General features: G+C 25.2%; 14 protein-coding genes across 24 annotated transcripts; 7 read left to right on the plus strand and 7 right to left on the minus strand.

Moving 5' to 3' along the window:
- The first annotated feature begins 9,263 nt into the window (after nucleotides 1-9,263).
- On the plus strand, nucleotides 9,264-34,647 carry LOC112599748 (echinoderm microtubule-associated protein-like CG42247). 4 transcript variants are annotated; one of them, XM_025346802.1, is made up of 22 exons: nucleotides 9,264-9,471; nucleotides 11,557-11,629; nucleotides 11,717-11,943; nucleotides 12,936-13,136; nucleotides 14,047-14,274; nucleotides 26,426-26,635; nucleotides 28,692-28,808; nucleotides 28,872-29,109; nucleotides 29,177-29,315; nucleotides 29,775-29,924; nucleotides 30,003-30,174; nucleotides 30,761-30,856; nucleotides 31,001-31,141; nucleotides 31,207-31,338; nucleotides 31,398-31,526; nucleotides 31,584-31,712; nucleotides 31,773-31,901; nucleotides 32,532-32,694; nucleotides 32,847-33,029; nucleotides 33,096-33,191; nucleotides 33,913-34,027; nucleotides 34,224-34,647. In XM_025346802.1, exons 3-22 carry the CDS (start codon nucleotides 11,746-11,748, stop codon nucleotides 34,375-34,377), a joined length of 3,120 nt encoding a protein of 1,039 aa, XP_025202587.1. In that variant the 5' UTR covers nucleotides 9,264-9,471; nucleotides 11,557-11,629; nucleotides 11,717-11,745; the 3' UTR covers nucleotides 34,378-34,647. The 4 variants fall into 4 exon arrangements, with proteins under 4 accessions (XP_025202587.1, XP_025202586.1, XP_025202588.1 ...); XM_025346801.1 differs by having other exon boundaries at nucleotides 11,720-11,943; XM_025346803.1 differs by lacking the exons at nucleotides 9,264-9,471; nucleotides 11,557-11,629; nucleotides 11,717-11,943; nucleotides 12,936-13,136; nucleotides 14,047-14,274 and adding an exon at nucleotides 25,033-25,464.
- A 1,511-nt stretch (nucleotides 34,648-36,158) lies between these two features.
- Nucleotides 36,159-40,605, minus strand: LOC112599753 (transcription factor HES-1-B-like). Its single transcript, XM_025346812.1, has 3 exons — nucleotides 40,189-40,605; nucleotides 39,454-39,549; nucleotides 36,159-37,871 (listed from the first exon to the last, which is right to left on the minus strand). The coding sequence occupies exons 1-3, from the start codon at nucleotides 40,300-40,302 to the stop codon at nucleotides 36,903-36,905; spliced, it is 1,179 nt and encodes a 392-aa protein (XP_025202597.1). The 5' UTR covers nucleotides 40,303-40,605; the 3' UTR covers nucleotides 36,159-36,902.
- A 10,818-nt stretch (nucleotides 40,606-51,423) lies between these two features.
- LOC112599713 (protein scarlet-like) lies at nucleotides 51,424-64,358 on the minus strand. Of its 2 annotated transcripts, XM_025346741.1 has the most exons (16): nucleotides 64,269-64,358; nucleotides 64,074-64,194; nucleotides 62,584-62,632; nucleotides 62,464-62,513; nucleotides 62,242-62,378; nucleotides 62,058-62,186; nucleotides 61,882-61,975; nucleotides 59,775-59,970; nucleotides 59,018-59,174; nucleotides 58,862-58,893; nucleotides 56,904-57,009; nucleotides 52,925-53,152; nucleotides 52,614-52,749; nucleotides 52,294-52,399; nucleotides 51,771-51,871; nucleotides 51,424-51,673 (listed from the first exon to the last, which is right to left on the minus strand). In XM_025346741.1, exons 1-16 carry the CDS (start codon nucleotides 64,356-64,358, stop codon nucleotides 51,492-51,494), a joined length of 1,914 nt encoding a protein of 637 aa, XP_025202526.1. In that variant the 3' UTR covers nucleotides 51,424-51,491. The 2 variants fall into 2 exon arrangements, with proteins under 2 accessions (XP_025202526.1, XP_025202527.1); XM_025346742.1 differs by lacking the exons at nucleotides 64,074-64,194; nucleotides 64,269-64,358 and adding an exon at nucleotides 63,076-63,147.
- A 3,986-nt stretch (nucleotides 64,359-68,344) lies between these two features.
- On the minus strand, nucleotides 68,345-73,988 carry LOC112599711 (protein RER1). 3 transcript variants are annotated; one of them, XM_025346737.1, is made up of 7 exons: nucleotides 73,635-73,988; nucleotides 72,298-72,403; nucleotides 70,554-70,658; nucleotides 70,174-70,273; nucleotides 69,869-70,086; nucleotides 68,625-68,699; nucleotides 68,345-68,494 (listed from the first exon to the last, which is right to left on the minus strand). In XM_025346737.1, exons 2-7 carry the CDS (start codon nucleotides 72,367-72,369, stop codon nucleotides 68,441-68,443), a joined length of 624 nt encoding a protein of 207 aa, XP_025202522.1. In that variant the 5' UTR covers nucleotides 72,370-72,403; nucleotides 73,635-73,988; the 3' UTR covers nucleotides 68,345-68,440. The 3 variants fall into 3 exon arrangements, with proteins under 3 accessions (XP_025202522.1, XP_025202523.1, XP_025202524.1); XM_025346738.1 differs by having other exon boundaries at nucleotides 68,401-68,494; nucleotides 68,597-68,699; nucleotides 73,635-73,986; XM_025346739.1 differs by having other exon boundaries at nucleotides 68,402-68,494; nucleotides 68,589-68,699; nucleotides 73,635-73,987.
- A 6,484-nt stretch (nucleotides 73,989-80,472) lies between these two features.
- On the minus strand, nucleotides 80,473-112,462 carry LOC112599673. 3 transcript variants are annotated; one of them, XM_025346684.1, is made up of 9 exons: nucleotides 112,390-112,462; nucleotides 106,005-106,144; nucleotides 96,977-97,128; nucleotides 95,990-96,147; nucleotides 87,414-87,570; nucleotides 87,058-87,207; nucleotides 86,669-86,815; nucleotides 85,195-86,124; nucleotides 81,522-81,916 (listed from the first exon to the last, which is right to left on the minus strand). In XM_025346684.1, exons 3-9 carry the CDS (start codon nucleotides 97,122-97,124, stop codon nucleotides 81,522-81,524), a joined length of 2,085 nt encoding a protein of 694 aa, XP_025202469.1. In that variant the 5' UTR covers nucleotides 97,125-97,128; nucleotides 106,005-106,144; nucleotides 112,390-112,462. The 3 variants fall into 3 exon arrangements, with proteins under 3 accessions (XP_025202470.1, XP_025202469.1, XP_025202468.1); XM_025346683.1 differs by lacking the exons at nucleotides 106,005-106,144; nucleotides 112,390-112,462 and adding an exon at nucleotides 102,028-102,475; XM_025346685.1 differs by lacking the exons at nucleotides 106,005-106,144; nucleotides 112,390-112,462 and having other exon boundaries at nucleotides 80,473-81,916; nucleotides 96,977-97,124.
- Nucleotides 94,402-95,165, plus strand: LOC112599675. The gene has a single exon (XM_025346686.1). The coding sequence runs from the start codon at nucleotides 94,474-94,476 to the stop codon at nucleotides 95,050-95,052; it is 579 nt and encodes a 192-aa protein (XP_025202471.1). The 5' UTR covers nucleotides 94,402-94,473; the 3' UTR covers nucleotides 95,053-95,165.
- Nucleotides 112,463-113,387: 925 nt separating the features above from the next.
- Nucleotides 113,388-127,046, plus strand: LOC112599795 (mediator of RNA polymerase II transcription subunit 12). The gene is made up of 38 exons (XM_025346859.1): nucleotides 113,388-113,474; nucleotides 113,544-113,843; nucleotides 114,061-114,223; nucleotides 114,288-114,463; nucleotides 114,525-114,796; nucleotides 114,851-114,950; nucleotides 115,016-115,167; nucleotides 115,448-115,542; nucleotides 115,632-115,840; nucleotides 115,909-116,176; nucleotides 116,236-116,376; nucleotides 116,445-116,560; nucleotides 116,760-116,858; nucleotides 116,942-117,094; nucleotides 117,165-117,318; nucleotides 117,384-117,530; nucleotides 117,634-117,734; nucleotides 118,001-118,130; nucleotides 118,241-118,534; nucleotides 118,601-118,783; nucleotides 118,847-118,972; nucleotides 119,082-119,156; nucleotides 119,253-119,369; nucleotides 119,463-119,775; nucleotides 119,833-119,995; nucleotides 120,061-120,156; nucleotides 120,226-120,380; nucleotides 120,956-121,053; nucleotides 121,175-121,482; nucleotides 121,550-121,743; nucleotides 121,803-121,932; nucleotides 121,989-122,384; nucleotides 122,638-122,886; nucleotides 123,398-123,771; nucleotides 123,846-123,946; nucleotides 124,003-124,067; nucleotides 126,657-126,764; nucleotides 126,876-127,046. Exons 1-38 carry the CDS (start codon nucleotides 113,388-113,390, stop codon nucleotides 127,044-127,046), a joined length of 6,579 nt encoding a protein of 2,192 aa, XP_025202644.1.
- Nucleotides 127,047-132,120: 5,074 nt separating this feature from the next.
- Nucleotides 132,121-139,058, minus strand: LOC112599726 (putative pre-mRNA-splicing factor ATP-dependent RNA helicase PRP1). The gene is made up of 14 exons (XM_025346766.1): nucleotides 138,736-139,058; nucleotides 138,072-138,155; nucleotides 137,867-138,007; nucleotides 137,603-137,779; nucleotides 137,335-137,536; nucleotides 137,087-137,263; nucleotides 136,769-137,023; nucleotides 136,601-136,713; nucleotides 136,162-136,307; nucleotides 135,911-136,102; nucleotides 133,475-133,597; nucleotides 133,211-133,401; nucleotides 132,378-132,540; nucleotides 132,121-132,315 (listed from the first exon to the last, which is right to left on the minus strand). Exons 1-14 carry the CDS (start codon nucleotides 138,786-138,788, stop codon nucleotides 132,188-132,190), a joined length of 2,145 nt encoding a protein of 714 aa, XP_025202551.1. The 5' UTR covers nucleotides 138,789-139,058; the 3' UTR covers nucleotides 132,121-132,187.
- Nucleotides 139,059-143,927: 4,869 nt separating this feature from the next.
- LOC112599709 lies at nucleotides 143,928-151,346 on the plus strand. Its single transcript, XM_025346734.1, has 8 exons — nucleotides 143,928-144,041; nucleotides 147,830-148,031; nucleotides 148,278-148,392; nucleotides 148,507-148,647; nucleotides 148,792-148,935; nucleotides 150,116-150,379; nucleotides 150,596-150,932; nucleotides 151,174-151,346. Exons 1-8 carry the CDS (start codon nucleotides 144,015-144,017, stop codon nucleotides 151,279-151,281), a joined length of 1,338 nt encoding a protein of 445 aa, XP_025202519.1. The 5' UTR covers nucleotides 143,928-144,014; the 3' UTR covers nucleotides 151,282-151,346.
- Nucleotides 151,347-154,540: 3,194 nt separating this feature from the next.
- Nucleotides 154,541-185,363, plus strand: LOC112599648 (oxysterol-binding protein-related protein 9). 3 transcript variants are annotated; one of them, XM_025346635.1, is made up of 18 exons: nucleotides 154,541-154,560; nucleotides 159,801-159,900; nucleotides 176,178-176,399; nucleotides 178,564-178,659; nucleotides 178,754-178,828; nucleotides 179,357-179,407; nucleotides 179,469-179,544; nucleotides 179,697-179,771; nucleotides 180,483-180,621; nucleotides 182,297-182,478; nucleotides 182,545-182,574; nucleotides 182,658-182,811; nucleotides 182,910-183,214; nucleotides 183,411-183,585; nucleotides 183,650-183,869; nucleotides 184,511-184,632; nucleotides 184,900-185,005; nucleotides 185,186-185,363. In XM_025346635.1, exons 1-18 carry the CDS (start codon nucleotides 154,556-154,558, stop codon nucleotides 185,270-185,272), a joined length of 2,220 nt encoding a protein of 739 aa, XP_025202420.1. In that variant the 5' UTR covers nucleotides 154,541-154,555; the 3' UTR covers nucleotides 185,273-185,363. The 3 variants fall into 3 exon arrangements, with proteins under 3 accessions (XP_025202420.1, XP_025202423.1, XP_025202421.1); XM_025346636.1 differs by lacking the exon at nucleotides 154,541-154,560 and having other exon boundaries at nucleotides 159,661-159,900; XM_025346638.1 differs by lacking the exons at nucleotides 184,900-185,005; nucleotides 185,186-185,363 and having other exon boundaries at nucleotides 184,511-184,636.
- On the minus strand, nucleotides 160,548-166,618 carry LOC112599649 (elongation of very long chain fatty acids protein AAEL008004-like). Its single transcript, XM_025346639.1, has 7 exons — nucleotides 166,430-166,618; nucleotides 164,319-164,509; nucleotides 164,129-164,206; nucleotides 162,124-162,180; nucleotides 161,129-161,234; nucleotides 160,905-161,044; nucleotides 160,548-160,841 (listed from the first exon to the last, which is right to left on the minus strand). Exons 1-7 carry the CDS (start codon nucleotides 166,485-166,487, stop codon nucleotides 160,650-160,652), a joined length of 822 nt encoding a protein of 273 aa, XP_025202424.1. The 5' UTR covers nucleotides 166,488-166,618; the 3' UTR covers nucleotides 160,548-160,649.
- A 7,354-nt stretch (nucleotides 185,364-192,717) lies between the features above and the next one.
- Nucleotides 192,718-204,272, plus strand: LOC112599785 (golgin subfamily A member 6-like protein 22). The gene is given in 27 exon segments (XM_025346847.1): nucleotides 192,718-193,127; nucleotides 195,513-195,608; nucleotides 195,676-195,854; nucleotides 195,929-196,059; nucleotides 196,144-196,263; nucleotides 196,348-196,488; nucleotides 196,545-196,810; nucleotides 197,698-198,031; nucleotides 198,111-198,239; nucleotides 198,322-198,561; nucleotides 198,738-198,875; nucleotides 198,950-199,039; nucleotides 199,175-199,283; nucleotides 199,403-199,529; nucleotides 199,662-199,776; nucleotides 200,497-200,655; nucleotides 200,718-200,830; nucleotides 200,895-201,108; nucleotides 201,193-201,348; nucleotides 201,404-201,559; nucleotides 201,638-201,745; nucleotides 202,310-202,755; nucleotides 203,182-203,284; nucleotides 203,357-203,427; nucleotides 203,648-203,774; nucleotides 203,841-203,941; nucleotides 204,024-204,272. Coding segments are annotated over 27 exon segments (4,104 nt in total). The 5' UTR covers nucleotides 192,718-193,029; the 3' UTR covers nucleotides 204,061-204,272.
- Nucleotides 204,273-206,668: 2,396 nt separating this feature from the next.
- On the minus strand, nucleotides 206,669-207,510 carry LOC112599704. Its single transcript, XM_025346730.1, has 3 exons — nucleotides 207,298-207,510; nucleotides 206,895-206,981; nucleotides 206,669-206,832 (listed from the first exon to the last, which is right to left on the minus strand). Exons 1-3 carry the CDS (start codon nucleotides 207,394-207,396, stop codon nucleotides 206,734-206,736), a joined length of 285 nt encoding a protein of 94 aa, XP_025202515.1. The 5' UTR covers nucleotides 207,397-207,510; the 3' UTR covers nucleotides 206,669-206,733.
- A 196-nt stretch (nucleotides 207,511-207,706) lies between these two features.
- On the plus strand, nucleotides 207,707-213,638 carry LOC112599703 (histone deacetylase Rpd3). Its single transcript, XM_025346729.1, has 9 exons — nucleotides 207,707-208,220; nucleotides 210,628-210,740; nucleotides 210,812-210,929; nucleotides 211,016-211,371; nucleotides 211,627-211,828; nucleotides 211,899-212,207; nucleotides 212,312-212,486; nucleotides 212,545-212,636; nucleotides 213,265-213,638. The coding sequence occupies exons 1-9, from the start codon at nucleotides 208,175-208,177 to the stop codon at nucleotides 213,327-213,329; spliced, it is 1,476 nt and encodes a 491-aa protein (XP_025202514.1). The 5' UTR covers nucleotides 207,707-208,174; the 3' UTR covers nucleotides 213,330-213,638.
- The last annotated feature ends 8,274 nt before the right edge of the window (nucleotides 213,639-221,912 follow it).

Here is a 221,912-nt window from a genome sequence, read left to right on the forward strand (position 1 = left end):
TTTGTCTTGCTGTTATAATTTATAATTTTTGAAATTGATTTTAGAAAAAAGTCGTTTTTTTTACGGTATTTTCGTATGACATTATTGAATAGAATAATAAAAGAATCTATACTTTTCAATAGTATTTTTGGATTCTTGTTTTTACCATGATTATTGCTGAATCACATTGTTGTCGGCAACGTAAACCGTATATATATACGTATAATAGTATTATATTTACCGACCAGTGCGACTGACCACAACGTGTTCTTTTTATAATGTTTATTATATTATTAGTAATAATTATCTTCAATCTAAAAAAAAAAAAAATACATAACAATATTATTTCCAGTTATAAATTACTGGAAAAATATTATAATATTATATACTTACATCGATTATACAAGAATTCATTACTTCGAACAAAACACAATTTTGAAAAATGAATTACACAATAGTAATGTTTTTAAATATTTGTTTAGCCTTAAACGTAACCAAGTGTGGTTATTAGCTTTTGTTTGTTATTAGCCAGGTTACATATATAAAAAAATATAATAATAATACACAACATTTATTTATAACTTTGTAAGCATAATCGATATTCGAAGCGGCCGTGTTGCCTATACGAGATTTGCGATTGGCATTTGCAATAATTATTGACTAACGGTTAACAGGTAGTGACTATAAGATTATATGCTACTCTTTCGTAATCGAAAATATAATATCCGATAATGAAATTCAATTACGTACATGACATACCACCCGCCTTGAAATACCATTTCAAATCTACAGCTGACAATTAATTTTTTTTTTTAGTAAAATAATAAAATACGTGATTAAAGGAAATTTTAAAAAGTATTAGTTTAATTTAACCATGTTATTTATGTTTTTCAAAATAATGTTTTTAATGTCTAAATTTTAATTTTTATTAATTTAAAAATTATATTTTTCCACAGTTAAAAATCAACAAAAGAAAAATATAATAATTAATATTAATTTAAAAAGATTATGATTATTCTTTTGTTTTTTTTTTTTTTATTTTTTCAAATATGGTCACCCTAAGGTGTATACCTTACTTTACACTCGTATAATACCCAAATAAATAATAACCTATAATTACGCTATTATATTACTATAGTGTACTATCCAAAATTAAATATTAATGTGAGTTTATTGATAACGTATTTTCATGATGTGCATATCGTAGCTCTGCGATCATGAATTACATTTTTAACGATTACGTAAGTACTGTTTACTTAATCGTATAATAAATAAATTATGTTCAGATTAAACCAAAGTTATTATATCTTGATTCTTTTATTAAATAAACTTTAAAGATCCATCATACTTACGCATCTGTCACTTTTACTGTGTACAGTATACTATTTTTTATAAATGAAGTTCATTGTACACCTACACAGGAATACAAAAGTTTATAAGTAGGTACATATCGCACTGTTGCTTACGACAATTATTCATGTAAGTAGGTCAAGGCATTTTTAATTTATGCATATTAAATGCTCAGAAATTCAGAATATTATTTATTATTTTTAATTTAAAAATAAAAGGACAAGTATATATATACAAACATATTATCCACGAGTATTGCATATACGAAATATGTTTTATATACTGTAAATATAACACGCGGTATAAACAGTACCTAGTACTTTGCAAAGAGCTGTCGACCTTTTTATCACAATAATTACTAGTTTGTAGACTAGGTATAATAATATATATACTTATAGTGTTGGTGAAAAAAAAATATATTTATCAAGAACAAATATTAAGTTGACCACCGGATTGTATTAAAACGAATTCCAAAATATAAAAACAACAAATTCTACAACGCAATTCACAATTCGTGTTAAATGATATACTACAGAGATATCCAATGCACTTTTTTTACAAGGTTTTTTGATAAAAAATTATCTTTATTCAACTTGTTAGCTCTGTTGCTAGCTTTCGTGTACATTTTTAAAAGCAAAATATATACAAATAAAAATGAGCATTAATTATAAGTTATATTTCATACACACTAATTACGTAGAACTCATGTGTTATATAGGTATTTTGAGTTTACCTTGTCATTGAGTAGGTCACTGTAACGGATGTGTTGAATTTGAATTGTATAATTTTAAGCCTTGTTTTCTAAAGAAAATGTTTTTCCTTCTTTTTATTATCTGAATTGTAGAATAATTTTCTAAAGTTTTTTTTTGATTTTTATAAACTGCTGTACTAAGAAGATATTTCTATTAAGTGTTTAACCTGGAGTTATTAAAATTTAAAATTTTATGAATTCTTAAAATAATTTCTGATTTTTGTGATTTTAATGAAATTTACACTATTATAAAAAAAATTGTGCCCTTATAATATTTTAGATATATTCAATTACTAAATCTTGTTATTAATATTTAATCTTTTCGACCAAAATAAAGAATTTTATTATTATAAATAAAAAAAAATTTTTTTTTAATAATTTCAAACTTCTATTAATAATTAGTTTAAAAAAATAGTTGAATTATTTTTAAACTTAATTCATGTCCATAAAATGCTACTATAAATATTTTAACTTTTATGGTTATTAATTTTTTTAATGATCACATTTTTTTCTGTTATACAAATGGTTTTGATATACAAAAAAAAAAAAAAAACATATATTCATCGCTGCGCTTAGAATTTGAAGAAAATAAACAATACTATTGTATTTTAAATGTACAACTATAAAAACTTTATCATAATAATACATTATCTTGACTCTTCTTACAGAAAAAAATACACCTCCCTTTCCCTTTTATGATAAATATTAAAAACTGACATACTTTCCACAACAATATTTGCATATAAATAGCATAATTTATTATACCTACGTATACTTACAGCATACAACACATTTACACGTCGACTGAAAGAGATCGTAAGCAAAACGACTATAATAACCATATATATAAATGTAATAAAGCACAAGTATACGCACACACGCAGTTTGTAAGTAGGCCAATGGGTACCTGTATATATATATAGTATACATAATCTAAGACTTGACCACGCTATAGAATACGATTTTCGGTAGGGTGTAATGCCCCAACGATGATTATACACTGCATATAAATATACATACAAAGGTGACGGTAGCGGTGGTGCAAATGCGTCACGACTATGGTCACGAATGGTTGTTTATCAATTTCATTCAACGTAATACGCACGTTGGACCGCGTTTCGATTATTTATCGGCTTGTATTGTATAACTTATATGCTTATTTATACGGAAATCGGTCTATACTATATACATTGATACGAATGAATAAATAATGGTACTCGTTAATAATTATTATCACAAATTACAAATACGTGTATACAAAGTGTTCATTAAAGAATGTCTGGGTTTCCATAGATATATTAAATAAATAAAATCTTATTAGCTCCTACAAAACTACAAAACTGAAGTAGGTAGAATTATTATTTTTTTTTATTTTTACATTTTTTTCCTCATAGAATGTGTTCTCTCTTCAATGCCGAAGTTTATGAGTTCACAACAATAATCAAACTCATACATGTGTCAGGTGTAACTAAACCGATTGTCATTTTAATTCATTCACTCAATAACTCGAAGAATTGTTCTTCAAAAGTTTTTGGTAGAAATAGAAAAACTATAATCTTATTTGGTTTATTTGACAACTGATAAATCGTTTTACAACCAAATCCCATAGGATTAAAAAGTCTGATAAGAAATTTAGTTTTTATTAAAATCGGTTTAAAATGTTTGTACATAATTTAATATAATATATCTAAGTAATTGTAATAAAATCATAGACCTTATACTCTGTACTAGACCTTATACTTGAGTATAAGGTCTATGAATAAAATAAAATTTACTTTAATTCTGTGTGTGATTTTATCTAATCTAACCTACTATTAAAAGTTTTGATAAAACTCGTATTGTTTAAAAGAATGATAGTGATTTAATCTTCGTAATCTATTTTGGGGTATATTTATTTTATTAGTATAAAAAATTGTTTTACTTTAAAAATCTGTGCTTGTATTAAAAATGAAAATAAATCAAGCAAATTAATTTAACCTCACTATTTTAACATAAATTAAAAATATGTTATTGAACTCTTATCAGCTGTTTCTAGAAAAGTTCCTTGATTTCTTCACATATTTTCGTTAGCATCCACCAATGAAAAAATTAATTTTTCCATATTATGTAACAGTTATGATCCTGAAATCTAAATGATTAACAAAGCTAGCTGTACACAGAAGTGTAGTTGGATTCAGAACGTCACGTACCTATTCTTTACTAACACGAGAGTCTAGGAACTAGATGGAAATTTCCAGTATAGTAAATTTAATTCATTAAGTACAAGAATCTATCAATAACCGGTTTTTATACAGCGTTTTTTAAATTATTTTTTATCTATACAGTAATATATAAGACACTGTGTCAAATTATAAACTATACCTATATGTATATAATGCATAAATTCAATGATTAATGTGTTACATCCGATTTTCAATTTTGGTTTATGTTCATGTCACAAGTGCACTATTATTAAATTTATTTTTAATATCATTAAACGACTGTCATGCGATTTAAATAAATAAAGCTTATTGTAAGACTCCTAACAATAATTTACAAAAATTAGAATTTATTGATGTTCCATTTTTTTTAGTTTCCTGTACAGAAAATATTTATTTTATTATTATTTATAACTTTATACTGTAATATTTATTCCTATTTTAAATTTATAAAAATATATTGAATTTTCATTAATAAACTAAGATGTATATTATTAGTTGTGTAATATATTGTATTACGATTTATGATTTCGGATTTATAATATATATACTGTACCCGTACGTTGTGTTGTCGTTTGGAGTATACCTATAAATTCAGACATTTTTACTTAATTTGTACTTCAAAAATAATATCACATTTTAAAATATTTAAATTAAACAAATTATTAAATATATTTTAGATTTATAAGATTTATGAAACTGACAAATTATATATTGAGTTATATTTCACTTAAAATTATTGATAAACACATTCGGTTCAATATGTGATCAAAAATTTAACTAAATAGTAATATTCCATATTTATATACCTACATAATTGATTTAAACAATTGCATAATAATATGCACGAAATTAAATGTTTTGTAGAACATAAAATAAATTATAACGTTTACAATAAATCTATGTATTTATAGATTTTTAATATCATCATTAATCACGAGAAAATAAAACAAGACTTAAAGAACAAGCACAACTGTTATTTATCAAGCATACACTTCCCCATTCTTATTCTTAAATTGTTTATTTATCCGTGTTCTAATTTTTGGAATTTTTATAAATGTTAAAATACAATTTTTTTTTATAATTTAGCGATTGCCATTAATCTAAACCTTCTTTTAGTATGTAATATATTATTATATTAATAATAGCACAAATTCAAGTTTAACGTAATCAGTACCTACTAATCTTTAAAATATTAAGTTTGTTAAAAATAGTAATTAATCAAAATATATATATATATATATATTAATTTAGTTGAAAAATTATGTTTTAGATTCTGAGCGGATCGATTAATAAATTAATTTTATCACGATATATATTTTTTTTTAAATTTTTTTTTTTTTTTTTGAATAAGTATACGATAAGTCGTAGTTCAAATGCTTTAGTTTTCAAAAATCAGTATATAAAATTTGATCTAATTTGTACTTCAAAGAGGTCAAATTTAAAAAAATTTCTAGTACTTATTTTATAATCGGAAAGACAAACAAAAAAATCAAGGAAAAATTAGAATTTTTACATAAATCAAATTTTTAATAAAATCGATTTGGTTTATTTTAATGTAATTTTAAAACAAATAACTGTAAATACTTGAAAATTGCATCAAATGTTTAAAAAATATTTTGATTATATTTGAGCTATTAATAGACATGAAGAACTTTCAATTTTTAATAAGTTTTTTTTTTTTTTTTATTTATAAATTTCGATTGAAAATTATTTGCTAGATAGAAATGCTTTAACATTTTATAAAAAGCTTCTCATGTCTTGTTATAATTTTTCATTTAAAAAATATGGAAAATCTATAGTCACAATGTTTTTTGATAATATTAATATTTATTTTTTCAAGTAAAAATTTTGACAAAGTTCGTGACAATTTTTATTTTCATATCTAAGAAATAAAAATATAATATAAGGTTCTTTATTAGTTTTTCAACCTTAAAATGAAAAAAATTTACGAGAAAGCCAATTTCATTTTTTTATGAGCATTTCAAGTTCAATTTCTTACGACATTCGAGTATCACTCATAAAATAATTATTTTTCCACAAAACATTTTTTTTTTTTAATTTTTTTTTATCATTTATTTAAATATCTGTAAGTTTTGTTTTACAATAAGTGTATGTGATGGAGGGGTGATATGGCTTGAGTGGCTGGAGATAAGAAGCCGCCCATTGAAGGCACTTAACGTTATGATTTTAGGCTACGATTTTAATGTGCTAACAAGAGCTAGAGAGTGGGATTACAAAATTAAGGGGAGGTAGAGGTATACAATCTTTAATAATTATAATAATATTTGATTTTTAAAATTTTTATCAGTTATTTATAAAATTATTTTAATTGTACAATAAAAGTTTAATTTTTTTTAAAAATATTTTTAAATGATTTATAAGTTAGAGAAATTTTCAATTTTATTTTGGTTATTTTACTATAAATGCCATAAAAAATAACTAGGTTTATCAAAATCAAGGAAATTTAACAAAAGATCCTGAAAATTATTCTCATAGCTGTGTAAAAATCTTAAAAATGTATAAACACAATTTTATTTTATAGCCATTTTAAGTTCCAATTTTGACGAAATTACTTATTTAATCAATAAATAATGAAATGTTAATTATTTTGTTATAATATAAAAAAATTATTCGTGGGAAATTAAAGTTTTATGTATTTTTTTTAATTATAAATTTCACTAAATGCAATAACGTTTTTGATTTTTTTTAAGATTATGTTTATTTTTATTATAAATCTATTTTTACTGATTTACGGTATTTACAAAGAATGTATATTATTATAAATTATAATAATTAAAAACTAATAATAAAATAAATGCAATATTTTTAGAAAAAGTTATATCAACCTATTATAATACTCATAGCAAGGGCGCCCATAGAAAAATTCTCAAGGAGTTTATAATTTAACATTATACTATTATATTTTATATATCAAACTGGAAGATTATGAAACAATAATTATTTAACCAATTAACCATAAAAGTTATTTATTAAATTTTCATTTGATTAATAATATAAATTTATTAAAATATTAATTTATAAATAAAAATTGTAAATTTCTTTTTTTAACACCGAATATATTTATCACTTGTTATATGTATTCATTTTTTTTATCATATTTTTTTTCCTATGTACGCTCATCATGCATAATCTATCAAGTCTATCTTTAATCATTGTAGATCTTGTGTAAACAATTTTTCATCATTTTTCATGGGGGGATATGTCCCTCCCTTTCCCCATATGGGCTCCCTTGACTCAAAGTAAGATAAATGACTTAATAGTTTTAACAGAAAAAACATATCACTTGATGTTATAGATCATTTCCGCTCAGAATCGTTTTCCATTTACAATTACTTATCATTGAATTATAAATTATAATTATTGAAAACATTGACTATACAGTTTGATATGAAGAACGAAAAATCCTTTGATTCTACTAGACTTAAAATAGAAGTGTTTATTTTTTAGTTAAGACTCATAACCACCCTTTGTTTTATTTAAAAAAAACTCCAGCATACTTTTTATCCTAAAAACTAAGATAGTCCTACATAGTATATGAGTCTGGTGTAATGTGAAATTCTCACTTTTTGATAGAAATATAGAATTATATAATTTAAAATACTGTGATATGTTATTAGTTTTTCGTTAATCTTAGATTAATGAAGTATATTTAATAAAATACTATATTTACTTGTCTGCCAGTATAATTCCACGTTATCTTGTTAGATTGATTAAAATATACGTTAAGTATATACTTTATAGCTGTAGTTGTATTAGATTATAATAATTATTGGCATACTGCAAGCTGGTTGTACAATTAGTTTATTTTCGTATTTATTACTGTTTTGTCCAATAGGTACTTATTAGACATAGTTTATACACCCATTATTGGATATTGGTAGATAAGAGTAATTAATTTTCTAATGAATTTTAAACAATGGTATTTTGTATTTAATTAGTCCTTAAACAAGAACTATAAGCTCAATAATTAAGTTAAGATGACATCAAAAGTTAAAATTTTATAAATTGGCACACATTACAATAAGATCATTTACCGCATTCACTCCTTTTAATAACATTTAATAGGGCTATAGCATGTGAAATGCTCGTTAAAAATTCGATTTTAAGATATTAAACTGTACATATAAATTAGTTACGTTAAAAAAATATGTGAGAGATTTACATAAATAAGAATACATTTAAAAAATGTTTCATGTAATATCTATGTTTGAATTGCGTATAAGTACATTATATATAAATATATTTACAAAGTAATTTTTTTAAAGCAAATCAGAAAAATATTTTAAAAAAATAGAAAAAATTAATACCTATTTTTGAAACATCATTCATTGGTTGTTTCAGTTATAACTTTAAAAAAATCGTATGTCATTAGCCCACAATTTTGCCCACAAGAAATTTAATGCCTATATAATATTAATCATTAAAAAAAAAAAAAAAACATCAACTATTTATTTATAAATTAGATTACAATAAAAATACAATATTCTTAATAGTCGTGTTGTAAATAATTGTTTTTTGACTTTTTTCTTTTTATAATTTGAAAATCTTTGTATTTAAAATATATAAGTGGTAATCCTGATCGATAACTAAACGTTCTCCAAGATAAACGAACGAGCCAAAAGAATAGGTCAACACCAAATTGCAGACATTTTTTAGTCCTGATTATATCTAATATTTGAATAATGAGTAGTCTGTTAAATGTGTTTCGGAAAAATTACTTATATTATATTGCCAGCCAAACGTTTTTGGCGATATCATCTCAACGTTTTTGTTAATTTGAACCGTAGCCTGTACAGACTAATGGTGCGTGCATGTTGATGTTGTGTCTTGCACATTTTGCGCTAGCAAAATTTACCCTTCCAGCTGTAATGCTCATGCAAATTCTATTGAGCTCAAGGTAAATGTGGCACAAACGTGGTTGGTCAAGAATTGCGTGACCTGTGGTCAACAGTCGCCAGTAGCGCGAGGGGTGTGCTTGCCGGCCTTCTAAACTCCATCCGTAGTTTTACCGCTGTACAAGCTAAGCGTACAGTGATTATGTCAGTGACCGACGTTACAATATTATTACTGTTATAATCACAAATCTGTCAATCTTTGTTTTGTTATTTTTCATCTCAGACGATCATTCAAATCTTTTTCCTGTTAAGAAAATAACGTTTTGGATTAAAAGTAAGTAGACAGACTACATCACTGTTTAATATAACTTATAAGTAATGTGTGAACGCGTTCAATATATAGGTAACAACTATAAAGAAAATAATATCATCACCTAAGCCCAACTATTCTTAGATTTTAATGAACAAAAAAATTTGTTTAATTTGTAATATAAGTGATTGATTGAATATAATATTTAAATACATAATATAAACATTTGTTAAGTCAATAACTTTAAAAACGCGTATGTTTTGTATAGATGTACTGTTAATACGCCATATACTCGTACTTAGGTCTTAGGTGTAATAGAATTTTTTTTAGAACATCTTTAATATTGAAATTTTGGTTTAAAATTGTATGAAAGTCGAAGGGAGAATTTGAATGAATACTATAATATTACTAAATAGTTCATATAAAACATAATTTACTATTTACATAATATGCGAAATAAATTAGTTAACTAAATCAAATATAATCTTAACTGATAGATAACTTATAAATATATATTTATTGTTTTAAAGTATTAAGTGAATAATTTAGTGAATTTATTCAAGTTACCATTTATTTAAATTTCGAAACAATCATTAGGTTAACAAAAAAAAAGGTATCATATTATTATAATAGTATACTAAAGTTCATGATTTTAATATTAGTTATATTTTTCACTTATTTATGATACATTCCCATAAATATAAGTAAAAAAATACGTTTTGTATTTTTTTTTATAAAATTCTAAAAACAAAAATTTAATAACGTAAACACTGATAAGTATTATCATTAATATTTATAATTTTAAATACTCAAAATAATCTACAGTGGATACATTGAGAATAGTTAACAGATAATACATTAAGTACTGAATAGTTTAAAAAAATAACATTTGTGAAATTAATTTGATTGAAATAATTAAACAAATTAAATAAAAATCCAATCAAAATTTTCAAATTATGAAGTGTCATTATAGGGTGGCTGTTTTTCTTGATGTTTGTCAAGTCATATATCATGAAATCAACTCATGATATGCTTATTTTAAATACATTTAAGATTGTGTATAAAAGTAAAATAAATAATTATATTAATAAATGAATCGACGATTGCAAAAACGACACGAATCACATTTTTTGTGAAACGTTATGAGTAAAAAAACTTTGAAAGTCAGTAATAAAAAAAAACATGATATTATTTATATACACAAATTATGTATAATCAGTACATAATATACTTCTATAATTATTCATTTTTAAATAAGAATTTTTTTCAGAATTATTTAAATTATACACTTTTTATCAATTATCCAAAAGTTTTAAAAAATTGACTCATGTCGTTTATGTAATTATTGATTCAAATATTTCTCTATCTAATGTAATTGAAAAATAAGACAGTAGAAAATTATATTATAACACCCAATAATGTCTTTCTTGTTGCTCATTTTTAAGTTTCAATATTCAACATTTAAGTTTAACTTTTAAAACTAGGCATCATTAATAAATGTGTACTCTTTTTTGAAAATTTTAAAACTTCAATTTTTATTTAAAGAATATTTAGTAGTATTTTTTCTAATTTCAAGTATTATTAATTATTAATATCAACTTAAAAAATTAAAAATCTTATATTATAAAAAATATGTTTAAAACATTAATTTTTATGTACTTATTTATTATATCTATAAGTGAATAGTATAAATATTAACTGTAATTTGTAATTAATATATATTATTTGATGTAGTAAAGAAAATAATGACCTATGTAATTTTAAATACGATACTATAATGAGAATATAATTGTCAAAAATATTTACATTTTTAATTTAAGTATTTTGTTATTGTAATAGTTGAACAACTTATAGGTTTTGATTGTTTTGATTGTTTATTTAAAGAAACATTTACTATTCTTAATTTTTAATTTGTTTTTGGTTACATAGTATGTAAGTATAAATAAAATTACACATGTATTTTGAATTATTATAAAGTTAGATTCATATTATATAATTTAAAAAAAAATATATTTCACTTATTAATTTATTGAAAAATTAAGGTTATTAAATTGTTTGATTATTAATTATAAAATTAAATCATCGTAATAATCATACATTTTTTTACAGGATAGTGAATAGAGAAAACGATGTATTTTATTGTTACTTTCTAATGGTAAAGATATATTATCACAAAAATTACGTACGTATTTATAGGTTTTTATGTGTTAACAAATTGGTTTTATACGTGAGATCTAGCTTCATTAAATATTTTTGTTCTTTTTTTAAGTAGACGAAACATACTTATGAACTGTCAAAATGTTGGCACCAACTGTCACTATTCAATCGTCATCCCGACCGTCCAGTACGATGGGAGAACGAGAAAATATGGCGTCCACAGACGGCAGCGAAGAAAAACATGAACCAAATGTGAAAGAGATTGTTGCCCCTGCAAGATTAAATGTTCCTCAGTTAGACAATAACAAGTCAGAAAGTGAAGATGAAGATTATCAAGAAGTAAGATGGTGTAACATATTACGTCCAATATCTATGCTAAAAAAATTAATTTTTATTGTAAAATATTTATTAGAGTTACTGTATAGAATTAATACAAATAACATGTTACCAATTGATTAAAAAATAATAATGTATTAAGAGATTATCATTAAAAATTAAAAATTGTTGACAATTAGTGAAAATTTATCAGTTAATGAAAAATAAATTGATATAATATGTTAAACCTATTAAATCAAACAAGTTTTGTATTTTTAATGATTTATTAACCTTTTACTATATAAATACTCGTATAAAAATTATCATTATTTTTAAATTTTAAATAATTTTAAGTTCCAAAAATATAAATTACAATTAACATATGTTTGATTTTAAATTTCATGAAACAAATTCAAATTTATGTACAATAATGCACTGAAAAATGCGGTGTTATTTATTTCACAACAATTTCATTTTGGTGTTATAATCTGAAAGTAAAATAATTGTATTACTAAGTGAGCCTACAAGTAAATTAACTACTGTTTATGATGATTCTTTTATTGTATCAAATATCAAATATTTATGATATTTTTTATACAAAAAAATACATTAAATTTTATTAATAATTATTGTTTAAATTTATGAATCATAATAATATGAATGTCTTTTTATTATAATCAGAATTGTAAAATAAAGTATCATTAAATTAATATTTTCAATTTATTTTTAGGGAGTACTTATATTTAAAATTTAATAAGTTGTGTATGTTAATTGATAATTTATGTGATTTAAGGTTTAGAAACCCTAAATCTTTGTTTTAATGATATTAAATAATTTTAATTTATTGATAAAATGGTAGATTATTACAAATAAATGAATTTAAAATATAGTATATAAAACATGAAATTACAACATAATATTAAAATAGAAATTACTACCTGTATACATTGGTATTATATGCATAAAATGTTTTATCGAATATTAAAATGTACTAAACCTGTTAATTGAAATGTCAGGTATCACGGCCCACACAACAAATGGTACATGTCGGACCACCAGGATACTGGCAAAGTATGCCCAATAGCAGAGCAGCTAGTCCTGGAAATGATAACGGGAGTGAAACATCATCAGTAATGCCTGCTCCAGTTCCTGGATTAGCTGCTTCTAGAGTAGCTAAAGAAAAATATAATCATCTATCGTATTGGAAAGCGAGAAAAGTGAGAATATTAATTAATGAACCATGAGTAAAAAATTAAATACAAATTTCCATAATATTTACCATTATATCATATAACAACTCCAGGTTATCCTAAATTATTACAATACATGATGTGTTATTAAAATGTTTTAATGTTATAACCTAATAGTATTAAAAATGAAAATTATGTACAAAATTATTCAACAATCAAAAAATATTAGTAAAATGTTTAACTTGGTAAAAAAATTATTAATATTGTATTTTTAATTTTCATGTATTTCTAAACAGTTATATTATTTCATCAACAAAATATTTATACAAATTATTCTTATCGTTCGTTATTATTGGTCAATAAATATTATTTTATTTATTTAATTATTATCATTATTTATTAACAAAAATGTATAGTTAACATTTTCACTTCTGCTTGTAATTTTTATTTAACTTAAGTGAGAAAACATGGAATAAAATCTATTTTTATCTAATTTCTAATTATAATGTTTACATTGCTTATTATTTTTTTAAATTTTTTTTTAGTTAATAAATTTTATACTTAATAAGAGTTATTTTCAAACAACATTACTATAAGCATTGATTTTATAATAGACTATATTATAAAATCAATGCTATAAGTATATCTTTTTGAAAATTTATTAATCAATTTTTCCATCGCTGTAGCCCAAAATTCGTATTAATCGTTGTTTTTTTTATAATAACTTAAAAATTATAAATATTGTTACATTTTATTATTATTATTACAATTTTTAAATAATTATACTTCGATGAATCTTTACTATTAGTTATATTAAGCATTAATACTTATCAACTTAATGGAAATTATTGTTAAAAGAATAATCTATTATTTAGTTAATACATAACTTAAACAGTATTAATTTGTTAGTTATAATATATATTTATTATATTTGTAGGTAACGTTTTTTAAAAATGGTGATTTATACTTTCCGGGATTAGAACTACGTTTCAGACCTGGGAGAGATATTGGCAATTTAGAAGCGTTATTAGACAAATTATCAACACGAATGGATTTACCTCGTGGTGCACGATATTTATTTTCAATGGATGGCATCAGGGTTGTCAGTTTAGATCAATTAGAAGATGATCAGTCATACGTGGTTTCCTCTTATAAAAGTTTTAAGGTATTTATATAATATAATTTTAATTGAATGAAAAAATTAAAATTATGTTCTACGGTAAAATATATGACAGCTACTCTTTAAAATATTTTGTATTAAAGTTTAAAATGTGATTTTGAACCAGAATAATTATAAATTATATTAATTATTTTATACAAACTTATAAACAATATAACTATAATTATTGTTAATTAAAATATATTCAAAATTTAACTTCAAATTTCTTATTTAAGTAAATTTGGAGGGTTCTTATATATTTTATTATGCTACGACCTAATAATAAAATCAATTGAAACTGTATAAACTCTAATCATACATTTTAGAAAATGAATTAATTTAAGCAATGTAAATTATAAATTTATTTTTGAAAATTATGAGCTATATTATTATTGAATTTCAACATTTATTGAAATGAATAATCTGAAAAACAATAAAATTGTTTAAAAAAAAAGGTGGGTAAGTGGGTACTGTTCTACTATACATTGGGGGTCTAGTAGATCACTGTAAATAATTAGTAAAGTTGAAATGTAATCATTGTATACGAAAAAGTAAAAACGATTATGAGCGGAGACAGTCAGCTTATATCACAAAGTATATTATTACATATTTACTATATGATAATATGTTTTTCATTAAATTAAAATAATTTATTTTATTATTAGTATTTTGTGAAGTTGATTAAATTTTTTTCCTAAAACACTGCATTCATTTTATTTTAAGTATTTAGAATTAAGAATTTAAAAATAATATATATTTATACCATAAAAATAATTTAAAATTTTAAATATCTATAAATAGCAAAAAGAGTCAAAACATTTAGGAAATTATATCATAAGTAATAATTTCTTAAATTAGAAATTATTACATAATCCTTTATCATCCATGTCATGATAAATATATAACTTAATTTAGATAACATTGTGAAAATGTTGTTGGAGTATATTTTTCAAGAATATAGATTTTAATATTTAAGTCATTATTGAGTGTTTTTTTTATCAATGATGTTTGACCTTTGAAACTTTGAGGATATTTAACTACATTTTTTAAAATTCATATTCCATCTAGTCTATATTGTATATATAGAAAAATAATTTTTTTTTTTTGTTATTATTTTATCTACAATATTTACTGCTGTACAATAAATACATTTGACATGAAAACGCGTGTAGAAAGGAATCCACGCTAAATATGAGTTATTATAAGTGTTGTGTTTACATAATATAATTTGCTTTTGTTTGTTAAACACTGAAAAGATTCTTATTTAATAGATCACCATAATACACATTTATAAATGTGTTAAATTTTAATTCAATGATGCATCATTACATACAAAATACAATTCAAAATGGAGATGGACTGTCGAACATATTTTTAAAGATATTTTTTAATTAATTTATATTAATAGTAATAGTTTAAATTTATTATAGTATTAAGTATTATAAACTAATTTTTAACTAAAACATTTTATATGTTTTTTCATATATTTTTATAAAATTTATCATTTATAATTATTGTTAAATTTTCAGTAAATATTGCGACCTATAATAACAGCATGAATAGGTTCATGTATAATTTATTGTATAAATAGTTTAAATTTAGTCTAAATATTTTGAAAATTGTATTAAATATAGAATACAATAATATACGTGACAATGAAAATGTTCAATTCATTAAAATTAAAATTAATAATTATCAACTTACAACATGATAAATTAAAATACCGAAGAAAAATGTTTTTATTTTTCAAATAAATATCCAGTATTGATAAAATTTAAATTTAAGGAATATGTAAACTAGATATAGCACTATGAGAAATTTAGTTTCAACATTCTTGTTAATACAATAAAAATATATCGTATCTTTTAAAAATATTTGATACTAACTATTACCAATATTAAATAACATATTTTAAAATTATCTATTGCTAAAATTTTTTGGTTTATTTTATTTTTTTTAAGTATTATTTTTGTAAATTATTTTCTACGAGCATTTTCTTCTAGGTCCTTAATTTTTAAACAAACGGACTAGAAAAATGTTTGATTTTGTATTAAAATAACAAATTTACATTAGATATCTACCTACTGTATATTTATTGTTTCATACATCAATTACTGAATTTTTACACGTAACGGTACCTAAATATTGTTTAGTGTTTAGTATACTTCATAAAAATTATGAGCGTTTTGCTCAGATTAATTTTTATATAGTAACAAAACTAAAAACTAGATCGCGTGAGTCTTATCGAATTATGTGTATTAAATATACAATAATAAAATTACAATCTTATTTAAAAAAACCTCACGAAAATTCTGTTTTATATTTAATGTGTTGTATAGGTAAAGTAATGGTACTGAGAAAATTTAATCGAAATATTAATCAATCTTCTAAAACAATAAAACTCATGAATGTCCCATTTGTAACTATAAAATATGATTTTTAGTAAAAAAGTAACAAATACAATAAATTATTTAAAACATAAATATACTGTTTGTATAAAGATTATATTTATTATTAAAAAGGTAGTTAAGTGAATAATTCTATATATCTATTGAAATGTACAAATTTTATATTATACCAGACTCGTATACTGTCTAAGACTAATTTAGTTTTTAGGATAAAAAATGTATTGTACTTTGTCTTAAACTGTATATTCCTACTAAAGAAAGGTGATGATGAAACGTAACTTAAAAGTATATATTTTTTTTTAAGTCAACTAGAATCTAAGGATTTGTCGTTCTTTATAGTTCATACAAAGTGTAAAGTTAATGTTTTCAATAATTATAACTTATAATTCAATGATATATCCGGTCTATATCATCAAGTGATATGTTTTTTTCTGTTAAAACTATTAAGTCATTTATCTTACATGTAATATTATATTAGGTTAATATAATTTTTCAAAAAATATTGCATTTATTACATTATTAGTTTTAATTATTATAATTTATAATAATATATATTTATACCATATTATAAAGATGTATTTAACTCATAATTTAATTTTATCTTTTTGTAAATACCATAAAACAGTAAAAATAGATTCATAATGAAAATAAATATAATCTTAAAATAAATCAAAAACATTACTAAATATGGTGAAATTTATAATAATAAAAAATTCATAAAACTTTAAATTTCTACGAATAATGTTTTTATATCATAACAAAATATTAACATTTCATTATTTATTGACTAAATAAGTAATTTCGTAAACATTTTAAGTACCTATCAATTATTAATTTTTTTTTTTTTTTTTGAAACACAATAAATTATTATTAAATATTGTTTGAGGAAAAATAATTATTTTACGGGAAATATCGAATGTCGTAAAAAAAAGTGAGCTTGGAATGTTCATAAAAATGAATTTGGCTTTCCGATAGAATTTTTCATTTAAAGGTTGAAAAACTAATGAAAAAATTTTGGATTAAAATTTTATATCTTAGGTAAAACCAAAATTTTTATGAATTTTATCAAAATTTTAACTCGAAAAAATAAATATTAACACTATCAAAAAACATATTGTGACTAATGGCAATAGATTTTCAATGTTTTTTAACCGAGAAATTAATAATGTATGAGGATTTTTATAAAATGTTTAAACATTTTTACCTAGCAAATAACTTTTTATCGATATTTATATGTATATTATATAAAAAAATTTAAAATTTTTTATGTCTATAATAATATCTCAAAAATAGTCAAAATATTTTTTAAACATTTGGTGTAATTTTCAAATACTTACGATTATTTTTCTGAGTTACGTAAAAAAATCAAATCCATTTTTGTCGAAAATTGGATTTGTGTAATAATTTCCATTTTTCCTTAATTTTTCGTTTGTTTTTTCTAATCATAAAAAAAGTACAGGAAATTTTTAATGTTGACCTTTTTGAAGTACAAATTAGATTCAATTTTATGTACAAAACCATCTTTATTATTAAAGAATTATCGCTTACTCATTCATAAAAAAAAAAAAAAATACACATCATGATAACTAATTCATTGCTCCACACAGAATCTAAAATTTTTTTAGGAATGTAAACTTATGCTAATTTATTTGTATTGTAAATTTGATAAAATATAATCCATTTATTATTAATTGATAACTAATATTCTGTAGATAAAATTAGATATTATATGGTTACGTATTTACAACATTTACAACATTTTAGTTATTTAGAAAGTATTAACTCAAATCGATAATTTGATTTTAGGATAATTTAATATATATGAAATTTTTATATTTCATAACTTCAAATAGTGTAGTTCACATGTTTGTTTGTTAATCCACTATTAATTTTTGATTATTATATTGCTGTCTATGTAAATGGTGTTCAAAAATTTAGGATACGATTATCTGATAAACGATAATACGATAAAATTAATTTTATACGGTAAATGTACGACAGAATTTTCTATTATTATTCTATATGAATTATAAATATTAAATTATACATATCGCGGTGGTTAAGAGTTTTTAAAATTTTTGAACACTAGGTATTATTTTGTTATCAATTAAATAATTGTCTAAAAATTGATTTTGATACTATTTTGTCATTTATACATAATATAGTGTTATTTATTTTTAAATAAATATTTAAAGTTTGGCTCAATTACACTTTAAAGTTTAAATAGCTATTTATTTTAAAATAACAGGTTTAAAAATAATTTATAATATTTTGATTATAAAATTATCAATGTTAAAGTTCTTCTCTCTGAAATTCTGGATTCTCATTATTAATGTAATGGAAAACTATATTAAAAAAAAATCATTTAATTAATTATTTATCAATTGTTTTAAAAAAAAAATATCAATTTCATGATTCGACTAATTAACTAATACAGTATTAATACATACCAACCATATAGTTTATGAAATCAGTATATTATTAAAAAAGATATTTAAAACCAAAAAAGTATTTTTTTTTTAAATTTTAGAAAAGCAAGATATCTAGTTTATGATTTATAATATATATACTGGTTTAATTCAATTAAATTTTCCCCATATTTATATACATATACCTATATATATTATAATAATTAATAGGCAACTAAACGCAGTGGACCAAACAAGAAATCCTCGTATTTCAGTAGTCTAATTTGTTTTTAACTAAATCATTTTTACTATTGATTATGTTTATTAACTACTAGTATCGTCCATAAATTTGTTTAAATCATTAAACCATAGGTTTCTAAATAACACGTTGAAATCAATTATGAAAAGTTTTCTTAATAAACATTCAGATTTAAGCAAGGTATTCATAATTACCTCAGATTTTAAACAATACAATTATTCCCTCGACCTCTTTATATTATAACCGATATTTTAATTTAACATTAGTTAAGCGTCTAGCTCATGTAAAACATATTAAAAAAGTGCTTTTGTTAAACTTCAAAGTCATTATTTTTCAGTCATTACCCACTTTAAGAAAGTACTGAAAACTTAGCTTAAAAAATAACTTTTACTGAACAAAACCTTTGTAAGGCTACAATACGGTATTATGGCATTTAATTATGGAGTGATGCAAATAATTCTAATACAATACACAAATAAAATATAAACCTCCCGATGAATATCATTACATTTGATTAAAAATACGTTGATTTATGTTTAAAATTATTCAAACCATACTTTCCATTTTGACCAAAATATTCAAATATTTTTAGATGCAGCAACAGTTTTATTCTTTCTTAGAAGCCATGTAAATTATTCAAACTTATTAATTTTTTTCTCTTGACTCCAAGAATATCTCAAAAAATTAAATTAAGAGGTTGAAGATAAATTGGCATACACTATATTAGTGTGAGAAACAAAAAAAAAAAAACCACGTTAAAAAGTATAAATGTTTGGTAACTTTTTTTTAGTTTGTCTTTTATACATTTTTGTATTGTTTATCTATCTTTCTATCTATCTATCTATCTATAGTGGTAAAAGGTAACATTAATGTGAGTATGTGTGTGTATGTATGTAAGCTAAAAGTCTATTAGTCTACTGCCTTTATAGTTCTGACATCGGTTTATAGGTTATACTATATCTCGAAATCAATTTTTAAATTTTGAATTTTTAAGAGAGTTTATATTAAGATTTATTGGATTATAATAAACGATTATTTTTTTTATTTCATAGGGTTTTCATTAGTTATATAAAATAAAATCGTTATTAAAATTGTATATGATTGTAAATCTTTTTATATATTTTTTTGGTTAAAACTACCTGAATTGTAAAAGTTAAAAACATGCGTAATTACTGCAAACGTAGTTTAAAATAGGGTTAATCCACTGAAATCATTTAATTCTTTAGGTACAACTGTTTAAGATTAATTTATCAAATAAATCTTAACATATTTATATATTATAGGTACCTACTAAATATAAAAGTATTGAAAATCGAAATCCACTTGAATAAATAAATGTAGACTCATATAGAATATAGATGTCAATTGATTTATACTTTGAATAAAATAATTGAATTTACATTTTATGATTATTTTAAGATATTATAAATACATTTTTGTATATTGTGATATTGTATACCCAGAAAAAGTCATCTTGTATTGTCGCAATAGTCCAACTCAGTAAATTAAATTAAATTTATAATGTTACTAGAGAATATATTGTTATATATATATATATATTATTAAAATATAGAACTGTGCATTTTAGATTTTATTAATTTTTATAATAAAAAATAATCAACTAAATAAAACGAAAGGTCATAACCTTGTAAACTGAAGTTTTCAAAATGTAAATGCCATAAATTAATGCGCCATAAATATATAATTACGAGTGTTGACTTAAATAGTTACTATACTCCCAAATACTACAGTGCTATACACTATTTGCACGCTAACCGTTAAACCTTGTCACATTGAATTAAATTAATATTTATTAAAGCTGTATTTGATTAAAATTATTCATAGAACTTCAATAATTTTTATACAAAACATTGTCTGTAGTTAAAAAAAAAAAAAAAAAAAAAAAAAAAAAAACAATAAATACTATTTTGTTAGTAATTGAATTGATGTCAAACAAATATTTTATATAGCTATATAAGAGTATGTAGTGGCTGTTAAAAATAAAAACTTAAAAAATCACTAGAATTATTGTTTTATACTCGTATAGGTAATACAAAATTTTTTTTATAAAACGCTATAACGCTGTATTAAATAAAGTATAATAAAAACAAATGATGTTTTTGATAATTTAATCTTAGTATTTAGTAATAACTTCAATGATAAATAATTATATTTAAAAAAAAAAAACATATTTTTGCTTACTTTATATACAAAAAAAATTTTGAATCAAAAAAATACTCTAATGTTTAACTTAGAGAGTAGTTTCTGATTTTAAGCTAGATCTAGTTGGTACCTTAGGATGTTAAAAATAAATAGACATTTTCACATAATGCGCCTATTTTAAAAACTAAAAATTATTATTTATAGGGACATAAAAAACTTCTAGCCATTTTGTTAGTATAATTTATATTAGGTAATTATAATATTACTATAAGTAACAATTAATAATTAATGGTATTAAGTAAAATATTATTATTTCATGTTATGTAACAATACAAGACGTGTTCAATTTAATACAATATTAAAATATTTCATAAATATTATTTGTAACTGATATATGTGATTTTTCTTAGGTAAAAATGAGTTTGTGTTACTATATTATTAATTGTTATGTAATTAATATATAAATATCTTTAGACATAATATATGGCTGACATAGTGTTTTCGCTCAGAATCTTTTTTTTTTATACTATGATTTATAACTGAGTTTAAATTCAACGCACATTATTGAGACTTATGAGGAATCTACCATTTAACAACTTTCTTGTTCTAAAAAGTGCTATTATGTTAATTATTTGGGTATACTAAAAAGTAAATTAAACTAAAACGTAAAATCGTAATAAATAATAATTAATTATTAAAATTTGAAAATTAATTTGTTTTCATATATATATATATATTAGAAACATTATTGTAGATTTAAAACCTAAAACATAAAATCTGAATACATTATGTACACATCCAAATGCAATTTAAATTTAAATAATATTATTTTCAGTTAAAATTGTATTAGAATAATCATTGTAAAATCCTCCAATAATATATTTTAACTCCTTTTTAAATATTTTAATTTGCTTATAGTTAACAAATAATGCGTAATTTTATTATTATTAAATATTTTTACCACATAATTTATCTTATTTGATTCTTATATATCGCATTTATACTTATATTAAAAATTAAGCTAAAATATCATGATAATTATGTACTTACATATTTTTAATACTATTCAAAACATGTTCAAAACATAATATTATACTAAGTTCTTTTGTTCGTATTTTTATCAATACCACAATCAGTCTGAGTTTTTGTTTACTCATAATACTCGTTTTTCTTTTCTTTATTAAAATTTCCATAAAATACAAATGGCATTAAAGAAAAAGTTATCTATTGAATAATAAAAGCTGGGACCCAAAAGTATAGCGATACCTTAGGTATTATAATTTAAGTTAATTACCTTTTGTTCGTGTTATGTTAAATAGAAGTTATAAAGGTTTATATACCTATATGGTTCAAAATATTATATTGCGGGTATGTTATGATTTTGGTTTTGTTCGTGTCGGTGGTCATTTTGTTATGACCTTCGGATTAATTTTTACATTTTTATAAGAGATCTTGAGTTGTTCATTTATATTTTCACATGAGACCAAGAACGGTCAAGGACTCTATGTGATTTTACTTTGTTGAAAAAAAAGCATGTACCCAACATAAAATAACGGAAACTTAACGATATAATTAAAAAAATTATATTAATTAAACTTAAAATTAATTTGTTACATATTTGTTTTATATTTAAATATAGAAGATTTAAAAATACAATAGAAGTCTGTATAATAATAACATGTTATAGATTAATAATAGGTATAATAGAATATATAATATGAATCATAGTTATTGTTCAAATGGTTTAAATTTAAGTTAAATAGATCAGTTAGGAACTAAAATTATATCACTGTGCAAAGTAAATGTTAAGTATCTTTCAAAGAAATCATTTAACGAAAACAACAAAAACAATTTTTTTAGTGCTTAATAGATATAATATTAAATACATTTTTTTTTTCAAATAAAACTTCTCTAACATCTTTATAATATTATAGTAGTAATCATATTAAAAATCACAAGTTTTTACATAATTTAGATAGGAAAATATATTGTTTAAACGAAACATATTGTGTATTAACTAGAATAGTTTTGTGTATGCTATGTATTATACTAAGGCTTTAAAAGTCTTTAAAGTATTTAATTATTAGTTAAATAGGTGTCGATGTTGTTGTAATAGTACATACTGTAATGAAATAATTTAATCACTTTAAACGTTTAAGACACTTAAAATCGTTTTTGGAACTTGTGTCTTAGAACAATTAGAACACATGTTTTTATATGTTTTAAACTACCACAAATAAATACATATCAATTAAATAAATCAACATTGATAAACATATGCAAATAAAATAAAAATATGTTTTTAATTGAATCGATGATTGCAGAAACGACATGAGTCAATTGTTTAAAACTTTTGGATAATTTATAAAAAGTGTATAATTTAAATAATTCTGAAAAAAAATTCTTATTTAAAAATGAATAATTATAGAAATATATTATGTACTGATTATACATAATTTGTGTATATAAATAATATGATGGTTTTTTTTATTATTGACTTTCAAAGTTTTCTGACTCATAACGTTTCACAAAAAATGTGGCTCGTGTCGTTTTTGCAATCATCGATTCAATTAATAATAATAATAGTATTGGTAATTCACAAAGTTATATAATTAGTTTATTTTTTAAAATGACTTAACCTGACCTTTGTCTCCGCTATAAAAAATTAAGAGGGCAAATGCCCCCTCCTTATCGCAAACACAAAAATTATACCACTGGCTTAACTGATTTATTACTGTACCTAGTTTCCGCTAACATGTATCTTCCAGAAAAAAATTGCTATGTATGTTCTTTATATATTAAGACGCGTGTATGAGTGTGAGCTTGTGTAAGTGCGTATTTTATTATCGCAGTGGTGTGGCCTTTCGCGCGAAAAACATCATATCCACGCGACAACGACCGGAAGTGCACCTCTCCGCCGATGAACCCTCGCGAAAACAATACGCAATAATCATATTATAATAAATATACGGCGCCCTGTTTGCATGTCAGTGAAAATAATAATAATTTTAATAATAATAGATATGGTAATTATCAAACAGCGGCGAGCGTTGGTGCTTGCTACAGGACAATAATATAAGTACCTACCTCAATCGTATATTAAAATATGTATAACAGGCATACGTACCACCAATGTACCATCCTACCTAAGCGTGAGTATACGCGAATATATAGCGCCTTGCCGATCGAATCGAGGAAAGGGTCGTTTTGTGTGTGGAATTGTTGGTGGGAGGTCATAGGGGTCGGATGAGCGGTGCGGTGTTGTGTATAATTGCAGTTGTAAAATTGGCGGGCGCGAAGATGGTCAAGGGCTCGGGGCCGGGGTATGCGCGTACAATGTATAACGTACATTGTACACTTGTATATGTATGATATAATAAACGTTGTCTTGACCACCGCGCCCCAGACCTTGACGCCACAGACCGTCTGTTATAGACCGCGATATTATCATAATATCAAACAGCAATCGTACGGGTCGTATATTTACGCGCAAGACAGTCGAAGACAGACTTCTTCCTGAGGCTACCGCTGTAATGCGTTTAAACATCACACGTTTAATAAACGTTATAATTGTCGCAATAGTTAGCTCGAAATTAGAACCGACGTTCATTCGCTGTGCAGGTCGTGTTATTTCGTACGTTTCGCGCGTTGTTCCAAGTTGTTTGTAGTATACCTAATATTGTATATAAAGTGAACATAATCGTCGTGTTTAAAATCACTTATTTTCAGTCTGTCGTTACACACACATAAAAACATATATCCATAAGTCGTATCGCGTATAAAAATATAATTATTTGATGTAATATACATACTTCTCCTGTATGTGATATATATTTCCCGTCGAGGTCATTGGCGTGGGCTCTTTAATTTCCCGCCCGGCGCAGACTTCTCGCACACCAATGGAATGGCAGTCGCGTTCACCGTGTTGCACTCGTCTATCGCCGAGCATGCCGAACAGGTATACAATACTACGGCGATATGATATTTTAGATTCTTACGTCTTATTATTATTATAATCAATAATTAATAATTGTGCACATATCGTGGCTGAACGCTCTCTAAAATAAAAACGAATAATAGTTTAAATACATTCATTTTTCTACCAACAGTGGTAATTTACGCGCCCGATTGTATCGTAGACTTAATAATATCGTTATTATTATTACAAACAACTACTACACGTGCACGATGAAGTTTTCGTTCGAAACACTGACAGTTTTTCAATTGTTTTATTTTCACGATTGCCGTCGCGGAAGTACAATATAATAAAGGTGGTGACTCGATCGCCTTATGGAAACGTCTTTTAGATTTGTTATTGAACCACAATGCAATGACGTATGTAACCGTTTGTGTATAAATAATTAACTTTATATGTGTATACTGTGTGACTATGCAAAACCACGTCTTTTCAATATTTTTTTTCGCACATAACAATGTGACTACGTAATATAGGTATAGTAAATATCGCCAACGACAATTTAGTGTTGAAAACAATCATTTTTAAATTTATTAAATACTTAAACGATAAAATATTTACGATTCATGTATTCAATGTATAATGATGCAAAAAAAATTTAAGACTTCGAACTTCAAAGTGTTATTTTAAAATGTTTATTGATTAAATACCTATATTTGATTAATGTTTTTCGAGAAATTCTAAATTTTGGGAGCTTAGCGCTACTGTTAATGAAATATTTAAAAAAATTATAGCAATGATAAACGAATGCGGTAAATTAAAAGCTTCAAACAATCTATATTGATATTTTGTGTAATGTAAAAATTATCTTGCAATCCGTGTTTACTTAACTATAGATAATAACTGATTTATATATATGTTTAGTATTTAGAAGTTATTTCCATTATAATTATTATAAAAAAGATATGTCTAATGTATATTATTTTTAACTTTCTTTTTGTAGAATGCAAACTACGGTAAGAAATCTGGTGGTTGGAACTCTACAACTGCACCGACTACAAGTTCGGGTTGGACGAGGCAATCGTCCATGAGTAGAAAGCAGTCGGTAGCTGATGCTAATGAATTGACTTCAGCTACTTCAGGACTTAATATAACTAAATCATCTACAACTAGAGTTATAAGGATCATTAATAATTTCGATCACACAGTACAGGTTAGTATTCAATTTTAATTCTATATTTTTCTAAATCATGCATCGTAATTTTTAATTTTTATAATAACATATTTAATATTTTAAAAACGTTCAACTTAAGATAAAAAAAATAATTAAAACTTAAATTGAGCTAATAATCACAAATATAGTATACAAATTAAAAACAATAAAATAAAAAGACTGAATAAGTATAGATTAAGCACTATTAAAGCATTGTTCATATTTTCATTGTATTCAATAGTTTTAAATTTTAGAGCAATACTCAATCATAGCATTTAATAAACAATTCGAAGTGAAATTCATTTACTATAAAGATTTAAAATTTTAAAAGCTCATAAACTTATTTAGCAAAGATTTTTAAGATATATTAAGTACAGTTTAATTAGCTGAACGATTATAATTTCAATTATTAATATAGATAGTTATAAATTATGGTACTCGAAATCTAAAAAAGCAAATTTTAAACTATATAATAATTCAAAGACTTACGTTAAACTCTGTCATAAGTTAATCGGGTTCAATTTAAGTATAGGCGAATATAATTGAATTTATCTTGAATTTAAAATCCTATCTTTGAAATTAAAATTTGTACTCGTATAAGTCATTGTCATTTGTTAAATAATATTTACCGCTATTCAAACTCTCGCGATATAATGAATTTTTAAAAGTTTGAAGCTTGATATTACCAATTTTTAATTTTAATTAAGATAAGATACATATTATCTCTAGTGTATAACTCTATAAAAAATAAATATTTTCCTATTTAAAAAAAAAATAATGCACATGTATATGCATATACACAGCAATATTATTATATTAAAAGCAATATTATTACACATTTATATTGAAATTAAACAATAAATACATATTTATATGACTCATTAAGTCGTGTATTTTATACATATTATGTATGCAATTAAATACAATTATTAAATAAATATGTATTTGTTTTTATTGATTAAAATTTGAATTTTTCTTAAAATCTCGTTATAACGAATTTAATTGGTATATTATCTTGATATAACTAATTTCGATATAACAAACTTTCGATATAATGCATTTTTTTCTCGATCCCTTGAAATTTGTTATATTGCGAGTTGACTGTATGAAGTTTTTAATTTATACAGTTAAAATTTAACCTTGGAAAATATTTGATACAAAACATAATTAGCTATACAACGATATTGAACTTTAACCTGCTTTATTGTAGTAAACATCTACTGTATATATTATTACAAAACTCCTATGCACGCATGTACCTGTTTTGCATAACCTAACGCCTGTTAGGAATTTATAAAAAACTTACAATGATAATAATATAAAATAATAAGAATATTAAAAATATATAATATTTAATATTGTTATTTATTATGTGGTTAATTCTCAAATATATAGAATATTATTTCTGTTTTTAAGTTTTGTACGGCTTTCAAAATTATTTTATATTATAAACATTCGTATAAGTCACGTAATAAACACGAAAGAAATCAATTAATATTCATTCTTAAAATTGAAGAGATTACTTTTAGAGTTTTTAATTTTAAAAATATATAAGTATGCTTATTAAATTTTGAAGGTAACTATAAAACGTACGAAATCAATAACTGAAAACAAATATTATCTGTACTTTTATGGAAATTAATGACTTGTTATTTTTTATTAATATTTCAATAAATAATATCATATATTCATACCTGATGAATTATTTTCTATTAAACAAATTTAATTGATTTAGTTAATACGCTTTTTTTTCTATAGTCATTATCAGTGATAAACACAAATTGAAATTTTTCTACGTGTTTAACATACGTATTTATATAAAAAACAATATAACGTAGATTATCGATGGATCATACCGATTAATTAAAATTAATGCCAAAACCAAAACTGATCAAGATTTAATAATAACAATAGGTTATGTATTTATTAAAAATAATATTGTTTTTAAAGTTTTTTTATTATTATCAATAACCAATTAGCACTGTTTTTTTTTTTTACGTGTTCAAAGTACTTTAAATATAGGTATAATATAAAGCTTAATATTTTATAATTGCAGTGTCGCGTTCTGCTTAATCTAAGAACCACCCAACCTTTTGAAGAAGTCATTGAAGATTTAGGACATGTGCTCAAAATGAATAATGCTAAACGCATGTTAACCGTGTCTAATCAAGAAGTAATAATTAACTACTGTTTTTCTAAAACATTTATTTTAAACAAAAAAAAAAAAAAAATTTAGGTTCGTAGCTTTTCTCAGTTAAGAAATGAATTTTCTGACGTGGATACATTTTACATTACCTCTGAGTCACGTGTACTGTCGCCGCCATTTAGAAGGTCAAGATCTAGAGGGGCATTAGCAGTTGAACCGATAATAAATACAGTTCCTACAAAGGCGGAGAAGCAAAGGAGAGCAAGAAGTAAAAGCCGACCTCGTACACTATACGCAGCCGATACAGATATTGTTAAAGTGCCTCCAGGTAAACATTTTAATGTAAACTAACTTATAAAACATTTTGTAAAATATCAATTAATTTAAAATTTAAGATTATACAGTTTTGGATATGATGAAAGAAGATCCAATACGTGTGCAGATACGAGGAACAAGAAAAACATTTTTTCCTCCAATGGTCCATTCTCCCGCAGATGATTCACCACCAGACAAAAGATTAGCTTTAAATTGGATGTATCCTTTTATGTTATATCAAGACATATAAATTTAATGCAAAAAAAATTGTTTCAAAAATATTAAATGTATGAAAAATTATAGTTATTTTCAAGTAATTATTAATATTTTAAAATATACGTTCCAAATAAATATTTGGAAATTGTTAAACCTACTGAAACGTTATGCTATTATGAAGTTATTATTTATTTACTGACATAATACTATTATTCATGATATGATGTAAATTTTTTTGAAAATATAAATTTAAAAATAATATTAACCATATCTTACATTTTTCCTAAAAAAAAAAAAAAAAACTGGAAACTATTTATTATTATCATAATATTATTTAACTTTAGTTATTTTCGGTACTGAATACTATAACTAATATTTAATCAAAAAATAATGTTATCATATATATATAAAAGTAATAAATACATTTTTAAAATATTTTTCCTTTACTTTGGAGTTAAATAGTTACGGTTATCGAGGCATCGATACAAGAAGAAACTTGTGGGTATTGCCTACTGGAGAACTTTTGTATTATGTCGCGGCTGTGGCTGTACTTTATGATAGGGATGAAGAATCACAAAGACATTATATTGGACATACTGAAGATATTCAATGGTATTAAAAAACCTAGTGTATCTAGAATGTTATAATTTAAAATATATTTAATTAATTAAATTATTATCTTTGTTATAGTATGGATATACATCCTTCCAAGGAAATGGTTGCTTCGGCTCAAAAAGCTGGTAGAACGCGAAAGACACAGGCTCATATTAGGGTCTGGAGTCCTGAAACATTGTATACTCTTTACATTGTTGGCAATGGTGAATTTGAAGAAGGAGTCAGTGCATTAGCATTTTCACAACTTGTATGTTATATTTATTTTATATAATTATCAAATAAAAAAAACAAAAAAAAAAAAAAAAAAACATATCATTGTAAAATCAATACAATCATCCATCCGCTCAAAATCTTAAATATAATAAGAAAAATACTAGGCAATCGAGAGATAATAGTTTGTATAATACTAAAATAATAAAGAAAAAAAATAAATTGATATTTGAAGTCGTACATCCAATATTTTACAAATTATTTACTTTCCATTTTATGAACTCGGTTTCACACTTATTTTTTTTAAATTGTTATCTTAAAAATGTATTTAAATAATTATTATCATAATGTTATATCAGCCAATAACAAATTATAGTGTAAACGTCGAAGAACAATATAACACAAATAATATTGTGCTCTGATAATTATCTTATATTATTACATATTAAATTATTAAACCAAGCTGGTTAAGTTCACAGAAAAAATTTACAAATGATATATGATTTGCATCACGATTAGAGAAATAATAACAATACACAATAAAGTACAAAATAGCTATAGCTAATAATACACTCGTGTATATAAAAACAAAAATAAAAAATAAAATAATTTTTAATTTTTAGACCGGAGGAAATTATTTATTAGCCGTCGATTGTGGAAGAGAAAAAATGCTGTCTGTTTGGCAATGGCAATGGGGACATTTATTGGGTAAAGTAGCTGTAAGTATATTAATATATTTTATTTTTCAATCTTAACCAAATTACCAAATATTATTTTTGTATTTTAAGCAATTATATAAAATATAATAATTAATATTTGTTGTTTTTAATTTTTATACATTTTTTTTTTATAACTTGTTGTAGACAATGCAAACTGAAGACATACTGGGTGCATCTTTTCACCCTTTAGACGACAATTTAATGATAACTTATGGAAAAGGCCATTTAACATTTTGGACCAGACGGAAGGATGGATTTTTCGAAAAAATAGATATTATAAAAGCAGTAATATTTGTTTAAAATTGTTTTTCAAATAAATTGGCTTACATTATAAATGTGTTTATTATTAGCCTTCAAGAACGGTAGTTACTAGTTTACAGTTCGAACAAGAAGGGGACGTAATTACAGCGGATGGCGATGGATTTATTACGATTTACTCTGTGGACAGCGATGGCGCGTATTATGTCAGAATGGAATTCGAGGTTGATATTAATCAAATTGGCTTGTGTTTCTTTTATATTTTTTATTTTTGTTATTTTAGGCACATAACAAAGGCATAAATGCTCTTATAATGCTACCGGAAGGAACTCTATTGTCCGGGGGTGAAAAAGACCGAAAAATCATAGCTTGGGATTCATTACAAAATTACAACAAGATAACTGAAACAAAAGTATGAAGTTTATAATCATATAAAAGGTAATTTCACTAATTACATTTATTTCAACAGTTAACTGAAGTTTATGGTGGTATAAGGAGCCTATATCCTCAACGGCCAGGGAGAAATGATGGTAACATATATGTAGGGACGATAAAAAATCATATTCTAGAAGGATCAATGCAAAGAAGATTTAATAGAGTGAGATTTTAGTAGTAAGACTTAGAAAAAATGTATCTATCTTTTACAAACGTATTACAGATAGTATTTGGTCATAGTAAACAATTGTGGGGATTAGCAGTCCATCCGGACGACGAACTTTTTGCCACCGCTGGTTATGATAAAAATATAAGTCTTTGGAAAAGACATGCTTTACTATGGAGTACCCAAGTATGTATTTTCTTAAACTGTATTGTTAATAAAATTATAATGATCGTTATACGTCGCCTGTGACAAATAATTTAAATTTAAAAAAACTGACTTTATATGTATTATTCATAACAAAAAAATCACTTGATAACCCAACATCTGTTATCTATAAATTATAAAATATATTTTATTCATAGAAAACATCTTTTATTATTTAGAACATTTTTAAAACAATATTTTATTTATATTTAAAATAGTTTAGGACTAGTGAAGCTTTCAATAAATCATTTAGTTAAAAAAAAAATACTAACATCACAAGAATTATATAATTTAATTTTTATTTTTATCATACATTTACCATTTATATTTTGACAGTAATAATATTTAACATACATACGATTGGGTAAATGTATCCTTAGCAAATTCTTAAATTTTTTTTCATGATTATATATTTCTTTGTTTCTGTATTATGTAGGGTAGGTAGTATTTACATACAATAACGTATATTTAAATTTAAAGTGACATCGATGTAGTTTTTATTTTTTAAATCATTTATGTATCAATATTTTTTAAAACTTATTAAATCATTCTGTATTATATATTTCCTATTCCATAAAAAAGTTTGAAACAGCTATAACTTATGTCTTATAGATCGCATATGAATGTGTATCACTTACCTTTCATCCATTTGGTACTGCTCTTGTGGCTGGTTCAGTCGAAGGATATTTGATTATTTTAAATGCTGAAAACGGGACTGTGGTATCAAGTGTTCGAGTATGTGGATCTGCCTTGACGTGTATGGGTTTTAATCCAGGTAAAAAATAAAATACAATATAATACAATTATAAATTTTTAACAACATGCCTATTAATGTTTATTTTGATTAGTAATTATTCGATTTTATAAATCCATTCATTTAATTCCTTAATACATTGATAAAATATTAAAAAACATTAATGATTTTAGCCGGCGATACAATAGCTGTTGGTTCTCAAAACGGCAGTGTGTATCTCTATCGAGTAAGTAGAGACGGATTCACGTTCAAAAAATCGAATAAAATTAGAGGAGTTCAACCATTGGTGCATTTAGACTGGAGTACGGATGGAAATTATTTACAAACAGTAACTGCCGAATACGACCTAGTTTTTTGTATGTAACTAAAAAAAATATAAAAATGTCTTATGTACTCTAAAATATTTATAATTATTAATTTAGGGGACGTCAAAGGATTGATACAAGAAAAAAGTGCATCTGCAATGAAGGACGTTAAATGGTATACATATAACGCAACTATCGGCTACTTAGTTTCTGGTAATTATATATATTTAATTAACTTAATTATTCACTGGAAGAAGTATTGGAAAATTTTTTTTCAATCCAATAATTAAAAATTTTTTTATTGATAAAAAATAAATTAATATTGACTTAATATAGAGTATGTTTATTTAATATAAAAGATAACTTTTTTTATTGGTTATCATAATTGGGTGTTAATTTACTCTCTTTATTTAATTAATTTTTTTTTCATTATTTTATTTTTAATATTTATTTATTATAATATGGAATAATAAATTTAAAAATCGACAAAAAAATGTTATTTTATATTAATAACAATGCATTTATTTTTTATTCAAAATAACTGTATCTGAAGTTATCCAATATAATACATGTCAGTCGAGATAGATTAATCATTTCTATTGTGTTTAACATGTAACTGCTTAATTTTTGTGAAAGGAGTTATGATTATTTTCAATGAAAATCACGCAATTAAATACCTGCGGTTACTATATAGTCAATATTTAGTTATTTTGTATAATTTACCATTTTTGTTGACAATGTAAATTATTGTAAACAGTATAAATACGTATTTTTATGGATTTTTAAAAAAAAATTATTATATTATCATAATGGTGTAAAAATATTTAAAATTAAACCAGTAATAAATGAAAAATATATTCCTGATTTCATATAATTATAATATGTACATTTTTATATGTTGATTGTTTATAATTTTTGATTTATTTTATTATAGGTATTTGGCACAATAGATATTATCCATCTTCATCAATGATAAGCACTGCCAACAGATCAGCAGCCCATGATCTTTTTATAACTGGAGACACAGATGGGTATCTCAGACTATTTAGGTACACAATCAAAATACATTACCAGCTAGTATAATATCCTCTTATATATATGTTAATTGTTTATGTCTTAAAATATAATTTTTAACTGTTAGTCAATTTTAATTATATTTTGCATCCAAATTAAGATATATACCGACTACTAATACATATAATTTGAGTACGATTACCTAATGAGTCATTTTAATTTAATTTTCAGGTATCCGTGTATTTTTACCAAATCAGAATACAATGAAGAAAAAGTTTATAGTGGACAAGTATCGAGTGCTAGATTTTTGTACAACGATAGAAACGTGGTGACAGTCGGTGGAACAGATGCAGCTCTAATGTTATGGGATGTCATAGAAGATTAAGTACAAAACCGCTTTACAAATTTTCATTTATTGTTACTATTATTATTTTTTATTTTTTTTTTTTTGACTCGAGCACAATTCGAATTTTTCATTAATTTATTTACTACGACCCATGTCAACTTGATGAAATCAAAAATTGAATGTGAATGGATAATGAATTACCAGCATTTAAAAAACCTGCCTATACGTTAAAGAAAAGTGCACCAAAAAGAAATATAAAACATCAACTGTTTTGATTTATTTCAAAAACTTATTATAAGAAAGTTACCGTTTTTGAAAATGTAATAATAAGGTTCATGACCATAATTTTTTAATATGTATTCATAAAATATATACTTACGATTTTTATTAATATCACTGCTTTATTTGTATAGTAATGCAATTTGATATTTTTTCAGCGAGCTAGAGATATTTTCCGTAATCTGTGATTATTAATATATATTTCTTATTTTGTTCAGATTATTTTTTTAATGTCGGTACAGATCAGTCAATGATTTGAAAATGTTAGTTTATTACTTATTAGTACAAACTATAGACACATCTTCACTATATCAATATCATAACTACACTGCCTGATATAGATATGTTGAATTATATATAATTTGTATGTTTTATAAATAACTTATATAATATACATACATAGTATAATTAATAAAAAATAAATTTAATAATTTTGAAACTTTAGACTTGTTTTCATTTATTATCCTTTCATTTGTTTTTGTGCGTTGAAATTATACAAATATTAACTGTTCACTTATTATTTGCTTAATACAGATTAATATAATTCCAAACTTATTATTTTTTTATGAGAAAAAACATTTTAAAAACAAATGAAATACGATACAAAAAAAATCATCTTATCTATAACTATAATTACAAATATAAATACATGTATAAAAATAAAACGAACATCAAAGAACAAATAGGTAAAATATAATTATTATAGTATTTTAAATATAATGTTTGGAAAATTAAACTGGTGTTTGTGACAGATAATGTCTAACACCGTATAATAAATTAACAAAGTTATAAACAAATCTTAACATGGAATTAAACAAAGTGGAATGAAAAGAATATTATACGAAATATAATCTAAGGAAAGGAGTACAGGTACATAGAAATTATAATATGGTATTAAAAAAGTGCCGAAAGAAAGAACGCGCATAAAACAATATGATAAAATACAATGTATCTTAATTAAAAGTCGTAAATAAGAAGAGCGTATTATATAACTATAAAAATCTTTGGTAACATATAAATAGTGTACAATAAGATATTACGTGTGTAATAATCATATCAAAGTGTTCAACATGAAATCCAAAAATATTATCATGCATAATTCTAGCGATCTAAAATTAGTAACACAGTTTTTCGCGTAAGGAACAACATAATGTATACGCCTTTATTATTATAGCGGTGATCAGCAAGTTACTTCTGAGTGATGACCAAGTTAAAAGTTACATGAGTTAGGGCCAGTTAAATAATGGAGAAAAGATGAGTAATGCATATCCCCCGTAATATTATTTCAATGTTTAAAATAATATCAAAAAAATAATTTGAATGGTGTTTTTTTTTTGTATAATCTGATAAAATTTGAATATTATTTAACAATTTTTGATAAAAAAAAATTTTAAACTTTGGTTGAGGTAAATACTGTACTTGTAAAATGTATTTTAGATTAAAGTAAAATATTTTTTTATGTAAAATATCTATTAAATAAACAGTTCAGACATAAAACATTTTTATCATTAATAGAATAACTTTTTAAGTTTTTTCTTCTTTATTTTATAGTCATTAAAAAATAATATGTTTAATAAATTGTTTATTTAATATGGTAATCTAAGAGTCTTATCAATGGCTGTTTGTCGTGGACTAGTGAATATAACTCTAAGTTAAGTAGATGAACTGGCAAAAATAAACAAAAACGCATTTCACTATTATAAATACATTTGGTACACCTAACTATTAATTAACTTTTTAGTTTATGGTTTTTAAATAATAAATCGATCTATATAATCTTTAAATTCTATTTTTAATGACCAATATGCGCATGTTAAAAGATCAGCCCCTCATCCCCATTCCCCACCCGTGACAAAATTGATTGATCGCCACTGCTGTAGTTAATAAGAGTATAAAAATTAGGGAAATCTGGAATCGCGAAAGTGTTTTTTTCTTTTACAAAAGCCATATATTATGTAAACATTTTAAATTTAAATACGAGATATCACATACGTTTTTCTGGTTTTATGTTATAAACTATATTATATAACGGAATAATTCGCGAAGTCACCGTGTATCATTAAGAGAGTACATATTATAATGTACAACTTCGATATGTGTATAGAGGTACAATTCCTATACAACGATAGTACGTACTTTGTACGAAATGCATGACGACGCAGTGTTGCGCGTAATGCGGGGTAACTATATGTATACCCAACACTGCCGAAAAGTGACTGAAAATATCACTAACTACACTACAGCTGCTGCGCATACTATCGGCGATACGACGCGGACGGACGACGTCACCAGGGCCTCCACATGTTGGGGTCGGAGTCTGGACCGTCGCACGGTCTGACCGCGGCGGCCACGGCTTCGGGCCTGCGAACGCGCGCGGCCGTTGGCCCGTCACCGTTTGACGACGCTGCCGCCGTCGCTGCCGCCGCCGATTGCTTGTGCGAGGACGACGCGTTGGCCGTAGGAACGTTTACTGGTATGTCGCCCAGGGGCCTCTTGTTGCTGCATCCGGCCACAGTTTTTTTCATCGAAAAATCGAGCGGTGGGTGCTGGACAGCGGACGCGGCTGCCATGTCTTCGGCCCACGAGCTGGTCGACGACACGTCCGGTTCGTCGCAGTACACGAAAGGCGTCGAACCGACATCCGGTGACGGAAGCTGACCGTGTACCGCCGTGAACGCGCTCGTCCGGAAACGGCCGACTTTCGGCAGCGGCAGCGGCGGGATGGGCGGCGGGACGGTCGGGGGCGTCAATTCTCCGATCAGCGATTGCTGCTGCAAAACTGGTCGGCCGCTCGAAATCGGCACCGACGCGGTCGCGGCTAATGCCGTGGCCGCCGCCGCCGCCGCTTGTAGGTCGAGCCGATGGTGCAACGAGTAATTATTATTGTTCGCGAGTGGTCGCGGCGGCGGTGGCGGAGGCGTCGTGCCTGCGGCCGCGGCGACGTACCTCATTTTGGCCACGCACGAGTCCAGATGTGACATCAGCCTCTTTTTGATCTCTTCGTCCACCCCGTCCAATCGGTCTACGAACCGATTCACCTCGCCGGCGCATTCCTGGTAACCCGTCTGAAACTTTTGCACGACCACCGCCGTTAAGGCCGCGGTCGATGACGAAGGCGACAGCGGTGATTCGACCGTTGGACAGACGGCCGGAGCTAACGGTCGGCTGCCACTGCCACTCCGGTGCAACGACTGCAGGTGCCGCACGGTCATTTCCAGGATGTCCGCTTTTTCTAACTTTGTATGTCTTGCTGGCTATAATTATATCACATAATAATATTTTCAAAATAGGTGTTTACCATTATGCTCGCGTAGGTAAAATAATATAATAGTGTATGCGTACAACCAGTGTCTATATGGTTCGTGATTGGGCTCAGCCGCCCCATTTAGACTTTAAAAAATAATTTTACGGCCTTTTAATACATTCCAATACAGTTCATTTTTATTATGTTTAAGTACCTATTTGTTATATTTATGTTCAAGTATAATAATACTATAGATCAAATATTATATTTACTTTATATGTTAGTAAAACTATTTTTAAGGATTATTATCCTTAAATATTGTCCATTTGTATAGCTTTAATCTAGGTATTTTCGCAGGTACAATGAGAAAACATTTAAATATATATCTGTACTATAGTCTACAGAGTACCCGAAACGTGATAAATATTTTAGAGATTATTTTATCTAACTGTATCCATGTTACATAATTTGTGTTTCATTTTTTTCATTTCATCAAAATTACATAATATATAAATATTAATAAGTCGCATGTATTGAATATTAAAACTGTACAGACCGATGCATTTTAAACATAAATATATTCCATATCTTACTATATACAGTAAAATTTCTATTCTTTAATGATTAAATCTATAAGCCATGTCTTTCCCTTAACAAATTGAACCTTCTACTTGTCACATTATGAAATACAAATTGACAGCAAGAATATTACGATACTATCCGATGATACCAAATTTAGTAGAAATAACAAGAATATACTTATATATTATATAAAAAAAAAAATCAGAGATATTGCAAAAGCAACAATACAATAATGGTATAATGTCGACAATTGAATGTTTATACTGCACAATATTATAATCAAAACAGCGTATAATCCTTGAAATCAAATAACATATTTTTAAGATCGTGGTTATGTTTTTAATAGAATATTATTACACAATTGTTTTTCTGTTTTATACCTGTTTATATTCAACAAATCAATATTTTTTATTCTGCTTAAAAAGTATTATACACAGTTATTAATAAATGGTTAAAATTTATATATTATTAATTATTCGTTATAAATATGCATATCAATACATATCATTATTTTCTTAGATTTTGAAATATAAAACTAACGAAATTCTCATAACAGCTGATTGACAAATATTAAATATAAAGCACAAAAAAAAAACATTTTATGAATTTAAAACGATAAAAACTTCGCAATTTGTTATGACTATTAACGAAAATGATAAAAATAAAGCAGATATGTTGTCGGTTAAAAATACGATATATGGGACTAAAATAAGACAAAAATTACTATAAGTGATAAAATTAAAAAAAAAAAAAATATATAATTGATACATGGCAATTAATAAGATTTAAATTGTTATTAATATTTCTGAGATCAAGAATTCATCATATTATATATAATTTTCTAAGTACTAAAACAGAAACAGTATATTATTACCATTTAATATTATACTAATATATATTATAGTAATCTCTATTATTGTCATTACTATAATTGTATATGTTTGTTTTTATATTGATAAAATATTATATATTTTTTTTTTATTTTATTATAAAAATTATAGTTAACTTACGTCTTTTTTCAATGCGTCCAATATAAGTGTTTTCAATTCATTCAAACACTGATTGATTCTGGCTCTCCTTTTTTTTTCCATAATTGGCTTATTATTCTAAAATAGAGAATGTACTAAATTTAATATTGATGTAACATTAAATATTAATTTAAATAATTGCGAATAAAAAAAATATTTTTCAGTTAAATTTTATTTTTAATGTCTTTTAGCAATATGATCAAAATAAAGTGTTCAACAAGTTTAATTAATTAACATTTTATAGAAATCTTGAAATTTTCGAAAATATCACTAGATATTAATTTGCAGTATTATAAAAATTGAATGGTCATATTAATCAAAATATAATTATAAACAAACATTAAACAACTCTTAGGAGAAACAAAAAAACTATTTCACACCCAATGAACCTTGTAAAATGTATTCAAAAATCAGACATACACAGCGGGAGTGGCTTGGGAATTTGTTCCTTCTACCAAAAATAAAAAAAATGTATGTTAGGTATCTGATAATTGTAAATTTTTTTAAGAACCCTCCTTGGATTTTTATATTTGTGTACGCATCTGTTAAAAATATATTATCATACATTAATTTAAATATCATAGTTATTTTAAATTAAATTTAAAAAAAATAATAATTAGCAAAAGTCGATCAGCGAAATACTATATTCTTACGAAAAAAATTATTAATAAACAACTCAAATTTTTAAGTCCACTTAAATTTAGACGTGGTATTTACCTTTCGCAATTCGGATTTCGAAAGCTCGTAACGTCTGGGTTGACCAGAGGAAGACATCCCGGACGAATGCACCCTTGGATCGTCGTCTTCTGAGTCATTGTTCGTCGATGACATAATGTTATTTTACCTATATTTTCGTCTGACAAGTGGCATAACTTGTACAACTACGGCACGACGATATCGCACATAAATATACATCGGAAAATTTCTATCGGACGACTCCACGACGTGTTTCACGTGTCCGTTAGTGTTTCGTTGGAAAATCCAAATTCGAAAAAATCGTTTATCTTAGGCCTGTTACGCGCGCAATGATCTAAAACACCGACAAAAGCGAACCGGTCCATACTGCTCGGTTATTTCAAAACATAATGGCACGGGGCGCACGGTTGCGCGAGTTCCCACGTTGTGCACGCGTGCAACAATCGCCACGATTGTGCCGCACAATCGCTACGATAACTACTATATATATTTACCATTATGCGCGCGTATCTTGCGCATAATAATTTATCCTATGCCTATATACTATACTCCAATGAGTGATAATAATACGTGCGCACCCGCCCACCCCATACGTAATGATATGCACCATTCATATTATTTTTGATCTAACCGTTTGTATATGGTTTACGCGGGTAACACGAACTCACAGCTTTTACAATTCGAAATGCGTACAGGACACGTACAATTTATTTGGACCACGCAAAGTCGGTATACGCATTTGTGTATTAATAATATTAAAATAGCCCATTATTACAAGTAATAAACGTAAAAATGTATTTGGTATACATTTACAATAAGTAATTTTTATTGTTTGAGTAAGTTTTTCAGTTAATAGAAAAATATTTGGACGGGTGTAGAAAAATTCTAAATTAAGTTCTTCATCAAACGATTCTCAACAATATGTTGTTTGTTCTGAAATCGGTAGATGAAAACTCTGTCCATATTTTGAGTGGAAAATGATAATCATCAAATCTTAAGGCTATCGTATGACATCCAATTCGAATAGTGATAAATAATTTTTATCGGGAAACCAATTCGTGCACTTTATTTTGACCGGGGAACCTCTTTTATGTTTTTCATTAGTATTATATACATATATAACTCTATATCATACACCTGATTTTACTTTTGTGTGTGTGTTCAAACTTTTAGTTTATTTTTTCCTTGGTAAAAGGTTTTTATTATTGTGATCCATACGAAATATATAAGCGTAAATACATTACAAAATCAATATATTCATTAATGTCATGATTTATACTACGCTAATAAGTCATATATTATACAGAATTATTATTCAATCGGTTAAATTCGAAGCCTTGAAACACCCTAATCTCGAAATTTGAGATAAAAACGAAACTTCCGCGATGTCTTCCAAGTCTCGATGAAACAAACCTGCTATATTTAGTCAAATGGCTCAAAAATTATGGTTTATTATGTTGTTTGATATTATATTTTATTAAAATCTATATTTAAAACATAAAAACATGTTGTTTGTGGATGAATAATATCTTACTTATGCACATATAATAGAGCAAAAATTATTTTATTCTACAGATTCTATAAATATTCCATAGTACCTATAGAGTATAAATAAATAATCCGTCTATCAGACGCATTTATTTATTTTATAACTAGATAATTTTAAATATTAAAATTTTGAACTGTAATATATATGTTCCCAAATTTTAAACATTTTTAATTACTCAACATTCGTCGAAATAACACGAACAAATAAATATTAAAAATAAATCTACGTTTTTAAACAAAAAGTAGGTTAAAGACGTTTAAGTGTCTAATTCTTGTTAATTAATTAAAAATAAAAATGTTTTCCTTATATTATTGCTCTTTAGACAATACATAAAGTTTTATTTCTGTAATATAATCATTCAATTAAAAGTTAAATTCGTGTTTTGACTATTTTTTTGTTTTTTTGTTTTTGAATCATTCGTTCTACGTTTCAGACAAAAGCATTTTCAGTATTATTTTGGTTTAACTGTACTTTACACGCCTTTGTGTTAACAGTGTATATATGTATATAATATTATAAAAGAGCTGTGACTTTTTGTCGTATTATTATTATTATTATTATTGTTACACAGCAAGCAAGATTCAAAGGGTACGTTTAATGATGGCGTACCTATACACCATAATACTATGTGTACGCATTAAAGTAGTTCTTACAACGCACGATGACGACGACGAGCCAAAAAACCACTCTGTCGCGCGAGGGTTTAATAATTGCAAAATATAGCAACCCGCCTACTGTGGGACCCCGAGACGAACAAAACATATATTGTTATGCCCAGGGCATATATTATGTTTTGTTCGTCTTTTGTATATTTTCTTTCGCCCCTTTTTGTATAGGCACTTTTATTAAAATATATAAAATACACAAAATATAACGGGAAAAGATCATAATATAGGTACACACTACACAGCAATGGCATAATTTTTATTCGTCGCTAACCGTAATATTTTGGCGCCACATATCATATGTACACTTATACAATATATAAGCTTCATTGTCACCTCATTGCTATGTGTAGATAATATGTCGTGAACGGATTGACTGATTTTTATGTCATGTTTTCGTTGCGCATGAAGGCAGAGGAACGTGTGTGTGGTATGTGTATGCGGGTATTATACCTAAACGTTATTCCCGCTGTTAATCGATTTTGGACATTTAATACAATGTAAACGTTTGGTTATCTAAAGATAAATATGCTTTTTTTCTATTTTTGATTTTTGTTGTTTTGATAAAGAGGTTTAAGACATTCGTTGTTTTAATAACTGTCTAAATGTAGTAATTATCAACCGTATTGAACATTTATCCATTATACATTTATAAGTTAACATATTTTTAGAATAAAATAATTTATAATAATTTATCCGGTATTTTTATGCTTTTAATTTTTTGAGGTCATAATTCAATAAACAAACACTATTAAACACATTGCCACTTTCACCACTGTGCGGCTGTTAGCGTGAAAATGTATGTACCTATACGTATTTTTTAAATTAATATAGTTATATGAATTAAATATATTACAACGTGTATAGTGTATTTCCTATTTCGTTTTTACTGTTTTAGCTACTGTTACACATTACGTATCATCTAGTTTTTTGGGGGAAAAAACGGTTTTTCAAAAATATGAATTTCGTAACGGTCTCGCGCAATATCCAACAATTCCACCCGCACCCCGCCGTAATTTCTAACGAAATGCCATCGCTTATTATAGTATCTGCGGGCGTGGTGCAGGTACAACAGATGTCCAACCCTGTCTACCTATGATAGACATTAACACGTGGGGAGGAGGTGACGGCGGCCGAAGCGCACGTTCCGGTGCGGAGTCAACGTGAGAGATCCGCGGCTGAGTTTCCGGTCCACAGCTCTTCCCTCAGATAACGCCGCGTGTATAATTGCGTTTCCGTCGTCGGTCGGTCAACCGGTGACTCAATCATGTGTGTGTGTGTGTGTGTGTGTGTGCGTTGGGTCCGGATACCGTATAAGCCGACGATACATATGTATAGTAATAATATCCGATAATACATGTACCTCTACATAGGTAGCGGGCATACAAAGGGGCGATAGGTTAATTACTTCGAGGGATGTCTATTATATTATATTATAATTCCGACGCATATGTTGGATTGTGTGCGTGTGTGCATAGGTATATATTGTATAGATATACTGATTACTGGCGGGCGACCGTCGACGGCCGTGGGAACCGGACCGACAGCTATAGTTTTAGTAGTATATAGTAGGTTTCTGGTATAGTGTAGTTATAGTACCTATATAGTATATACCGTATAGTAGTAGTAGTGGCAGCGTTAGTGTAGTATACTATTTATGACCGAGTGAACCTGGTTGAGAGGGAAAGGGGGAGTTGATACAACATCGTTAAACGAACGATAACTTACGTAGGTATTATATATATATATATACATGGCATGAGTGTATGTGTGTGTTTTAGGTATATATCTGTCAGGTATTATAATGTATGTAAGGTAGTCGCAGTGCGGTCACCTGTTCACTGTATAGTGTACGTCTTCCGGCATGTCCCTAAATTATAATAATTATTATACCGGGTGATCTATTTAAGTCAAGACACTCGTTATTTCAAAAATTAATACATTTAGGAAAATATTTTTTTTCTCATAATTTTAAGTCTTAAAAAAAAATATGTATATTAATAATACTTATCGTAATATTTTTTTAAATTTTTGGAGTACTTCGATGTACCTATACAAATTTAATTTTGGACAAGTAGTTTAGAGCTATAATTATTTAAACTTTAAATTTAAAATAAGTTGAGTAGTGGAGAGGTACGGGGTTAAAATGATTATTCATAATACACCACTCATCTAAACTTTGCATTTTATAAATTTATTATAATTTAATATATTTATTTATAATTTTATATAATTTTTTTTATTATATTGCTTGTAAGAAATTTAATTTATATAATTTAAAATACTTTAAATAATTTATAATAATAATTTATTACTCAAGAAATAATAACAATAAAAATTTAAAAAATTATATTTTTTACTAAAATTTTAACGACTTACAATTATCTAAAAGAAATATTTAATATTTTCTAAAGATTAGTGTTTTCTGATACAATGAGTATCTTACGTTAAATGGATCACTCTGTATATGTGTAGATATAAGTATGAAGGAGTGTATTGTCTTTTCTTACGTCTGTCAATATCGACACTGATATCACTACATCATAGTATAGGAATTTCGGTAAGCGCGGCTGTCAGTAAACACGTAATAATATACAACATATTTTATTATTGAATTATAGTATTTTAAGGTAGGTACTGTACGTTACGTTATACTTATACGACAATAAAACATCGATTCGCGACCATGATATTCCTTTCCGTTTCAACCCTTTGATGACGAACAGACAACAGTGGTGTTATTGTCTATTGTTCCGCAACTGAAACGTAAAATATTATGCCGCTGTGCCGCAACCGTTTCCGCCCTTCATTATCCGAGATATACTCACGGTATGAAATTATTTCCATGGACAGATTTAACAGACGTGTCTGCACGGCGACCTTGTCACTTCCGGAAGATGACCTATTTTACTACTTTTTTTTTAACCCTTTTGATTTTAAATGTCATGAAAATTTATTTAACATTTTATAATCAAACATATTAATGTAGATACTTAATACCTATACCTATTTATATATTCCTTCATGTATTAAAAATTTGCAGACTTGTAATAAATGCACAAAATCTGACAAATATCACGAAATAAAAATTAATTTTATTTTGTAATAATTATATTGAAAATAATTTGAATTTTCAGTATAAATAAATTTCAAAAACCAACGAATCAAAATATTTTGTTTATTTTATTTTTACACAAAATACGAAATTTTTAGATAGGTACATTTAAAATATTTTATACATCATAACACGCAATGATATATACTTGTAAATCTAAAATTATAGGTATACAGCTAGTATTCACAGAAATCATACCATGAACGACACTCGTGCTTATTTTGTGTTTCGAGAAAATAATACACATAAAAGATTTAGTTACAAACCAAGGACAAATTTATTCTTTTAAAAACTCTTTTTATGTATTTCCGGTTTGATCATCTTTATTAATAAGAGATGAGCGACGTATTTTGAAATCGGGTTAAATCACGGAAATACATTTATTCATTATACTATTGGTTCGTTCAAGTTTCAAAAGAGACCAGAATGAATAACAAAAGACTGTCGATCCCTTATTGTCATTTTTTTATGAATCAGACAGGGATTTATCACGAGACAACGACAGTCAAAAAAACAAAAAACAAAAAAAAATACGTAATTCAAATATATTATTATGTGTATAGATAATTTTACATTTTAACCTAAGAGGCGTAGACATGCCACTTCCATACAAATATTGAAATATATAATATCATCGTTGCGTTATACTCACATTGCTATATATTATACTATTTTGTATGATAATATTAGATATTTATATGTTGTACTTGAGTGTGATGCATAAACAACAAAATACAAAATTTGTTTTAACATACTGCAAGTCTGTAACATATAAATTAAAGCGAATTCACCGCGGAACTGGAGATCTGGAGTATCACTCCACAGCCCACACACGTTCACACTTCGATTGCTTTACCGCAATTTGTGTGCGTTGTGCTTTTACATATTCATATGCCATATTATGTATAATATAATAATATATTATATACGTAATGATTACACATCATATGTGTATAATAAACAATGTTTAGTGTTTCTTAAAAAAAAAAAAAAAAACAATGATGATCATAATAAATAATAATATGTTAAACAATGAAATTAAACAATCAGAGTATTATAACTTAAAAATCTAAAACGTAAACGCGATTTATAAATATTTTACAGTTCGAATTGCGATTTCGTGTGTGGGATTTACAATGCTGTAAATTTCGCCAACCGCATAATAATAATTATTGGCGATGTGTGGGCGTATAATATACGAACTATTATCGAAATGTGCACACTATTTATACATATTATTATAATATCTTATGATTCTAACCGACGCGCGAATAATACGGCGCGTTATCATAACTCGTAAATCATATACCGATAAAAACATAATATACTCGTTTTTTAATGATAATATCGTGTAGTAGGTACAATACGAACTGTTACGATACCGCGGTTTCACTTTCGCCGATTTCCGAAGCGGGCTTCGGTCGGCGGTGATCGAGTACGCAGATCACAATCGCGAATCACTGGATCACTGCATAATATATATATATTATAAACCTCTGTATGGTAGACAGCCACGGAGAATTAAAAAATGTCCATTATAGGGAATTATCTACTATTGAGAAAACCTTTACACGGTGGACATTTGTGAGAAATTACTAAATGTCCACATTGTCCACTATAGGGAGACGCGACGCTGTAGAGAATCGGTTATACTTTTTTTTTTTTTTTTTTTTTTTTTTTTATCCGTAGATTGATTCAATGATGAAATATTCTTCCCCGCAGGCTTCCCTTCGGGTTTTCCCTCAATTATAGTCGTTATACATAAACATGAAATCGGTATGTATTGAAATATTGATTTATTATTTATTATATACCTATGTAATATGTATGTAGTAAAAAATGGATATAAAAATGTTTATAAAAATTTTAACGTAGGTACGTATTCACACAAAGTGCAATACCTACACAACTGATGACCGAACGCATAATCAAACCATTTGTCATTTTTCGAATAGGAAAACCCCGAAAACCTTAAAGATAAGATAAAATATGAACGAAATGTATAAAAGATAAATATAATATTTTTATGAATTAAAAATTTTCGATATGTATATGTATTATCGTATCCATTTATGAGAGGTAATTTTTAATTGTGGTACCAGTTTTTAGTGTCTACGTTCACTATTAAGAGGTTATAACTCCTGTTATGTGCATACATTTTTTCCCGCGGGGAATTTAAAAGTGTCCACTATTGAGGAGGATCTACTATTGAGAGGTGTCCGTTAATTGAGGTTTCACTGTATATGTTTATTGTTTATAATATTTTACGTGGGTACATATTTTATACATTATTATTATTATTATTATTATATCTATAGATGTACACACATTCGATCCGTTGCAATTTGTCGATCGATAGTCGCCGATAAACGCGTGCTCGTATAATATTATATATAGCCGCAATAATGATAGTGCGCGTGCACACGCGTGTGCATATCGCAGCCGCAACCGCGTAGTTCGTCCCGGGCCCCGTTCTCTACTTGCGGCGGGGCTTGCGTCGATCGCGCGGATATAAGGAAAAAAAAATATAATAGTTTGATGTTTAATATCATTATTACGATACTGTGAATGTACCTGCAGTCTACGTGTGTACTGCAGACGACTGTTTGTGCGAGCTCGCGTTTTTGCCCCGGCCGACCGGTAAACGTGGGAATGTCGATACGGATGAAATCTGCGGTCCCACGGTAGGTCACCTGTTGCCATCGGTCGAGTCATCCGGACGACGACCACCGCAAGTCGTGTGCACCGATACGCCCTGTGCCGCGCGCGCGGTAGGGTTTTGCAACCAGTCACTGTGACACGAAACGAGCGTGTAAAATGTGAGCGGATAAAAAAATAATATTTTTAATCTTTTTATTGTTATTATTATTATTATTATTATTATTATTATTATCGTTGTCGTCGTCTTTGTTGTTATTACCTTTATTTTCCCTTTCGACCGTACAGAGATCAGGTTCTATGTATAATATTCACGTAGGTATTGGATCGTGCCGAACGCACGATTATTGTGAATCCGATATTTCGCAAACTTTCCCCGGGAATTGCTTAATAAACTGAAAACGATGATGACAAATACGATTAGATAAGATTATTTAGTAGAAAAAAATAAAAATAACAAAGTGGTAATTATAAAAAAATTGATCTCTGAAGTAAAAATTATTTTTTCTAGATTGTTTGAATTGAGAATAAATCATATAAATTAAAAAAAAAAATCTAAATATCCCAAATAACTTATCAAGTTAAATTAAAACAAATCTAATATTTTAGGATACACATACACTTTTCATTAGTGGCGCTCAATGTGTATTATTAATTTAAAACTAGCATGCCCACAATTGTAGAATTTAAAATTTTAACCTTTATTAATGTTTATACTTTATTTGATATTCATAAAATTACCTATATCTTGGTGTAAATTAAAAAAAAAACAACAATATAATGTTTGTCTAATACTTTATTTATGAATATAGTATTATCTATACAGTATTATTTATATTTTTTATTTGCATAATGTTTTATTTTTATTTATTATCATAATTTAACCAATTTATTGTCAATATGTCATAATTTATGATTTTCAATGCCCAGTTTTGGATCTATACATATCAAACATTAAACGATATATGGTTGCGCTATGTAATATGTAGGTACATATGATATATACGAAATAAATGATAAATATAACATTAAAGAAAGTATTAACTTTGATTTATGAATCCATAATTATAGTTAATTACAACATTTTATTATACACAAAATAGCTCTATAAAATACGCTGATGTTATAAGAAAATCAAAAACAAGCAGCAATACAAGTTTACTATGAATTATTATAATAGCTTTTTTAAATATAAATTTATTTCATTATTTACATATTAGTCTTAAAAACCACATACAACACTTATTTTCTAAAGACATATTATAATGTGGATTTTATAACAGATATTTTACTTAGATTAAATAACGTTTATAATCCATAAGTGTAAGTACCTATTGTTTTTTTGTATTATTATAGCTGTTTTTTGTTATTTTCTGAAATGAATAGGAAACGTTAGCATGTACACATAAAAGCTACTTCACCCCCATAACGTCCATAAAATTTCAGTAAACAATGAAAATAATTCGGTTATAAAAATTTAATATACTTAAATATGATATAAATTGTTGATAAAACGCGCTATAGTATTAAAATAATAATATAATATTTAAAAATAATTCTAGTTGTATATAGAAATCAAAATACATAATATTTTCTATGATTGGCATTAAGTTTGACTTAGAAATCATTTTGAAAAAAACAAACTCAATGGACAGATGGTACGGCTTATATTTTTACATACAGACATGAAAACACTATTATATAGAGTGGTAAAGACATGTACCTACTTACTACTTAGGTATTCGATTTTATATTTTATAATACACTGATACTTAAATGGTTCATTAGACTTTAAAAGAATTATGTATTCTTGAGAAATATATTTAAGCAAGTAAATTACGTGTATTACACAGTCTATAATAGAGCGCTATTGTTTAATTTAAAATGTCTAACTACTATGGCACTATTATTACAATATAAAGTTAACACACTTCAAGACAGCTGCCGCGATACATATTAAAATAAAATACTCACAAATACTCACGATTTAAATTATTTATATTATGTTAGTACGTAGGTATAAGCAATCAATTAAATCGGTACGTATTTAAAGAATTATGTTTTAGTTTTAAGATAAAAAAAACTTTAAATTTTGTATTATTAAAAAATAAAATAATTCTATATGCATTTGAAACATACCTATATATACGAAATTAAATTATCTGTAATGTTCCTGATTATTATTATCGACTCATATTTTATTAAGGTATTTATTTACCTGAATACATATTTTTAACTATAAATTGCAAAATATATTTTCGTTTGTTAAAACTATTTACCATTTGTGTTCAAGTATGAAAATAATTTGCTTATATTATGAAGTAAGTCTTAAGTATATACCTATTTATAAACTCCATTTAATATTGAAGAAACAGTTATGAATTTATATATACAATAGGTATTCGTGGTTTATTATAAGACGTGTGATCATTACATTTTGGATGTTGCAAGTTAAAGTATTTAAGCGAAAATATAAGTAAACTCATTATTCGCAATAAAATACAGCATTACTCGCACACATTCATATTGTGTAATGTGAATTAAATAAAATAAATAATTTTTTTCACAATGTTATAAAAATGTATATAGTTAAATCGTTAATTTATTATGACTATTTGTTCTAAAAAAATATTGTACGAAACGTCATATAGTTTATTGGATTTGCTTTTAAATTAAATTTGTCATGTCCAAAACCAAGATAACAAGCTTAAATATTATAATACAATGTCCACAACTTTGAAAATAAAAGTATATGCCCACGATATGTTGATATAAGTATATAATTTATTTGATTAAACCTTCCTGCTCTTAGTGAAAAAAAATTTAAAAAAAATAATGTGTGGACTAAGACGCGATTGTTATAATAGTAAAATCGACGGAGCAGCTGCACCCGTGTATACGCAAAACATGTAATATCATGGCTAAAAAGGGTGAGGGCCTTACTTTACATTGCAGTGTGACGGTATGTGAGAAAACGATCAGACTACGGTTCCCACCTATAAAAATGTCGCAACAGTCAAAATACAAACGCGAACAAGAGGCAAAACTGACCCTTAGCAAGCGATGACCCCTTCACTTTTTACACATATGTTTGGCTTTAGAATAATATAAAAAGGGTTTACACCACAGCTTCTTCATTTTACAAAACTTTATTTCGTATTGGTTAAGCAAAATAATACCTATATAGCTATGCACAATCTAAGTAATATTATAATTTATAAATATGTTTAAATTAATAAAACTTTTTTTTTTTTTTTTAATGTGCTTTATTCTCAGGTATAAAAATAATATGATTAAAAAAAAAAATATTAACGTCTCTTCTCTTTACATTCTCGTTCTATGACAGTTTGTTCATATGAGCTCTAGTCACGAAGCATACAATTGATATTAAGTGAAAACCAATGTACAGCCAAATCATGGTATAAATGTGCGGTATCAGATTAGTTACTTTAAATTCATATTTATCCAAAACTTCACTGCCATCCATCAAACACGGTACATCTGGATCTTCACTGCATGCTAAAGTTATTATGCATAATTTAATTAAAGATTTATTTGTGCGTTTAACAATTAACAAAGAAAAATTTAATCATATTTTAGACATATCATAATTTACCAATGTAAGTCACGTTTTGCCAGTGAAGGATAGTAAGCGCTTCAAATCCAAGTTCAAACCATGATATCTTAACTACCCAATGCAGAAACCATGGTACACTCCTAAAAATAATTATTGTTACAAAATATTAGAATATACATTTTAAAAATTCAAATAAAATATGTCTACCAAATTGTAATCAATAAGAGAATATTATCCAATGTAAAATTATGTCTATATTATATCAAAAAACATAATTATTATTATATTGTCATTCTTTGTTTTTAAGCCTCACTATAAGTAGTTAATAGTGTAATATTAAATTGATTAAAAAACTTAAAATCTTTTACTATAAACATTTTTTTATACTGACACTTTTTGCGATTTAAAAATAAATGTGATCGTTTTAGTTATTTAATTAATCTACTTTCCTTTTACGGAATAAAATTGCTATTTTTCATAATATATTTAATTCAAAACTTAAATATCAAAAAATATTTTAAAATGTTACATTAAATTTTCTTTAAAATATCATTATATAGACCTGAGGTTCACAAATATTCCGGATAACATCATGATAACATTGTCGAACGGCTGGACAAATGTTAACGCCAGCGACAAAGACCCAAAAATGTTGTTGAACATGTAACCTATATAAAACAAACAAAAATCTATGGTAATTAAATTTTAAGTAGGCACCTATATAATATGTTATATACTGACGTTATAATTATATTTATATATGTATAAATACATAAATATGTATGTGTGTTTGTGTGTATCATTATGTATTTATGACATTATGACATACATAGAGAGTAATATTTTCAATATATATTATATATACTATACGTGAATACGGACCACAAGAAGTGGACACGGCCATTACCAGAATCGTGATGATTACCGTGAGAAAATATCCATACAGATCGGTTTGCATACCGACCATGCAGTAAACGATTGTCGTGTACACCGTGGGCTCGATGATCAACGTGGGGATCTGTACGTGGGGGCCATTGGACAGGACAAAAAAAAAATGAAAAGAAAAATGTACTAACCGTAATAATAATAATAATTAGTATTTATAAATAACACGTCGTAATATTATCGTTGCCGCACATTATCTGCTCGATCAACGTACCTTTAATAAAACGGTTGGTGGACAAGATACTTACGAAGGACAGTATGTTGGCGATGTAGAAGGTCGGGGCATCGTAAAGGCCCGAAGTGTACTCTCTCCTGAACAGGGGCAGTTGAGTGGGCAATTGATTCATTACCGAGTACATGGGCGTGAAGAAGTTTTCTGTGATCAGCATAAAAAATATGCCCTGTACCGATTGTATGCCGACTTGAGTTTGTTGAACTGTACCCAAGTAACAAAGGCCAACCATAACGGCTATCGCCTGTAAGGAACAAAATAGTTAAGTCAAAATCATTGTACTTATTTATAGAAGTACATTTAAATGAGACTGAATTAATTTTTTAATTTATAAATATGTTAAATGAATATAGAAAAATAAAATTTTTAAATTGAAAGTTACTTTTTAACATGTAAAGAATACAAGTTAAATAGAAAAAAAAGTAATTTAACTTAGACTTTTTAACTCACTAATGCCCAACTCTACATTTAATTACAAGAATTTTATTAATTTATTATAAATCAGTTGTGTTCGTCACATAATACCCATATTATACCTTTTTATATCCTTTATTTTAAAATATTGGTGAAAATAACATTACTAAGTTTGATATTATCTGAAGAAAAATTTAAGTAAGTAATGAAACCAATAGCTAAATGACAACTAACATATCCAAGATTTTTAATTTTTATCATATTTCGTTTAAAATATTTTAAATTCAATATATAGATGGGAAAAAAAAATAAATTTATAAATTACTTACCTATACAATCTTTAAATTATTTTATTTTCAATTAACTGAAATAGTATATTACGAGAATTATAAGGTGAAAAAAAAATAAAAAAAAATAAGATAGGTAACCACTCTGCTGTACAATAAAAATCGAATGTATCTCATCATCATTTATCAGGTATTGTAATAGAAATAATACACCATTGTATACAATGTAAAAATGATCTAAATGTTTGATAAACAAGGCTATCAAATAATTGTTTTGATAATAATATTAAAATTATTTAAACAAAATTCGAATTTTTTTTTTCCCCAATTATTTAAAAAAATTCTATGAAATTTTCATTTTGATCTCTCAAAGTACTAACGATATTCAATTTGTTAAAAAAATATCTTCATCAAAGTTGATAGTCAAAATAATTCGTCCACTATAGAAAACACGTCAAAATAAAATTGATAAATTTATTTATTAGCCTATAATTTAAAAAAAAAAACAATAAACGTAAAATCTATTTTCATCTTAGTTAAATAAAAAAATTTTTTAGAATTATTTTATGTAGAATCAAAAAGCTATGAATAATATCTATTATTTAAATTATAATTTTTTTTTTTTTAATAATTAAAAAATAAACATCTACATTTTGCAAAATAAAATTTGTTTTAATTTCATAGTTTTTAAAAATCATGTAGAGGTAATATATACAATATTTAACTAATTATTATTTTCATAATTAAATACTAATGTGCGTTATTATGGAATTAAATGACACAACCGTATATACGCGACGTTAAGCTAGGGTTAAAATTATATATTATTATATTCTTCAATTCATAATTTCTCGTACTGAAACGATTGTTATTAGTTATTACTAAATATTTATTATGTATAATTATATATATATATATATTATATACAATTATGTAAAATACGCAAAGACGATTGCGTTTTTTTAAACGTTGGTGAAATAACGAGATCCATATATAAATAGAAAGAGAGAAAAAGATTTAGTGAAATCGAGGAAAATCATACGACGTGTGTTTCCCACGCTTTACGTATCTACTTATAATATATAGGTATTAGAGTAGATATCGTGTTAAATATATTATATATAAAATACCTATTTATAATATTATATACGTATGTATGTGTGTACGGTTACGACCAAAGTGGTATTATATCGTCTGTCGGAACCCACATCGTCACGCAGCCACGTATTTCGAAAGAAAAAACAGAAATTATAAACTGACGACTACGTCTCCAACACGTAAACTATAACGCGAGCACCTAGACGAATGAGCGCGTGCTAGGCACACGTGGGAGATTAAACATAATAATAATACAAACGCGTTTGTTTCATACATAATATAATAATAATACAGTAGAAATCGTTTATAATGACGTTTAAGAGGATTAAGAAAAAAGATCTAGAATTTAAAACAATTTATTATTTTTGTTTGTAACGTGTTTTTTGTAAAAATTGTTAATATTATTCCTTATCTTGAAATTTTTGCGTTGAAAATATAGACCAAATATTGTGTGGTTAATATAGATATGCTAATTGTTTAAATGAATTAAGAATTAATATTATTAAATCCGTATACTTATTAAAAGAACTTCATAACAACCGATACAAATTAAGTATGATAATATTATACAACACATGAGTTTTGACGAGACCTTTAGCTTTAGGTCATTAAAACCGAAATCTCACTATGATCGACAATATAATGAAGTATAAAATATGATATAAGTATTATACGAGTATAAATATATATAACTGTTGAATATTGATGTTCATAAACACGTGTTATTATATGAAAATATCTGACCACAGCGGTGGCATGTCATTGGGGTCACCCCAGTGCGGTACGCGTCGCACGTGCCTCTGTGGGTATAGTGTCGAAGATAACGTACACAGTGTAAATGTACGCACGTGGACCAGAGAGATGATGGTTAAATTTTTTTTCATCTTATTCTTCAACACGGGGTAGTCCATTTAACATAAGACAGTAAGACACTCATTATTTCAGAAATCACTAGTATTTTTGAAATATTTCTTTTATAAGATATTACATTTTGAATGACTACAAATGTTTTTATTTCATATTATAAAGTAGAAATATTTTATTTTTATAAGTATATTAAGTTTTGATGAGCAGAACAGTAGACTAATATTTTGCAACGTACCCCTGTACCACATTACTCCACCTATCATAAATTTTAAATTTAATTACTAATAAACTACACTCTTATTCGAAGTAATTCAAAAATATTTCATTTTGGAATTAGATTCATGTACGTTATCATTAAAAAGTAAAAAATTTAAAAATAATAATGATAAAAAAATTGTAATCATTTTTTAAAAATGTGTTATTTTTTAAGGACATAATAATAAATATTTTCAAAATCGATTATCTTTTTTGTAATACATAATGTCTTGTGTACCTATATCTGTGTATCGCCCTAAATATTTATTAATATACTATTCAACAAGACAAAAATAAAGGTAAATACCTACTGAATATTATACTATATTAACACACGATCGATTTTCGTACAGGGAAAGGTAATTTTATACTGAATTATTATTTTAATTTATAACTATACTGCATAAATAATTCAATAGGTATTAAAATACCTTATTTTTTAAAATAAATAAAAAACAAACATTCACAGAAGATTAATTATTATTACGAGTAATAACAAATGTGTTGAAAAAATAACATAAGAAGTAGGTTATTAAAATTTATATTATAAAATATGCTTATTTTAAGTTATTTTTATGAAATATGTGTGGTATTAAAACTAAATGACTTTTAATCAAATATTTAGTCTTGATTCCTATTATTAGATAATTTTAATTTTAAATAATAACACAAATGATAAATTTATTGCTATACCTAATTTTTAAAAATTCATTATAAAATTAATTTTAAAAATTTTTCATTTTTCAATAAAAATAATTACAGATTAATTATTACATATATAAAAAATGAATTCATTTAAATCTAATATCTCATAATTTTACTAATACTTCTTATATAAGCTTATTAAATAAAGAAAGCTTGCAGTTTCGATAAATGCATAATGCAATTAACAAGTCTATTCGTAAAAAAATTTAAAAATATCCACATAAAATGTTTCTAAACTTTTAATGCCATTTCAGTCCTATTTAGCTTGTACATTAATCAACGTATACCTATATTTAAAAACTTTTATTCGTCTCTCTATAATTAACAACCAAATATTATATGTATTAGAATATCGTATAAAATACTTACAACTTTTTGCAAAAACCTGTGAATGTCAATAGTGGGGTTGCGGATTTTCTCCAAAAGATATCTTCCTGTCAAATGGTACAGTTTTACTGGCCAAAACGGTGATAAGCTACAAAAAATTACAATAAGGAAAAGTATTAAATAACCATGTAATTTAAGTATAATATAACATGTTATAGTATACGGGAAGATCCATTTAACGTAAGACACTTGTTATATCAGATAACACGAATATTTTTGAAAATTATTTTATTTTATTTAATTTTTAACTCATTATAGAATAAAATTATTGGCAAAAAAAATTTTTTTCTTACTATTTTTTAAGTTATTACTCTTTTAAATCACGACGTACAATTTTAATTTCTTACTTTTAAGCAAAATATTATTCGAAGTATTTTAATCTATCAAAATTAAATTTTGAACAAATAAATTATTAGTTATAAGTAGGTAATTCAAGTTATAATAATTCATTAACTATACTCAGTCAAACTTCGGTTTATAAAAATCGAAGTACTCCAACAAATATTCTGCTTTGGAATAAGCAATTAAAAATGCAAGTTTTAGTTAAAAAATGTAAAATGTAAAGATAAAAATAGTAAACAATATATTACTTTTTAGTAAAATATTATTTTTTAGAAAAAATTATATTTTTAACAATTTAAAATTATGCAATAAATTATTTTCAAAAACATTAAAAAGTTTTGAAATAATGAGTATCTTGAGTTAAATACATCACCTAATATAAGCATAGTTTCCGTTAAAACAATTATTACAACATAGGTATGCGATAAGAAAATAATAATATTATCGTTGACAGAAACGTGTCTTTGTATATAACCATATAGGCAACAGTAATAGCTGTATATAGAGGTATCAGTATTGCTTATATTATCGTTGACGGGACTCGCAAACTATGAGGCTGCAACATGCCTACGTATATTTATGCCTTTAACTGTATGGTAATCTGGTTTCGTACACTTTAACATAATAGATACTTAACTATTATAATACATACATTAAGTATACATGATTATTAGACATTTCTTCTTCGTGCAAACGACACTATTTTATATATTGAACATTTATTCATATATATTATATATAAATAATAATATATGTATTATAATTATTCATTTTACTTTCTACTGCAAAAAAATACAGATATTTTTCATCTCGACGTTTCAAACAATACGCGTATTTTTCTTTTGTTTTTTTCTTATTATCACTATACTACTTTAAATTTTGTTTCAATGTTCACATTTACCGCAACGCATACTTTCATTTTACGACATTTAATTCAAGCGATGCATGAGGTTAAAATTCATAGTTGCTAGATATTGTTAGGTTTAAACAATTCGTGAACAGGATAAGATACAACAACTTGTCATGTTATGTCTTAGAGGTGCTTAAACCTATATTCACGTAGAAAAATTTCCCTACATGTAGGGTTTGGGTAGGGGGGATGTGTGGTTATATATTCCTTTAAGAGTAAGGTTAAATTAGGACCTTATGAAAAATTTAGGTGGTCGAGTTTAGTGTATTATTGCCCTACATATATTTATCTACTTCGGAAATACTGATTATATTATATCAATATGACTTAAAATATTATCAATCTTATGAAAATTTTGTAATAAATTTTAAAATACAATGTATTTAAGGGATCTAAAATAAAAATAACAGTTTTTATAAAATTTGATTTAACATCAAAATCTTTAAGCTGGAGATAAAAATACTATTAAAATGTTTCAATCTAAAAACTTAATTTTAAATTACATTGAAATATTTATTATTATATAACTAAATAGGTAATATAAATGCATTTGATAATTATAGGTTAAAACTTAAAAGTTTAACTCATGATTAACATAATTAGCATTTCAAATCACTCATAACTCATAAGTAACTATCTTAACGTACAAAATGATAAATTACTTAATAACAGCAAATATAAAACTCACTGATTTCGAAGTACAGATAAACTTGATGTATCCTGAAATTAAAAAATTGTGTATAGCTTAAAATATTGGTTAACCAAGCATAAATTTAAAAACAATGTATATTCTTTATAATTAATACTCAGTATTTATATATATAACGATAGTAATAATACTTACATAGTATATTTCATTCGAAATAGCATTTTTTACAATTTCTGCGTGTTTACTAGCTGCAAATTCATCACAAATTGAATTTACAGATTTATTATTATCTGATAATGTTTTCATAATAAAATCTGCTGAGTTATAATTATCGGGACAACGATAACCAATACTAAAGTATAAATAATAATAAATTAATAATCAATATCTTTTAAATATAATTTAAATTTTATAGTAAATTCAATAAAATTGATTGATACAGCAAAAGTGTTTAAATAAATATTAAATTAAAAAATAATTTACATTTTTATAACAATTATAAAAATGCAGAAGATCGCCTTAAAAAATTAAAATAACTTGAACTTTATCAAGAAAGAGATCAAGAAAATACCACAAAACAGAATGGTAGAAAATACTAAGGGGATATGGGAATGTAGTATTTCAAGAAGATAGAATAGTTGAAAAATACCGAATGATAGGTTATTTATATTATTACACTGCAAAAAAAGAAAATGACATATAGGCACAACTCTCTACTTAAGGCTTGTAAATCATTTTTCTTTTAAATAATAATTAATAATCTAATTTTTCACGTAAAAATTATAATCTATGAAAAAAAAATTATTTTGAATAATAGTTTAAATTTTAAAATCCAAACATTTATCACTTGAGTATTATATAAATAAAACTATTATCTATATAAAAAAAAAAATTGTAATTCATAAACACTCCATTGTTGATAATTATAATCGAAATTCACAAATAATTTTACCTCTCAAAAAATGAAATAGCCTTATTGGGCGGTCCTGAATAGGCAATTCTTCCGTCAGTTACTAATATTAACTGATTAAATACATTTAAAATCTCTGTACTGGGCTGGTGAATTACACAGACGACTGTTTTCCTTTCATCAGACACTAATCGTTGCATAATTTTAATAACTTTTTGAGCGCTGTATGAATCTAACCCTAAAACAAAATATTCACATAATCATAATGTATCACTGAAAGATGAAATATAAATCATGTTAATATTATGATATGTTTGTTTTTATTTTTAAAAAATCTTTAAAATAATTTCTCAATATATTTCAACATAAATTTTCTTAAATTATTCATATCTAATTCTGTTTTTTGAACTGGAATTTTTATGCCAGACATTATTTTTTATGACATTTGGGGACTTATTAAACATACACATATTTTATCGATGTTTCATTTAGATTTTACAAACCTATACACAATATTCACAGTAAAAATATATGTGCATTTTATAGAGATGTATGTACAAAATAGTTTTAGGAGGTATCGTTACTTTATGAAAATTAGATTTGAAAAATTATGACAAGTATTTTTTTTTCAATTAACACAATATATCACGTTTTTTTTTAAAAAAAAAACTAAACAATACCTACATACAAAACCTTTTTGATTATAATAGAGTAATATAGACGTTAAAAAAAAAAAAATGAAAATCTTAAAATTGAATTTACACTGAAATTCCATATGGCATATTTATAATAATTAATAACCAAAGTCAGTTAAATTGAAAAAAACGCAATTGCATCATCAAATAAGCATGCTTCAACTTAAAAGTTATTATTTAATAGATATGTATGATCAAAAGTGTAATACTTAACTCGAATAAGTTTAGAATAGATATTGAAATTGGAATAAACGAAGCAGCTATCGTGGTATACATAACCAACGGTACCAATTGTGGTTGCAATTTTCATCTTTACCAAGCGTGGTTTAGAAAATTGCAAAATTGTTGCTAAACTTTACAATGACGATGGAAATTTTTTTAATTATATTTTGATTTTCCAATTCTAAACCCAATAAAATTAAATACTCAATTTAAGTTAGTTCAATTTTGCAATTATTTAACAGAAATTCATATACAAGAAATATCCCCGCCTCTCTATGTAGGTACATATTGTCATCACTAATTATAACAAATTATTTATATGAATAAAATTCTTAAGTAAATTGTTACAGTTTGTATAGTATTTTTGTAGTTGTCATGGTTAGTATAATTTACCCTATCAGTTTTATAGCAATTTATAAAATTTATATATTTATTTTTTTGTCATGGTGTACACGTCGAGTTTTAGGAAAAGGTTTATTTTGTCACAATTGACTATCTCCGATAAAATATAAGTATATATTGAACATCATTACATTGAATTCAAACTATGATGTACCATCGACAAAAGTTTGTATTTAATCTTCACACACCGGGACACTCATTACCGGTTTCTGTAATTTCCGCCGTGTTTTGCACATTATATTTATTTTAATTTCTCAAGCAACGACAAATGGCAATGTATCATTAAAAATTGTTTTCACGATTTAAGGAACCCGCAAGCAACATTTCATTGATACACAGTTGTCTAAAATATTTCGATAATATTCAAGATTCAAGTTTATAGCAAATTATAAATGCTAATTATAAACATTTTATGTATGATATAAAAAATAAAACATATTAAAATATCAATGGAAGAGTCTTAATAATAATCGGCTCGAGAGTTTAATCTAGCTATTTTAATCAAAAATTATATCGATTCAATATATATTAAATGAATGGTGTATTGTCATTATATTTACTATTCTATTATGCAATTGCTATTAATCTTATACGATCAGAGGTACGAGTGTCTGCTTCTATATTAATATAATATTTTAATGAAAACAAAATTATTATGGATTTATATTTAAGAAGTTAATTTTCAAATAATGGACTAAGATACAATGTCTACGGAGTAAGGTCAATCAAATATATTTATTTTTTTATGGTAACGCTCTGCTTTTATAAATAAATTCTAATACATCTATGAAAAAAATTAAAACGATTACCTAAATTTGTTAATTGCTTACCTGTAGTAGGTTCGTCACAGAATAAAAATGATGGGTCGGTAAGGAGCTCAGTTGCAAACGATAAAATTTTTCTCTCGCCTCCCGATAACAATATCTATAATAAAAAATATTTAATAAGTATTATACATAAGTTTATATCATTTTTTATTCTTGTTATATACTTTTCATATTAGTACCTTTCCATTTTCTCCTCCAGTCCCAATTCTAGTATTTGCACATTGACCAAGACCTAATTCTTTAATAACTGCCAGTACACGAGCTTTAAGATTTTTGTCAGTTGTTCTCCTGTCTAGTTTCAATTTAGCCTAAAACAACGTGATTTATAATGAAAATTACATTAAAAATCACTCGATAACTTACCATGAAAGTAAGATGCTCTTTAACGGTTAAAACTCCACAGAATAAGTCTTGTTGGTACATATATCCAAAATTGTGACTTTTAAAATTTCTAACAGAAAGACTTCCTATTTTAACACTTCCTTCAAAATCCATTTGAGCTTTAAAAATATTTAAATGAACCATAATAGCAAAATATACAATACAACTAAGTATACATATTGTTTTAATAATAAAAAATTTTACCTGGAAGTTTATTAGCTAGAGCAGTCATCAAAGTACTTTTTCCTGCACCGCTAAAATTGTATTGATAGTTGTTAAATTAAATTTATATTAAACATAAAACAAATTTTGATTTATACACACCTTGGTCCCATAATGGCAACAAGTGAAGACGGTGGTATATATCCTTCGACTTGAAAAAGAAATAGGATTTGTTAATAATAAACATTAAAACACAAAATTATGATTATAAATTATAATATATCATAAAATTAAGTAAATATATATTGTATAATGTATATTATATAGTGATGTGAACGTAGTCTGTAATTCTGGATAGTCAGAAGACTTAAATGTGTACTTTATATATATATCCTCTTTGTGAATAGATACCTCATAACTACCATTGAAAGTCGAACTCATTAATATAAATATGTATACAAATTTAACATCAATAAATATAATATATTTATTGAATTATTTAAGTATAATACCGAAAAAATGTAATTAAAATAATTTAATAACTTTTAAGTTATAAATTTATAACGAACAAAATATTACTATGTATACATTAACTATTAAATACAGTTATAATAATAATAATCTGCAATTTAAAAATAAATGGTCACCTATTACCTATTGGTATCAATCAAAAATCAGTTAGTGTATTTAAAAAAAATTAAATTACTCTTTTAAATACATAGCATAAGAACGACCATACCCTAACAATCATATATTACTCATATTTAATAATTAATTAATATTACTAGAAGAAAATAGTGTACTAATATCTTTTAACGTTAATATTATTATCGTTAGTAACGATAATATTGGATAAACTTCCTATTAAGTTATCTAATACCAATTTATTAACCAATAAATGAATTTCAATACTTGTGGTATCTTTACGAAATGCGATAAAATAAAATAACATTTAGTTTCTGATATGTTAAAATTGAATATTTTAAATAATTTTACCACAAAATGTTTTTGAAAGGTTATTAATGAATATCTTTGTTGTTTATTTTGTAACATTAATTACCTCAGATAATAAAATTAAAATAGGGTAGCTCAAAAATATAATGTTAAATGTTAAAACTTAAAAAAAATATTAAAATATCTATTTGTGAATTATAAATAATATTCAAATTTTTCGTTGGGTTTTAATGTATTTTATTAAAATACTTTTTATTTGTGTATATAGGTATCTAAAGCCAATTATTTAGTACTATTGTATCTAAAAAATTGCATCAATCTATAATTTACAGTGATAATTGAGAAACTGAGATCATACAATTATGTTATAACATGTACAATAGACGAATATAAGCAAATATAAGCAAATATTTTTCAAATTTTAAAATTCACTTTTAGACTTGAAATAAAATTTAGTACCTAAGTATTATAACTACTACTATATAAACTATTGAAAATTCAAGACTACCTATTACCGCCAAACAAAGCCATTGCGGATGAATTTAAATAAAAGGAACTATTATGTAAGACGTAAGTATATACTATTTTTCTGGCTCTTGGAATATAAATTATTATATGGTACCTACTCAGTAGGTAGGTATACTATAAAAATCTTGCAATATTTAAACTTTAACGCAGGTACGTAAATTGATTCTTACCTTTATTCAACAACAGTTTTTTAGTCGTAATGCTTGAGCGCAACCATCGGTCTTTTTTAATAATTGCGTGTACACTCAAATTTTCCCAATAGATTGGTAAACAGTTTTCATTGTTTTCGCCCTAAAATATCAATGTCTATAAGTCTAATAGAAGTACGTCATTAAATAAAATAACATAAAATATTTTAAATTTACCCCATTGTCTGTGCATAACTGGAAAGTAGAGTCATGATCATCTGATGCATCTGTATTGAAAAATACAGTATGGGTAGATGCCAAATCCATTGTTTTTAAATTTTATTAAAAAAAAAAATTTATCTTTTCGCTACTAAGAACGGCACTACCCGGTGAATTGTGTTTGAACTCTGTCTATATCAATGAATCTACAGTTCATATAAGCCACATAGGTGTTTAGCATGTGAAGCCAAACACAATTAAAAAGTATCGATTGCATTTCTGAATTATATAACAATATAGGTATATTATGTTGCTCAACAAAATAAAAATTTAAAACTAAGAAAGTAAGCTATTAAGCAACCAATTTGCTGTACAGTAGATGTCGAGTGTATCTCCTTATTGATGTGTATGACATTGTAGTGTACCTATCTACGTTAAATTTGATTTTAATAATAAATCATAGCATGTAAAAAAACAATTCTAAGCGAAGACAGTCTAACAGCCTAATTATTATATTATTTAGTAAGTTGTATGATATATTGATATATAGGTATTTTTTTAAAAACTTTTTTGGCTTCAATATGAATCATTATTATGAGTCAACTTGTCAACTAGCTATAAAGATTGAATATTTAAAAAATTAATGACTAAAAATAAATATTAAAATACGTATAATTATATCACAGAATTATTATCTACAAATATTTGTTTTTTTTTCTTTTGTGAAAATTTCAATTTTTATCATAGGTACTGATAACTTTGAAAAGTACTAAGGACGTGGACTCACAAAGTATCAACTAAACTTTATAACTAACCAAAAACTACCATCAAAATTGAAAATTGAAGAATTTTTACTGCTAAAAAAGTTGATGATAGATACAAAAAATAAAAACACAAATCATTGTAAAATCATTACGTTCATCGTTCCGTTCAGAATCTAAAATACGAACTAGAGCAACCGCCAAAATATGTTTTTAACTATAAAAAAAATAATAATATTATTCAAGTCATATCATTATATTTACACTAGAAAAAAAGTATTTATGACAAAGTTTACATGCGCCCGCACACATAGGTACAAATATACAATATACAGGAAGGTAGTAAATCGGGATTGGTAAATTGGGTCCCGGAAAAAAAAGGTTGTAGGTAAGTTGAGTCCCGGATAAAAAAAGGTATTAAGTAAGTTGAGTACCGAAAAAAATATATACATTAAAATGTATGTGGTTTTTATAATATTATGTTCGCAATAAATAATATATGGTATAAATGATTAAAAATTTGTATACCGGAAAAAAAATGTCAATATGTTAAATAATATAGTTGGTACGTCATATTTTACAATATGTGGTATAAATAATATTAAAAATTTTAATAAGCTAAATAATAAAGTACGTCAAATTTTACAATATATGCAATATAACACTGTATGCAATATGACGTATTATTGTAACAATTATTCAAAAGTAAATTATATAAATATGAAATATTAAAGTTTTAAGTTTTTAATGTTTTAGACCCAATTGCGCCAATGATTTATAGCCGGGACCCAACTTACCTATTACCATTTTATATCCGGGACTCATCTTACCGCTTTCAAAACGAACTCAAATTATCGCGGACCCAATTCACCTAGCTCCTAGTAAATATATTAAGTAGGTAGGTTACATAAAAAAACACTATTAGGATACAATCCGTGGACGTAACTTACATTTATCTTCAGATTTGAAAAAAGAAACCGCAAACTTGATTGTTACCTATAATATTTTGTCATTTTAAAACCTAATATTAATATCATCGATTAATCATCATTATTTATCATGAAAATATATAATCCATAACACAATTTTAAATAGGAGGGTACTTGATATGTGGTAGTTGTTTTCGACAAAAGCAATGTAGGTATCAACAATTAAAAAAATTTAAAATTCTACAGGTGCAATACAAAAATTATTTTATTTATAAACCTTTCAAAAACAACACAACATTAAATTCAAGAAACCTTTGAAATTAATTATCTTTTTTTCAAGTAGATTTTAAGCTATATTATCTAAAACGAATTGAAATTTTAGATACTACTAATATCACTACATTACCTATAACCAATAAGTTATTTGTTAAGTTGATGTTTCTGTCTAACTACCTAGTACGTAAGTATAAATATTAGGTTAAAATTTAGGTATTTTTTTTTACTATACCAATTTAACGTTCAGCAGTCTTGAATATTTATTACCTAGTACAATATATATCTAAACATTGTTAAACTGAATGATAACAACATTACTTCAGTATTTACCTATTGTTTATTAGAAGCGTTTTTCTTTTTTCCATGGTTTTTTTAATTTTGAAGTGAGTAATAAGAATTTTTAGTTTGTAGTGTTTTATGAACTTACAAATATTTTAAAATGTACCTATTATATGTTACCTATATTAATATAGGTAGAAACTAGAAATCTATAGATAAAACTTCCTAAAAACCAAAGAAAATGTTAACTGCGGACTAAACTTAAACAAGAATTTTTGAACGTAAATTTTCTAACTAACCTAACCTTTCTCTCCATTTATTATTAATTACTCATACTTTTAAGTAGAGTTTATAAATTATATAGTACAAGTAATTTTGACCTTACTAAAACAAATAAGACACAATTTTAAATATATTGAGTTATAACTAAACTAACATTTTGAACAAACATTTATCAAAAAATGTTTTGAATCTTTAAAAAATATTATTATGTATTAAAAAATTACTTTTAAAGCACAGAATAATTTACTTTTAAGTTCAAATAGGTATAATTTTAATATTTACTATTTTGGTAATTTATAACTACAATATTTTTAATCTGAAGCAATTATAACATGGAAGTCATGCATATTCATTATTTTTTTATTTTACTAAAGAAGTTTTATTTGTACATATTTTTAATATTAAGTTATTATTATAAATTTAAAATGATGCAAAAATTAAAAAAAAAAAGTATTTTGTTTTAAAATTGGTATACATTTAAATCATACACAACACATATATTTACAAATAATAAAAACGGAAAAAAGTTATCACTGAAATAGTTCTTTGAGCACTTAACATTAATTATTTATATTTAAATAAATATTAGTTGAAAACATTTTATAATCAATATGATTAGTTTATCGCTAATATCAAGAAACTTATACTAAAATTACTGAATAAATATAATTAACAATGTATAGTATTATAAAATGTATACTTGAAATTTTTATATTTTCAAAAAAAGTTGTTCTTTTATCTCTAAAGAATTATACAAATTGTTTATTATTAACCTATTCAAACAATATTTTTCAAACTATAATAAGTTTTTCAATAAGTATAACATTTACTCTAAATAACAAAGTTATGAATTTTTTAAATTAAAAAAATGTTACTAAAATAACAGCATTGTCTAGACATTCGATATGATTGTTTATGTGTAATCGTATTTTTATTTATATTGAAAAAAATAATAATTATCTGGTATTCATATATTTAAAATAAAATCTATTAACCAATATAATAACTTTGAGATTTATAATTTACATGTTTAAATCACAATTTGTATAGTGAACTTTAAAGATTTGGTCATAGTTCATCTCCTGTAACTTAAATGGAGTAAGGAAATTTAAGATTATTTATTCATTATTGGCAATGATATTAGCTATTTTTAAAATAGTAAATAAAACTATTATATTTAAATTAGAATATAACACAAATATTTAAGTTGAAAAAGAATACAAATTATATATTATGTACTTAAATGTTTCATAATGAAAATATTTATATTACAAAAACTGAAGTTTTATTATAAAATTAATATTGTATTACCCCATGAAGTAAGTGCACACTAAAAAAAAATTTTGATTTACGTCCAACAATATTTATATTTGAACTTTTGCACAGTTACATTTTAGATGTAAAAAAAAAAAAAAAAATAGTAAATAATAATAAGAAAATTTAAATATTTAAATTATGATCATCTAATAATTATTTCTACAAAATATTATAACTTTATCATAACAAAAAAAAAAAAAAAATTAATAGCCCAATTATCTATTATTTGGGATTGAGTAACTGAATATAATATTAACATTTTAGTTTTACCTTTAAGTTAATCATTATAATATAATATCTGTGTACAATAAAAACAAAATTAATTAGACAGACATTAAATATCTGATCACATTACATTTTGAGTGACAACTGGTACCAATTTTTCTGGAATTAGAGATAGCTAAAAAAAAAAATATAATTATGTTACATAGATGTATATGTATATATTATTTACTATCAGTAAAATAAAATGTAAAAAAAATTCCTAGTCCCACCTCCTCACCATTTAATAATCATTTAGCTCTAATCACCTTTCCACTGTCATCATGACCTTGGTATTTGGGTTTACTGTGAGTGAATGGTAAGTATCTGTATCTGATCATATGCTAAAACATAAAAAATAAAATAACATGAATTATATAATATACGATTATTATATTATTATTTATATACAAACAATAAAAATCACACAAGTTGCTTATTGTTTATTAGATAAAAGATAATGTATAATTTATATTTTTTATACAAAGTTGACTTTATTAATAACATCAGTCATAACAACATAATGGATTAAAACTTCATCAATATCAAGATTCCAACAAAATGTCTAAATTTGTTTAAACAAAATGACAACTGGTTATAATATGCCATCAATTGTAATAAGTAATAACTATATTGGTTTGGTTAATACAACTTAAATATCAGCCCCTATTTAAATATTTGAACTGTACATAATAATTGTATAATTATTTTTACACGTTTTTGTGAAATATTTTATGAGTGTAATTACATATAATATACTTGAATGTATTCTTTAAATAGTTATAGTAATAAATCACAATTTTTTTTAGTTTGTTTATATGTATTTTTTTAACTTTTTGTAAATTTAAATATGTATAAACAAATTTTAAAAAGTTTAAATAAAAAATAATACATATTAACAATAATTATTTTTGAATAAAAAATACTTAGTTATTAATCATTTTTATCATATATGCTTAATTTGATTATATATCTATAAAAAATTGAGTAAAACGACTTTAGATTATAACAGTGTATTCTTAATAGCCCCTTGACCAATGTTATAGATTATATTAGCTACACTTGTATCTATATTCAACACTTCTATCAAATTATTTATATATAATTAAGTATAAGGATGCCAAATACAAAATCATTTTCAACATGAATAGTAAATATTCAATGAAAAATACAAAATATTACATATCCTAAAAGTTGTATTAAAGTATGTTTATTAAATAATATAGAGAAATTAGTGTTAAGATTAAATAAATAATTAACTTTAAATAAAATATCTGAAAGAATTAATAACTTATTAGTTATACTATAAATATATACTATTTTAGCATTAAGTTATCAAGGAATACTAATTATACTATTTAATAAAATGTAATAACAAGTAAACTTAATAAGAAAAAAATTGTATCTACATAAATATGTTGAGGGTCACTAGTTTATTTGATCCTCATAATATAAGACAAGAGTATAGTATTTAATTTTAAAATATTTTACTTTATATTTTACTATTTCTTACCATTATTTGACGTTTCATTGTTATACAAAATAGAACAATAAAGTATAAGACAAGAATAGGCCAAAATACAGGAACGTCAAAGAATTGGAAAAATGTCAAAAATATTGACAGTAATGTAGATTTTATTACCGAGTACCAAAATTTAAATTCAGGTAGTCGGCGAATAAATGGTCTAAATTCTTCATTTGCTCGTGTTGGCAACGATGGGCCAGAATCATCTAAATTAACATACAATTTTTTAATTGTTTTAATATATTGCTATTGTTTTTTTAATAACTAATAAAAATCTAACAATAAAAGATTACCTTCAAACTCATCCATGGCTGGATCTATTTTTGGTGTAAGGAATGCAATGAATAAATTTAAATGGTATATACCCAGTGCGTACGTAATTATGTACCATCCCTAAAAAATATAATTAATAAAATTTCAATAAATTATTAAATAAGCAAAAATAATATAGGTTAAATGAAATATTAAATTCTCAATCTCCTAAACAAGCAAATTTCATAATAACATATAATTGTACAACTTATCTCAGAAGAAATATAATAAAAATTAATTTTAGTATTAAACCTTCCAACAGCAGATATATTTTTATAACAAAAATTTTCAATCTAAATAAATATAAATAAAAATATTTTAGCGTTTGTGCATAAAAAATTAATTAAAATTTCAATATTACCTGAAGCATTATTATTCTTATCATAAATAGAAGAATAAATACAAGTGCTCCTATCCATCTGGCTGTTCGAAATGGTGTGATGTCATCGAGAAATTTTTGAAGTTTCTATAAAAGCAATATCAATTAAATATTAATATTATTTATTAAAATGCATATACCATTAATTTTCATAAGTATAAAAATGATTAAAGATTAAATTAATAAAGAAAAAATCAACATGACCAAGACTATTGTTTAAAACTAAAAAATATTTATAATTTAAATAATTATCATCTATGTACTATATTTTGCAATAAAATACTTAAAAATTAAAAAAAAAATGGGTATTTTTGTCGTATGTGGTCTACCGCACATTTGTCATCTACCACACATGTTCCTCTATATAATATGCAGTCTACCACACGTCCATACACTTTTTATCTACTAATAATAACTTTCAACGATTTGACGGCAATGACGATTAAGTTTTTATCTTAACGATGTGATTTCTGTATCAATAATAAAATACCTGCTATAATAAAACTTAGGTCCTGCCAAAATTGTGATTGTAGTCGTAAACGTATAAGATATCAGTTCAGTTTGTCTTGTAATACCTACGTGATCCGTTATTCTTCAGTTTATTTACTGCACTTTTTAACATTATGTTAGCCAAACATTACGTAGATATAAAAAGTATGTTATAGACTGCATATGACACAGTGGCGTAACTGAGTGCCCGCAAACCCCGCACTGCGGGGGAGAACATAGTAATTTGGGGCCTTTGGTTATAGGGTTATATTTGGTATAACAATATTTTAGGGGCCCATTTTTTATTTTAGCGAGAGAGCCCAAATTTTTTTGCTACGCCACTAATATGACGTATAAAAACGGGTGGTAGACCGCATATGACATGTAGAAACGTGAGGTAGACCGCATACGACAAGAATACCAAAAAATGTTTTATTGAATAGTCTAATATTAAGTTGTAAAATTTATCGAAATTTCATAAAATGTAAAAATCTAGTCTAGTACCAATACTACTTTTTTTTAATGAATGTATTTTTTGAAACTGAGAATAATAGTTAAATCAGAATTAGCTGGACATACTTAATTTAAAAATATAACAATTTGAAATATAAGGTTAGATACATGTTTTTACACTAAGGTAAAAAAGACTACCAGAATGTAAATTTTCATTAAATTTCCAATTGAATCCTATGCCACTTTTTAGGAAAAAAATATAAAAATCGTTATTTCTTAAAATGTGTGTTTTATAAAAGATGAATCCAAAAATATAATTATTTGTTATTTTATACAACTAAAGTGCACTTAAATTGTAATAAAATAAAAGTTAAATTATAATTACAGAATATCATAACCAAGATCAAAAATTCTAATCATAAATATTATTTAAAAATCAAATTTTATTTTTTGGTTCTGGTCTTAAGTATGTCACAAGATAGCAAGTAAATGACAAAATATTAGTATACTAAATAAAATGTTTTTTATCTAATAATGTAATCATTTCAATAGGTACTTGACAATATTTATTATTTGTTTATAAAGAAATGTTTAATTTAGGGAAACTAGACACAACAAAAAGGTTTCCAATATATTTTTTTTTTAAGCTTGCTTTATGGATAAGGAGTTTACATTAATCTTAAATAATCAAATTTATTAACTTTAAATCTTGATAGATTGTATTCTATAATTTATATTTACTATGTGATAAAAAAATGTTATTATATTATATAATATTAATCACCTGAGATAAACGAAGAAAAGCCAATGAAACTGTGCTTTGCTGAGTATTAGAATCACTTGTAAAGTCTTGCATTTTAGACTAGAAGCTCAATTCAAGTTTAGAATTTCTGCAACAAAAATAAATAAAATTTAAATAATTGAAAAATATATATTATAAATAAGTATGTAGCTAGAAGTAAATAATTTAAATTGAACTAAAAATTATTTTACAACACAATATAAAAAATTAATTTTATTCAAAATAATTTTTTTAATAGCTGCTTGTAAATATAATAATATAATTTCATAATTTGATTGTAATACATTTAGATCAAAATCAGTGATACTATTACTTACATAAATAAAAAAAGGAATAGATGGGATTTTCCAATACTTATTGCAGTTAATGCTCAAAAATCAAAGTTGTAGCCAACAGAAATGAATTATCAACTACTATGGTTGTTACTTACTATATTAACAACTTTTTTGTTTTGCCAACATGCCTCTGCTTATTATTTTATTAAGTAATTGTTAACTAATGAATAACAATGTTTCAAATATAAAACAACATAAAATAATGAATTAATGATACACTCTAATACTTCATGCAAGAAAGAGAAAAAATATGCATCCAAGATATATATTTTTTCATTTTTTTTTTTAATGTTTATAACATTATTTAAATCTAGCCATAAAAATGTAAGTAGTAGGCAGGACTTATAATTTGATGAATATATCATAGGTATATATATATTTTAAAAGTTTAACAGTTATTAAAAATTAAATATTTAAGAATCAATAAATTAAAAAACCTAAATATATTGAATAAAATTTGATCAACTTTTATTATTATATTATCATTTTTAAATATTAACAGTAATATTTTGTTTAATAATAAGTTATGAATAACTCTTCAAAAAAAAAAAAAAAAAAATGAACCTAATTGAGCTATACTATTTTTTTTTATTGTAGGTAATACATAACTATAATTATTAAGAAGTATTTTTAAAAACTTTCTCGGTTACATTTATACATAACGTTGAAAAAAAAAAAATTATTACCTAATTAAATAGTTATCGAATAAATATCTATAGTTCATTTATTATTATAAAATATTTTTGAATTTTAATATTTTATTTTGATAAGTTATTCTTTAGGGTTGAAAATTTTTTTTTGGTTCTTTCTCAGTGAAATTTTCTTGGGATTTTTAATTAGATTACCGAATATTAACTATTAAGAGCTCACTCAAATGAACGTGTACTAATGCTTATACATATTTCAGTACTCTACAATATATTGCATATTGATGAAGATCGCCGTCAATTTAAAAAGTCATAATCGTACATAAATCATACTCACATTTACTGTGTAATGGTTATATCCTCACGTTCATTTAATGCGAGCATTGAATTTCCGTTTTTGTTAGGAAAACCATCATACCGGTGCCGACAATTGAATACACAAATCAACAAATGCTTCCAATAATTATTTGAACATGCCTGGTGAAGGAGCGGTAAACCAGTGTCCCAATGTTCACAATTAAACGTATAATTCACTCAGGACAACGTGATATTCATGTATACATATATAATTATGATTAAAACTGTATCGTAATTAATAATTAAGAACCAATTTATCAGATTACTACTACGATCAGTGCCCAGTGGCAATCGCCAGTCGGCAAGAATGAAGAAATTAGTATTAGTTTGGGGCTGTTCGTCAATCGTCACTGATAACATGATAATATTCCGGTTGCGTGGACTGTTGTGAGTGCACACAACCACTGAACGAGTGACAGCTGGCGCGTAATTTACTCCATGAAATAATTTTAATTGTAAATGGCGGTAATAAAAATTAATTTTATATTTTTATATCTGTTTACATTAATAATATATTTGAACATACAGTAATAACCCGGTAGCATTTGAATTTATGTGTTAGTGGAAACAATTAAAATTGACAAAAATATCAAACCTCTCTTTTGCTCTAACAATTTTGCCTACAATACATTATTATGTTTATTATTTATTAAATACATAAATTACTAATAATAATTTTTAATATAATATAATTTATAATAATGTCCACTCTAAAGTAGAAAAATAGGTAGGCATCAAATAAAACATAAAGCCATCTACATCAAAATCATTTCAATAAAGTAAAAAAAAAATAGGTACTGTTAAAACTAACATTTTGTGATTACATTTCAATTATTTCCTAGATCTTAAGAGCAAAAACTATTAGTACCCCCTCCCCCTGACCAGTTTAATAAATATTTTAATCGTATAATTATGTTATGAAATTATGTCGAGGAAAATTAGTATTAAAATATGGGTATAGAATGTTTTCTAACATTATTTATGTATTGTTAATAATTCATAAATAGTACTTTATAGTAATTACGTAGCAAGAATTTAAAAATGGAGGTGAGGACCAAATCCAAAATTCAACGAATTTTTCATACTTATAAAATAAACTATGTACATAATTACATTAAAATGTTGATACGGCCGATAGGGGGGCATGGCTCACTGCTCCCCTTCATCCATGTCTACGCCACTACCCTATAGGTATATCGCATTGTAAATTTGTAATACACCATAGTCCATAATTGAATACTATTTGCTTCAAGTCATTACATATTTTTAATTTTAATATGTATCTAATTAATTGATTTTCTTGTTCTATTTGACAACAGTTACTTCACAATATACTTTATTATACTATTAAATTGAATTAATATTTTTTTACCTAACCTGTCTAGCTATAACCTTAAAATAGTAGCAATATATTAAGCAACAGAGGTAGTATATAGGAATTTATTTAGGTAACTTTATAATTATCATGACATTTAAAATGGTAGGTACATCTGTATTATGACTCAAAATATATACATTTAATATATATTATACTATAAATGTTCTTATTATTAAATTATAAATAGAAAATAAAATTAAAGGTACCAATTACCTATAACTAGGATACACAGTCATGGAGTGAAATAGTTAAATGTAATATTGTATATTTTAGTTATTCTTGTGAAATGATTCATGATTCATGATTCAATGAATATTCTTGTGTGATGGAAGCTAGGAACGACACGAAATAAATTGTTTTTAATTATCTTGCTAAGTTTTAACTGGATATAATCCCTGACATTTTAATAATTAAAATATAATGATACAAAAAATACAGTGTACAGTAGAGCCTCGATAGTCCGGACATCTGATAATCCAATGAAGGTTAGGTAATCAAGACGGCATAAGTCCATTTGTTCGTAAACACATTTGTAGTTTGTTTGGAATTAAAAGTATTATTCAGAAAAAAAATTACTGACTAATATATTATTAAGTTCTATTGTTATATACATTTTTTTGTAATTCATTATGTTAAAGTTATTTTTTGTTTTTGTAATTTAAAGTGCAATAAATATAAAGATGGTGGAATTAAAAATAAAAATCCTAGTCATTTGAGTAGGTAATTTTTAAAACCCTCCGGTAATTCAGACTATGCTCGGTTTGAATTTGTCCGGACTATCAAACCTCTACTGTATTAAACGTCAGTCGGTTGTCAGCTGATACGCTTCAGAGTGTTCCCTATGTGTTTTTGTTTCGTTTATCGTTTTGTTATTTATAAATTTATACTTCAGTCGTTTTTAAACATATCACTATAATGTCGTTAAGTAAACCTACTCAAGGTTACACTTTGTGTAATAGAAAAACTCAAAAAAGGAGCGTCTGTGTCAAGCATTTATGCGCAATATTGTATTGCCAAACAAATCGTCTTAGACATAAGAAAGTAAAAAGATGTCTTATATTATAAGACAATTTATTCTGAAATTTAATGTAAAAAAAGAAACAAGTGTTGTTAAAAGAATGCGATTGTCATTAAATCGATCCCTTGATGATACAGTTTACAAATGGTTTTGTCAATTTCGTTCTTTTGGATTGGCAGTCCATGGAGAGGAAATTTAAGCTTCATCGGTTAGATTAACTAAATAGTTGAACATAAATTACTTTAAAGTCAGTTTTGGATGGCTATTTAGATTCATAAGGCGTCACAACATAAAAAATAAAAAAATATATGGTGAAAGTCTCAGTACCAACATTGAAGATATTGAGCTATTCAGAAAAAAATTGAATAATATATTAAAAGCTAAAAATATACTGCCTTCGTAACTATACAGTTATGAGGAAACAGGGTTTGGAGAGCATTACCAGATAGTAACCAAGCATCCAAAGCTAAAAAAAACTCATCTGGTAGGAAGAGCAATAAATATCGAGTTACTGTATTGCTAATACTAATAGAAGTCATGTAAAGCCTGTGGTTTTAGGAAAAAGTAAAAATCCACGCGCAATAAAAATATTATGGACACGTTACCAATTCACTACTACATCTCGAAAAGTGCATGGTTCACTTCAGACATCTCAATAGATTAGTTTCACAAAAAAGCAATGTCATAAATTAGAAGATATCAAACAGAAATTTTGAAAATTCCTGACAATAAAGTGAAGGCCTTAGTTTTACTGAACATTTGTCCAGCTTATCTACAAATTAAACAGCTTATTAGTGAAGATAATCAAATCACGTGCATGTTTTTGTCAGCAAACACAACCTCTTTAATTCAGCCTATGGATCAAGGCATCATATACATAGCCAAACGTTTAAACAAAAAAAGCTTTTAAATGAAATTTTGAAAATTGAGGAACCAGCTGCAGGAGAAAAAGATAGAAAAGATTATAAAATGTTACAGAATCTCAAAGATTACAAAATCAGATCCATGATTTACAATTTCGCATCTGCTATCAAAAATCTACAACCTTCAACTTTGATTAACTCATGGAAAATTATTTTGATAATTGAAAAGGTTGAACCAGATATGGCTGAATTGGAAACAACATTTTCTTCCAAGGAAGTGAAAATTCAGTTAAGACATTTATTTGTGGCTAGAAGCAGATGAATATAATCTAGGTTATTATATTTTAACAGAGGATAAGATTGTTGAAAGTGTGATCGCTGCAGAAAGCTCTGAAACGAATTAATATGATCAGGATGAAGCAGACGATAATATCAACCCTAAGCCAAAACTTGGTGAAACTAAAGATCATCCAAACATTGTCATTAAATAAGTTGAAGATGACAACCATGAAAACATACCTGCGTATTATGAACGTCTGAGACATATTCGCGAGTTAATCATTAAACAATTAATGTGAAAGGAAGACAACCAAAGATTAGCAGTTTTCTCAAATCAGTAAGCGTGTCAAGTGTGAATAATGAAAGTGTGTCTTAATACAATATGTATGTATATTTAATGGTTATAATACAATTATGTATTATGTTTAGGTTTAATATTGTTAGATGTGTATATTAGATTAAAGTTTGTACAATAAAATGTCCAATAAAATATTTTCTTAAATTTATAATTTACAAATTTTGGTTGTTAAAGATAATCCGGATTTTCATTAAATCGGACAACCTAAACCCCAATTAATTCGGATTAATGATATATTATTGTATTATTATATGCGTGTTAATATTATATAAAAGGTGTCCATCATTACCATAATATTCACAATTAATAGATAATTTTTAGATAGGTACAGCAGCCAACAAGTATTAAAAATAAATAATATACTTTATATAATTAGACATAACATTGCAGATATATATAGCACCTACAAATCCCCAAATATTAAGTGAAATTGAAAAAAAATATATACAATTGAATTGCTTTCAAATTCAAGCTCGTACTCTAGACCATTGACTGCTAGTGGTCCGATGAAAGTCGAGATGCGTATTTTCAAACCGCAGTTCTTGAAATTGTGAATAATGTATGATTTCCTACACTATGACTCGCCGTAAACGTAATCGAAATAAATGTAATAGACAATGAACAGAATCAAAACGGAAACCGGCAACAACTGCAGTGGTTACATTGTAGCAGTATACCTAATAGAACTGTTAAACATTCTAAATTCTAATTCAGAAGTGTCTGCTGTATGGGTATGCTTCATTTTGTATGAGCAAATCAGATCTGGCATGTATTATATGTTTTATTAATTAAAATATAATAATGAATAATACGACAAATGATTAAACTATTAAAAAAAAAAAATAACTGTGACTAATGCAAAGAGGTAGGTTAGGTTAGGCTCAATCACTAAACATTTCAAACTGTGCCATAAATTGCATGATTTAATGCTCCGTGATTGGTCTAAAATATATAAATAAGGAACTGAAACAAAGGTATAAGGTAGATTAATTGTGCTTATCTAGCATGTTATAAAAAATAGAAAAATATAACATTACGCTTGTATAAAGTATAGGTATAATTTATTCATTACCAATAAACGATGTTTATTTAAAACAACACGATATGAAAAACACAAAAAAAAAAAAGTTTTGGGTAGTTATAGGTTACTTATTTACTAATTTATCACAACATTATGAATATATCGTATACAGTTGCCCAGAGACCAAAGAGATAGCGAATTATTTATATAATATGTAAATGGTAGATCAATATAAATTTTGTCCGGGTACAAAGTGTTATTAATTCTTATTTATTAATGATGGTTTTGACCGAGTTTACTAAAATAATTTTTAAAAGAAAGTTAATTTAAATTTTTGATAAATATTTATCAAATTCATATATCTAATATACAATACATCCACTTTGGTCTTAAGGCATCTAATTATACGTACAATAGCATAGTCTTTAGAAAATATTTAAACTAAATGAAACAAAAAACAATATTTTTTACTTAAAAAATAATAATAATAAATTGTGGCTTTTGTAATCATAATATTGTATGCATTAATTTACTCACTCTCGTGTAAATAATAATATATGTATTATGTATAAAATACCTTAATATTAAATCAAACAATAAATTAACAATATTCATTTGGCAAATAGTAAATTTTAGACCTTTTTTTTAACGTCTAAAGTATTGAAAATCACGTATAAAAACTATATACTTATATTGCACTCGTATTTTGGTAATCTAAAGTAAGTATATTGGTAATCAGTAAAATGTTATAATTAAAATAATAAATAAAGAGTATAATAAAAACACAAAATTAATTGAAAAGTATCTATATAAATGGTTCGATATTTTAACAAGCTAGGTAAAAATCAGTACACAGTTTAATTATTGTATTACATAGGTATACTACATATTACTGTACTGTACACATGTATAAATTTTATAGACAAATGTATAAAAAATAGTTCAATTAAATACTTATAGTCTATATATAAACATTTTGCATTTATTTTATATTTAATTTCTACTTAGTTATATACGTCACCATTTATACTTTGATATTGCACTATTTAAATATAATATTATGGTACACAATCAATAACGCTAATAATGATAATAATAGGTAATATTATGTAGATATAAAATTTTGATGTTTCGTTCTATAGGCAGTACATCGTAAATGTCATAATCTTAAAACTAAAAATACAATTAAAAAAAAAGAAAAGAAAAAAAACTATGTAAAGTCATACTTGATAATAATATCAATTGTAATATATTTTTAATAATTATAAAATCGTGAAAGTAATTAAGTATTTATTTTATAAATATAAAATATTAATTAATTCAATACAAATTACGTATTTTCAATTTTTAATGAATAACAAAAAATAATTCCATACCATTAAAGCAAAATCAATAAAAATATAACTGAAACAAACAAAAATGAATAAAATTATAATTTAAGTTTCTTAATATTATTTTTAAGTTTTAACTAACGATCAATGAGTAAGCAATAGGTATGGAAATAAATTGATAAAATAATTTGTTCCAAATTACTGTGTTCTTAAATAAAAAATGTTTCATTACTACAGATACATTAAAACACTTTGCAATCCCTATGATTGTAAATTTTTAGTCAGAAACTATAAAATTATTTAATGGATTAATAATAGTTTACACTGTAAAACATTTAAAGTACGATTTATGTATGTGTCTGTGTTTTGAATCTATTAAATATTTGTTATATTTAATTATTATTTTTAAATTAATTAGTAGGTACACAAATTATAGTAAATACTTGAATATAAATTTAAAATTTGGCTCGGAAAATAGTAGGTATACTACAATAGAATTTAAATCGTATAAATGTCATCATGTAATATTTTAATCAAGTAAAGATTACTATAATATAATAAAATATAAACACTGCATTTAATTCTACCACTTGAATAACGAGACATAATTTTATATCCGACAACAAAGTTAAAAAATATTAAATTTTTAATTAATACGAACGATAAAAATGGCAGGATTTCAGTCATTGTTCAAAAAAAAAGAATACAAAAATTTAAACTGGACTTCGACATAGACTATAGAGTATAACAGAAATATGACGAATGGCACGTGTGATTTTTTTTTATTATATCTAAATTTACAGAAGATATTTTAATCAATTTAATAATAATTATTACGATTATTTTACTTAACAAAATTAAATAATTACAGTCAATTTTTTTGATTTTTGGCACATTTCATTAGCATGCAAAAATCACGCTCATTACATCTACTTTACCTATATATGTCTCATTACAGCTGTAGTATATTTATATATCTACAGATATAAATGTAATATTACATAGTATCGTTAAAAATTATTAAAAAAGAAAAATCCTTAGGAAATCTAATCAATTATTGTTATGTTATATTATGAATCATAGTTTTGTAAAGTATTCGTCTGACGAATTTCTACATTTGAGTCGTATCTGTTGACGGACGGAAGCTTCGACGCCGGACGGACAAAATCCACTTTACACAATTACTTTTTTCCGGACACGAACGTCGCAGATAACGATTTTTGGAAAACGATTTAATATTATGGTATATGGACGTAATACGTACTATTATAATATACTAACGTCGTTTATAAAACTGTATGAAAAACTTCGCGACATTGATGATAATAGTAATAATAATAATAAAATTAATTAATACACAAAACCTAAAATCACTATAAGTAATAAAGTTACACAACACGATGAATCGTGCATTTTTTCAGGAAGTAAAAATCACCGACCACAATTCGCGGGTTCCGGTTTTTCGTAGTCCCGTTAACGCGTTCACGATAGGTTGTAAGTTTTCGTGCTCTCATGCTTACAACAAAATTTTTGAATAGTAGCTTTACCCCCTCCCTCAATTTTTACCAATCCCCAACATCATCCCCGTTACATATTATTACATTACTATAGTCTCGTCATCATTGCACGTTCCTGAAAAACATGCTGAGCTTCCACATGGCCATGGGCTTTTTAAACACGGTCACTGAACCGTCGCGTTCCGTACCTCCCAAAAGGTACACCGCGTACTCTTTGACTTGATGGTGCTCAACAACTGCACCGTTACCGCCGCGACCAATGGTCGACGCCCGTCCAGCGCTCGCAGCCCGCGCCGCTTTCGTTGACGACCGAACGTCCGAAGAGGTCGAGTTGAACGCTGTCGATGACCGGACGTCCGCGCTCGAGTTGAATGCCGTCGACGAGTTGAGTGCCAGAGTCTTAGGCGGTGCAGGGCGATTCATGTCGCGCATTTCAAACGCGTTATCGCTATCCTCTAACAGGCTATCCGGCGGACTGTTGAGCTTGACGTAATCACCTATACACAACAAATGATCGAAAAACATGACATTTTAGGCCCATCATATTATTTTAATATAATTACTATTTGTATACATTTAAAATGGTGCTCAATGCCATTAATATATTAAAGTCATATTATATTGATAAGCAAATCTCTTTATAACGGCATAGTATGATATTATTATACTATTTTTAGTAATACTTATTGGTTTATATATTAATAATTTTATTGTCTGGCCACAGATAAATAAAACCAAAATATACAATACACACGCGGTGGATAGTGGGGCTCAGAGTTCAATGCAAGCGCATTCTTTTTTGGTTGCCTCAAGATAATACAAACGACTAGTCTATAATGTTGGATCTAAAATTTTTAATTAATTTAAATAGAAGGTGCTACAATAATTATTATTTCACACAGAATTTATCGAACACAAAAATGATTAACAATGATGTAATTTTTTACCGAGAAAGTAATACCCCAGAAACATCTCTTACCTTTGATTTTTATCAGTAATATATTTTAAGTTACTGTATAGTAATAATTAATTATGGATAAGTACAAGATATAATTTATTACACTATATTATTAGTATCATGATAGAGAGTGGATAGCTTTTATTATTGACGTGGGGTACATCCGCATGTGCTTACATTTAGTAGATACTTAAAATACTTATAAGGCGTATAAATGTATAATAATACTACATAATTATTTAATTTAAAAATAGTATTTAAAATTTGTTTTTATTTTATCTCATAACCCAGTTCTGTATCTTTTTGAATACTGAATAGTAAACCAATTCGAGAAAATTGAGTGTAAATAAAACATTTCGTAAGTTAAATTAAAAAATATGTTATTACAAAACTATGCACCACAGTTACAGCAGGAGATTGCAAAATTTCAATCTGAGTAAAATTAGTTTAAAATGAATGCAATCGGGATATTCTTGTAGATATAATGTAAATAAATAAATAATATAATATACAATTTATAAAGGATAATAATGAAATTTTTTTATAAATATTAGAATATAAGTGTGAAATGGAAAAAGCACGACTCGTGTTATATGCATAATTTTTGTGATATAATATTGCTGCGAATTAATATATTTTTTAACTCGTATATATTTAATTTTTTGATAAGAATTCGGTTGCGTTATAAAATTAAAAACGGACAATAGATAATATTAAATATGTTTTATTGTCCCTTAGAGACTAATAACTACTTAAAATAACAAAAATAAAATTTATAAAACTAATTTAAATTAAAAATAATTTACATGTTTCTATAGAACTTTTTCTACTCATACTTCATATATTTTACAAAAAAAAAAAATATAAATCTAAACACATAAATTATTGTTTGCAGATAATAACGATTTGGGCAAAATTATTGGACAAGAATAAAAAAATTTGAAATATGTGAGGACGCATAGATATTTAATTAGATATTAATGTAAAAAGATATAATTTATTTTTTTTTTTTAAACTTTTTTTTACTACAATATTTGGTAATAAAAATATTAGCTAGACCCCTTAGAAATTTTAATGGATTTTCGTCAATGGCAGGTTATACGGTACGACTAATGCCGCCTGCGGAGACAACTTATATAATATTTGAACGGGAGTAGGGCGAGATGATGTTAATTTCGGATAGATCATATGCTACGCCAGTGGCGTAGCCAAGGGGTTATTATACAGCCTTCTTCGAAATTTCATTTCAGGATAATTAAAAAAATACTTTTAGTGTTCAGTGAGACTGTGAACGTATTACCATTGAGACCATTGAGTATTGCAATGGTATAACACTATAACGTATATACGTAAGACGAAATAGTGAATTAAAATTGTTATTTATATGAAGGTTACTGCAAAAGTTTTAAGTGTTATATACCCATGATAATAGCGTATCAAATTTACGATAGATCCTAGTTAAGTTTTTCTTATATATCAAATTATCAGCCCTCCTCTCACCCATCACAGCAAAATACTTGATATACTACTGCACTGGGCGAGCAATATGTATTATTATATTATTGGGTGAAACAGGATTGCAGATGCTTTATTTTTTTTACAACAAGATTATGGCTACTATTATGCAATTAAAAATATTCGTTTTTACCCTAAAAAATCACATGATTGCGGATATTATTTAGTGTAACATTGTTAAGTTGTTTGACGCAGTCTGCCAAGTTTATAAATTATCAAATTTATAATTGTTTTTTTAATGATTTAAGATATATGATATATTTAAATTTTAAACTTTAAATATATTTTAAACCAAGTACAATACAATATTAATAATAATAATACAAATAATGATAACTGATAAGTAATAATTAATGTGCAATAAATGCTACTGACATCGTATTTTTATAAAGTCTAGAATATTATAATTATCAAAATAAAGTTTAAAATCAAAAACTATACTGTATTAAAAATGTTGTACAAATTAAAATAGAAAGTATTTAATTATACATTATATTATACACATTAAAATTTTTATTTTTATCAATCTGTAATGATAATTAATTGCTTTTAAATATTGTAATGTGTTTTTTTAAATTTTTATATTGTAATTAATTTTATTAATACTGCATTAATACTTATTTAATAAGTTCAGAATTCCCACATTATTCAAAATAAATTTGGTAACATTTATCCACAAACGCGTCGTTTTTGGGGATCCATTGTTAAACTGTAACCATCCGTAATCATATACTTTAGGTATTATTATATTAGTACTGTTTATTGTTCGAATTATTACTATTATTAAACTTTTTATATAGATTGTAAATATATGCATATTTAATTTAGTAAAAAAAAGAGTTTAATTTTAAAATAAATACGCTATAAAATATTATATTTATTACCACACACATAATTTGGTTTGTGTTTGTGCTTCTCCTTTTATTCATATGAACATTTTATATGAAAAACAGGTATTTCATAATGTTTTAATTTTTGATTTTATAAACTACAGCTACGAACATTGCATTTTGATGTACGTTTGAATAACAAACAATAATTTATTGTTATTTTATTTTATCATATAAATTGGTTAAGTTACTGTTTTTTAATTATTTTTTATAGCCTATTTTCACCATTGAAGTATTCCTAATTTCGTATTTTCCTTTTTTACCTGCTTTAATATCATCAAACATGCAAAGATTTGTTGTACTTATCTACTCTACAATACATTCTAATGATATTTCTGGTTTTTCCGTACTATGTATACAATGAGTACTATTATATAGAAGATACATATGTACACACACACATTATACTAACCTTTGGATATGGCGTTTTGTATATCAGCTACCATGTAATTAGGGTTGGAGAAACACATAGGTCCGTCGCCACTGTTAGGTGACTGGTGTACTGTCTCGATGCTGACGTATCCAGAAGTGATTTCACCCGGTTCCTCTGGCGTGCTGTATGGGTTGCCGAACCGTGCGGATGCGGAACTGGTCATCGGGTAACTGCGGCGGTTGAGCGTCTTATTGTTAAACGTCGACGATCCAGACGACAGCGGCCCGTTGGGGTGGAACCGCATGTGCACAGACCCGAAGTCGTGATCGAATTCGACGCGCGGGCTCGGTGCCTCCTCACCCTCCAGATACACCAGCTTGGTGGCCTCAACCGGAGTTAGTGCCACGCCGAAATTTGGCACCGACATTGGGTCCCGAGGCATCCTACACGGCGGGAACGATGACTTGTGACCGGGTGGCGACGCGTTCGACACTACCGGCGATATCAACGACCGTGCGATAACATTCGCCGACTGAGACTTGACCATGTTCTGCTGCTGTTGTTGCGCATGTGAAGTGTCAGCGGACATAACGCTGTCTGTGCTGCTCAGCACACTGTAAGTCTTGTTGTGCGCAAGCCGGTACAAATTAAGTTGCGATAGTTTCGAAATCTCTTTCAGGATATTTACGTTCGAACCACCCAAAGACGACGCCCGAGACTCAGACTTGCACTGGTGATGCCACTGATGTAGGTGACCACTGTGATCTCGATCGCCACTACTGCTCTGTTGTTGCCTGTCCACGGACCGGCCGCTCCTGGACCGTCGAACTATGGGTGACTGTACACCGTTCTCGCGGTTGCTCTTGGTCGTCGACATCGACGTTGTTTCCGACACCGTTAACGTCACGGCCTCGCAGATTGGCGGAGGCTGTGGATAAGTAGTGTTCACTTTTTCCCAAGTCTCGGTGGCTGTAAATAGAATATCAAATCGTTCAATACAACTACACTTTGGGGGCATAATTTGAAGAGAGGAAGTCAGCTTAAACGTAAAACGCCTTCATCTCTTGGCTTGCCGAAAGTTTGGCTAATAATATAACCACGAGATAAAAACTAATAGTTCCAATTATTCAATTGTTTAAACAATGAAATTAAAAAATAATAATACTTTATAATTTACATCAAAATATCAAAAATAAAAAAAAAAAAGGTCTAAAAATCAAAATATACCTAATTATATAAATATATAATTTTGTTTTAAGTTATTTTTTGTTAATAAATTCTGTTGTCTTATTTTATAAATAATAATTAAAAAAAAAACTCAAATTCCGCTATTGACTAATATAGGCGTACTATATTTTAACATAATATGCACAGGTTAGTTATTGTCATATTTAAAATCGTATTTGAATGTAATAAACAAAAAAATGTAATTAAAACTGTTACAATTGTTTTATATTCATTGCTTACTGTTTGTTTAATTCTAAAATATACAAGACATTATACAAATTATTACCGAAATAAAACTTCCACAAATCATTACTAAACTGTCCTCCTTTTTTTCCACCAAAAATAATCATAGAACCCATCACTTTGGAAGCACTGTGGCCATGCAATAAACCTGGATTTACTTTGGTCTTCAAAACACTCCATTTTTTCTTCACTGAAACAAAAAGTATTTTTTGATACAGTACCTATTTACATTTTGTGAATTTTTTTGAAATACATTTAATTTTTTGCTTTAATTTATAGTTATTAAAATGTTTAATGTTTTAATATTAAATGACTATATTATTATCAATAACAAGATAAAGTAATAATATAATAAATGCGTCCTATTTAACTTCACTATAAAAGTTAATAAATTAACCATTAATTTCATTTTAATATTATATTAGTACTAACCAAAATCAAATCTCCACAAATCTGATCTTTCATGCAAATCAGTCATTCCGCCATATACCCACATTACATCGTCGTGTATGATTGCTGAATGTTTGTGTCTTGCTGGTGGTTGTACTCTTCCTTGAGAAAGTAAATGCCACGACTCAGTATCTAAAATCAAAAAATATTCAAATTGATGTTAATTGTTTTTCGAAGTAAAAAAAATAATTTTGATGAATTAAAAATGTATCTGCAATATATAGTCTCAATGATAAAAATATTATATAGATATCACTTTCAAATAGTTATAAAAAATATAACAACTTAATAAATTCAAAACTCAGAAAATATTTATAATTTATATATTTTATAGTTACCAAAGTGAAAAGCCCACATTTCATTCGTAGATCCTTTTAAGTCTCTATATCCTCCATAAATAATCATTGAATTTCTGTATACTAATGCAGTATGACCTCTTCTGCCTTTTGGTACGTTTGAGCCGGATTTTCCTTTAACTTTTTTCCATAAATTATCCTAGAATATTAAAAGAACTATTTTCATCAACATATTTAAATTATATATTTTATTTATATAGCTACATCTATATTCTATTGTTTTCAAAACCCATTAACTACTGACGTTACTGAGTGTTGGTTAATACATAATATTTGCTGCGGTTTAATGTTCTGAAAGAGTCGATGTAAATACCGACGTTTCCCTCATCCACATTATAACGCCAACCAGTATTATAATAACGTTCCCCTCAATGGGTATGCAGCAGTTGCTTCGACATTACGAGGGTGCGTTTATTAATAAATACCATTTCATTTTATAGTACTCAAAATATAAGCACCTCAGAATACAAAATTGTAATTTGTACGTAGGTATATACAAATTCAAAGCAACACATTTATAAAATTGATCCATTAAAATTAAATGAACTTAAACTCAACAGATGTTTAGTTTTCATATGTATCATAAAAAACCAAACAAAATTTTACACATTTTTATTTTTTTCTCAGTAGGTATGTTTTTATTAGTTTTAAAATAACTTTTAAATATTAATGCTTCTTCTCTAAAGGTTATTGAAAATTCCAAAACTAAATTGAAAGGTAAATACGATACTTTTCTTAGCTGTGAGATTATGTTTTTTTTTTTAAGAAATATGAGTAAAAAGCAAACAAGTGATGAAATGGTGATAAAAATATTTATTACATTTAAAAATTACAATGTAAACTAGTATAACTCAAATTTATTTCACGGCCTTTGTTTTGTGGCGTAAGTTTCACAAAACATTAAATAAATTATATAATTTAAGAAACTACTAGAAAACCTTTTATACATTAATAATTATTACTTAATTACTTTAAAAGTTTATAACTATAGCTTAAGGATTCTAATTAAATTCAGTAGAAATAATCTAATTATTTAAAACCAGAAGTAGTTTATATATTATATTATATTATGTTTTAATTTAATGAATAATTTTTACCAATTAATATAAAAAGATAAATGTTATAAAATAAAATATCTTTCATAATTTAGACCACTTATGTACGTATTTAAATTAGTGCCAATATAATATATTCTTTAAAAACGTTCCAATAATATATTAAAATCCTCGATTATCATTATTTTATTAATACTTTGATAATTCAAAATAATATATACCTAAGTTTAAACAGATTATGCGTTTTTAAATAATGAGTTAATAGATTTTTTAATTTTCTTTAGTTTTCATTTCACAAAAATAACCAGACAGAGTTTTAACTTACTAAATCGATATGTATTTATATAATATTGATTATTTTATATCTATGTTTTCACAATACAAATTTATTTTACAAATCATATTGTTACAATCCTACTGAACAAGGATTAGCATAATATTATCTATAAATTGTAATTCAGGCGATAAAGAAGGGTAACTTAATCCTGAGGCAATAATGTAGAGTTATCCCGATACAAGGAGAATACTGATTTTAACGGATTTTAAAAGTATGACAAACAAACGCCGCTACTCCATCGATTCAACTTAGTAAAACCTAGTATAATACCGATATTTGTTGGTGTCGAAGAAAGAGATATAATTCTCGATTCGTTAGTTATGGCCAACAGGGGCGCACACGCCACTTGCAGCTGCCACTACGCGCAATCCATCAAAAACAAATGAAAAAAGAAAGTAGATAAATAAGAAAACAACAGTGTACGTGCTTCGAAGTTCGAATAACCGCCCACCACACTTGTAAGAAATTGGATTATCTCGATTGCGCGTCTTGGCACTTTTCACAGCAAATGATCAACTTTTTCTCCCAAATATACGCTACTGTAGCATGACTATGGTTTACACGAGATTTTGATACGAAGCCAAAGTAGGCGCGATGGTCGTGAGCTTTTATCGGGTGTAGGTAGGTACTATATGTACACACAAGTCGAATAAAACAGTCACCCTTCACAAATACACATAGTGCTATACATATCGCATCCCTTTGGGGATAAAAATGAATTGTACCACCCGTCTTTTCTGTCTCTCTCCAAATGAATCACCCTTCTGCAGGAAGGTAGATACATGGGAACTGGGCACCCTCGTCTTTTACCCGCAGCGTCAAATTAAAAGAATTGTCAGTGAACTAGCGTGACACTCGTGGTTTTTGCTAGAAAAACACGGAACGTTGCACTGCCTTAAGCGCAATTAACGTGTTTTCGGATGCGTTATAATTTTCAGACAGACGCAGAAAAATGTTGAAAGCGTGAAAAGCGAAAAAAAATTCAAACACTATAAATAAATATACAAAACGAAAGGATATATTATATATATTATGTATATGTTAGGAGAAAACGGATTATAGCCTTTAAACGTGAAAACACATCATATATAAAAATCTTATTATATACTGAAATAATTTTAAAAAAAATTCTAAATATAAAACGTAATTTGTAGGATGTTTTTCCTATTTACTCGAATACTCGATAGTTAAGTTATTACATAATGTTGAATTATTTTTATTAAATAAAATCATTTTTTAAATGTTGATACACAATTTCTTTTAAATGTATATATTTAAAAATTAAAAATTAATTTTTCAACTTTTCTGTTTTATATTTTTAACAACTTCGACTTCACCAATGGCTAATATACATTATATATTAATAATAAGTTAGATAAAATACAATATTAATATACGATAATTAGTAAAAAATACAGTGAACAATTTATATTCAATTTAGTTTAAACGTTAAATGCTTAAATTTAACTATATTTAATAATTGGTTTTAAAATGAAAATAGTCAAATTATTTTGATTTGAATTTATTTATTTATTGTGATTTAGAAGTCCATAACTTTATTTAAAAATTCCGTATGATTATAATTATTTAATAAATACAAAATAATATCTCAATGATATAAAATATAGCTCAGAGGCTAAAACGCATTTATAAATAGATAATACCATTAGTAATTTAAGTAAAAGGATACAATATAGAGGACCAATGTTTTTAGAAATATTTTAAAACTTAAATAAATACAATTTAATATTTTTTGTTATTTTGTATTCTTTTAAAGTCAAAGTTCAAAACATTCAAAAATGTCTATGAAAAATATATCCGGAATAATTGTATAAATATTTTAGTATATCTAAGACAATACACTAAATCAAAGTTGAAATTCATGCTTTCATGACTATGTAAGTAGTGTTGGGTATTATTACCACGCTATACTCTATTCAACAAAACATCTAGGTTTAGTAGAAGGATTCGGTGTTCTGAAACCGTCATAAATAAATAAATAATATCCTCTCAAGACGATTCCAATTGTTAGAATTTTTTATTTTTTGTGGCTTTTATTTTAAACATATAAATAGTGTAGTATGTGTATTGTTTTATTTTACTAATATATTTTACTAGTAAATTTCTATATTTTTAAATAATACAATTTTATTATTTTAATTATAAGTGAAATATATCAATAGTATTAAGACTCAATAAGGATTTACAATTACAACACTAATAGTAATACTTTAAAAAATCTTGTAATAAGTTCTTCATAAAAAATTAATTTAAATTCTTCATAATTAAAATTAAATTTATTATAAGTTTGTTTGATAAAACCAAACAGAAAAAATTAATATTGTACGTACATTGTATACAAAGTATAAAGATTATACTACAAAAGCAAATGTACGTGTATGATATATAAACTGGCCCACTGGATTACTATGAATTCCCTGATAGGTGTTAGCTGATTTTGTATCCAATTTATACGCCTCACCTTTTTTTTTAAATAATAAATGAAGTACAGAATTTTTACAGAAGTGAGCTCCTGTTTATTATTTCTATCTTTCAAGGTAGAAAATTCACATAGTAGATATTCAGAGATATTGAAGTTTTAATATTATAAGTTTGTTCAAAAGTATAATTACCCGCATAAACCTACTTTTAAACAGATATTATAATCATTAAATGAGGTACTTTAGTTCAATGCATATAACACTAAAATAAATCCCGATCCAAAAATTATACAAAATTGATCATTTGAAATAATACAACTAATCAGATTACAAGTATTTGAATGTAAGATATTATATTTAAAAAAATTACATAACTTATAAGTAACCCGGAACTTGATGCATTTGCATATTTTTTTCTAATGCATTTATACGACGCTTGTCTTAATAGAAATGTGGCTTTTTATGTAAAATTCAATGAAACATTTTTATTTTACATTTTTTGAATTTTTCGGTAATTTTTGGTTATACGATCATTTTTTACTGATTTTGATGTATTTTTGCATTTTTTACATTTTTCTTTTATAATATTTTGACAAAACTAAATATTTAAAAAAACTAACGTATTATATAACTCAATTCTTCAATTATTTTTCTATAAATACCGATTTATTTTTTGCAATTTTCTTATATTGCTCTCACTATCTCTTATCGCCGTTTTAAATTTAATTTATGCCTTGTAGTCTGTAAAAAAAAACATATTTAATGTATAAAAATTAAAAATATTAGCATTCTTTAAATTCGGATGAATAAAATAATAAATTAATGATTAAAAAATATTAATTTAAAAACGATAATTTTTTGATAATTTATTAATAAAAAACGTAATTTTTGAAAATGTTATGTTATTTTTGGTATTTTAGGGTCATTTTTTGATGTTAATAAGTAATTTTAACTTTTTAGTGTATATTTTTTTTAAAAGGTTTAAGTCATCAAGTTCCAAGCCTTACTTATAATTAATCACGCTAAGATTCCTTTTTTGTATTTAAATGAACATATTTATTAATTTCTATTAACAGATTAGTCCATACACGCCATTATGAAAAAGATTACAAGACACTTTAATGTTAAATGTTGAGTTGTGTGTTTGCTGTGTATAATATACTAATTAGTAAGTTATAATCAATGCTAAGTTTAATACTATACATATATTTAAGAAAATATTAATTATTGCTATTTAAACTAATCCATTTTAATAAATAATGTATGTATTACGTTTTATAAATCTTCTTTACTAAAGAACATATAATTCCGATCAAATATATAAAGCAGTTTTATGACAAGATTTTTGAACTAAAGTTTAATGTTCGACAGCTTTATGTAAAGTATCATGACCAAAAGTCATAAAAACAACTACCAATATCCATTCCATAATCTATGTATCCAATATAAACTCCATTTTTAAAATCCTTATAGAAAATATATGTAGTACCTACCAAGTATTTCAAAAGTATACATAAAAAGTTTCGATTTTTAACTAATTATGTTTTTTTCTAAGTTATATAAAATAAATGTTTATAAGGTTTAACCATTAGGAATACGTTATAAAATCAAATTATTAACCTCAGAGTCTAAAATTATATGAAAGTAGAAATTATTATCGTTAATTTGAAATGAGGGTTGAAGTCCAATATCTTAAACTATTGTTACTTGCAGAGTGCTATCGTAAAAGCAAATCGATTATATTTAGTTCTACCAGAAAAAACTTTACTCACATTTTTTCCCCTCTCCCCTATAAACTGTCGTCAAGTACGATTTTTATTACTTTGAGCCTTTAGGCTAAAGGAAGGATGTGAAAAAAGTCAACTTTGGATGAATAAAGAGGGCGAAATGGTAGAAATATATAACTGAAATTAAATAATGTTCTCCGACTATACGACAAGCAATCATGATAGATTTTGATCGAGAAATATAATATGTACAGATTATTGTCACAGTGGCATCGCATTTTATGTAAAAAAAAAAAAACCTCATAAACTAACCAAAATAGAGATTACACAAGTATTTCATAATTTTCATCTATTTTTCACTTACAAAATACAATTTAATACTATGATTTTATATGAAAGTTAAAATTATTGAAAATTATTTTATGATTAAATATGTACTTATTTATTTATACTTCGTATGAACCTATTAATATTAAATAAAAACAAAAAAAAAAATCAAAAATTAGTCTGCTTCTGACGTTTTCTATACCATACATAAGTAAATGTTTGTCAATTGTCACTAAAACTAAGTGCGTAATAACTGACAAATGATTATTATAGGTTATAACTAACATAATTAGTTTGATAATATTAGCTTTGGTTTAAAATAGCTATACGAGTATATATATATATTTATTTTTTTCAAATCTGTAATTATTATTATAATAAAAGAAATATTTTTATGATACTCTATATATAATAATATTATTACTTAATGTATAAATGTTTATTGAATAACATTTAAGACCATTATTTGCATAACTATTATATACTATTATATATAGTATAAGTATTTTGGTTATTGTACATAAATATATAATTTTTAAAATATAATTATTATGCAATAAATGCATAATAAAAATGACATATTTTCATTTTATCATGTAAATTATACTAAAAATCCAGTACCTACGCCAAATTTATGCATGTATAATAAAATGTATTAATTATTACCAATATTTAATGAAATTTTAAACTTTTACACGGTGATTCTTAACTTTTATTCGTATCATGAAACTATCAAAATAGTAATATATAAATGTATGTTGTATAAAATATATGCACCATATTTTAATAATTATATTGCATATTAATTACTAGGTAATATAAACCTCCAATTAAAATTTAATAAAGTGTATAAACAAAATGATAATTAAAGTATTAAGTAGGACAATTCAATTTGTATATTTTCAGCTAAGTAAACAAACGCTAACTAATTAAAGGAAATATTTATACTCTTCGAAAAAGGGTAAGTACAGTTAAAAAGTCATTAAACCAAATGAGTCACGTGAATATAATAGAGGCTTATGTTTGACCAACAACCATCTGTGTCAATTATTATCTAGTATATAAGTCTTAAAGTTATGCATTACCAATTACATTCGTTATTAACTATTTTACAGTATATCAAAAATTACTAAACCAGAAATATTAAAAACCATCATGAATCGTTTAATCTTTTTCACTGCTGCACTCTCATTAGTCTTCACCATCACCAATACACAAAGTGTGTCAGATTCCGATGTTGATTCCGAAACTTTGGATGAATCAACCACCGAAATTCCCACAGAATACGTTGAAGATTTAACTAATATGGATTCAACTAACAATAATAATGAATCAGACAAAGCACAAGAAGATGAAATAGCCAATGAATTAGCTTATATGATAACGTTCATAACAAAATCCTTCACAGATATGTCAATAATTACAGAAAACATGAAAAGTCTAAGTAATAAATCGAATATTAATGAAGCTTCTATGAAAAATCTTGCAGATAATTTAATGAATTACGCGGATGACACTAATATCATGAAGCAGCAAATCAATCGTGTGATGGAATATAGACGCCAATTTCAAGACAGTATTCTAAAACAAATGAACTTATTACCATTTAGTGCAGAAGAGGCGAAAGCAATAGAAAATGAACTACGTAAGCAGATGAAAATACGATTACCTAATATTCCAAGTTCACAAAACATAATGGATCTTCCAAGTATGCAAAACTTTTTTCAAAACTAAATTCAAGTTTATTTAATTTATTTAGTAATTTTACTTTAAAGTTTGTTTCCACTATTATTTACTGTGTCATTTTGGTCATGTTTAAATAAAATATAAAATAGTTTTAATTTATACACTTTTGTATTAATTTAAAAAAATAATAATAATATTGCCTTTTCTATAAATAACTATTTTTGGAATTTTGTTGTGCTTTATAATACTTTAAGTACAACTCTCAGCATTAATGAGTAATATATTTTTGCTATAAAACAATTAGAGTGTATATTTCAATATTAAATAAAATTTAAAAAATGAAAAGTTAATGTTAATTGATATTATTTCTTTTAAATAACTATATACATAACTTAATAATTAATTACCTACCATTGATTTACCTATATTAATAATATGGGTATATTCATTAAGCATTACTTATGTTTAAGTATTTAGGTTTTTTGAATCCTTATGAAATTATTTAGGATTTTTTTCAAGCCAATAACTATAATGATGTATTTAATAAAATCAAATTTAACCCCTTACTAACATTATTATTCATTACTTAAGTAATTCTATATATTTTATGTGTTCAAAAGTATGCTATTATTTATTTGTTCTAAAAAAGTTACTGTTAAAAATGTTTATCCAGAAAAAAAATTAATCAATGTCAGTAAAATAACAATTTCAACATAATTTAGAAATAAATTTGGTTTTTCGTAAGAAAATTAAACACTTTCTCAATTAAAATATTAAATTATCAAACTACTTAGTTGTGCCGATATATTTTCTTATTGTAAAGCAAAGCAATACTAAACATAATGAGCCTCTACAATATATCGATAACAATAATATAATAATTATTCTTTATGTGCTTGTGTAGCATAAATGTCTAAACTACAAATTTATATGGTTATATAAATAAATATTTTAAGGGTTTTTCCTTTCATATAATATGCATTACCTTAATACTGTAAGACCACAGAGGAGACTCAGAGGCAGATGAAAACCCCACTTCTCCGCCAAAAACATAGACTTTGTCTTGATAAACGACTGCTGTATGTTCTTGCAAATTTTGCAATGTATCTCCTGTCGGATGCAATTGTTCCCAGGTGTTATTCGCTAAAATTCAGTAAACAAATAAAAACATTGTAAATAATACAAACTATAATATTACGCAATGCATTACATTAACCGTTATAGATTAGCCCCAATATATTTGCAAAAAAAATTAATCATATTTTAAAACTATAATAATTGTTTCTAATTTTTTTTAAATGGAATTTTAAGTAAAACGTATAATTAATCATAAAACCACTTTATACTACATTTATCCTACTTTGTAACATTTAATAAATATAAAAACAGTATATTTTAACTAAAAACAATAAAACGATAAACAACTTTTCAATTACTAATTTATTTTTCAGACAAATATAACGTTTATTGACCAAACTGTATGCACTACAATTTAAAATCACTTACACTCAAATTTTATAACTTAAGTAAAAGTAATACCAATTAAACAAAGTGTATTACATTCAAAGTTTTTAATTTTTATATCCTTGAATTTTCAACCACAAGATTAATGTAAGATCTTCAATTTAATTAACTTAGCATTATTTCATATATATCTACTTGAGTTCTACAACAATAATAAGTTGTTACAAAATTAATACCATTGCAAAAATATATAAATATAATAATTGTTGATATCTAAATTTAAACGGTTATTTGTTTATGCACATAAACGTAACTAGAATAGAAGATTGTTTTGGAAAAAAAGAAATTTTAAAATTAAATATTTACATAGGTGCTATTATTTAAAAAATACAAGCCCCTTTTATTCCAACAAATTTATCGCCGAAACAATTGTAATTCGATTGTTGTAACTACGTATGTCAAAATGAAATTAGAGGTGATTTGTATTCGGACTACGTATCATACTTACACAGGGCGTATCTCCATATGTCTTTAAGGGGCCAATTTCCATTTCGACCGCCGACCACATAAATGTGATTACCGTGAACAGCAGCACTATGCTTAGATCTTGTTGGTGGAACACTGTTGTCACTTGTAAATGATACTGGAGTCCACATATTACTAAAAAATAAACAATTTAAATCAAAACTCATGATTACCAAATTTTCATAGACATGATTATGTGTCTTATCTGTATCAATAAATATAGTATATAATACTTTTAACTAATTTTCAATGAAAAAAAAACCAAAAATATTTTAATGTTTGTCTCAAGTAGACTTTAGAACACATTCATGTGTATTAGACAAAGACTTTCAATCTTTTTAATATAAATCTTAATATTGTTCACTAGTTAACTTTTATTTCAGTGTTAGTTTGTGTGGTTAAGAATTTATACTTTAAAAAAAAAAAATTAGTATAAGAATTAAGAAGTTAATAATTTTTTTCACCAACTCATATATTACGGTTTTGTCTTCAATCTATCACATTATATATGCCAGTATGTCACTCATAAATACCTCTGTTCACTACCCTTAAATAAGCTCTAGATCCACCCTTGCATGAACCAAACCCATTTAATATTTGGACGATTTCATTTACATATTATATAAGGTTTGAAAATTAATTATGTACTACGATATCAACTATTAAGTAATATATTATGTGACATAATTTATGTTATAGATTATAAATTATTCTCATTATGTATAAACGTAATAAGCTCTAGATTCAAACGTATTTTTAGACAACTCTTCATTCGTATTTCATTAATCTTATTATTTTTCCTATTATATACTATTATATATAGGTACTTATAAAACTTATGTTATATAAATTCAATTAATTACTAATTATTATTTACAATTTCAAAAATATATAACAATAATAAGTATTAACTGCGACTAAACAGTGTACATCAAACATATACATTAAGATCAATATCATGTAAGATAGTATAAAAATGAATAATGGGACTAAAAGCATTTCATAGTACAATATGTATGTTTATGGTTGATAAACACGCGATTTCAACCACTAATTGAAACACCTTAACAAAATATTCTCATTGAAAATGATTATTACCTGTTGTGATGATTAGATATTAACGTGAAACATTATACATATTGCCATATTGGTACATTAATAATTGGTGTAATAATTATGAATAGATAGATAATTAATAGACTACATCAATCAGAATAATGTTGTAGTTGTACTCTAAATTAGTAGTATAAAATACCTACAAGACAATAAATTTATAAGTATAATCATTTTTAACAAATTTGTAGATACCACACTTAGAACTCAATTATTTTTTTTTATTATTATTATTCTGCAACGTATCTAAACGATTCTGAATGACTTTAATAACATTTTAATTTTTAAATATTAAATATTAAATAATAAAATAATAGATAAATGTACATGTTTAAAATTAAATTATATGCTAATATAATTTTTTTGTTATACAATGTACATGATTCATTTAAAATAATTAACTAATTTCATTGATTAAAATCTAAGTAAAATTAATTATAAATAGAATAAATAAATGAATGTATACGATTAAAAAATAAACAAAATAAATTATTCGTTCTTTTGTCTTTAAATACTCAAAATATCACATTTATATTATGTTTGTTAGATAGTAATCTAGTATAAAAAACATAATAATGATAATAGGTATCATTATACTCAGTTTGAAAAACTTTTCAACTTATACCTTATAAATAATAAGCTTTAATATCACACTTTTTCCATAGAACTGATTATTTAAAACCATTTAATAATTCATGTATTAAAAAATTAATATATAATCTATATCCAACTATGTACAAATATTAAATTAAAGTAAATATTAATTATACACATATATACCTAATATTACGTGTGGCTCTTCTTTCTATCCCTCGTCTCAGCGCATACTACATATTCGTATTAAGCTTTTATCTAATATAAACAATCGCAACATCGTTACATAGTATATAGAATAGTGTATAACATCTTTCCAGGGACAGAGTAACACGAATTCCCCAAGGGACGTTCTCCCGACAACGATGATGGACAGAACGATTCCCCCCGGAACGATACGTGCATGTGCGTAAAAGAATTTTTTTCTGTTTCTCCTACCCAAAGTACGTTTTTATTTTTTTTCTTTAACGACAATCCCGTACATAAGAATCCTTGAATTTAATACGACGAGGGATGGAAATCGTGACCACGCACCGCGGTTGCCAAGGAGGGTCGTTTTCGTTATAGGGTACGCTTGGCGATTCTTCAATAATTCAAAGTTCCAAAACGAGGGATCTTTACCGACCAACAGCACATAAATTGCCATAAACCTCAGCTGGTAGATACTATAACGTTTCAACACTATACGCTTGGCCATAAGTCTCAGCACACGAGAGCTTTCACTGAAATTAGCTACTATTCATGATATAGGGGAAAAAACCTGTACCATTAATGCTACAAATGTCCGTCATACTGACATCGTCACCACAGCGTTTTAGCTATATAAAAGCTGCATACGTATACAAGTCACGTAAACCACTTTTTTCAGCCTCAATATACGCATATTATGTGTGTATGCGCTGTCGTTGAAGATAAACGACTCTTTTGGGACTATATAAGAATTATATAACCAGCCGATTTTTATGGTTATATAAATTGTTAAAAATAATTGCAAATAATCTATGTAATATTAGTTTTAACTTTCGATTGTTCATATTAGCCTTCCTTCAAACTTTGAAATAATATCACAGTCTCATGGGACTTATAACTTTGGTCGTTTAAAAGATAACATTTAACCATCTTAGTCTTCATATAATAGTTTGTCCTCAAATAATTGGTTAAACTCTTTAGTCATGAGGGAATATTACGTATAATATTGTTAAATTGTAATTATTATCATAGATAAATATATGGCATAATATGTATTATGTATATTTCTTGTACAGTATATGAACTAGATTAATTTTAATTTCACAAACAAGTATTCAAGCATTTACGAATAAAAACAATAAATTACAATTTTGTTGCGTTTTACATGAACTAAATGTCTATATAGTAAATATCGGATTAACCAAACGACTCGAAAATCGACTAAAACTACCGACAAGTAAACACCCTCGTCGTATTACCAAATGTACTATGTATGTAAATTTTCATCAAACCGCTTAGCTATATTGTTTTTTCTATTTTTATTTTTTTTAAATATTAAATATCAGAATTTTTTAAACAAATAATATATAGTTTTACAAATCTAATATTTAAAATAGAGATTATTTATATTTTTTTTTTAATATATTATATCATGTTAAGCCATTTACACTTCTTATACCTGTCGTAAGTAATAATCTTAAAAAGACATATTTCTTTCTATAGTTGATATTCTCAGGAATCTCATTTTCAATTTTAGAAAATACTTTAAAACTCATGAATACATAAAATATAAATTTTAAAGTATTTTAACTTAAAATATTAAAACTAGACTGATTAAAAGCTTATAACATACTAAACATATTATTTTTAATCTGTAAAACTTAATACTCTCTAAAAAAAAAATACTTTTTGATAACATAAATATAAGTAGATCTACAAATTTAAAATTGGATACAGACAAAATAATTTTTGTAAAGACTTAAGAAAATTATATACTAACATTAAATTCCCCAGTGCAAGTACTATAATTTACGGAAGAACACAATGCTTTATCAGTTTAAGCCAATTACCCACACAATAAAAAGTATAGCATGGACAATAAGTATCGTAATTTGTAGCACAAAGTTAAACCCATCTAATAAATTGAATTACGTTAAAAATAAAACAAATTAATATTGATTCAAAGAAGGATAAGGACAATAACTATAAATAGAGATTAGATTTCTTCGTCTACTAATCCGTAAATCAAATAATTTTCGATCACTTTTTTCATAAAATATTATAATTAACATAATCCGCCGTACGTAAATATACAAACGTCAAACATAAAGAACAAATTTAAAAAGTTGTTTTTTGTTTATATATTAATTTATAAATTATAAATTATAATATACTCTTTATAAATTAATATTAATATAATTTGTATAAATTAATTCTGTTATAAAAAATCAATATTAATTTTAATTTGACATAACACATTATATTCTTAAATCAAATATTTTGAGTAAGATTTTTAATTTTTTTTTATGAGGTTATACACTTATATAGATATTTTTAAATATGTATTTTTATTTTGTTTTACCATTATTTAATTATATTTTTAGTCAAGTAAATTTCGCTAAAAACCGTTATGTTTTTCATATATATATATATATTATTAAATATTGTATAACAATTACATCGTGATAAATACAATATAACCACATCTTACACAAATATTTTAGTACAATTAGATTCAAATTCGTGATAAAACGTTTGATATTTTCTATTCAAAAACACAGTTGTACATAATTACTTACAATATTATATCTATGTCATAAAACATTATCAACGCATTTCACAAGTATTAATCACCGCCATAACATAAAATATATTTATCAAATCTACAGTTATTGTTCACTGGCCTAACAACAAACTGTAAAATTTCAACCTAAAGAAGACCAACACAAGTTACATATTTTATGTATATAACACGTTTTATAGGTGTATATTAAGTAAGTACCTATATTACCAGTTATAATATATACCACGTTAATTCCAAAGCCGAGCTCACAACTATATCTCTTTTCGTGTTGTACAGTTACTAGTATTGCATTCTGATTGCTCGTTGTAATTATATGGTATAATTCAATTATCACGAACTACCGTGAAATTTTCAGAGTTGGGTACAACTCAACTTTTGGACACAACACGAAACACCTGCAGTGAATCCGACTTTACGCGGATTCGAAATGTTTTTCTACGGAATAAATTCAAATACCTACCGCAATATAAACTCGGAAAACTACTGAAAACAAATTCTGATTAACGGCCGCAGAGGCTCCTCAAACGCCACTGCAGCGCGTACGTGGTACCTACCTATCTATCGGATATAAGCTGCTTCAGGTACGACCGCAAATGTTATCAGTCGCTGCGGTATTGCAGTAATTATTGTAATATTATTACAAACAGCCTGTAGAGGAAATGTTTTTGTTGTTATTATTATCGAACGACTAGTTCGCCGCCACCGAGTCTGCAATGGCGGTGGTGCGGCGCGCGGTCGTCTCGGCGGGCTGTGATGATGGTCATCTGCAGCAGCCGCGTCCACGCAGCGACAATCGTCACACGCCTGAGGGCCGCGAGATTGGCGAGTGTAAGCGCGGAAGTGGCGGCGTGTGGTCGGATGTCGCGATCTTCTCGCGCAACGCGGATTGTACAGCGAACGAGCTAATTATAACGTGTCGAAAACGCGATGTCATGCCATTCGCAGCGACGGTACCGCGGGGACCGGGGTGCCAGAGTGTACTGCTGAGATCGACGAGCGCGGATGGCGCGAAACGCTCGTCGGTACGGCAGTGATAAGGCACGCGCCGCCGCGAGATCCGCGGCGCACGCGCCGGCCGATGTCGTGACGTTGCGGTGCGGCCGCGCAGTGCGACGCGCGTCCTCGTCGCCGTCGTCGCGTCGTGAATGGGGTGCGCGTATTGATTACTATAATCCACCGCCGCCCAGCAGTTAACGGTTGTTCGCTAGCGGGTGATTGGGGAGTCGAAGCACAGACAATATTACTCTTTGTGTGCAACGTCAAGCGGGCGGGTTAGGGTGCGTACATACAGTAATATATATTATTATGGCACGATGTGGTTTATTTCATATATTTTTTTTTCGTTCTCCGCATCACCACCCGCATCTCCGCCCGCCACAACAAACATCGCTCGACATTCGAGATGAACGGCCGCGGAACCTGGGCGGCGGCACGTAGCGAGAGTAAGGCTTGCATGTCTAAACGGCTGCGGTGTCGTTGCGGGTCAACAGCCGACAATAATTTCTATACGAACGTGTGTGCGCACACACGCGTATAGTCGTACCGATTATTATTATTATTATTTTTATACGCAGCATCTTGTACCAAAATAGCCATGTCACCCATTGACCATTGACCATATTATGCCCAAATATGACAATGTAGAAAAATAAATATTGATCGCTCTCGTAAAAAAAATCTAAAAGAATGAAAATCATAAATTTCACTAATGTCATCTAATACTTTACAAGTAGGTATCTCATTAAAATGTATTAAATTAATTTGAATAAAAAGTTGTTAAAATATTCTTCATTTCAGTAGGATGGATTTAATATCGGTGCATATCTGAATTATCTGATCATATAAAAAGTATAATAGTTATCAGTGATAACTTATCACTAATGCAAACAACACAAATTTAATTTTTATGAGGTTTTTCTTATTTCTCTTTCCCTCTTAAAGAAATTCACAAGAGACTCGCCGCTACATTACTCGTTACCCCAACATGCTTTGTACGCATGCGCGCAGTCTTATCATGCGCAATGGTCTTATCATATCAAATATTATACTTAATATATTCATAATATGGTGGAAGTCTTACTATTTAAAAATAATGTATGTAATTGTATTAATTGCATAAATTAATAATAAATAATACAATACTAAATATTAAATATAATAATGATTAATATTTCATAATTGTCAAACATATAATATAATAGTATAAAATAATGATAAAATAATAAAAATTAAATATAATAATTCATTTTTCATAATTGTTGTCAAAAACATAAATACTGGTTAAATAATAAGTATTAAATATCATGATAATTCATTTTTCATAATTGTCAAACATAATATAATATAATAGTATAAAATAATAATTAAATATAATAATAATTCACTTTTTATAATTGTTGAAAACATAATAATAAAGATAATAAAGATGATACAATAATATGTTTATGTTCAATGTTGTGTATAGTAGGTATACGTACAATGTGTACGTGAAAAAATAATAATATTGTTCGTAACTTCGTTAGATTCAAAAGTAATAAAATTCATGAAATGGCGAGAAATACCAATTTACCATTTAACTCGTTAAGTTAAGTAAATTAAAGTTACTTTTTTTTACATATTTAACTCGTTAATAGTTAAACCTAACTTGGTTTAAAAAAGTTTTTTTACATTTGAAATTTGAATATTTCCCACCTAAAATACCGTAAATTCATGTACGGTTTTAAATTGTATACCATACACCGTAAATGGAACAAAAAACCCGTATATGTACGAGACTGCGCGCATGCGTACAAAGCATGTTGGGGTAACGAGTAATGTAGCGGCGAGTCTCTTGTAGAAATTCTGGCTATGCCACTGTGTACGTCTCGTCTCGCCGTAGATGTGGTTGTCACTTATCGCAGTTGTTTCCGTCTTCGTTTGGATCGTTAACGCCATTTAGACCTTGCCCTATTAGTTGATACATGACTAGACAGTTCGCAACTATCAGTGGCGTATACCTATATTTAGACTGGCGAACGAGAGTAACTGGGGACCCCAGGTTCATTTAAGTTAATAGACTGTAATACTTTTATCGTGACATTGACATTAAAAACAAAAACTAAAAATTTATTTTTTTGTTTTATTCAAATGCAAGTCTGAAAAATTCAATTTTAAGTACTTATACAATTTTACTGTTATATAAATAAATATATGAGTACGAGTATATAGTAAAACAATTATTATCATTGTTATAATTTATTTTTTATTGAACCACGAAGTTTCGCGCTATATGCCACTGGTAACAATATATAGGTACGATATTATACACGTGAATCCAATACCTACATTTTACCTACTATTTAAGGTTTGTGTGAACATATCTGGTAGTATGATGTCTCGTTTACTCACGCAGAACCCGCCTCTCCAAAATTTATGTGCACACACTCCCCAGATATATATACACCTACTCTCTTACGCATCATCGTAAAAATCCTCTTTGGTCGACTTTTAAATATATATAATATATATATGCATACGAGTGTATCTACGATAGAGGGAGCCAAAGCGTTTTATGGTGTTTCAAAGTTTTTATTCTACACTTTCTTTCTCTTTATTTTATCTCGAGCGAAAAAATAACCGTTTATGACGTAACATTTGTTTGTATAATAAAATCAGTCTAAAAATGTTTAGGTCATTCAGATGATGGGGTTGACAATTTCAGACGCTTGTACTTACAGTAAGAACCTACTTTCGGCCACAATATATAATACTATGTACGGTAGAACGATTTTATAGAGAAAAAAAGTCCATAAACGAAAAGAAACAATTTATTCTCCCGACGTGCGTTTTCGGTCGGATAGACATGCGACATGATTGTTGTACGTCATGTCTCCATCAAAATATATACGAGATCCCATCACTGGTTCGTTCGCGATTTTACACATGAATAATTTGTTTTTTGTCTTTAATTTTTCGAAACACATAAAATTGATTTTAGTTTATTAATATAAATGCAGATACATATTTAAATATATTATACATGTGTAATGCTAATATGCTATACTAATGTGACTGTGTATATTTATATATGTATAAATATAGTATAGTAATAAAATATAATATAATACTTTTGATATATGTAACATGTCATGTATAAAAATACACGATTTAAAAATTTAATAATATTACTAAGCTTGTAAAATAAACAATCTTATTTATTTCTGTTATATTGATACCACTTACGTAATAAGGTTTCAAAAACTTAATATTTCAAAAAGAACCCTGTAAACCTAATTTCAGACTTTCGAAAGCAAAGTTATCTATATTTATAGTAAGACAATACAAAATGCATGTGATAATTCAGATTGTCCATTTGATATACCAAATTATATAAGCTCAATCCTAAATTGCTAAGCATTAATAATAAACAAGCAGAAACTGAGATTTTTCTTAAGTATAATAAATAATTTATTATGGTTTAGTTACTGTAATTTGTACTAGTTGTATAAACGGATATCATAAATAATAATAATTAAATATAATTATGACTTACCAGTATTTTAGGTAGGTACTCAGGTGCAATGATATTATGTTTAAATTAATGTTATCACATTACGTCTTCATTAATGACAAATATATCTTCAACTGACAATAAGACAACTTCTCGTAAGTATAGTTTATTGTTCAACATTTCTAAAAATATTATAGAATGTATACAAGTTGATTAATTAATTGATAAACAAAGTAAAAAGTAATTATAATTTATTTCAAGTTCAAAGCATAACATTTCCATTCATAATGTTGAGTTTTCTAATTAAAATTTGAGAAAAAAAAATAAGAAATCAAACAAATAAATTCCGTGAAATATTTTATTAATAAAACAACGGATAAAAAATAACAATATGTTCGTCAATGAAAGCACACAATAAAAATGTAATCCCTTTACGTTTTTCTAAGTTAAAAAAAAATTACGGAAAATAAGAAAATGCATAAATACAAATTTACAGTTACTAATTTCATGGTAAGATTAATTATAGTTTTAATATTATGCAAGTAAGTATTTATACAATTAATATTTAATGATATCTAATTAAGTATATTAACATTATCAAAATTTAAGCGATAGTTAACTTTTAAGTTAAATAAAACTATATATTCCTAAAAGGTTAGTTTATGATGTCTTAATTTAAGAACTACCTATTGACCTATATATTTATATTTGAAATATAAGGCTTCAAAAACAGATAAAATTAAATACTATATTAGGTTATACAAATCCAATATTTAAAAACTTTTACTAATTTTTCCCATTTAAGTAAATATATTTAATATTTATTAATTTACTATAGAGAATGTAACATCCGATACAATTAGAAATTACAAATTTAAAGCTAAATTTAATTACAGTATATTGTAATAAGCATTTACTTTATTATAATAATTACGATAGTCATTACCTATATATATATATATGATTCTTATAGTTCATAAAACAAAATGATAATAAATTTAAAAAAAAATTAAAATATTCCACTGAATACTATACGAGTCAATCATACCTCGTCATCAAGTAAGTTACTATAAACATGTTAAACAGATACTTAAATTTGAATTTAATGATAAACAATTTTGAATGAAAACAATTCTAAGCAAAGACGATCTTAAGAAGTGTAAGTCTGTATTTTTAAAAGCTTATTTTAAGATTATTTTATAATTGCGATATTTTTTTAATTTTGGTAAGAACAGTTTATACATAAAAATTATATTTAAATGTGTAATTTTATTAATAAAAGCCGTAAAAATTATTTTTTAATTGATTTTAATGACTGAACCGTCTGAACCACCAGTCATAATTCTACAATATGACTTAATCAATTTCGATCAAGACATCAATATTTCTTACCTAAAATATTAAAGCTATAATTGAATAAAAACTTTATTTTAAAATGATTATTTATAATTTCATCTTTAATGACCATAATGCTCATATATCTATCTGTTATATCTAATTTAATACAATTATTTAAGTTAATTTAACCTTTTATGATCATAAATAGTATTTTGTATAATAATAATAAGGTACACATCAATTAATTACTAACAAAATAAATACCAAATATTACACAAACGAAATTGAAAAAGAAGGGTAAGTAGGTACCACACTGCTGTACAGTAGGTTTTAGTGGATCACTGTGATGGATTTGTCAATGATATATAATTATTCATTATATAGCCATACAGAATAAGAAAACGATTTTAAGGTAAAACAGTCTATCGCCTATATCACTAAGTTCTTTCATATTATATTTTTGATATTACTACAATATGTAAAGTAATTTATACAACTATTATCATTGATCACAATATAAGCCATATAATCAATGCTACTAAAGTAATGCAGTAGGTTAAACTAATTTTGGCCGAAAACATTGCATTTTAAAATGTAATTGTGTATATAAAATATAATATTAATAATTAAATGACCCGGCAATGCTATGGCTATATTATATATCATATACAATTTATTTATATATATTACCTCATATATTAAACTAAACTACCCAACGTTATACGGGCTAAGAGGAGTTTATTTTAAGTATACAATATTCAAATATTTTATTTGAATAACTTTAACTTGCATGCGTTACTACGCCTCTCTCCTCACCACTAATTCATTACGCGTTTTTTAAGCGTTGTACAGAAAAAAAAATTGTATACTTGATATAATATGGTATTTGATGCCTGGATTTGCATCACATCACTGATCTAATAGTTGCACATCTTTCACGTCTTTGTCAGTACAATCAGTAGATTTGGGAACATTTTTGTTCAGCGTCGATAACCAATATAATTTTTAGCCTATGTGTACAACGATTACTAAGTAAGAATAAATATACAGCGAAACCTATATAGTGGACAGGCATGGGTAATTAAAAAATGTCCACTATAGGGAGACACTAGAGAATTGGTTATACATATACATATATAGATTGTAATCGATATAATATACTGAAATACTGATTAATTATTTATTATGCATATAATATGTAATGTATGTAGTAAAAAATGGGTATAAAGTTATTAAAACATTTTTAATGTAAGTACGTATTTATACAAAGTACAGCACACACAATTGATGACCGAATACATAATCGAAACATTTGTCATTTTCGAATAGGAAAACCTAGAGAACGTCCCACCCGCATGTGTCTCCGTTTTATACACGTACGACATAGTAAATTTTCGTTCACTAGATTCAATAGTGTGCTTTTAGTTTTGACATTAGAGTGAATTGAACTATTATCAAATTTTTAGTTAAGAATCTGTATTCTCGTTAGTTTTTTACGATATTTTAATTTTAAAGTAAATTATGAACATTTTTAAACATTTATATTTTTCATACTCATAACTCACTTAAAAATTTGATTATCATAAAAAATCAACGAGAGAACTCAGATAATGTTCTTACCTAAAAGTTTGATAATAGGTCTATTCACTCTAATATCAAAGTTAAAAGCATACCTAGTACCTACCATTGTAGCTGGTGAACTAAAATTTACTATTTCGTACATGTATACGACGGAGACAATACTTGCGGGTGCGACGTCTTCTTAAAATGAGATAAAATATGAACGAAGTGTACAAAAGATAAATATAGTATTTTTAATACTATTAAAAAGTTATAACTCCTATTACGTACATACATTTTTGCCGGAAAATTTTAAAGTATCTACTACTGAGAGATGTCCATTAATAGAGGTTTCACTGTAATCAAAAACAGTTCAACGATAGAGGAGAGGAATTCTTTAGTTACGAAAAGACAAATCATTTATATGTAATGCATAATATAAAAGTAAAAGTCCCATATCCCCACAAAAAATGTTTTTGAATTATAACAGAATTATACAAATTAAAATTATATTACCGTTATTCATAGTTTAAACTTTAAATATATAATTTTGACCAAATTTGAACTTAAAATATCTATAGCAAAAAATGTTTTAAATAGTTTTGGGTTTCAGTATTAATTATAAACTTCTTATGTAGGAACTTGCGAAAAAAAATTTGTCGATACTAATAATAAATTTAACTAAGATAAATTTCAAATACCTATAAATAACTCAAAAAAATGGATAAATTTTGACAGTTGTATTGAATTTAAAAATGATTGCATAAATATTTGATTTAAATTTCAATTACCTACCTATGAAAGTTATTCGTTTTTTAATTACAATAAAATATCAAAAATCATTTGAGGAGAAATAATTATTTTACAGGTGAATGTTCCATGTAAAACAAAAAAAATTATATATATTTGAACTTTTAACGCCTATAAAAAATTAATGTGACTTTCCAGTACTTAAAAATTAAAAATCTGTGTATTTTTTTATGCTACTTATACGTATAAAAAATACACATCATTGTAAAATGAATACATTCATCGCTACGATAAGAATAAAAATTTGTACAATTTACATACGTTTTGGTTATATTTTATACCTAAAAAATAATTAATATTAATATTTTTGGTAGGATAATACATATTTTATTTTTATAAGATTGCCTCATAATTTAAGATATACATCTCAAGATGTGGATTACTTAAACCGTAACCACTAACCGTTTGATAACAGTCGATGAATAGCAACGATATCACTGCCGCGTACGTATCACAAGTTACTGATATGCCTATTATAGACTAGAAAAATAAAATAAATTCGAAGGTTTATTCTAAGTGCACATAATACATAGACCTTTTACTGAGTAAATAGTCTACGAGTTGCGACACAATATCAAGTTAGTTTTTTTACCAGAGTTTAAAAGTGATAAGAAATCACAAGTTATTCTTTAAACCTTGAAAAACATTTATGCTTATTTTTTTATCTATATTAAAACTAAATACATTTAATAAGCAATTAATATAGTGTGTTGAAATTAAATTATCTACTATTAGAAGAACATAACACTGTTTTTATTATTAATCAATCACTTAATTCCAGTATTCAAAAAGAAATATTCAATACAAAGTCTACAAATATAATAAAAAAAAATGATTACTCCTACGCAAAAAGAAACATTAAGTAAAAAGCTGACCAATGTTAAATTTCTTGTTGACTGATATTAAATACAAATCGATCATGTGTATGTAATTTTATGTGTTATAACTTTTTTTGTGTTATTTTATTGTGTTCACAATAAAATCTTAATTTTCTGATTTTCTGATGTAGATTCATAAACTTCATAATAGTTACTTATTTCTAGGATTCAATTTCAGTATATGACAAAGGATCTTAATAATATAAATAATAGAGCTTTTAATCAAAACCATTTAACAAAGTACATAAAACCATTTAAAATTTTTATTTCTATACTCAAAAAATTATTGTTTTTGACCGATGGTCACTCAATAATAATGGGCCAACATAATTCTATATCTAATCAAATAAAAGATATGTTCATTATGAAATACAAATGCCACTACTCTTACACCTTTATTATAATGAAGCATGAAGAACACTACTATGTTTATTGTAAAGATTTATCTTGGACGATATTCAATTTCTTTAGTCATAGTAGTAAAAGAAAAAGTCAATACATGAAGTTTCAACAACTTACATTAAAGAACAAAAATTGCTGTACCCATATCAAATGAAGTGGCTATCACTATTTAATTTATGCAAAAGATTTATAAACAGAGAGATGTATTAAACTTATACTTTTCTAAGTATGGGCATTCAAAAAATTAGTATCACCAGAAAACATACATTTCCAATTAAATGATCCATTTACAAAAACATATTTATATTTTCTAAAATAGATTTTACCAAAATTCACTCGAATAAACCAATATTTGCAATCATAACATGCAGTTATAAATACTTTAATTGAAAAGATAGATTTGGTTAGTGCAAAATTATTAGTATGTTATATAAAACCAGATTATGTCATAAAAATCACTTCATTTAATCAATCTGAATTATTACAACTAATTTTTAAGCTCTTCAACAATTTATTTGGGTGTTAATGTTTTAAATTCAATCAAATACCTGTTATACAAAATAGATAAGAATTTGATAATAGATGTATTAAATTTATCAAAACTAGTTGCTTACAAATTAAAAAATGTATGATTTTTCCAATTAAAATACTACTTTTGGTAGATACGTTATTACTATTCATAGCATTTTCATAAAATATGAGAAAAGAGTTCAATCCATCACTTATTGTTCCAACACTTTATAGAATTGTAAATGAAGATAATAATAATATTTTAAACATAGTTAATCACTATGTAATAGCACACTATGGTATGAGTTAGCTTAATTGTTGACAGATAAAATTCTCAGGCAAACTTTGAACTTTGATTAAAAAATTGGAAACTGGTCAATTTCTAGATCTTGCTGTATTTGCATTTACTATTTTATTCTTTCCATACTCAAATGAAAGTCATGAGTATTAAGAAAAACAATTACATTGAAACTAAATCAAGAAATAGATTATTAACTAGTATAATATATCTACAATTATTTTTGTAAAATGTAGATGAATGTTGAAAAAAAAGAAAACTATTGTTTGATAATATAACATACAAATGTATATTATCATAACCATATTTGTAACCCTCCATACATAATAAATAGGCAATAAAACTAATTTAAATGAAGACAATACTGCGTTGAATATAAATAAAAGTGTTATGTACTTTTGATATTTTAGTAAAATTTAGTACCTATTTTAATAAATTCTAAAATCAATGATAATACTATTTTTTTTAATTCTTGTCACTTATCTGTTAATATATATTTATTTGTTTAGATTAAGAAGACAACAATGACAATTTTAGAAATGTACCTACCTAATATTTAACTAATAGCAATTAAGTGAAGTTCTTTTAAACATATATATTATAATGTAATGTTTATGCATAAATATTTTACCTTATTTTGATAATCTTTTAAATTTTTAAACGGAGACACATTGAAAATAAATAGTCATTTTAATTGATACGATTTTTCAACACTTTTACATCTTATACAAATAAATACTATATATGCAAAAAACTTATTCTAGTATTTTACGGTATTGCCGGTATTACAATGACTTTAGTACAGTAATTTAGGAGGAAATACAATATTTTTATTGCTTCATGTTCTATAATGTAATTCTATATAATATACTTATACCTATCAGTATAGAATATACGCATACTGTATGTCTAATAAATAATAATTGTTAATTAATAATGAAATGTGACTTGGAAGTAAAAACCATGAAATCATTGAAATCCAAGAAAAGCTTTATGAACGGTATTTGTCATTTAAAGTTGGAAGTGTTTGAACTTGGAACGAAAAACACGAACTTTTTGATAAGATCAATATCAAGTAAACTGGCAACACTGCTTATTGTGTTCCTTGATAAATTGTGTTGTGAATAGTTGAGGATCCCAGTAATCATTATCCTGATTATTACGCGAGCCTCCTCCCCCCTTATTCAGAAGTTGTATCACAGTTTGTATAACCGTGGTTGTGTACAGTCAACAGTACTTAGATCTAAGGTACAATGTAATACTTCATACTTATATATGATAATATTATTATGCTCTACAGTCTACACTTCACTTTATCATAATAACAAAATACCGTAAACAATTATTAAATTTTTTATTGAATAAATGATTTTTTTCTTTTTATTTTTCTTTTAATTATGTGATTTTCTACTGTATATTATTTGTATTTGAATTATTAAACCAATAGACTTGTAAATGTATTATGCATTTTCGTTTTAATAATCTAGCAGTACATATTTAGTTACGAGCAAAGTTATTATGTAGGTTAATCATTGTTTCTCAATTTTTGTGATATTATATTAAGTTTAACAGTACCTAATATTAGGTAATATAGACAATGATGTGTTTATGACGTTATAAACATACGTTATGGGTTTTTCATATGAAAAACGTCCATTAAAGAGGCCTCGTCTTGGTCCACCCGATGTTTATCCACAAGAACCCAAACAAAAAGAGGTGATTTTTAATAATAATAAACAATAAAAACTGTTTTGAACGATTGGTATATTTTAATAATTTTGTTAGGATGAATTAACTACTGTTAATGTAAAACATGGGTTCACAACATCACTCACTATATCTGATGAACATCAACACGGAACAGCTCGTAATTATAATATCACAGCATCTAAGATTGGTGCGTTCTTCAATGCAATTATTAACAAAAAAGAAGAACTTAATACCTTAGTAGATACTGGACGTAAAAGGTTACAAATAAATCCAAAAGATAATTTTTGGCCTGCTACTGCCCGATCAAAGACTACTGTTGAAGCTTGGTTTAAAGATTTAGCTGGATTTAAACCATTAAATATACTTTCCAAGAAGGCAAGTATCTAACATATATTTAAATAAATTATTCAGATTTATTAACAATTTAGAATCTACAGTAACTATTTCCAGGCTATATAGTACCTAATAAAAAATACTTTAATTTATTTGTATAATAAAATATTTTGTTTTTATTTTTATGGTCATGTAAATAAAAATTTAATTTTGTTTGATATATATTCAAGATAACATTGTAAGACTAAAAACTTTTTAGGCTCCTAATTTCAACAAGAAAGAAGAAATATTTATGTTATTATGTGAATATAATGTCCCTTTAATTCGTGCTACATGGTTTATAAAATTAAGTTCAGCTTATACGATTGCTGTGTCTGAAGCAAAAATAAAATCTAAACGCCAATTGCCTGATCCTACACTTGGTATGTTATTTTTATTCAGCTATATGTCTAATATTTTTACAATTGTGTATAATTATCAATTTAGAATGGACGAGTACATTGTTAAAATTTACTAAAGAACAACTAATTAAACTTCAAGATTATTATCAAAATGCCAATGCATCAATGAATTCATCACATTATTTATCAATGAGCGAAGAACAAAAAGTTTCACTTAAACAATGGAATTATTGTACAACTCTCATTAAATATATGTATCAGGTAAATTGTATTCATATTTCATTTTTATGATATGTTTTAATGAAAATATTATTGTTTTTAGGAAGGACTTCTAGATCGTCAAGAAGTTCTTCAATGGATTTTAGATATGCTTGAACGTTATAAATCATCATCTAATAGTGAAGATGGTTTATTAAAAGTATTAAGTCCTTTAGCCTTACAGTATTGTTCAGAATTTTGTCAATCTGAACTTCTTAGTCGAAAATTAGTTTACTTTTGTGCTCGTAAGTTAAATGCAATATGCAATTCAGTAATCGACTTGAATCCACCTCAAAGTCCTACATCGAAAGGAGCTTCGAATAATAGTGTTCCAAGGTATAATACTAGTGTATACAATTTATAAACAATTTTAATTTATATATATTTTAGCAATACTTCTGGTGCTACTAATGCTGCATCTACCCTGAATGATATGATGTCTTGTCCTCATCATAGAGATATTTTACTTCCTCTTAGCTGTATAATTCAAGTATGTAATGAAGAAACTTGAAACTTATATTCTTCACAGTAATTGTACAATAATTTTTTTTCTAGGTAATTTTATTAGAATGTCCTACTTCCCTTACTTGGAATCATTCAGGTGGTGGCAAACTTCCATTTGTTCTAAATGGATCGCCTTTAGATTACCTTCCTTGTTCACCAGTAGTCTTACCAATGCCTCAGAGAACAAATAATATTCTATTAAGGTAATTTAAAATATATTTATTTTATTTTAATATAAATTTATAAGTATGCAAGTGAAAAACAAATCATATAAACAATAATTAAACTTTGGTTTATTTGAATATTTAATTTCTTTTAAAAATATTGCTCTTTTTGGCTGATTTTTAAAAGATTTATTATAATATATATATTTTAGACTGTCTTATAATACAAAGAGTGTTTTTGGAAAATATTAAACTTAACTTTTATTATCAATCAATAAAATCATGAGAAGTATTTTAAATATATTTGTTTTATCTATAGGAAACAACTTAAACAAGCAGAAGAAATCGTTAAGATAAGAAGCCAAGCAGCAGAAGGTAGATGGTGTTTGGATAAATTTCATAAATCATCAATCGGTACATTCAATAAAATATACATTTATTATTTACAAATAATTAGTTTTAACTTACATTTAGGATTAATATTTTTGTTTTTTAACTGTTAGGTGCAAAAACAATAAAAGTTTTAAATGTTTTGGATGCATTAGATCGTCACAGTTTTGAACGAATTGATCAAAATAATTCTTTAGATACACTATATAATAAAATATTTTTACCGCCAAATTCTAAAGACAATTCTAATCCACTTCTTGCTGTTGGTAATATTTCTATGCCAACAGAAAATGAAACTTTGAAAGACAATAGATCTGAATATGTAAATATAATATCTAATATTTGTTTTATATAGTACTCTTATTGTACTAATTTTATTTTATTGATTAGAATGTTGAACAAGATCAAATTGTTGTGAAAGTTTTATGTGAATGGGCTCTAAGTAATTTAAGACGGGGTGAACATCGTGGAATGGCTGTGGCTAAATTACTAGATAAACGCCAAGCTGAAATCACTGGTCGTGAAAGTGATTCATCTGTAGAAGTTGTACCTGGTGGCCCTAGTGAAGATAAAGATTCTATTGTTTCAACACCAGCAACTCTACCACTTTTTCAACCACTTTTGATGCATTTTCTTGATCATGATGCACCAGTACTGGGTATGAATTTAATACATAAAATGTTATACAATTTTAAATTCATGTTATATTTATTTTAGATAATACAAGTACAAGTCGTACAACTTTTACAAATTTAGTACATTTATTTACTGAACTTATACGAAACGATGTGTTTTCACATGATGCATACATGTGTACATTAATATCAAGAGGGGATTTGCAATCAACCAATAACATTGGTAATATTAAAATTCATTGAATATAGTTAACAATCATAACATTTACTCAATACATATTACTATTTTAGGAATATGCCAACCAGGAAGCAATAAACCAGCAGATACACCTTCAGGTGCTGTACCATCTCAAGCACAAGTTCACATGGAAGATGACAATCTTTTTGATTTAAAACCAAATGTTCCCGTAAGTTTGACTTTTTAACTTTTGGTAATAGAATTTAATAAATTGTTATGATGTCTTATATAACAATGCTTATGTTTACTATAATCTTGATTAAAATTCATTTTTAAATATATTTTTTTCAATTAAATTAAGTATAAAGTAGGTATATTTGTTTGTAGTCTTAAACATTTCTAAATTTTAAATTTAATATAATTTTTAGGAACATCATAGTCGACATATGGATTATGATGATAGTAAAATAGATGATGATCTTGATAAACTACTTCAGCATATCAAAGAAGAACAACAGAATTCAATGGTATTGATTAATAATTTTATACTTTTTTACAAAACATACACTTAAAAAAAATAAATAATTTTTCATTTTTAAAAATTTTTAAGGATGCGCCTGATTCTCCAAAAGTTGAACCATTTGCTGGTTCATCAATTGGCGGATTGGAATCAAATGATCCATCAACAAACACAAATGATAATATGTATAAATGCCGACCATCTCGACATTTATTATATGCCACACATTTTCCTCTACCATTGGTAAATTTATCAAAAAATAAATTTCATATTTTCTTATTAATACATACATTTTTTTAAATTTAATATCTAGGACGAAGAAACCACAAGCCATGATTGTAATCAAAGGCATGTATTATTGTATGGTTTTGGTAAAATGAGAGATGATGCAAGACATACTATTAAGCGTATTAGTAAAGATATTTGTAAATTATTTAGTAAGAAATTCAGTATTGATATAGCTGAAGGTAAATATTAAATACTATTTAGAATTCATGATATGTAATTTTAAATTTTGTAATTTTAATAATAGGAGGAAAAGTCAAAAAACATTCTAGAAATGAATTTAATTTTGAAGCAACTACAGCTCGTGTACAAAATTTATCATATTTTGACCAACATGTTGTGACTTGGCAATGTAGTCTCAATGTACTTGAAGCAATAAATGCATTTGCAACTGGTAATAATTGTGTTTTATCTTTTATAAATGTTTTAAAACTAGTATGTATATATATTAATTGTGATTATAAAATAAAATATCTTTTTATTATTATTTATTATAGGCAACTCAAATTATCTTCCAGTTCAAGAACACGTAGCATTTTTATTTGATCTCATGGAGTTAGCATTAAATGTCAATACACTTCTTGATGTCTGTATTCAGGTAAACATGATTATTAATTACATGTTATACTTTGTTCATAAATATGTAAAATTATGAGTTTAATTTATTTTAGCAAACTTTTATTACTACCCAGCATACTTACATTAATTATGTACTTAAGTTTAAGAATTTAAGTATAAATTCAAAATAATGTGCATTACATTAACATATTAGAAACGTTTATCTAATATTTTTACTCTATATTTGTTGGGGTAAATAAAATTCTATATTTTTTAATTTAATAATTATATTTTTTTCATACATAGATTTTAATGGATATACCAGATGTTGAGGCACAATTGGCTGCTAAAGGGTCATCTTTAGTACGAACTTATACAACATCCTTAGTTCTTTACATTGTTGGAGTTTTGCGTAGATATCACTGTTGTCTTTTATGTGAGAATAAAATAGTTTCTTATTTTGTTTTTATTCATTAGGAACTATTTACTAAATACTGTAGTGTTAAATCATATTATATTATGATTTTATTTATTATTTATTTTTAGTAAATCAAGAGCAAGTAGTTGGTGCTTTTGAAAACCTATACCGTGTTGTCAAACACGTATCAAATCCTGCAGATTGTTTAAGTGTTGAACGTTGTGTTCTTTCACATTTGTATGACTTATATATATCTGCTGCACCTCTTTTAAAAGGTCGCTTGCCTGGAGCCGAACCATTTAATACTTTATACACAAAAATACGACAGACACTCCATGCAAATCTTCAACCATCTACTATGACACATGGAAATTGGAATTCTAGTTACATGAATGATTTAATAATGACTTATAGAAGAGGATGTTAGTGTTTATTTTCTTACATTATTAATACAAAGTTTATCAACTTATTATGGTTATTTTGTACAGTTAAAATTGATCCTGGTTGGCATAGACAACTAAATGAATCCCAAAGTAATCGATACAGTTTAGTTTGTAATGTTGTAATAGCTGTTGCAACTGAAACTTCAGATATTGAGCGTTTAAATGATTTGGCTATACTCAGTGCAGAATTAACAGCATCATGTAGTTCATTAGCATCTGAATGGCTAGGTAATAATATTAAATTATTTTGATTAAATTTAGTAATTAAAATAAATATTAATACATTTTCAGGGGTATTGATGGCTCTGTGTTGTTCTTCTAATAATCCTATTATTTTTGGAGAAGTTTTATCACGGGTGGATATGAGTGATATTACTGTACACAACTCTTTAGCCTTATTTACCTCTATTCTTGTTGGTAAGTATTATAAATTATGATTTTTTTACATTTTTATGACTTTATGGATCTATAACAGAAAAATATTAGAAATTATCTAATTGTTGAAAATTATATTATTTAATTTTAGCTCGCCATTGTTTTTCCTTGGAAGATTTTGTAGTACATGTAGCTTTACCATCTCTTTTGACAGTCAGTAATGAAGGTAAACATTTTTTTTTTAATATTTAATACATCTGTACTTTTATTATCTTTAACAAATCATATCATATTATTAACTAATTACTTTATACATTTAAAGGACATGGAGCTGCAGATACGGATCCAGAGGCAGAAGCATCGGCTAGACTCACATGTCATTTATTGTTACGTCTCTTTAAAACTACTGAAGTGCCTCAACCCAGTCTTTATTCAGTTGGTATGTAAAATGATTAAAAAAAAACAACAAAAAACGAAGAATTAAAAATTAAAAATAAATAATATTTTAATAATTGTATAAAATATATTTTAGGTACATCACCGAACCCTATATCAAACTCAAATTCTAGCTGCAGCATTAAACAAAGTTGTGATAGACATTTGTTAGCTGCAGCTCATAATAATATAAGGGTTGGTCCTTTATTAGCTGTATTAAAAGCTATTATAGTAGTTGGTGATGCTACAGCACAACGTCCCAATCAATCAATAAAAAAATCACCTTCAAGTCAAGTTAGTACTCCTGGTGGTACTAGTAAGATGCCTAGTGAATTGTCAATTAGCCATATTCTAGGCACATCTGATATTCTTGGTGGTTCAGCTGATCATTTACTAATGGAATTAGGAGGGTAATATTATATAAATGTAATATTATTACTTAATTCTAATTTTAAAAATATTTGTAGCCTAGGAAATGCTGACACTCAGGCACCTGGATTATCTGACTTAGCACAATTTGTATTAAGAGAAATATGTAGCCAAGAATGGGTATTAGAACGTTGTCTACAAAATCCTGAAGAATTATGTCATCAAGATATGCTCTTGGACAGTATGCTATCATCTAAACAGGTATGAATATAATATTTTTTAAATTATTTTTAAATTTAAAAATAATTTAATAACTTAATGATTAGGCTCAAAGACTTTTGCATATGATATGTTATCCGGAAACAGCAAGTGGATCTGATATTTCTTTAGATTCAAGGACAATAATTACCAACATTTTAGAGGTAGTAAAAATGTTTTCTTATCATGCTTAATACTTAAATATTAATTTTGAATATTGTTTATATTTTTAGAATTCTGATCAATGGACTCTTAGAATGTCTTGGTTAGAAATGCAACTTATGTTTAAACAATTTTCACCAAATTCACCTGATTTAAATCAATGGCTGGATATAGTTGCTAAAGCAGCTATAGATATGTTCCAACACAACTTAAATACCCAGAACAAGTAATTAATTTATATTATTAATAATTAGATTTTTTGTTTAAAAGAAAAAATTAACAATCTACATAATATATAATTTTATAACTTATTATTAACTAGTGTTTAAAAATTAAGTACATTGGACATAAAGACTCCACTAAAATTATATAAATGGACTTTATAGCTAATAGTTTTAAGATAGTTTTAAACATTGAACTTAATGTAGAGTAGATGATAAATCTATATGGGATTGTTGTGGCATAACGAGGAGTTTTTGTTATTTATTTAAGACATAATTGAAAAAATCAAAATAAGTTTATACTTAGTAATTTAACTGAATCTCAAAATTGGATACCTACCTATACACTATTACAGAAAAAAAATATTATTGTTTATGTGCAATTATTTTGTTTTCTAATATAATAATTGATCAAATAAGTTACCTTAATTTAAAATTTGAAGTATAAATCTAAAATAATTTTGAAGATTTAACATAATTGTCAGTTATCACTAATTAATTTTGTATACTATACACTTTTATAATTAATAATTAAAAATAACTAACAAATTACTTATATTTGTTTTTAAAATTTTCTTAGGAGTGAAAACATTAAAAAAACTCATTCAATGTGGTTATTAGCACCACTTATTTCAAAGTTGCCTAGTGCAGTTCAAGGAAGAGTGTTAAAAGTAGCTGGTAAATAATTATTTTAAATTTAAAAATTGATATACAATATATATTGTATACACCTATTTTAATTATATTGTACTATTAACTTTTTTCTTAGAATCTGATTTTGCATTATTATTGGTTTAAGGTCAAGTATTAGAGAGTGGAAATATGATTGGATTAGGTGGTACCAATTCTGGTAATGTTACTCCAATTACTACCCATGGTGTAAGTGGAGGTGGCAGTAGTAGTCGAAGTAGTAATAAAGGCACTCCACCTCATCCTCGACCTTCTCAAAATACTAATTCTGTACCCCCGCCACCAGCTATTTTGGCTTATCATCAGCCATTTTTGTCATTAGTACTGAGCTGCCTTAAAGGACAAGATGACCAACGTGAAAATTTACTTTCATCTGTACATAATCAGTTGTCTCAGTATTTAGTATTGTCAAAAGAGGTAAACATATCAATAAATTTGATAAAAGTCTTAGGCAAGGTTCTTTACGTATTATTATTGTTAATAGGAACGTCTTGGAATTCAAGAAGGATGTGCCAGCAATAAAGAAGTTGATGCCGCTCAAGATGCACTTGCATTGAGATTCAGCTTAGTAGGAGGCATGTTTGATACAATTCAGCGAAGTACTGCTTTGACAACTGATTGGGCTGTTCTTTTTGTGCAGCTAGTGACATATTCAGTGATAGATTTGACTAATAACACGTAAGCTGTTTGTTAAAAAAAAACCATTTCTAATAATAATTTCTAATATTATGTTGTAGGAAATTGTTTAACACAGTAATAGATATGTTGGCTACTTTAATACATTCAACACTTGTAACTGATTCTCAAACTGAAAAAGGAGAAGAAAATCGAAAACACTATCAAAATTTAATAAAAAAATTAAAAAAAGTAAAATATTTAAAAAAAAATAATATCAACATTATTCATATCAATATTATTTTTAGGAAGTTGGAGAAAAACACTCTTTATCCATTTCACAAGTTAGACAACTTTTGCCTTTAGGCAAACAGCAATGTGAAATCATTACCTGTGAGCAAATTGGCACTGACATCAAAGGGAATAAGATTTCATCAGGCTTAGATTCTAATGATAAGCAAGGTTTGAAAGTATGTGATAAACAGCGTGTAAGTGCTTGGGATTTATTAGAAGGACATAAAAATCCAGCTCCATTATCGTGGTCATGGTTTAGTGCTGTGCGCGTTGAACGAAAACCATTATGGTATGAAGAAAACCACAGGATGCTTAAGTTCCATACACATTCATTAGTGAAGTCTGCATCATATTTCTTAGAACCTCTGCCTTTACCTCCTGAAGATTTAGAACCTCCCCAAGAAAAACCTGTAAGTAATAGAATTTTAATCTATTCTTATTATTAATTAAATATTCTTTTTTGATGTTTTGAATAAAATATTTCATACTTATAAATGTATCAATAGTTTGGCGATTATTTTATATTTTGATGTTATTATTTACTATAATTTATTTATTTTTATATTTGATTTACGAAGTGTTTTAATTTCTATTATATGGGGCTTTTACGTTAACATTTTATCTGGGAAATTGAAAAGAGCAGTACATTCATTTGTAAAGTAGTGTCCTTGTGTTTATTGTAATCAGATCAAAGGAGTTAGTTCTGGGATGAACATGGGTTCAGGGCCAGGACGTCCAGATACACCTTCTTCAGTACCTGAATCACCAGGTAGAGGTGTTAAACGTAATATGAAAACTCAAGGAGGACCCCCTAATCCTAGACGTAAGAAACAACAACAACCTCCACCTATGTCACCTATGACTCCCAATGCTCAAATGGGACCAGGTCCTCAAATGCACCCACAAATGCAGGTAATTACATAACTAATATTTATTAATAATTAGCATCTTAATATTATACTATAATAATATAATACACATTAGAATATGGCTTATGGTAGCATGATAGCAATATTAATCATTTATTAAAAACTTATAAATATATGAATATTTTATAAAAAAAAATTAACAATTTTTAATAATTTTTAGAAGAATATTATAATTATGCTGAGATTTCATTAACTTTGATTTGTTTTTCTCATGTTAGATATACCTATATTTGTTTTGGTACAAATCAAACAAATAGCCAAAATGTGTATTGAACTAAATTACATTTGTTCTTTTAGATTTGTATTAGTAATATTTTTGATGCAATTATCATTTTTTAAAGTATACATTTATTTTTTAGGTCACCTAATTCCCAGCTTAATTATAATGTTTCCATTTAATACCAACAAAATACATATTTTAGTTTTAATAATTAATGATTATTATACTTAGTAAATAATAATAAGTAATTAATAATTTTATGAATTTATAATAGAATTCACAGGGTCAGCATATGGGGTATAGTGGAAGTATGTTTCCAATGCAACCAGGTCCAGGTCCAGTTTCTGGTGCTGGTCCTGTTCCAGTTCCTGGACCAACTCCTGGACCAACTCCAACTCAAAATCCTCAGTGGGGTGGTTATGGTCAGCAAGCTCCACAAGGAGGTCCTAACTTTTATCCTCAACAAGTACCTCCAACACCTGTCCCAGGTCCTGGATCTAGATTTGATCGTCCAGGAAATACTTCTAAACAAGCTTTAAGTCATATGCTACGTATGCGGTTACCCACTAACCAATACATGGGACAAACAGGACAGCAACCAAATATGAATCCTAATTTCCAACCTATGCCTAGACAGCAGTTTATAAGGTAAATTATTATTCAATTGATAATCGATAATAAAATGATTTTCCTTTTATTTTATAATATACTTGTGTAATTAGGAGAGGACAAAATAATGTACCAATTCAGCCTCCTCAGCAAAATACTCCACAAATGTATCCAACACAGCAACCAACACAAATGTATTCCAATATGCAACAAAGTAAGTCCATAAATAAATACATCATAAAATTGAGTCTTAAACATTGTATTTATTAGGTATGAATCAAAATTATGGAGGTTATGTAGGACAACAACCTGGAATGAGACCTCCTTACATGCAAGTAAGTACTTAAATTAAATATTAATATTTTGTATTTATCTATAGTTTTATCAATTATCTCTAGAATGTTATTTGTACAATATATTATGTTACAGGCAAAATATATAATTTAGGCATTTTCTAAAACGCCCGAACATCTTATACAATGCCCAAGTACTGTATGTATAAAATGGCCATCTTATATTGGGCAATATAATATTTAATAGTTAATTATTGTCAAAATATTAGAGCCAAATTAAGTATTGATTATTATTCGTGGTTTTGGATTAGGTAGTGTGTTTTTTCATTTGTTTTTAACGATTTTAAAGGAACGTTTTAGAGGTCTAGTTACGCTTATGAGGTTAATTCTCTTAAAATTAATGTTTTAGCAACCACAAATTATTCTTATAGTGTAGTTCAATGACTATCTTATAATTAAAATATGGAAAAGTTTAATGCAGATTTAAACGATTTGTTAAAAAAAAGATCAAATAATTTTTTTTTATTAAATAAAAAAATTCCATTCAAAAATAAGCAATACAAAAAAAAAAAATGTATTATATTTTCTAATGATATAAATATATTTCATTAATTATATTTTGACAATATTTTACTAATAAATATTATATTATCTATATTGCCCAATATAAGAAGGTCATTTTGTATAATGCCCGAACGTTGTAGAAAATGCTCAAATTGTATACTTTGCCTGTAACATATACACAAATCATATAGAATGAGTTTATTTAATGTTTGGCACTGTATGTTCATTATTACTTGTTCTCAATTATAACAAGTAAAATACATATTGATAGGTAACATTATTTTTATAGAATTTAAGGCAGTGTTTCCTAACCGGTGGTCCGTGGGCCAGTCATAAGTGGTCCGCGGTACCTTTCTTCGTTTTCTATTAAAAATTATTATTTTTTTTTAACAGCGAAAAATATTTTATTTTACCGTAATATACGGTTATCTTATCGTTGTTGTTTCTGCCGACGACCGATAAGTATTTTCTACTTTTATAAGTGTCTCTGATACTTATCAGAGTAATAAATTATACTATTATCGCAACCGATAATATAATCATGTCAATTTCAAACATCGTTGCTTATATATTTATACTTTATGAGTACCGACAAATAACTGTTATGGATATTGATTCAGTATGCACTCATTATTCGTTTGATTACCACGCAGTACGTTTTGAAAATTAACATTTTTCGATCAATTTTGTGTATTCTTGTTAATGGGAGCAAAAAAAAAAAAAAAGGTCTTCCTAATTTGCGTAAAATTAAGGTGGTCCGCGACCTATAAAATATTGTCGAAGTGGTCCGTGGTGGTAAAAAGATTGGAAAACACTGATCTAAGGTAATGTGTTAAAAATACCAAAAAAAAAATAATAACAGGGAATTAAGAAAAACCAAAACAAAAAAAAAAATGAACAAACTTGTAATAATTTATTCATTTTAATGATAAATAATATAAAATTCATAATGCTTCTATTTAAAACATAAATTATTAAATTGTATAACTCATTTTTAGCCACTGAGTTTTCGTGCCATAAATATATGCATTGCCCATACATCTATTAGTTAGACTGTAGAAATTGAACTGTTTTATTATCATCATTACTTTTTTTTTTAATCCAGAAATGCAAGAGAATAATGTAAAGTATTTAATAAACATTGTAATTGACCAATTTTTATCAATTGATTTTTGATAAAATATTTCCAACTTAAATAATTTTTTAAATTTTAATTATTTAATAATTCAAGTGAAATTTTCTTTATGAATACGCTTACAGACTTCTTTATAGAATATTTTAGAATAAATGCATTTTATAAATTTTAATATTAATACAATGTTCACATTATATAAATTATCAACAGAATTAATGTTATTTACCAAAACTATATAGAACTAATTCTGAAATTATGAAAGGGTTTATTTACTATATTTAACAACATGTATAAAACTCAACTATGAGTTACTCTTAAATGAGGATGATAATGTCCTTTTTATTGTTTCCTTAAAACTATTTGATCTAAATTTCATATTATTAAAATTGATAAATGAAATCTAAAGTATAATATTTTTAATAAATACTTAATACATAATACAATATTCTAAATATTAGATATATCAGTTAATTAATATTTATTATATAAATGTATAATAATGTGTTATAACCATTTTTTTTTTTAAATTAATTTATATCCACCTATTATTACTTTTATCTATTCAAACATAAAATCATATATTCATACGGATTACAAAATATTAAATTTACTAAAAGATTTTTCAGTGTCAAAAATTTCTGGCTTACATTGTTTATAAGTTTGTTCTTTTTTCTTAGTATTTTTTCCTAAATTCAAATTTTAATACAATTCATTAATTATGAAAAATTATTTAATCTTAATGAAAATTGAGTTTAATATCTATACCAGAAAAAAACAACTTGAAATTATAGAGTTAATGATTACTTTTGGCAATATAAAAGTTTCAAAATGTGTTTATTTTGCATAATCTTTTTGTAAATAATATTTTGATTTTTAAAATTAATTATTATTTTAAAATAATACTATTTTTTACCAATTATCAAAATTAATAGAATCAAAATGTGCCGATGAATCCAATGAGTGGCCCACAGAATCCAGCACCACCTTACACTCGTCCAACTGGTCCGAATCAACAAGCACCACATTCTCAATACCATCAAGTAAATATTTTGAACAAATATAGTAATTTTTTATGTAAAAATTTTTCTAGTTCATTTAAATTAATTTTGTAAGTAAGACAGAGTAAACATATTTAATTTTTTTTATTTTAGCAATTTAGTCAACAGCGTATTCGACATATAATGGCTATGCAACAACAGCAGCAACAACAACAGCAACAACAACAACAGCAGCAACAACAACATCATATGCAAAGACAGATGCAAAATCCTCAACAACCACAACAAGGACATCCGTATGGTTTACAACCACCACCTTATTAGTTTGTATTATATGTAAAAAAAATCGTGAATTTTATTTAAAAAAATGTTGTAATGTTTAATTTAACTTATCTAATTTGTTTTCGATATTTAGTGTAGTTTCTTTGATTAAATATACAGTTTATTTCATCAAAGGTAGTGTTATGAATTACTTTTTTTAGAAATTAATATTTATAATGTTTAATTCTACTGTATTTTGTTTTTACATTTATGTGCTGATAAAAAGAACACTAAACAAGATCAGTGCTGGCTTAAAGAGAGTATACTTTTGTTAATCAAATGATCTACATAAAATTAAAATAAACAGGATGAATAGGAATGACTCATATTTGGATAGGTGATAACTAGAGCTCGGAAGTTAATGACTTTAAAAGCATTAAAAATTGACCTAAAAAATGCAAATACGACTTTAAAAAAATGACAAAAAATGACCTAAAAAATTATAAATATTTGTTATAAGTTAGTAAAAATGCATTTATTTATTTATTTATTTTTTTTTTTTTTGAAAAAAAAGAATAATTACAGTAATAAAAATTACTCAAAATTATTACATTGTACTATTAAAGCATATTTTATATTGTAAAAAGTAAAAATGACAGCTAGCAATAATTGCCTTATTCTATTGAATCTTTATCTTTACCCCATATACAACTTGTGTAAAATATTATTTTATCAAATATAAATTTGATGTAGATACTTATATATAGACTGTGTAAAACAAAAACTGCGTGTAAAGATGTTAATTGATAAAATCTAATTATAAATACAAGAAATTGAACTATAAAGGAAAATAGGACCTAAAAATGACTTAAAAAGTAAAAAAAAAAAAACCAAAAAATGCAAAATAAAAATTAGTTATTTAGATTCACATGTTTATGAAAAACATTAATAATTATGGCCAGGAGAGCATCGTTTAATAAGTTCCAAAAACAAATGCAAAATGCATCAACTTCTGAGCCCTAGTGATAACTTAATATGTACATGATAACATAGTTATTGATTATTTATTAAATTGATCATATAAATCAATTACATAGTTGTAGATGGCTATACGACTAAACAGAATATAGTTACAACTACAAAAATGAACGTCGATAAATTAAATAAGTCACAATAGAATACTAAAATAGAATATTTGATTTAACAGCTTAATTATTTAAATCATGAATGCAGTCTTAGACCATGCTGTAACAGTACCTATAATTTTAAGATTGACTTAACATAAATGATAACGTTTAAAGTCAAGTAATAAATACAATATTTTAATATGCTTCGAATACTTCAATACTAAAACATTAAGTTATTGAACGTCAATCTTAAATAAACATAAAAGCTTAAAAATAAAAATAAAACAATTATAAAATAACTTTATGTAGGACTTTGGCGCAAAGGATGTGCACAACGCCACAACTACTGGTCCTCTACACAAGATCTGAGGGAATGAACTTAAGATTACAACTTACAAGTAAATCTTTGTCGATGTCGTCGTTGCCATCGGCCATCCCGTGCCAACACGATCAAAGTCAACGGTCGACGAAGCGACATTATATCCGCGACATTCCATACCGTCACACGCCAACCTTTTCTTCCGGCTTCCGATGTCGATATGTCTCGTTGTACTGAGTACCTACCTTTCTAGCTCTTATTCACACGACTGAATAACTAACTTTAAATATGCAGTATGCCCATTGATGATGTAGTCATTTGTAAAGAACGCAAAAGCAAGCATATCTCCTCTGACTCGAGACGCAATTAATATTTTATCTATGAAATACGCATTACGAGCACAATATTGTGACAACGTAGTACAAACACTACAAACTGACATTATGAGACATGCTAAACGACAGGCATACACCCTCTCAGAACGCGAATCCCGCGGCCTTAGCACCGCAGGCACGCACGTCCTATTCATGTGTAATCCTTGGTGGTAGGAGGCATTTCTGCACGGTCTACGATGTAAAACAGCAAAATCGTCAGGATGATATAACAGGACTCGGGTTTGGTTTTATTTACATTGCATACTGAAACCTCTGTATAATGCACAGCGACGGCGAACGGTGGAATGATTAAACGTGTGCTATTAAAAAATTCTATCATGGGTTATATATACCTACATATTTACCGACCGCATGTCGATCTACAGATAGGTAGTGGCGTTGCTAGACATTTTTTTCAGTGTAAGAACGATATTTCGATGGAACGATTACCAATAAATATTTTTATTAAATAAAAAACAAACAGAATGCCGAATACCAAATAATGCGTGTACTTGTACTGTATACAAAAGTACAATTATTGTCAATTAAGATGTAATTTAACCATTTTAATTAAGAAATAAAAAATTTAACTACCAAACCTTAGATAATAATATTAAGTCATTTGATACATTAAAAATGTAATAAAATATTTTTAAAGCGAAAATTCTAATTTTCTCTTTCTTTATCGAAACGAATTTGTCAATTACTACAGCAGATAGATTATCAATAAATTTTTAAATTATTTCTTTCCCAATGGACAGCTATTTTGAATTATGCAATCTGCGGTTAGTCGTCGTTAATTTTATAGATATTATTTCATTTATTTCGTCGCTAAAAAATCTTCTTCGTGCTTAGATACTAAATATTAAAAATACTAAAATAGTAATACACAAACTTGTAAGTTGTGATTTCGCGAAGCACAGCATCTAACGCAGGAGCCTGTCAATTTATCAATAATTTCTTTGTATGGGCATTAAATGGTTCCGGTGATCACAACGTTCTTAGTTATTCGTTAGTATATAATCGTCTATTGCGATCGGTGATTGCAACTGCGTTTTTACGAATGATTTCATATTATTAAATATATTAGATATGTATAATAAAAATTAGTGCACAATAAAAAAGCCGTTTTTTCCAAATGGTATAGACAATAATAGGTAGGCTACATAATAATCTGTCAAAGCATTTGAATTTTTTCATAACTTGTTTGACGATGAAAAATTATCAGCTAATAATAATTATACGTAGATAAGTATTAATTTTATTTATTATAGGTAATAATATTATAATATGTATATAGTGGCGTAGTGACTATATAGTGTGTACACATGTATTTCAATTTTATCGATAAGCAGTTGTTCAATGAAATTTGCTGTATACAATAGGTACACTTTTTGTGTACATACGAGTACATAATATTATGCATTTTTTATCATATAGATTTAAAATAATATATTGCTATTCATTGGCGAAAAAATATAGTAAAATGTGTGTAAAAAATGTTTCATTTAACGTCGAATTTTCTGGGAACCTAACATCGACATTAAACGAGAACTTACTGTACCACGTTGAGATAACTCACCAAACATTCTTATATCCTTCTGAGATGACTATTTTTTATAAATAGCTTAAATTTAGAATTAGGAATTTATATAATTAGGTAAATTATGGGGGAATCGTGGTTACAAGGCTATATAGAAAAGCATTGATTATATCAGTAAAACGGGTATGCACTATATTGTAGTAGGTATGTACCTACTTTAAGTGACTGAAATACAGAGTACCTAAGTCAAAACAACGGTGCAATTTTAAATGTCTATTAAAAAAAAAACTACGCAACTTATAGATATGAATTTTTTTATTTAATTCGGTACATCATACCGTTTATACATTAAGTTTTGAAAATTACATTAGAAAGATGATTACCCCCCCCCCCGGTCATCAACAGGTACATTGTTGAAGTTTTTGGCCACATTTTTGCACATAATATCGACGACCATTTTCCGAATTCGATTTTTGAGCTCTCCCAAGGCGTGAAGCTGATATTTAAAAATATTTTCTTTTAGATATAACCCCACAGAAAGAAGTCACAAATGCTGAAATAGAGGGTGAGCGTGCGGATCATGTCACGTCATTGAAACTCGGGCAGTATAGGCTGTAGTTCCATCCTGTTGAAACCAGATATCTCCTAAATCTGCTTTCTTCTTTTATGCTCCCAATTAACTTTTAACTGCAACAGATGTGTCCTATCCCTATGTGCCTCGTCTCTCTGCGAGGTGACGGAAGATGATCCGCACGCTCATCCGATATGAGCATTTGCGATTTATTTCTGTGGAGTTATCTGAAAAAAATATTTTTAAACATCGGCCTCACACCTTAGAAGAATTCAAAGATCGAATTCGGGAAGAAATCGCCACTATACCCGTTAATATGTGTAAAAATGCAGCCAAAAACTCCAGAAGTCGTCTTTAACAATGTATAGCTACTACAGGGAGTTAATTATCTTTTTGATGTAACTTCAAAACTTAATCTATAAAACGGCATGATTTACGGAATAAAATAAAAAACTCATTTCTAAAGCTATGCAGTTTTTTATTTTTAATAGCTTTTCAAAACTGCACTGTTCGTTTAGCCGCACCTGTGCATTATAATATGTGAATAAGATGTATCTACAAATAAAAGTTTTTAACTTTAAACCTAAAAAACTCAGTATCAAAAATGTCAAAATCACCTTAGAACACTATAAAAATGTGAATATAGTATTTATGAATATATTATGTATAAAAAGGTATTATACAAATAATTATAAATCATTATTAAATTTAAGTAGGTTTCCTATTATTTCATATTTTACAAATAAATATTAAGTAAAATTATTGATTAATACTATTAATACAGTAGTTTTATTACTATGAAAATCTAATACAACAACTACAATGCAGTGTAAATAAAAAATAAAAAAATTTTTTTTCAAAATTTTAATTTCAGTGATAAAAGAAATTGAATTTTTCTAGTCTACTTAAAAGTTTATAATTATAAATTATAATTTATAACATTTATAAAAATATTTAGTTTATAAGGCAGTTAACTGTCTATATTTTAATTCAATTAACTTTTATTTACAAAGTATTTTTCATTATTATAATTATTATCATAATTAAATGATACTTGCACTGAAAATAAATCATTTTTATTAAATACAGTCAGAAAATATTTGTTCTATAAAATACAAATTAAAGTGTTTCATTCATAAAATAAATCGATGACAGTATTTTTTTAAATTTAAATTACAGCAATCATATTGGAATAGAAAAATCATTATACAATTTATATCATAATTTTTTTCAGTAATGGACTTAAAGAGGAAATGTTTGAATAAATATATTAATAACTTTCTTGCCATTGTTTGGAATCTACCTTTGCCTGAATGATTTCCAATTGTCTTTTAGCTTCACATTGTGGGAAATTTTGTAGATCATAATATTGTGGAGCATATTTAAGTAACCATTCCGCTAAATAAAAACAGTTATCAATTATTATAATTGCAAAAATGTTAATTATATCAAACACTTACGTTTCACTTCACTAACAGTTCTAATGTAATTTTTGGTAGTTAACACAAACTCATTGTAAATTACCCATTCAGGTTTATGACCTAACACTGTTGAGGGATGCAATTGGACTGTCTGATTGTCTTTTATAGTTAAATAATGACCAGTCCGTTCTAAATGAGCAACCTTAAAATTTAAAATAGGTAGTTATAAAAATATTTATAAATCATATTATACAACTATACAATGTAATTAAATTAATTTTTAGTTAGACGAGTACTTGACTTTGAGAAAAAACTAGTCTAGTTCACCTGTTTTATTGGAAAAATAAATTTAAATAACAAACTTATCTAAACTTGAAATCTAATATTTAATTTTTTTTCTCTATATGTTAAATAATTAACAGATTAACTGTGTATCATATTAAAGTAATCTCATTTAAAGATTAAAAAAATTCTTAAAAATTGAAAAATTAAAATATATAACTTTTAAATATTTATAGATAATGCTAACAAAATCAAATAATTTAATCTTAGTGCTAACTAAATTATAGCGCTTTTAAAAACACAGTACATGATTCCAACTGATAACATTTAGCACATGCAAACAATGTAAATTGACACAATTTAGTGTCATCCACGGTAAACTTGTTAAATCAACAAGTCAATAATAGAACTCGAAAATTTCATACACATGAAAAATGTTCAAATTCTCGTGTAATGTTTACACTGAAAAATGCTTGAGTGGTCAAAAAAACATTAAATTAATATGTAAATTAACTAGTTTTTAAAAGATAATAGTAACCAAACTTTATTAATTTTTGATTACCAAGTGAGTAATAACTAAAACATCATACCTGCATAAAAAATCCTGTAGTTAGAGATTTACGGATATTTAAATAATAATCCTTGGAAGTAAATTCTGTTGATGTTCGTTTTAAATTGAAACGGTCCATGATACGGGATAACTGTTGACGGACGTTATCAGCAGACTTTAATGATCGATAATTAATAAAATTATCATAGCACCACTGAGGATCTTCATTATCTAATATAAAATAATACAAATGTGATATAATTTATACATGTATTACTAAGTTTAAATTTACGTTCTAACTTACTTTGTTTAAATGCATGATAGATATTGAGTAAGGTTAGATGATCCCCATCGATGTGGGCAAACCTCATTTTTGAGTCGTCGGATGCTTTCTTTGCTTCAGAAGGTCGAACAAAACATTGTGGGACTAAACAAGACAATCAGGGGAGGCAGGCCAGACGGGTACGCCCGGATAAGGCCATTGTGCCTCATTTAATAACCAGCAACATACACCTATGTAACTAACCTTATGTTAAAACCCTACCACAACACTTCGGCATTATGTTTTAATGTTTTTTTTTTTAATTTTGAATGATAAATTTAAAAAATAGACTAGTTAAATATGCTTCACACAAAATATTAAGTTATTTTGTTGATGTGGAAAAATAAATTATGCATAAATAAAAATATTGGCAAATAAGTTGGATAAATAATTCTAATTTTATTGAAAATATAACGAACTGAAATAATTTGAAATGTACTTAACATAAAACAAATACCTAAGAAATAACATTTAATAAATCTCAGAGCTAACAAAGAAAATTAAAAATGAAAATTTAGAGATCAAATTTAGTAATAATCAGAGCCTTTAAGCATTTATTTTATTTTAGTTTTAATTAACTCTAGTAAAGTACTATAAAAATGTATGCCATAAACTATGTTCAAAAAATTGCAATTGCCTTTTTAATTAATTTTAAATATTTGTTTCTAGTTTTAATGTATTTTTTAATATTTCCTACTTAAGATGGTGCACATGAATAATAATACTAATAAATTTGTTTTTAACATCTTAGAAAACATAATGCTCAGTGTTTTTTTCAAGATTTTTCTTGAGTTTTAAGTTTTACTATTTAAATTTATTCTGATAATATTTATTTAATTTTAAAATTAAATAATTTTATAAATTTATATTATTCAACAAAGATCTAAATTAAAAATAAATCATTTCTTTAATCTTTATGAGTCACTGGTCTAATGTGAAATATACTGTGTATGCTACACAAATTAATTTGCAACTATTCATGGTAATGAATGAACATAATATAAATTAATAAATCTTAATGGTCATATTAATTTAACAGTTAACCACCAAAATAAATTTATTGATCTTTTTACAAAAACTCATACTTCACATATTAAAAATCTGTGGTCCATAATAAAACATATTTTGAGATTCTTAGCAATGGTAAGGAACAATAAAGACAATTACAAAACTAATCATGTCATTCAGTTTCTAACAATAATAAATTTAATAATTTATTAGAAGATAATACGTGGTAAAAATACATTATTAGGTTAAAACTATTCCTATTTTAATAGATTTCACGAATTTAACATGTTTTTATTATATCAATATTAAACAGTAGATCAGACAGTCATAAGACTGGTGCCCATTAGGTCAACTAATAATGATATTGTAACGTTAATAATAATAAATACTGATACATAGTAATATTATCATTAAATAATGAACTGTTTTTTTATTGACTATTTTGTGTTCAGCAAATATAAATATTTTTGTAAAATAAGTGATCTTACATTTTATTTTTTGCATATATTTTAAGTATAAAATATACTATGTGGATGAAATTGTTTAGTAACAAACAAAACTTTAAAAACAGTAATATAATAGATTTAACTAAGAAAAGTTATATTACATTAGAAAATCGTAATTATATTGCACTGTTAAACTAAAAATGATGACTTAAGAAATTAGTTATAAAATTTCTACCAAGTATAAAATAAAAAATTAATATTGTATAGATAATGAACTAGTTTTTTGTCTGCACGTGTATCATCAATTTATGAAATATTATTTAAATGCAACATGTACGAAAAATGATTGTTTTAATTGTAAACCTAATAGTTAGATGTTTAATAGTACTGACCATAATCTATGGTAAATAAAATTAAAAAAAACAAGGAACTAAAATAACTCTTTTAACGATATTCTATGTATTGTAAGACAATATGGAATAATTATTCTATTTGACAATACATGCAACAGTTGGTGTCTAATAAATGGTTAAACATTTAAAATGAAAAATATCTAAAAAAAATGTAATATTTGGTAACAAGTGTTTAATTTTATTTTAAAAGTTATAACCATAAATAATATAATACAAATAAATAAAATAGGATACTTTAGAAAATCATTGTGTTTTTTTTTCAAATGTAAATGTATAATGTGCCAATTTTATGCGATAATGAAATTATGAGACACTAACAGAATTCGACCAAGTCCATCCATAAATGACATATACCAATGAATAATAATCACTCAACAGATTTCAAGATTTAAAACTTAAAATCAATCAATGTATAATAAAACTATTTTGTTAATGTATGACTATTTAAATTATAAGTTATAAAATACTAATATTTTTTCTCTAAATAGATAAATAGCAGAAAACTAGAAAAGTATAAAAATTGTTATTTTTCAACTATAAAATTAACTAACCTGACAACATGGCTGTTATTGATAGGATTTCATTAGAACAACTAAGTGAACATGATGCAATCAACATTTTTGCTAATTGTGGATCTAGAGGAAACTCAGCCATAATATTGCCCAAATCAGTAAGGTTACCATCATCGTCCAAAGCAGATAAATAGTTAAGTAACTCCAAAGCTCTCATTAAAGTTTCTGGTGCTATAATATTCAAATTAGTAATTTAAGTTATGAAATTTTATCAATTATATGAAATTTACCTGGAGGATCCATAAAATCAAAATGCACTAAATCATCAATACCCAGTTTCTTTAGTTGTAACACTACTGAACCTAAATTTGAACGTAATATTTCAGGATATGTATTTTCTTGCATTTCATTTTTGTATGCTTTCTCTGTATATAATCTGTAATAGTAAAAATAATAAGTTAAAATATTTTTTTTATACAATAAAAAAGAAAATGAAAATAAATGCAATAAGGTAATAACCATTTGCAGTTCTAAAATTAGTTAATTTATATTACATTTCAGTTAAATAAACAACATTTTTAGTTTAATTATTGTCTGGAAATATTGTTAAGTTAATCAAATATATTTAATTCCTACACATATCATCATGTGTCAATATAATATGCAATTTATGATAGTAATTTATAAAAGACTGTAATAACTAATATTTAATAAAATCAATGCATTTACCTGAAACACTTTCCTGCTCTTGTACGACCCGCACGACCAGCTCTTTGTTGAGCAGAAGCTTTACTAATAGGAGATACAAGTAATGACTCGACACGAATACGTGGATTATACACCTATTTAAAAATATGTGTTATGATTATATTATATACTTCATATTTTAAATATTACTTTTTGTTTGGCAAATCCAGGATCTATTACAAATACAACTCCATCAATAGTTAAAGATGTTTCAGCAATGTTTGTGGAAACAACTACTTTACGTCCTATAGCTCCATTTGCCTTATTTGGCGGAGCTGCCTCAAAAATTCTTTGTTGTAAATTTGGAGGTAGAGTAGAATATAATGGAATACATTTTAATTCACCAACATCTGGTCCTAGATTGTCAATTTCTTTTTTTATCCTTTTGCAAGCTTCTTCAATTTCCTAAAATAAAGATTTTCATAAATTAATATAAATAGATTATATCTTATAAAAATCAAATATTACTTCTTGTCCTGTTAAAAAAAGTAAAATATCTCCAGCAACTTCTTCACACATATGAATTTGAATAACTGTACGAATAGCTGCTTCTAAATAATCTCGTTCTGGTTCAGGTGTATAAAATATTTCAACAGGGAATGTGCGACCAGGGACATTCATAAGTGGAGCATTATCAAAATATTGCTAAAATACAATAAGTTTAAATAAATAAATCAAATTAGAAATATATAAAATAGTATGGTAAATAAATTTACTTGAAATTTTCCAGCATCTAAAGTAGCAGACATAATAACTAATTTAAGATCTTTTCTTTGTTTAATAACTTCTTTAAGAACACCCATTAAAATATCTGTGGCTAGAGTTCTCTCGTGAGCTTCGTCTAGAAGAATAACTTGATATGTTTCTAACATAGGATCAGACATGCCTTCACGGAGCAACATACCATCTGTCATGTATCTATAAAAATATTTACAAGTGTATGTTTATAGATTATTATTCAATAGGATTATTGAATTGTATTACTTTAAAAGTGTTCTAGATGAAGAACAATCTTCAAATCGTATACTGTAACCAACTTCAGAACCAAGACAAACATCCATTTCTTCAGAAACTCGCTGTGCTACAGACATAGCAGCTACTCTTCTAGGTTGAGTACATGCAACACCTTTGCGACCAAAAACTGAAGAATATTCTACACACCTATAATATTAAATATTGATTGGATTAATAAAAAATGGATACACTTAAATAAAATACAAAATTAATAATTCACAGATTTTTACTTACCATTGTGGTATTTGAGTAGTTTTTCCTGAACCAGTTTCACCGACTAGTACAATACATTGGTTATTCTTTAAAAGGCTCATAAATTCATCTTTGTACTCAAATACAGGTAATTGTATTCGTTTTTTATGAAGTTCAAAATACCTAAATATTCAAAGTAAAATGATAAATTATAATATTCAAACTGAAAATGTCTTTGTTAACTTACTTAGGAGTAAATGGTAAATTAGTGTAAGGATTTGTCTGTAATTGAGTTGAAGAACTAGGTTTTATGTATACTTGTCCTTCAGCCCTGAAAAAAAATTATAATTAATAACTTATTCAAATAAATGTTATGTAGGAACATATTTTTAAAATTTTTATTTAATACACGGTAAACAGCTTAAATTAATATTAAACTTGTTCTATATCAATAATAATATAGTAACAACAGGTCATTAAAAGATTAATAATTAATACAAATATAATAAAGAAACTAATTTATAATATTTTAATAAAACACTACTTTGGATTAGATTACAATTCTAAGCAAAACTGTTGATTTAGGTTATAAAATAATTGTTGGACAAAGATAAAAATGATTCAATACACAAAGATAGTACAGGAACATGATCCAACAACAATGAAGAAATGTATTTTGAAAACTTTATGGTCATATAATTCTATTATCGGCTAATATCTCAATATGCAAATACAGCTAGTGAAATGTCAAAATCAAAGTTAGTTTGGATAGATATAAGAGTCATAGTTTAAATATCAGTACTACAGTAATGTACTATTGTACCATGTAGAAGTAGGTAACTTCTTTAATATACCATTAAAAACATTAAACATTATAATATATGATAACCTAAGTACATTATTAAGCTTACTTTTTGTTTTTAGTGATGTACGGATCAATTATATCAAGACGTCGCTTGGACATGATGATGGCGTTCGTGTGGTGTAATCTTTGGGCACGTGATATTGAAACAAATGAAACTTGTAGAACGACAAGTTCTTCCACGTCTACCTAATACAATGTGTAGAAATCGTATCGTCCGATTTAAAACAATTCATTTATGAACGTAAGTTAACGAACGACGACGAATCACTAACTCACACAGAAGACAAGTAACATGTGAGCACTATTATAAAAATAGGTGCATAATCGGTAAAATCACTAAAACCCTAGCCGATAAACACATCGCAACAATACTAAAGAGTAAAGAGTTAAGAGATAATGAGTTGAGACTATAGTCTTTATAGGCGGTAAAGTGGTGGCAGTTGGCAACAATGTGGCATGTAAACAACACGTAGACGTTGTAGGAACTGGAATCGGTCACACTGTTTTAGAAATGATTCTAGATAAAAGAAGATGCTTTTTATCAATTATTATTTATTTGGAATTTAATAAAATTGGTCTGGCAAGGCGGAAAATGGTTATTACACTATTACAGTAGGTAATTTTTAAAATTCCAAAAAAATTATTACTGTAAATTATAGACATCTTGGTTAAATTACTTAAATTCGATGAGTAAGCTAAACCTTGATTTTAAACTATAGGTATACCTAATGGCTTATTTAAACAGGGTCCAAATTATTTTTATTTTTTTATATAAATTTAACGATAATTATTACATAATATTATATTAAATTATTAGCCATTAGGATATACCACAATGAGGTAGTTTATAATTATTCTTTGAAAATAACTATACAAATGTATTTTTTTACTATGAAGGAGTTTAATGTTTCCGTTGTAGTCATTGTTAATTGTTTTAAAACCTGTGTTTACTTATAAAGTTATATATCTAGTCGTATATAGCTTAATGTGTAAAACAGTAACATTATGTCTTCGATGATAAATTGATAAATATTTAAGTACCTACCCATTTAATTAAAAAAATAATAAATAAATACTCATAATATGATGTAATAGGTACTTACAAAACAATTATTTACATGTTAATTATATTATGATTAAAAGTTTTTTTAGTGAATAATGGATTGCGTCATTCAAAATAAACGATAAGAAAAAAAATATTTTTTTTAATTTCAGTCATATATTATTACTTTCTAATAAAACTGTAATTGACAATATGTTAAAAAAGTAAATAACTATACATATATTTTTTTATTACCTAATTTCCATTTATGTAGGTATATATATATATATGAATACAATTAACATAAATGTATATTTGTATGTATACTTAATATAAATGGCTTACAACTACGAAGATTTACAATTTTTTTTTTTCGAAAGAACGTAGTAAAATTAAATGATACAAATTGTTTTTTATTTTAAAATTATACATCACGCTTATTAAACGCTTATCAGTTGTATGATGTTATATTTTTATTTTAATGTCAAACATATAAATATAATGTATATACAAAATGATTCACCATTCACCAAACATAGTCACCATTTTTTCTTTAGTAGGTAATTAATTAATTAATTAATCATATTTTCAATTATTTAGATTTTTTTATATCATTTAAGAAGTAACCAGTGAAGATGCTTACAAACTTCTTTTTTAACATTTTAACCAGAGATAATTAAGCAGATGATTTTTTTTTTTATGTTGATGTTGGTACTTAAATCATCATTTGAATGAGTAGCTTTTCCGAGCTATTAAAATGTATAACGTTATCATTTTTTAATTGCGAAAAATGAAGATTTTCATTTTTATCGATAACTGTTTTAATATAAAAATTACTATTTTTTCAATTTCATTTTTGTAATTCACGCGCGATTATTTTGAAAGGTATTGGAAATGTTGACCTATAAGTACTAACAACTAGATTTAAATGATTTAATTAATTAACAAAACCACTCTCAAATTTGAATACCAATTCATTTTTACTACCATAAAATGTGTAGATAAATAGAAAAATTAAAAGTATGATCTATTGTACCACTCAGCTAGAAATTAGAGAGGCATCATGCTTGGTAAATCTCCAATATAAGCCTTAATAAAATTTAAAATAAATTGTTTTTACATTTATTGTATATATAATGATTTATGTATATAATTAATATTAAAATATGATATGTTTAATTATTATTTTATTAATTTTTATGATTGCATAATAAATATCATACATTCTTATTTTTTCTTATTACCTTATTAAAATCAAATAACTAAGTGCATTGCTTTTATTAAAAACTATTCACTAATATTACTATGTATTCACTCTTATTGCAGCCTGCATGTACTCTACATATTTTTACAAAATATAAAGTTATTTAAGATTATATAATGCATAGTCGCATACTGCATAGGTACGTATGCCTTATAATATATAATAGGTACCAAATGTGTTACAATTTATTATTTCAATTGTCAATATATTAGCATGTATTTAAACACTAACTAAAAAAAATATAAATAAACATACTACGCTGTACCCGGTGGCGCCGTACTCTATATGTATACAAGTGGGGTGACCACCCCACCTTTGAAAGTGGGTGGGTGAGTTGTGGATAGGTGATTAGGATGGTGTTGTGTGGGATATGGTTATGATATATAAAAATAAAGTATAAAAAAATGTTTATGTTGTAAAAGGGGAATTAAGTCGGGTGACTGGGCGGAGTGGAGTATTAATGTTTGTACTTTGCCACACCTATGAAAATTGACTTCGGCATTACTGACATAATAATATAATATAAACAATTTACATAAACTAAAAACAATACAAATTAAATCATTTTTAATCATTTTTTTTTTTTTATTATTATATACCTATAATATATGTGACTATATACAATATTATAATAATATATACCATATACCTAATATAGTAATATACAATTAGTAATGAATTTAAGTATTATATATTAATAATGAGTATTATGCTTTCAATATTCGAATCAAAATAATGGTGTTGTTGTAATTTATGGTTTGCATAACATAAAAATATTTTTGAAATTTATACCTACTTATCTTGAAATAATATAGTATACCGTATATTGTATACCTATACTTATTATCTAATACAAAAATAAAATACTACCTACAAAGAATTAAAATTTTATTAAACCTGATGCTTTGAATCATCAACCTTTGTTGATTTGAACTGGGTCTAAATAGATTATGTTTTTAATAAAGTAGTCTGCTATTTAAAAAAAAAAAAAACAATATGACATCTGTTAGCCTCGACGCGCGTACACACTATATTATGAACTAAAAAAGTTGTAGTGGTTAAGGTAGAAAATCGGGTCATTACCTCAGCCATTCTTGATACTTCCTACATCCTATCTGGGTCAGTTGCAGGAATGTTGAGTGTAATGTATAATTAAATACGTAACAAAATAACATTTAAAGGCAAAAATGAATAATAATGTTTATTAATATTTAACATAGTTCTTTCATTTTATTTATTAATTTAAAAAGAAATAATTTTTTATTATTATTTAGAAAATATTAACTATAATTTATTAGTTATTTTATAAAATTATACAAAAGAAGCATATACATTGTATAATACATAGTTAATAAATAGAAACTGTAGTAAATACGATGTATTTAATAATTAAATAAGCAATATAATTTTCTTGTTCTAAATTGAAAAAATAAACGCACCTCTTTGTATTGTCGTTACTAAATAAATGCACTAAATAAAATTATTAAAACCTAATTATGGGTATATTAAGTGAGTAAATTATGCTTTGTTTAACAAAATTAGATATACTTTCTCATCAAAAAAATGATTGCACTAAGTACAAATTTGTACTAACACTTTTGTATTCAAACATAGTTTATCATAAATACTATTAATATGATAGGTACCTCTCCAATTTATTTTAAATTTTAAATAAATTTTACAAATAACAATAATTTATAAATATACACAGTACAAACTTATGATTTTAAATTATTTTAATAGTTTATTGTATATTTATATAATATAAATATAAATTACATTTCATGCCTTATTAATTATTTACCAATTAATTATTCAGATTAATTATTAGTTATGATATTCAAAATTAAATATTTTGATTGATAGTAATACTCGTTTAAATTATAAGGTAATATAGGCATTATTGTTAATGAATTATCCATACATGATGAAATATCTATATACAAAACAAGACAATTTAAATATATAATAATAAAGAAAGCATTTAACATAATATTACCTATCTAATATATAAATAAGTTTATTATATATTTTAAATTTTATTTCTCTATTTTTATGAACTAACTGCAATATATTAGTGATGATTACAAAAAAAAAAAAAAAAAAAATGTATATTTAAAAGCTGAATTAGCCGTGTTATCGTACAACTTATTGTATAATACTGTGAGAATAAATATTAATTATTGCGCAAAGAATCTTAAAAATTTAAAAAAAATTCTTTAAACATTAAAATTTAATAATAATCCAATCAATATACTATTTTGTCACTCTTAAATTTTGTTATTTTGTTTCGTGCCTTTGTAAATGGGTATATTATTTTAATTAATTTTTTTTTATTTAACAGTATACAATGTTATCTACGTATATATCATAAAGAATTTTAAGGTAAAATCATGCTTGGAAATAAAATTACAATATTGTACTTTATATAAATTATCTACTATTGTATCTTATTCAAAATCTCAACAACTCTTGTTCTCCAACACAAGCAGTTACAAGATGTAATTATATTAAAGGTATGTCATCTTTTAATTAATATACATATAATTAAATATAAACATTATCGAAAATTATTATTATTTTGCTATGAATTTTCTGATCAGTCTTAAAGTCTTACAACAATATCGAGAGTAGGTTAAAGGTGGTATAAGTACCTACAATAATTCGGGATACATATATTATAAGTATACTTTTTAAACTATTGAGTTATACCAATATAATAAAACATTACATTTTCATGTCTGAATAGAAATGTACAATTTTTTTATATCAATGGTAAAATAGTGATGTTATTAATATTGTAATGTGTTTATTTTGTATTTTTTACGTCACAATGAAAACGCGCTTACTTGGCAGTGCATAGTAGTTACCTACTCTTTAGTGAATATGATAGCTGTTGTTAGGAAGGCAGGATCCACGATTCACGAGTCAAGTTCGGTGGGGCTCAGTCTGGGTCAGTAGAGTGCCGGACTCGAATGTGTCATCAGGTCAATGTGCTATACATTAAAATCAAGACGTTATGATTTCAAAACTATCAAGAATTTCGGTAAATATTTACTATAATTTATTTTACTTACAATATTATTATTTTACCTTAAAGTAATGTTATTAAAAAAATAATTATAAACTAAATTATGAAAACAACGTATAACATTAAGTTATATTTAACTTTAATACATTTCCATTAAATATGATTAAGATGGGGAGAGTTCAATTTTTTTTTTTTTTTTGAACCATTGTTCTTTAAGATCTTAATTTTTTTAATTGGTATAACTATATTTAATTTACGTTTTCATGAGATTTAATTTTAATCTAACATTTAAAATTATTTTAATTTTATTATTGCTATTGTTTATACATGAATAACTATTTTTCTGCTTGATATTATTTTAAGTTTTGATTAAATTCTTCTGGTAAATCTACATTAAAATTGATGAGACTTAAACGCTTGTGCACAATAATAATATTATTATAATTGTTTTTAAAACAACTATTATTATGTAGAACATTAATGATAAACATTAGTTTTGTATATATGTAAATATGCGTTTTTATTTTCAAATTTTCAAAGCTTATAAAATTATTAACATCAAAAATCAAGTTATAGATATTACAATAATAAATATTTATCAGAGTAAAAAAAATGTGTGAAAATTTGAATAAACTTGAATGTAAAAAAAATATAGTTTTAATATCATATTAAATATATATATATGTATCTAAAACCTATAGTCATTATATAGATAAATACTTGGCACCTTTATTTGCTTATAACTAAAACAATTTTTTTACTTTTTTGTGAGAAGATTTTACATTTGGTTAATTAATATTAACAACTTATTTAAGATTTTGGATGAATTGAATTTAAATAAATTACCAAATAATATCATGTTTATGAAATTCATTATTCCGATTTACTTGAATATACCTTATATATAAATTTTATTTGAATTTTTAATTTTTAAAATAACATATAATAACTTATTCTGCTAAACCTAGACAGTCGTAATCCTATAATATATAATGAAATAAATAATTTAATATGTACTATTACATATAAGCGTATGTCATAAATAAACAATTTATTACTCACAATAAATTCCGCATGTAATAATCATAATTTTTTATTTATTGTTAGGAAACTACCGGTTTCGGGGTAAAATACTTCTTGAACCCTGGCTGTAAAATTGTAATATGCAGTTAAATATCTATGGAGTAAAAATTAAAATAAAAACAAAATACAATAATGCTAACAAAATAGATTAAAATGTGTTTTATTAAAATTAATAAAAATGTAAAAGTAAATATTAGTTAAATATTTTGTGCGTTGTGTAAATATATTGTTTTATTTTCAGTTATTTGTTTCATATGCAGAATAAAAATAGATTTTATTTAGTTCTTTATTTATTATTAAAAGTTTAGGTAAGTAAATATTGTGTACAGCCCAAATTATGGTAACTTTAAGATGGAGTTTAGTATAAGTCGGTATAATTATATACTAATTAATTAATTAAAACTAATATTTAATTCAATGTATAGATTATATTTTATTTTTTATTTCATTAATATTTTTAATATTTATGTATGGTGCATACATAACATATTTTTAAAAAGCTTTTTACAAAGTAAACTACTCACTCGTTGTATTCTTATTACATATAAATTATATTATTTAGGTAATACTATATATATATATATATATATATAATCATTTACAATGATAAATATAGTGTAATGTATTTATCTTTTGTTGATTTCAAGTTACAAGATGAATTAAATTAAATGGTATAATGTTTGCAAAAGCGCCTGATTCACCATAGATAAACTATATCGTTCCATAGATAAACAGATTAATGGAGATTGTTTCGTGAATTCGTCAAGGTTTATTTGGTCATTCTTCCTTTTGGCAAATCAAACGTTATGTCTGCAGTGATCAGTCATATCAAATACATTATCCAATTTAAGAATTAACTATAAAATTCAAATGTAAAATAAAATTGTATTATTGAATAAAGTACTACGTATATCAGTAAATGTAACCACAAAGATAAATAAAATAGGTAGTATACTTTCAGATTATTTAAAAAATAATTAAGTAGAGGTATGAAACATGAATAAGTGTTACACTTACTAACTGAAAGTGTTTGAACTTTCAACTTATTATAATTATTTAATTAGCTAATTATATTTAAATATTTATGCGCAATGATATTAAATTAACATACAATAATATAAATATTATTACAGACAATTTTTTTTAAAGTAAATATCAGCTATATTAAATCATTAAAAACTTAATTAACACTTTAACATTATACATATAAACAGTATTTTTTTTATTACGGTAAATCCTTTATTTAATATTGTTAAAAAGTAGTCAACATCTACAAAAGTAAGATTACTTTGTATTTTATAATTTAAAATTTAAAAAAAGTATTTATTCACGATGTATAAAACAATTTATCTTATGAAATAAAGTAATTTTTATATAATTAATTTCGTTAATTTTATTTTAAAAAGTAGTGAACGCAAAACTTATTACTAACGGTACCATCTTCTTTTTGACCCAGTCTTGTGTTCATCGTGGTCACGTCGTCATGGTATAATGCTTGATAGAAGATTTAATTATGCCAAGTAGTGCACTACTGAATCTTGTTTTTCCCTTTTTTTAAATAACTTCTCAATTTATTGGTATAGGTTTGGTGCTCAAAAAACAATTTTCTTTCCGCATATTTTTTTATTAAATTTATTTGTTTTCTATTTAATAAAAAAGGAAAAGTAGGTTTCCAGATTAAATTGCTTACGAACAATGGGACTATATACCTTGCAAATATACATCAATATGCCTGACCAACGATGACCAATGTACTTTTTTGTTAATACATCGCACATAAAGCCGTTATAGTAGTTGATAGGTATGTTCGTGATTTCGATGTCAAATGACTGTTGAATCCGACACACTCAGTAATAATATCACAAAAAATATTTCTTTTTTGTAAAGAAATTTGATACCTAGTCAATACATCTGCTCAATCATAATATACAAGTATACAACCAATATAATGATTGATTCATAAATTATGTGAAATGTCTATTTACAATACATTTTACATGTTCATGTATAAAATAGGCCACAATTAGAACATATTCGTTCGCACAATAGTACGGAATAAAGGTAATAGTCTATACTCTATAGAATCGTCGAGTTTTCACAATAATGAAGGTATCAATAGGAAAAATTAATCATATGTAAATACATATAGTTACCATATGTTATAAATGCGGTTATTGTGTAGAGCTAATATACGATGATCACATTTTTAAGCAGGCTAGAAATATGTTTGTAGATTATTGTTTCTATACTTAAATTATAAGGGAATTGATAAATTAATTTATAAGTGTATGTGTTGTTTCTTTTATTGGTTATTTTGTAAAACATTAAAAGCTTTAATCAAGCTCTTCTCTCTATTATAAATATAGATTATTAATTTAAAGAAATTATTTCATGAATTTTCAAATAAATAATGGCAAAAAATATGAAATGCATATAACATATTTCAGTATGTACTATTTACCATTGATTTTAGAATATATATTAAAATATTTTAAAATCAATGCTATTACTGATTATATATAATATATGTAGTAATATATACATATATTTATATATCAAATAATAAAATCTTTCGTTTGAACTTTTTTTTGAAAGTAAATATTTTTCATTTTAAATATATTTATATAGCCTTATTCTACATATATAGTTAGTAATTTAAGTACTAACTACTAAATTATAGTACTTTTGATTCACAAAATATTTATTTTTATTTATTTTAGTTCATTTACATCGCTACCTTTCTCGTTTCGAGAATTATAGCTGTTGTACATCAACCACAAACATTTTCATCAACAGATTCGCCTACAGTTGATTCTGGGCAAGAACCTCCTGAAGGTTATTATGCTTTTATCGAAGCTCCGAGAATGGAACCGCCTCAAGTCCGTTCTCCGCCTTACTTTAAATCTAACAAATTGTGTCCAGGTAAAAATTATACATATATTGTTGTTATTGTTTATAATATAGTTTTGGTTGTACTTGTAGCATGAACTGTACAATTAACATGATTATATAGTCTCGTATTTCGTAAAAACAACTGTGCTTTTATACAGTATATAATATATATGTAATATGTATATATATATATGCGTTTAACCATTTTCATATGTATATAGTATAACAAATAACAATAAAAACAAACCATAAAATAACATTGTTTATATTATGTAGGGGTCAACAAAAACCCACCGGTTAAAACATTGAATAATCTATGTGGAGATTTGAATAAAGCGTTTTTACCAATGAATCCAATGAAACAAAACGTTTTAGGAACACCATATCCATTGTGAGTATTAGACAATCGAATTATATTAACATTTAATTTCTACATATAACCGCTATACATCATCGTTTTTAACGTACCTACGTATAAGTAGAAAATAATGATAACATTTTTTAGTGAGTTAATGAAGAACAAAACATTGGAATTCTTCAGCAAAACATTGCCAATACTTAAAGCGGACGAGACTATACCAAAAGTAGCCAAATATGTGCCACCCGAATCGTATTACCATAGTAGTACGACCCAAAAATACTTACAGTAAGCCTATGTACAATAATCATAATGATATCCAATTGGTCACGCTGCAAAGGGTTTTTTTTATTAAAAATATTATTGATAATCATACACACGTAAACACGTTACCTAATTATATATTTATATGCCTGTTCTAAATATGTTTAGAGGAAAACCTTTTCGACGAAGAGCTAAGTACAGTAATCCAGATTCTCTTGATGATGTAAATATGGATGACGATGAAAATATTTCTATAAATTCTCAAAATAGTACTAGACATTCAAGAAAATTTTGTGACACAAGCGGAGGAGTGTAAGTTAAATAAAAATATTATGTATTAAAATTAGATTTATTTACATTTTAAGTGTGGTTATCATTTTGATGTTAAAGACAATAAAATTATGCTTCAAAAAAAAATTGTATTTAAAATTTTAATAAAAATATTGACTAATAAATAATGAAACAATATTTAATAAAAAATAATAATAATAATAAAAATAAACGAATATACATAGATTATTCGTATATGCGAAAATTTTAATAAAAACAATGACAAATGCAATAAATAAAAAAATAAATATTATTATAATAATATAGAATATACGTAAAAATAATATACGTAATAATTATGTATTGAAACAAATCTGATTATACAACTAAATAAGATTAATTAATAAGCACATAAACTTTATTGACTTTGGTTAGGTTTAATTTATGTAAAAATAAATGAAATAACTAATATGTACATACTTATTATAATGACAGATTCATGAATATAATTAAATTTATAATCTAATCATAAATTAGCATACTAATAACTAAATGTTAAATAAGTGTAATAGAAACTAATAAAAGAAGAAAAATATATGTTTAAATAATTAAGTTTTAATTGACTAAAAATCATTTTTTCCAAATTTCTTATTTACATTTAAATATAATAGTATATATATATATTATTTTATTTAAACTACGATGTTATAAATTAATACAAAATATTTTATTGATAGGTTTACTATGATAGGATATATTTATAACTATCGGCTATGTACGTAGTATACCCATAATCTAATTAGGTTAGAATAATTTACAGTAATTTATTTAAGTTTTTATTTCGAAAAATCAAAATAACTCTATAGAATATAGATATCACATTATTACATCATGTTTTTAGAATTATATAGTCATATTAATGTAGTGTGTCATAGTTCCTTTTATAGGAAACTCGACATAAGAAATTAGTATTACTGCATTTAAATTTAAAAAAAATGACCGTCTTAAAATTATTACCTAGTTTTAACTTATTACTTTAGGAGATATTTCGCTAGTTAACATTGCAAATTAAAATAAAATTTTTATGGCAAATACTGGACTTAATTTCTGTATCTTACGCATTAAATATAAAAAGAAATATCTAATTGCATTAAAAGCGAATTTAAATGTTTGCATTTTTTTTTTAAATGTTTACAATTATCATATGATTTTAATATTTCAGATTTTGTATGCTGTATAAAGTAATTCAAGGACAAGCTCTCTCCGGACTTATGGCTCAACGGCGAACTGAACAATTAGAATATCGAACACGTGACCCGGCTCATGCTTCCGGTAATGTTATGGATGGGCCACCCACTCCTTGTCCGGCAAAAGTAGAATATGCTACACCAGTGTTTGCTCGGAACTATCAAGGCATGTGGCGATATGTAGTGCAAATTCCATACGAAGGCTATTTTACTCAAACCGTGGAGGTGACAAAGTGCACGTACGTACATTTTTCCTCGTTTTAAAACTATTAATAGATATTTCTGAAAAACAAAAATTTTGAAAAAAAAACCGTTCCGTTAAAGTATATTTTTGTGAAATTCAATTAATATACTAAATTATATTATACGTATAAACATAAATACATTATACATAATACATATAAATATATAAATTAATAAAAACATTTTAACTAATAAATATGATTCCTATTTAGTCAAACCAAATGTCATTACATAGAGGGCGGATGTCTGTCATCACCAAGATGGGTGAGCCTATTGGTTGCAGAGGTTTATTATCCAGACACATATTTACCGTCTGTTTCTAACAATCAAAGATTGCCACAACAATTGCCACCACAACAACAAGGTATATATAAAACACAGACGCAAGGAGATGATCCACCTTCAGTACAAGATTTTCAAAACTACCAGCAATATTTACATAAGCGTGCTACTCAGGGCCCTGCTGACCCTTTGCCCTCTCGATCATCAACTTCGACATCGAAGAAAAAGTCCCATTGTGACGGTGTTGACGAACTCGGATGTTTCCAAGCAAGTATTTTTTGATAAATTACAAATCTAGGCTATTTTATCTTATTTTTACCATAAACTATTTTTAATTTAAATAAGTACTATTTTATTTTAGTTGTATTAATTATCATAAAGCAAAAAAATATTTTTGTAAATTATTATTATATGCCTTCAAATACGAACATTTAAGTACGAAATTATATCATATTTAACTAAATTGATAATATAAATTATTAATAAGTAAAAATTGATTTATTTTTAGGTGAGACTTTACTATGACTGGTTTTTGATTCCTGGTAGTTGCAAATGCTGGAGACCAGATTATTTTTCAAGATATGTAAAAAGAAAATCAACATCGCCTGAACTGTAATAGCATTTTTATTTAAACTATAATATATTGTGTATGTAAATATGAATTTATCTATTAATTTATTGTAGAATATAATTAATACTATCTAGAAAATTATTTAAGACTCAATAAAAGTATAAAAATCACTAAAAAAATAAAACGATTTACCAAGGACGCCCTCCCCTTTTTTATTTAATAATGAAGTTATTTAAAATCAGATTATATAAATCTAAAGATATATTTTTGAAAACTTGTACCATTTAAGAATGATTTTGTGGCGATATAACCTTCTGTATTTTAAATAAGAACTACTTTTTTTTAATATAAATTGTCGGGTAAATTTTTTTTTTAAATCATAATCTAAATCAAAATTTGAATGAGTAGTTTCTAGGCTCTGGTGCCGAATTTCTTATTTAACCTATTTCGTAAATATAAACAATTTACGGATTGTTAGCGCTTGAATTATAGACGCGGTCCATTATACATACTTAAAACTTAATAACTCCTTCTAATTTTGATTTATATACATGAAAAATTTAAAAAAAAAATATCAGCCCAATAATTTACAGAAAATAAGGAGGGTTTAAATTAAAAAAGGTTTATATTCCCACGAAACCATCTTTATGTAGTTGAAAAATATTATTTTTAAGTTTATTTAAAAATTGCAAAAAAAAAGATTTTGAATGATACCATTATTAAAAAAAATAATAAAACATCGTCTTCAGTAAATCATACTGTATATGAGTAGAATCCTTTAAAAATCGAATTGTATTAATTTCATAAATAAGCAAATATAAACTCTTGAATCAAATTTTCATTTAAGGATTTTTAAATCCAGTCCATATTTTGACTTTGATCTATTAAATTCAAATGATTTTAAATCATGCTCAATAATGGACATATAAAGCAATTAAATATTGTATTTTGTATCCTTATATTTACAAGGATATCAAATTAACTTTTTTTTCTAGAAGGAGGACTGGAATTATTTAAATATAAGTATATTTACAAAGCCAAAGACATCTCCCTTCATTGTAAAAAGATAACTTTTAAAAAAAAAGACAACTCGAATCCCTCCGATCACTATAATATAACAATATGTGTAAATATTTTAGGTATTTATACGCATATGTAGAATGTAAAGCCGTATAACTATAAATTATAAAATTAATAAATCGTATTATCTAATTAAAAATATTAAATACATGTAATTTTTTAAATTTCATACAAGTGTAATTATTTCAACAATTATTTAAAATACCTCAGTTATACACTTTTATGATGTCTCACATAGTTCTTTATACTAAATTATATTATTTCTATCAATTTTCTCGCTATACTTATTGCATAAATACTAAAAAAAGGCTGAGAATGCTTTAAATATATATATATATACTCAAACATACTTATTTATTGTATGATATTATTTATGTTTACATTATAACAGAATTGACAACTATAATTTATTAACAATTCATTATCAACAAAAATCATTTCTAAGCAAATATAACATAATAAAAATGCGAAAAATGTACGTAATAAATATACTTAATATCTAAGTAATAAGTATATCATATATAAAATATGAATAATTTTTTTAATGTTAATACGAGTTAATTAGTCAATTCGCTTTAATAATTACTTTCTTTAAACATAATATATTAATTATTAAATCGCAATACGTCAATACCTCTTTAAAATATTTACAACCTATTGATAAATTTTAAACGAAAAAATACCTACTCGAATCAAGTAACTAAAATAGTAAAATATTATTATTGCATTTTAAAGTAATATTATTCATATAATATACCTAATATTAAATTAATTTAAAATATTAGTTAAAAAAAAAATGTATTTATTTCAAAATTGTATAATGTTTTATTTTTATAAATTAAATATTGTGATATGGACTTTAAATCCATAATATATTAAGCACCTATATATTATTTAAATACAAAATTGAATTGTTAAATAATATACTCACCAAAATAAATCGATATGATTAATTTATTAATTTAGATAATTTAAATAGTTATTGTTAGTACTTTCTTTTAACAATAATTTAACTTTTTTCTAGAATAATTTTATGAAATTATGATAATACTTACAAAAAATTATAAAATATGTACCTAATTAACTTTATAATGGATAGGTTTTATGAAAAATTAATTTAACTAAGTATATACGATTTGTTTTTAATAATTTTATTTTCACAAAATATTTAAAAAATCAATAGCTGTAAAGGTGAACCATTGTTTTTACAATAATATAATAATTCTATAGGATCATATTATTATTATTATATTACTTAATATACTCATATTTTTTTCTGTGATAATTGATATGTCTTTTTTCTATGAATATTAATTGTATAATTATATATTTTATACTATTTATGTAGCCGTATAATGTTTGGTAACTGTCATAAATAATAAAGCTAAAATATATGATTGTACAAAAAAATATACATGATGTTTATGTAACTACAATGACGGTTAAACAGCAAGGTTTGTTTTATAACACGAATAATGCATTAAGGAAATATAATTTAAATGTGTGTGGACATTGGACATATTATTCAAACTATTATGTGATTGTCGCATTCCTACGGTTATATATATTTATATTTTTTTTTTATAGGTAAACTGTAAAAAATACCTATTACTATTTATTCTATTTATAAAATTAAATAAACATTTACATACCTATTTATATTGTTATAGAATTGATAATAATTATTATAGTGCACTGAGTAGAAGACCCCGTATATTTTAGTGTTATTATATACCTACGATAAAGTACAAAAGTTAAGGCAAAGCTAAATATAATAAGTTACCTATCATATATTCATATACTATTCAATATTCACTAAATGTAAAAATCATCTATAATTATATAAATTTAACTATTATTGTATTGTTGATTAGGTATGTCTTTTGAAATAAATAAATATACTAAAACTACATTTTATGGCAATGATTAAAGATTAATAAGTAAAAATATGTTTCGGAAATAAAATAATCACGGTTAAATATTTTAATGCAAGTCCAAAACCAACGTGTAATAAAAGTGAATGTTGAGTAAATTCTGTTTTGATTATAATCTCGAATAAAAATATAAATTATACACACTCTCAACGACTCCTCCCCACCGCTTTTTAGTTAGATAATATATTCTAATACTAAAATACTATCTTTATAAATTCCGATCAAATGATAAATTGTAACACAATACAAACGTAACAATTATTATTGTCGTGGAAAACATTACATTCGCTGTTCACAAGAAACAAATGAGGTAGGTACTAATACATATTTTATATTGATATTATTACTTTTTTTTGTTAAATAATATTATACTAGTTACAGCACTCGTATTTTTTCAACTGTGTGTATTATAACGTATTTTTGATGTAATTTTATAGGAATATATGATAATATGTGTAAAATAACTAGTTTTCTCGTTCTAACACTCCTACAAATACAATCTCCAAAAATTTAGTTGTATAGTAAAATAATGACTTAGGATTTACTAAATATTCTAAAGATACATAATAAGTACATTTAACTTATTATTTTCTTTTATTTATAATAACAACAACCTATCAATTAAAGAAGGTCAAAATATAACGACAAAAAATAGCAACGAATTCAAAATGCACAATAGGTAGTAATAATTAGCGAAGATTGTATGAATGTTTGGGGTTATAAAACACAGCCGATGTACTTTTTAAACAAAGCTATCAACATCCACGGTTTATTATGTTTCATCATTAATAATCAGTGTAACAAATTTTCTAAAGACTAAATGTCTATTTTTAATTTGACACCAATTTATATATTTAAGTTGAATAAAAAAAAACTTCATATAATTATTGAACCGTCAAAACTAAAAACGTTTAATAATGATTCTGTAAAAAAAACCAGTATTCATGACATTTAACTAAATTACCTACCATTTTTTTTTACAACTCAACTGACTAATCTACTATTTATTCCATACAATTTCTTGTATGTATATATTTAAATATTATTATCAATTAGTCGATAAGAATCTTAAATTGCTAACTTTCTAATTTAAACTGAATGAAATATGCATTATCCATAAAAAAAAAAAAAAACTAAAAAGCGAATAAAGCATAATTTACAAAATTTTTAAATTTTTGAATTGCTGAAAACCTATAATTTTGACTTAACCTATTTACTTAAGTAATATTTATGTGAATTTCGTATTATCTAATTTCTAGGTTACTATAGGTACATATTATTATGTATTTATTAATTAATCAATTAATATTTATGTATTATATTAGCTAGTATATCATACCTATAATTCACGTTATTTCATATTTTTCTAGGAGTAAAGAATTATTTGTTATTCCATATTTTTTGAAAAAATCTAGTGCTGTTTCATTTTTCTCTCATGCTTTAAATATACCTAATAAAATATCCTCTTCGTTCAGGGCCTGATTAAAGAGTTGGTCATCAGTAGGCTAGGGATGATATGGCGCCCTTGTGAAGGATCAGTGGAGGGGGTAGGATACTAGGATGTAGGAGAAGAACTATAGAAAAGTATAAACATTAAACTTTTTTGTTTAAAATAAAACGTTTTTTATTTGATAAAATAATATACAAAAGCATTTAAAATTTTAAAATTTATGATTGAACTGATTATTATTCATCAAAAAATTAAGTTTTTGTTTTGCACTACTATACTTTTACATGAAAAGTTTTTTTTCCTTAATTTTAACATTGCAAAATATTTCACTATTTTATCGAAAGAAATATTTTTCATGAATTTACTATTAAAAAAAAGTGCAAGGGCTTTCGTTTCAATCTATCACTATGGTAAAACCAGAAATATCCAACATCGGTTGTAATAAAACATAATTATTACGACCTAGATGTAATAAAACGTTATCAAAAATATTTAATTTTCAATTATATTTATTATATTTCTTCGTATTTCATAAAAGATTAATAATGAAAATTTAATAATATTATGTGTGAAATTTCGATACGTTGGAACAGTTAAAAAAATAATTTTACCTTTAGTTGAAGTATAATATAGGTATTATGCAAACGTTCTTCAGTTCTTTATTCATTTTAAAAATCGTTTTGTGACGCCCTCAATTCAACATTGGCCGATTGATGTCCTAGGTTATAGCCTACTCAGCCTATTGGTTAATTAGGCCCTGTCCTCGTTAAAATTTTTTTCATCAAGTAGTGACAGTTTTAAATTCAATGTTTTGTTAATTTTAAGAAATAGTGATGAATAATTAAATTATTATATATTATATATATATAATATATAATTATATCGTGTAATATTTTAAAAATATTATCTGTAATTCTTTAATTGCATGTTCACTTAAATTATGTTATAAAAGACCTCGCTCCGTTAAACTATTTATAAATAAATAAATAAATAATAGTATAATCACCAAGAACAGTTAAATCAATACGTTCGGGGGTTTACCACCCACTTATACAGTAATTTATAAATTTAACTACGGGCATTAAATAAGTAGTATTAAATAGGTTCCGAGGTTTGTTTAATCATATGATTATTATATTATTATCTATGTTTCGTATTGCCCGCATTGTTCATGTTATCCATTTCAATTGATTCTGTGGTGTTATTCATTAATCATTTCTACTATTTTTTTTTTATAGTTCTACTCAATTTTATAAACTTAATTTAAATTATTCTTTTTTTGCACACTATAAAGTATATACACTCAACTGAAAGCCTCTGTAACCTCTTTCGTTTACTTTGAATCTGTTCCTTTTTACACACTAAGTGGCAAGCATATTATTTTGCTCAATTACTTGAAATTTTTTAACATCCTGCCAACCTCTTTATGATCAATATTAAAACTGCAGTGGTAATAGGTATTAGTTTCGTTATTTAATTTTGTATTTATGTTTTTCTTTTCTTTTTCAATGTTTTCAAAATGTTGTATTACTAAAATAATTGTCATGCTATCATAGTCACTGACTTAAATCTTATTAAATAGTAATAAAAATAAAAGCAGAACTTAAACAAACAAGGTACCAAATGTTCAAATTAATTATGGATGCCAAGTAGTTATCATAATATATAAATAATAAATTATATATATATATTACTATATTGGAATATTACATGGTACATACATGTCAATATATGTTGGCGATTTGGCGAAAACAAAACGATATTTAAATTGTAAATGTAGTGTATGAAAACCAAATATAGTTACTAAGGATAAGGGAATACCGTCTTCACTCTTTATTATTATTTTTAACAAACCTTATATAGGTAATATTCTTTTCATGAGATAAATCATTTTTACAAAATGCATTTTGTACGCTTATATAATGAAGTTATTTTACTATATTAATTTTTATGACTAAAAAATAAAATGTTGTACTAATAACTAATTAGTAATAGAATTTTTTAAGCTAAATATGTATCTAAAATTAAAATATTATTAAAACGTTTTTAAAATACTGGACTTTATTATTAGGATTTCTCTAAAACTCTTTAATTATGTTTTAACGAGAACATAAATGTAGATGTAATATCCTTTTTTAAGTGGAATATGTTGTAAAATATGAAATTGTTTACAATTTATATTGATTTAACTATTAGAACTGCAATATGAATAAGAATATTCCATTTATATTTAATATTTTTAATTTATAATATTTATATTATATTTACAATAGCCGGAATCACACACATGACACATACACTTTAAATGAACATTTTTGGACAACATTTCCACCACATGCTTATTGATTAAAATATTAAATTTTAAGTACATAATATATCTATGAAATACGAATATAAAAAATACAATAAGCCCACCTACTACATATATTTAATTGTTTTAAATGTTTAAATACTTTATAGGTAGGTATCTATTTTAAGAAAACACTGATGTAGGAACGTAGGTACCTACTTAATAATTTAATTAAAATAAAGTATAATATCTTTTAGCTATTGATGATTAATCTCTTCTATTTGAGCCGATTTTATTATATTCTTTAGTAGCCTAATAGGTTACAGCTGCCAACCACTACACTTATAGATATTAAACGTTTTTACGTATAATTATTACCATAAGTTTATCATATTTTTTTATTTGTTATATGAAATTCCAGCCCTCTCATATCGTTTGAATAATAATTACTAATCAGAATATCTATCTACGAACCTACACCACAAATAAATATTTTAATTATGATTATCAAATTGACAATTTAAAATTCTTTGAAATGTTTATGCAATAATGATTACATACCTAGCAATAAATATAGGTATACCAATTGGCTATTACATCTTGGCTCTATAGTTATAAAGTAAACCGGTAATAAATATTAAATACTAACAATGGTCAACATATTATTTATTATGTTTATTTAATATTTATACCTATATCTATTAGAATAATAGTTATTAGTTATTACTTATTCGTTACTTGTTACTTGCATTATTTTTTGCTGTTATTTACTTGAATAATATAGCTATAAAATATATAAAAGAAAATTAATTTTTTTAATAAATAATTCATCTTTTACATTTTGTTCATATTGTGTGTTAAAAAACGTTACAAAACTAGGAGTTAAGAGGACGCTACACAGGAATTTGTTATCTCCGTCTTACAAGTGCGTAACATAGCAAATTTACTACAGCAGATTAAGTTTAGTTTCGTTAGTTTAAAAAGTAGAGTGAATCGACCTATAATAAAACTTGATGGTATAAACATTTTCTGTGTTTGTATGTGGGTTATTACAATAGGTAATTCATTTTTTAATTGAGTTATGAGCATTTTTAATTTACTATATTTTATATACGAAAAACTAACTAAAAAATTGAACTATAGTAAAAAAAACCCCACAAACACAGATAATGTTCTTACCATCAAGTTTCAATATAAGTCGATTCTCTTTAATTTTGAAACTAACGAAGCAAAACTTAATCTATTTAATGTAAATATACTACATTACACACTTGTGAGACAGAGACAACAAAGCGTTTTCTTAAGAAACTAATATTATGTAATAATATGTTATACACTTATACGTATAGATATAGTTTCAAACTTGTTTCTATTTTATCGTCAGACTTTACATTTTAAACTGTTAAAAATTAAGTAATTTTTACTGTCGCATTGGTCACACTGAACGTGTCTTAAACTTTAAAGCAACTTATATTATTTTGCGGTGGTTACAGCAGCTATGTAACAGCCTACAGGCAGTAGATAAATAGTGTTATCAGCAGTCAGTGCAATATATTCATATTTTTTTAGTTTTATGTTTTTATTTAAAATACATACTATAGATTATTATTATTACAACTTTAATCTGAAATAGTACATATTTTTATTAAATGTATATTTTTTTTAAATTATTCAAGAAGTTTTAATAGTATTTTGAAATAACATAATATTTTTTATTTAGATTTAACTAATGAAACTAGATTTGAACATTAGAAAATTCCATTAATTATTTGTATTTATGGTTTTAATTAACTTATAATAACTGAACTAGAATGGAAGGTACGTTGAGCAAATGGACAAATGTTGTTAAAGGATGGCAGTATCGCTGGTGTGTACTCGATGACATCTCAGGGACACTATCATATTATACGGTAAGCATAAAAGTAACAAATAATTTAAAATTGGTCCAGACTTACTTAATCATTATTTTAACATTATATTTAGAATTGATAGATTATTTTATAAAGGTAGACACTTTTATTACATAGGTTACAAATAATCTTGTTAATACTAGGTAAAATGTATTTTTTTCTATAATAACCCATCAAATTTTTCTTATTTTTTTAATATGTTAATTTTTTTTATTGCCATTTTTCCAAAACATTAGGCATAAAATAACTTGATAACAAAACTAGTTTAAGTGATATGTTCTACAAAAATACCAAATTAATTGAGAGTATATTAGTTTATTACCTAATTATAAAATAAGGAATTAATACTTAACTAGTTAAATATAATCAATAAGAAATAAAATTACTTTTAATTTCAGTTTTTTATTTTATAATTTCTTTATACTTAAGATTGTGACATAAAATAAATAGGTAAATTTTAATAGGTAATTAAAATGAAAAATTTTGATTAAACCCAACAATTTATCATATAAAATTTACTAAATACATTAATAGTAGTTCAATGTTGTGTTTTATAAACTAAAAATTAATACAAATATTAGGTTTTCTTATTAATTATAATAATTAAATAACAATATTTAAGTAAAATAAATAATATTACAATTTAATGTTATAATATTTTTCTTGGTATTTGTATATGCTTACTCATTTTTGTTTGATATAATTTTTCTATAGGTACTTATATAGGAATAATACAAATGATAAGATAATTATTTAATTTTTTCTGTCGATTTAAGCTCTACATTTTTTTTTTTCGCTATATAGGTATTTCTGTAAAATTTGTAAAATAAGTAAAACAAAACAATGATGTCTGGTAACATTCCATATAGATATGCATTAGGCATGGAACAACTTGATGACAACACTTGTAGTGTATGTAGTACAAGAATACCAAACTGAATCTATAAATAATAGAATATAAGATAAAAGACTACCAATGATAATTTTGTTTTCTAAATAATTACCAGTTGAATAATAGTCACATATTTTTTATACTTCAAAGTAAATTTATGATATTTTGGTCCCATAGATGAAAGTTGATAGTAAGCATACATAATAATATGTACTACAGAATTCACTAAAATTGGGAAAGAAGCCATACCACCTATAATAAATAGTTAGGTAATTAAAATGAATAAAAATTATTAATAATTTATAAACTAAACTTGCTTATGTATATTTTATTTACCTGGGAAAAATTTAACTGCAGCCCAAGCTAAAATAAACGTAGACGCATGATGATAAACATGAAGTCCAGAAACTTGTTTTGTCTTTTTACGTAGTATGAAAAATGCCTAAAATTAAACATTATTAAATATATTAACTATTATACATTTTAAATAAATCTGATATTAAGTTATTAAAGGTATTTTTGGTTGACTCTTAGAAGTATTTTAATATAGTAACATAAAGTATATCATATACATTTTCATACCAATATCTTTGCTTTTACTTTTATTTATTTTTTAAAATATAATCAAAAATTACCAAAAATAAGACCAACTGTATTAATTAAAATTTACAAAATGCAACTTACAGTTTTTTTTTTGTAAGAATACATCTATAAAAACTATAAATAAAAACCATGCACATAAGTAGTGCATATAATGTAAAAGAATAAAGCATTACTGGGGTTACACGAGTAAAAAAACCACTTATTAATGAAATTTAGTTGGCCTATAAAAATTAAATAAAGAATGTAAGGAATATTATACTTGACAGTCTATTTGATTCTATTACCTATATAATTTATGAAAAAGGAGATTTTATTCTTATCAATCAATAACCGCCTTAATGGCTTATTGTTATATAATATTAAATTACTTGATACAATTTTATATGTTCAAATTTATGTTGACTAATAGTCATTTTAATAAAATGGCCATTAAAGTCTACATTTTATAAAGTATAATATACATAAATAGGTAACAGAAAAAAATTGAATTAATTTCATAAAAAAAAAAACAACTAAAGAAATCTCTTGTCTATTGTTGGTCAAGAAGTATTAAATTTCAAATTACATCACTGTAATAGATGTTATAACAAACAAACAACAAGAATATTAATTATTGTGTATGTAATAAACTAATAACCTAGAAACTGATATGAAATCCTTAGTAGAAATTAAATGTCAAGACTTAAACTTAAAATTAATTATTTTTTACTTCTTTAGTTAATACTTACAGTTTCAGCAAATTCGACCAATTTTAACATGTATGTCCACCAAAATAGTTTAGCTAACTGAAAAAAAAAACTATTAATTATATCGTCATATTTTTTTTTCAGCTAAACACTAGTTAAAAAATTTTGTTTTTTTAAATTTTTTGTTAAGTTATTAAAGATGCTCTACATCATTTTGTATTCTAGACATCTCATTTCAAAATTCATAAGATTTGCAATTCTAAGAAGTATTTTTTAGAATAATATTCACTGTGGCAAATATAATTGTAATATAAGTGTTATTTAAGGCTAGGATTTATATGCTAAAGTATGTTTTTTTTGTGACTTTTGATTATTGTTTTTGTGAGTTATGTCCTTGAATCATCTCAAAATGAAATAAACAGTGGTGTTTTTATACTGCATTTTCTTGCATATTTTGAACAAAATTCATATTATTGCATATTTTGAATAAAATTAATATTATTGCATATTATAAAAACGCGAAAAATTCATGTTTTATGGTATATTTTGTTACTAGACGTTTTTATTGTATGCCAGTATGTATTGACACTGTTCAAAAATACTTATATAAAGAATACATTAAGGTGTAACATACGATCATTCAGTTATGAACATTTAAAACACCGGGTAATTGTTTTGTATAATATATTTGAATAGTGTGAATAGTTAAGAATATTATTTTATTAACTTTAAAACATATTTATTTATTTTTTTTTTTAGTGTATGTTTCTTATATTTTTTGGTATTAATAAGTTAATAATATTAATCGTATAGGTTATTATTAAATAATTTACAAAAACTTAAATTAAATTAAAATAAATGTATCTATCTTAATTTAAAAAAGTGGGAAAGTAGGTAACCACTCTGTTGTATAGTAGATGTAAAATGTACCTTATTATTAAGTAGCTCACTGAAATGTTTATGTTAAATTTGAATTCAATGAAAAATCATTGTACATGAAAAATAATTCTTAGCAAAGATAGTGTGTCAGCTAATGTGCTATGTTTATTTTATGATATAATTATATGGCTATTATTGTAATTTATTTTACTATTAATAATACTGTTTTCATTGTATGGTATAAGTAATAGGCTTAAAATAATATTAATATTCTTAACATTTCATTTCATATAGTAACATATAATAATATAAATAAAGGAGTTTCAAATCAAAACAACATTTTTTAGCTACAAAAAAATAACTAACATTTTTATTCTTTGTTTACATATCTAATTTTGTCCATGTTTGAAATTAAAATGTCTATGAAAAAAAAAACTGTACAAAGTTTCTAGATTTTTTAGTTTTAATATGAACTATCTATGAGCTATTTATTTGCAGGTTTTTTTAAAATTAAATTTCTAAGCATTTTAACCAAGTAAATAAAATTATTTTTATAAACATTTATTGAAAAAAATTGAAATGTTTATAAATAGCTTAAAAAAAGTCAAAAGAATATTATACCATATTATACTTATATCTATACATGTATTTAGTAAAAATTTCAACTAAATATGGTTATTCTATTCATTTTTGAATTGCAATAAAATAAAAAATCGATTTTGTTATAAAATTTACCCCTCTCAAGATAATCAAGTTAAAAATCTAAGTATTTTTAGTCTTTAATACTCCAAAAGGTGATGGATAAACACAAAATGAAAAAAAAAATCCCGCATCATAAAATCAATAATTCGTCGCTCTATCCTTAACCTATAACGTTTTAAAATAGTAAAGGTTAATCACATAAGCTTATTTTTAAATATATTTATCTTATTCCTTAGTTAATAAAAATAATCTGATAGAAATATTCATAAATAATGAAACGTCGCTTTTATTGATGTGTTAGACATTAGTTAAAATACTTAAAATTAATGGTATAAGTTATTTAGTTAAATTTGTGGTCTAATTTAAAATAATTTAAAAGATTTTTTTTTCAAATTTACGTAAATTAGTTTTATTATATTATTCATTTCAAGTATAGAAGTTACAAGTAATATAATATTTTTCTTACTCTAATTGAATGTGGCGCATTGGAGTCAACAGGTTCACATCCAAGGGTATATTTAGTCGTCCAACCAGAAATCAAAATCTAAAAATGCAAATCGTAAATAATGTTAATTGTTTTATATGTATACGTAATTTATACTTTAGTACAGTCGTACACATTATGATATTTAAAAATTATATAGAATAATACTTTCCATATAAAAAATTAAAATACATGCTACCAACTGAGCTAAGTTGTACACTTTAATTATTGGTAGTAAGTGAAAAGGTTTTCTATTTTCCATAAATTTTGGTCCTAAGTATAACACAACATATAAATACACCAAAGCACATGCTAATGTGGTTGTGATTCCTTGGACCATAGGCCATTCATTAGTTCTTGGGTCTGAAAAAAATATTTCATGTTATTCGTTATACAATAGAGATTAGTTTATAAGTGTCAGTTGTTAACAACATTTTACCTCTTTAATAGCCTAAGTGTAGTATTTCTGATATATATTTTTTTTAAATCTGACAGTGTCTATAATTTTATATAACTTACATAAATTACTATCTACAGGTGTCTTAGTTGACGAACGCACTCAAAAGATTCCAATATTTATATTAACAGTAAATTGAATAATGTTTTGTACTATTATCAAAATAAAGAATAAAGTAGGTCGATAAGAAAATATTGAAAATATATATTTTGGGGGTGTAATTTTTTCATCGCCGCGTAGTACGCCTTGAGTAGAATAATTCAACTATAGGACACACATGGTCACTGTGTAATAAAATTAATTATTTTTACATTAAGACGCATTTGGAATATTATAAAAATAAAATTTCAGAAAAAACTTAAGAAATCCTCGCCGGCTCATTTACCTTTAAATTTAAACAACTAAATTATAAATATTGCAGCATAGAATTTAATCAGATATTGAAATATTGATTGAATATTTATAGGAAACAAAAGTAATTTTTGAAGTGCTAAACCTACCCAACTATGATTATGTATTTCTTATACTCAATATTTTAATAATAATAGATTTTAGTTTTAAAATTTAAAAGAAATTAAATATAATAAATAAATTTGTGTTTAGAAATTTAAATCTTATCAAAAATAAGTGCTGAGAAAATTATTTATTAATTAATTACATGGATAGTTTTAAATATTTACTTCGATAGTAAATTATCGACGTTGGTCAAATATGTACATGAAATAAGTAATTTAGTATCATTAAAATATAGAAATATTGTCCATGTTTACAATGTAGATAAGTTTATGTGTATTGTGCAATTCAATGGTTCCTAAACTATTATGATTCACATCTTCCTTAATATAACAAAAATCTTGTTTTATTCATACAATGTTCGTAGTACTTACTATACGAGTATACTGCATGAAAATTATCTAAATTCTAAACATAAACGTACCTATATAGTTTTAAATCTATGATTCCTCTACTAAATGATCCTACACCCTAGGCGTCGCGACCAGTACTAAATTCAAGGTGACCGTGTTTCTCCTGGGTAGTTGTAATAAAAAGAGTTTATCAAATATTAAACATTGTTTTTTATAGTAATAAAAAATGTTAGACCTCCAGAAAAAAATCTTTTATCCGTTATGGGCTGTTATACACAGTTTATGATGTCAGTAGCGTGCTGAAAAGTTTTCAGACCTAAAACAACTACGAGCATTTGGTCATCCATGCACCAACAAATTTTAACTTACAATTTTTTTTAACTGAATAGTTGTAAAATATATTTTATCACACTAAATCATTGCCTGGTATCCAAATTGTTATTTTTTGTTTAAAAATTCAATTTTTTCGTGATGTAAATAAACGTGTATGTTTATAAAAAAATCGATCATTTTTTGTTCACATTTTATGATTATTTTAAGAATAGTTTATAAGAAACCTTTTTATTAAATTATCGAGTATTAAGTGCCAAAATTGAAAAATTTTAAAATGCTAATATAAATATTTGTTGAAAAATTCAAGTCTCTTCAGTTATTTGTTTTTAAATATTAACAAAAAATAAAATCGATTTTGTCAAAAACAAAATTCTCGTTTTCTCCAATTTGTTTTTATTTTTCTCTATTACTTTGAAAAGTATTGTTCTTATTTTATTATAATAGGAATTTTAAATTAAAACTAATACATATTTAAATAGTTTACTATGTAGTGTTAGTAGCAACATCAGTTCTATAATATTTCTAACTGTACTAAAATTACCAAGCCATAAATTATTTTTTACAATTGCCAATTTTGATAATTAATATTATTTTCCATATACTAAACTTATTTAAAATATTACGTACCTCCATATTGATCGACAAAAGCATCTAGCTTTTCAAAAAATTCTTTCGTTACCTCCATCAACTTACGAATCTATTAAACTATTTAATAAAAATAAAAATATAGTTATTAAACTATCCTATAACATGAATTCCCAACCGTCTAATTAAACTAGAGTGTCGCCACCTACGCGACATGTGTTTATAAGTAAAGTGAATATTTTTTATTTAAATAGACATACTTTATGTCCCCCGCCTACTGACTTTTAATTTAATTAGCATATAAGTTAGGACAATAATTTTTCGAAGGTACATGTATATATAATACATGGTATATTATATATTTGCGTAATTTCCTTGTTCATTTAAGTTATTTAACACAACCCATAGGTTACTGTATAATAATTATTATAAACTGTCAAACAATAATAACAATGATTTTATCGACAATTACTTCATTACCTTAACATACGAAATGAACGTAGTATTTGTATGTAAATCGTGTTATTATTTGATTCGCTGGTGTAAAAATGTTTATTTTAATAATAAAAATTTGATTTATTATTAAATTATGATCAAAATATTTTTTGATTATAATATACTTATTTGAAAAAGGTTTCAATTAATTTTTATTTGACTTTAAATATAACACACTGTTCACGCAGGTTGAAAAACTCATTCGGCGTATTTTAAATTTTAAAAGCTTATAGGTATAAAACAAATAGTTCGACATTTTCAAGCATCTTAACATTTTTTTATATGTATTTAAAAAGTAGTCAAATTAAGCTTTTATTAAAATGTCAGCCTCAATATAAACTAACTTTTTTAATTTCTATCAATGAAAGTGAAAAATGAATTATTTATTATTCAAGGTGATAATTTTAAAGGTAAATACTAATTTTATCAATAAGTATATTAATGTTTTAATTAATATTTTTTTTTTACATAATTTGTAGTAATATATTAAGTGTTTTACTATGATAAGACAAATTTTTATTTCTTATTTATTGTTATTTATATTACAATATTACGTTAAATTTTTAGTTGATTACATTTTGAATGATACATACAATTTTAACTTCATATCCTAAAAAGGGAGTTTTACTGAGAATTTTAAAATATGAAAATCTATTTTTAACAAATAATTATTTATCTGTAATAATAGTATTTAAAGTATAAATTAGCCGATTAGTAGACAAACATATTAGAGGTTACTCTCATTATAACTTTAATTATTTGAAAGTTATGATTTATAATTTATTAATTAGTTTAAAATTTTATTTTTATTTATTAAATTTTTCAGAAAAATGTTTTTTTTTTCAAACTATGAATTAAAAAATGCACCTAACATAATAATAAAAATAGCAAAAATGTCGTTTTTTAATGATTTCAAGTTATATAGAAAAATAATATCTGATAATATTTTTTGAAAAAATTATCGTTAATCTTTAAAAGAATCTCCTTGTATAATTTGTATTTTATTCTACCAATTTGTCTATACTTCAAACTTAAACATTATAACATTTATATAATAGTTTAAACTGTATAAAATTTTTTAAAATATTTTAGTTATATACGTAATTCAGAAAAAGCCATTGATGTTATTTTAAATATTGAAGTTTTTAAAATTAAAAATAAAATTGAAATAAAAATGTTAAAGATGAGTAACGTTATTTTTGTCTATAAAATCGATTTTTTTTTTTTTTTAATGAATATGTAGTAAATTTCTTTTTGTTTGCAATTGTCGTGTTAAAAATATCATCTGTATTTCTAATTCATATATATATTATATATATATATATATATAGGATTTTTAACAGATCAAAATCTTATTTTTATAGTATAATAATATTGAACTGTATATAGTTAGAGGTTTATATTTTAAGTGTTCCATTTCACTAAAACATTCGTTATTTCAGAAAACAATATATTTGAAAAAAATTTATTTTTACTATTTTTATCATATATTTTTTAAGTGCTTTTTTTGTAAATGGCAAAATTTAATTTAAATTTAATATTCCTAGCTCAGTATTCAAAGAATTTAGATTTATGAAATTCGTATTTTGTCAAGTAGTTTATAAGTAGAATTACGGTTATAATAGTATTCAAAGTTTAGATAACCGAAGAAGTGGAGCGACTTTTTATGGGTGTTTCTATAAAAAATAAAAAATGCATATTGTCATGAAAAAATAAAAATATTTATTTTTTTGATAAATATTATTTTTACAATTAAAAAATTACGTAAAAAATATCTTCAAAAAATGTAAATAGCTTTTAAAAGCGAGTGTTTTACTTTAAATAGAACATCCGGTTCCGGTATATGTCACTATAAACATAGGTCATAGATCTATCAACATAGGTGATTGCTATCTAAAACTGTGTTACTTAAATGGAAATTAAAAATGTATACTACATAAACTGTGGTCATTGACTGGTGAGGTTACAAGAAAAGTTGACATAATTCTAATCATGTTTGCAAGTTTATAACATACTACTTGTACAATTTTTTAATGGTTGTTTAGTATAAAAAAAATAACTTGTATTTAATAATATATTAAAGTATTAAACAAATAATGAAGAAGTTATAAGCACACTGACCTAACTCAAATCCTGTGAAAATTATTTTAAGTAGATTGGACGCTCGCATGACATCACCCTAATACCTCAGGTACCCTTTAAAACAATTCCATCGATTCGAAATTTTCACGAAGTTTTGTAACCAAATGTAATCCAAAAATCAAGATTCTTGATTTAACTCAACTAAGAATTGTCTTAAGTGATATAAACATCGTAATACATATACCGATGTCTAAAATACCAAATATATTATGTTCATTTTTTCAAAAATTGATTTTATTATGTATTTATGTCCAATCAAGAACTTTTACGGGTTTTCAACAACACTATGGTTATGACCACAAATAAAACCGATTACGATGCATAATTATGATTTTTGATTAAACTGTTTGTTTGTATCGAGATATTAAAAAATTAGACCGTTGTTATCTGTTATTTTTGGTGTGATAAATTAAAACTTAAAAATTAGTGGTTACGAATTTACGAATATACCAATTTTCATTTAAATTCTAATTTGTCATTTCATATTAATATATTATACTTAGTCCGTCATGAATCAATCTATATATTGTCCTTTGTTTTTTAACTACTTTTTTCGCCTAATAAATGGGCGGACCGTTATGATTCTATACTTGTTTTTCTTGATTTATTTGATGCTATTATCGATGGCCTAACAAAAGTATGTTCTTAGTTTAATAAAGATTCTTCATCAGCATATCAATTATGCTCTATAAAACAGCCAGAATGCCCAGAATTAAAAAAAATATATATAAAGTTTTAGTCAAGTTAGGATATTCTACAGCAAATTAAACACCACATCAAGTTAAAACTCGCATTTAAAAAAAAACTATAGATATTTGAAAAATAGTAAAACTTGAAGTGACTCTCCTGAACATTTTTGTGAACCCTATACTTTGGTTATTTATTCCTAGATTTGGTAAAATGTTTGATAGAATACCATTATGAATAATATAAAAACTCCAGAGCCTAGCTAGGTCTGTGGAAACAGCGATTGCTTTCAAACTATTATCCAATTGAATCATACAAACATTACAGAGTTCAAAGTTTAACTTTAAAACATTTTAAAGTAGCTAAAGGATTCAAATTATTAAACAAATGAATAACATAAATATTTTTGTTTATTTTCAGTTGCGTAATTATCCTAAAAATATCTATAGCTTCGTAATTTTATCCTTATCAACTTTATCAAACTGTATATTGTTATTAATGTTATTGTATATTTTTTTTATTCTAGATATTAGTTAATAAGTAATAATAATTTATCAGTAATGTAGTCTGGTGGTCGCTATAACTTGCCTACTTATTTTGATTGTCTGAATTAGGTTAAACTTAAAAATGGTTAGGCCATCCAAGCAAAAACAAAAAATAGAAAAATATTTTAAAAAGCGTTAACAGCAAAGAGGCTAATTAGATTGCCATGAATGTGTTTATTGTTGTCAAACTAATTTTTTACTAGTACAAAATGGTTCTTCAATAAAATACAGTATTAATATAAAAATTAAAAATTAAAAATATAAATGTAATCATGTTGAATTAGTAGCATTCATATGTTAGAAATGACTTAAATCAATTGTACTATAATAATATTGTAAATGTAGGTACAATAAAATAGTATATAAGTATTAATATATCTATGTATTTATAACATAATATTATAAACATCAATACCACCTAAATTTAAAAAAAAAACTTATGTGTAAAAACTACTAAAATTAATAAATTAATATTGATATTAAAAAATATATTTTACTCATTGTTTAATATTATACACGCATGCATATATATTACAATGTTTATTTCACTTGAAAGATTTTTAATTGATTAAAGTTAAACCAGGTATCTAGAGTATTAGATTACATTTGTTTACAAAATGGTTATAACATTTTGTGAAAATTTCGAATCGATCGAATCATTTTGAAGGGTACTGGGGTGCTGAAGTGACGTCACGCCAGCATCCGAAATTAAAATTTAGAATTCTGAACTTCATTGTAGATTACAAAAAAAGTTTTTGTGGTTACATAATTGTTACATAATATTGTGAAAATTTGGTTTAAAAATTCACAACTTTAGAGGCTGGCGTGATGGACCTATTTTTTTTTGTTTTCAGAAAATGCCCACTTTGTCTTTTTATATATATTATTATCCATATCCGACAAAAAAAGGTTGACACAATGTTACGAGTAAATGTTTTGTTACGAGTAAATGTTTATTAAATTTTGTAATATATTTTAATATTATCAATATACTTAATAATGTGATTTATATAAATATTATTATTAAACGTCAACTAGTAGATATATTATATCTTAATAAATCTTTATCATTATGGATTTAGAAAAAACTTAATATAAATTTTAAAAATTCACATTTAAACATATAACGTATAGGCATATAATATTTATTATTACTAAAATTAAAATTATATACAGCAAATATAATAATTTAAAGATATGACTTAAAATATTTTAATAACTAATTTATATTAATACAAGCATAATATTATACAGAAAACAGAATAATAATAAAAATAATAACAGAATAGTTATAGTTAGCTATTTATTATAAATGAACCCTATAAGAATCGCCTATAGTTCTAATTATTTACGTATATGAATAGTTTAGTTTTATAATTAAAATCACATTTAACTTTCAATTTAAAATATATAAATATTTACTAAACGAACATGTTCAGTAAGATTCATTAACATTTAAATAATGTTTAAGTTTTAAGTTTCAATTACTACATTTTAAATTAAGGTTGTAGGCCACACCAAAATAATAATAATAATAATAATAATAATATTTATAAACAGTAAATATATTTAAATTGAATTATTGTCATGCAAACCTCTTAAATTTCATTGTAAAAACCCCTAGTATTTAAATAATTAAATTTATTAGGTATTATTTAAGAATGATATTGAATTTTACTTAGTGCGTTTAATGAATTAATTATTTGAATAAATATATGTGTTCATTATACTTATAAATAATTTATAAAATACATAAATTATAACTAAATTATTAAATTATATTTATTGTAGAAAATAGCGATAATAAATAATGATGATGATACATAAATTGTTAAATAATAGTTATAAATCTTTTTAAAGTTATACATTTAAAATTATTTGATTAAACTTACTAAAGAATAGTTATAGCATGTAAAACTTAAAGGTTTTATAATATAATGCCTCTCAACTATATGTTATAAATTTAATAATAATATTTAAAGTTTTCCTTTAATCTTATTATTGTTGTTATTATTATTATTATTGTTAATTTTTTTACTATTGCGATTGTCTATAGGTTTTTTTGTATACGATTTTCTATAAAAATCGTAAAACATATAAAATACAATAAACACATTAGGTATAAAAATCAATCCGTAGATATTAGGTACTTGACAGCTAGGAGTCAAATAAAATATCGAATTAACAATCAAGATACAAAATTGTACCTAGAAAAAAAACAAGGGTCAACATTAAGTATATGTATAACTGCGTGCAAGTAGTAACACAGAACATGTTAATGATTTATGTATATCAATGTTAGTTTTATGCACATATATTGAAACAAACTCAAACGACAAAAAAATTGTCGGTTATACAACCGTTATAAGAACATTAAAAATCGTGTTTTATTAAATGTTCTTGTTAAAATATAGAACTGATTTTAAAAGTCTAATTTGAAATATCTTATAACGTAAATATTTAAACAATGTATTTACCATTTGTATGATAGTAATGTACTTTTTGTAACTGTTAATTTTATTTTGTATTCCTGGACCCATTGATGATAATAAGTAATATAAATACATAACCATGTGAACCGTGTTGTTTAACATAACAGGTATCCGTACAATACCACCTAAAAAAATTATTTTAAAAATGTATTAAAAGAATTACAATTGAAAGTTTAGTTGGAAATTGCAATACACTTTCATATCTTTTATATTATTACCTATTTAAGTACATTTGTATATTTTTAAAATTATTTTAACGTAACAACATTTATTCTCATAAAGAAATAATAGCTCTTAACATTTAGAATGATTCCTTAGTTCGAAATTCAGAAATTTTATCTATGTTTAAAAATAGCAAAGTTCAACTTAAAACTAAAGGGTTGGACAACTTGAAATGTCGGGTGCATATAAGTTGGGTCACAAAAATAAATTTTTAAAAACTTACTAAAATAAATAATAGTTGGGCCCCAGATTTGTTTTATTAATTATACTTGTATGGTTCCTGAATTTTGTATGGTTATACGCTATTTCGTGGTTGTGATAATTTTCATGTGCGATAAAATTGCGTATATGAAATGCTTTTAAAACATTGGACGATACGAATATCCATAAAGGTAAAAGTGATTCGATCATAAATGTCTAATTTTACACGTTTACAATGATAGTATAATAATTTGCTATAAAAATATGTCATATTTGCATGTATCGAAATTTCGTACAATTGTCTAGTATAGCGTCGAATTCACTACGCTCAAATCAATGCATTCGAATTGAGTCCCAAAAAACACAATTTTTAATTTTTTTTTTTGAGTTTTATAATCGTTCATCCAAGTTGAGTTCCAACTTTCATAGTGCAAAAATAATATTTTATATTTTATTTTTACTTACATTAGTACATTTATAATAATAGTGTAGAGTCTATACTGTAGACACTAGACAGTTTTAAGTCTGTGTTCTTTATTGTATTTTAGCTTAAAAAAGAAAAATGTTTTTATAGGAACAGTTATAGTCAACAAATAACGGGGAGATTCAATAATTGTTAAAGTCAGTTTTTTCCCTAGAATCCAATTTTTATAGTGATTTATTTTGTGAGACTTAATTTGTATGTAACCACCGTGATGGTTATAATGATGCGACACCGTGTAGTACTTACTGAAAATTATTCGATATTTAACTAGTATGGTACTTAAAATAATCCAATTTGAAACCTACCTAGTAAACTACCTAACCACTCATAGTATTTAGTTTCCCAAAAATAAATGTTTTTCTATTCAGCAATTTTTTTAAAATAATTTTTATAGTTAAGTGTCAATATGTTGCTTCTTATTTTAAAACCGATACATTCAAAATCTTTTATCGTATATTCCTAAATAGTATTGCTATATTTTTTATTTAATATTTTCTTAAAATATAATAAACTTATAAGTTATAAATTATAATAACTATTAACTATAGAAATATTTTAAAAATATAATTTGATTACCTGGATTTATTCTTGAGGCAATCCATATTAAAAAAAAAGTTGTTATGTGATGATATATGTGGAGTGCAGAAACTTGATTTTGTTTTTTTCTAAGTACAAAGAAAACCTGCAATAATAAAAAATAATATTTTAATTATTTAGTTAGCAATGAATCAATCTTGTAAAAATCGTAGTAATAATAAATATAATCCATTCTAATAAATGAACTTACAGTTTCAATGAATTCAGATAATTTTAAAATTGTCGTCCACCATACTAGTTTTGCTGCCTAAAAAGTAAAATTTATATATTAATGACTAAATAGATTTGTTTATGCTAACAAATGTTAAAATGTATACGTATAATGCTGTTGGATCATCTGAGACATCTAAAGGATCACACCCCATTTTTGGTTTTGTCTTGAAATACTATAAAATAAATATATATTTTTATGATATTTGATATTCAATAATTTTAAAAGTTTTCAATAGGATAATAAAACAAGTTTAGTTATTATTAAAAATATCGAACATAAATTACCTCTATGGTAAGATATATACAAGCCAATATTTGTCCTGTATTGTAGATTGCTAATGCTGTTCGAAGTGTGTAGGGCTTTTTATTTGCCATATAGTTTGGACCAACAAATTTAACAAAAATAATATATATTACAGCTAATAATACAGGGATTGCAGATGTCGACATCATTGGCCAATCTTTAGTTCTCCAGTCTAAAAATTGTAAAGTGATTAAACATTTTTATAAGTTAAATGTAAAAAATCTTACCAGGGTTAATCTGCCCATCAAGGATCTCAAACCACGTCATAAATACCATTTTTATTATAATATATTATTTTTTTTTAAAAGAATAATAATTAATTAATTTAAAGAACACCCATAAATGTTGATTATATTTATTTATAAATTGCGTCTGAAGAATTATAAAATTATATAAGTTTCAAAAAAAAATTCAATATTACTATGTTTAAACTTTAAAAAATTAAACTATTTATTAACTGCCATCGATCATATTCTATCATTGACCAATGTAATGTCATCTTCACAGTTCTGATAAAAGGTCTGGGAAAATGCTTTTAATATATGCAATACTATTCACGGTTCAAGAAGACATTATTTCCTGCTCATTAAAGATTCATAAATTCATAAATCTAAGGTCAAAGACCTCTTTATAATAACTTTAAACAGAGTATTCCAGTAAGAAAAAAAAACAAATAATCCATTATTTTACTAAGATATAGACTAAAATACTAAATAAACTTATTTAAGTTTCATTTATATTTTATTATAAAAAAAAAATGTGCAATATGTTTAAATTATTTTATTTTATTTAAATAGAAAAATAAAATTGTTTAACATGAAGGTTATAAATATATCAGTTTTAAATAAATTAATGAAATAATTATAGAATTGGTCTAATGAGTATTAATTTAACAAATAATTATACTAATTACTAAAATTTCACAATTGAATTATATTTTGATAGTGTCTTATTAAATATCTTTAAATATAACATAATATAATCCGTTTAATATTAATATTTATTTATAAGTATTCAAGTGATGTATTGAAAAAGTTGAATTTTTTTCTCATTACTTCTATAATAATTTATGTTATATTGTAGTACCTTTAAGAGTAAAAAAAAAAACTAATTGTTTAGAAAAAAACGAAAAAAATGTTAAGATTATTCATTAAGTTTTTCATAGTTACTTTAAAAATACGATTTGCACAGATACCTATTTAATTATTTAAACATTTTTTGGAAGTTGTGAAATGGGCCAGTAAAAAAATAATATTTTTATCAATTGTAGCATGCTTATTCAATTAAAACTCCATTTTACTTTTATTTTTGTTTATTATTTAAGAGCAATTTTTACATCAATAATCACTCAAAAATACTCTGCATTATTACTGGCCATTTATTTTTAAAAAATGAACTTTTATTTTAGTCTCGGGAAAAAATGGTACGTGGTGTACGTCGTGGCTGTGTTCGTTTGAAAGGAGCTATGATTGGAATTGATGATGAAGATAATCTTACGTTTACTGTAACAGTAGATGGTAAAACATTCCATTTTCAAGCAAGGACTCGTGCTGACCGAGAACTTTGGATACGCGCTTTAGAAGATACCATACAAAAACAGTTGTATGGATATAGAGTTAATCAAATACAGGTAATTAATGTATTTAAATAAAATATCTTTTAAATATAAGATTTTTATAGTAATTGTTTCAAATTTACTATTGCATTGAATAATCTATGTATAAATTTAACTTTTGAAATGGAATCTATAAGTTAACAATTCCTGGTTTTAAAATTACAAAACAAAGTGTTATTATTTATTAAAATAATTTTTAACAAATTATAATGCCTATCAAATCTTTACTTTTACTCGTACATACAATTTGAATTGATAAAAATAAATAATTCAATAAAATTCAACATAACAATTTTTTTTTAATAAGCGATGTATTTGTATTTTAAACATTTCATAAATATTACAGAGTTTTAGGTTTTATAAAAAGAATTTTAAAATAAAACTGAAGTAAAATAGTTACTGTTGGTTAATAATGATTAATAATTGTTAATATAGACTATATATATTAAATTCATTAGTGCTTATAAGATAACGTGGTTATTTAAAGTACCCCCTCCTCTAAACTTAAACTAAATTTATTAAAAACTGTCTTAGAATATGTTATAGAAATGCACGCAACTTATAAAAAATGTAAAAAACTTTAAAAAATAGTTGTTTTTTAAACATCTTCAAGTTGAGCAAAAAAAATTTTGAGAAAATGTTTACTTTTAAATGAATCACCTAATATATTTACTTATTTTAGCTTAAACTACTGAAGTTATTGATTTACTATATTTATTAGCAGAAACATATAAATTTATATAACGAAACTTAATATAAAAATATAAATATTTTGCAATAGCGTACCTAAATATTATCTGCTTTTTGTACCTTTTAAATATAAATATAATGAATTAGTTTTTTTAATTGTTTTATTTTATTCACATTATTAACCTTGTTGTCAGGTTAATTAAATGGTAATCAATACATTTCTGATTCATGATATAATACAAACAGTGTATTGATAGACAATTTATGTTTTTCGTGGAATTTTAAAATACAAATATTATTTAACTGAATTCTATAATACGTAATATCTAGTTTTAACTATTTAAATAATTAACATTTATTTACATTTTTCGATTATTTACTGTAAATACTAACAATATTTAAAAATTTCTTGTTATTTTAAAACCTAACTTTAAGTTCGTAAAATTCATTTGACATTTTTTTTTAGCGCATAAACCTATAAATGATTAAGTTTTTCCTTACTCTAAATTAATACTTACAGTGCATTTATTGTTTTATATAATACCGTATTAGTGTGCAAATAAGAAAGAATAATTTTATTTGAATATGTCTGTTATCAATACAAAATTTATACCTAAAATTTTACGAAATAATTCTTCTTCAAAAAAAAGGTGAAACTCTATAAGTTGAGCAAAAAAAATGATATATCCAAATACAATATGGATCCTCTTTTTAGAAAGAAATAAGCAAAATATTCAATAGTGTTGTTCGAACATAAGAGAGTCCTGTTCTTTTATATTATATTTATAATATTTAAAGGATTTCGATTATAATAAATTATAACTATACATAGAATAATTTGTTTAGACAATTGTGCTAATGATAAGAACGAACATAATATTTTTAGAAACTAGAAAACAACTTTTTTAAATCAATAAAAACTTGTATGCTAGATATGTGTTTTGAAAGAGAAACCTTTAATTATCATCGGATCGGTAGTAAGAAAACATATTTCTCAAAAGAGGGTGTGTATTATTAAATTACAAGTATAATAGTTAGTTTATAAACAGCCATATATGTAGCCTATACGTTCAGCACTGGTTGCACTAATCCAATTCTGACCTTAATTGCGTCGGTATTATTTTATGATGTACAGTCTTCCAACGGAAATTTGAACCATTTAGCTCTAGTGTATATTGATTTTTTTTAAATAAGCAAATGGAATAGTCTGTTCATAAATGTGCAGCAAAACCCTTAGTCAGTATGTGTTTAAAGTGAATCTACTTCAAAAACAGTAGAACCCTAAATTAAATGTATGTACGCGTATTGCTTATTCAATATATAGACGTAGGAATGATGGGTGGATGTTTAAATATGTTTAAACCAACCGTAAGAATAAAGGTATTGTATTCATATATTAATTAAAATGTTATTCTTATAGTATAGATGAAATAAAATATAAATATATAAATTACATAAATTATGTAACAATCGATTTTATTTTTGTTAGGTTAATAATGATGCTGTCGTTCCTACTTTGGAAAGTTTTGATAAGAAATTAGGAGAAGCTGATGCTTATTTACAGCTTCTTATTGAACAAACTAAGGTTTGAATAATTTAAATATAAATAAATACTTATACGTAAGAATAAAAATAAATATATTTATATATATATATGTATTATGTATATTATTTTCCAGAATTTAGAAGTAAAAATGAATTCGTTGTGCGAGGAAGACAAAGCACATTGTGAATGTATTATTTCAGAAATTAATGTAAATATATATGATTTTGCATTAATATTTTATTATTTAATTAAATTGTAAAGAAGTCTTATGATACCCATTACTTATTTATACATGATATAATGTATTGATTCATATCTTATACATAAGACTTTAAACTCATGTATAGTCGTCTAAATGATGTGTTTGATTATTATGTGTAATATATTAAAAATTTGGCTAATCACCAATTTAAAAATAAAAACTATTATTATACGCACATAATTTATACCTTTGAATTTAAAACTTAACATTTTGTACAAGGTTTTTTTTTTAATTTCACTTCAGAGATATTTTTTTTGTGAGCATTTAAAAACTTTAAAACTCGTGAAAACATATTAGAAAATGCATCTCAAAATCGTTTATCAAACATAATTGTTTTCAAAATTATAACTATAAAGTTAAAAAGAACTTCACTATTTCGCGCTTAAATGTTATTGTCTGTGTAATCTATGTTTTGTCCAAATATTCTATTTATATTTTATTTGTGTTTTGATTATTATAAAATTGTTTTTTTAGAAACTAATGGACCAAGTAAAGCATTCAATTGTAATGTTACAAATAGCTAAGGTAATATCTTTAATTTATTTTAATAACAAATTAATGATAGGTATTAATTATTTATTTTCAGAATACCGCATTCCCTGTTAATGGATCATATAGAACAACATCAGTTTCCACAGATTATGATTTCCCTAGTTTAGAAGGTAAATATGTATAGAATCATAGTAATACATTACTTCCATTTGTATTTATGTATATAACATAAATGTAATTTTTAATTTTCTTTTACTTATAATAACTCTTTATAGATTTTTTGCATTATATTAATAATGTTATGTTATAAAACTAATTTTAGGAGACACGGGTAGTTTAGAATATGGAGCTGAATGTGAAGAACGTCCTAGAAGAAACTCTCAATCAATGGATAATGGTAATTAACTATTTACTAATTACAACAAAATTTTAAGTTACAAACTGCCAGTTTTTTACCTCGCTGTTGATACGTATGCAGAATGATTATTTTAACTATAATACTCATTACTCATTTATTCTTTATGTTGACTTCTTTTTAAAAGAAAGTCATTTATACTTTCACATTTATCTATCAGACAGTAAATGAAATTTTTTTTTTCAAAGTAAATAATCTTCCTTATTTTTCTCTAAATTTACATATTGGTAATATTCGTAATTATAGCGTCGATTTTAATGCCCTCAAAAATACCTAAAAATGTTCTTTTAAAAAATGTATTTATTTTAATTTTTTAATTTTTAATTTCGTTGAGAAGTGTTATGAAATGTTAAAAAATACCTGTAAATATCATTAAATTAATGGATAAAAATTTTAAATTGTTTTTTAAAAAACCTTAAAATGCCAAATATGTTTGTATGAAAAATATGTTATTGCATTAATTATACTTAAATATTTTATTTCTATTTTAATTCTAAAATACATATATATATATAATTATTAATAAATATCTAAAATTATGCTGAAACTGCCAAAACTAGTTTTTATAATTTTTAGTAATTAATTATTATTTACTAATAATTTGAAATGTTTTAGTGTTTGATAACTGCATACAATTATTTTACATATGAATATATTTTTAAATCATCAAAAAATTATATTTTGTCTTAACAGATATTCCAGATGTCTCTTATTCTTCGTCTGAAGACGATTTTTATGATGCTTATGAAGACGAAGAAGAATGGTCTAAACCTAGTCCAACTGAACCAGTGCCTGCAATGCGACGGAAATACAAGAATCGAATACTTATCGGGTAGGAGTTAAATAATTTAATTTTTTCCATCGTTGCATATTTTGTATGTAAAATAATAATATTGAATTTTATCTTTATTTTGGATTAATTGGTTGTAATCATTGAAACAAAATTTCAGAAAAAAATAATTTTATTTATGGATAGTATAAAATATAATTATTGAAAACAGAATCAAGAACGTCAAAATTCACTTCATGATCTTTATCTGATAATCCTATCTGAACCCTGGTTAGGGTGCTGAACGTCATAAGATCAGCTGATTATATTGTATTTTGGCCTTGAACTATTATCACACCGTAATCACCCGTCTTCGTACTTACTCACTTCGCAGTTCGTATAATTATTATTATATTCGTCTTATACACAAATCGTTCTATTAATCGATCGCCACTTGCCTTCTGTCTATTGTTTTATCTTTAATTTAATGTATTAAAATATTATTTACAGTTTATTTATTATGTTTTAAAGAGCGAATGGTGATTTATATTTCTTAACAAATTTTCTATATCAAAAAATATGTGTTACTGTAATAGTGATTTTTAGAATATTTCTTTCATTTAACAATATTTGTATTTGCTGCTGTACTGACTACAAATGATTTCCCGTTTTTGGAATTGGGCTAATACTTCACCCGGGAATCCAGAATCAGTAATAACTGCCAACATGGGCCAAAGCCAAAGGTTAAAAATTTACCTAATTACCAAATTTCAATTTTAATGAACATGATAAAAATCTTCCTAGCACTAATGATAATTAAACATGCAGGAAAAATTGTAACTTCATGAACTTATGATAAAAGTTTTCAGCTTATTCATACTTTCATATCATTTTATTTATTTTATTTTATTATTATAAATTTTTTTTTTTTTAATGAGTAAATAAATGTATTTAATTTAGATAAATATGATATAAATCACGTATTATATTAATGATAGTGTTATTATTTGTATTTTATTTTTATTATCCATTTTCATCCATGTTTGTTATTGCTTAACAATTTTTCCTTAGTAAAAATTAATTTGACGTTTCAACAAATAATTATAAATATTTTTACTATTTTACTATACATAATTAAATTTTAATGCTTAGGCTTATAGACAGACATGTTATTTATTATCTTTTTTTTTTTTTAATAAAATTTCAAAATCTAAAAGTGCATAATTATGCAACACATACATACAATCAAATGTTTATAGATTTACTACCTAATAATAGATAATATTATTAAGTATTGAAACATTAGGTATTAATGTTGAGTGTATATTTAATGTTTTTCAAATAATTATATAATAATTTTATATTATTTCAATGGTTATATATAATATCTATTGATAAATTGTAATATTTGAATTTTATTTCAACTAAATAGATTAATAGAAACTTACCTACTCATTAATTAATTTTATTAATTATCAATTTCCATAAAATATAATAGTAAAATTATTTTTTAAATGTAAGGAAGTGCCTAAATTAATAATTAAATTATTTATTTATATTTTCTATCATTTATTTAAAAGTATTAATATGTTTGTGGGTACTCTGCTAAGAATTTAATATCACTATAATATACATTCAATTTAATCTATAATAATAATATAAAATATTTACATTATTTTTTACAGTTTATAATTTAATTTAAAGTTAGTAAATATTTATTATTTTATTTTTCTTATAGTGGAAGTGAACCACCTCTAGAAAATACTGGAAATTTGACTCAATCCGGATCTTCTGATTTAAATCAAATATCTATGGATTCTACAGATCGAAACATTGCAAATATGTCAAAAAAAAAGGATAGTTATAGCAAAGACAATATAATTGTACCTACTTATTCTGATGGCTCTATAAATTATGATGGTACTATAATAACATTTTATTTTATTTAAGTATAATTTTTTTAATTGCATTTTTATTGTTTTAAAGCTATTTATGAAGATCAAGATGAATCTGATGGTAAGAAAAAACATTGATTTTAATGTTTATAATATTTATATTTGTGTAATATAATATGCTTTTATTGATATATTTTGTTTCAGTAACCATGCAGGGTTCAGTTGTTACACATCTAATATCTCAAGTTAAAATAGGTATGGATTTAACGAAAGTCGCTCTACCAACATTCATATTAGAAAAACGTTCATTATTAGAAATGTATGCTGATTATTTAGCCCATCCAGATTTATTTCTCAAGTAAGTGTTTCTTTTTTTTTTTTAATATGTATAATATATTATAATTAAATTTAAATTTTTTTATATATTATTATTTATACTATATGTATTATTTACAGAGCAAATGACTTGGAAACACCTGAAGAAAGAATGGTTCAAATAGTACGTTGGTATTTATCTTCTTACCATGCTGGTCGAAATTCTGCTGTTGCAAAAAAACCCTATAATCCTATCCTTGGTGAAATATTTCGTTGTCATTGGGATGTACCTGGAGTTACTACAGAAGAGTCAGAATTGTCAAATGATAATACAGTTCAAAATGATTCAGAAGCAACTGTACTTAATCAAGAAGAAAACCCTTTACCTTGGACTGATCCTGATCAATTAATATTCCTTGCAGAACAAGTTTCTCATCATCCCCCTAGTAAGATTAATTAAATGTATTTAATGTTTACAGTTTATACGTGTATAAAATATATTTTTCAATTTTTCTTTTTTGAAACTAATTTGTTGCAGAATCAATTTCATATACCTTTTTTTAATTATATTATCATTAATTATGATGTATGTACAAAATGTATTTCAAAAAAGTATTTATTTTATTTTGGTACATTTTTTAGTATCTGCATTTTATGCTGAGCACAAGAAAAAAAAAGTAACTCTTTGTGCAAGTGTTTGGACTAAATCTAAATTTCTTGGCTTATCTGTTGCTGTTCATCATGTGGGACAAGGGATTGTAAGATTATTAAAACATAAGGAAGAATACATTTCAACATTCCCTAGTGGTTATGGCAGGTACTTATAACCTTTTAAAAATGAATGAACATTTTACTTTAATTTGATTTATTTTTTTTTATAGATCGATATTAACTGTGCCATGGATTGAGTTAGGTGGATCTGTAACTATAACATGTCCACAGACAGGTTACCACTGTGATATAGAATTCCATACTAAACCATTCTATGGTGGAAAAAAACACCGCATTACTGCAGAAGTATTTGGACCTAAGACAAAAAAAGCTTTTCTAACTATTTCTGGTGAATGGAATGGTTCTATGGAAGCTAAATGGGCTGATGGTGTAAGTATTAATTTGTTAGTTGTAAGCAGTTAATTTCTAATAAATATTATTGAATATATGACATTAGTTCAAAATAGATATCATACTCAATTGCAAAAGTTGATAAATTGTTTAGAAGGTAGACAAGATAATTAAAAAAAAAAATTTATGTTTCCTAAAAATAGATCAAATATAAATTATGTGCAGTGTTTAGATTATTATTTTTGGTCTGTACAGAGAAAAATAATAATAAATCCTTTACTCAAGACAAAAGAATCTAAAAAATGAATTTTAAGTATAAACCTAGTATTAAAATTAAATATTTTTAAGTTTTTTCATCTCAATAATTCATATACTGTTGACCTCCGGTAAAATGTATTTATATTAATAAATTCTATTTTAACATAAAGAATAATGAACAAAATTGTTTGTGGTGTTATAATAATTTATGAGCAAACTCGAGCCATAAGTACATTTTAACCACAAGTATCAGGTATTTGAGTGAGGTTCCATTTTGTTTTTAAATGATAACTTAAAAAAAAAATTTTTGTAAATTGTAATAAATTCAGTCTACAATTATGCAAGTGATGTTATTATAAAATTGAAATATTCCATTGGTACCATGATCCTGGTGAACTTATTATTATTGATTATATTTTTAGAGAACTGAAATGTTTGTTGACACTAAAGCAATTGAAGTAATTAAAAAAAGAGTTCGTAAAGTTGCTGAACAAGAAACTAATGAATCTAGAAATATTTGGAAAAAAGTTACTTTAGGCCTCAAGTAAGTGTTATTTATTATTTTTTGAAACAATTTTATCATAATATTTTTGCTGGAAAAAATCTGTCTTAATATTTTAAAATCACATTTTCTAACACATAGAAGGGTCACTTCTTCCTGTGATTTTGGCATTTATTACATTTAGTTTAAGTTGAATAAGTTTGAACAGTAGATACAGTATATAAAAATTAATGACTCACTATTCCTGTCAATAATAATAAATTTAATTTGTGTTATTTAACAAATTGTTTTATTACAATTTATTTTTAGAGTTGATAATGTAGATCAAGCTAGTCAAGCTAAAGCTGAAATCGAACAAAAACAAAGAAATGAAGCTGAAATTCGAAAAGAAAATAATGAAGTTTGGATTCCACGAGTAAATAAAATTAATTAAAATATTTATTTTAAATAATATATTTTTAGAATCCTATTTTATTTTTTCTCTAAATTATATAAAGTATCCTTTATTATTATTATCATTTTTGTACATAAAATTTAAAAATTATTTATGTACATTGTATTTTTAATTTTAACTATTTTTTTTTTTTTTTTTTAGTGGTTTGTGCAAAATGGAGAAAATTGGGAGTACAAATTTCCATTGGAAAAAAAGTTAGGTGTGACATTTGAATCAATGCCATCATGACAACCCTAATAACTTGCATTAAAATAAACTCCTAAATATGTATAAATATACACATTTAATGTATATTTACCATCCAAATATTTAAAATATGTTTGTTTATATATTTAAAGATGTTTTGGCGCAATATCAATATCTATATTTTTATTCCCAATATATTTTTATTCGGTGACTTAAAGAAATGGTGGATAGTCACTATTTTGTTACAATCAAAAGAAAATTATTATCGTAGTGTCTTATGTATATATATCTAATAGAAAATTATGTCATTATTGTTGTTACCAGAGTTATTATTTGTATTCACTTTGTGAATCAGTCACATATACAATTTACTAGCTTACTTTTAGATTATTAAGTTTTGGTACTGATTTTGTTGATATTAAAATAATTTGTTCATTTAAAAAATATAAAAACTTAATATTATATTGTAAATTAAAATTGGATATAAGTGTTATACATTTTTTATTTATGCACTAATATCAGATGAGAGATCAATATAATATTTTATTATTTATCTCATTACAAATTGTGATTAACTTGGTTATTTGTTCTAACTTATGTTATATTATGCTATGAAAAAAAAAAAATAAAACTATATTATTATTTATTACTAAAAAATTTGTGTTAAATATGTAGCCTTAAATCAAGTATTTTACTTCAAAGTAATATAATAATAAAAATATTAACATGTACATTTTTCTATGGTAAATTTAGTTCTTCCTTATTACTGAATTGTTGATCATATAATATTAATTTTGAATAGGTAATTTTCTTTAAAATTTTAAGTATATTAGGCTTTAACCAATCTTGTGCTTATGAATACATTATTATTTATTATAATACTATAATATATTATCATACACAAATGATTTTATCTATATGAAACAATTACTCAGGGTTATGCACACAGTATAGACTTACAAACATGATTAGAATAGTGCAAACTTTTTTTATTATCTCATCACTAATTATTAAATACAAATTTTAAATTGTCATGTAAGTATCTAACACATTTTTAAATAGCTATAGTCTATAGTCTATACCATAGGTGGCCAATTTGCGGCTCTCGTCATTATCAGATGCGGCTTGCGTCTTATTTACAAAATCAAAATTTACTTAATATTATTATGAATTTTAATTTTTAGGTATTAGCTTATAAAAAATGAACAAATTATATAAACATTTTGGCTCTTGGTATCATTGTAATTATCTATGTAACCCGTGAATCTATTAATGTTGGCCACCCCTGGTCTATACTAATAGAATTATAGCATATGATCAAAGCAACATATACTGGAACTGGGTGTTCCATTTAAAGTAGGAAACTCACTATTAATTTTTGAAAATATTTTTTGTCGTTACATTTAATTTTTACATTTTTATAATGGCATCAGATATGCATTTTCAATTTTTTATTCCAAAGCAGAATTATTTCAGGAATACTGCATTGATGTATAAAAATCAAATTTTGGAAGTTAGTTTATGAATTGAGTTTAAATAGCTTATAGATAATGGTACCCTGCAAAATATTGATCCACTGCTCATCTCATTTATAACTTAAAGTAGCTCATAAGTTAGGTAAAACTTTTACAATAATTGTCCTAAGTTTAATTTTTATAGATCAAAATACTCTGAATTATTATTATAGTGTATAAATTGTATGTAATATTTTTTTTACTTTTATTCTAGAATATAAAGTTAAAAATGTATGTTGTCATTCAAAAGAGTAAAAAACTTAAAAATGAATATAATTGTTTTTTTTTTAAATGGAAATCTTATGTTAAATGATCATCCAGTATCTACACTTTTATTCTTGTATATTAAAAAAAATGTGAAGGTTATTTTATTTTGGTAATATTTAAGTGAATAGGTCAACCTACGGATATATTGTGTGGAAAATCATCAAACTATGAAAAGGTCATATCATATTTTGTTAAAGGTTAAAAGTTAAAACTTTATTTATATTAAAGTATACAAAAATCAAATATTTATTGTAAATGTTGGAAAAACGCAGTTTCTAGTTATATATATATATTTATCTTGTATTTATAAATAGGGTGTACACTGTACACACGTACTGAATATAATATGATAAGTAATCTGATAATTATTTTGTTTATATAATAATTACCTACAGTGGCGTATCCAGGGGGGGCACGGGGGCCATGCCCCCCTCGTTGGCCTTATTTACTAGATTTTGTTTTAAAGATTTAAATTTATTTGTATGCATGAACGCATACTACAATAATACTCTTATACCAGCATTACATACACTTATAATTTTGTTGGGATTAACCCGTTTTTATTATTATGTATATATATATTAACTTAATGACTGACTGAAAATATAAACAAATTATTTGCACTATAAACATTAAATATTTGGTTTATTTTATTTTTTCTGTTTTTGGTAGTAGGTAGTATATATAGTAAAATTTTAGACAGTGTGTGCCCCCCCCTTAAAAAAATCCTGGATACGCCACTGGTTACCTACCATTATTATATTAACAATAGAAAATTTAATTTTTGTCAATTATATAATATTTGAAACAGATCTAAATATTATCATAAGTAAATACATTTTCAATTTTCATTATAAAATATCATTATTATATAAAATAGGTACTTACCTAGTTGGGAACAATCTACTGACAACTAGGTACCTACTCCTCACATCACGTTACTTTTGATTAGGTCCATCAAATAACTATAGTTTATTATTATGTTCAAATTATTTTACACTCGTATATACCATAGAAGATAATTTACCTACAGAATGCTCACCCCCCATATGCGTAACTAGGAGGGACTTTGTGGGGGGGGGCTTAGTCCCTCCAACATAAATTTTAAACCCCCTGTCATAATTCCTAGTCCCACACTCCCGCCAATAGTAATAACATTTTTAAACTTAAATTTAAAATATCGTTTTATTTTTTTTATTAATATCCTGGAAAAATATTAATTTAAACTATATTATATTGTATGTAATGATCTTGTGTAATTGTGTAAGACATATCATGTTGTGTAATTTTTACTACATAAATACTCCCTACTAAGAAGTTGTCAATAAACTAAAAATTGTTAAATTCTTTATATCTAAAATAATACTTAATAATATGTTAATGTATAAATATTTAACCTCAATACCACTTGGTTTATTATTTGTTTTATAATTAAATATTAATTTACATTCATATTATATGTATAATCAATGAATGTAAGATGTTTGGGGGGTAGAGCCCCCCACTTAATTTACTTATAATAAAAATTCTAGGCCTGAAGCCCCCCCCCTAACTTTAAGGTCTAGTTACGCCTATGTCACTCCCATTATTTCTTTTAATTATAAATGTATTCAAATTCTGATTTTTGGAATTTTTAAATGTGCCCAAATAGGTACCATATTTCTAAATTTTTGATATATTTTGTACTATTTCAAGAATATTTCTTAATGATACAAATTTTTATTTTTTTTTTTTTTTTTTTTAATTAGGTATCTACCTACATCCTCTATATTTACTTTAAATTATTCATTGAATTATTATTATAATTAAAATGTTTATAATAAGGGTAATATGTCTTAGCAATAAGTAGGATAACAACTTAAAAATATAAATAGATTTAATATAAGATCTAGTATTTATTATTCTTGAACTATTTAAAAAAAAATATTAATAATATTAAAATTATAAATTATAAATATTTATAGATTAATATTAATTACTAAAAATGTCAAATCATCCAACCCTCGTCCCTCATATTATGTCTTCCAAACTCATCATGATTTATGAACCTACTAGTGGTTAGTGGAAACTTGCTTCAAGTGAACCCTAGGTCGGAGCCAGGACCTGAGAAAAACCGTAGTTAAAATTAAATACTGTTTATTGTATTTTATCAGTTTCATGTATACCTATTACCTACTATATTCTGTATATTACTTTGATACAATTATGTTCTATATTTACATAATATTCTATGTGCATCTATTGTTTCACAATAATAATTTTGAAAAATGATATATAGGTACTTAATGAGAATGCGTGTATATTTTAACGATTAAAAATATATTGTAGTTAAATCCTACAGAGTACCACCACCGCAGCTCTCGTTTTAAAAATAACCATCGTGGCAACATAATATTAATCATAAGGTATTATTATTTTTTTTAATTTCAATGTACACTGTGCATATAGACCTTACAGTATTACCTATTTTACCGAACTATAGTCGTATTTATATTAATAGGCTGAATAAGCATCAATATAGGTCAAAATATTAAATGATAACAATTTACATTTACGAAAATATGCTTACCCATAATCTAATAAAATACTCATAATTTATTATCAATAGTATCATAATTCATAATACAGTAGAGTTCAGATGTTTAGGTTTCTATAATAATTCTTAGTGTTGATTTTATGTAATCAGTGAAGTCGAAAAATGTAGACATCTTATTCATAAAAAAATATATTTCACATATTATGATAGTATATTTTAGAGATTAGTAAATATTTTAGCCTATTCCTATTTAATATTTAAGAATATATTATTTGATTATTTGTGAGATAAAACCTATATTCTGTTAATTAATCGAATTGTAATTATGTCGTTACAGGAATAAAAATATCTAATAATGAAAAATGATAAAAACCGTTCTTGTTTATAATTAAATTGGAAATTATTTAATTTTATAAATGTGACGCTAAAACGATTTTTTTAAGTTTAAGGATATGACACAATGTGCCGCAACACAGTGTGTAATTACTAATTACCTACTGCAATCTGCAATTAATGGATAATGGATAATAACATCAAACATGATATTTGTAAATATTACAAACTTATTAAGTTTAATGTAAACACTAAACATAATATATTATTATAGCTGGTACTTATGTTTCTTATCGTGACTGGTGTACCTATATTTTTTTTAAACTATATTTGTTAAAAATGGCATATTTTATCAAATTAAGCGGGTTAATAAAAAATATTTTAAGGGTGTTTTATAGCACATTAGATTCATATTTTAATCTCTTAAGTTTAAGAATGTAAAAATCCCCTCTTAATCATTACCTAGTCATTATAGTCATTACTCATTGCTAGGGTTCAAATTTAAAGGCAATATAATCAATAAAAAAAAAATATTTAAAATTTGAAAAAGACAAAAAAAGCATTTAATTTATATAAAAAAGCAATTTAAAAATATACAACAAAGTTTAATATACTAACTAGTTGGTATTAAAAAAAAATTCACTATCATGTACATAGATGGTAAGCTATCATCTTCAGTAAAACGTTGACGGTTTGGGCTCAAAATATTTTTGTACAATATATAGAAAATGATCTTTCTACGTCCGTCGAAGTTATTGGGGTGTATTTTATACATAAATAATAATCTAAATTAAGATTGCTTCTTATTAAACCGTCTTCACTTGTTGTTTCTTCATTCTAATTGTTAACCCATTCTAAATAATTTTAAATATAAAATTGACAATGCACTGTCTTCACATCTCATCGATTGGTACCGTAGGCAAAAAAAGCAAAAATGCATTTATAAGTAAAAAAAACAAAAAAAAATACATCCACCGTCTTAGATATTAAACGAAACACATTTTTATACAAAAATTATTTTTCTATTAAAATTATTAAAAAAAAAGGCTTTTGCCTTTAAATCCGAACCCTACTCATTACCTACTTAGATACACTATAATTTATAATACTACATCACTGACCTATTGCTGCAGACACATACACAATCGCGTCTCGTTTATTTTTAGGCGTTCGCCATACGCGCACGATATGTACACCTGCTGGAAGATTTGGCAATCAAATCGACAGCCAAAGATTTTAAATGTTGAATATAATATTGTATAATACATTAAAATCCCAACGACAAGTAGATTTAAGTTTATTCAATCAAGTTCCAATTCAAATTATTTACCGTCATAATAAACATTATATTAAAACATGTTAATAATTTATAACCTAAACAATTTAGATATATCTAGTTATTATAGCGTGTAGGTATAATGTAAATATGCTGTTTGTATTCTTATATCTGTAAATTTTATTATTACCTATTTATCTTTTATAATTATTCTTCAAACTTAACGTTTTTTACTGCATCTAAAAATAACATACTAGGAAATGATTGTAATGTGTAAAAATGTTTACTTTCTTTTTATTATTATCTCAACTTCACTGAAAATAGGTTAGATATCCCAGGAGTGATTGGAGCAATTGTATTGTAATAATTATTAATGCGATAATCTGAATGAACAATATATTATTTTTATTATTATATTGTATACACAATACACGCCACACGCATTCTGCGGAGTGCCGGGTGTGGATATATTTAAATCTAACATAAATAAACGCCGTGTAATATATTATAATAACGGGTGCCGAGTGTTTATGGCGCCTCGATGTGGCGGTAAGTGGTAACTGTCGACATGTTAGGTACCTTAGTACCTATACCACTTTAAGCGGTAAATAATAAAGTAAACGCAAAAAATCGTCTTTCAGTCATGAGCCATGATATAATAGACATAGCATAGTATGTTCTACTGAATCTAATCTACTGTATTATTTTTTTTCATGTTTCTAACAGACATTGTGTGAATCGATTTTATGTGTTGAGTTTTACTGCATTGATATTAAAATTCTGGGGTGTTGCAAAACTTTGAATTCAAAATAACCCGTGAAAGGTCCACACATATTTTATAGATACAATTAACATTCAGCCATTTTATATGCAAGTATTAGTTATTTAACTATTATGTATTATTGTTATTACAGTTTACATGGAATGTGTTTTTTCTTATGAGATACCTTTTTCTGAACCAATTATTGTAAACCGACCGTAAAAACAATCTACTCAAAATTCTATAAGTATGCATAACACAGAATAATTACACCCACCTCTACCATCTTACCGGATTTTCAACATTGTTGATAATACAAATTTATTAACATGTAACACGAGAAAAATAACAAAAATAAAAAAATATTTCATAGACGTTATTTTTTTGTTTTATTATATAGGAGGACTAAGCCTCGTGGCTTAAAATTGCGTCATTGCATAGGCGACAAGCGTATTATAATATACACATACAAATTTCAGTTTTCCTTCCAGAATCCCAAATTACGGGAATTCCTAAGGTTTAAGTCGTCTATTTGTCGTGTTTACACTTGACACCGCACACACAATTCTCTGCTCACGACGGATAAAAAATATATAAGTGTGTCGAGTAATAATAATACTATGTGCAGAGATCGGCGGCGGCGGTAGCACGAGCAAAGTTTATTTATACCGAGACGGGCAGTCATGGGCGGAGCGAAATCCCAGCGAAGAATCACGTCTCACGGAATACATGTAAATGGTGTATATATAGGTACGTATATGTATTTATATTGTTCGTATCGAAATGGTCTAACGAAAATAATGCGCGGAATAAATGTGTGTGTAGTGTGTCGAGCTCAGTACGCGAGTTTTCGCCAAACGACTAGCTCTTCTAACGAGCGCTACGATGATGATTGGGAACAGGTAAAACATCATTTTTAGAGGAGGTGTCTACATTTTATAAACGACAGTCATAATACGTATCACACATTGGATATATGCATAATAATATATTCAAATATAGTTTGACGGATATATTAATAGAATCGTGTATGTGGTGTGTGTAACAGAAACGAATTGCACGCGAATGTGTGTGCGTGTATTGTTATTATTTTTTGGAAATTAGTTCGTAAAAATGCAACACGTTAAACCGTCCGCAAAAGGCGACCCGCTATGTCCGCTTGGATTCCACCCACAAGTTCGTTGGCCAACCAAATGCAAACGATGTTTCAGGTGAACTATATTTGTATTACCTACTAGTATAAAATAATAATATGGCAATGGCAATATTATATTATACATATTATTGGTTTTTTTTTTATATGTATTTCATGATTTATTAGGCAACTTTAGTATTATAATTTATACATCTTTACAGATTTGTATCAGAATTTTTCAATGAGACTATGGGAGGGAGTACAAAAATGACATATCTATTTTATATTTTTTATATAAAAAAAAAATTGTAAACATGTATTGTATAATTAATATAGCGAGAAAACCTATTGAAATTTACGGGGACAAAAATCAGAGAAATACTACCAATTTTTTACAAAGAAATTACTACAATGAATTTTCAACTATCTCATCAATAAAAAATCAATCAATAATTGATTTTTGATACTTAATAATATTATATCATATATTTATTCATGTACAAAACACTAGAAGGAAAGGAATTCTTCAAATTTATGAATATTCAATAATTTAGCTCCTCATGAATTTGAACAAAATGCGTGCGTCAATGGTTAGGAAGAGTTGAACCTAATATCCTTATGCACAATCCAATACACCACTGCATGTTTCACAATTAGGTATTATCGTTTATAGGTAATCTGTGCGTATGTAATGCAGTTATGTAGAATAAATATTAACATTTATCAGAATAACCTTGTATAGTTGTATAATTCTAGAAGACAATCAAATTAACTATACTTATTTCCGGTGTATATATAGTTTTAAATAAATTCAAAAAAAATCATAATACCTATAATAAACAAGTTTGCCTTATTGACATCGGTAGATAGTTTTAAATTTAAATAATTTAATCATTTTACTGTAGATATTTTCTAATTTTTCTATATTATATTGTATCTATATGAATTTATACATACTTATCAGTATATGAATACATATTCTGACTTTTGAAGCATTGGCGCAACTACAAGTAAAAAATAATATTTTGGGGGTACTAAATTGCGGGTTTTTTAACTGGTAAAAATTTGATTTACAAATTAGGTGCAAATCGAAATTATTTCAAAGCATCGGTTAACATTCTAGAAACACCATTATGACAATAAAAATCCCCATTACTTACCAAAAATAATTTCTTAAGTTTATTATTTTTTTTTTTATCATTTAGAGAATAGGTATATCAAGAATAAATGAATAAACGTATTAATTATTATTAACTAAAAGGTATTATAGATTTTCATATAGTATAAAAATAGGTCGTATTATATATATTATTTTGTAAAAAAAAAAAGTAGTAACATTTTTTTCACATTGGAATTTGCCAGGAAGAATGCAATAAAATCAAGTTAAGGTTTGCAATAGCTCTGCCATCTCCCTCTTTATTTTCGACAATGCATATAAGTAATTTTATTACTAGTTCTAAATATTTTATGTAGGTAACTATACTTCCAATACACGTATGTTATCTATATTATATCAGTTACAAAAATATCGATGTAAGACTAAATTACATGCAAAATCAAACTAAATAGAAAGTTTACATAAAAAATACTAGAAAAATAAATGTCTATAACAATAATTTAAATATGCGTGTGTGCTATGATGATTAATGTAATATTTAATTAAATTTTAAATATAATAAATAAAAAAACTTCAAAGAGTTTGATATAATTCGGCCGAGATGCTAATTTTTAATCAGCTATACCTATATCAATCATCTAAGGCATAGATTTTCAACCTTTTCTGGTCCATGGACCTTTTTAAAGTACAAAATATAATCACGGACCCCCCGCCAAAAAATATATATATATATATATAATCAAATAAATGCGAGCAAGACATTATTATTGTTATCTTAAAAACGCTATCGAAACAAATTTATTTCTGAGCGGACCCCGGAGTAACCATCTACGGACCCCCGGTTAAGAACCTATGATCTAAAGACTATGCTTAAGTAGCAAGCACCTCTCTAATTATGCGTATCAAAGTACTTACCATATTAAATACATTATGAAGTACCAATATAATACTTACCTACTGAGTATTAAAAATGAAAATTCTGGAATTTTCCAAAGAAAAATATGAAATACATTTTCATGTATCTATATTTATTTTTAATTATTAAAATTTTAAGACGATTCAGATTTTACTATTTGTACATAATTTAAATAATATATTTTGATTGACTTTTTTAATAAAAATATAGGTATGCCTACCATAAAATATACATTTAAAATTTTTAAATCATGATTAATTATACAGAAATTGATTAATATTTTTTTAATTATTCCACAGATAAAGTTAAAAAATATCTACTCAACTTAGTGTTCTAAAAATAAGTGACCTTTTTTACGTATTTGTCTATTAGCAAGACTATTTAAAATTAAAGTTGTATTTTATATTTATCACTATTAATGTTTTCAGGGACTATAAAGATCATTCTAACAGAAATAAAGATAATGGAAAGTCATCACTTAGAAAAGATGATACTACACTATCGACCCCATCTTTAAATAACGAGTTTGTAAACCCTTATTTTAGTGATTTATTTTAAGAAAACACAAAAACATCATAGTTATTAATTTAGGGCAAATGAATCAATAAGTTTAAAAAATATATCATCAGATATGATAACAAACAATAGTGGAAACTACGTTAAAATAGACAAAGGTTGTGGACCTAGTCAAAAGACTACATCATGGACATCAACGCCAGACTTGACAACACTTTCAGATAGTGTTACATCCCAAGTTAAAAAATTAGAAGGTAATTGAAACTTCTAAAAGTACGATTCTTCAGACAGTGTACATAATTATTATATTGTTTACTTTTTATTCTAGATAATGAACAACAAGAAATTCCAGAATACACGGTTCGGAGAAGAACAAATCTTTCACGCAAGGATTCTGTGGATGTAGATAGTCCAAGAAATAGTTACAATGGAGATATCGCCCAATATACACCGGTGCATGTTAATATCATCATAACAATGTTAATATTCACTTGGGAAGTCAAAATTTCACAAAGGTTATAGTTTTAAATTGATTTATTTTAGATGAAATCAATGCCAAATGAAAAAAATATGTATAATGATGATGAAGATACTATTAGTTTAGCTGACTCTGATACTACAACTGATACTTATGCTACTATTATAAATGAAGAAGATTTACATGTGAGCATAATACAGTTTAATGTATAATTTTAGTCAATTAACCAATGAACGTAAAAATAAATACAATAATATATTTAATTTCAGGACCAAGTAATGCATTTAAAAGCTGAATTAAAATTGACCAAAGAAAAATGTGAAAAAGCAGAACGAGAAAAAAGTGATATTTTACTAAGACGGCTAGCGTCTTTGGATACTACACCGACATCTCGTACAACAGCTTCTGAAGTAAAAACAAAAAATTATAAAATAAAAACAAATTTTAATAACATTAATTGTGATAGTTATTGAAGCACCAACAAAAGATAAATGATTTGAAATCTACTTGTGATAGTCTCAGTGATGAAAAGAGAATTCTTACACAACGTGTTCATGAATTAGAAATTGAGCTGAATAAAAACAAGAATATTAAAATGAAGTCAGATGATATTCAGTTGGTTCGTTCTAAGTTAATAGCTGCTGAAACTAAAATTGAGGATTTGACAGAAGAAAACAATGATTTAAATAAAGAAATACATAATATGGAGCAAGAGATGAGAGATAATTTTCGGTACATTATGTATAATTTAGAATTAATTTTTAATCTCTTAAAATAATTGTTACACTTCATGATTATTGGATTAAAAAATAACAGCTATTGTTAATTCCTATAAGCTATAGCCATTTTTTAACCTGGAAATAGATATACTACTAAAGGTATTTTATATTAAAGTTGTGTATCTAATTTGGATAATTTCCTATACACAACTCCTTACAAACGATCGTGCTGCAGGCCCCAAACAAGTATAATATATAAGTATAAATATTGTTCCATAAAGATTTCCTAATTTATATTGTCACTTGTTATTTAAATAATATCTGTAACACAAAGTTTTTATTAATTTATTCTTATGGTTGAAACATTTTAACTCAATGATAATTATTAGTTATTTTTTTAGCTATTTTTACCATGAACCTATTTATATTGATCTACAGTAGGATATATTGACTTATAAGTTAAAAATAATTAGTAATATTCAATGAAAAATGATATTAATACACGTGTTTTTTTTTTTTTTTTTGTAAAAAAAATATGCTCAGATTTCTTATCTTACTAGAATAAAAATTAATTACTTGAATAGCAATATGAATATATAATAAAATATCTGACATTTTGTCTATGTTCAGAACTGTTTTTCGTAGGCAATGATTTTGAAAAGTACCTATTTGGAAATTTTTCTTTTAAATCGTTCAGAATCTCATTTAAGTTATTTAATTAGGTTTATACATTTTTAATAGGTGATACCAACTAATTACTAAAATTAACTAAAATATATTTTTATTTGCTACTAAGATAAATCTAGCGATATTTTTAAAAAAAATATAAAGAATATTTTATTTAAATTAAAACAAACATGCCTTATGGAAAATATTTTGAATTCAAAATTCATATTTTAGAGAGGAACAAGACAATGAATTTATCATGCTAAAAAGAGAATTTGACCAAGTTTCAAAAAATTGTCGAATTTTAGCATTTAAATTAAAAAAAGCTGAGAGAAGAATGGAAGAGTTGGATAATGAAAAAATTGAAAATGAAAAAAAAACTAAAGAGGTATAACTAAGTTTTGTAAATACTAATAAATATTGTTATTGTTATTTAAACATATTTTTTTATTTACAGTTAATAGAACGATTACAAGGGGATTTAGAAAAATCTAAATCAAATGTATCACAAGGGGATCAAAAAAAAAGACCTATGTTGGGCATGATACCTAAGACTGCATCTGGAGAAGTATTAATGTTTATGAATTAACAACAAAAAAATATATTATTTTTGTTATTTTATCATAACTTATTATTTAAACATTTAGAGGGTTTCAAGAGAATCATTGACTCGAGGTGATTCCCAAGAAGATCCTGTTCAACTTCAGAGGGATTTACAAGATTCAATTGAAAGAGAAGCTGATATGAGAGAGCAATTAAGATTTTCTGAAGAAGAAGTAATATTTTAAAACTAATGTTGGATTTTATACCTAACGTAAATCTTAAAATACAATAAATACAGTAAAATACAAATTGTAGGCTAAAATGTTGAGGAACAAAGTAAGTCGTTTAGAAGAAGATAACGAGTCAATGGTATTGCAACTCAAGAAAATGGCTACAAAAACAAGTAAATATTAAATTATACATTTCTTTCAATTAATAACGAAAAAAAATTGATTTATAGGTTATCGTCCAACAAATATTGCTGACAGAGATGAGGGAATTTCAGATGTTGAAGATGCAACAGAATTAAAATTACTTCTTGAGCTCAGTGAACAAGTAATTTGTTTATTATTTTATAACCTACCAACTATTATATAAGTATTAACAAACTTTTAAAATAATTGTATAAATTCTTCATAAATCATTCAAATATATTGTTACAAAAATAATATCTTTTCATGAATACGTAGTCTACAAGTTTTAGTTTAAATATTAAATGTTTTAAATTATAGGAAATTACAGTGCTAAAAAGAAAAATAGAAGAATTTGAAGAAGAAAAAGATCAACTTAAAGCTAAAGTTTTAGAATATCAAACTAAATTAGCATCTAAAAAAACTTATAAACCAATATCCAAACCGGCACAAACCAAGGTAATGTTAGTACTTATAGTTAACATATAAACAAATAATAATACAATTTATGTAATATTTATTTTTATTATTAGACTAAAGAGGTTAAAGCTGATTTTGATAAGCAGACAAAGGCTGTTAAGCAGTTGGAAGTTAAAACAATAGACCTTGAAAACCAACTTAAGGTGAATTGTTTAAATTCTAATTGAGATAGGTTTTTGTTTTTTGAATGTAAATTTCATTTTTAAATTGTTTACATAATTACTTATATTTTTCGCCTGCAGTGTTATTTTATTGATATTATTTATTAACTTGTATAGAGTGAGAGACAACAGATTGAAAGTTTAAAATCAATACATAAAAAAGAATTAATAAACAAAGAAGAATGTATAAAAAAATTACAAGAACAATCGACTTTTGAAGAAAATAAAAAAATTATGAATATTCAAAATGAATTTGAAAAAAAAATAAAAAGTAGATGCTATTATACAATATTTACTTAATTATCTTAGTATTTTAATGTGTATAACAATTTAATAATTTATTAGGAATAGAAAATGAAATGATAATCGAACGAAAGAATTACAAAGATATTTTAAACAAATATGAAATTTTGCAAAAAGAACATATAGATGCTAAAAGTAAAATGACAGCAGAAAAAGAAAAACTACAATGGTATAAAAACTTTAATGTGTAACACAATTATTATGATTTCAATTCTTTAAAAATATAATTATTAATTTTATTTTATTATAGTATTATACTTTTGAAGAATCTACTCAAATAATAACTATAATTATTTTTTAGTTTGTTAGAAAGTAGAAAAAAAGATGCATTAAAAGTTGAAGTGGAGTTAAAAGCATTGAAAGATAAATACAACATTTCAATTGATTTATGGAACAAGGAAAAATTGGAAATGCAGGTTAATTTAAATTCTTTAGATGTTTTTATAAATATTTTTAATTTGATTATTGACTGTAAATGTTAATGTAAAGCCATTAGGTGTCCTTAACGTGAGATTTCCTAACATGTTTTCATTAGTTCTTAGTTTTTCATTTTTATCATAGTTATTACCAGGGCTTGAAAGTTGTAGCACTAAAAATGTTACTTTTTAGATCTTGAATATGCACTTCAAAACTCTAAAATATACGCTATAAATAGCTTGTAAAATCATAAAAATATGCATTCAACTTGAAATAATTATAAATTTATTAAAAAAAAAATTAAATATAATTTTACAATTTCATAATTTACAATTAAAAAGTAAAAAATTTCTTAAAGAATTCAAATATTTTTAAAAATATAACCAAGTAAATTATTATTTTTAATAAATTGCGAATATTTCATATATTATGTGAAAATATTACCTAAAATAGCACTAAAAACACTAAATTAGCAAAATAACAATAAAAACAGCAAATATGCAAAAAATAGCCAAATTAAATTTCATGTATGACATCAGTCAATCAGTGAAGTGTGAAATATATTTGTATTTTACTTTAGATGTTCTAGAACGAACCAAGAAAAATATGCATTTGCTATAACTTCTGAGCCCTGGTTATTACTTATTGTACACCTGTATAGATTGTAATATCCCAAAATAAAGTCATAAAAAAAAAAATTTGATTATTGTGTGTTGTAGAACAAATTAAAGGATCTAGAAATAGCTCATTCAAATGATTCGTGGATAAAAGAGAAAGAAACTATGAAAAAGAATTTGGATGAATATTTAAAAGAAATAAGAACATTAAATAAACAATGTAGTCAGTATATAGAACAGATAGAAAAACTTAAAAAAGATGTAAATAAATTAATAGTTTATTATTTGAGATAATGTATTTTAACAAAATATTTTGTTTTTAGAATGAAAATTTACAAAGGAATTTAGATGATTTTGAGAAGGTTGTCAAAATCCAACACAGTAGGTCAATGGAGACAGAATTATTGGAAAAAAATCTAAAAGACATGAAAATAAAGTTGGTTTAAAAAAAAAAGGTTTAACAGTTTTTTAATTTTAAAGCAATGTAAATAATCTTGTAGGCTATACAATGAAGAACAAGCTAGAAAAACAGAAGTTGCTGCTTTAAAAGTACGTTATGACAATCGCATGTCAGTTCTTTCTGAAGAGTTAAAGAACAGTCAGTTTCAAACACTTAGATTCAAAAGAGAACGTGATTCATTTAAACAAATATTGGATTCAGCAGATTCTAACTATCAAAAAGGAAATTGTAAGGTTCAAAATAATGATAATCAGGTAATATCTAGGTACCTATCATTTGTATACTTTTTAATTTTCAGATTTGGCTAAACTTTTGTTTATTTAAATTGTAATCTTTAGAAAGAAGAATTTCACAATTTACAGCAACAAGTATCTTGTATGGAAGAACAACTTTCAGAAGCAAGACTTGAATGTTCGAGGTTGAAAACAGAATTAGTATCAGAAAAGTCAGCTTGGGAAATAACAAAATCAGAAATGACATCTTCTATTAATAAAGTCTGTTTTCTTTTAATATTAAATTATATGTATAAATTAATTGTTAATGTTTCAGTTGGAAGAAGAACGACTGTTAAATTCAGGAAGATCTAAATTAACAGGTTTGAAGGCTAGAATGGAGCTTGCATGGCAAAAAGAACGTGAAGAGCAACAACGTCTTTTGCAAGAGACATCAACATTAGCTAGAGATTTAAGACAAACATTATATGAAGTAAATCAAAATACTATTTTATACAGTATGTAATAATATAAGCCATATTAATATTTAATTGTTCATTAATGTTGAAAGGTTGAACGAGAGAGGGACAAGGATCGTTTAGAATCAAAAAGGCGTATTGATCAGCTTACAAAAAATATGGAGATTGATCAACAAGAAAATAGGAAGAAAACTAATGAGGTTAGATAAATTATGCAAAATATTGTAAATTATCTTTATATAGATGTGATATTCAAAATATTTTAGCTAAAACAATCTAACATAACAAATAGTATTTTATATACGATATTAAATTTTTTTTTATATTAAATAATTTTAGCATAAATTAAATATTAATTTAGTCATGGGTTACGTTTTATAATTTAAAGTGTATACAATAATATATTAAAATTTATCAATAATATAGTAATATTTCAACATTTTCAACTATTATATTTATTAAGGGCTAACCTGTTCTATGCGTATTATAATAGTATTATAAAAGAGTTCTTAAACAGGTACTAAACATGTTTTAATTAAATTTTAATTCTTATTATAAAATAAATAAACAACTATTAAAATATTAATTTTTTTAATAATATATATATATATTACCTATATGTACTTTAGAAGTTAATATTAAATTAATACCTAAGCATATGCAATCATAGATTTATTTTATTTAAATGTCAATATTAAATATTATTCAACTACAGAATATATTTACTTATAATATTTTAATAGAATTTGCACAATATTTATTAGATGCAATGTGATCTAATGGATTTGCGAGATGCTCATGCAAAGCTAAGAACAATAAATGAAAAATTAAGAAAAGAAAAAGACAAAATAGAACAAGAATGTGAGTCTTTAAGATTATGCAATGTTCGGCTAAGAACTGATCCTCAAATTGAGGTTAAAATTAATAATTTATCACAGTTGATCAAAAGTTTAACTATAATGGTAAATGAAAACCATGAACTGACAAATAAATCTATAAATTCGATAATTGCGCCTACACCACCAGCTAGAAGAAAATCGTCTACATCTAGAGAAGCATCACCAGATTTAAATTCCAGTCAAATATTAAATAACAACAATAATGAACAAATTAAACAATTATTAAATAAAGTTAATGAGATAACTAAAGATTTAGTAATAAATACAAATCAATCAGATATCAGATCAAAACGTGCAGTATTTGGAGTCAGGTAAAATATATTGTTGCTAATTAATTAGTCTCCTTAATTTCATTGAAAAATCTGCAAATAATATAATTTTAATTTAAACCTATTAAAAAATAATAATTTTATAAAAATTATTATTATTATTATTATTATTAACAAACTGTTTATAATATTATATAGATTAATAATAAGATATATTAAAAATATATATACCTATATATTCAAACAATGTTATTAAATAATTGATGTATTATGTAACTTTAAATCTATTACTAACATAGAGAAATTATTGTAAAAATAACTGTTTTAACGTACATGTATATTTTTATTTATTTATTTTTTTAAAAATTATTTTCTGGGTCGTAAATTTTAGATTTTAACCAATAACAATCTAGGAAAAATCACAATTAAATACAAGGTTATAGATATTTATAATTAATTTATGTGTAGGTCATCATCAACTGAAAATGATTTCCATGATAAGCCTCCAATTAGAGGTAGTTTGTATAGAAAAAGTCTTTCATTAGAACAAAATTTTGGGAATACTGATCAAGTGAGTGATAATCTAAATAAAAATGAAGTAAATAGGTCAGATGATACCTATTTAAGATTTTAAAAATTTTAGGATATATGGAAACGAGATGAACGCAGCCAATCTAGAAATAGACTTACAAAACAACCAAATAGTTTTGACAGGTAATATTTTAATGTTTCCTTAGTTAGTTTATGTATAATTTATAGACATATTAATCAATTCAATTAGCGATTATAAGACCTAATATAGAAATTATTTTTAACATTGTCTTAGTTGATTTTTAAATACATTTATTAAAATTCACTGAACAAATTTAAAGTTTTAACACTTAAAAATATGTTTGTTTAAATATAAAAATTTAACAAATTCATGAATTTTTAGCCAACAATCAAATAGTTCTTCCAAAAGTGATATAGTAAGTGGAGAAAAAACTAAAAAAAAAGGACTTTTTGGTAAACTAAAGAAATTAACTAAAAGTTCAAAAAGCTTTGATAATGATACCGATTTGGTATGTATAGATAATGTCTGTTGGTTGTTTATAATTTTAAACTTTTAATTTTTATTTTCATTGCAGTCCTTTAAAAGCAGTTCTAGTATTTACAATATTGATGTTTCTTCTAGTAAAGATTCTAGAGGGAAACATAATGATGTGTATAAACCTTCAACATTACCCAAGTAAATAAAAATAATAATAAATATACATACAGATATATTAATAATAACTTATATTTTTTTGATGAATTAAAAAAAAATATAGCTTTAAAAAAGAGAGCAATGTCTCCGTCAATATTTAGAAGATCAGAAAGTTCAAGGACATCTCCATCTCCATCAATACGTTCAGATGAATATGAAGAAATTTCTTAGATAATCATTAAAAATAGTAAAATATTTGTAGTATTTTATGATTGGTTGCATGCAAGTGCAATTCAAACTACTACATTAAATCATCTATATTCTATATTATTTAAAGTATTACATTCTCTATGTAGTATTTTACATTTATATAGTAGGAATAATTATTGTTTGTTTAATGTTTTTTTTTTCAAATGAAAACAATTTGATTTTAATTTTCTCAATAAGCTATTAGATATCAATTACATTTTTGTTGTGTATGTTTCACTAATGTAGCCAAGAACAGTGATATGTGATAAATATTATACTACAGTTTAAGACATTTATGTTCTATATTGTGAACAAATTATTTTTTATTTAGACTACTTGATTCTTAATTTGCAGATTATTATTTTAATTGTGTGGTATAATGACAAATAAACAGAATATGGGATTTTTTTTCATAAATTTAAAAATTTTAAATTTTTTTAACAACTATGTGCATAATTAGTTTGTTAAATATACTATAATAATATTAATGTCTCAATTTAAGTGAGAAAATAAATTAATATTCTAAAGAACAATAATCATGTGAACATATTAATACAATTATGAAAGTATATTGTATACATATAAATTGGACGATTCTATAATTTAAATTCATTTATAATTTTAAAAACTATTATTTATTTTTTACATAAATCTGTTAATACAAAACAACAGAAATATATAATTGATAAAAATGTAACTTTTATTTGAATGAGAACCACAATACACTTTTTGACAAATTTTTAATAAGATATAAATATGGTTTGAATTTTAGGGAACCTATATTAAGTAGCAGTCGGGTATAACCGATAACCATGTATTTCACCAAGCATGTTTGTTATTTATTATGACTTATGAGCAGTGGATATTTTTAACAATTATCACTGGGTGACATTAAAAAAAAAAAATTGCACACATCATAATCTAAATCAATATATGCGCCTAAAAAATACTTTTCAGAATTAAATATACAAAATCTTACTTATATCTAACAACACCATTAAAACTCACAATACATAAACAAGTACAAATAATTTATGTGTTAAACTTACTCTTTTAAGTTAAAAAAAAGAATCAATAACATACAGTACCTATACATTTTGTTATAAAAGTATAAAAAACAACATATTAAAGTAAATATAAGAACTAGCTTGTAGGAACTAGGACCAAAATAAAATCGAAAATAATTTTTAGATATTTATTGGAACGATTGATGACCAGATGAAACATGTAACATTGTCGCATAAAATAAATTGCTTCTTGCATACCGTATTATTCTATAAGTACCTAAGGAGATCGGTCACACGGGTTTCCCATTGTAGAAAATTTCAATAATTATTTGTACTCCCAAATTCAAATGATCGAACGTTATAATATAGATATAAATAAATAACAAAATAAAATATAAGAAATAATTGTATAATAGTTTTAAACATTGTTATTTTTACAAATAATCGTTGTCGCCCAGTAATTAAATATATGGTCTATTAGGCGACAAAAAGTTTTCTCTAGGCAACATTTTTGTCGTCCAGTATATTAGTTAAAATATCCACTGCTTATGAGCATATTTAGTAGATCGGAAGGCAAGATTTTTCTAATAGATAATTATGGGTTATATTTGGTGGAAGTTATAAGATCAATTACTTAATTGCCTAAAATTCTAATATGACCTGGAATAACCTAACCTGGAGTTGACATGAGAAAAAAGATTTTTTTTCCTAATAATATTTGAATAATCAAATTATATTATCATGATAGTATTAAGTCAGAACTACAGCTGATATAAATAATATTTACTTTAATATTATACCTCTAGTCAGAAACTCAGAATTATAAACAGAATATGCTTAGAAGCAATGTTAATTAATCCATATTGCATAGAACAATAATGATAATAACCAGGTATGATTTTTCAATGTTCCTTTATTTTAACATTTTTGTTTGATATATAAAATAATACTTATGGGGAATATACTTAAAACAATATTTTGATCCATATCTATGAGTATTAATTAATGCACAATTTAATTTATAGAATATAGAATATATATTTTGTCACATATTGTTAAATTTAAGAAGAGTATATTAGCTATGATTAGTTAGGGGGATATTTTGGCATCTTCTCGAGTCAAACTTTGTTAACAAGTTAAGTTAAAGTGCCTACTCGTGTAGTTCTACAATTTTCTTAGAGTAAACCCTGAATATTCTATATTATATTACCTTAAAATTATTTTTCTTCAAACAAATCAACCAGTATAAATATTATTTAATATTTCGACTTAGTTTTATATCTCATATTATTTTCTAAAAAAATAGATTATTTTTAGTAATATCTAAATCAATAAAACTAACACGAGTATAAATATTGTAATTAAAATATCAATTATGTTATTTATATTACATCAATAAATAAGTTTACTGAAAAAAAGGAAAAAAAATAATTATTGGCATTTACAAAGAATATATTTCAGTATTATATTACATATGAATTATATTTATCAAGATAAATATTTTTTACAACTTCCATAGACAACTTTCTAAAACATTTATTATAGCTACAATTCATTTTTCAAATTAATTACTTTTTATTATAATTTAGTTCCATAGAATGAGTGGTTTGGTCCTTTTCCATATTTTTGCCAATCAATTCCAGTAACAGTAGGTTTATTTGATAAACTCTCAAGGCCCTTAAATAAAGTAAAGTATGGGATAATTTATTATGAAATTTTGAAATAGAATAAAATATTACTTGTGCCTTGTATGGATCACCAGTTAATTCCCAATCTCTAGCATAATATCTTTGGAGCCAAGGTTGACTTATATCACGTCTGTAAACCTAGAATAATAAATACATAATAAATTTGAAAATTTATTTATTATTGACATAATTCAAAGCAGATTTGTACATTATAAAATTACAATACACATTCAATAAGCTTATTTAGGATAATATAAAAACATATAGATTAAGCAAATGTCACTTATTAATCATAATATTTAAATTTAAAAAAAAATAATGAAATCTATGTGGAAGTTGAGACATCCAATAGTCCCTGATAAAAATTACTTCAATGTTATAGCAATGATTTATTCACATTACTTCCAGGCACATAAAAATGTTTTATATGAGATGAAGAAAAGCAGATACTCACGTTATTGTAAACCAATTTATTCGACAGAGAGTTGATCTTGTCGGGTATGCTCAATAGCACATACACGATGATGGCGGAAGGTAAGGCTTCGTACCACATTTTGAGGTCACCCCGATGTATAAACGGCGTGAAATTTAGAAAATTCGTTGTACTCGTACAACACAAAATTTATTTTCCAACCCGTATCCGTTTTATTTTTTCATGTTATTATCACGAAAAATAACCCGAGACAGTGACGACCTCGGGCTGAGATAAGGACCATATGCTTGATCATGTTGGCCAACAGAATATGGCCGTGGCAGCTGCAATTTGCAGCTGCCACGGCCGCTCCGGACCTGATCATCGGCTCGGCGGCAGCACTGTTTATCTCAATGGCGTTTGTTTGTTTACTGGCCATTCGCGATTGGCTCCTAACACATTAGCTGCTCAAAATGTACGGTGCGTTTTTTACGTTTCCGACTCGCGTATTCGGCGATGTTCTATATAGTAAATAGTAAATAATAATATTTTCCCGGTTGACGCCGACGCCGAAAGTTTTTTAAATTTATTTAATCACTATTCACCGGTCTGCACGTCTTGCTCGTGTATCGTCAACGGCGCCGACTTTTTTAAGTTTTTTATTTTTTATACCGTGGTTTTTTATTTTCGTTTGTTTCCCACGGATTTTTTTCAACGGTTGGTCGTGCGCAGCTAGTAAAATTGTTGATACCAATTCGCCGTTAGTCTTCCGTATGAATTATTGACGGGAAAAACGTCGCCGAAATCTCAACACTAGTTGGTCGGCCCGCGCTTTTTTTGGGGGGGCTCAATTAGCCGTACGCCACAAGTATACTTACCAATTACTCTAAGAAGTACCAGTCAGACGTAAAACGCCGCAATGTCTATCACACCGTTCAAGAAACGAGTCTGTTACTATTACGACAGTGAGTATTGTTTTCATAGTTAAATATGTGGTATGTTCTGATTGTCATTGTCCAGTGCTTTCGACACTTCAGCGATGGGTATGACTACTCTCGTTTTGTGTTAGGTCAGCTATAGTTTAATAATGTTAGTAGGTCTATTTATTGTCTCTGCATAACCAACACACAACAAGAAAAACTTAGTTATATCTGTAATCTGTAATAGTTTTTGTTTTTTTTTCTTTTTGTCCTTGTTCTGTCTGTATTACATATTCGTCTAATATGAATTGGATCTACTTTATATCAAAATCAAGCCAACCATATGAGGTATTAATATAGTTACTAAATTGTTTTAGTCAGTTAATTGTTATCATTATTTCCATGAGTATTTCTATGCATTTAGAATAAATTCTATGCTTATAGAATAAATAAATATGAAGATATTACAAGACATTTTTGAATTAGAGTATTATTTTATGTTAGTCAAAATTATTAATTTAATCCATTAATCTATTCTATATCTGTAAAAATCCTAAGTATAAATGGCTTACAAATCAACTAGTTAATTATGATTGATGATTTTAATTACTCTATATAAAGATTACAAGTAATTACTTATAATTTTGATGATTATAAAATTAAATACAGCCATACTTATTAGACTTCAATCTATATATAAAAATTATCATTCCTTTTTTTTTTTTTTGTTAAAACTATAAAATTCTTACTCAAATATAAGATTAAATAAAAATTCTAAAATATGACTAATAACTTTCCATGTGTATTTAAAATACATATAAATTACTACAAATAAAAAATGAATAGACTAATTACCCAAATACAGTTGGTAAAATATAAATTTCAAATTATTATATAATACCTATTCAAACTTAGATTATAGTTTTGGTATAGTTTATTTAAATACTTATAGTTTTTACTGAATAATTTGATAATTCAATGAATATTTGTATACAATCATCTAAGGTTTGCTGAAAAATGCACTCAAGTAAACTTATGCTTTTTTTTTATCAAACATGAAAAGTAAATAATTATGCAAAATAAATTAATCTATGAACTTTATAAATATGTTTGTTCTGTTATACTTTTATTTACTTGATTGATTAATGATTATATTTAATAGTTAATAAACCTTTTACATATTATTTTACATTTTGTGTATGTTTGTCATGTTTTTAAATTAATGAATATTATTTAAATTAATTCCTTATGTTCTTTTTTAATAAAATTATTGGAAAGCAATAAAAAAATATATTAATTTAAGTACCACATTTAGTGTAGGTATGGTATCAAATGATGACATATAATATATGTAATAAATACCTCGTACTATAATGTATATTATTTATTTTATATTTATAAGTACCATTAATTAATTGTTTATTTTTAAATTTAGTTAATACATACCCACCTGTCTAATTTATGTCAGTACATTAAAAAAAAAGAAATTTATAATAAAATCATAAATACAATTTTAAATATTATTAAATTATTTGTAATTGTTACTATACTCCTATTTTAAATACTTACCTAACAAAGTGTTAATATCTATCTGTGTTAGTTTTCTTTCTTTATTTTATTTTTTTTTTTAAATATAATATAAGCTTATAATTATTTGGAGTATGTATTTATTTTTTTGAAAAATAGTATAAACTAATTTAAGTAATTTATGCCATGTTTTTTTCATATTAATAATATTATTAATTATATAAGGTATATAGGCATATATTCATTTCATGCTGTGTCAGATTTTAAGTTTTTAATATTAATTGTCACTAAACAAATTAAATTATTTATGGTTTTTGATGTATTAACCTTAATCATTACATCTGGATTCCAATATTACTTACTTATCCCAGAGGTTGAGATATTTATTAAACACTAACTAAATTTTAGAAATAACAATTTATACCATTGAATCATATTTAATATAATTAAAAAATAGTCAAGATTTTAAATTTTTATAAAAATACAATAACTGATTTCAAATAATACTATAATATTAACAGTTTTAATTCATAATATACAGGATTAGAAAATTATTATTATTGTATTATTATAAAATAAGTACATAATTGTTTTAGTTTATTTCTCATATAATCTATTAACTTACTACTTTTACATACACTATATATCTCTATGAACCATGTTCAATATAAGATATCGTTTTATTTTAAATATACCTATGTATTTTTCCCCATGAGTTATCGGAGTATAAAAATTCAACTTAATTTAATGTGTATCTCCCTTAAATATCACATTTTTTATTACTTATTGTTTAAAAGTAGCTTAGTAACTAAATTATTATTGAAGTTTTTGTTATATATTTTAATAGATATAGACGAACAACTTTTTCTGTAAATTTTGAACAGCCATTTAATGTAATTAATTTACCATTTTACATTTTTCATAGGTGACATAGGAAATTATTATTATGGACAAGGTCATCCTATGAAACCACATAGGATTCGAATGACTCATAATTTACTTTTAAATTATGGTTTATACCGTAAAATGGAAATTTATGTAAGTTAAGATTGATATTTAGTCTTGATGATATTTTTCAATTTCTTATAAAATCATTATTTATAATTTAGAGACCTCATAAAGCTACTGCAGAAGAAATGACTAAATTTCATAGTGATGAGTATATACGGTTCTTAAGAAGTATTCGTCCTGATAATATGAACGATTATAATAAACAAATGCAAAGATGTAAGTATAATGTCACTTTTACTAAAACTAATCTATTTTTAAATAATAATAGTAATAATAAAATGGTAATTTATTTACTTTTTTAGTCAATGTGGGTGAAGATTGTCCAGTTTTTGATGGTTTATATGAATTTTGTCAACTATCTGCGGGTGGTTCAGTAGCAGCAGCTGTAAAATTAAATAAACAATCTGCAGATATTTGTATCAATTGGGGAGGTGGTCTCCATCACGCAAAAAAATCTGAAGCCAGTGGCTTTTGTTATGTTAATGACATCGTACTTGGTATATTAGAATTGCTTAAATACCATCAACGAGTGTTGTACATTGATATTGATGTTCATCATGGTGATGGTGTTGAAGAAGCATTTTATACAACTGATAGAGTTATGACAGTTTCATTCCACAAATATGGTGAATATTTTCCTGGTACTGGAGATCTCAGAGTAAGTTAATAAATAGTGAAAATTAATTTTTAATATCTTAATTTGTTTAATTTGTGAATGGTTACAATATTTAAATTTGAATGGATTGGTTTTTATGATGTCTCATAAAAACTTTTCTAATGATAATTTTCATAGTTCTATAGATTTATGAATGTAGTTTTATAACTCAATAGATTATGTATTAAATTAATAATTTGATTAATTATCAAATTAATTGTCCGCTAATTAAATTATACATTAAAAATAATATTTTAGGATATTGGTGCTGGAAAAGGAAAGTACTATGCAGTTAACATTCCTTTAAGAGATGGAATGGATGATGATAGTTATGAATCAATATTCGTACCAATAATTACTAAAGTAATGGAGACGTTCCAACCTAGTGCAGTTGTATTACAATGTGGAGCAGATTCACTTACAGGAGACAGGCTTGGATGCTTTAATCTTACTGTTAAAGGTATGAGAGTTTTGTATATTATTAATTTTCTAAATTTCAAACTTCTAAAACTGTAAATGAACATTTTTAGGTCATGGCAAATGTGTTGAATTTGTGAAACGTTATGGTTTACCCTTTCTTATGGTTGGCGGAGGTGGTTATACTATCCGAAATGTATCTCGATGTTGGACATATGAAACAGCTGTAGCCTTAGGAGCTGAAATTGCTAATGAATTGCCGTATAATGACTACTTTGAATATTTTGGGCCAGATTTTAAACTTCATATTAGCCCTTCAAATATGACTAATACAAATGCTACAGAGTATTTAGAAAAAATTAAAAACCGACTCTTTGAAAATTTACGAATGCTTCCTCATGCCCCTGGAGTTCAAGTCCAAGGTAAATTTTATTGTGCTCAATTTTAATTATCTAGTTACTTTTTTGATACAAACTTTAAGTTATTAACATAAAACTTACTATTTTAAATTTATTTTTGTTATTAGCTATACCTGAAGATGGTATACGCAATGAATCAGAAGATGAAGATAATGTTAATCCAGATGAAAGGAATCCTCAATCTATTACAGACAAACGAATTGCACCTGATAATGAGTTTAGCGATAGTGAAGATGAAGGAATGGCTCCTGGTGTAGGGGGTGGTGGCCGAAAAGATAATAGGTATGTCAACTGGTTTATATTATATATAATATAATATTTAATAATATTTTTATTTTAGATCTTATAAAACTGTCACACCTACTAGAAAACAAGCACGTTTGGACTCTAATAGAATGGAAGTTGATGAACCTGAATTTAATATCTTAAAAGGTAATTATTTTTAATGTGAATCTTTCAACATAAACAAAACTGTTGGTCATACTGCAATGGCTAAATGCCAATTTTTAAATTCCTCATTGTATATGTCATTTTAAGTTAACTAATGTGATGTTTTTAATTTAAATTTGATGAAAAAATAAAAATTTATTTTCTAGTCTTTAGCCAAAAATACATTTTCAAAAGTGTTGTTTACTATTTAGTGTTTAAACTTATATCTTGTTTGAAGGTTGTAAAATGTAACCACTTCATAAATGACAGCTAAATCTTTTCTTTTAAATAATGGTTTTATATAATATTGTTTAAAATTTAATCTAATATACATGATATATGGAGTATGGATATTGTGAGATGTTCTCTTTTATATTATCCATGTGTTGACATTTTGTTTTATTATTTGTACAGATAATAATTAATTTATCGGTATAATATTGCTTACAGTGGCATGATAAATTATATTTTTCCAATTTCAGATTTTTTTATATTTTAAATGGATAGATAAGTAGATTTTGCAAGTTTATAATTAAGTTGTGTTCTCTTTTTATAATTTTATGTTTTAAGTTTGTAATATCACTTAATGCTTAAATATTGTCTTGAATAATATTTTAATTATTTGTTTTAGATGAAAAAGAAGATAAATCTGTTAGTTCTGATGATTCTAATAAAAAGGACGCTGTCAAGTCGTGAATTTATGACTAAAATATATGATAAAATTGTAAATAATTAAAAAAAAAAGTAAAACAATGATTTACTGTCATTCATTTGTGTATATAAACTTCTATAATTAGGGCGGTATAATGTAATTTAGTGAATTATCTTATTTATAGTTACTAATTTATGGTTTATGATTGTTAACTCTAATAATAACGCCCTTAGTAAGTTTAAAAAAAAAATGAAGTAAACTGCGATATTAAGCTGAGTATACGGCAAAAGATATTTTTTCACAACAATTGTTTCTACATTTTTATATTTAGGTATATCAATTTGTTTTAATTTTTGTAATTATATTAGTTTATTCAGCAGCTTAAATATTTTAAACAAATGTAAATGATGACAGTGTTTTATAAACATTCAATTACAACAACAATTTTTTATGATTTGTGGTTATTAAAGTTAACAATTATTATATTTTTCTTTTTCAAACTATTTTCATCATTACAATATTTAGTAACTTCCGGTAAGTATGAAATGTGTATAGTACAGACTAACATATCTTAATTTTCAATCAAACAAATTTTACATATTTTCAATTCTGAAAATTTTTACATGAGTCATCAATAAATTTACCAAGTCAGCTATTTATAATATAGTTGTAATCCATTTTTTTTTTTTTTTTTTTTATCAAATTTATAATACTCTTACATCTTATTAGTTTTATTAATTAGTAAGATCTAATATAAGATAATAATTTTCGATCCTAATTATGTATTTTATTTTGTACTATTAAATAACTATATATATATATATTTTTTTTGTATAAAACAAAATAAATAATATTTATTACTTTATTTTATAATTATTCTGTGTTGTTTAATGGATTTCAATGTATAGGTTGATATTATTTTTATAATTTAATGCATTAAATTTAAAATTATTGGACACGTAAAACTAAAGCTTAATCAGATATAAATTATGTTATTCTATTTGTTTAGTTCCATTTTCCTTATACTTTATGTAATGATTTCTTATTTTTATCTAGTTATATTTTAATATTTTTTATTTTATTTTCATACTAACAAGAGTAATGTTTTATTTTATTCACTAAGTAGAATACAAATATGTTATTAGTTAACTTTTAATAGTTTCTGAAATATTGTTCACAACAATTTTAAAGTGCACTTTACTACATCAATCTTAAATACAATCTTAATTAAGCAAAACAATATGAATTTAAGGTCTGTAGAATTTAGACGAGAGCATATAAATTACATACTATTTAAAATGGTAGTAGTAAACTGAAACTAGTGCCAACAATATTTTGTAAATCTGGCTTATTTTTATGTAAAAAAAGTTTATACAAGATTAATGAGTTATAAAAATTGCTTATATTTGTCTTGAATAGCTGTTGTAGCAAGAATAACCAATTTTAGAACATTCATCAATGATATAGCATTTACTGAGGTAACAATTAACATAGGTATCTATATCTTTAAATACTAATTAGGAATAAACTGTTGATTATATACTAAATTAATGTAGTAGTTAAATCAAACATAGAAATAATGTTATTTCAATCATGTTAAAAGCTTATGAACTACAAATATAATGACATTTCACATTGGTATATACTAACTAGAAAATCTAGGTATATTGTATAAGCCAGGGACGTCCAAACTTTTTGTTCGCGATCTACTAAAAATAAACTTCACCTTCGAGGATCAACTTCGATAAAAAAAGTTTTTTTTATAATTAAGACACTACCTATAGCACCATAATTAATTTTCGTGTGCGTAGCTTGAAAATAAATTTTAACACGATCGACGATCGACTGTTTGGCCGACCCTGGTGTGACTGTGTGAGCTATAGCTATTACCTACGATATATAATATAGCTATTGGTTTCGGACAACAGGCTTGGACTTTTAATAGAATACTTAGCATTGATCACTGGGTACAGTTTTGTCACCTTTCTAACTAAGTTATTTATTATTTAAAATATTTATATGTTGGTACCTGTAATCATTGATCATTAATATCCAGTCTGAGGTGTTGTAATTTGAATATTGAGCAGTATTACTGTTATTTATTCTATCCGAAGTGCTTTTAAATTTTTTGCATAGGTATACTCAAACAATCTCCACAAACATCAGTTTATTTTTGTTTAAATGAAATAATATTCGATGGATGCTTGAAATTAAAATTGTATTTTTGTGTTTTTTTGCAGTTATTACTTCAAAACATTCTATTTATCTCTACTAATATATAAACTATAAAGTTTCAAGTACATTTTTTTGGCATAGATTTTTTATGATTCGGAATGTGCTTAACTTCATCTTTTATCAACCTCCTTACAGATTGCCATAGCGAGTGGCTCAAACATTATTTTCGTTTTGACTTATGAAAATCATATTTTTTCCCTTTTCCATTTATTAAAAGGTTTCCACTAACCACAGAGTATAATTATTATTACCTACACCTATTATAATTAATATAGGAATTAAGCATATACCGAAATATTGGTCGCTCTACGCGTTCTTACTAAGAAAAAAACTTTAGGTAAGTACCCATAACTTATTAGATATTAGTAGACATATCATTATATTATTTTTTTCTTGTGTATTAAAGTTCATTTTGTACAAATAATTTCGTTCAAAGTAAAAAAAAAAGTTTTAACGTTCAGTAACATACTAACATCAAACATGACTCAATTATATCAAACACATAATAATTATTATCATTTTTTCTAATTTATCTTACCTATATTACTTATAACAAATAAATGATAATGTCTATTATTTTTATATTATAAAATCCCAGAAAGAAAATCTCGTAGGTATTTAATTGCTGCCGCTATAATACACGTGGTTCAAAGATATTACGTTGGTTGTCAAAAACATAGGTAGATGATGTAATGAGTGCCAATGGAGAAATCCGTATCCAATGCTGGTAAACAAAGTTTCGTCATAATCTTTATTTTATTTTTACTAATTTAATTTAATACCTAGAGTTTAAAAAAAATATGTGTTATCATTTAAATGAGAAATTTTAGATTCTGAGCTGAGCGATGAGTGATTTGATTTTACAATAATGATGTGTGTTTTTTATTATATTTTGATTTTTATTATTTGTACCTACACGATAAGTAATCTATAAAATGCTTCCTCAAAATAATCAAGAAAAACAAAAAAATTAAGGAAAAAGGGGAATTTTTACGCACAACCCATTTTCGACAAAATTTATTTTATTCTTTTTAATTTAAAAAACTAATATTCAAAGTTATTTGAAGTTTTCATCAAATGAATATTAAAAAATATTATATTAGGTGAATTGATATTATCATCTTATAATATATAATATGGTATATACAATTGCCATTAAAATAATTAGGTACCTCTTAACTTAATTTGACTTATTTTGAGCTACTTATAGACATTTGAAGTAAGTACCTATTCAATTTTTTTTTATATAAATATTGAAAAATATTGTAAATTTTGTATTAGATTCTTCATCAGTTGTTTATTTAACAATTAATAAACATCTGTGATACATATCAACCATATTATTTTTCATATCTAATGTTAGATTTTTGATAAAATTCGTTAAAATCTTGAAAAGATACATACGTAAAGTATGACTTCTTTTTATTAGCATTTTAAGTTCAAATTAATTCGAAATAATAGATATTTAAACGTCGCATAAATCATAATGATTATAATTATTTTATTGTAATTTAAAAATATTATTCCTGTATACTTGAAACTTATAACATAGGTATATGATTATTTTATTTTATACACATAAATATAAAGCAATTACATACTTTTTTTGAAATTTTTCTTTCATATTACGTATTTTATTATTGTACATAAAAATATATTATTAAATTCTATATCTTCTAGTGATTTTCATAATCTAAAATAAATTACCCATTGCGATTTTTAAATTGTTTATTTATATTTTACAATCTATCTGGTTTTGAAATTTGAATTCCTTGGCATAGATTATTTTTTTAAATTTAAATTTATTTTTGATATAAAAACAATAGACATTTTTTGGTTATGGAAATCGTTTTTTAGTGTATACAATATATTTATTTGTCACTGTTGCACCATTATTTCAATATTTTGATTCTAAACGTTTCTAACGTACATCGCATTTATAATTTATTATAAAGTGTTGAAAAATTATTAATTAATTAATTTAGTCAATAAACTATGTCTTACCTACTTTGGTTTACTCAAAATCCCAAAAATTTACTAATTACAAGTATTTTGCAGAAAAAAAATTTAGAAAATCTACATAAATTTAATATAATTTTTCTTGTTGTTCATACTGGAATTAAAAATTTTTAAAAATATACAATCACGTTTATTTTATATATTTATTTTTAGTTTAAGTTTAGTGTTAAAATTACGTGTATTAAAAATATATTTATTGATATAGAATGATTGGTACACTGTATTCGCTCAGAATCGTTTTTCGTATACAATGATAATATATCATTGAATTAAAATTTAACACACCTATTACAGTGAATAACTTGACACCTTATGCACAGCAGAACGGTCTGACTTACCAATTTTTTTTTTTTTTAAATGGCTACGATAAAAAAATATAATTTTTTGTATTCAATTTTGTAATGATTAATGCAATTTGCTATTGATTAAAATTATCACTTAATCAAAAAATAAAAATCGTACATTTAAAAAAAATGCTGAAAATTATTATATAGGTATTAGGTAATTACATATAGTTTATGTAGTACCTAAATAAAATGTATAATTATGATTATAAAGATTTTAAAGTATTAAAATTTAAATAATGATTAATATAGGCTCTAGTTTGATTACGTATAATAAATATTATTATGAAATCTTAGCGCTCCATTATGTAACACAATCGTTAAAACTGAATGTTTGAGAAATGATGTGCTTTGCAGTAATAAGGATTCTGTAGTATTTATTTAAAAAAAATCTTATGAAGTAAGTACACCAAAACAATATTATTTTCCCCTAGTAGATGTATATTAAAATGCGGAAATATTATTTCCTGTATGCCTGCAAGAACAGCATGGAGGTTATTAAAAAGTTATTTTTAAATCCAATAGGTAATAAAAAGCCCTGTAATGTTCTCAACCATTCGTCCGAGGTAAAAATCATTTTCATCATGTTTTTATTTAGATACAAGTAGTCTTACCCTATATTACGGCTTAACAGTTACTCGCTGAGTGCTGACTAAAAAAATAAAATATGGTTATAGTGAATAGGTACCTTACTTATTGGTGTAAATTATAATGCGTGGATTAGGATACATATAGATGCATTTATAGAGCGGCTGGTGGTAATTTACCGAGTATTTAAGTTATAAATTTATAAAAATATGTTTAAAAGACTATAATACAATATAACACATCATTTCTGATCTCGCGTATAGTCAGTCCACCAACACTCGTTTGGGAACGTGTAATAATTATAGTATATTATGTTAAAAACGATGACACTAAAATACTATGATAATTATTAACATATGATTTACGTAAACCTAATCGTAGAACATTCTGTCTGTTTAGAGATGGTCATATACTATCGGGTTTTGAGGACAAGTTCACAAACTAAATACATTTTTCTGGTTAAAAAATCGTAGTAAACCTATGAGAAAATCGTGTTCTCACACGTTTATAACCGGCATACACAATTTTTTTTTTTTTTTTGGTTTTATAAAATAAAATATACATAATATTGAAAACGGCGATCTTATAACTTGTTATTGTAAGTATATATTATACTTTGACGGATTCGTGATTGTTGCGATGATGACGCCGTTGACCGCGTCGCAGGTGTTGTTACCGTCGATCAAGTGTAATAACGTGCTGTGTACTGGCCTATTGCACGAGAGTCTTAAAAAGGTCGTCTGCGAAGTGAACTTCGCTTTGGGCGCGTGCAGGATTGTTGAGGATGACGCTATCGACCTCTGGTCGGTATGTCCGCAGCCGACGTGCTGTATAACTGTGTGGGACCATGGTCGTGGTACGTTGAAGCGTGTAGCCCGGAAGGGTGGCGGTAGACTCGCCCGCAAAGTGTTGTCGGCCCCACACGGTCTGTCGCTTGTTTGCTAACGGCCGTCGTAAGTACGACGGTGGCCGCGTGTCGGCCGTATGTCGAGTACTGTCGTTGGTTGATTGACGACAACCGCGCTGGCTGCTGTAAATATAACTGTGATGTTGGCGAAGCAGTGAAGCGTGACCCGCGAGAAGCCGATCGCCGTTCACCCTGACCACGGTAACTACTAAACTACAACCCGCGCAGGTCGTCTTTTTAGGTGACTGGTCAACGGCAAACGGTGTTTGGCCGGCGAAGCCTGTCGGCGGCAGGTCGTCGTTCTGTAAGTTTTGGCCGAAGACGATGATTGCAAACCTGGTCGTAACAGGTTTTGAAACATGGTTTAAATTATGGGCGATGGGTGCAATGGTTGTTTGTTTACTCACTCGCACATATATATTATGTAAGTCTAAAAAAGATCATATCATGTCATATAAAAATATTATTGCATAATTTATCCGTCAGCTTTGTTTTCGATTTAAAATAAACGGCGAAGTGTCTTAATAAAAAAAACATATTTAGACATTTGAGTTGAAGCGATTTAAATATAAGAATAATTGTTCTCGCGAATGGAATTTGAAGGGTTTTCAAATTTAGACGGCTACGACTTGTGATGGTTGTAAATTAGGGTTCCGAAATCCTGAACAATAAAATGGCAACCAGCGGGGGTTAAATGTAATATGCTCTTTTAATTGGACAGATGGTTTGCATTTGTTATGCTCACTACAACGGAAATCCAGTTTTATGCATTTGTGTTTAATAAACCATTTTCATATATATATCTATATTTTATTATATATTATTGTACTCAATGTTTGTGTGTAAGATATTTTCTATTAAGACATTAAATTAAATTATAAAGCTTATTTCATTAAAAATATATTTATGATTAAATTACATTTTGCTAATAAATATGTTTTAACACGAAAAAAGCACAAGATTATTTCCACTCTTAACTCGTAAATTATAATTACCCAAAAATTAAAAATGCTTGAAAAAATAGGCTTGTTGATTGGATTTTTGTTATAATTTGATATTTTTTTAACAGGAATAAATTATATTGTTATAGTTTTTGATTTAATAATCAGTAATTGCAAATCAATAATGATAACTACAAGGGTCTAAGATTTATAAGCATTGATAAATTAAATGTTTTTTTAGCAGTTATTTTTTACTGGTTTGGTTAGTTGTGTTAACAGATTGATATTATATTGATATAAATGATTAAATTATTTACTTTTTCATTTCGTAATTTGTAGCATATTTTTATTTGGTATACCTAGATAAAAAACCACAAAAATAAATGTTTTATAGTATATTTACAATTTAAATAATAGTGGTGAAAATGGCTAGATTATGGAGCATGGCCGTTTTCGACGAAAAACGTACCCTTCCCTTTTCGGCCGATTCACATTTCGACCAAAAAAAAAAGTTAAATATAATATATAATATTAATGTTATTGAAAAATGAAAAATACATCATGGATTATCAAAACGGACAACTCGACAGATACAGTATATAGCTATGCTTTATAATTACCTAAAAGTAAATATTTGTATACTGTTATATTTGTTGGTATGATTTTGCTAAGTTGGTTTTAAATAACTACTTTAAAAAGTAGTGAACCAGCAAACTTATACATTTTTTAATATTTTTTTTATGATATGTATAACATAAAGACTTATATTATGTAATTATTATCATTATTTATTTGTAACCTACTACTATATTTAAAAATAACTAACAAAAATTATTTTTTCTACATAAAGACTTATAATTATTATTTAATAATATTTTTTTGGTCGAAATGTGAATCGGCCGAAAAGGGAAGGGTACGTTTTTGGTCGAAAAGGAAATCGACCTTTTTCAAAATTTGGTCGAAAAGTGAATCGGCCGAAAAGGGAAGGGTACGTTTTTGGTCGAAAAGTGTCTCGCCCAGATTATGATCCCAATTTAAATTTCATAAATTTAATGATTTTTTCATTGATAAATATAATGTGTATTTAATGTTATAGATTTATTTAAAAGTAATACTTTTACAAAAATGATTAAGCTTAAATAAAAACTAACTTTATTTAATATGTTTTAAAATTATAAGATATTTCTCCTTTACCTATTTAATCTTACCTAGTGCAATGTCAGTGAGTTTAATTGTATAATTTATCATATATTTTAATATAAATAAATTAATATTTTACTATTTAATACTAAATATTAATCTTAGCCCTAAAACATAAAATACAAAAACAAAGATTTTGAATCAAATTATACTCCAATGTAATAATTTATAGGTGTGACTATTTTTAACTACAATTATTGTGTGATTTATATCATTTTATCTATGAATAATGAACTACCTATTACCAGAACTTGGAAGATATAGGGACCACTAAAAAAGTTAATTTTTAATGCACTTCAATAAATGACTGTTTCTGCTAAATTGTCAATAATTTTAATGTTATGATTTCTATATTCATATATAAATGTAGGGATGGGCAACCTAAAGTTACTA

Source organism: Melanaphis sacchari, unplaced genomic scaffold (genome assembly GCF_002803265.2).
Source record: "Melanaphis sacchari strain LSU unplaced genomic scaffold, SCAv2.0 Contig54_pilon_pilon, whole genome shotgun sequence".
Taxonomy (NCBI): domain Eukaryota; kingdom Metazoa; phylum Arthropoda; class Insecta; order Hemiptera; family Aphididae; genus Melanaphis; species Melanaphis sacchari.

What these genes read in the sequence shown, in the direction of transcription:
- LOC112599703 (XM_025346729.1), top strand. Translation starts at nt 208,175, where the DNA reads ATGTCTATCACACCGTTCAAGAAACGAGTCTGTTACTATTACGACA. An exon ending in ACCGTAAAATGGAAATTTAT is followed by an intron (nt 210,741 to 210,811) that starts GTAAGTTAAGAT and finishes TTTATAATTTAG; the next exon opens with AGACCTCATAAAGCTACTGC. An exon ending in CTGGTACTGGAGATCTCAGA is followed by an intron (nt 211,372 to 211,626) that starts GTAAGTTAATAA and finishes ATAATATTTTAG; the next exon opens with GATATTGGTGCTGGAAAAGG.
- LOC112599753 (XM_025346812.1), bottom strand. Translation starts at nt 40,302, where the DNA reads ATGTCATCGACGAACAATGACTCAGAAGACGACGATCCAAGGGTGCAT. An exon ending in CGAAATCCGAATTGCGAAAG is followed by an intron (nt 39,550 to 40,188) that starts GTAAATACCACG and finishes TCTCTATTTTAG; the next exon opens with AATAATAAGCCAATTATGGA. An exon ending in TGGACGCATTGAAAAAAGAC is followed by an intron (nt 37,872 to 39,453) that starts GTAAGTTAACTA and finishes ATATAATTATAG; the next exon opens with CCAGCAAGACATACAAAGTT.
- LOC112599713 (XM_025346741.1), bottom strand. Translation starts at nt 64,358, where the DNA reads ATGGATTTGGCATCTACCCATACTGTATTTTTCAATACAGATGCATCA. An exon ending in AGTTATGCACAGACAATGGG is followed by an intron (nt 64,195 to 64,268) that starts GTAAATTTAAAA and finishes TTGATATTTTAG; the next exon opens with GGCGAAAACAATGAAAACTG. An exon ending in TCTAGCTAATAAACTTCCAG is followed by an intron (nt 62,379 to 62,463) that starts GTAAAATTTTTT and finishes ATATTTTTAAAG; the next exon opens with CTCAAATGGATTTTGAAGGA.
- LOC112599748 (XM_025346802.1), top strand. Translation starts at nt 11,746, where the DNA reads ATGTTGGCACCAACTGTCACTATTCAATCGTCATCCCGACCGTCCAGT. An exon ending in ATGTCAGAATGGAATTCGAG is followed by an intron (nt 31,339 to 31,397) that starts GTTGATATTAAT and finishes TTGTTATTTTAG; the next exon opens with GCACATAACAAAGGCATAAA. An exon ending in GGGTATCTCAGACTATTTAG is followed by an intron (nt 34,028 to 34,223) that starts GTACACAATCAA and finishes TTTAATTTTCAG; the next exon opens with GTATCCGTGTATTTTTACCA.
- LOC112599711 (XM_025346737.1), bottom strand. Translation starts at nt 72,369, where the DNA reads ATGCAAGACTTTACAAGTGATTCTAATACTCAGCAAAGCACAGTTTCA. An exon ending in CTTTTCTTCGTTTATCTCAG is followed by an intron (nt 70,659 to 72,297) that starts GTGATTAATATT and finishes TTGCTTTTATAG; the next exon opens with AAACTTCAAAAATTTCTCGA. An exon ending in TAAGAATAATAATGCTTCAG is followed by an intron (nt 70,274 to 70,553) that starts GTAATATTGAAA and finishes TATATTTTTTAG; the next exon opens with GGATGGTACATAATTACGTA.
- LOC112599648 (XM_025346635.1), top strand. An exon ending in CTCTCAATCAATGGATAATG is followed by an intron (nt 179,772 to 180,482) that starts GTAATTAACTAT and finishes TTGTCTTAACAG; the next exon opens with ATATTCCAGATGTCTCTTAT. An exon ending in AAGAATCGAATACTTATCGG is followed by an intron (nt 180,622 to 182,296) that starts GTAGGAGTTAAA and finishes TTTTTCTTATAG; the next exon opens with TGGAAGTGAACCACCTCTAG.
- LOC112599649 (XM_025346639.1), bottom strand. Translation starts at nt 166,487, where the DNA reads ATGGAGGTAACGAAAGAATTTTTTGAAAAGCTAGATGCTTTTGTCGAT. An exon ending in TGGTCGAATTTGCTGAAACT is followed by an intron (nt 161,235 to 162,123) that starts GTAAGTATTAAC and finishes GTTTAATTTTAG; the next exon opens with GCATTTTTCATACTACGTAA. An exon ending in ATGTGACTATTATTCAACTG is followed by an intron (nt 160,842 to 160,904) that starts GTAATTATTTAG and finishes TATTATTTATAG; the next exon opens with ATTCAGTTTGGTATTCTTGT.
- LOC112599795 (XM_025346859.1), top strand. Translation starts at nt 113,388, where the DNA reads ATGGGTTTTTCATATGAAAAACGTCCATTAAAGAGGCCTCGTCTTGGT. An exon ending in AAGACAATAGATCTGAATAT is followed by an intron (nt 115,841 to 115,908) that starts GTAAATATAATA and finishes TTTATTGATTAG; the next exon opens with AATGTTGAACAAGATCAAAT. An exon ending in GTATTCCAATATGCAACAAA is followed by an intron (nt 123,947 to 124,002) that starts GTAAGTCCATAA and finishes TGTATTTATTAG; the next exon opens with GTATGAATCAAAATTATGGA.
- LOC112599675 (XM_025346686.1), top strand. Translation starts at nt 94,474, where the DNA reads ATGAATCGTTTAATCTTTTTCACTGCTGCACTCTCATTAGTCTTCACC.
- LOC112599704 (XM_025346730.1), bottom strand. Translation starts at nt 207,396, where the DNA reads ATGTGGTACGAAGCCTTACCTTCCGCCATCATCGTGTATGTGCTATTG. An exon ending in ATAAATTGGTTTACAATAAC is followed by an intron (nt 206,982 to 207,297) that starts GTGAGTATCTGC and finishes TTATTATTCTAG; the next exon opens with GTTTACAGACGTGATATAAG. An exon ending in GTGATCCATACAAGGCACAA is followed by an intron (nt 206,833 to 206,894) that starts GTAATATTTTAT and finishes ACTTTATTTAAG; the next exon opens with GGCCTTGAGAGTTTATCAAA.
- LOC112599726 (XM_025346766.1), bottom strand. Translation starts at nt 138,788, where the DNA reads ATGTCCAAGCGACGTCTTGATATAATTGATCCGTACATCACTAAAAAC. An exon ending in AATTTACCATTTACTCCTAA is followed by an intron (nt 138,008 to 138,071) that starts GTAAGTTAACAA and finishes TTGAATATTTAG; the next exon opens with GTATTTTGAACTTCATAAAA. An exon ending in CTATCATGCATTTAAACAAA is followed by an intron (nt 133,402 to 133,474) that starts GTAAGTTAGAAC and finishes ATTTTATATTAG; the next exon opens with ATAATGAAGATCCTCAGTGG.
- LOC112599709 (XM_025346734.1), top strand. Translation starts at nt 144,015, where the DNA reads ATGATTTCAAAACTATCAAGAATTTCG. An exon ending in CAAAACTATCAAGAATTTCG is followed by an intron (nt 144,042 to 147,829) that starts GTAAATATTTAC and finishes TATTTATTTTAG; the next exon opens with TTCATTTACATCGCTACCTT. An exon ending in ACGACCCAAAAATACTTACA is followed by an intron (nt 148,648 to 148,791) that starts GTAAGCCTATGT and finishes AAATATGTTTAG; the next exon opens with AGGAAAACCTTTTCGACGAA.
- LOC112599673 (XM_025346685.1), bottom strand. Translation starts at nt 97,124, where the DNA reads ATGTGGACTCCAGTATCATTTACAAGTGACAACAGTGTTCCACCAACA. An exon ending in TTTGTGGAGATTTGATTTTG is followed by an intron (nt 86,816 to 87,057) that starts GTTAGTACTAAT and finishes TTTTTGTTTCAG; the next exon opens with TGAAGAAAAAATGGAGTGTT. An exon ending in ACAAAACGCCATATCCAAAG is followed by an intron (nt 81,917 to 85,194) that starts GTTAGTATAATG and finishes TGTTGTGTATAG; the next exon opens with GTGATTACGTCAAGCTCAAC.